The sequence below is a fragment of the Artemia franciscana genome, chromosome 21, assembly GCF_032884065.1.
Source record: "Artemia franciscana chromosome 21, ASM3288406v1, whole genome shotgun sequence".
Taxonomy (NCBI): domain Eukaryota; kingdom Metazoa; phylum Arthropoda; class Branchiopoda; order Anostraca; family Artemiidae; genus Artemia; species Artemia franciscana.
In genome coordinates, this window is record NC_088883.1 from 1343037 (window position 1) to 1631394 (window position 288358).

A 288358-nucleotide genomic window follows, 5' to 3' on the forward strand; every position below is an offset into this window, starting at 1 on the left:
AAATGTCAATATATGCTGTTTTCTCGATCTGGTTCTCAGAAAACAGAACAGTTTTCTCTTTGTCTAAATGATAGGGTACTAAAACGTGTTGATCAGTTTAATTATCATGGAATTATTTTTGATGAAAATCTTTCCGTGAACATGTGAAAACAATGTCTCTAAAAATATCGCGAAATATCGGCATTCTTTCTCGTTTATGCCATTTTTCCCCAAGGGATATTTTAAAGACAATATATTTTTCTTTTGTTAATCCACATTTTCTTTATTGTGTTTCTGTTTGGGCATCAACGTTTCCTTCAACGTTTAAACATCTTCAAACTCAACAAAATAAAGCCCTTAGATTAATGTTTAATGTTAATAATAGATCCTCAGTTAGCCATCTTTATGGATCTTCTGGTTTCTTCTCTGTTCATCAACATCATTTTATTGCCATTTCTAATATTTGCCATATGTTTTTGGACAACTTTCACTAAATTTCCCAAGATTATTCCCGACAAATTCACAATTACCCAACATCTCATAGTTCTCTTTTGAAATTAGGCCAACGGTGCGAGCGCAAATTAGTTTAAGCCGAAATAATGACGGTTATTTCTTTTGTTTGTGTTTTTTTTTGGTGATATACCATGCGCTCAAGTATGCCATTAGGCATTTGCACTCTTTGTTTATATGGTTTAATTCTTGTTGTAAATAAACATGTATCTATCTGATAAAGTGTCTGCACGTAGTAGATTTGATTTAATACCGCCCTCACCATTCTGTGAAAGTTTTACCGTAAATTTCTTATCCTTAGCGTAGTATTATTCGTAGTAGGAATAAAACTAACAGGAGCAGCAGGAGTGATAGTAATGACAATAGTAGTAATATTAGCAGTAGTGGCGGTGGTAGCATTCATATAGTGCCTAATAGTTACTTCAACATCCCATCAACGTGGCCTCATAGTTGCAACTTATTACTATAGGTCAGGGATGCTCAACCAATCATTATAGTGGGCCGTGTTGTCACTTGAAAGAATTCAATTTGTCCAGAACCTATTAAATTTTAATTATAATTAAGTTTCAATAAATATTACTGATACACTCTTTTGATAGCCTGTATCCCCATAGTGTGGTTTTATTAAGGTCAATACCTCTTAATTTCTGCTTAAAGTTCCACATTATACATTTAGTTTTCAACATCCCTTGAATAGTAGTAGCAGCACTAGTAATATGCATAAAGTGACTTTTGGCTAGTGCAAGAAATAAGGACAATCAATTGTTTTCTGAAATAAAAACAATGAAACCTATCAACGCAATAAAATTTTTCAAAGACGGAATGTGTTAGAAACGCAAAAATGAAACATTTTTGTGCTATTAGGGAGAGCCCAATGGAGTGTAAACCCAGGACAAGAAGAATTGACGGTGACAGTGCTGGGCTTGTATAACCCTGCAAAGGTTGGTATCTCTTATCACTGCTCCCTGGAGACAGAGACACAGACAAAGTGTACATCAAATGAAATAATTTTATTTCCATAATTGAAATTGACAAAATCCAAGAATCCTTCACCAACGCTTTAAATGTTTCCTTCATTGCTAGCAGCCAGACAACACTATATGGAGTACCCTGACAATGATGCCAATTCCTCTGTAAGCAATCTAATGTCTGCCCGATTTGATGGCACTGAAATAGCTTACAGTTGTGATGAAGACACTGCCTTGTCATCTATTATAAGGGTCAAGGTTTTATCTTATTTCTTGTCATGATTAACGAAATTGGCAAGGAATTCCACCAAAGATGAAAATATGTGGATGACTTGTCGATTCTTGAAGTATGTCAAAAGAATATTAAAAGTGACCCCGTTGAAATCCTAACCCAATGTTCGGATGAATCTAAGAATCTAAATATGACAGTAAATTCCAGTAAGTCACATATAATTACGATCAACTTCTTGAAATCTACTCCTGTTTTATTGTGACCCGATCCCACCCAAAATGCTAGTGAAACATGTTAAACTCCTCGGTATCACAATTTCTAATGATCTTAAGTGGGACACACATGTTTCCAACATTGTTAAGCAAGCAAATGTTTCACTATCCATGTTTAAGCTGTTAAACAAATTTAATTGTCCTAAGATACATTCCCTCCTTGTTTACTTGTCCTTTAACAGGCCGTTATTGGAATATGCATTTCCGGTCTGGCATTCGCAACTTTCAAGTGAACTTAGTGACAAAATTGAGTCGGTCCAAAAGCGTTTGCTCAGGATCATTTACAAAAAAGGCAAAATTCCATACTCTTTCCTCCTTAAAGCTGCACGCATTCCCACCTTAAGAGAAAGGAGGAAAAAAATGTACTTGCTTTTCGCAAAATCAGTCATTTCTAATCCCCGTACTGAGGACTTACTCCCTAAATTTCACAATCCCATTAGACCTCGACTCGCCCGGTCAGCCTCCTTAGCAATCCCAACTTACTCTCCAATCCATGCTGTTACAGACAGGTTTCGTAAAAGTTTTATCCCCTTTATTCTGGAGCACCTTAATAATAATTCGTGATTATGTCCTTGCCGAAATCCCCCTTTCCTCTATTGCCGTTTTTATTTTTGATTTATTGTAATTTAATTGTCAAGTTTACTGATTCACCCTTTATCCTTGATGATTTTGCCTTTTTAATTTTAAGTGTTTGACTTAATGTACTGATTTGATTTTTTTTTCTTAACTTTAACTGACATATGAAGCGAGTTCGGCTCTATAGAGCTTGTGATAGCCTTTTGAAAATAAATATTATCTTATCTTTCTTCATGCCGAATGGATTTGAATCCTACTGTAGAGAAATTTAAGAAGCATATATCACCTTGTACCAATCTTGAGTCAAAAATTTTGCTTCTCAATTACTTCAGCCAAGTCGATGTTAATAGTTAAATGAGTATATTTCACATCTCCCTTGACATGAGACCTGGTTATACTTATTTTTTCTCACACGTGGAACCCGTTATAGGGCACTATAAGACCAACTATTCTTTCATGAGTACCTCAACGAGGTCCTTTGCGCGGTAATATTGTTTGGGAGATGCATGTCCTGCTGCTAGGGACAGGTATACTAGCACCACCTATCACCCCTTTACCCATTGGTCCTTTTTTCTTGACATCGTTTTCTGAATCAGTTCTCTTTTAGTATCATAGAGAAAAATTTGGGACAAAAAATCAAATTGGCTCAAGAGTTTGTTGTCCACTGCATCAAAATGCACTATATATCTTCTGTCAATCTTTTGCCGCGTCAACTTTTCACCTTGATTGAGTTAAGTTTTACTTATTTTCCAGCCAACTAACTATACTTTTTCTTATTCCTTACTCCTTTTCTTTGCTTTTGAGTACCTTTGTCAATAAAATAATGGGTGCGTTCTAAGACATTATATTTTGAAAGAAACTTTTCTATATTTTTTCCCGTTTCTATAGGAGCCATTTGCGTTGTTGTCCAGACGCTTAGATTATCAATTCATCTTATATTGCAAGCTTACCTCACAATGACGATATCAAAGAACAATCGAAAATATTACAACTCACCAAATGGAACAGGCGACGAGTGGGTAATATTAAATTTCACTATGATCGCCACTGATTGGCCAACGGATATCAACGTTTAGTGACAATCTCGACCTCGACAAACTTTCCCAATGCCTTGCACAAGCGGCAGTGAACCACTTGATCTCCCGTTGCGTTAAACTACGTCGACAGTAAACCCGGTCTTAATAAATTTGTTTTAGACAAAATTGTAGGGGTGCTGTTCCACTTTCTCCTTTTGGCACTGCCGCCCCTCCCTAATTAAGGCTCACCTAAATACCCTTAGCCTGAGAAATAGTGGAAGTTGCAAGACTAGCAATCATAGGATTATTACTATTAGCATGCATAGATAGATAGGTATTTATTGCAACAAAAGCCACTTTGGGCAATGGCAAAAAACAAATAACACAAAATAATAGCACATGATACTAACACTCATAGCCAAACATGATATATAGTAGTAACAATGAAAAAGTATAACATCTGTGAAACAAAAACAAATATAATAAGGCACATTATACCATAAAACTAATATAAAATGTCGCCGATATATCGTAAATGCTATATAACTTTTCATCTTCAACATTTTCTTTGTCACACCCATCACCCTCACCCCTTGCGAAAATCTCTCTCTGCTGCATGGCTACACGGACTTATCTCCCTACGTTCTTTATATCCACTTTACAATTACTTTTTTAAATTCCCACCATCCAACCCCTCCCTTTTACCCAAATTCAAAAAAATTTCTACCCTCAAATACTTCAACTCCTTACAATTGCACATAAAGTATGAAGGCACTGCGGAGTCATTCTGGAACACCCTAAAAGAAGCCAATAACCAGACAGCACTAGAAACACTTGAACACAAATACTTCAACTCCTTAAAGTTGCACAGAAAGTACTTTGAATCTTCATTCTCGCCACATTTTGGGCTAAAAATGGTATTTTTGGTTGAAAAACTCAGGTTCAATATGTAACGAAATTTTAATTAAACTATCCCAAAAGAATTTCAAGAAAGAGTAAAGTAATAAAAGTTACAAAGATTAACAGTGCACTTATTAGGGCTAGACCACTCCTAGAGTTCAAGTTGTGGATGTTCAGTCTATAGCACCTTCACTTTACTGTAGTCAAAATTGAGGCAAATGGCCAAAGAATAATATTGAACAATTTGTTTTCAAACACGATCCTTACAAAAAAAAAATCCACCAAATACCCCATCATGGGGTAATTTAGACGTATACTTCAAACTTCTCGCTGCTTCTTACCCTTGCTCATAAAAAAATTAATACTGATAAATGTAGCTCTAAGTTAAAAATAATAACAAAAATCATTAATAGATAGAACAAAATACAGTTTCTACAACATCCTACAAGCTGTTGCTAAAGATATCCCCAGCCAAGATGTCGTTTTCTTTGTTGGCGACTTCAATGCCAAAGTTGGGAGCGACAAATCCTACTGTCCTAAAGTTTTCAGCAGTCAAGGTCTCGCCAAATTCAACGAGAATAGATCACTGTTAGTTGACTTTGCTCTAACAAATGACCTCATCATCGGTGGAACTCTTTTTCAACATAAAACCATCCACAAATACTTACGGAACTCGCCGGATGGTCGAGCTTATAATCAGATAGACCATATCCTGATGAACAAAAAGTGGAAGCCGAGTCTCCAGGATGTTAGGGCCCACAGAGGATCTGATTTTGCCTCAGACCATGCCTTGATGATCGCAAAAGTGTCCCTCAAGCTGAAATCTACATAGAAGTCAGAATCCAAAGAAAAGCCCGTCTACGATTCAGAAAAACTATCAAGTGCAACAGTTCGTCACAACTTTGATATTCAGTTTACAAACAGGTTTGAGAGCTTGACCGTAGATTTCAACAGTGAAAGAACTGTGGAGTCATTCTGGAACATCCTAAAGAAGCCTAAAATCAGATAGCACTAGAAACGCTTGGACACAAAGTAAGACCCAAAAATGAATGGTTATTCGATAAGACTTGGATCTTCATTGAAGAGCGTCAGAAATTAAAACAACGTCTCCTAAACGGTGAAGATGACTGCAATAAAGTATTGAGAAATCATTTATACTGACATCAAGACAAGCTAGTGAAGAGCGTAAGGGGAAATAAACGAGACTTTCTAGAAAAGAAGGCAGCTACGGCAGAAGAAGCAGCCAAAGGCGACGATTCTAGAGCTTTTTACTAAATTACCAATGAAATCATCGGGAAACAACGTAACATAAACGGGCCAGTTAAAGGTGAAAATGGCAAGGTGGTCACATGTCCTGATGAAATCTCTAAAGTTTGGGCCGTAAATTTTGAGAAAGTCATCAACAGAACTAGTCTTCCGAACATAGCAGACATCTCCAAAACCCCTTTCCTTGACTTCAAAAACAATACAGAAGAGCCATCGACTGAAGAAATAGTTCAAGCCGCTCGCAAGATGAACAACAGTACAGCACCAGGAAGCGACAAGACATCAGCAGAAATGATCAAAACCTCTGTAGGTACTTGCATAACGGTATGGATCGCAGTCTTTGGATGCATCTAGAAATGAAAGTCCCAGAAGAATGAAGAAAAGCAAACTCATCAAGCTTTTCAAAAAACGAGATGCATTGATGTGCGATAACTGGAGTGGAATCAGCTTCCTTTCTATCCTGGGAAAACTAGTGTCACAGATAATCCTCCGTCGTATCCAGACAGCGCTAGATAAGCACTTGAGAGACGAACATCCTGGCTTCCCCCCATCGTCATTGTGGATTTCAAATTAACCTTTGACTCAATACACCGAGTCTCTGTGGAAAATCCTCCGGCACTACGGCATTCCAGATAAACTGACATCCCTGACCATTGCGATGTACGAAAACACGGGGTGTTGCGTTCGAACCCATGAAGGAAATACAAGGTATTTCAGCATCATTTCTGGGGTCAAACAGGGACGTGTCCTCTCCCCCCCCCTGCTTTTTGTCCTGGCAATCGATTATGCGCTCCGAGATTGCACAGGGTTTGGGATCCAAATATCTGTAAATAAATAACTAGCAGATCTTGATTTTGACGACAACATTACCCTGATTGAGGCAAACAAGGAAAGTTTCCAGGAGCTTCTCGATGTCATACAAGAGAAAGCAAGTCTTTAGGGACTGAAGATTAGTTCAGACAAGACAAAACGCATGGCAACAAGCGACTCACCACTTAGCATAAAGTGCGGGGACAACTCAGTAGAGGAGGTAGTGGAATTAAGATACATCGGAAGTACAGTCAAACAAACTGGATAAAGCAAAAAGGAGGTACAGTCTAGGATTGGACAAGCTAGTGGAGCTTTCAATCGACTAAAACAAGTTTGGCGATCGAAAAGCAACTCTCTGAAGCAGAAACTGAAGCTGTTCAACAGTAACATCCTCTCCCCCCTCCTTTGTATCTGTGAAAACTGGAAACTGAACCAACAGAAAGAAAAGAGAATTCTCCCTTGCGAGAATAACTGTCTTTGCAGGATACTGAATATTAACTGGAGGGACCACATAACTAACCAGACAGTTCGCTCTATCACGTATCAGCCCCTGGTAAGAGACGTCATTCGCCAACGAAGATGGCACTACTTGAGACACGTTATCCATATGATAGGAGATAGACTTCCCAGAACGGTACTCGAGTGGCAACCAGAGGGAAGCCAAAAAATACACTACGTCGTACACACCAGCAGGACCTTAAGATTATTAATTCGACAGCCCGACCCCAATTGAAAGACGTTTGGGCAGCAGCACATATGAGGGATGATTGGTGGATCTTTCTTGATGCCCTGGCGGCACGGGAGGAACTAAGGTCTAAGGTTGCTATCTTGGAAAGCAGTTGAGTTAGGTGAAATAAGGTATCAGGAATAGCCTTATCTATTTAATCATTTGTTTTTGCAGATCAGTGTCTTCAGATCTTATCTATTTTGACAGAAAACAATACTAAGGTAGATCTGAGAACTGTGATATTGCTTCTTAGGCTGTTTTTTTTTTTTTTTTTTATTGTCAACCTCTTTTTTATTCTAGTCTGATCAATAACTTTGAAATTATTAATCCAATTAAGAAGCTTTTTAAATTACTAACTCATTTTGGTAACACTCAATAATTCAAAATTTAACAAACAGGTTCCTTTTGTCTTCACTAGTCATTGCTAGATGACAGCAATAATTATAGTCTTTAGAATTGTGATGACCTGGTACTTTAGATTCAATGAAGTCCTTTTCTGATTCTAAATTTCCAGACAAATTCTAGTACCATATTTTTTCAGACTATTTTTTTTTAAGGAGCAATAGCTTTGTTTTCGTTATTTTGAGGGATCAGAAGCTTTGTGGAGATTTAATATCAAGGTTCAAAAACATTGTCGTATTTTGTAATCTTACGTTTGAGCAGGGTCTTTCATACCGGGCTAACCAGGTGTTGAGCAATAGTCCGGATAAAGTACTTCCTTTTATCCAAATCAATTTAGATCTTTGGCTGGAAAAAATAATTATAGCCAAAGGAAAGAACGGGTAAATACAAAAAGCAAAAGAAAATCACTGAAAAAATGAACAAAAATATTCAACAAATCAATTAATTAAAACAAAAAAAAGTAAAAAATAAATAAATGAGCAGCAAGAAAAACAAAAAAAAGGAATAATTTACAATAGGGTTCAGCAAGACCGCACCAGTTATTACTGTAGACTATGGACTAGTAGGCTTTTTCTATGAATGGGCTGATATATGATTATTAAGACTTGATTTACAAGAATATTCTCCCTAGCATGTATCAGACTTAAATGGTTTCTCCATAGCGTGTACTCTTCGGTGCCCAATCAAACTGCTTGACCCAGAAAAGGCTTTTTCACATACTTCACATTTAAAGGGTTTTTCACCCGTGTGTACTCTTTGGTGTTTAATCAAACTGCTTGACTGAGAAAAAGTTTTTTGACATACTTCACATTTAAAGGGTTTTTCACCCGTGTGTAATCTTTGGTGGTTAATCAAACTGCTTGACAAAGAAAAAGTTTTTTCACATACTTCACATTTAAAGGGTTTCTCACCAGTGTGTACTCTTCGGTGCCTACTCAAACCGCTCGACTCAAAAAATTTTTTTTCACATACTTCACATTTAAAGGGTTTTTCACCCGTGTGTACTCTTTGGTGGTTAATCAAATTGCTTGACACAGAAAAAGTTTTCTCACACACTTCACATTTAAAGGGTTTTTCACCCGTGTGTACTCTTTGGTGTTTAATCAAACTGCCTGACTCAGAAAAAGTTTTTTCACATACATCACATTTAAAGGGTTTTTCACCCGTGTGTACTCTTTGGTGGTCAATCAAACTGTTTGACACCGAAAAGTTTTTTCACATACTTCACATTTAAAGGGTTTTTCACCCGTGTGTACTCTATGGTGCCGAATCAAATTGCTTGACACAGAAAAAGTTTTTTCACATACATCACATTTAAAGGGTTTTTCACCAGTGTGTACTCTTTGGTGCCGAATGAAATTGCTTGACACAGAAAAAGTTTTTTCACATACTTCACATTTAAACGGTTTTTCACCCGTATGTACTTTTTGATGCTGAATCAAACTACACGACCATGCAAACGTTTTGCCACATACATCAAAAATATATTGCTTTATCCCTGTAGATGCTTCTTTATATCTTTTTAGTATTCTGGGTTTTCTACCTCGCGAGGAACTATTCAAATATATCTTATGATTGTCCAAGTTTTTTGCTTCAGAATCCAATTCAAATGAATTTAAGCATACGATTGCAGAAGGATTCTGTGTAACAGCTAGTGATGAACTTCCCTGTAGTTCTAGAATAGACACGCTTTGTGAAAAACGACCATGTATAACTAGATGTTCACTCACATCGCCAATACCTTCACACAAACAAATAGGACATTTTCTTGTCTCTCCCATCTGGTGTTCCATAATGTGAGCAACAAAATTTCTGTAATCCCTAAAAATTGCAGGGCAGATGTCACACTCTAATGGTAAAAGTTTTTCACAGCCGGTGTCTATGCAAAGACCTAAAAATTTGAAAAAAATTGACAGGTTTTAACAAATAATTTCCTTTTCCACATCGCTCACCTAGTTGGACTTGTATCATAATTTCTCTTTGAAAACTAATTTAACAGCAACTTTCCATAAATTAGAATTTCATCTTTGATCGACTTCGGGATTTTTTTTTTTCTCACAATTCTCAAAAAGGTGTTTAAAAAACAAAATATTTTTGTTCTGCTGAATGTAAATAAAAACTTGTTTTTATTCTGAATCAGCTTTTCTTTTTGGCCTAAATCTAAGATAAATGTCCACTTTGGCATCTAAATTCACAGGCTGGGCTGGTTTAACTTTTTGGTTACTTAAAAAGGAAGTTTAGTTACTTTTAATGAGTCGAGCTTTACAAAGAACAAGAGCTAAGAGCTCATATGGCACTTGTGACGAGGTCGGAAGAGTCAAGAGCTCATATGGCATGAGCTCTAGCGAAATTCTACGAATCAATAGATTACTTTAAAAGGAAAATCAGAGGTTTAGTACCGGTTAGGATTTAAAATAAGAGCTCTGAGACACGAGGTCCTTCTAAATATCAAAATCCTTTAAGATCCGATCACCCACTCGTAAGTTAAAAATGTCTCATTTTTTTCTAATTTTTCAGAATTGACCCTCCCCAGGAGCATCTGAGACATAAGATATTGCTATATTTCAAGTTTCATTAAGATCCGATCACCGATTCGCAAGATAAAGATACGTCAATTTTCACGTTTTCCAAGATTTCCCCCTCCAACCCCCCAATATCTCCAGATCTGGTCGGGATTTAAAATAAGAGCTCTGAAACACAAGATCCTAAATGTCAAATTTAATTAGGATCTGACCACTCATTCGTAAGGTACAAATACCTCATTTTTTCTAATGTTCCCGAATTACCCTCTCCCCCCAACTCCCCCAAAGACAGCAAACCCGGCCCGGGTATGTCAGTCACTTATCTTGGACTTGGTGCTTATCCTTCCTACCAAGTTTCATCCTGATCTCTCCACTCTAAGCGTTTTCCAAGATTTCCAGCCCCCCTCCAACTTCCCCTAATGAAACTGGATCCGGCCGGGATTTAAAACAAGAGATCTGAGTAACAAAGTCTTCCTAAGTATCAAATTTCATTAAATTCCAATCACTTCTTCTTAAGTTAAAAATGCCTCAAATTTTCTATTTTTTCAGAATTAACCCTACCCCCCCCCCCCAAAGAGACTGGATTACATCAGGTCACGTATCTGGGACGTGTGCTTATTTTTCCCACCAAGTTTCATCCCGATCCCTCCACTCTAAGCGTTTTCCAAAATTTTAGGTTTCCCCCTCCAACTCCCCCCAATGTCAACGGATCCGGGCAGGATTTAAAATGAGAGCTCTGAGGCGCGATATACTTCTAAATATCAAATTTCATTAAGATCCGTTTACCCGTTCGTAAGTTAAGAAACCTCATTTTTTTTCTAATTTTTCTTCTCCTTTCAGCCCACCAGACGGTCGGATCGGGGAAAACGACTTTATCAAGACAATTTACGCAGGTCCCTGACACGCCTACCAATTTTCCCAACTCCCCCCAAAGTCACCGAATCCGGATTTAAAATAAGAGCTCTGAGACAAGATATCCTTCCAAACTTCAAATTTCACTACAATCCAATCACTCCTTCGTAAGTTAAAAATATCTCATTTTTTCTAATTTTTCAGAATTGACCCTCCTCCCTCCACCCCCCTCCAAATAGAGCAGATCCGTTCCAGTTATGTCAATCACGTATTTAGGACTTTTGCTTATTTTTCCAACCAAGGTTCATCCCAATCCCTCCACTCTAAGCGTTTTCCAAGATTTTAGGTTCCCCCCTCCAACTTCCCCCAATGTCACCGAATCTGGTCAGGATTTAAAATAAGAGCTCTGACATATGATATCCTTCCGAACATCAAATCTCATTAAGATCCCATCACCCGCTCATAAGTTAAAAAAACTTCATTTTTTCTATTTTTTCCGGATTAACCAGCCCCCCACTCCTCCCCCCCCCGGATGGTGGAATCGGGAAAATGACTATTTTCGATTTAATCTGGTCCAGTCCCAGATACGCCTGCAAAATTTCATCTTATTAGCTTCCCTGGAAGTGCCTAAAGTAGCAAAACCAGGACAGACCAACAGAGTTTGTGATCGCTATATGTCACTTGGTTAATACCAAGTGCCATAAAAATGTCTCGCTTTTTTTGCTTAACATTTGACTTATTTTAATGTTTTTAAGTCATGTTTTGAGTTTTCATGTCATTGAGTTGTATCATTCAAAATACAAACGTAGCCCACCAAAGATTTTTGGTAATACTATTTAAACGCTTTAAAAACATCTAACATATATGTGACACTTCAAACATTTTCATGTAATGTTCATTCCTTTATTCAGATATTCCTTATGATCCTTATCCTAGGACCATAGATCCTAAATATTCCTTATGGTCACTACTCCTTTGCCAAGCAAATATAATAAAATTTGTCCGTTTTTGAATATCTGCAAGTGTTGGTGGGATAATTTCTCTCCAGGACTTTTTGAACAGAAATTCATAAACTCAAGTTTTTAATTCTGTAGCTCAACCTAAGTTCTTCTATATTTAGTATGGTTACCGTATTTTTGTTCTTCTAATCGTTAAAATACTAAAATAACTTTTTTTTTTATTTTAGAAACTTTCTAAGTCAACTTTCAAAATTTCATTCTACGTCATCAATGAGAACAAAATATGGTATGAACAATCCCATTGCAATAATGAGTAAAAATCAACCAAAAATTAATTCATTAGGGCTATTGATTTCCCACAGCCCACTCTGGAATACTTGATTGAAACTATATTTTTTTTTTCTTTAGCTGGGTGGGATAATTTTTATTATTTGATTGAAATTTTATTATTGGTTCTTTTAAGTCGTTCAAATATTAAAATAGTATTTTATTGATTTAAAAAACATTTTATGTCGACTTTCAAAAATTCAGTCTACGTCATCAGCAATGAAAAAACATGGTATGAACAATTCCATTGCGATAATGAATAAGAAGCAACAAAAATTTAATTCGTTGGGGTTATTGATTCCTCAGAGCCCCCTCTGGAACTTTCGATTGAAACTAGAATTTTTTTTGTCTTTAGCTGGGTCGGATAATTTTTATTATTTCTAAAATATCCATTTTTAAAAAAATTTGATGCAGGTTTATGTTAAAATTTATGATGTTATCACTGAAATGTAACTAAACATTATTATTGTAATTTAGGGTTTGTGCACATTGGCCAGTATTTATATTTGTTTGTTGTCTTAAGTTTATATAGCCAGTTTGTTGATTTTTATTTTTATTTGTACTCTCCAATTTTTGAGGTTAATAAAATGTTTGAATGTGAGTTGTGTTGTTTATATTGCTTAATATACTGTTGATATTATCCTTGTAAAATTTACAAAAACTTTTTATGTTTGACTAAATATTTCTTTTTCAAACTAAGTTCACAACACTACTAGTTTCAAATATACCTTCATCATTGATGTCCAGATTTTGGGAATCTAATGCAGATGTTAAGTTGAATATTCTGGATGCAATTCCCACAGGTAGCCGTTGATGCTGAGGCAATAGAGTAGAAATAGAAGTTTCTCCAATCGTTTCAGTTTCAATTGATAGACTATCTACAGCTTCTAAAAAAATAAAAATAAACAGAGACAGAAAATGATAGAAGTACAATCAAATATACTCAATAATTTACCAAGAAATAATGAAAACCTCACAAGATAAACGGACTACAAATGAAAAAATTGACACAAAACACAAGGCCTAAACAAATTTAAGTGCTATAATTTGATGGAACCATGATAATTAATAAAAGAAAATTTGGTTAACAGAAAACTAGTTTTATGATTAAGCACTTTATTGACACATTTTCATATCCAAAAGATTGCTAATTATCTTTTTGAAATAGAAATAACTAGAGCTAACCTATTAGTACTTACTGGGAACTAGCCTTTGGGGACTGGAAAATCATAATAGCCAATTAGCAGCACTTCTACCTTTGGCTTATTTAAAAAAACGACTCTAGAGCTCTAAGATTTCACAAGCATCTTTTGAGTTTACAATTTAGTCAATGCTACTCTGTAGTTTCTGAGGAGCTCTTGAAGAACTTTACTAAGATATTATAGAACTATAGAAAACGCCTATATTCACAGTGGACTTAACTCGCCACACCCAAGATAAAAATATGAATTTCTAGAGGTAATCTATGTGTAGCTCTAAGTTTGTGACTCACAACATCTGGGACCAAAGTTTTGGGGGTGTATTCTCCATCGGTGGCCTTGGCTGCTACTGGTATCTTCTTCTCTCTTGAAATTTGGCATTGGAGGGATCAATATGGCATGTTGTAACATATAGACCAGCCCCCTCCCCTCTACAAAATTCAGGACCAAATCCCTCATTCACACCCCCTTAGAAATCCTCAAATATAGGACCAAATCTCTCATCCATACTCATCTAGGAACTCTTAAATTCAGGACTAAATTTCTCAGTCACACCCCTTTAGTAAATTTCAATTAGAAAAAGGTTTGAATAAAATCATTTAGAATTTAACAGTTGCTAAATTTAACAGTCTGCATAATCCAACGCAGTTGGACTACGTGCATTTAGATAAGTTAAATGTTACTTAACAAGTTAAGTAACCAGTTATTCTGACCCCTGGGTTTTTCAACTCAAAGCCAAAAGGGAAATCCTTGCCATAAAAACAACTTTTGGATGCGAGACTAGTCACATGATTAAATATTACCAATAGTAGTGGAGGTCAACTTCCACAGGTCACTAAGCCTGTCTGGCGGGTGTTTGTTCAGAGAAATCGCGCGTTGGATATATGAGCCCAACGCAAGGGCGAATGGTTAGTCTTAAGGAAGGATTCGAATTGTCAAGATCAATTGCTCATGTTCACCTTTTTATGCAATAAGTCATTGAAGCTATTTTGTCAATAGTTGTATATTGTAAGTAAATAAACCTTATTGTATTTAATCATCTTCTGTCTATGTATTAGGGCATCAGGTACAGTTCCTCTAGCTTTCAGGCACGGTCCCAAGGAAATCTATATTTGTTTCAAGAGACCTCGAACAACACCGAGATGGTTCTGTCTCCCAGGTTGCCGGGGATTCTATACGAAGCCTTTTTATTTTATTAATAATTTAGCTCCCATATCCACATTAAACTATTAAGACTTAGAAGTGTCCCAAGCAACTCAACGCAAACCCCCTTTAAGATAAAATCATCAACACAAGCTTATTAATTAACAAAACCACCCCGTAACATATGGCGCGGACGGAAAAAGAAAGAAGCAAAAGGAACTAAAAGTACCTGCACAATGAATGCCTACTAACATAGACACATATGATTATTTACATTTTACTTTTTGATTTTTAAGTGCAGTGCAATTTTATCTCGCTTTTTGAATTTTTAGGTGCAGTGCGATTTTATTTCTATTTTTGCAGTTTTTTTTATATATATAGGTATACCCCATTCAAAAAATATCAAAATCTTTAAGAAATTAAAATAAAACAGTAATAAAATTAAAAAATTTTGAGATTATTTTAAACCGCATATTTAAAAAAAAAAAAAAAAAAAGACTACAATAAATATGGACCAGGAACAAGATGAAATATTAAAAGCGCAACAAATTATTGCAACTTCGGTAGAAATCGCAAGATCATTACCAGAATATGAAGGAGATACGGACGTTGATCAATTCAACATCCATTTAGGACAATTTGTGGAAATAACAAAAATTGACCTATAAGTATTAAAAAATATGTTACTATTAAGACTAAAAGGACAGGCGCTAACATTTCTAAAACAAATCGAAAACTCGATAGGTACAGAAGCAACTTCAACAATTAGCTCAATAGAATTATTGCAACAGGCCTTCCAGAAAAGATTCATTGACACAAGTTCATTGAATAAACTTAAACATGGCCTAGTTACGTTCGAACAGACCCAAAACGTTCGTGAGTACTTGCATAAGGTTAGAATCGCAACAGAAGCGCGATACGGTCCAGGAGAAGGGGAATTATATGAAAAAATCATACTAAATGCATTTAAACAAGGACTAAACCCAAAGTTATACCGCCTTTTGATAGCTAAAAATATTGATAACCTAGAGCTAGCAGTTCAGGAAATAGAAAGAGCCGTAGAAATTGATTCGATTGTCCTGCAGCATCAAAAACTGTCAATAAATGCTGTAGAAAGCAAAGCCCCTGTAAGATCAAGGGATTCCTCTCCGCGATTTTTCTCCCGAGAATCATCGCCCAAACCTGTGCGAAATCAAATGCGAACCACCACACCACCAAGACAAGTACGTTTTGCCCCCAATAATCAATTAAGGGCACAAACTAACAATGAACCATTAAGGTGCTACACATGTAGCCGATTAGGACATATCGCAAGAAATTGTGTTGCAAACAATAATAATCGACCAAACATTAGGGGAACGGGTAACCGTTTGTCCAGGGGGACAAACTATAGTGGGTACGCCCCAAGACGTAATCGAGGAAACACCTTTGTAACAAGAAATAATTATCCCACCCAAAATCAAAATTTCCAACGCAATACGTATCAATATCGAGGAGGGTATCGTGGAAGAACAAATCAACCCAGTAATAGTTGGAACAGAAATACAAGAGGAAATTACATCAGCCGACGGCAGCCATATAATAGCTCCATCTCAAATAATAACCAAGGAACCCAAAACAGAACAAATGAAAATTCTACATCTAACATCTGGGAATCCCAGGGAAACGATATAAGCCCCCAAAATTCGTAGGACCAAAATTTGGTGGCAAGATAATTTATAGGCCCCCCCCCCCCAGTAATAATACCATTTTTAAGTGCAAATAATAATAAGATGTTACCAGTATTTGAGAATTTCAACGCAGGGAATATTTATTTCTCAGCCCTTATAGATTCAGGAGCAACCGTAAATGTGATAAATTCATCAGTATTTAATAAATTACCAAACTATATTAAACGACGAATGAGCAATATCTGTCCCAATTTGTCAAGTGTAACCGGACACGACCTAGATGTGAAAGGCACTGTGTATCTAGCCTTGCACAAGGATAACAGAAATTTCTATACTCGATTTATAGTTTGTAAGAATTTTCCATACGAAGCGATAATAGGCGCAAATTTTGTAAAATCAAATAAAATATTATTAGATGTAGCAAATTCAAAGTTTATCTACCCAACGGATACCATATCAATGATAAATAACATACAAGCAAACAAAGTAAGGGAAAATATAGGTAACATGAAAGAGTATAGAAACAAACAAATTCAAGAAATTTGTTATTTATGGAAAAAACTTGAAAAAAAAGAAACTCCAGGAAAAAAACCAGCGGAGAATCTTCTAAATTCAATAAAAGAAGAAAATAACGAAAAATATTATGGATTTGTAGTGCGAAAAACAAAAATTCCCCCTAAATCAATTTAGAGGGTCCAAATATCACAAATGTTAGAACCAGTTAATAATAAAAATGAAATTTGGGTAGCATCGCCTTGGGAAGATCTCCCGAAATATTTAGTGTGTGAAGAACAAATTATAAATTACGAAAAGGGAGAAGGTTACATTTGGGTAACGAACACCCACGAAAACGACCTAATTACACTAAGTAAAGGTACATGTTTAGTAGAGATACAATTAGTATCGGAATCCGACATTAATAATTGGAAAAACTTGGAAAAAAACTACGTGAATAATATTAATGTTTACGTTGACAGAGAATATCCACTGACGCGATCTCAATTCCTTGAGAAATTCGAACTAAGTCACATAACCGACGTGTCATTAAAACAAAAATTATGCGACTTATTATGGGAATATAAAGATGTCTTTTCGACATCTGAAGATGACATAGGACTTATCCCATTTTATGAACACGCAATACAAACCACGGGGCCGCCAGTTGCAAAACAACCATACAGAATTCCTTATAAACATAAGGAATGGCTAATAAACAAAATACATGAACTCGAAAAAAATCAAATCATAAGGCCAAGCATAAGCCCATACTCTGCCCCCGTTATTTTAGTCCCGAAAAAGAATAATGACCTTAGATTAGTGGTAGATTATAGAGCTTTAAATAAACAGGTAGTAAGCGACAAATTTCCCCTACCTAGAATAGACGAAATTCTAGATTCAATATCAAATAAAAACAAAATATTTACTTCCCTAGATTTGACACAAGGTTATCATCAAGTAAAAATAGCTGAAGGCGATGTTTTTAAAACAGCTTTTTCAACTTCAGAATGTGGTTCTTATGAATACTTAAGAGTACCATTTGGACTAAAAACTAGTTCGAGTGCATTGTGTAGACCCCTCCTTCATTTACTAAGAGGCCTAAATAACATAATTCATTTTGTTGATGACGTCATAGCTATGGACAAAGACGCAGAGGACCATTTAGTGACCCTAGCAAAAGTGTTTGGGAAATTTAGAGAAGGCAATTTAAAATGTAGACCAGAAAAAGTAAATCTTTTTCAAACAAAACTAAAATTTTTAGGAGTAGTAACGCAAGGACAAATTTCCCCAGACCCTGAAAAAATAAAATCCGTTAAAAATATAAAGCCCCCCAAACAATTAAACAATTACGAGGAATCTTAGGATTAATGAGCTATTTCCGAAAATTTATAAGAAATTACGCACAAGTTGCAAAACCTTTAACGGACCTCACGAGAGGCAACCCACAAAAAATTGTGTGGTCTAATACAGCTCAGAATGCATTAGATCATTTAAAAAAGGCTCTAACCTCAGAACCTATTTTATCGCTACCTGACTTCCAAACAGGACAATTCGTTGTTACAACGGATGCCTCAAACAAGGGAATTGGGGCGATCCTCTCCCAAATAATAAAAGGGGAAGAAAGAGTGATAGCGTACGCTTCTCGCACCCTGACTTCTGGAGAAAGTAATTATTCTGCTACACAGCTTGAATTATTGTCGATTATCCACCATTTGGACAAGTTCAGACATTATTTGGTAGGCAGAAAATTTAAACTGCGTTCGGACCACAAAAGCCTGCAATATTTGCAAACTTTCAAAAAGCCAACGGGAATACTCGCGAGATGGATTTTGAAAATCCAAGACTTAGATTATGAATTTGAACATCTTAAGGGAAAACAAAATGCCCCATGTGATTATCTAAGTAGATTTCCAGATAATACCTCAGTAGAGAATGAAAATGAAGAAATCAACACAATAAAAGCAAAGTATGTTCCAAGAAAGAAAGGTTTAAAAATGAAATCGGTCGAGAATAATTCGGTTGAGAAGGAACAGAAAAACAGCCCACTTTCCTTGAATTCTATAAAAATATATCAAAAGAAAGATAATACTTGTGCTGCTATAATAGAATATTTCTTATATGATAAAGAGTTACCTGATGAAATGAAATCTTTTAAAAAAGAAATTGATAACTATTATTATGATTTCGACGAAAAAATACTATGTAGAATAATAACCGATACTGATAAAAGAAATCAAACTTCCGTTATACCAGTTTTACCCCAAATTTTGGAAAAACCCGCTTTTGAATTCTTTCATTCTGAAGTAGGAGGTCACTTGGGATTAGATAAGACATTTCATAGATTAAAACAATACTTTTTCGTTACTTCAGCCTTGACAAAGTTAAAGAATTATGTTAATAATTGTGAAACTTGTAATTTAAGAAAAAATCCTCAAGTCTACCCGAATCCAACGATAGGAAGAACGCCTACGGCCCGGTTTCCATTTGATATAGTTTCTTTTGATTTATATGGTACTAGCGGAGGACTACCCACGTCTAATGAAGGACACATCTATGTACTGTCAGTAATAGATCATTTTTCTGGTTTCACTTTTGCTAAACCATTAAAAAATCAAAGCGCCTATACAACGTCGAAAGCTCTCGCTAAAATATTCCTTAATTTCGGTATCCCCAATACAGTATTAAGCGATAACGGCCCTAATTTTGTATCGAAAGTAACCAAGGATTTAATGTCTTTCCTTCAAATAAATAAATTGGTATCGACCCCCTATCATCCACAGGCCAATGGGAAAATCGAGAACAGACACAAACTATTTTCTAATATTTTAAGTATTTATACGAAAGAAAATCGCAGGGATTGGCATGAAACCTTACCTTATTTAACAAATGTAATAAATACAGCTTACTCCCAGGTCATTCGCGATAACCCATTTTATATATTATTCGGACGAGACTTTAGAATCCCTTATAATGAAATTATAGAGTCACGACAATTTTATAATGATTCTCAAGATTATAAACAGGAATTTATCAATAGAATGAGGAAAACTTATAAACTTGTAAAACAAGAAATAGAAAGATCAAAAAGAAAGCAAGAAGCAAAGAATATTCCTAATGTCAAAGGTAAACTCGATTTCCAAGTAGGAGATTGCGTTTACTTAAAAAATGAACAATACAGAAAAAATTGACCCCAGCTATCGAACCGAAATATTATTACAGGATGTTGGGACTATTACAATCAAACAAGGTTGCAGACTTGTAACTAAAGAAACAACCGTCCAAACACCTCTAATCACAACCAGCACTAACGTCATGAGCCCAAAAATAATAAATTTTCAAGGAATAAACTTGTCCTTCACGATTCCGAACATAAATGATGAAGAATCTAAAACATCCATATGGCCAAAACTAGAAAAGATCAAAGGTACAATGCAATTAACAAAAATAAAGGAAGCGTTAGATATGTAAATACCCTTATTCACTAACGAAGACCAAAGATTGAAATACGTGGAGAGCCAATACGGTTTGTTCTCCCAAATTCATGGTATAATATTATAATCACTATATTCGTGGTATTTCTTATTTCACTAACAATAAGAGCGCTACTAACAAATTAACTATGGGAAACTGCTGAAGAGAAAAAGGATAAATAATGATGCAATTGAAGCACAAGAGATGCATCAATTGAACCCTATTGCTCCTGATGATATTTAAGCCATTTTAACAGGGAGGATGTAATAATCCGGGGAAATTGAGAGGTCTTTCTCCGTACGTAACATCCTTTCCCTACTGTAGAAATATTGTTGGTGTATAACAGCTAAAAGGCTATGATACAACATACTGTATTACTTTTTGGCATATACATCAAAAATATTCTTGGCAGAAAATCTTTATGTAAATATAGACCTCTAACAAGCACGAAAAAATTCGTTCCTATCTTTTTATGTGCAAGAGATTTAAGAGGTCATCTCTTGTAATTTTGCTGATCTATTTAAAAAAAAAACGTTCCAAGGCGTGATAATTGAAAGGCTATGATGCAAAATGTATTACTTTTCGACTAATCACGCATTGAAGGTTCAAATTTTTTTCGATTAAAGTATGATCCAGAACATTAAGATCTCTATATAATCTTACATACATATAACCCTCTTTAGTGCCGTGATTTTATATTTACATGTAATCATAATAATATAGTAATAGTGTAGTACCAATAAAACTATTTTCAGTTGCTATATGACCAAATTTACCTCACGTTACTTCAAATGTACCTGAAAATTATTAGAATTTAAAACTTCTTTTAAGAAATCGTACATTCGATTTCACTTTGAATGTTTGAAAAAAAAAATAATATTACTGTTATGCAATTATGTGCTATTATTATGCAATTTAAATTTACAATAATGCTTTACATTATCGTATCACTAGTACCATTTTATATGTTAACAACATGATTCTGCTTGGAAATTTTTATTACAGAATTTGGCGTACTACTAACATTGGCCAACAAAACGTCATGGTCAAAGACTACAAAACACCTATCATGATTTATCAACCACAGAAGAATGCCCAAGACACGTCTGATTCAACCGTACAACTATCACCCAAGCGACATCCCAAATAAAACCAACTACTTACTATCATCTTTCATTTCTGACTGAATAATGTAGACTAGAGAAGACGAAAGATCCAGCCAGCGGGTACAACCACAACATACCCACCACAACAACACCATTAGTGAACCCAATTCAACATGGAAACCCTCACAGACCTAATGAAGATTTAGAACAGGAGATCCTAAATCCTAATTTTTTAACTTAGGAATCAACTACCAAGTAAGGTCTTAAATAGTACTTCAGTCTACTGAATTAAATTAAGATAACGCCAAACAATAAAGATAACGCTTAAATGCAGAAGAGAGCGGGAGCAGGACAGAAGAACTGTAGTACCGGCCGTACCTTTGTACTTAAACTGCTGGGGATAGGTGATTCTGGGTCCCGCGCTTCCCATTTTGTAGAAGCGTAAAAACAAAAAGTCTTTACTTTTGATATGGTGATAAATTAGAAAATGACATTATATTTGTTCAATCAGTAAATAGGGCAAGGACACAAAAATTGTGATTGGTGTGAAACTAATATCCAGAACTAATAAGTGATGAACATTTAAAAAGTGCCAAATAGTGAATTATAAATTTAAGTAAATAAAAATGCCAGTGGAAATCTTTTTATATTACGTTGTGTATTTTTATTTTTATTGTTAAAATACCTGGGATCAATTAAAAATCAAATATAACAGTTCAAACTTCAAGTAAAAATAAAACAATTGGAACCAGGTATTCATGTGTAATAACAGTTAATGTCAAGTGTTGTGGTTAAATAATTTTTTTTAGTGCTAGGTGCAGGACATATATATATAAGGTGTAGGAAAAATATTTCTTAAATTTTAATCATCAACTACAAGGTTATGGAATTATAATAAAATTTTTATAGACAATAAGGAATAAATGCAATATTTAAAGAAAGAGATTAGACTGATTGATGAGGACATCAATTTACAATGGGAAAGGGGATATGTAACATATAGACCAGCCCCCTCCCCTCTACAAAGTTCAGGACCAAATCCCTCATTCACACCCCCTTAGAAATCCTCAAATATAGGACCAAATCTCTCATCCATACTCATCTAGGAACTCTTAAATTCAGGACTAAATTTCTCAGTCACACCCCTTAGAATTTAACAGTTGCTAAATTTAACAGTCTGCATAATCCAACGCAGTTGGACTACGTGCATTTAGATAAGTTAAATGTTACTTAACAAGTTAAGTAACCAGTTATTCTGACCCCTGGGTTTTTCAACTCAAAGCCAAAAGGGAAATCCTTGCCATAAAAACAACTTTTGGATGCGAGACTAGTCACATGATTAAATATTACCAATAGTAGTGGAGGTCAACTTCCACAGGTCACTAAGCCTGTCTGGCGGGTGTTTGTTCAGAGAAATCGCGCGTTGGATATATGAGCCCAACGCAAGGGCGAATAGTTAGTCTTAAGGAAGGATTCGAATTGTCAAGATCAATTGCTCATGTTCACCTTTTCATGCAATAAGTCATTGAAGCTGTTTTGTCAATAGTTGTATATTGTAAGTAAATAAACCTTATTGTATTTAATCATCTTCTGTCTATGTATTAGGGCATCAGGTACAGTTCCTCTAGCTTTCAGGCACGGTCCCAAGGGAATCTATATTTGTTTCAAGAGACCTCGAACAACACCGAGATGGTTCTGTCTCCCAGGTTGCCGGGGATTCTATACGAAGCCTTTTTATTTTATTAATAATTTAGCTCCCATATCCACATTAAACTATTAAGACTTAGAAGTGTCCCAAGCAACTCAACGCAAACCCCCTTTAAGATAAAATCATCAACACAAACTTATTAATTAACAAAACCACCCCGTAACAATGTAGTAGATTAATACTTAAGCAGAGTATGTGGGATAATGGAAGATGAGTACTTTAGTTGGATTAGGGGATAAGTGAATTGGAGAATTTTCTTTTTCAAACTAATATTACAACTCCATTATCTTCAAGTACACCTTTATCCTTAACATCTACATCTTGGGAGTCCAACACAGATGTTAAATTGGATATACTGGATTCAATACTCAAAGGTAGCTGTTCATGCTCATGTGATAGAGTAGAATTAGTAGAAGTTTCTTTGATCATGTTGACATGACTAGGCAAAGCATATTTAGCTTCTAGAACTAAGAGATGAAAAATAAGCAAAGTATGATAAAACATTCTCAATAATTAATAGCCCACCAAGACATAAAAAAACAGATGTGAAAAATGACATATAATATGAAAACTGAACAAACTAAAGCATCATAATTAGATAAATAGGAACCCATTTCACAAATTAGGATTTTATCTACAGATTGAATTGGGGCTTTAGATAGAGTGCAGGATTTGAAGAGTGGGAGGTTGTTAAGTATCCAGTATAAAGTTTTGAATATGTGTCTGTAAGTCTAAAATCCTTCCAGTGTATTTAGCTAACTAACAAAAAAGCCTTAGGCTCTAGTAGCTAAAGCACACGAAGGAAAATACCCTCACATCTTTTGTAGTCTTCATATAGTTCAGAAGTGACCTATCACTTTCTTCTCTTGGCGCAACACCTGCAGTGCCACCCTAACTGGTCTGCACCATTGAAGGAGTGTGGCTTGTAAGTGTGTGGAAAAAGTTCATGTTAACTTATTTGTATTATAAAATATCTTCAAATTCTTTTTTTTCTACTGAAAATACTATGACAAGAAAAATCTCAAGGCTCATGTGCATGTCATTGCTTTAAGTGGTTTTGTTTTTTGCACCATTTTTCACTACTAATACTCGTGTGGACATAACAGAAATATAGTTTTCACTTTTTCCACACGAAAATTCTGTTCCTCTCTGACCTACTCCTATAAATGCTGGGCATTCTTTTATAACTGAACATTTATAATAAACATCTCACCATTTAAACTTTTGTTTAAACTGGGGTTTTCTAGAAATATTTATGGAAATATCTACATATGGTAGCATAATCCCTTTAAAGATTTGCAAACACCATAAATATGGTGCTGATTTATGTAACACTAAAGTCTTTCCTTTTAAAAACTTAGGTCAATTTTAGGGGAATATTTGACACTGAGTGTATGGTTTTGTGTTTAATACTTAAATTATTTTGATGTGTTTTCCAAAAATTCATAATGCAAACTGAGTCCTACTATAAACGTTTAGTAATGCTATTTGAAAATTTTATATAATAATAATAATATATTTTCTGCTCAATTTACAGCAATGGAGATAAAAAAAGAAGAGTGAAAAAATAAATACCATCATCTACAAATACAAAATATTTACACTGCAATACCTACTATTTACTACTATAGTACAAGGACACTAATTTAATATTTTAAAATAGAACTGAAACAAGTTCTTTGAACAAAATAATTATTTTTGTAGAGAAATTTGCAAATTCCAGAATTTGCAGGAATTGTTGTCCATAATCCATTGCATGGTTTCAAGTATATTCTTTTTCATCTTGTTTTGGCTTCAGCATTTTCAAATTTTAAGGTTATGAAGTCCAATTAAATTGTAATTTGTTCTGGTTTTTCCCAATAAAATATTACTCAAAATATTTGATTATACAAAAACCAAATGCTTGAGATGTACCTTCACTGTCAAAACATGCAGAGCTCAGTTCCTTGTTGTCAGGTTCAAGTTTACATGGTCCTGAAAAACAGCCAATAGTACCCACAGGAACATCTTCCCTTTTAAAAGATATAAAATGGTTTGGACAGTCAAGAAGCTCCTTGTCATGACTTGGTAAAGACTCTTCAACTTCTGAAAGAAAGTGTAAATAAAAGGGACATCAAACACATTCAACACAAAAACTTAAAAAGCAAGACCAGCTGCTTCCCATTTTCAACACAATGGCCACAAGAAAGAATAATGACCCTTATAAGGAGAGAAATAAAACTATATTTGGCAAATAGCCAACACAAAATATTTAGAATTAGAGCTAAAACAGTTTTGAAAATTATCTAGCATGAAAGAGCCACCAAACAATAGGTGACAATAGGGCTTTTTCCTTTGAATGCTAGTCCTAGTTTTCTTAAAATTGTTCAATTAATCCTATTATTGCATCTTTTACACATTTCGTTTCAAATTCTATACTGGTAAAATGATTCAGAAAACTTGTGCATATACATGAGAGAAAATAGGTACCCCACTTCCTGTTTCAGAAACATTGACTTACCATAGCTGGTAATTGAAATATGTTTCCTTCCAATTCTAATGAAATAACTGAAAGATTATTACTTATTATATGAATTTTTTCTACCCCCCCCCCCCCTCCCCTGAAAAAAGATCTTCCTTTTTACCAGGGTGTCAATTGACAGCAAATACTGCCTAGAGACAAGCTTGTAATTTTAAGACACAACAAACATACAAATCAGACTACTAGAGATTAAACTATCATTGGATTCAATATGGCTTAATCTTGAATCTTAGAACAAGTATTGATTAAAATCAACAAACAAATCTCTGTGATGAAAATATTATTTACAATAAACATAAAGACTATGCTGTCTGGAAAATAAAACATGGAATATCTTTGGTAGGCTATCAATTAGATAATCACACTTAGCTATGCTGAAAAATAGCACATATTTATGAAAAAAGGACAAACAAACAGTGTTTTAAAAATAAGTGAATATGTGCAGGGTGGGAAAGGGGAAGTTGTCTAAAATCTACTAAAAAACCATAGAAAAAATCAATGTTTTGCACCCCTACTACTCAAAATCTATTGACTGCGCTATATAAAACTAGCAACACCTGAACAACTCTTGATAACAAGTTTGGGAAAACTGGGAAACTTGAGAGAATTTGGCCAAATTGACAAAAACCTGATGAAATTATGTGCTCTTTGTCAAGGAAATGATACAGATAAAAAGTGGCAAGATAAAGACAATAACAAACTTCACACAGTAAAAACCAACAGCTTGTGCATTAGCTGCCAAGAAGGGTACTTAGTGGTAACTGAAAAAAAAGAAGATAGCTTGGTGTATCCTCTTTAATCACCAACATGTACCTTATCATAAACTCCTTTTCTTTTTCTTGATTTATTTAAAAATCACAAAAAGATAATCACAGAAAACAAACAAATATCAAGTAATGTTATGAAAAATGATGAAGGTAATTTGGTTTAAGAAACTGCTTATTGTAAGAGACAGAAACTAGTCTCTATAATTAATATATAATTGTATTATTATAGATAATTATAATAAAACTAGTCCTTATAATTAATAGAAAATTATCAAAACAGAAAATAGTAAGAACAAATTTGTAAACTTAAGAGACTTTTTATCTCCCTGAACTGAAAAATATAACTAAAAATTTAGACTTTTGTGTAGCAAAATAACTTTTTCATTACCTAGCTTTTAGGCAGTAGCATGTTCTTTCTTTTTTGTTATTTTTACAGAGAACTTTAGGAGCAAGAGGAATAAGAGACAATAGCTTTCTTTTTAGTTTTTTACCAAAATCTTTATTGGATGACTTACCATTTTTAACAACAGCAGTCTCAGGAATAGTAATAGGCTCAGCCATGTTTGGAGCTTGTGTCACATCCATAATATTATCTACAAAATAAGTTAATGTCAGCTAAAAAAACATATAATACTAATTTACTATCAACAACACTTAGAAATGACACTCCAGTTTAAAATTGTCAACAAAACATACAGATTGTTATGTATTCACTATGATAGATTTTCAAACTGGTATTTTTCTCTAGTTTTTCACAACTTACTGAAAACAATTTTTTCTTTTATTTGTCATGTCTTTTTATAGTGCCTTGAATTTTCTTTGGAGCAATGCATGTATGATAATTTTCTTTAATGCATACATAATAAAATTACAGAATACTGACTTTTGTTAAATTGAAAAAGCAGCACTTTAATAATCATATTTAAAGCCCAAACTAGGATCCAGGAAACTGCATGTATGTAGAAGTTTAATTGTTTATTATAACCCAAGCACCTATAAAAAGAAAAAGCGATATGTACAAGCAAGCAAGCAATCACTCATACAAGGAAGAATAAATAAGACACTATAAATAAGACATTAATGCAAGCAAAGCAAGGTGAGTATTCTACATCTCCTCTTCTTTATAAGCTACTACTTCAAAGGTCAAAGGGAATGACAGGTTTGACTAACCGACCAGAATGAGTGGTATATCTGGTATCTCTCGGCATCTGGGTAGAGACATCCTCATTGCTCTATGGAGGTACAGCTATAGGCCCTGGAGTTCTAAGGGCAAGAGGAGACGTTAATGCTTGCTCTAGAGATGACAGATCCGAGAGTACTTGTGGCAACGGTGTGGTTCCAAATGGCGAGACGTTTCCAGCTCCAAATGATGGGCCATCGAAGATGGGTCTTGGTGAGGGATGAAGAGTATTATCTGTTTCGGTCCCTAGAGGATCATCATTTGGACTCATTCGGGGCCTGATGTGTCGTCAGTTCCTCCGATAAGTTGAGCCATTTTGAGTCTTCACCAGATATGAGCAGGGAGCATCTTCAAAAACTTTGATTAGCAATGCTCTTTCCCACCTCTTTTTGTCACTAAGTTTGACCCAAACTGGTTGCCCTTCCTTCAATGCAGTCAGTGATTTTGCTGTTCGGTCATGGTAAGATTTCTGAATTCCTTGTTTCTTTTGTTTGTTGAATTCAAACGACGAGTAAGGCACTATTTTTGGTTCGAGTTGTGATGAAATCACCGGTAGTACGGAACGAAGCTGGCGACTCATCAGCAATTCTGCAGGTGAGTGGTGACTATCATCAATCGGTGTGTTTCGATATTCAAGGATTGCTAAGTATGGATCCGATTTGTCCTCTAGTGCCTTTGACATGAGTTTTTTGGCAGTTTGGACTGTCTTTTCAACAAGTCCATAGCTTGTGGATATTTCGGACTGCTCGTTTCGTGGCTAAAGTCCCATAATTTGGCAAATTCTCGAATTCTGATGACAGAAAATTTGGAGCGTTATCAGATGTAAGTAATTTTGGTATTCCATGGCGACTAAATTGGCTCTTTAATTTAACAATGATAGCTGATGATGTCAATGAGTCAAGCTTATCAAGCTCAAAGACTCGACTATAGTAGTCGACAGTGATAAGATACTGGCGATTTTGCCAGTTGAAGATGTCAATGGCAATGTATTCCCAGGATAGCTTTGGGATCTCTGAGCATATAAGCGGCTCTTGCTGCTGCTTGTCATGAAAGGCATTCCATGCATCACACTGGGATATATATGAAGTGATATCTTTTGTGATACCAGGCCAGAATACGACAGTCCTAGCATGCTGCTTGGTTTTGGTGATGCCAAGATGTGATACATGCAATTGTTGTAGGATCTCATGCTGCATGGATGGGGGCACTACAACTCTTGTCCCCTTCAAGATTATGCCTTGGTTGACTACAAGTTCGTCTCAGTAGTTCCAGAAAGCCAAACAGCTGGAATCACACTATCCCCGTCCCACACTAAACAAAACCAACAGTATCCTGACAAGCTATACCAACGGGAAGTTGAACATATATGGAGTGTGTGAAGCTGAAATACAATACAAAGATAGGCCTGGACAGAAGCACAAATTCTTCGTGGTTGACACTCAGAAAGTGCCAATAATTAGTAGGCAAACCAGTGTTGATCTTGGTCTTGTCAAATTCATATTTGATGTGCAAACAATGCAACCTTGCCCTGATCGAATCAAGATCATGATAGACCAATACGCTGATGTCTTTGAGGGTATTGGCCAACTTCCTGGCGTGTGTAAGCTGACGCTGAAGGAAGGAGCAGTTCCTACAGTTCAACCCCCAAAACGTGTACCATTTGCATTAGAGAAAAGATTAAAGGCTGAACTGGATCGCCTGGAACAGATGAAAATCATTGAGAAAGTTACAAAGCCTACTGACTGGGTTAATTCTGTTGTAATAGTGGAGAAAGCAAATGGGAACTTAAGGATATGTCTGGACCCCATGAACCTGAACAAGAACCTAAAAAGACCACATTATCCAATCCCAACATTCGGGAGCATCACCCAGAGGTGTGCTGGAGCTAAGATTTTCTCCAAACTCAATGCCACTAGTGGATTCTGGTCAATGATGCTTGATGATGAATCATCCGACTTGACAACTTTTAACACCATCTATGGTCGTTACAAATTCAAAAGGTATCCCTTTGGCCTAAACTCAGCACAAGACGATTTCCAGAGAAAAATGGAAGAGGCCTTTGAAAACCTCAATCTAGGCCTAATAGTCGATGACATAGTCATTTGTGGTGCTGATGATAGAGAACACGACGAAAGACTGAAGGCAGCACTAGAACGTGCGCGTGAGAAAAATGTGAAGTTTAACCAAGAGAAATGTGTGTTTGGTGCAGAGAGCATCCCATACTTTGGGCATCTTCTGACCTCGGAAGGAATAAAGCCCGACCCCGAAAAAACTCGGGCTATTACGGAAATGCCACCGCCAGAAAACAGCGAGCAGCTTCAAAAACTTCTAGGCATGCTTAACTACTTGTCGAGGTACATACCAAACTTGTCCTCATTAAACAAAAGCCTAAGAGAGCTAGCACAGGCTGATGAGTACAAATGGAAACCAGCTCATGAAAAGGCATTTTCAAAGACAAAGTCAGCCCTTTGCAGCAACTTAGCATACTTTGACCCAAAGTGCAAAAACATAGAGGTAAAAGTAGATGCATCAAAGCATGGTCTAGGTGCAGCACTAGCAGTTGACAATAATGTTGTCACCTTTGGCTCACGTTCAATGAGTGAAACCGAGCAGCAGTATTCACAAATAGAGAAGGAATTGCTGGCAGTTGTATTTGGATGCAAGCATTTCCACCAGTATATATATGGCAGAACCGTAACAATAACAACAGACCACAAACCTCTAGAAAGCATCCTTGTAAAACCGATATCCAAAGCACCGCCACGGCTACAACGCATGATGCTGTCAATACAGCCATATAGTTTGAAATTTGTATACAGACCAGGTTCTGAAATACCTGTGGCTGACACCCTGTCAAGGTTGCACACACCTGACCTCAACAATGAAAACGAGAAACAAGTAGAAGTCTTTGTCCATACACTCTTCAAAAACTTTGATTGGCAATGCTCTTTCCCACCTCTTTTTGTCACTAAGTTTGACCCAAACTGGTTGCCCTTCCTTCAATGCAGTCAGTGATTTTGCCTGTTATCAAGCAGTGATTTTGAAGGGGACAACATCTCTCATATTCCTTAAATGGAAGTATGTTGGCATCTGCTCCTGTATCAAGCTTGAAGCTGATGTACTTCTTTTGTGTACTGAAGTACAGATCAATGTGATGGTCTTTGGTTTGATTCATTGAATGAATTGAATCAATATACAACTCGCTTCCCGAGCAAGGGGAGAAGTCTAATGCATGTATATCCTGAGAACCAGAGCTTGTTCCTGCAATTCCTAGCTGGTGAACTGTTTTACTCTTGCAAACTCTAGCATAATGGTTGATCTTACCACACTTCAAGCATGTTTTTCCTTTTGCGGGGCACTTGTGTCCACGGGAATATTGTCCACCACACATATAACATTCAGGATATTTGTTCACAACATCGACTTCTTGTTTGATAGCTGTCTTGTGCTCTGCCTCATTCATAGTTAGTAGCTGTGCTTGGGTTTCTCCCATTGTCCGGCTTGTGTTAATGGCAATAGTGAGAGTGAGTGTTGATCCTTGTGTAAGCAACTTTTCTCTGATTCTGTCATTTCTTATACCAAAAACTAGCCTGTCCCTGACCATTTCATCTTCCGAATTCCCAAATGAGCAGTCTTTTGCTAAGATCTTGAGACTTGTTACATATTGTTCAACTGTCTCTATAGCATCCTGGTTCCTTTTGTGAAATTTGTATCTGGCAAAAATGGGGTTTGCCATTGGTTCCACATAAGTGTCAGACTTTTCCAGGTATGCAGATACATTCTGTTCTGAGTCAGCAATAGTGAAGGTGTTAAATATATCCCTGCCTTTTTCACCAACCCATATGAGCAAGTATGAGCATTTCACAGTTTCTGCTTTACCACTAAGGGGGCCACTGAACATTAATTTTGCATGCTGCTTAAATCTATTCCATGAATGTTTCAAGTTTTGTGAATTCCAGTCGATCGTTGGTGTTGAGCAATGAACTGAATCCATCTTTACTTGGTTATTTCTGACACCATGTAGAAGTTTAATCATTTATTATAACCCAAGCACTTATAAAAAGAAAAAGCGATATGTACAAGCAAGCAAGCAATGACTCATACAAGGAAGAATAAATAAGACACTATAAATAAGACACTAATGCAAGCAAAGCAAGGTGAGTATTCTACAATGTCAGTTTAGGCACAAACCTTGTCTCAAGTCAAGTGCTTCCAAAATTACTTTGATGAAAGGCTTATTGATGGTTTTAATGATTAAGAAAACTAAAACATTTAATAAAGCTTAAAAAATAATTTATTGCTTACTTCACTTATTGCTTACTTGTAAAACATTTACCCTTACTTACTGCAGCAAAAACAAGAAGCCAAAACTGGCTTATAATAAAGGCTAGAGAAAATTGTACAGTACTTTTAAACAACAAAAAAACAAGGTTTTTTCTAGATTGAGCATTCTTCCATTGTTGTAATTTATTCTTAAGGCCTATGCTTTATGTTCATGAGGCCTATGTGAATTTCTATTTTAATTGTGCTTCAGTTTCAATTTTAATTTTAATTCAATTTTGGATTGTGTAATCCATTTAAATTGATTATAATTGTTGATATATATATATATATATATATATATATATATATATATATATATATATATATATATATATCATGAAAAGAGAAATCACCAATGCAACAGCACAAACACAAAAAAAAAGAAAAAAAAAGAGAGAGACAGAAGGAGAAAAGGAAGACTGACTTCCTAAATTAGTGATTAATATAGACCAGCACTTGAACGAGGCCTTAACCCTACTCATCCATACAATCACATAGGTCAAACAGCATAGCCATACACAATCAACCATAAAGAATAATCCATGGACAGGCAGTCATGTCGTCAATAAGTATAAGTCGTCATTTACCAAACAATAGAAAAAATAATAAAGACAAATAATTCAGAGGCAACAACCCAACACAAGGGCTCATCAGGAGAATACACTGGCCTATAGGGTTTCGCCACTTTAAATTCTCTACCCAGCCAAGTGTTGTGGCTACCACAGAATATCCATGGCATCCCCATGTCAGGTATCACCCCCAAAATACATGCCTATGAAAGAAAAAAAAAACAACAGCAAATGTAAAACAACCAAGTAACAACAAAACAAACTTATCCTGTTAATATATCCCTCTTTTTAGCAACAATAGGTAAACTAAATATAATAAATTTTACCCTAATGTGCAAATAACCTTTGATGATCTTGAAAAATATGTGTGTTATAAAACTGAAACCATACAAAATAGATCTTTTGCTTAATTGAAGTACAAAAATTTTTTTTTCAGCTTCATAACATTACTCAATCTAATTTTATAAGGTTTTAAAGATATGCAAATACATTTCCTAAATTTTGCAAAAACATTGATTTGGCTCAAAGTTCTACTCAAATAACAGGAATTGTATTTTCAGAACTAAAAGCAGAGAAAAATCAACTAGTAACTGAAAATTAAGGTAAAATATTGTTTTGTAATAATTTCAATGTGTGTAGACCTGTCATATAGGCAAATATCAGGGCCCTCTAGAGGACAAAGGAGTGGAGGTGGGTACTTTAAAAACCTTCCCAGAACATATTTTTGTCAATGTTGATATTACCTGAACAATTGTTTTGGGTCATGAGACTATTGTTAATAGATGCATTTTGACTTTTTGAACATCTTTCTCTCTTTCAAAACTACCATAAACTCACCATTATGGAGTTATTATATATTTGCCCATTAGGAGAGGGAGGGGGTAAAGCATAGCATATATTATATATAGCAATGGTTAGTTTACATATTTAATACATGCTATGCTTTACCCCCACCCACCTAATGTGCAAATATATACCCCAAATTTGTTTCTAAACTATTACAGGTTTTCAATTTCAAACATCTAATCAACAAAAACAGAAATTATTGCAATTCTATATGTGTAAATACAAGAATATTTGGACTGGAATAACTCCATAACAGTGAGTTTGCAGTAGTTATGCAAGAGAGAAAAGATAATCCAAAAGTCAAAATGTATCTATTAATAATAGTTTCATGACCCAAAACAACTGTTCAGGTAATATCAACATGGAACCATATTTTAGCCTGTAGACTCATCCCTGGAAGTTTCTTTTTCCTAACCTAAACCCTTTCCTAGATAAGAAGTAGTCAATTAACTAAAATTTTTCTAGTATATATATATATATATATATATATATATATATATATATATATATATATATATATATATATATATATATATATATATATATATATATATATATATATATATATATATATATATATATATATATATATATATATATATATATATATATATATATATATATATATATATATATATATATATATATATATATATATATATATATATATATATATATATAGGGTAAGACAACCAGTACTGGGACACTTTGATCACTCCACCTATTCTGGGACAGAATCTTTGATTGGATTACAACATGTCCAATACTGGGACAAAAGACTTTAATCTTGGACACCCAATCTATACATTTTTCTGGGTTACTTCCAAAAAACCTGTTGTCTTTTATCCCAGTATTGGACATGTTGCAATCCAACCAACGATTCTGTCCCAGAATAGGCAGAGTGATTGAAGTGTCCCAATACTGGTTGTCTTACCCCTATAGTAAAACTCTAGTTAATTGACTTCTTGCTATCTCGGAAAGGGTTTAGGCTAGGAAAATGAGTCTTTCAGGAATGGGTCTACAGGCTAAAGTATGTCCCAGGAAGGTATTTTAAAGTACCCATATCCACTCCTTCTCCCTCTAGAGGGCCCTGAAATTTGCCTACATGACAGGTCTATACCTAATGAAATTTTGACAAAATAACATTTTACCTTAATTCTCAGTTAGTAGTTCCTTTTTCTCTGCCTTTAGTTCTGAAATTACAATTCCTGCTATTTGGGTAGAATTTTGAGCCATATCAATATTTTTTTTTCAAAATTTAGGAAATGTATTTGCATATCTTTAAAACCTTATAAAATGGAACTGAGCAAAGTTATGAAGCCAAAAACAGTTTTTTTGTACATCAATTAAGCAGAAGATCTATTTTGCAAGGTTTCACTTTTATAACACACATATTTAAAAGGTCATCATAGGTCAGGGCCCTCTAGAGGGAGAAGAAGTGGAGGTAGTTGCTTCAAAACCCCTTCCAGGGACATACTTTAGTCTGTAGATGCAACCCTGAAAGTTTCATTTTCCTAACCTAAAACCTTTCTAAGATAGCAAGAAGTCAATTAACTAGAATTTTACTGGCCTATCCTCATGAGACATTTAACTTGCTAAAACTTTAAAGCTAAAACTAACAGCCAAAATCTCTTTCCACCAGCATTCTGGTTTCGCTTTCAAAGTATAATATTTTTTCTTTTTACAAATATTGGTATAACATATGTCTACTAGCCTAGTTCAAACAATGGAAATTAAGTGGCCTATAGATAAATAGGCTTTCTTTTTCAGCTGCGTAAATAAGGCCACTTCTTTTTAGAGAATGTTTGAAATAATCAAAAAAAGTGGAAACAATTGAGCATAAAATAAAAAGGCTACATATTAGACCAACTAGTAATATGCTACAGCGTGTTCCAGCTGAGACAAAAAGTAACTAAAAGTTACGGAAAAGTTACTAAAAGTAACTTTTTCCGTTCCAGCTGAGGCTATTTAGCAGCTGGAACGACAGAAAAGTTACTTCAAAGTAACTGTTTCAGTAACTTTTACTAAAGATAGTTAACGAGCATCTTTAGTTAAGTAACTTAGCATCATTATCATTACTACAATAATATAAAACTTTCATGATGGCTAACACACAAAAGTTTGAAGACTATGAGCCTTTATGCAGGGAAGAGAATGGAACTGCAATTGTTAAAAGAACCAGTGATGGTAAATAATCTTATTTTGACCTTAAAATGATTTTTGATAAAAAATTCATTGGTAAAGTTCCAAACATTAATGTGATCTGCTGGGCATATCTAGAGAAGCTTGGTTGAATAGTTTGTTGGGGGTGAAGTCTTCAGGTCTTGCTTTAGGAAGCTTCTAATTATATTCCTGTAATCCTTGGACAGTTGCTAGCCTATCCAAAGTCAGTGGTAAATTGTTTTGTAGAGATGGCATAGCCTAGAGTGAGCAATATGTCTAATTGTCCAGAAAAAAATGTATATAGTTCAAAGAAAGCTTAGTTCAATCCCACTTGACAGAAAGAAACATTGTGTTACTCTGGAAGCTGATTTAAAACATTTAATGATAATTACTTAAGCTAGCCTTGGCTAGATTGAATCCTGTAATTCATTGAAGTGCTTCAAAAAACTTTGCAGTTTATTGGTAGCCTGTAACAACTTTTTAATATTAATTTATAGATACATTTGAACCCTCCTAGCAAAGTTTCTTGTAGGCTACTCCAGGCTTGAAAACCTAAGCTTAGGAGTTTAAGGCCTGGTGTTGCTGATATTTTGGTTGTGATAAGGGTCAATGGTGTGACTCTGTAAGCTTAGCCACAGTACACCTAGCTATAATGATTAGCCGACCTGGAGAAATTTAGAGGAAAAACTTAAGAAGAATCAAATGTTTTTTGTACTCAAATGAATTCAAATGAAGAATCAATGTTTTGTAACACTCCCAGCTACAGACATTGAATCAGGATATCACTTACTGTGCAATGGTGACAATTTTTTTTTCTTTTTTAAGTAGGCCTAACTTCTTGCTACATAAGAAAATAGGGTCAAAACTAGTAGGCTATGCAATTATGCAAAATAATGTGAAACTCAAACCCTCATGTATTGCTATCAAAATAGGAATTGAGAAGAATTGTATACATCAATGCATAACAAAAAATCTAAGCTATGCATCAATATGGTTGTTAGGTACTTGTGTGTTATTCAGAACACACTCAATAAGTAAAGATAGGTTCTTTTGTGAAACAAACTATGATGCAATTACATTTAAATTAATATTTATATATAGAGGTGGTTAGGTTAGGTATTTGATATAATGCACCCCCCCCCTTCTCCTAATGTGCAAATAAGGTTTTGGAATTTAGGCTAAGAGATTGGTTAGATAAAGAGGAAATACTGAGTCCAGTACAAGTGGGATTCAGATTGACATTCAGCACTATTGACCATATTTTTACTTTGGAAATATTGAGATAGAAAAATGGTTGGCTATTTGTATCTTTTTAGACCTGGGAAGTGCTTTTGATTCAGTAAATAGGACGTTGTTAATTGAAAGCCTTTTTGAAATAGGCTTGCCATCTTGTTTTGTAGCAATAATAGCAGCTATGTATAGGAGGGTGAAGTTTGTTGTAAAGGTGATGGGGAAATTTTCTAGACTAGTTATGTCTCATTTGGGTGTGAAACAAGGATATACTTTATCCCCAAAGCTTTTCTCCTTGTTTGTTAATGATTTAGACAGTTTTATGAAAAAATAATGGAGCCCCATTTGTATCTTTGGATTGGTTCAGGCTATCATGTATATTATTTGTAGATGATATAGTAGTAGTGGTGGTAATTTCAACTATTTATTCCACAGCCTTTCTGATTCAGGGGTCATTCTTAAAGAATTGGGACAAAACTTAAGATTTAGTATAAAAGGCAAGTTATTAATAAGGGGACAAACCCCTTCATATACATAATAAAAAAATATAAGAGTATAAAAGTTTGTTATGTAAGTTAATTCTTAAGTTATGTATATTTTTTACTAATAAAAACGTTTGTTAAAAATTAATAGTTCTAGTTGCCTTTTTAAGTAACCGAAAAATTGGAGGGCAACTAGGCCTCCTTCCCCACCCCTTATTTATCAAAATCGTCTGATCAAAACTAAGAGAAAGCCGTTTAGCCAAAAAAAAATAAATTAATATGCAAATTTCATTTTAATAATTTATGTGTGGAGAGCCAAAATCAAAAATGTTCAGAAATTAAATAAAAAAAACTAGTTTTTTAAACTGAAAGTAAGGAGCAATATTAAAACTTAAAACAAACAGAAATTACTCTGTATATGAAATGGGTTGTCCCCTCTGCAATTCCTTGCTCTTTATGCTAAAGTTTGATTCTTTGCCACAATTCTACTTTTTAAAACAATTAAAAACTTTAGCGTAAAGAGTGAGGGATTGCAGAGGGGACAACCCATTTCATATATGGAGTAATTTCTGTTCATTTTAAGTTTTAATATTGCTCCTTACTTTCAGTTTAAAAAACTTTTTTTTTTATTTAATCTTTGTTTAGGGATTAAGCATAGGGAATCATGTTCGAGGAGTTAGCTTAGTAAGAGTTTATTTATGGGTGTTTCTGAATTCATAAAGTGTTTGAAAGTTTATTTGCTTGTTTAAGTTGTTTGCAAGTTTGTTTGCTTTTTTATGTTGTTTGGAATTAGGTGCTTGTATAAAGTTGCATGTGTTTGCTATGGCCTGCAGGCTTTTTTGCAAATAAATCTTATCTATGATATTTTGCCTTTTTTTTATCAAATAAATAAATATAATACAGAATTTGTAGAACAGACAGAGAAGTTGAACAAATAGGCAAAACAATAAATGTGTTTTTATTCCCTTCACTGCCTGTGTCAATAGAAAAGCCAGGGATTTACTGTTTTCATTCCCTGGAAATTAGTCTTATACCTGGTTCCAAAAGTGAGATTGAATTTGTCAAAGCTTGGAGGTTTATTCCTCCTGTCTGTTTAAAAAAAACAGATGCATAATTGAAGTTTTGTTCATTTCTATCTTACATTTCATGGGCATCCATGGTATTTCTTCTTTTATTAATCTGTCTTGTTTCTTTTCTGCAGGATTTTTTTTATCTCATTTTTAGAAAGATACAAATTTTTATTTACAAATTACTTATACTAGAAGCACATTTTCAAGACTTTGACCTAACTTAGGATCCCTTGTTTTAAAGGCATGATTGAATTTCTTGAAGCTAGAAATTTCTTTTGTGGCAAATTCCATGGTAAATATTTAGTTTACCCCTTTTGCAACTTAATAGTGGTAAAATAGGTAAGATTGTAAATTTTTAGTGACTGCAATATATTTCACCTATTGCTAGTTGCAGTAGAAAGGAAAGCCACTGGTAAGGACCCCCAAAGAATTATTTCAGATTATTTTAAAAAGGCTTTACTACCCATAAAGCTGGTATAACTGGAGAAGGGGCTTCTCATGAATTAATGACTTTAAAAGCTATACATTATAATAAAAATGCACATTTTTATGCAGAAAGGCAGCAAGTTATTTATTACTAATCAACTACAGTAGGTATATCTATTGCTTTCTTTAACCATCAATAAAGATAAAATGCATGCTGAAAACTGAATGCTCTTTGGAAACTTTCTTTAGACACACTAATTGTGAGATGCATATCAACAAAATTCCAACAGGGTTTGTATTTGCTTAAGATTTACAAACAAGCATATTGAATGCTTAATTTTGTGATATCCTAATCTCTAAACAGTAAACTAGATTCCTTACATTTCCTAATAGTTTTCCACCAGCTCATTTCAGCAAAATCATTTGTAATGACAATACACCCTTTGCTTGGGTGGCCTGGCCTCTCCAAAATGAAAGACAACTGCTAGTAGGCTAAGCTAGTTCTGCTTGAAATTTGCCATATGAGTTAAGGTATCAGTGAGATGGATTACGTTTTTTGCCGCATTTTTAACTGGATTATGAAGCCCATCTCTAAGTTGAACAGAAGATGAATTTTATCCATCTTTTGTTGGTTTCACAAGGATTTTAGTTGAACTTGAATCCTTGTGAAAATGGCCCCTAAGAAACTTTTATAAGATATTAAAAACTTCAGGGTGAAAAATGAGTTATTAAGGAGGGGGAAGCTACCCTCATTTATGAATCATTAAAGAATTTACTGTAGCTACTAGCCCCTGACAAATCTTGGAAACACAAACTTTAGATGCCAAGTATAATAAAACAAAGATGTTATTATCCTTGACATTGCAAGTTACTCAGAATTACAATGGACACCACCGAATTAAGCATTTATGTTTGCACTAATTTGTTGTAAATTCAGAAAAGCAAGTTAATGTTTACATTCCATCAGAAATTTGTAATTTTGCAACAAGCCAACAACTGCATCCATAACCAAAATGATAAGATGCTTATCAATGCATTTCTGAGGAAAAAAAAATATTTGATGGGAGAATTTTCTGCAGGAAAAATTCTCCACAAAGAGGAAATTCTAGCTAGGAAAAGTTATGTGATTTGATTTCCCCTCCACAATACTCTACTCTGTATGCTACAGTTTGACCTTTTGTCTTAATTCTTTAACTCTCTAAACACAAGGGCCATTTAAATAAAATCAGAAACTTTTAAGTCCTAAAAAACTGTTTCTATGTAATATAAAGAAATAACAAATAATTGGCATTGGGTGAAACTAATGTTACCAGATAGTACACGAGAAATTGGGCAACATCGTTCTTTTCCAAATTGGGTTTTGTTTAAAATAATATGTATTTTTCAAGAAAATCCTGACATTATGGGAATGATGGGAACCATTTTTGGAATTAACATATCAAATAGCATGAAACTTGGCAAAGTACTTTACGGAATTTTCAAAACTGTAATTTTGGAGGCCTATGTTATCTATGAGTAAATTTATTAATGCCAAACCTGAAAAAAATTAATTCCAAGAAATTAGAAGTTTATTCTATAAAGACAGTGATAGGTGATGTAGCCTATATGATTATTTCTGCTATTTAACCAACATTCCTTCTTGGGAAAAAAGAAAATAACTAAATGAAAACCATAAAATAGCCTAAACTCAAAAACATAGTCAAATAAAGAATATTTCTGCTATTTAACCAGCAAAACAAAATTAGCTAAATAGAAAGCATAAAACAAACCATAGCCAAAAGCCAGGAAGCAAAAAGAGACTTGTTGGTTGTACAGGCTGTCAGGTATTTAGTCAAAATGTTCCTATTGGGTTAGTTGGTCTATACATATGGTAAACTTTTTCTTCAAATATGCACATCAAAATACACAATGATTGTATACAAGATGATGAATAACAACATAATCGAAGGTTACAACAATAAATGACTTTGTAGCAAAACAAAATAATGTATTTTTAAATAAAATCAGAATCCTTTTTTCTTGGTCCTAAAAAACTGTTTCTATGTAATAAAAAAAATTACAAATTATTAGTCAACATAATACTTGTCTCCACTCCAACATTCATTTATACATATACCCCACAATAGAGAAAATGGGGTAGCTAAGTAGTAATGCTATTTGGTAGTTGCTGCTAAAGTGTCAGCAGCTTTCGGAATTCTATTTAATTGTGCTATTGGCAGCTTTGGAACTTTGTCCATACCTGAATATACAAGATTGTGTCTAGAAAAATAATAACTTGCAAGATTAAATTGAATATTATATTACAACTTACCACCATTTTTCTTCATTTTCATCTGATCCTACATCAGTATCCATTATTTCATCTATAAGCAACTGTAGAACTAAATGATGTTGTGCCATTTCTGATGTACCACTGGCAGAGTTGAAGATTTGATTGATTCATTGTATGAAGATTTGAAAAAAGCTGTAAAATTGTAAAATCTAAAATTGTTTCTAGCTGAGATAATCTATTGAATTTTTGAAGTTATTTGATATTTTAGGATTTTGTAAGATATCTGTTTCAATAATAGTGAGTGTTTTGAAGAGTATCAAGTATTTGAGATGAAAGGAATGCATACAAAGTCTATAGGTTCAGTTATTTTTGTTTTCTACCTATCAAAAGACAACAGTTTTTGAACAGCCATCAGAAGAGAGAAATTTCCCTTCACAGAAAAATCCTAAATCAGCCATTGAATTTTTATGCACCCATCTCTATGCTATATTTTTCATGAATTTTGGAATATTTGATGGATGCTGTAAAATTTTGTTCCTTTATTGTGCTTTGAGTAAATCATTTTTATCTTGGACTGTGGTCTCAAAGAAAGCCTAGATTTAATTAGAAGCAAATACAGTAAACTGAAAACTGTGTTGTGACTACTCTGCTTTATAAAGGTTAAACTTGGTGAACTGAATATTTCAAATATATGTCATCCACTTTACTCTAAATTAAATCCTACCTGCAAGTTTCTGTTTCTTTCTCTTGTTAAGTTTAGGTCATGGGCCTAAGTATGAGCCTGATTTGGTTATTAAACAAGTTTCTGAAAATCATATTGCCCTAACAACAAAATGTTCCATGTTCACAAATTAATGCCCAAGAAAACATTTTTAATTATCATGAAAAATTGGCATTTTTTATATAGCTTATACCTTTGATATGATACAAGTTTAACCTATTCATAAGCAAATACAATAAAATTATGCAAATAAATAAAAAAATAAATTCCATAAAAATGAAGACATGAAACCCTTACAATTTTCTATGAATAAGCTGAAATCAGTCAAGTATAAAATAAAACAAAATCCAGGACAAAACCAAAGTCTTTCTGCTATGCTAATTCACAAATGGTACTAATTTACAAAACTGTAAATGGGAGGAGGAAGGGAATGTATTTTGAAAATCTGAGGGGGGGGGGTTCCTTGATGGATGTACCAAAATATATATATTTCAATGAAAATTCCCAAAGTATTTTGTCAAATCTAAGGGAACTCCCTCTCATTTGATGCATATCCATTATTAAAAAATCATTTAGTAAGCTCAAATACTTTTCAAGATAGCCTAGTGAAAAGGCCATCCTTTGGAAATTTTAACTAGCCTAGTCTAAAATTCTAACCTTAATAGTTCAACTGAATGAAAGAAAGTGATAGGTCTAAGCCAAAGAGTTTCAATAATCAACACTACTGTATGCTATCTCAGACACTAATGCACTGAAATTAATATAGAAACAGGATATTTAAACCAAATCTAGGTTAATGCCCACAGATTTATTGCAATATTAATAACTTTCCATAATGAATTTGGCATTAAGTTATTTATGCAGCATTCTGCTTTTCTTTTTGTGAACAATGTAGGTCAATTTTATGCAGTGGGTTAAATTCAAGATATAGGTTAGGCTAGCTTAATCAATCAGGAAACAATGCAGAAAAAATAATTGTGGTAAAATTCTAGTTTAGCTACTGTTTGCTATCTTGGCAAGAGGTTACGTTATTCAAATTATACCCAAGACAAACAAGTTTAAACATGCAACTAGCCTAGAATATCCTATTCATACACCCCTAGAGTGTATCTAATTTTTTTGATTTCAAGATCAGTTCCAAAATATTCTAAGAGTTTCCTCTACTGGTCAGTGGTCTTAGCTACAATATTTACAAGGACTTATGCACAGGAAGTTATTCTAAATTCAGACTAAATGAGTCTAAAACAAATGTTTTATCAAAATCTTGGTCGTAATATTTTTTCTATCTGAATAAGACCTTAGTTACTTCAAAAGCCGTTCCTGGTGAATGTAAAATACAAGTAACTTCTCTAGTTACTTTAAAGTTACTTGATTTTTCATCTGGAACACCCTAACAAGTCTTTTCTTCTTTATATTAAGTTGACGTCGACGTTAACTCCTTTCTTTCTGTTCAGCCTAGAGGACGTTCTATGGCAAATTGGTTCTCACTTCTTAATGAATAGTAGGAGGAAATCTTCTTTCTTGAATCTATAATTCAAATGTTCTTTACTCTTGTAATTCTTGTTAGAAACTGTATGACACGACTAGCTATCCGACAATTTTCTTCTTCACTATCAAATCCTCCTAATAACATACATAGGCTCGGCTGCCCTTTCTTCTGTCTGAAAAATTCGGTTATTTGACGTCTCTCTTGTTCGCTTTCACGGCACATTATCATTAAGTGTTCTATAGTTTCTGATGCACCACACTTAGGACATTCCTCACTCTGTCCCAAAAATTTTGCTTTATGAAGTCCAACTCCAGCATGGTGTGATCGGAGTCGAAACAGTTTCTTTGCTACATATCTATTGAGTTCTTTATACACCTTTGTTTCTATATTTCTTTGTTTTTTCATTGTCACAAAAAGATTCCCAGTCAAATCTCTATTCACTTTAAAATCCCTGATAATCAATCTCTTTAATCATTTTATCAAATATCATAACTTCGTAAGGAGTGTCCATGCCGGTTACTAGTGTTCCTGACTCAACTGCGGATTTGGCCTTGAAATCTGCTATTTCATTTCCAGAAATCCCAATGTGGGCGGGAGTCCACCAAATAACTACTTTCTTCTTGTTTTATGTCTTTTAGTTTAATGTAGCATATAAGGACAGCTCTATTTGGTTTTGCCATAGTATTAGAATTTAAAACTGCCTTGAATCGCACTTTTTGAATCAGAGCAAATGATCACCGTGTCCTCTTCAACAGGTTCCTCAATGAACTCCAGCACCTTTTTAATAGCGTAAACTTCTGCCAGAAATACATTGCTCTCTGGAGGTAATTTAAATTTTTGGACACCGTTTTAAAAGGGCACCAAAATGCTGCTCCTACGTGCTTCATTTCATTTACTTTCGATCCGTCAGTGAATAATGGAAGGTATCCCTTGTACTCTTTGTCCACCATAATGCAGAATGCCATGTCCACTGAGGTATCTTGGTCCATATTGAATTCTAATCTTGAACTGATCCTGTTTCCCTCCCATGGTGGAGGGACACCTATTTCACCTACTCTTAACATTTTGGAAGGTACTATATCAATTCCATAGCTTCTACAAATTTCTGATGCTGCTTCAAGGCAATTAGATTGATTTCTTGCTTTAGATTTGCTGGCAGTTGCTTGGCGACCAGGTTTAATGATTTTTGACTTAACTGGGTGGTTATTTTCTAAAGACGAAATCCTCTGTACATACTTTAAAAATCTGATCTTTCTTCGTGTTTCAAGGTCTGCTAGACCACTTTCTGATAGAAGGAAACTAACAGGTGTTGTTTTTCTTGCTCCAAATACAATTCTTATGGCTGAGTTTTGGATTACATCTAATCTTGCAATGGTAGAATGACAAGCTGTGCAATAAATTGTTGAGCAATAATCCATTTTAGGCAATACATATTTGATATAATACTGAATCAAAAGTTCTGGTGGTAAGCTTCCAACCATATAGGCTAAGCTCTTCATAACATTGAGTCTTTTCAAACATGTTGATTTAAGATACATCACATGGGGTTTCCAGGTATATTTATTGTCAACCACTACACCTAGTATTTTGTTTCGGTAACATATTCAACTGGGCGACCACTTAAGTACAGATCTGGAAGGATTCCAATTCTTTCCCTAGTGATAACAATTTCCTTCGTCTTTGTTGCAGAAGACTTTAAGTCAGCTTCTTTGGACCATTTTCCTAATTTTGCAATGACCTGGGTTATTAGGGTCTTTATATATGTCATATGTCACTCGCCATCACCCACGCAGTATTGTCATCTGCAAAAATAGCTCCTCCATCATCCTTCATGTTGATAGGAATATCTTATGATCCTATGTTGTACATATCAGGCCCCAATGCTGATGCTTGAAGGATTCCTCTTTCAGGAAACACTGTTATATTTGAAATTATTCCACCAACTCTCACTTTAACTTTTCTTCTTATTAAATAATCATTTAAAAATGCTAACATTTGGCCTTTGAAGTCAACTGTTACTAGGCCTCCAACCATTTTTCTATGAAGCATATTATCAAAATCACCTTCAATGCCAATTAAAATCGGTGCTAAAATCCATCCGTTTTGAAAAGCATATAATGCCTCCTGTTTGAGGCACATAAGACTGTCTTCTGCACCTCTATTTTTTTCTGAAACCACACTGAATGTCTTTCAAAATTTTCTTCTGTTGTATCACAGCTTCCAGTCTCTTCTTCACCATCCTTTCCATGACTTTCCCCAAAACAGGGAAAAGGGTAATATATCTGTAGTTTTCAATCTTTGATAGGTCTTTGGCAGGCTTTGATAGTATTACTACTTCACCATGCTTCCAAACATCAGGAAATTTTCCCTCCCTCCATACACCATTATCTAATTCCAGCAGTACATGATCCACAGTTTGGGGAGCGACTTCACGAACTGTGGCAACATTTCGTCTGGTCCTGGAGATGTAAAGGTCCCTCCATACTTTCTTTCCGAAAAAATTCCGCAAGTTATAAGGAAGCTTGGTATCAATGAAGACAAACCGGCATTTCAATGCTACGATTTTGGAAGCAACACGAGTGGCCGTTTTGAGGGAGCAGAGACTCACATTTCCAAGAAACTCGGAAGAAATATTCCGTAACTCAGGTGCCTCGCCCACAGAGGGAGCATTATAGTGGAGCATTGCTGTGAATCAAGCTCCTTGAACCACAACATGTTTGGTTTCTTACAGCAAACCTAAAATTTTTTCACCGGGGGATCCTAGCGCTTCAATCTGTACCACAAGGCTGTAGAAGAAGTTGAAGGCAAGCTTCATCTAAAGCGAATGTCAGAAACAAGGTTATCTGCAAGATCTGAGTCACTTGCAGCGCTTTGTAGTGTTCTGCCAGAAGCTGTTGGACTGCTGAGAGAAACGGCAAATTCAAACACCCTTGATACAGACACCAAGTCAAAGTTCGACGGGCTTCTTAGTGCCGTTACTAGATTCGAATTCATAGCACAGCTGATGGTCATGAGGGCATTTCTTTCTTGAACAACATCCCTGATTCGTGAAATTCAAGCAGTAGAGCTGGATATCGTCAGTGCATGCAACTTGATGAAAGCCACGGTGATTGTCGTCAAACAATCCATGAGCAACGAGAGTGAACTCGCTGGTCAAGTAACGGCATCTGTCAGTATGGCCGAGCAATTAATTTATGGAAAAAGGACGATGATGGTTCCATGACTGACAAAGGATTCTAATCTTGGTTGGAGAGGGAATATAGACGATGCCATCGTCTGTCACGGCTTGCTCGAAGATAAGCCGATGGTGACAGAACAAGTGAAATGTTGCAGATGTTGCTTGCCGCATTTTATGCTACTGAGTTTAAGAAAATTTTAATATTCGTAGGTGAAGAGTTGTCCCTAGGATTCGTAGAAACAAAGGAGCTGGCTCTACCTATCCTTGATTGCCTCGTGAACCTTGAACCTTCTCAGTGTCAGGCTTTCAGTGCCGCGTTCCCAAGAGCATATATATCTGTCCAAGAGTTCCAGTCTGAAATGGAAATTTTTGCAGAAGTTTGAAAGCGTGAAAACAACAGGCTGTCGGAAAGCACAGTTGAGTTTGCCCAGCTATTCTCTCTATCGAAGAAGAATAGAAGAGGATTGCCCTTAGTGTACAGAGCATCCATATTTACAAAAACGATTCTGGTAACATCGGCCGAAGGTGATCGAATGCTCAGTAAAATGAAGATCGTGTAGCATAGATTGAGGTTAACAATGGGATACGTAAGATTTAGCCATCTCATGCTTATGATATCAGAAAAAGACAAGCTGACCAAGATCGATCTCAACCCTCTTGTAGACAAGTGGAAAGTTGTAAAGCAGCATCGGCTTAAAGTGTAGCGGTTTGATCATGTGTCTCATCTTTTTTAATTGTTTTAAACTATAATATATGATGTGTTTTTTTTTCGAATTTAAATTTCATCAAAGGGTAACGACATCTGGAGAATTTTTTTTTGGCACTTACCCAAAATTCGTTGGCACATCTCAGCCGTCCCCCCCAAAAGTGAAAGGCTAGTGACGCCCTTGGGAGTTGGAGAGGGAAACCTAAAATCTTGAAAAACACTTAGAGTGGAGGGATCAGGATGAAAGTTGGTGGGAAAATAAGCACAAGCCTTGATACGTGATTAACATAACCGGAACGGATACACTCTCTTTGGGGGAGTTGGGGGGAGAGTTAATCCTAACAAATTAGAAAAAATGAAGTATTTTTTATTTACGAAGGAGTGATCGGATCTTAATGAATCTTCATATTTAGAAGGACCTGGTAACTCAGATCTCTTATTTCAAATCTTGGATTGGATCAAGTGTCATTGGGGGGAGTTGGGAGGGAACCGGAAATCTTGGGAAACGCTTAGAATGGAGAGATCAGGATGAAACTTGGTAGGAAGAATAGGAAAAAGTCCAAGGTGTGTCACTGACATAACTGGAACAAATCCACTCTCTTTGGGAGGGATGGGGGGAGGGAAATTTGGAACAATTAGAGAAAATGAGGTAATTGTAACTTACGAACGGTTGATTAGATCTTAATGAAATTTGATAATTAGAAGGATCGTGTAATTCAGGGCTCGTATTTTAAATCCCGACCAGATCCAGTGATATTGTGGGGAAGTTCGAGGGGGAACCAGAAATCTTGGAAAACATTAAAATTGAGGTATCTTTATCTTACGAAGGGTTGGTCGGATCTTAATGAAACTTGATATATAGAAAGATCTTATGTCTCAGATCTTAGTCTACGGAAAGATCTTATTCTACAAAGACCTTTGTATATCGTAAAGATCTTATGTCTACGCTTCAATTGCTGGAATAATAAGAGTCTGGTTTTTTCGACATCGCTGTGAAGGTACGGGCTACTATGATTATAAACCTACTGATTTTTATTTGGCTTACAAAAAGAGATTCTTCATATGAAAATTTTGTATGCAACATTGCTTCAAATAAGCAAATCGCAACACGTGAATTTTATACCAAAAAAAAATTAGTCTTCTTGACTTCACGAAAAGATATAATAACAATTAAATTACCTTATATTGTAGAAAATGTAATCCTTACTTTGCATACCAAGATGAATACATTGACTCTTGACGAGCTACCCCCACTTAATCATTAACGACGGTTACTTATACATGGAAGAAGAAACCTAAAGGACAGAGTTTTATGCATACAAAGTTTACTAATAAACCATTTCACAAATATTTTTAGTGTTTTACTCTTAGAGCACTAAAATTTGTATTATACAGTTAGGAAAGAGTGTTTTCAACTGGAAAGTTGATCAATCTAGGATCTTCACCATAAATGCTAAAAAATTCACTTAAGTATATCCATGACATTGAAAAATAAAATATAATAGTGCATGAAAACCTTTTATCCACTAATAGTGCTTCGGTCGATAAATCTTGTACTCGCTACCAATTTTGGATAATAGACTTTCACTTTACCCCAGAAAATTTTAATTTGAGGCGTCTAGAAAGCATACGGTAGGCCAAGAGGAAAAAATAATTTAATATCCTTCGCTGTTTGAAAGATGCATAACCAACGTTCCGTCTTTACAGTTGATGAGCTACTATTAAGAATGATAGTGTTATTGTTAACGTTTTGAATATGATAGAGGAAATACAAAGGTATGCAACGCGATTTGTATTTGGACATACAAGGATCCAAATTTAAAGCATCAAATATTTAATTTGTAATCATGGTGCCGAGTCTAATAGAACACTGCCATCAGGAGTAATTTCCCCATAAGTTTCAAATTGATTTAGTGGGATTAATGCTAAACTCTCTTTCAATGGTTTGGGAAAGGTAAACAAGCTAAACTTACTGTGCCCGTTCGGACAATATACATATCTTGAGTATGGGACAAATCCAATAAAATGATACCATGAATTTTTATAAACATTTCTTCGGTTATGCCAGTTCCAAATAATTGTGAGTCTCAATTTAGGGGATGCATTGTCAATTCAAAAAGATCCTGTGAGATTTATCAGAGGATAAATCGTAGAGTAGAATTCCACTTGCTTTACATACAAGGGCTGAAAATCCCAACATTTCAAATTTATTCGGAGAATTTGTTAGTGATCCAACGTTACTAGCACTTTTTATGAATGCCAAAATAAGTTTTGAAGGAATTTCACAACTGATAAATGACTATACAATAAGCTCGTGTTTAAGAACAATGGCAAAATACATATATGAAAAAAAGCTTGTTATAAAATACATATATGAAAAAAAGCTTGTTATAAATGATACGGAACTGTACTTACCCCCATAATGATAAATCGGTGTAGGAACGTGTACCCATAAGAATATTTCGTTGATTTATGATTGTATGAGGATAGAGCAGTTTGATATTTTTTCTTGTTATTTTTATTACAACTTGTTATTTTTGTACTTGAAGTATTGCCGAGGCGGGAGAGACTGTTGTATCAGGCATAGTGCCAAGTATTATTTGCAAAATAAAATTGGGCAGGGCAAGTTGTAGCTTTATTTCAACTAAACGTTAGAGGCAACCTTATTGAGGCAACCTTATTGAGGTATATTACATATTTCATAATTTATTTTCCAAAACAATTTTATATCTTTAGTTGTTACATCTCTAAGTGTTTTGATAGTGTCAGTGTCCGTCTTATATTCATATATAAGACGCTTACAGGACGCCAACAGCTTACAGGACATTGGAGTCATCAGCATAGATTTTATGTAACTTGCCTAATTTGAAAGATTGTTGCTCGTGCTCACCAACGTTCCATTTATCTAGACACTGATTTGTTAAAAAAAAAATTGTGTAGTACACAATTTTCATAGGATAACCACTTGGCTGCACTTGGATCTTTATTGTTAGATTTTCTGACAATGACATGTAATAAGTGTGGAAGCAACTCTATGAAATAATCTTCTCTGAATCAATTTGTAAATGTACGTTTTCAGAGAGCAGTTGTTGTGGATAAAATTATTTCTAGTAGCCATGTTTTACACACATCAAAATTTTCCACATTGAAAAGATTTAGAGATGAATTGACTGAAGGATGAGATTCTTTATGTGGTAAATATGAGATATACAGGAAAAGAAATCCCTTTTCCATCTTATAATTTTTACTCTTGGTTTCTTTTTTTTCTTTGACAAAAGCAATGTTTTACACCTCCGGCATAAGTTGAGACTTATGAATGATGAGATGTTTCTTCCATCTTGAAATCTTTTCTGCTTTGTCATGACTTCAATCGCTCAAAGAGGGATTGCGAGCCAAACCTGAGATCTTCTTTTTTTTAAATCCTTCCCAGAGCTGCAATCGTGGAGTGTAGAGGTTCCAAAATCCGTGGCAACCGGCACAATATACTTCGTAGCCAGGGGTAATGCAGAGCGAAGAAACTTAGCAAAACCAATTGCCGAGACCGTAACCTGAAATTGACGAACGACCCCTGTAATAGTCCATTCCATGACCCAATTGTCCTAGTCCAATAGTAACAACATAGCAATCAATACCAGGACAAACAAAAGTATTTAATTTTTCTATTAGCCATGAATGGGTCGAAATGGGTCACTGAATGCGTCGAAAATGACATGTTATCAAATCCAAACCTTTTTTTATTGCTAGAGGATCATCCAATTCACTTCTTAATGTTAACTGACAGAGCTACAAATACTAAGTGTTGAATGGAATATATTGAAGGTGCTTTATATCGTAGTACTGAATGTGTTCGTGACTGGTTTTTCGTTCAAGAATGCGTGGAAGGGAGACATTACTATTACCGAGTCTTGATGTTTCGACAAAGAAATATACAATTGTCTCGATGAATACGTAAAGATATATACAATTTTCAGATGAGAAGCCGGGTGCACAGTCTGTATAGATTCCGTGATCCTTGCCACTGAAATTTTATGCTTCAATAATACGATCTTTAAAACAGAGAACCTCTCGTAAATCCTCATTGAGGCAACCTCTTTCATTCTCAAATGGATTAGCATATACATTTTCATATTTCTTCTTTAAACCATTAGCAATGAATGAATAAATTTATTTGAAGTCGTGGGGCTTCGATATTGATATTTTTGAACATAAAATATGGCAGATATTACTGAGGGTACCATACTTCTTCTGAAAATGTTACAAGACGAACCCTTGCATACCGAGTTAAAAAAATTCTTCAATTAAAAAATATCGAGTTGAAAATTCTAAAAAAAATGTCATGGAAAATTTTCTCTAAAAAGCAACCAATAGGCTATGAATATCCTTGGATTGGTTCTAAGGAATCCTTCTCCTCCTTTTCTTCTGAGCAGAAATTGAAAAAAAGTGCCCCAAAATGAATAATTGTCTCGTATTTTAACACGCTTTTGTTTTCTAGATGCATTACTTTGATCTTCTTTCTTTTACTCGAAGATGGCTTGACAGGTTACAATCTAGAGGCTTTTTTGGGACATAATGCATAGACGTTTTTGGACTTTTCTCAACTTTGGTTTTTAATCAAACTCAACTAGCAAGCAAAAGTGCAAGAAGAGAAACAAGATTTAAAAGGAAGCTTCAGTGTAATACCCTCTAAAAATAACTGTACCAGGCAACAAGCTTCACTCAATGCACTGAATTTCAGACACAGCAATCATCTCCGGTGTACCCACTCCCCTAAAATGTGTACCACCCTTGCTTTTATTCTTGGTGGTGGGTGGAGCTCGTCCGGAATGAAGCAGACCTTGGTCTGCTGACCACGTACCACTGGATATGGGGGGACCCCTAACTAAATGCTCCACGTAAAGGGTGGCCTTGACCTCACAAGGTGGGTGGAGCCAACCCCAGGGACACTCAATAGTTAGACGCTAGCTAATCAGGTCCCAGGCCTAGGGTCGGTTGGGCTTGCGACCCTCCACCCGAACCTAATTGCAACGAATAGTGATGTTATTGCCTCGGAGGATCGATCTTCTTTTTACCCTTCAAGACTTCAGCATGTCCCCAGACCGAAATTCGACCATCGTTTAAACCTTATTGATCAAGGTGGTCTTCGCCTGGCCACCTGGAACGTTCTGACCCTTAACTTCCCTGGAGCAAAGTCAATGCTTGCGCTAGAACTCAAGCGTTTTGGCGTGGCTGTAGCAGGCGTAACTGAAGCTCGCCTTATAGGAAACGACTCTGAAGACATCGGTGAAGGCTATCACCTAATCTGGTCGGGTGACCAGAGAACCAAAACTAATGGAGTCGCACTTGTGCTAGACTCTCGGACCAGGAGGTGCCTCCTTTCTTACGAGCAAATTTCAGACAGGATAATAACAGCGCAAATTCAGCACAAACATGGAAAATGGACCATCATTTTCTGCTACGCCCCAACAAACCAAACCTCACATGAGGTGAAAGATCGTTTTTACGCCCAGCTGTCTAGCATCCTAGCAGAAGTATCCCCTCATGATGTTTTAACCCTTCTTGGCGACTTCAACGGCACTGTCAGAGATGCAGACGGTGTTTGGAACAGTGTTCTAGGACCTGTAACACCCGACTGCTTGAACGACAATGGGCTAAGGCTCCTTCAGCTGTGCAACATGCACAATCTCGTGATCACAAACACCCTTTTTCAAAGGAAAGAAGTTCACAAATATACCTGGTATAGCAATGACGGACGAACAAGATAGGTGTTAGACTACATAATCGTGTCCCGACGCTGGCGTTCCTCTATAACTAATTGCCGAACTTACAGAAGTGCAGAATTGAGAAATACCGACCACAGGCTTGTTGTTTCTAACCTGAGACTACGCCTATAAGCCCAGAAAAGTGACCACCGTCCTCCCAAATTAGACCTGAACAATCTCACAAACTCCAACACGCGCCAGGTCTATGCTGTCTCCATCTCAAACCGTTTCGACTGTCTTGGTCAGATTTCAGAATCTGAAGAAGCATGGAAACTATTCAAGGGCAGCGTATTGCTTTCGGCCGAAAGTACTATTGGTCGTCTGAAGCCCAGAAAAAAGTCCTGGATATCGCAGGAAACTCTAGATATTATTGAACAGCGTCGCAAAGCACGCCTAGCAAAGGACATGGTTACCTACAGACGTCTAAATGACGTAAGAAATAAATTCCCCCACAGAGACAGAAAGCTATTCACCGAAAAAAAGGCCGCTGATCTCGAGGAGGCCGCCAGAAAGGGTGACACATGCGCTTTATACTAATACCTTCGGGATCTTACAGATGGAAAGCCATCCTCCCTAGGCCCTATCATATCTAATGATGGAAATATTATCACTGACGAGAGCGCTCAACTGTCCGCCTGGAAATCATTATCTGGACTATTTTAGCCAGCCCGACCCTGACCTTCTTCGAGTTGCATCCAACACCCCTGAGGCCCCGTGTGCACCACCCCTTCACCTCTACAGAAATCTTGAATTCTCTGAAACGGATGAAAAACAACCGAGCCCCAGGAGTCTGTGGTATCCCTGCAGAACTGCTGAAATATGGTGGGGCAGCGACCCTTCTCTGGCTCCAAGTACTGTTTTCCATAGTATTTCGTACAGAATGGATTCCAAAAGACTGGCGAGCGGGCATCATTCTGCCTCTCTGGAAACGGAAAGGCAGTCGCAGAATCTGCTCCAACTATCGTGGCATCACACTCCTCTCTGTGCCCGGAAAGCTCTTCGTTATGACCCTCTTGGACCGCTGTACTGTTTCCTCAGAAGCCAAAGAAGAATTCAAAAGGCTGGCTTCATGCCAGGAAGGTCCACCGTGGAGCAAATACTCACAATGCGGCAGCTGATAGAAAAGACTCGAGAATTTCAACAAAAAGCATATGTTGCCTTTGTGGATTTCAAGGCTGCTTTCGATTCTGTCGACCGGCAATCGCTCTGGCTCATATTGAAAACAGAGGGACTACCAGCGAAGTACTGCAACCTTTTCGAGCGGCTCCACGAAGGGACTGAGAGCTGCGTGCAAGTCAATGGTAGACGCAGCTCATCTTTTGAAATCAATACTGGAGTCCGTCAGGGTTGTGCTGCTGCCCCAGAACTATTTAATTGTGTCATCGACTACATTATGACTCGAACCATAAACCGCCAACAGTTTGGGTTGCATTACGGTGATAGAGTACTTTCAGACGCTGATTATGCTGATGACCTTGCTCTTGTCTCTGATTCACCGTCGAAGCTCACAGAAGCCCTACAAATCCTTGCTGATGAAGCCTTAAAGATAGGGCTGTCGATTAATTGGCACAAGACAAAAGTGATGTTTGTTGAGCTCCATAATTCGCCGCGTCCCCCGCCAGTCCTAATGGTCGATGACAAGCCAGCTGAGATTGTTGAGGAATTTACATACCTTGGCTCTATCCTCTCAAATGACGGATCAATCCTTAAAGATCTAATGCACCGAATTGCCAAAGCCTCAGCAGTAGTGGGAAGACTAAGTGGCCCTTTGGAGGAAACCTTCTATTAGCCGTAGGACCAAGATGCGCATAAACAATGCTTCGGTGGGATCCGTGCTTCTTTACGGAGCCGAAACTTGGCCGGCCACTCAGTCTGTGCTTAGCACCGTAAATATAGCCCAAACAAAACACCTTCGCCGCATTGAAGGACTACGCTCGCAAGATTTTGTTAGCAACGAGAACCTCCTGGCGTTAACTGGTCAAACGCCCTTCTCAGTCCAACTCGCCCAATGAACACTACGCTGGTACAAAAATCTCCTTCGTATGCCCCCCGACACTCCCGCACGAACGATTTTTGACTTTGATCCGGTGCTGCACGGCGGGAAACGCCCAAGAGATCGTCCCCCTACCAGATGGAAGGACACGACAGGTGCCATCTTAGTCATGGCAAATATTCAAGAGGATGTCCACATCCTTGCAAGAGACCAGTCCAAATGGAGGCACCATGTAGCATCACTCTCGACGCCGGAAGCATTTCGGAAGGAGCATTAAGTCAAGTTAAGTCAAGTTGCTCTTATTCACGCATGAAAGAAACTTTCTCTCTAAATTTTTCAAGATTTAGTCTCTTTTAAACAAAGATACAAAGGGAAAGGTGTTTTTAAACTCTAGCTGTCAGTTCTTTGCTATTTAATGGGAGGAGGATTAATAATAAAGAAAAAGACACGGAACAGCCATTTCCTGGCGTGAAAGAAAGATCAAGATAGGCAACAAGTTTGAGAAAATTTGATAAGAGCCTTAATTTTGGGAAAAAATCATACGAGTTGTGTCATATTTATGAGCACTTTCAGAAGCATAAATAATAACATTTCCACCCAAAGAGTTGTCATATCATTTTTACCTATGACACATGCAAAATTACACAAGATGACAAACTGCTTTGCAGAAAATTATACTTCAATAAGGAACGTATTATTTTAGCGTCTGTAAAGCATAGAAGGAAGAATTAATACTTGGTATCTATGATATTTGGAAAATTACACACAATGACAAATAATTGAACAGCTAAGGAAAAAGACAAGAAATATGTCACAGCAACAAATCACTTAGAATTGCAAACGAAAATATGACTTAAAACTAAATTATAGCAAAATAACTATGCTATTACGGAGTTTAGATATTTAAGAAAATTACAATTGGATAAGGAAAGTGTCAAGCGGGAAGGAAAAATTGAATTCATGACATAATTTCTTATTTAAGCTAAAATTGCTGATTTGCTACCGTATTAATCGAAACTACAGAATAAAACGATGATTACGCTAATTTTAGATATTTCAGAGGGCATAGACATTTGAACAGCTGATTTCGAATGAATCCGAACAGCATAGGAATGGATAAGAGTCTAAGGTAATGATGCACAAAAAATGACGCGCAAGCAAGATCTGCTGATGGAAGACATTTGACAGCCAGTATCACAAGGAATGCACCGAATCATGAATGAAATCTTTGGATAGAAGAGAAGTAACAGTGAGAATGACAGCGAGTTCCACAAGAAAACAAAACCCATAAATGGACGATTATTTTAAGCATTAACGGGAAAGAGGAATTGAATTCACGCCAGACTTTCTAAATTCAATTGTTATTGCTTATTTGATAAGAATAACCAATATATAATTACTCACTTTGATTGAGCAACTTAATTTTTAAAAACTTATTTGTTAGAATTGTGTGGTTTTTTTAGTATTTTCTCAGGGTGGCTGCGTCAAGCCTAACCTGAAGTCATAACGTCAAGATGATAATCACATTATCTGCAGTTAGAAGACAAGCAACAACTAAAATCGGTATATACAAGCCTGCCACGTGCCAAGTGCCAGGGTCTGGCCTCGAAATCAGCTATATAGTATTGTTTTTCTAAAACTGGCATATTGACATTTCTGGCAAAAAAAAGGTCTAAATAGGTTGAAACTTTACGGAAGAATTCCTATATTTCTCAGTGAGGTCGCATCGAACCTATGGTGACGCCATGGTATCAAGAAGAGGCTCACATTGTATGCGGTTAGAAGACAAGCGGCAATGTCATTCAATATAAAGAAGCAGATCAAACTATTTAAAAACTTAATAGATGGATTTATAATCATACAAAAAAAAACTGCAAACATTTAATAGGACTTTTAAACAAAAGTTTTAATTACGAATATACAATAATCATCATGTTTCTTTGTTTCACTAAATTGGCTAATATTTCACTTCTAACACTTTTAACAGATTACAAACCAGTTGAGTAACAATTTTTGACAATAATATAGCTCCGCTTTTCATTAAGTACCCTAATATTGCACAGCTTTCCGAAACTCAGTTCCGTCATTTTCATCAATTGTGCCGCTAAACCAATTTTAGCATTAGTCCTAAGTGGTCACACAACAGAATGTGGTTTCGCCTGGGTTACGACAATTTACACTAGTATACCAATTTCATTGACCTGATAAAAACACCGACAGAGATAAAAAGTGATATAATGTTTCACAAACAATACAACAGCCATTTACCGATTGACAATAAAAATATTAATGTCAGGAGGGAATTGGTCGAGATTTTTTTTTCAAATGTGATTAAACAATGCCATCTAATTAATTCTGATAATTTAAACCTATTGAACTTACATTTATAGATTTTAACAGCTCTTGATTTTAAAAAAAAAAAAAATAGTGAATCAGTTTTGGAACATCTTCGACTTATCTACTACAGGCTAAACTGCCAAATTTCTTAATGTCTTGGGAACTTCCCTTCGAAGCACCAGAATTGAACGAAAAATACCGACAGAGCCATAAATTTCACGAGTAGGAGCTGACCTCCTGCTTAAGTCCCTGTTCAAAATTAACAAAGGAAAAATCAACTATCGAGCAGTCTTCATTATCATTCAATCACAAAAATAATATTTAAAAAAAGGCTATCAATAAGGCACAAAAAACAAGAACTAATTTTTACATAAATATCAGTTGTACCAAAATCCAAATTAATGCTGACTATACAATAAGCCCGTGTTTAAGAACAAGGGCAAAATAACATATATGAAGAAAAGCTTATTATAAATGATACGGAACTGTACTTACCCAAAAGCCTAAAAAAATGGGCATAAGAATAGGGAGGAGGCTGAAATCCCTCCAAGGAGGACTCATGGTTTTAAAACAATCTTTCTCAAATATTACAGAAAATCACACCTGTTATCTAGTCATAGATACCTATTTTACTATCTGATAAAAAAAAAGCTAAAAAACACAACTGTAAACATTAAATATGAAAACAATAAAATAAATAAAAATCTCAATCACACTACACACGTGCTTTTAGATTTGCCACCTCCCCCTCGGAGATGATTCTTTGAATGCTCCTAGTTTCGTATTTTCATACTTGATCTTATTTACTATTCAAACGTATTGGCTACCTATTCTGCAGTTCGATACAAAAACTAAGAAACCTAATTGAGATAATTTCTAATCTGAATACAAAAAAAGAAGAAGAAAAGAATTCAATAAACCTTCAAACGCATATTTTTATATCTTATGCCTCACCCCCTTCTTCAAAAACAATTCTGGAAATTGATCTGGAATTAATCTCTGACAGGTTTAGAAATTAAGATGTCTGTAAATGAGTAAGATAGATGGTTCGTCTAAAATATATCAGTTCCCAGTTTTCACACAGACTAAGTAATCCATTTTCAGATGGGTATTAACAATTATCGACTCTGTCACGCGATGGCTGAAGCTTTTTATAATTAATTAGAGAGTCATTACCAATAGCACAGAATAAGCTCTGAAAACAATTACATAGGCCATGGCAAGATGAGAAATATATATATAAATTACTAGGATTCACAATAAAAATTTTCATTACTTGTTTCTCCAACTTTTCATTACTTGTTTCTCCTTATTTCATTACTTTATCTTGTTTTTCATTGTTTATCTTATTTTTTTATTGATAGCCTTGTTTAATTACCTGATTACCTGATCTAGTATCTCCTTGTTTTCACTTGTTTCATTACTTGATTTTCATCACTTGTTTCTCCAACTTTTTTTTTCAACGGATTAAATTTGAAAAGATATTTTTTTTAATTTCCTGTCTTTTCACCAAAATTATGTTAGTGAAGACTTTACTTTACTTCATTTTGAAAGCCTTTCAAATGGAAGTTTTATCAGTGAATCGCATAAGAAAGATGAGATTTTTAAATATTTTTATAATTTAGTGTAACTAAATACCAGAACGCCGTATTCTATAGTTTTTTTTTTCTAGATCAAAGTTAGGCCCATAGTTTAAACAGTCAATATCACTCAGCCACTTCGACCAACCATCCAAAAAAGCAGCTGACCAGAGTCGGATGGCCTGAGGGAACTGTGCGAAAGCGCCCCTAAAATAAAACAAACGAAGAGAAGAAGATATATTTAATTTTGCCATTCCTTATTTTATACTAGTTTAGTTTGGTGGGTAAGAAAATTTCGGTTGGCCAGAGGGGACTGTGTGAAAGCGTCTCTAAAACAAACCAAGCAAGAAAAAGATATATGTATTTTTTTTCCAATCCTTATTTTATACTAGTTTAGTTTTGTGGGTAAAAAAAGAAACTATTGCCATAGCAACTGTTTGGCGTTGCCAGGGCCCATTCTTCAAGCGATGATGAAAATGTTTACCATGTAAAGGATCAAACAGCAAAAAGCTCCTCTGAAAGTTCCAGTTCACAAGAAAACGTCAAGAGAAACTGAGAAGCATAGTAAAGATAGCCAAAAAACGGGCTTTCCCATAGTTTTGACGCACTTGCCGCGTTTCAGCCTTTTGTCCCCTACCTTCTTGAATTGAAAAAAACCTCTCTAACACAACATATGTTAAAAATGAAGAGAGATATATCTGAGATAACACTACAAATGAATATTACGGGAAAGGGGGAAAGCAGAGTTATACCATTAAAGTTCCAAGGCTTGGATATTCGTACTCGCAGAGATTTTCCCACTGACATCAAAAGAAATAACAATTAAAAAAACACATTTTTTAGAAGATAAACGGTATATGAGGAGAAGAGAAAGAACAAAAGAAAATTTGAGGGGGGAACAGAGATTCAGATGCTACATTACAAGTTAATATCAGACCACAGTTGATCAAATATACATAAAATGTACATAATATATACATAATATATCATATATAATATAATATATCAATATATACATAATATATCAATATAATATATCAAATATACATAATATATCATATCACATAAAAGAGCATAATGAGATGTTATTAGAGTATACAGATTCCAAGATATCTACTGAAAAGATCGCATAATAAATGTACCTGCACGTTGAAGGAGGATAGAGCATACCCCCCCTAAAATCGTCAACAGAAAGTCGCTCGAACAACCATACAACAGATTTATGAGTATAGTGAGCATGCAGGAACACACCCTGCATTGATTTCGGTACCATTTAATAAAAAATAATTATTTTCGCTCTAAAACTTTAGCATTTATTTCTAACAATTTTGAAACGGGAAGAGGGTTCAAAAGTGCACTTAAAGGGGGTGGGTGGGTGGGTGTAGATATCACTCCTTTCGCATGCAAACACATACACTATTATTTCCCTTTATTTGTAAGGGTGATTCTTCATTCTGAGAGCCATCTCTCTGAGATCCTTTGGATAAGGAGTAGGGGCTCTCATTAACCGCCGGTTTTCAGGATTTGGTTCCAGACTAAAACGGATTCTTCGACGGTTCATAAATGATTCTTCTTCCTCTTCTGGGTTAGGTAGAGTTTTACTAACATATTGAACTGAAAAAAAGACATATTTATATTAGGGATTTGTAAAACCATTTGAATGACAAAAATGAGAATTATTCAACCAAAATGTGATAACCCTGAAAGAAGGAAAATATCGACTGAGCACTTGAAGAATATCTTGGGCGTAAGGCACTGCGCATCCATCTGGAACAGACTCCAGAGGGATGTTATACCCCCAAATAAGTGTGTTGATTAATTTATAAGGAGGGATCAACAGACATAACTATAAGGCGAAAATCAAGGTGAATGGTTAAATAGTGGTAAGTCAGGTTCTAAGTTTTTAGCAGCCTCGCGCAACAAATTTTATCTTAAAAAAACTTGTTTATGCTTAAAAATGTAAGAGAGAGGGAGAAAAATACAAGAACGAAGAGCAGGAGAGAGAAAAGAAAAAGGAGAGAGACGTCACACAGTAGTAAGAGAAAGAGATTGTGGAAAATAAAACAAGAAACGAGTGCTAGCGACGCATATTACATGGCTCAGTCGCCTTTAAACAGCAAAGCTTTGTGCCTTCTTCTGCAGCACTTGCAGCCATTTTATGCAGATCAGTCTAGCAGCAAACCTTTATGTAGATCAGCCTAGCAGCAAAACCGGTTCGAAAATCGATCATAGTTAAGGAAGTAATATAAAAAAATCCTATGTCAAATATATTTTTTTGACATAGGACGAAATGTAGCCACAGTTCGTGAAGTCGCTCCCCAAACTGTGGATCATGTACTGCTGGAATTAGATAATGGTGTATGGAGGGAGGGAAAATTTCCTGATGTTTGGAAGCATGGTGAAGTAGTAATACTATCAAAGCCTGCCAAAGACCTATCAAAGATTGAAAACTACAGATATATTACCCTTCTCCCTATTTTGGGGAAAGTCATGGAAAGGATGGTGAAGAAGAGACTGGAAGCTGTGATACAACAGAAGAAAATTTTGAAAGACATTCAGTGTGGTTTCAGAAAAAAATAGAAGTGCAGAAGACAGTCTTATGTGCCTCAAACAGGAGGCATTATATGCTTTTCAAAACGGATGGATTTTAGCACCGATTTTAATTGGCATTGAAGGTGATTTTGATAATATGCTTCATAGAAAAATGGTTGGAGGCCTAGTAACAGTTGACTTCAAAGGCCAAATGTTAGCATTTTTAAATGATTATTTAATAAGAAGAAAAGTTAAAGTGAGAGTTGGTGGAATAATTTCAAATATAACAGTGTTTCCTGAAAGAGGAATCCTTCAAGCATCAGCATTGGGGCCTGATATGTACAACATAGGATCATAAGATATTCCTATCAACATGAAGGATGATGGAGGAGCTATTTTTGCAGATGACAATACTGCGTGGGTGATGGCGAGTGACACCTACCATATAAAGACCCTAATAACCCAGGTCATTGCAAAATTAGGAAAATGGTCCAAAGAAGCTGACTTAAAGTCTTCTGCAACAAAGACGAAGGGAATTGTTATCACTAGGAAAAGAATTGGAACCCTTCCAGATCTGTACTTAAGTGGTCGCCCAGTTGAATATGTTAGCGAAACAAAAATACTAGGTGTAGTGGTTGACAATAAATATACCTGGAAACCCCATGTGATGTATCTTAAATCAACATGTTTGAAAAGACTCAATGTTATGAAGAGCTTAGCCTATATGGTTGGAAGATTACCAGCAGAACTTTTGATTCAGTATTATATCAAATATGTATTGCCTAAAATGGATTATTGCTCAACAATTTATTGCACAGCTTGTCATTCTACCATTGCAAGATTAGATGTAATCCAAAACTCAGCCATAAGAATTGTATTTGGAGCAAGAAAAACAACACCTGTTAGTTTCCTTCTATCAGAAAGTGGTCTAGCAGACCTTGAAACACGAAGAAAGATCAGATTTTTAAAGTATGTACAGAGGATTTGGTCTTTAGAAAATAACCACCCAGTTAAGTCAAAAATCATTAAACCTTGTCGCCAAGCAACTGCCAGCAAATCTAAAGCAAGAAATCAATCTAATTGCCTTGAAGCAGCATTAGAAATTTGTAGAAGCTATGGAATTGATATAGTACCTTCCAAAATGTTAAGAGTAGGTGAAATAGGTGTCCCTCCACCATGGGAGGGAAACAGGATCAGTTCAAGATTAGAATTCAATATGGACCAAGATACCTCAGTGGACATAGCATTCTGCATTATGGTGGACAAAGAATACAAGGGATACCTTCCATTATTCACTGACGGATCGAAAGTAAATGAAATGAAGCACGTAGGAGCAGCATTTTGGTGCCCTTTCAAAACGGTGTCCAAAAATTTAAATTACCTCCAGAGAGCAATGTATTTCTGGCAGAAGTTTACGCTATTAAAAAGGTGCTGAAGTTCTTTGAGGAACCTGTTGAAGAGGACACGGTGATCATTTGCTCTGTTTCAAAAAGTGCGATTCAAGGCAGTTTTAAATTCTAATACTATGACAAAACCAAATAGAGCTGTCTTTATATGCTACATTAAACTAAAAGACATAAAACAAGAAGAAAGTAGTTATTTGGTGGACTCCCGCCCACATTGGGATTTCTGGAAATGAAATAGCAGATTTCAAGGCCAAATCCGCAGTTGAGTCAGGAACACTAGTAACCGGCATGGACACTCCTTACGAAGTTATGATATTTGATAAAATGATTAAAGTGATTGATTATCAGGGATTTTAAAGTGAATAGAGATTTGACTGGGAATCTTTTTGTGACAATGAAAAAGCAAAGAAATATAGAAACAAAGGTGTATAAAGAACTCAATAGATATGTAGCAAAGAAACTGTTTCGGCTCCGATCACACCATGCTGGAGTTGGACTTCATAAAGCAAAATTTTTGGGACAGAGTGAGGAATGTCCTAAGTGTGGTGCATCAGAAACTATAGAACACTTAATGATAATGTGCCGTGAAAGCGAACAAGAGAGACGTCAAATAACCGAATTTTTCAGACAGAAGAAAGGGCAGCCGAGCCTATGTATGTTATTAGGAGGATTTGATAGTGAAGAAGAAAATTGTCGGATAGCTAGTCCTGTCATACAGTTTCTAACAAGAATTACAAGATTAAAGAACATTTGAATTATAGATTCAAGAAAGAAGATTTCCTCCTACTATTCATTAAGAAGTGAGAACCAATTTGCCATAGAACGTCCTCTAGGCTGAACAGAAAGAAAGGAGTTAACGTCGACGTCAACTTAATATAAAGAAGAAAAGACTTGTTGTGGACCCTGGTATGTAGCATATTACTAGTTGGTCTAATATCTAGCCTTTTTATTTTATGCTCAATTGTTTCCACTTTTTTTGATTATTTCAAACATTCTCTAAAAAGAAGTGGCCTTATTTACGCAGCTGAAAAAGAAAGCCTATTTATCTATAGGCCACTTAATTTCCATTGTTTGAACTAGGCTAGTAGACATATGTTATACCAATATTTGTAAAAAGAAAAAATATTATACTTTGAAAGCGAAACCAGAATGCTGGTGGAAAGAGATTTTGGCTGTTAGTTTTAGCTTTTAGTTATAAGTTAAATGTCTCATAAGGATAGGCCAGTAAAATTCTAGTTAATTGACTTCTTGCTATCTTAGAAAGGTTTTAGGTTAGGAAAATGAAACTTTCAGGGATGCATCTACAGACTAAAGTATGTCCCGGGAAGGGGTTTTGAAGCAACTACCTCCACTTCTTCTCCCTCTAGAGGGCCCTGACCTATGATGACCTTTTAAATATGTGTGTTATAAAAGTGAAACCTTGCAAAATAGATCTTCTGCTTAATTGATGTACAAAAAAACTGTTTTCAGCTTCATAACTTTGCTCAGTTCCATTTTATAAGGTTTTAAAGATATGCAAATACATTTCCTAAATTTTGAAAAAAAAATATTGATATGGCTCAAAATTCTACCCAAATAGCAGGAATTGTATTTTCAGAACTAAAGGCAGAGAAAAAGGAACTACTAACTGAGAATTAAGGTAAAATGTTATTTTGTCAAAATTTCATTAGGTATAGACCTGTCATGTAGGCAAATTTCAGGGCCCTCTAGAGGGAGAAGGAGTGGATATAGGTACTTTAAAATACCTTCCTGGGACATACTTTAGCCTGTAGACCCATTCCTGAAAGACTCATTTTCCTAGCCTAAACCCTTTCCGAGATAGAAAGAAGTCAATTAACTAGAATTTTACTATAGGGTAAGACAACCAGTACTGGGACACTTCAATCACTCTGCCTATTCTGGGACAGAATCTTTGGTTGGATTGCAACATGTCCAATACTGGGACAAAAGACAACAGGTTTTTTGGAAGTAACCCAGAAAAATGTATAGATTGGGTGTCCAAGATTAAAGTCTTTTGTCCCAGTATTGGACATGTTGTAATCCAATCAAAGATTCTGTCCCAGGATAGGTGGAGTGATCTAAGTGTCCCAGTACTGGTTGTCTCACCCTATATATATATATATATATATATATATATATATATATATATATATATATATATATATATATATATATATATATATATATATATATATATATATATATATATATATATATATATGACTATATATATATATATATATATAACTAAAAAAAATTTTTAGTTAATTGACTATTTCTTATCTAGGAAAGGGTTTAGGTTAGGAAAAAGAAACTTTCAGGGATGAGTCTACAGGCTAAAATATGGTTCCATGTTGATATTACCTGAACAGTTGTTTTGGGTCATGAAACTATTATTAATAGATACATTTTGACTTTTGGATTATCTTTTCTCTCTTGCATAACTGCTGCAAACTCACTGTTATGGAGTTATTCCAGTCCAAATATTCTTGTATTTACACATATAGAATTGCAATAATTTCTGTTTTTGTTGATTAGATGTTTGAAATTGAAAACCTGTAATAGTTTAGAAACAAATTTGGGGTATATATTTGCACAATAGGTGGGTGGGGGTAAAGCATAGCGTGTATTAAATATGTAAACTAACCATTGCTATATATAATATATGCTATGCTTTACCCCCTCCCCCTCCTAATGGGCAAATATATAATAACTCCATAATGGTGAGTTTATGGTAGTTTTGAAAGAGAGAAAGATGTTCAAAAAGTCAAAATGCATCTATTAACAATACTTTCATAACCCAAAACAATTGTTCAGGTAATATCAACATTGACAAAAATATGTTCTGGGAAGGTTTTTAAAGTACCCACCTCCACTCCTTTGTCCTCTAGAGGGCCCTGATATTTGCCTATATGACAGGTCTACACACATTGAAATTATTACAAAACAATATTTTACCTTAATTTTCAGTTACTAGTTGATTTTTCTCTGCTTTTAGTTCTGAAAATACAATTCCTGTTATTTGAGTAGAACTTTGAGCCAAATCAATGTTTTTGCAAAATTTAGGAAATGTATTTGCATATCTTTAAAACCTTATAAAATTGGATTGAGTAATGTTATGAAGCTGAAAACAATTTTGTTGTACTTCAATTAAGCAAAAGATCTATTTTGCATGGTTTCACTTTTATAACACACATATTTTTCAAGATCATCAAAGGTTATTTGCACATTAGGGTAAAATTTATTATATTTAGTTTACCTATTGTTGCTAAAAAGAGGGATATATTAACAGGATAAGTTTGTTTTGGTGTTACTTGGTTGTTTTACATTTGCTGTTGTTTTTTTTTTCTTTCATAGGCATGTATTTTGGGGGTGATACCTGACACGGGGATGCCATGGATATTCTGTGGTAGCCACAACACTTGGCTGGGTAGAGAATTTAAAGTGGCGAAACCCTATAGGCCAGTGTATTCTCCTGATGAGCCCTTGTGTTGGGTTGTTGCCTCTGAATTATTTGTCTTTATTATTTTTTCTATTGTTTGGTAAATGATGACTTATACTTATTGACGACATGACTGCCTGTCCATGGATTATTCTTTATGGTTGATTGTGTATGGCTATGCTGTTTGACCTATGTGATTGTATGGATGAGTAGGGTTAAGGCCTCATTCAAGTGCTGGTCTATATTAATCACTAATTTAGGAGACCAGTCTTCCTTTTCTCCTTCTGTCTCTCTCTTTTTTTTTTCTTTTTTTTTGTGTTTGTGCTGTTGCATTGGTGATTTCTCTTTTCATGATATATATATATATATATATATATATATATATATATATATATATATATATATATATATATATATATATATATATATATATATATATATATATATATATATATATTAAAATAGAAATTCACATAGGCCTCATGAACATAAAGCATAGGCCTTAAGAATAAATTACAACAATGGAAGAATGGTCAATCTAGAAAAAACCTTGTTTTTTTTGTTGTTTAAAAGTAGTACAATTTTCTCTAGCCTTTATTATAAGCCAGTTTTGGCTTCTTGTTTTTTCTGCAGTAAGTAAGGGTAAATATTTTACAAGTAAGCAATAAGTGAAGTAAGCAATAAATTATTTTTTAAGCTTTATTAAATGTTTTAGTTTTCTTAATCATTAAAACCATCAATAAGCCTTTCATCAAAGTAATTTTGGAAGCACTTGACTTAAGACAAGGTTTGTGCCTAAACTGACATTGTAGAATACTCACCTTGCTTTGCTTGCATTAGTGTCTTATTTATAGTGTCTTATTTATTCTTCCTTGTATGAGTCATTGCTTGCTTGCTTGTACATATCGCTTTTTCTTTTTATAAGTGCTTGGGTTATAATAAATGATTAAACTTCTACATGGTGTCAGAAGTAACCAAGTAAAGATGGATTCAGTTCATTGCTCAACACCAACGATCGACTGGAATTCACAAAACTTGAAACATTCATGGAATAGATTTAAGCAGCATGCAAAATTAATGTTCAGTGGCCCCCTTAGTGGTAAAGCAGAAACTGTGAAATGCTCATACTTGCTCATATGGGTTGGTGAAAAAGGCAGGGATATATTTAACACCTTCACTATTGCTGACTCAGAACAGAATGTATCTGCATACCTGGCAAAGTTTGACACTTATGTGGAACCAATGGCAAACCCCATTTTTGCCAGATACAAATTTCACAAAAGGAACCAGGATGCTATAGAGACAGTTGAACAATATGTAACAAGTCTCAAGATCTTAGCAAAAGACTGCTCATTTGGGAATTCGGAAGATGAAATGGTCAGGGACAGGCTAGTTTTTGGTATAAGAAATGACAGAATCAGAGAAAAGTTGCTTACACAGGGATCAACACTCACTCTAACTACTGCCATTAACACAAGCCGAGCAATGGAAGAAACCCAAGCACAACTACTAACTATGAATGAGGCTGAGCACAAGACAGCTATCAAACAAGAAGTCGATGTTGTGAGCAAATATCCTGAATGTTATATGTGTGGTGGACAATATTCCCGTGGACACAAGTGCCCCGCAAAAGGAAAAACGTGTTTGAAGTGTGGTAAGATCAACCATTATGCTAGAGTTTGCAAGAGTAAAACAGTTCACCAGCTAGGAATTGCAGGAACAAGCTCTGGTTCTCAGGATATACACGCATTAGACTTCTCCCCTTGCTCGGGAAGCGAGTTGTATATTGATTCAATTCATTCAATGAATCAAACCAAAGACCATCACATTGATCTGTACTTCAGTACACAAAAGAAGTACATCAGCTTCAAGCTTGATACAGGAGCAGATGCCAACATACTTCCATTTAAGGAATATGAGAGATGTTGTCTCCTTCAAAATCACTGCTTGATAACAGGCAAAATCACTGACTGCATTGAAGGAAGGGCAACCAGTTTGGGTCAAACTTAGTGACAAAAAGAGGTGGGAAAGAGCATTGCCAATCAAAGTTTTTGAAGAGTGTATGGACAAAGACTTCTACTTGTTTCTTGTTTTCATTGTTGAGGTCAGGTGTGTGCAACCTTGACAGGGTGTCAGCCACAGGTATTTCAGAACCTGGTCTGCATACAAATTTCGAACTATATCGCTGTATTGACTGCATCATGCGTTGTAGCCGTGGCGGTGCTTTGGATATCGGTTTTACAAGGATGCTTTCTAGAGGTTTGTGGTCTGTTGTTATTGTTACGGTTCTGCCATATATATACTGGTGGAAATGCTTGCATCCAAATACAACTGCCAGCAATTCCTTCTCTATTTGTGAATACTGCTGCTCGGTTTCACTCATTGAACGTGAGCCAAAGGCGACAACATTATTGTCAACTGCTAGTACTGCGCCTAGACCATGCTTTGATGCATCTACTTTTACCTCTATGTTTTCGCACTTTGGGTCAAAGTATGCTAAGTTGCTGCAAAAGCTTTATCTTTGAAAATGCCTTTTCATGAGCTGGTTTCCATTTGTACTCATCAGCCCGTGCTAGCTCTCTTAGGCTTTTGTTTAATGAGGACAAGTTTGGTATGTACCTCGACAAGTAGTTAAGCATGCCTAGAAGTTTTTGAAGCTGCTCGCTGTTTTCTGGCGGTGGCATTTCCGTAATAGCCCGAGTTTTTTCGGGGTCGGGCTTTATTCCTTCCGAGGTCAGAAGATGCCCAAAGTATGGGATGCTCTCTGTACCAAACACACATTTCTCTTGGTTAAACTTCACATTTTTCTCACGCGCACGTTCTAGTGCTGCCTTCAGTCTTTCATCGTGTTCACTATCATCAGCACCACAAATGACTATGTCATCGACTATTAGGCCTAGATTGAGGTTTTCAAAGGCCTCTTCCATTTTTCTCTGGAAATCGTCTTGTGCTGAGTTTAGGCCAAAGGGTTACCTTTTGAATTTGTAACGACCATAGATGGTGTTAAAAGTTGTCAAGTCGGATGATTCATCATCAAGCATCATTGACCAGAATCCACTAGTGGCATTGAGTTTGGAGAAAATCTTAGCTCCAACACACCTCTGGGTGATGCTCCCGAATGTTGGGATCGGATAATGTGGTCTTTTTAGGTTCTTGTTCAGGTCCATGGGGTCCAGACATATCCTTAAGTTCCCATTTGCTTTCTCCACTATTACAACAGAATTAACCCAGTCAGTAGGCTTTGTAACTTTCTCAATGATTTTCATCTGTTCCAGGCGATCCAGTTCAGCCTTTAATCTTTTCTCTAATGCAAATGGTACACGTTTTGGGGGTTGAACTGTAGGAACTGCTCCTTCCTTCAGCGTCAGCTTACACACGCCAGGAAGTTGGCCAATACCCTCAAAGACATCAGCGTATTGGTCTATCATGATCTTGATTCGATCAGGGCAAGGTTGCATTGTTTGCACATCAAATATGAATTTGACAAGACCAAGATCAACACTGGTTTGCCTACTAATTATTGGCACTTTCTGAGTGTCAACCACGAAGAATTTGTGCTTCTGTCCAGGCCTATCTTTGTATTGTATTTCAGCTTCACACACTCCATATATGTTCAACTTCCCGTTGGTATAGCTTGTCAGGATACTGTTGGTTTTGTTTAGTGTGGGATGGGGATAGTGTGATTCCAGCTGTTTGGCTTTCTGGAACTACAGAGACGAACTTGTAGTCAACCAAGGCATAATCTTGAAGGGGACAAGAGTTGTAGTGCCCCCATCCATGCAGCATGAGATCCTACAACAATTGCATGTATCACATCTTGGCATCACCAAAACCAAGCAGCATGCTAGGACTGTCGTATTCTGGCCTGGTATCACAAAAGATATCACTTCATATATATCCCAGTGTGATGCATGCAATGCCTTTCATGACAAGCAGCAGCAAGAGCCGCTTATATGCTCAGAGATCCCAAAGCTATCCTGGGAACACATTGCCATTGACATCTTCAACTGGCAAAATCGCCAGTATCTTATCACTGTCGACTACTATAGTCGAGTCTTTGAGCTTGATAAGCTTGACTCATTGACATCATCAGCTATCATTGTTAAATTAAAGAGCCAATTTAGTCGCCATGGAATACCAAAATTACTTACATCTGATAACGCTCCAAATTTTCTGTCATCAGAATTCGAGCAATTTGCCAAATTATGGGACTTTTGCCACGAAACGAGCAGTCCGAAATATCCACAAGCTATGGACTTGTTGAAAAGACAGTCCAAACTGCCAAAAAACTCATGTCAAAGGCACTAGAGGACAAATCGGATCCATACTTAGCAATCCTTGAATATCGAAACACACCGATTGATGATAGTCACCACTCACCTGCAGAATTGCTGATGAGTCGCCAGCTTCGTTCCGTACTACCGGTGATTTCATCACAACTCGAACCAAAAATAGTGCCTTACTCGTCGTTTGAATTCAACAAACAAAAGAAACAAGGAATTCAGAAATCTTACCATGACCGAACAGCAAAATCACTGACTGCATTGAAGGAAGGGCAACCAGTTTGGGTCAAACTTAGTGACAAAAAGAGGTGGGAAAGACCATTGCTAATCAAAGTTTTTGAAGATGCTCCCTGCTCATATCTGGTGAAGACTCAAAATGGCTCAACTTATCGGAGGAACCGACGACACATCAGGCCCCGAATGAGTCCAAATGATGATCCTCTAGGGACCGAAACAGATAATACTCTTCATCCCTCACCAAGACCCATCTTCGATGGCCCATCATTTGGAGCTGGAAACGTCTCGCCATTTGGAACCACACCGTTGCCACAACTCTCGGATCTGTCATCTCTAGATGACAGATCTTGCCCTTAGAACTCCAGGGCCTATAGCTGTACCTCCACAGAGCAATGAGGATGTCTCTACCCAGATGCCGAGAGATACCAGATATACCACTCGTTCTGGTCGGTTAGTCAAACCTGTCATTCCCTTGGATCTTTGAAGTAGTAGCTTATAAAGAAGAGGAGATGTAGAATACTCACCTTGCTTTGCTTGCATTAATGTCTTATTTATAGTGTCTTATTTATTCTTCCTTGTATGAGTGATTGCTTGCTTGCTTGTACATATCGCTTTTTCTTTTTATAGGTGCTTGGGTTATAATAAACAATTAAACTTCTACAGACATGCAGTTTCCTGGATCCTAGTTTGGGCTTTAAATATGATTATTAAAGTGCTGCTTTTTCAATTTAACAAAAGTCAGTATTCTGTAATTTTATTATGTATGCATTAAAGAAAATTATCATACATGCATTGCTCCAAAGAAAATTCAAGGCACTAAAAAAAGACATGACAAATAAAAGAAAAAATTGTTTTCAGTAAGTTGTGAAAAACTAGAGAAAAATACCAGTTTGAAAATCTATCATAGTGAATACATAACAATCTGTATGTTTTGTTGACAATTTTAAACTGGAGTGTCATTTCTAAGTGTTGTTGATAGTAAATTAGTATTATATGTTTTTTTAGCTGACATTAACTTATTTTGTAGATAATATTATGGATGTGACACAAGCTCCAAACATGGCTGAGCCTATTACTATTCCTGAGACTGCTGTTGTTAAAAATGGTAAGTCATCCAATAAAGATTTTGGTAAAAAACTAAAAAGAAAGCTATTTTTCTTTAGGAAATTGTCTCTTATTCCTCTTGCTCCTAAAGTTCTCTGTAAAAATAACAAAAAAGAAAGAACATGCAACTGCCTAAAAGCTAGGTAATGAAAAAGTTATTTTGCTACACAAAAGTCTAAATTATTAGTTACATTTTTCAGTTCAGGGAGACAAAAAGTCTCTTAAGTTTACAAATTTTTTATTACTATTTTCTGTTTTGATAATTTTCTATTAATTATAAGGACTAGTTTTATTATAATTATCTATAATAATACAATTATATATTAATTATAGAGACTAGTTTCTGTCTCTTACAATAAGCAGTTTCTTAAACCAAATTACCTTCATCATTTTTCATAACATTACTTGATATTTGTTTGTTTTCTGTGATTATCTTTTTGTGATTTTTAAATAAATCAAGAAAAAGAAAAGGAGTTTATGATAAGGTGCATGTTGGTGATTAAAGAGGATACACCAAGCTATCTTCTTTTTTTTTCAGTTACCACTAAGTACCCTTCTTGGCAGCTAATGCACAAGCTGTTGGTTTTTATTGTGTGAAGTTTGTTATTGTCTTTATCTTGCCACTTTTTATCTGTATCATTTCATTGACAAAGAGCACATAATTTCATCAGGTTTTTGTCAATTTGGCCAAATTCTCTCAAGTTTCCCAGTTTTCCCAAGCTTGTTATCAAGAGTTGTTCAGGTGTTGCTAGTTTTATATAGCGCAGTCAATAGATTTTGAGTAGTAGGGGTGCAAAAACATTGATTTTTTCTATGTTTTTTTAGTAGATTTTAGACAACTTCCCCTTTCCTACCCTGCACATATTCACTTATTTTTAAAACACTGTTTGTTTGTCCTTTTTTCATAAATATGTGCTATTTTTCAGTATAGCTAAGTGTGATTATCTAATTGATAGCCTACCAAAGATATTCCATGTTTTATTTTCCAGACAGCATAGTCTTTATGTTTATTGTAAATAATATTTTCATCACAGAGATTTGTTTGTTGATTTTAATCAATACTTGTTCTAAGATTCAAAATTAAGCCATATTGAATCCAATGATAGTTTAATCTCTAGTAGTCTGATTTGTATGTTTGTTGTGTCTTAAAATTACAAGCTTGTCTCTAGGCAGTATTTGCTGTCAATTGACACCCTTGTAAAAAGGAAGATCTTTTTTCAGGGGGGGGGGGGGTAGAAAAAAATTCATATAATAAGTAATAATCTTTCAGTTATTTCATTAGAATTGGAAGGAAACATATTTCAATTACCAGCTATGGTAAGTCAATGTTTCTGAAACAGGAAGTGGGGTACCTATTTTCTCTCATGTATATGCACAAGTTTTCTGAATCATTTTACCAGTATAGAATTTGAAACGAAATGTGTAAAAGATGCAATAATAGGATTAATTGAACAATTTTAAGAAAACTAGGACTAGCATTCAAAGGAAAAAGCCCTATTGTCACCTATTGTTTGGTGGCTCTTTCATGCTAGATAATTTTCAAGACTGTTTTAGCTCTAATTCTAAATATTTTGTGTTGGCTATTTGCCAAACATAGTTTTATTTCTCTCCTTATAAGGGTCATTATTCTTTCTTGTGGCCATTGTGTTGAAAATGGGAAGCAGCTGGTCTTGCTTTTTAAGTTTTTGTGTTGAATGTGTTTGATGTCCCTTTTATTTACACTTTCTTTCAGAAGTTGAAGAGTCTTTACCAAGTCATGACAAGGAGCTTCTTGACTGTCCAAACCATCTTATATCTTTTAAAAGGGAAGATGTTCCTGTGGGTACTATTGGCTGTTTTTCAGGACCATGTAAACTTGAACCTGACAACAAGGAACTGAGCTCTGCATATTTTGACAGTGAAGGTACATCTCAAGCATTTGGTTTTTGTATAATCAAATATTTTGAGTAATATTTTATTGGGAAAAACCAGAACAAATTACAATTTAATTGGACTTCATAACCTTAAAATTTGAAAATGCTGAAGCCAAAACAAGATGAAAAAAAATATACTTGAAACCATGCAATGGATTATGGACAACAATTCCTGCAAATTCTGGAATTTGCAAGTTTCTCTACAAAAATTATTATTTTGTTCAAAGAACTTGTTTCAGTTCTATTTTAAAATATTAAATTAGTGTCCTTGTACTATAGTAGTAAATAGTAGGTATTGCAGTGTAAATATTTTGTATTTGTAGATGATGGTATTTATTTTTTCACTCTTCTTTTTTTATCTCCATTGCTGTAAATTGAGCAGAAAATATATTATTATTATTATATAAAATTTTTAAATAGCATTACTAAACGTTCATAGTAGGACTCAGTTTGCATTATGAATTTTTGGAAAACACATCAAAATAATTTAAGTATTAAATACAAAACCATACACTCCATGTCAAATATTCCCCTAAAATTGACCTAAGTTTTTAAAAGGAAAGACTTTAGTGTTACATAAATCAGCACCATATTTATGGTGTTTGCAAATCTTTAAAGGGATTATGCTACCATATGTAGATATTTCCATAAATATTTCTAGAAAACCCCCAGTTTAAACAAAAGTTTAAATGGTGAGATGTTTATTATAAATGTTCAGTTATAAGAGAATGCCCAGCATTTATAGGAGCAGGTCAGAGAGGAACAGAATTTTCGTGTGGAAAAAGTGAAAACTATATTTCTGTTATGTTCACACGAATATTAGTAGTGAAAAATGGTGCAAAAAACAAAACCACTTAAAGCAATGACATACACATGAGCCTTGAGATTTTTCTTGTCATAGTATTTTCAGTAGAAAAAAAAAGAATTTGAAGATATTTTAAATACAAATAAGTTAACATGAACTTTTTCCACACACTTACAAGCCACACTCCTTCAATGCAGCAATGGTGCAGACCACTTAGGGTGGCACTGCAGGTGTTGCGCCAAGAGAAGAAAGTGATAGGTCACTTCTGAACTATATGAAGACTATAAAAGATGTGAGGGTATTTTCCTTCGTGTGCTTTAGCTACTAGAGCCTAAGGCTTTTTTGTTAGTTAGCTAAATACACTGGAAGGATTTTAGACTTACAGACACATATTCAAAACTTTATACTGCATACTTAACAACCTCCCACTCTTCAAATCCTGCACTCTATCTAAAGTCCCAATTCAATCTGTAGATAAAATCCTAATTTGTGAAATGGGTTCCTATTTATCTAATTATGATGCTTTAGTTTGTTCAGTTTTCATATTATATGTCATTTTTCACATCTGTTTTTTTATGTCTTGGTGGGCTATTAATTATTGAGAATGTTTTATCATACTTTGCTTATTTTCCATCTCTTAGTTCTAGAAGCTAAATATGCTTCGCCTAGTCATGTCAACATGATCAAAGAAACTTCTACTAATTCTACTCTATCACCTGAGCATGAACAGCTACCTTTGAGTATTGAATCCAGTATATCCAATTTAACATCTGTGTTGGACTCCCAATGTTAAGGATAAAGGTGTACTTAAAGATAATGGAGTTGTAATATTAGTTTGAAAAAGAAAATTCTCCAATTCACTTATCCCCTAATCCAACTAAAATACTCATCTTCCATTATCCCACATACTCTGCTTAAGTATTAATCTACTACATGCCATATTGATCCCTCCAATGCCAAATTTCAAGAGAGAAGAAGATACCAGTAGCAGCCAAGGCCACCGATGGAGAATACACCCCCAAAACTTTGGTCCCAGATGTTGTGAGTCACAAACTTAGAGCTACACATAGATTACCTCTAGAAATTCATATTTTTATCTTGGGTGTGGCGAGTTCTTATTTTTCATTACACAAAAATTTAAATTTAATGTTTTTCAAATTTAAGTCCACTGTGAATATAGGCGTTTTCTATAGTTCTATAATATCTTAGTAAAGTCCTTCAAGACTTCCTCAGAAACTACAGAGTAGCATTGACTAAATTGTGAACTCAAAAGATGCTTGTGAAATCTTAGAGCTCTAGAGTCGTTTTTTTAAATAAGCCAAAGGTAGAAGTGCTGCTAATTGGCTATTATGCCTTTCCAGTCCCCAAAGGCTAGTTCCCAGTAAGTACTAATAGGTTAGCTCTAGTCATTTCTATTTCAAAAAAATAATTAGCAATCTTTTGGATATGAAAATGTGTCAATAAAGTGCTTAATCATAAAATTAGTTTTCTGTTAATCAAATTTTCTTATATTAATTATCATGGTTCCATCAAATTATGGCACTTAAATTTGTTTAGGCCTTGTGTTTTGTGTCAATTTTTTCATTTGTAGTCCGTTTATCTTGTGAGGTTTTCATTATTTCTTGGTAAATTATTGAGTATATTTAATTGTGCTTCTATCATTTTCTGTCTCTGTTTATTTTTATTTTTTTTAGAAGCTGTAGATAGTCTATCAATTGAAACTGAAACGATTGGAGAAACTTCTATTTCTACTCTATTGCCTCAGCATCAACGGCTACCTGTGGGAATTGCATCCAGAATATTCAACGTAACATCTGCATTAGATTCCCAAAATCTGGACATCAATGATGAAGGTATATTTGAAACTAGTAGTGTTGTGAACTTAGTTTGAAAAATAAATATTTAGTCAAACATAAAAAGTTTTTGTAAATTTTACAAGGATAATATCAACAGTATATTAAGCAATATAAACAACACAACTCACATTCAAACATTTTATTAACCTCAAAAATTGGAGAGTACAAATAAAAATAAAAATCAACAAACTGGCTATATAAACTTAAGACAACAAACAAATATAAATACTGGCCAATGTGCACAAACTCTAAATTACAATAATGTTTAGTTACATTTCAGTGATAACATCATAAATTTTAACATAAACCTGCATCAAATTTTTTTAAAAATGGATATTTTAGAAATAATAAAAATTATCCGACCCAGCTAAAGACAAAAAAAAATTCTAGTTTCAATCGAAAGTTCCAGAGGGGGCTCTGAGGAATCAATAACCCCAACGAATTAAATTTTTGGTGCTTCTTATTCATTATCGCAATGGAATTGTTCATACCATGTTTTTTCATTGCTGATGACGTAGACTGAATTTTTGAAAGTCGACATAAAAATTTTTTTAAATCAATAAAATACTATTTTAATATTTGAACGACTTAGAAGAACTAATAATAAAATTTCAATCAAATAATAAAAATTATCCCACCCAGCTAAAGAAAAAAAAATATAGTTTCAATCAAGTATTCCAGAGTGGGCTGTGGGAAATCAATAGCCCTAATGAATTAATTTTTGGTTGATTTTTACTCATTATTGCAATGGGATTGTTCATACCATATTTTGTTCTCATTGATGACGTAGAATGAAATTTTGAAAGTTGACTTAGAAAGTTTCTAAAATAAAAAAAAAATTATTTTAGTATTTTAACGATTAGAAGAACAAAAATACGGTAACCATACTAAATATAGAAGAACTTAAGGTTGAGCTACAGAATTAAAAACTTGAGTTTATGAATTTCTGTTCAAAAAGTCCTGGAGAGAAATTATCCCACCAACACTTGCAGATATTCAAAAACGGACAAATTTTATTATATTTGCTTGGCAAAGGAGTAGTGACCATAAGGAATATTTAGGATCTATGGTCCTAGGATAAGGATCATAAGGAATATCTGAATAAAGGAATGAACATTACATGAAAATGTTTGAAGTGTCACATATATGTTAAATGTTTTTAAAGCGTTTAAATAGTATTACCAAAAATCTTTGGTGGGCTACGTTTGTATTTTGAATGATACAACTCAATGACATGAAAACTCAAAACATGACTTAAAAACATGAAAATAAGTCAAATGTTAAGCAAAAAAAGCGAGACATTTTTATGGCACTTGGTATTAACCAAGTGACATATAGCGATCACAAACTCTGTTGGTCTGTCCTGGTTTTGCTACTTTAGGCACTTCCAGGTATGCTAATAAGATGAAATTTTGCAGGCGTATCTGGGACTGGACCAGATTTAATCGAAAATAGTCATTTTCCCGATTCCACCATCCGGGGGGGGGGAGGAGTGGGGGGCTGGTTAATTCGGAAAAAATAGAAAAAATGAAGTTTTTTTTAACTTATGAGCGGGTGATGGGATCTTAATGAGATTTGATGTTCGGAAGGATATCATATGTCAGAGCTCTTAGCCTATTTTAAACCCTGACCAGATTCGGTGACATTGGGGTAAGTTGGAGGGGGGAACCTTAAATCTTGGAAAACGCTTAGAGTGGAGGGATTGGGATAAAACTTGGTTGGAAAAATAAGCAAAAGTCCTAAATACGTGATTGACATAACTGGAACGGATCTGCTCTATTTGGGGGGGGGAGGGAGGAGGGTCAATTCTGAAAAATTAGAAAAAATGAGATATTTTTAACTTACGAAGGAGTGATTGGATTGTAGTGAAATTTGAAGTTTGGAAGGATATCTTGTCTCAGAGCTCTTATTTTAAATCCGGATTTGGTGACTTTGGGGGGAGTTGGGAAAATTGGTAGGCGTGTCAGGGACCTGCGTAAATTGTCTTGATAAAGTCGTTTTCCCCGATCCGACCGTCTGGTGGGCTGAAAGGAGAAGAAAAATTAGAAAAAAAATGAGGTTTCTTAACTTACGAACGGGTAAACGGATCTTAATGAAATTTGATATTTAGAAGTATATCGCGCCTCAGAGCTCTCATTTTAAATCCTGCCCGGATCCGTTGACATTGGGGGGAGTTGGAGGGGGAAACCTAAAATTTTGGAAAACGCTTAGAGAGGAGGGATCGGGATGAAACTTGGTGGGAAAAATAAGCACACGTCCCAGATTCGTGACCTGACGTAATCCAGTCTCTTTGGGGGGGGGGGTAGGGTTAATTCTGAAAAAATTGAAAAAACGAGGCATTTTTAACTTAAGAAGAAGTGATTGGAATTTAATGAAATTTGATACATAGGAAGACTTTGTTACTCAGATCTCTTGTTTTAAATCCCGGCCGGATCCAGTTTCATTAGGGGAAGTTGGAGGGGGGCTGGAAATCTTGGAAAACGCTTAGAGTGGAGAGATCAGGATGAAACTTGGTAGGAAGGATAAGCACAAGTCCAAGATAAGTGACTGACATACCCGGGCCGGATTTGCTGTCTTTGGGGGAGTTGGGGGGAGAGGGTAATTCGGGAACATTAGAAAAAATGAGGTATTTGTACCTTACGAATGAGTGGTCAGATCCTAATTAAATTTGACATTTAGAAGGATCTTGTGTTTCAGAGCTCTTATTTTAAATCCCGACCAGATCTGGAGATATTGGGGGAGTTGGAGGGGGAAATCTTGGAAAACGTGAAAATTGACGTATCTTTATCTTGCGAATCGGTGATCGGATCTTAATGAAACTTGAAATATAGCAATATCTTATGTCTCAGATGCTCCTGGGGAGGGTCAATTCTGAAAAATTAGAAAAAAATGAGACATTTTTAACTTACGAGTGGGTGATCGGATCTTAAAGGATTTTGATATTTAGAAGGACCTCGTGTCTCAGAGCTCTTATTTTAAATCCTAACCGGTACTAAACCTCTGATTTTCCTTTTAAATTAATCTATTGATTCGTAGAATTTCGCTAGAGCTCATGCCATATGAGCTCTTGACTCTTCCGACCTCGTCACAAGTGCCATATGAGCTCTTAGCTCTTGTTCTTTGTAAAGCTCGAATCATTAAAAGTAACTAAACTTCCTTTTTAAGTAACCAAAAAGTTAAACCAGCACAGCCTGTGAATTTAGATGCCAAAGTGGACATTTATCTTAGATTTAGGCCAAAAAGAAAAGCTGATTCAGAATAAAAACAAAAGTTTTTATTTACATTCAGCAGAACAAAAATATTTTGTTTTTTAAACACCTTTTTGAGAATTGTGAGAAAAAAAAAATCCCGAAGTCGATCAAAGATGAAATTCTAATTTATGGAAAGTTGCTGTTAAATTAGTTTTCAAAGAGAAATTATGATATAAGTCCAACTAGGTGAGCGATGTGGAAAAGGAAATTATTTGTTAAAACCTGTCAATTTTTTTCAAATTTTTAGGTCTTTGCATAGACACCGGCTGTGAAAAACTTTTACCATTAGAGTGTGACATCTGCCCTGCAATTTTTAGGGATTACAGAAATTTTGTTGCTCACATTATGGAACACCAGATGGGAGAGACAAGAAAATGTCCTATTTGTTTGTGTGAAGGTATTGGCGATGTGAGTCAACATCTAGTTATACATGGTCATTTTTCACAAAGCGTGTCTATTCTAGAACTACAGGGAAGTTCATCACTAGCTGTTACACAGAATCCTTCTGCAATCGTATGCTTAAATTCATTTGAATTGGATTCTGAAGCAAAAAACTTGGACAATCATAAGATATATTTGAATAGTTCCTCACGAGGTAGAAAACCCAGAATACTGAAAAGATATAAAGAAGCATATACAGGGATAAAGCAATATATTTGTGATGTATGTGACAAAACGTTTGCATGGTCGTGTAGTTTGATTCAGCATCAAAAAGTACATACGGGTGAAAAACCGTTTAAATGTGAAGTATGTGAAAAAACTTTTTCTGTGTCAAGCAATTTCATTCGGCACCAAAGAGTACACACTGGTGAAAAACCCTTTAAATGTGATGTATGTGAAAAAACTTTTTCTGAGTCAAGCAATTTGATTCGGCACCAAAGAGTACACACGGGTGAAAAACCCTTTAAATGTGAAGTATGTGAAAAAACGTTTTCGGTGTCAAACAGTTTGATTGACCACCAAAGAGTACACACGGGTGAAAAACCCTTTAAATGTGATGTATGTGAAAAAACTTTTTCTGAGTCAGGCAGTTTGATTAAACACCAAAGAGTACACACGGGTGAAAAACCCTTTAAATGTGAAGTGTGTGAGAAAACTTTTTCTGTGTCAAGCAATTTGATTAACCACCAAAGAGTACACACGGGTGAAAAACCCTTTAAATGTGAAGTATGTGAAAAAATGTTTTCTGAGTCAAGCGGTTTGAGTAGGCACCGAAGAGTACACACGGGTGAGAAACCCTTTAAATGTGAAGTATGTGAAAAAACTTTTTCTTTGTCAAGCAGTTTGATTAACCACCAAAGACTACACACGGGTGAAAAACCCTTTAAATGTGAAGTATGTCAAAAAACATTTTCTCAGTCAAGCAGTTTGATTAAACACCAAAGAGTACACACGGGTGAAAAACCCTTTAAATGTGAAGTATGTGAAAAAGCCTTTTCTGGGTCAAGCAGTTTGATTGGGCACCGAAGAGTACACGCTATGGAGAAACCACTTAAGTCTGATACATGCTAGGGAGAATATTCTTGTAAATGAAGTCTTAATAATCATATATCAGCCCATTCATAGAAAAAGCCTACTAGTCCATAGTCTACAGTAATAACTTCTGCGATCTTGCTGAACCCTATTGTAAATTATTCCTTTTTTTTTTGTTTTTCTTGCTGCTCATTTATTTATTTTTTACTTTTTTTTGTTTTAATTAATTGATTTGTTGAATATTTTTGTTCATTTTTTCAGTGATTTTCTTTTGCTTTTTGTATTTACCCGTTCTTTCCTTTGGCTATAATTATTTTTTCCAGCCAAAGATCTAAATTGATTTGGATAAAAGGAAGTACTTTATTCGGACTATTGCTCAACACCTGGTTAGCCCGGTATGAAAGACCCTGCTCAAACGTAAGATTACAAAATACGACTATGTTTTTGAACCTTGATATTAAATCTCCACAAAGCTTCTGACCCCTCAAAATAACGAAAACAAAGCTATTGCTTCTTAAAAAAAATAGTCTGAAAAAGTATGGTACTAGAATTTGTCTGGAAATTTAGAATCAGAAAAGGACTTCATTGAATCTAAAGTACCAGGTCATCACAATTCTAAAGACTATAATTATTGCTGTCATCTAGCAATGACTAGTGAAGACAAAAGGAACCTGTTTGTTAAATTTTGAATTATTGAGTGTTACCAAAATGAGTTAGTAATTTAAAAAGCTTCTTAATTGGATTAATAATTTCAAAGTTATTGATCAGACTAGAATGAAAAAAGAGGTTGACAATAAAAAAAAAAAACAGCCTAAGAAGTAATATCACAGTTCTCAGATCTACCTTAGTATTGTTTTCTGTCAAAATAGATAAGATCTGAAGACACTGATCTGCAAAAACAAATGATTAAATAGATAAGGCTATTCCTGATACCTTATTTCACCTAACTCAACTGCTTTCCAAGATAGCAACCTTAGACCTTAGTTCCTCCCGTGCCGCCAGGGCATCAAGAAAGATCCACCAATCATCCCTCATATGTGCTGCTGCCCAAACGTCTTTCAATTGGGGTCGGGCTGTCGAATTAATAATCTTAAGGTCCTGCTGGTGTGTACGACGTAGTGTATTTTTTGGCTTCCCTCTGGTTGCCACTCGAGTACCGTTCTGGGAAGTCTATCTCCTATCATATGGATAACGTGTCTCAAGTAGTGCCATCTTCGTTGGCGAATGACGTCTCTTACCAGGGGCTGATACGTGATAGAGCGAACTGTCTGGTTAGTTATGTGGTCCCTCCAGTTAATATTCAGTATCCTGCAAAGACAGTTATTCTCGAAAGCGAGAATTCTCTTTTCTTTCTGTTGGTTCAGTTTCCAGTTTTCACAGATACAAAGGAGGGCAGAGAGGACGTTACTGTTGAACAGCTTCAATTTCTGCTTCAGAGAGTTGTTTTTCGATCGCCAAACTTGTTTTAGTCGATTGAAAGCTCCACTAGCTTGTCCAATCCTAGACTGTACCTCCTTTTTGCTTTATCCAGTTTGTTTGACTGTACTTCCGATGTATCTTAATTCCACTACCTCCTCTACTGAGTTGTCCCCGCACTTTATGCTAAGTGGTGAGTCGCTTGTTGCCATGCGTTTTGTCTTGTCTGAACTAATCTTCAGTCCCTAAAGACTTGCTTTCTCTTGTATGACATCGAGAAGCTCCTGGAAACTTTCCTTGTTTGCCTCAATCAGGGTAATGTTGTCGTCAAAATCAAGATCTGCTAGTTATTTATTTACACATATTTGGATCCCAAACCCTTTGCAATCTCGGAGCGCCTAATCGATTGCCAGGACAAAAAGCAGGGGGGGGGGAGAGGACACGTCCCTGTTTGACCCCAGAAATGATGCTGAAATACCTTGTATTTCCTTCATGGGTTCGAACGCAACACCCCGTGTTTTCGTACATCGCAATGGTCAGGGATGTCAGTTTATCTGGAATGCCGTAGTGCCTGAGGATTTTCCACAGAGACTCGGTGTATTGAGTCAAAGGTTAATTTGAAATCCACAATGACGATGGGGGGAAGCCAGGATGTTCGTCTCTCAAGTGCTTATCTAGCGCTGTCTGGATACGACGGAGGATTATCTTTGACACTAGTTTTCCCAGGATAGAAAGGAAGCTGATTCCACTCCAGTTATCGCACATCAATGCATCTCGTTTTTTGAAAAGCTTGATGAGTTTGCTTTTTCTTCATTCTTCTGGGACTTTCTCTGATTTCTAGATGCATCCAAAGACTGCGATCCATACCGTTATGCAAGTACCTACAGAGGTTTTGATCATTTCTGCTGATATCTTGTCGCTTCCTGGTGCTGTACTGTTGTTCATCTTGCGAGCGGCTTGAACTATTTCTTCAGTCGATGGCTCTTCTGTATTGTTTTTGAAGTCAAGGAAAGGGGTTTTGGAGATGTCTGCTATGTTCGGAAGACTAGTTCTGTTGATGACTTTCTCAAAATTTACGGCCCAAACTTTAGAGATTTCATCTGGACATGTGACCACCTTGCCATTTTCATCTTTAACTGGCCCGTTTATGTTACGTTGTTTCCCGATGATTTCATTGGTAATTTAGTAAAAAGCTCTAGAATCGTCGCCTTTGGCTGCTTCTTCTGCCGTAGCTGCCTTCTTTTCTAGAAAGTCTCGTTTATTTCCCCTTACGCTCTTCACTAGCTTGTCTTGATGTCAGTATAAATGATTTCTCAATACTTTATTGCAGTCATCTTCACCGTTTAGGAGACGTTGTTTTAATTTCTGACGCTCTTCAATGAGGATCCAAGTCTTATCGAATAACCATTCATTTTTGGGTCTTACTTTGTGTCCAAGCGTTTCTAGTGCTATCTGATTTTAGGCTTCTTTAAGATGTTCCAGAATGACTCCACAGTTCTTTCACTGTTGAAATCTACGGTCAAGCTCTCAAACCTGTTTGTAAACTGAATATCAAAGTTGTGACGAACTGTTGCACTTGATAGTTTTTCTGAATCGTAGACGGGCTTTTCTTTGGATTCTGACTTCTATGTAGATTTCAGCTTGAGGGACACTTTTGCGATCATCAAGGCATGGTCTGAGGCGACATCTCCTCCTCTGTGGGCCCTAACATCCTGGAGACTCGGCTTCCACTTTTTGTTCATCAGGATATGGTCTATCTGATTATAAGCTTGACCATCCGGTGAGTTCCGTGAGTATTTGTGGATGGTTTTATGTTGAAAAAGAGTTCAAACGATGATGAGGTCATTTGTTAGAGCAAAGTCAACTAACAGTGATCTATTCTCGTTGAATTTGGCGAGACCTTGACTGCTGAAAACTTAAGGACAGTAGGATTTGTCGCTCCCAACTTTGGCATTGAAGTCGCCAACAAAGAAAACGACATCTTGGCTGGGGATATCTTTGGCAACAGCTTGTAGGATGTTGTAGAAACTGAATTTTGTTCTATCTATTAATGATTTTTGTTATTATTTTTAACTTAGAGCTACATTTATCAGTATTAATTTTTTTATGAGCAAGGGTAGGAAGCAGCGAGGAGTTTGAAGTATACGTCTAAATTACCCCATGATGGGGTATTTGGTGGATTTTTTTTTGTAAGGATCGTGTTTGAAAACAAATTGTTCAATATTATTCTTTGACCATTTGCCTCAATTTTGACTACAGTAAAGTGAAGGTGCTATAGACTGAACATCCACAACTTGAACTCTAGGAGTGGTCTAGCCCTAATAAGTGCACTGTTAATTTTTGTAACTTTTATTACTTTACTCTTTCTTGAAATTCTTTTGGGATAGTTTAATTAAGATTTCGTTACATATTGAACCTGAGTTTTTCAACCAAAAATACTATTTTTAGCCCAAAATGTGGCGAGAATGAAGATTCAAAGTACTTTCTGTGCAACTTTGAGGAGTTGAAGTACTTGTGTTCAAGTGTTTCTAGTGCTGTCTGGTTATTGGCTTCTTTTAGGGTGTTCCAGAATGACTCCGCAGTGCCTTCATACTTTATGTGCAATTGTAAGGAGTTGAAGTATTTGAGGGTAGAATTTTTTTTGAATTTGGATAAAAGGGAGGGGTTGGATGGTGGGAATTTAAAAAAGTAATTGTAAAGTGGATATAAAGAACGTAGGGAGATAAGTCCGTGTAGCCATGCAGCAGAGAGAGATTTTCGCAAGGGGTGAGGGTGATGGGTGTGACAAAGAAAATGTTGAAGATGAAAAGTCATATAGCATTTACGATATATCGGCGACATTTTATATTAGTTTTATGGTATAATGTGCCTTATTATATTTGTTTTTGTTTCACAGATGTTATACTTTTTCATTGTTACTACTATATATCATGTTTGGCAATGAGTGTTAGTATCATGTGCTATTATTTTGTGTTATTTGTTTTTTGCCATTGCCCAAAGTGGCTTTTGTTGCAATAAATACCTATCTATCTATGCATGCTAATAGTAATAATCCTATGATTGCTAGTCTTGCAACTTCCACTATTTCTCAGGCTAAGGGTATTTAGGTGAGCCTTAATTAGGGAGGGGCGGCAGTGCCAAAAGGAGAAAGTGGAACAGCACCCCTACAATTTTGTCTAAAACAAATTTATTAAGACCGGGTTTACTGTCGACGTAGTTTAACGCAATGGGAGATCAAGTGGTTCACTGCCGCTTGTGCAAGGCATTGGGAAAGTTTGTCGAGGTCGAGATTGTCGCTAAACGTTGATATCCGTTGGCCAATCAGTGGCGATCATAGTGAAATTTAATATTACTCACTCGTCGCCTGTTCCATTTGGTGAGTTGTAATATTTTCGATTGTTCTTTGATATCGTCATTGTGAGGTAAGCTTGCAATATAAGATGAATTGATAATCTAAGCGTCTGGACAACAACGCAAATGGCTCCTATAGAAACGGGAAAAAATATAGAAAAGTTTCTTTCAAAATATAATGTCTTAGAACGCATCCATTATTTTATTGACAAAGGTACTCAAAAGCAAAGAAAAGGAGTGGTCGAGCCGAAACAGTTTCTTTGCTACATATCTATTGAGTTCTTTATACACCTTTGTTTCTATATTTCTTTGTTTTTTCATTGTCACAAAAAGATTCCCAGTCAAATCTCTATTCACTTTAAAATCCCTGATAATCAATCTCTTTAATCATTTTATCAAATATCATAACTTCGTAAGGAGTGTCCATGCCGGTTACTAGTGTTCCTGACTCAACTGCGGATTTGGCCTTGAAATCTGCTATTTCATTTCCAGAAATCCCAATGTGGGCGGGAGTCCACCAAATAACTACTTTCTTCTTGTTTTATGTCTTTTAGTTTAATGTAGCATATAAAGACAGCTCTATTTGGTTTTGTCATAGTATTAGAATTTAAAACTGCCTTGAATCGCACTTTTTGAAACAGAGCAAATGATCACCGTGTCCTCTTCAACAGGTTCCTCAAAGAACTTCAGCACCTTTTTAATAGCGTAAACTTCTGCCAGAAATACATTGCTCTCTGGAGGTAATTTAAATTTTTGGACACCGTTTTGAAAGGGCACCAAAATGCTGCTCCTACATGCTTCATTTCATTTACTTTCGATCCGTCAGTGAATAATGGAAGGTATCCCTTGTACTCTTTGTCCACCATAATGCAGAATGCCATGTCCACTGAGGTATCTTGGTCCATATTGAATTCTAATCTTGAACTGATCCTGTTTCCCTCCCATGGTGGAGGGACACCTATTTCACCTACTCTTAACATTTTGGAAGGTACTATATCAATTCCATAGCTTCTACAAATTTCTAATGCTGCTTCAAGGCAATTAGATTGATTTCTTGCTTTAGATTTGCTGGCAGTTGCTTGGCGACCAGGTTTAATGATTTTTGACTTAACTGGGTGGTTATTTTCTAAAGACCAAATCCTCTGTACATACTTTAAAAATCTGATCTTTCTTCGTGTTTCAAGGTCTGCTAGACCACTTTCTGATAGAAGGAAACTAACAGGTGTTGTTTTTCTTGCTCCAAATACAATTCTTATGGCTGAGTTTTGGATTACATCTAATCTTGCAATGGTAGAATGACAAGCTGTGCAATAAATTGTTGAGCAATAATCCATTTTAGGCAATACATATTTGATATAATACTGAATCAAAAGTTCTGCTGGTAATCTTCCAACCATATAGGCTAAGCTCTTCATAACATTGAGTCTTTTCAAACATTTTGATTTAAGATACATCACATGGGGTTTCCAGGTATATTTATTGTCAACCACTACACCTAGTATTTTTGTTTCGCTAACATATTCAACTGGGCGACCACTTAAGTACAGATCTGGAAGGGTTCCAATTCTTTTCCTAGTGATAACAATTCCCTTCGTCTTTGTTGCAGAAGACTTTAAGTCAGCTTCTTTGGACCATTTTCCTAATTTTGCAATGACCTGGGTTATTAGGGTCTTTATATGGTAGGTGTCACTCGCCATCACCCACGCAGTATTGTCATCTGCAAAAATAGCTCCTCCATCATCCTTCATGTTGATAGGAATATCTTATGATCCTATGTTGTACATATCAGGCCCCAATGCTGATGCTTGAAGGATTCCTCTTTCAGGAAACACTGTTATATTTGAAATTATTCCACCAACTCGCACTTTAACTTTTCCTCTTATTAAATAATCATTTAAAAATGCTAACATTTGGCCTTTGAAGTCAACTGTTACTAGGCCTCCAACCATTTTTCTATGAAGCATATTATCAAAATCACCTTCAATGCCAATTAAAATCGGTGCTAAAATCCATCCGTTTTGAAAAGCATATAATGCCTCCTGTTTGAGGCACATAAGACTGTCTTCTGCACTTCTATTTTTTTCTGAAACCACACTGAATGTCTTTCAAAATTTTCTTCTGTTGTATCACAGCTTCCAGTCTCTTCTTCACCATCCTTTCCATGACTTTCCCCAAAACAGGGAGAAGGGTAATATATCTGTAGTTTTCAATCTTTGATAGGTCTTTGGCAGGCTTTGATAGTATTACTACTTCACCATGCTTCCAAACATCAGGAAATTTTCCCTCCCTCCATACACCATTATCTAATTCCAGCAGTACATGATCCACAGTTTGGGGAGCGACTTCACGAACTGTGGCAACATTTCGTCTGGTCCTGGAGATGTAAAGGTCCCTCCATACTTTCTTTCCGAAAAAATTCTGCAAGTTATAAGGAAGCTTGGTATCAATGAAGACAAACCGGCATTTCAATGCTACGATTTTGGAAGCAACACGAGTGGCCGTTTTGAGGGAGCAGAGACTCACATTTCCATGAAACTCGGAAGAAATATTCCGTATCTCAGGTGGCTCGCCCACAGAGGGAGCATTATAGTGGAGCATTGCTGTGAATCAAGCTCCTTGAACCACAACATGTTTAGTTTCTTGCAGCAAACCTAAAAATTTTTCACCGGGGGATCCTAGCGCTTCAATCTGTACCACAAGGCTGTAGAAGAAGTTGAAGGCAAGCTTCATCTAAAGCGAATGTCAGAAACAAGGTTATCTGCAAGATCTGAGTCACTTGCAGCGCTTTGTAGTGTTCTGCCAGAAGCTGTTGGACTGCTGAGAGAAACGGCAAATTCAAACACCCTTGATACAGACACCAAGTCAAAGTTCGACGGGCTTCTTAGTGCCGTTACTAGATTCGAATTCATAGCACAGCTGATGGTCATGAGGGCATTTCTTTCTTGAACAACATCCCTGATTCGTGAAATTCAAGCAGTAGAGCTGGATATCGTCAGTGCATGCAACTTGATGAAAGCCACGGTGATTGTCGTCAAACAATCCATGAGCAACGAGAGTGAACTCGCTGGTCAAGTAACGGCATCTGTCAGTATGGCCGAGCAATTAATTTATGGAAAAAGGACGATGATGGTTCCATGACTGACAAAGGATTCTAATCTTGGTTGGAGAGGGAATATAGACGATGCCATCGTCTGTCACGGCTTGCTCGAAGATAAGCCGATGGTGACAGAACAAGTGAAATGTTGCAGATGCTGCTTGCCGCATTTTATGCTACTGAGTTTAAGAAAATTTTAATATTCGTAGGTGAAGAGTTGTCCCTAGGATTCGTAGAAACAAAGGAGCTGGCTCTACCTATCCTTGATTGCCTCGTGAACCTTGAACCTTCTCAGTGTCAGGCTTTCAGTGCCGCGTTCCCAAGAGCATATACATCTGTCCAAGAGTTCCAGTCTGAAATGGAAATTTTTGCAGAAGTTTGAAAGCGTGAAAACAACAGGCAGTCGGAAAGCACAGTTGAGCTTCCCCAGCTATTCTCTCTATCGAAGAAGAATAGAAGAGGATTGCCCTTAGTGTAGAGAGCATCCATATTTACAAAAACGATTCTGGTAACATCGGCCGAAGGTGATCGAATGCTCAGTAAAATGAAGATCGTGTAGCATAGATTGAGGTTAACAATGGGATACGTAAGATTTAGCCATCTCATGCTTATGATATCAGAAAAAGACAAGCTGACCAAGATCGATCTCAACCCTCTTGTAGACAAGTGGAAAGTTGTAAAGCAGCATCGGCTTAAAGTGTAGCTGATTCATTCGTACAGGTTTGATCATGTGTCTCATCTTTTTTAATTGTTTTAAACTATAATATATGATGTGTTTTTTTTCGAATTTAAATTTCATCAAAGGGTAACGACATCTGGAGAATTTTTTTTTCGGCACTTACCCAAAATTCGTTGGCACATCTCAGCCGTCCCCCCCAAAAGTGAAAGGCTAGTGACGCCCTTGGGAGTTGGAGAGGGAAACCTAAAATCTTGAAGAACACTTAGAGTGGAGGGATCAGGATGAAAGTTGGTGGGAAAATAAGCACAAGCCTTGATACGTGATTAACATAACCGGAACGGATACACTCTCTTTGGGGGAGTTGGGGGGAGAGTTAATCCTAACAAATTAGAAAAAATGAAGTATTTTTTATTTACGAAGGAGTGATCGGATCTTAATGAATCTTCATATTTAGAAGGACCTGGTAACTCAGATCTCTTATTTCAAATCTTGGATTGGATCAAGTGTCATTGGGGGGAGTTGGGAGGGAACCGGAAATCTTGGGAAACGCTTAGAATGGAGAGATCAGGATGAAACTTGGTAGGAAGAATAGGAAAAAGTCCAAGGTGTGTCACTGACATAACTGGAACAAATCCACTCTCTTTGGGAGGGATGGGGGGAGGGAAATTTGGAACAATTAGAGAAAATGAGGTAATTGTAACTTACGAACGGTTGATTAGATCTTAATGAAATTTGATAATTAGAAGGATCGTGTAATTCAGGGCTCGTATTTTAAATCCCGACCAGATCCAGTGATATTGTGGGGAAGTTCGAGGGGGAACCAGAAATCTTGGAAAACATTAAAATTGAGGTATCTTTATCTTACGAAGGGTTGGTCGGATCTTAATGAAACTTGATATATAGAAAGATCTTATGTCTCAGATCTTAGTCTACGGAAAGATCTTATTCTACAAAGACCTTTGTATATCGTAAAGATCTTATGTCTACGCTTCAATTGCTGGAATAATAAGAGTCTGGTTTTTTCGACATCGCTGTGAAGGTACGGGCTACTATGATTATAAACCTACTGATTTTTATTTGGCTTACAAAAAGAGATTCTTCATATGAAAATTTTGTATGCAACATTGCTTCAAATAAGCAAATCGCAACACGTGAATTTTATACCAAAAAAAAATTAGTCTTCTTGACTTCACGAAAAGATATAATAACAATTAAATTACCTTATATTGTAGAAAATGTAATCCTTACTTTGCATACCAAGATGAATACATTGACTCTTGACGAGCTACCCCCACTTAATCATTAACGACGGTTACTTATACATGGAAGAAGAAACCTAAAGGACAGAGTTTTATGCATACAAAGTTTACTAATAAACCATTTCACAAATATTTTTAGTGTTTTACTCTTAGAGCACTAAAATTTGTATTATACAGTTAGGAAAGAGTGTTTTCAACTGGAAAGTTGATCAATCTAGGATCTTCACCATAAATGCTAAAAAATTCACTTAAGTATATCCATGACATTGAAAAATAAAATATAATAGTGCATGAAAACCTTTTATCCACTAATAGTGCTTCGGTCGATAAATCTTGTACTCGCTACCAATTTTGGATAATAGACTTTCACTTTACCCCAGAAAATTTTAATTTGAGGCGTCTAGAAAGCATACGGTAGGCCAAGAGGAAAAAATAATTTAATATCCTTCGCTGTTTGAAAGATGCATAACCAACGTTCCGTCTTTACAGTTGATGAGCTACTATTAAGAATGATAGTGTTATTGTTAACGTTTTGAATATGATAGAGGAAATACAAAGGTATGCAACGCGATTTGTATTTGGACATACAAGGATCCAAATTTAAAGCATCAAATATTTAATTTGTAATCATGGTGCCGAGTCTAATAGAACACTGCCATCAGGAGTAATTTCCCCATAAGTTTCAAATTGATTTAGTGGGATTAATGCTAAACTCTCTTTCAATGGTTTGGGAAAGGTAAACAAGCTAAACTTACTGTGCCCGTTCGGACAATATACATATCTTGAGTATGGGACAAATCCAATAAAATGATACCATGAATTTTTATAAACATTTCTTCGGTTATGCCAGTTCCAAATAATTGTGAGTCTCAATTTAGGGGATGCATTGTCAATTCAAAAAGATCCTGTGAGATTTATCAGAGGATAAATCGTAGAGTAGAATTCCACTTGCTTTACATACAAGGGCTGAAAATCCCAACATTTCAAATTTATTCGGAGAATTTGTTAGTGATCCAACGTTACTAGCACTTTTTATGAATGCCAAAATAAGTTTTGAAGGAATTTCACAACTGATAAATGACTATACAATAAGCTCGTGTTTAAGAACAATGGCAAAATACATATATGAAAAAAAGCTTGTTATAAAATACATATATGAAAAAAAGCTTGTTATAAATGATACGGAACTGTACTTACCCCCATAATGATAAATCGGTGTAGGAACGTGTACCCATAAGAATATTTCGTTGATTTATGATTGTATGAGGAAAGAGCAGTTTGATATTTTTTCTTGTTATTTTTATTACAACTTGTTATTTTTGTACTTGAAGTATTGCCGAGGCGGGAGAGACTGTTGTATCAGGCATAGTGCCAAGTATTATTTGCAAAATAAAATTGGGCAGGGCAAGTTGTAGCTTTATTTCAATCTAAACGTTAGAGGCAACCTTATTGAGGCAACCTTATTGAGGTATATTACATATTTCATAATTTATTTTCCAAAACAATTTTATATCTTTAGTTGTTACATCTCTAAGTGTTTTGATAGTGTCAGTGTCCGTCTTATATTCATATATAAGACGCTTACAGGACGCCAACAGCTTACAGGACATTGGAGTCATCAGCATAGATTTTATGTAACTTGCCTAATTTGAAAGATTGTTGCTCGTGCTCACCAACGTTCCATTTATCTAGACACTGATTTGTTAAAAAAAAATTGTGTAGTACACAATTTTCATAGGATAACCACTTGGCTGCACTTGGATCTTTATTGTTAGATTTTCTGACAATGACATGTAATAAGTGTGGAAGCAACTCTATGAAATAATCTTCTCTGAATCAATTTGTAAATGTACGTTTTCAGAGAGCAGTTGTTGTGGATAAAATTATTTCTAGTAGCCATGTTTTACACACATCAAAATTTTCCACATTGAAAAGATTTAGAGATGAATTGACTGAAGGATGAGATTCTTTATGTGGTAAATATGAGATATACAGGAAAAGAAATCCCTTTTCCATCTTATAATTTTTACTCTTGGTTTCTTTTTTTTCTTTGACAAAAGCAATGTTTTACACCTCCGGCATAAGTTGAGACTTATGAATGATGAGATGTTTCTTCCATCTTGAAATCTTTTCTGCTTTGTCATGACTTCAATCGCTCAAAGAGGGATTGCGAGCCAAACCTGAGATCTTCTTTTTTTTAAATCCTTCCCAGAGCTGCAATCGTGGAGTGTAGAGGTTCCAAAATCCGTGGCAACCGGCACAATATACTTCGTAGCCAGGGGTAATGCAGAGCGAAGAAACTTAGCAAAACCAATTGCCGAGACCGTAACCTGAAATTGACGAACGACCCCTGTAATAGTCCATTCCATGACCCAATTGTCCTAGTCCAATAGTAACAACATAGCAATCAATACCAGGACAAACAAAAGTATTTAATTTTTCTATTAGCCATGAATGGGTCGAAATGGGTCACTGAATGCGTCGAAAATGACATGTTATCAAATCCAAACCTTTTTTTATTGCTAGAGGATCATCCAATTCACTTCTTAATGTTAACTGACAGAGCTACAAATACTAAGTGTTGAATGGAATATATTGAAGGTGCTTTATATCGTAGTACTGAATGTGTTCGTGACTGGTTCGTTCAAGAATGCGTGGAAGGGAGACATTACTATTACCGAGTCTTGATGTTTCGACAAAGAAATATACAATTGTCTCGATGAATACGTAAAGATATATACAATTTTCAGATGAGAAGCCGGGTGCACAGTCTGTATAGATTCCGTGATCCTTGCCACTGAAATTTTATGCTTCAATAATACGATCTTTAAAACAGAGAACCTCTCGTAAATCCTCATTGAGGCAACCTCTTTCATTCTCAAATGGATTAGCATATACATTTTCATATTTCTTCTTTAAACCATTAGCAATGAATGAATAAATTTATTTGAAGTCGTGGGGCTTCGATATTGATATTTTTGAACATAAAATATGGCAGATATTACTGAGGGTACCATACTTCTTCTGAAAATGTTACAAGACGAACCCTTGCATACCGAGTTAAAAAAATTCTTCAATTAAAATAAATGATTTAAAAATATCGAGTTGAAAATTCTAAAAAAAAATGTCATGGAAAATTTTCTCTAAAAAGCAACCAATAGGCTATGAATATCCTTGGATTGGTTCTAAGGAATCCTTCTCCTCCTTTTCTTCTGAGCAGAAATTGAAAAAAAAAGTGCCCCAAAATGAATAATTGTCTCGTATTTTAACACGCTTTTGTTTTCTAGATGCATTACTTTGATCTTCTTTCTTTTACTCGAAGATGGCTTGACAGGTTACAATCTAGAGGCTTTTTTGGGACATAATGCATAGACGTTTTTGGACTTTTCTCAACTTTGGTTTTTAATCAAACTCAACTAGCAAGCAAAAGTGCAAGAAGAGAAACAAGATTTAAAAGGAAGCTTCAGTGTAATACCCTCTAAAAATAACTGTACCAGGCAACAAGCTTCACTCAATGCACTGAATTTCAGACACAGCAATCATCTCCGGTGTACCCACTCCCCTAAAATGTGTACCACCCTTGCTTTTATTCTTGGTGGTGGGTGGAGCTCGTCCGGAATGAAGCAGACCTTGGTCTGCTGACCACGTACCACTGGATATGGGGGGACCCCTAACTAAATGCTCCACGTAAAGGGTGGCCTTGACCTCACAAGGTGGGTGGAGCCAACCCCAGGGACACTCAATAGTTAGACGCTAGCTAATCAGGTCCCAGGCCTAGGGTCGGTTGGGCTTGCGACCCTCCACCCGAACCTAATTGCAACGAATAGTGATGTTATTGCCTCGGAGGATCGATCTTCTTTTTACCCTTCAAGACTTCAGCATGTCCCCAGACCGCAATTCGACCATCGTTTAAACCTTATTGATCAAGGTGGTCTTCGCCTGGCCACCTGGAACGTTCTGACCCTTAACTTCCCTGGAGCAAAGTCAATGCTTGCGCTAGAACTCAAGCGTTTTGGCGTGGCTGTAGCAGGCGTAACTGAAGCTCGCCTTATAGGAAACGACTCTGAAGACATCGGTGAAGGCTATCACCTAATCTGGTCGGGTGACCAGAGAACCAAAACTAATGGAGTCGCACTTGTGCTAGACTCTCGGACCAGGAGGTGCCTCCTTTCTTACGAGCAAATTTCAGACAGGATAATAACAGCGCAAATTCAGCACAAACATGGAAAATGGACCATCATTTTCTGCTACGCCCCAACAAACCAAACCTCACATGAGGTGAAAGATCGTTTTTACGCCCAGCTGTCTAGCATCCTAGCAGAAGTATCCCCTCATGATGTTTTAACCCTTCTTGGCGACTTCAACGGCACTGTCAGAGATGCAGACGGTGTTTGGAACAGTGTTCTAGGACCTGTAACACCCGACTGCTTGAACGACAATGGGCTAAGGCTCCTTCAGCTGTGCAACATGCACAATCTCGTGATCACAAACACCCTTTTTCAAAGGAAAGAAGTTCACAAATATACCTGGTATAGCAATGACGGACGAACAAGATAGGTGTTAGACTACATAATCGTGTCCCGACGCTGGCGTTCCTCTATAACTAATTGCCGAACTTACAGAAGTGCAGAATTGGGAAATACCGACCACAGGCTTGTTGTTTCTAACCTGAGACTACGCCTATAAGCCCAGAAAAGTGACCACCGTCCTCCCAAATTAGACCTGAACAATCTCACAAACTCCAACACGCGCCAGGTCTATGCTGTCTCCATCTCAAACCGTTTCGACTGTCTTGGTCAGATTTCAGAATCTGAAGAAGCATGGAAACTATTCAAGGGCAGCGTATTGCTTTCGGCCGAAAGTACTATTGGTCGTCTGAAGCCCAGAAAAAAGTCCTGGATATCGCAGGAAACTCTAGATATTATTGAACAGCGTCGCAAAGCACGCCTAGCAAAGGACATGGTTACCTACAGACGTCTAAATGACGTAAGAAATAAATTCCCCCACAGAGACAGAAAGCTATTCACCGAAAAAAAGGCCGCTGATCTCGAGGAGGCCGCCAGAAAGGGTGACACATGCGCTTTATACTAATACCTTCGGGATCTTACAGATGGAAAGCCATCCTCCCTAGGCCCTATCATATCTAATGATGGAAATATTATCACTGACGAGAGCGCTCAACTGTCCGCCTGGAAGGATCACTTCTCTTCACTTCTAACCCTGGACTATTTTAGCCAGCCCGACCCTGACCTTCTTCGAGTTGCATCCAACACCCCTGAGGCCCCGTGTGCACCACCCCTTCACCTCTACAGAAATCTTGAATTCTCTGAAACGGATGAAAAACAACCGAGCCCCAGGAGTCTGTGGTATCCCTGCAGAACTGCTGAAATATGGTGGGGCAGCGACCCTTCTCTGGCTCCAAGTACTGTTTTCCATAGTATTTCGTACAGAATGGATTCCAAAAGACTGGCGAGCGGGCATCATTCTGCCTCTCTGGAAACGGAAAGGCAGTCGCAGAATCTGCTCCAACTATCGCGGCATCACACTCCTCTCTGTGCCCGGAAAGCTCTTCGTTATGACCCTCCTGGACCGCTGTACCACTTTCCTCAGAAGCCAAAGAAGAATTCAAAAGGCTGGCTTCATGCCAGGAAGGTCCACCGTGGAGCAAATACTCACAATGCGGCAGCTGATAGAAAAGACTCGAGAATTTCAACAAAAAGCATATGTTGCCTTTGTGGATTTCAAGGCTGCTTTCGATTCTGTCGACCGGCAATCGCTCTGGCTCATATTGAAAACAGAGGGACTACCAGCGAAGTACTGCAACCTTTTCGAGCGGCTCCACGAAGGGACTGAGAGCTGCGTGCAAGTCAATGGCAGACGCAGCTCATCTTTTGAAATCAATACTGGAGTCCGTCAGGGTTGTGCTGTTGCCTTAGAACTATTTAATTGTGTCATCGACTACATTATGACTCGAACCATAAACCGCCAACAGTTTGGGTTGCATTACGGTGATAGAGTACTTTCAGACGCTGATTATGCTGATGACCTTGCTCTTGTCTCTGATTCACCGTCGAAGCTCACAGAAGCCCTACAAATCCTTGCTGATGAAGCCTTAAAGATAGGGCTGTCGATTAATTGGCACAAGACAAAAGTGATGTTTGTTGAGCTCCATAATTCGCCGCGTCCCCCGCCAGTCCTAATGGTCGATGACAAGCCAGCTGAGATTGTTGAGGAATTTACATACCTTGGCTCTATCCTCTCAAATGACGGATCAATCCTTAAAGATCTAATGCACCGAATTGCCAAAGCCTCAGCAGTAGTGGGAAGACTAAGTGGCCCTTTGGAGGAAACCTTCTATTAGCCGTAGGACCAAGATGCGCATAAACAATGCTTCGGTGGGATCCGTGCTTCTTTACGGAGCCGAAACTTGGCCGGCCACTCAGTCTGTGCTTAGCACCGTAAATATAGCCCAAACAAAACACCTTCGCCGCATTGAAGGACTACGCTCGCAAGATTTTGTTAGCAACGAGAACCTCCTGGCGTTAACTGGTCAAACGCCCTTCTCAGTCCAACTCGCCCAATGAACACTACGCTGGTACGGAAATCTCCTTCGTATGCCCCCCGACACTCCCGCACGAACGATTTTTGACTTTGATCCGGTGCTGCACGGCGGGAAACGCCCAAGAGATCGTCCCCCTACCAGATGGAAGGACACGACAGGTGCCATCTTAGTCATGGCAAATATTCAAGAGGATGTCCACATCCTTGCAAGAGACCGGTCCAAATGGAGGCACCATGTAGCATCACTCTCGACGCCGGAAGCATTTCGGAAGGAGCATTAAGTCAAGTTAAGTCAAGTTGCTCTTATTCACGCATGAAAGAAACTTTCTCTCTAAATTTTTCAAGATTTAGTCTCTTTTAAACAAAGATACAAAGGGAAAGGTGTTTTTAAACTCTAGCTGTCAGTTCTTTGCTATTTAATGGGAGGAGGATTAATAATAAAGAAAAAGACACGGAACAGCCATTTCCTGGCGTGAAAGAAAGATCAAGATAGGCAACAAGTTTGAGAAAATTTGATAAGAGCCTTAATTTTGGGAAAAAATCATACGAGTTGTGTCATATTTATGAGCACTTTCAGAAGCATAAATAATAACATTTCCACCCAAAGAGTTGTCATATCATTTTTACCTATGACACATGCAAAATTACACAAGATGACAAACTGCTTTGCAGAAAATTATACTTCAATAAGGAACGTATTATTTTAGCGTCTGTAAAGCATAGAAGGAAGAATTAATACTTGGTATCTATGATATTTGGAAAATTACACACAATGACAAATAATTGAACAGCTAAGGAAAAAGACAAGAAATATGTCACAGCAACAAATCACTTAGAATTGCAAACGAAAATATGACTTAAAACTAAATTATAGCAAAATAACTATGCTATTACGGAGTTTAGATATTTAAGAAAATTACAATTGGATAAGGAAAGTGTCAAGCGGGAAGGAAAAATTGAATTCATGACATAATTTCTTATTTAAGCTAAAATTGCTGATTTGCTACCGTATTAATCGAAACTACAGAATAAAACGATGATTACGCTAATTTTAGATATTTCAGAGGGCATAGACATTTGAACAGCTGATTTCGAATGAATCCGAACAGCATAGGCATGGATAAGAGTCTAAGGTAATGATGCACAAAAAATGACGCGCAAGCAAGATCTGCTGATGGAAGACATTTGACAGCCAGTATCACAAGGAATGCACCGAATCATGAATGAAATCTTTGGATAGAAGAGAAGTAACAGTGAGAATGACAGCGAGTTCCACAAGAAAACAAAACCCATAAATGGACGATTATTTTAAGCATTAACGGGAAAGAGGAATTGAATTCACGCCAGACTTTCTAAATTCAATTGTTATTGCTTATTTGATACCTCATGACTTAAAACATAAGAATAAACAATATATAATTACTCACTTTGATTGAGCAACTTAATTTTTAAAAACTTATTTGTTAGAATTGTGTGGTTTTTTTAGTATTTTCTCAGGGTGGCTGCGCCAAGCCTAACCTGAAGTCATAACGTCAAGATGATAATCAAATTATCTGCAGTTAGAAGACAAGCAACAACTAAAATCGGTATATACAAGCCTGCCACGTGCCAAGTGCCAGGGTCTGGCCTCGAAATCAGCTATATAGTATTGTTTTTCTAAAACTGGCATATTGACATTTCTGGCAAAAAAAAGGTCTAAATAGGTTGAAACTTTACGGAAGAATTCCTATATTTCTCAGGGAGGTCGCATCGAACCTATGGTGACGCCATAGTATCAAGAAGAGGCTCACATTGTATGCGGTTAGAAGACAAGCAGCAATGTCATTCAATATAAAGAAGCAGATCAAACTATTTAAAAACTTAATAGATGGATTTATAATCATACAAAAAAAAACTGCAAACATTTAATAGGACTTTTAAACAAAAGTTTTAATTACGAATATGCAATAATCATCATGTTTCTTTGTTTCACTAAATTGGCTAATATTTCACTTCTAACACTTTTAACAGATTACAAACCAATTGAGTAACAATTTTTGACAATAATATAGCATCCGCTTTTCATTAAGTGCCCTAATATTGTGCAGCTTTCCGAAACCCAGTTCCGTCATTTTCATCAATTGTGCCGCTAAACCAATTTTAGCATTAGTCCTAAGTGGTCACACTACAGAATGTGGTTTCGCCTGGGTTACGACAATTTACACTAGTATACCGATTTCATTGACCTGATAAAAACATCGACAGAGATAAAAAGTGATATAATGTTTCACAAACAATACAACAGCCATTTACCGATTGACAATAAAAATATTAATGTCAGGAGGGAATTGGTCGAGATTTTTTTTTTCAAATGTGATTAAACAATGCCATCTAATTAATTCTGATAATTTAAACCTATTGGACTTACATTTATAGATTTTAACAGCTCTTGATTTTTTTTTTAAAAATAGTGAATCAGTTTTGGAACATCTTCGACTTATCTACTACAGGCTAAACTGCCAAATTTCTAAATGTCTTGGGAACTTCCCTTCGAAGCACAGGAATTGAACGAAAAATACCGACAGAGCCATAAATTTCACGAGTAGGAGCTGACCTCCTGCTTAAGTCCCTGTTCAAAATTAACAAAGGAAAAATCAACTATCGAGCAGTCTTCATTATCATTCAATCACAAAAATAATATTTAAAAAAAGGCTATCAATAAGGCACAAAAAACAAGAACTAATTTTTACATAAATATCAGTTGTACCAAAATCCAAATTAATGCTGACTATACAATAAGCCCGTGTTTAAGAACAAGGGCAAAATAATATATATGAAGAAAAGCTTATTATAAATGATACGGAACTGTACTTACCCAAAAGCCTAAAAAAATGGGCATAAGAATAGGGAGGAGGCTGAAATCCCTCCAAGGAGGACTCATGGTCTTAAAACAATCTTTCTCAAATATTACAGAAAATCACACCTGTTATCTAGTCATAGATACCTATTTTACTATCTGATAAAAAAAAAGCTAAAAAACACAACTGTAAACATTAAATATGAAAACAATAAAATAAATAAAAATCTCAATCACACTACACACGTGCTTTTAGATTTCCCACCTCCCCCTCGGAGATTTCCCACCTCCCCCTTGGAGATGATTTTTTGAATGCTCATAGTTTCATATTTTCATAGTTAATCTTGTTTACTATTCAAACGTATTAGTTACCTATTTTGCAGTTCGACACAAAAACTAAGAAACCTAATTGAGGTAATTTCTAATCTGAATACAAAAAAACGAAGAAAAGAATTCAATAAACCTTCAAACACATATTTTTATATCTTATACCTCACCCCCCTTCTTCAAAAACAATTCTGGAAATTGATCTGGAATTAATCTCTGACAGGTATAGAAATTAAGATGTCTGTAAATGAGTAAGATAGATGGTTCGTCTAAAATATATCAGTTCCCAGTTTTCACCCAGACTAAGTAATCCATTTTCAGATGGGTATTAACAATTATCGACTCTGTCACGCGATGGCTGAAGCTTCTTATAATTAATTAGAGAGTCATTACCAATAGCACAGAATAAGCTCTGAAAACAATTACATAGGCCATGGCAAGATGAGAAATATATATATAAATTACTAGGATTCACAATAAAAATTTTCATTACTTGTTTCTCCAACTTTTCATTACTTGTTTCTCCTTAGTTCATTACTTTATCTTGTTTTTCATTGTTTATCTTATTTTTTCATTGATAACCTTGTTTAATTACCTGATTACCTGATCTAGTATCTCCTTGTTTTCACTTGTTTCATTACCATATTTTCATTACCTGTTTCTCCAACTTTTTTTTTCAACGGATTAAATTTGAAGTTCTTTTTTTTATTTCCTGTCTTTTCACCAAAATTATGTTAGTGAAGACTTTACTTTAGTTCATTTTGAAAGCCTTTCAAATGGAAGTTTTATCAGTGAATCGCATAAAAAAGATGAGATTTTTAAATATTTTTATAATTTAGTGTCATTAAATACCCGAACGCCGTATTCTATAGTTTTTTTTTCTAGATCAAAGTTAGGCCCGTAGTTTAAACGGTCAATATCACTCAGCCACTTCGACCAATCATCCAAAAAAGCAGCTGACCAGAGTCGGTTAGCCAGAGGGCCTATTTTAGGTGTGCGAAAGCACCCATAAAATGAAACAAGCAAGAAGAAGATATATTTATTTTTGCCAATCCTTATTTTATACTAGTTTAGTTTGGTGGGTAAGAAAATTTCGGTTGGCCAGAGGGGACTGTGTGAAAGCGTCTCTAAAACAAACCAAGCAAGAAAAAGATATATGTATTTTTTTCCAATCCTTATTTTATACTAGTTTAGTTTTGTGGGTAAGAAAAGAAACTATTGCCATAGCAACTGTTTGGCGTTGCCAGGGCCCATTCGGCGCAATTGGAAAAGCCTCCTCACAGTATGCTTCGTCAGGTTTACTGCTTCTTTTAAGGAATAAAATATCCCATTGTTTATTAATTTTTTTATTTTTACTAGCTTTTCTTCTTTTAAAAGCTTTATTTAACATTATTTTTATCTCTTATCTCAATTTCAATTTTCAAACAAAGTTAAAACAATTATTTTGGACCTTTAAAACCAGAATCATGTGAAAAACAAAACAAAAACAAAAACCAGAAAAGAGGAACTCTAATCAACATAGTCTTTTTTCATAATCATGAAAATAGAAACTTATTCCTAGAAAATTGAAAATGGGAGACATTGTCTTCCCATCTTCAAGCGATGACGAAAATGTTTATCATGTAAAGGGTCAAACAGCTAAAAGCTCCTTTGAAAGTTCCAGCTCACAAGAAAACGTTAAGAGAAACTGAGAAGCATAGTAAAGATGGCCAAAAAATGGGCTTTCCCATAGCTTTGACGCACTTACCGCGTTTCAGCCTTTTATCCCCTACCTTCTTGAATTAAAAAAAAAAAAAACCTCTCTAACACAACATATGTTAAAAATGAAGAGAGATATATCTGAGATAACACTACAAATGAATATTACGGGAAAGGGGGAAAGCAGAGTTATACCATTAAAGTTCCAAGGCTTGGATATTCGTACTCGCAGAGATTTTCCCACTGACATCAAAAGAAATAACAATTAAAAAAACACATTTTTTAGAAGATAAACGGTATATGAGGAGAAGAGAAAGAACAAAAGAAAATTTGAGGGGGGAACAGAGATTCAGATGCTACATTACAAGTTAATATCAGATCACAGTTGATCAAATATACAGCCATATCACATAAAAGAGTATGATGAGATGTTATTAGAGTATACAGATTCCAAGATATCTACTGAAAAGATCGCATAATAAATGTACCTGCACGTTGAAGGAGGATAGAGCATACCCCCCCTAAAATCGTCAACAGAAAGTCGCTCGAACAACCATACAACAGATTTATGAGTATAGTGAGCATGCAAGAACACACCCTGCATTGATTTCGGTACCATTTAATAAAAAATAATTATTTTCGCTCTAAAACTTTAGCATTTATTTCTAACAATTTTGAAACGGGAAGAGGGTTCAAAAGTGCACTTAAGGGGGGTGGGTGGGTGGTTGTAGATATCACTCGTTTCGCATGCAAACACAACACAGCACTTTAAAATACACTATTATTTCCCTTTATTTGTAGGGGCGATTCTTCATTCTGAGAGCCATCTCTCTGAGATCCTTTGGATAAGGAGTAGGGGCTCTCATTAACCGCCGGTTTTCAGGATTTGGTTCCAGACTAAAACGGATTCTTCGACGGTTCATAAATGATTCTTCTTCCTCTTCTGGGTTAGGTAGAGTTTTACTAACATATTGAACTGAAAAAAAGACATATTTATATTAGGGATTTGTAAAACCATTTGAATGACAAAAATGAGAATTATTCAGCCGAAATGTGATAACCCTGAAAGAAGGAAAATATCGACTGAGCACTTGAAGAATATCTTGGGCGTAAGGCACTGCGCATCCATCTGGAACAGACTCCAGAGGGATGTTATACCCCCAAATAAGTGTGTTGATTAATTTATAAGGAGGGATCAACAGACATAACTATAAGGCGAAAATCAAGGTGAATGGTTAACTAGTGGTAAGTCAGGTTCTAAGTTTTTAGCAGCCTCGCGCAACAAATTTTATCTTAAAAAAACTTGTTTATGCTTAAAAATGTAAGAGAGAGGGAGAAAAATACAAAAACGAAGAGCAGGAGAGAGAAAAGAAAAACGAGAGAGACGTCACACAGTAGTAAGAGAAAGAGATTGTGGAAAATAAAACAAGAAACGAGTGCTAGCAACGCATATTACATGGCTCAGTCGCCTTTAAACAGCAAAGCTTTGTGCCTTCTTCTGCAGCACTTGCAGCCATTTTATGTAGATCAGCCTAGCAGCAAAACCGGTTCGAAAATCGATCATAGTTAAGGAAGGAATATAAAAAAAAACTATGTCAAATATATTTTTTTCTCAGCTGATTACTCAGCTGGTAATTTCTGCACTTAAATAAAAAATAGTTTTGTTAAAAATGTTTTGCAGGAATAGGCAAGTCAAAAGTGCAGAAGTATTCCTTCAAGATTCATTTCTGCACTCAGAATATCAACAGAATCTTAGAAATATAGATTTAAAACAGTGACATCCGTTAGCCTCCTTCTGGAAAACTGGCTTCTTCTGCCGTCTACTGTTAAGATGGCAGAGTAAACATGACGTCATACACCCCACTCTGCTTACCAGCATGAGGAAATGCCTTGTCCAGCACTGACAAAAATAAGAGCCATCTAAAAACTAGAAAACTAGAAACTAGAACTTATCACAAATAGGTGACACTTCCAACAAATCTTCTACACAAATGTTACCGTGAAGATTTTCTGTTGGTTGTTCTAAAATTATAAAGTTTCTAGGGCATTACCACATTTTCTTCGATGTTACCGTGTTCAACCGTTAAAATAAAAAACAGAACCAATTGCTGAAATTTAACAGCGCTCTTCCTCCGCAAAAATTTAAAGAATAACAATCTATTCATTCAAAAATGAAAGAAAAGGTTTCTTAAGCTCTTCGGCGAAATGTGTTTCTAGTTTATTTTTGTTAATTTTTCACCCAACTTTCATCTTCTAAAATCTGGCGTTTTCGCTGCTACCCAATAATGGATGCCTAACTGCACAATGTTAGTTTTCAATAGAAATTTAATTTCCAACTTTTTTTATTTTTGGTTTTAAGATATATATTGTGGCAAGAGTTTTTACTGAAACAATTCACACAGTCACATCTAATTACGGTGTTAAATAAAAAAAAAAACAAGCTTAGTAAACTGAAAGTAAGGAGCAATATTACAACTTAAAAAAAAACAGATATTATTACATATATAAGAGGGGTTGCCTCCTCCTCAACACATCGCAATTTGCACTAAGTTCTTTAGTTGTTAAAAAAAATTCTTCGAGCCTTGTGTTATAGGAGTCGTTCTTGAAGAATTAGGAAAAAATTCGAGCTTTAGCAAACTTAAGCTTTTAATTTCGGTTCACATCCCTCTCCCCTTATTCTAGGACCACTGGTTGGATGCGATCATCCCTGGGCCAAAAAAAAAAAAAAAAAAAAAAAAAAAAAAAAAAAAAAAAAAAAAAAAAAAAAAAAAAAAAAAAAAAATGCATCCATGATCTTTCTTCTGACGACATGTAAACTGATCTCTACAGAGAATACAAACATTGAAAAACTTACACTCTTCATCTTGAGATCTAGAGGTTTGAGGCAGTAAAAAACACACTAAACAACGCTTAGTTGTCACAGGGTCTCTCTCGATTTGCAACGGCACCAATGGTTTGTTCTGTCCTTCCGCAAGCCATAAAGCCGATAGGTTCAATTTCAGCATTGATACTGGTAAAGTGGAAAGGCAATTGGAGGCAAAATTAACAACTGAAAGTCGCTGAATAAGACCGATCTCTTCTGGCAGTTCTTCTATACGATTCCCACGCGCTGAAAGAATAGCTAGTCGCTGACAATGGCCAATGGCTAAAAAAATAATATCAAATAAACTCAGAGTGGGAAGAGAGAGAGATGAATTCTGAAGCCCTTAGCTGTTACCTACTTGGGCCTCTATCTTTTGAGTAAAACAGAATGTATACCTTGCCTGGATCTAAAAGTATAGGAAGCTTAAAATAGTGGGAACTGCATCCAGAGTAAAACAAAATTACTAACACCATCTAGAGTTTGGTGACTATTTTTTTTTATCAAAACTGCAGCATACTCGGCAATTCAGGCACAGGTTATTGATGCTTACACAGATTTTCACTCCTTGAAAAATACATGGGCCAAAGTGATCTTCAATTACATTAGCTATCTAACAAAAATCGCCCTCCCAGGCAGTTAGGCCCAATGTCATTGAAGCAGTTTGGATAACACTCCGCCCGTGCTTGGACTGGGTTGCACAACGTTCCACCTATGCAAAATCATTGGATATCGTTAATCTTTAGGAAGGCAAACCATCTGTTCTGATGGCTTTTGAAGTTTGTACTAATGTTGACGTGAGATATCTGGTGAAACCCTGAGAGACAATCTATGATTCAGGTATGTGAAAATAAAGGGGAGGGTAAATATGTTAGAATTCATTCCCAGTAGGCATACCAGCTCAAAGTCAACTAGCCTATTTAAATTGCCAAAATTTTCACAAGTTAGCCTAAGCCTACTTTGCAGACACTGGATTTTGAATTTCTTAAAATAGAAAACGCCTCTTATTTATCACTTGAGGAGATTTAAGCTTTAATCAAATTGTGCTGTAGAAGAATCAAATTAAATATCTGAATCCTTCTAAATTTCCTTCATTTTAATACAGTAGCCAAGTAATATACAGTAAGTGGTGGGCTAAAAGGAGTTAAAACTTTGTTCAGCATGATAGGTTTTCAGGAATATATTATGAATACTAAAACACAAATGAAACACGCACTGCAGTTTTGTGTGAAAGAAGAAATTTGTCCATCAAAACCCATGGGCGGAGTATTTTTTTTTTTTTGTTCAATTAAAATGCCGAAAAGGCCTTTTTCATTAAACAGACCAAAAAAGGCGCAGTTTTTTAATTTTATGGTGGGAGGTCAAAGGAGAATGGACGGAAGAATCCAGAGCCACTATTAACCAAAAATCTAAAAATGGAATTTTGATCCCATTAATATAAATAAAAAGAAAAGAAAAAAGAACTTGATGGGCTTTCCTATTTAAGCCCTACCCCCCAACATTTACCAAAAACTATAGACCCTTTTACCTAATGGGTACGTTTTCATAATCGCTACTTCACATTTAATGGCGTTTCCTTTAAAATATTTTCTATTTTTCAATCGTTCTTCAATGCAAATTTTCATTTTATCTCAATTCATTGCTTCCAAAAAGTTTCATTCTAAGTCAATGTGTATGCCCAAAGGTATGGGGAAAAATGTGACCTGTTCTTTTCAATAGTAAATCCCCTGGTGTAATATGATTTCCTACAATCCTAGCCATTTTACAAAGAAATAAGTTTTGATTCTTAAATATTTTCAGACAGTAGATCTCTGAATCTTGAGAAATAGTTATGATAATTAAACAGAACCAAGCTTTCTATGGAAGATGGCCGGAAGGTTTATAACCAAACAAAATTAGAATTAAAACTACCCCCGATTCCCAGTTATCACACGGATATTTAAGCATGCACTGTCATCTAGCGATTCCCTAAATGTATCGAATTTGTAGAGACATGCCACTGCAGGGGAATATCTCATAAGAGGTGCCAAGAAAACAATCCGAAGAAAAGTTGGAAAAACTCCATAAAAAATGTACTTTTCGCGTTTTTAACACACAGTTACTACTTGCAATCATCATAACCCAAATCCATAATCCTTTAACCCAAATAAATAGTAAAATAGTAATGAAAACTAATATTACAATTAAAAGTTATAACTCATAACTCATTATTACTTCAATCAGTACTGTTAATGAGAGTTAAATGTTGCAGACAGCGAAGAAAAACAAGGTTAATTTAACATTTGTAAACAAAACTTTCGTATTCTATATAATATATCAGTACCTTTTTTGAAATGTTTTAAATTATCACATTGCAAATGAGATTACCCAGAATTAGTCAAGAAAAAAAAGCTGATTATTTCAATTGGCTGAGTGGAAATTTACAAGTACATGTATGTCTTTCAAAATTAAAAAAAAAAAAAAAATAAGGATTCATTATTTAATGGAAAAGATCCCCAAATGCAGTTATACAATTTATGGGAGTGACAGACGTCAAATTTAGTAAAGAAAAGCTGATGGAGTATTAAGAAAAAATAAACTAGAAACCACTAACAAGGGTGGATTTCCCATCACAAAAATCTTGCACATCCCAGAATTTTTGGGTCTGGTCTAGATGCAAAAGAAAAAATTCTTGAATTCGTTGGCACTTTAAAAGTAAGTGAATTTGACAAAAATTTGAATGTCTTTTTGGTTAAAAAAAAAAAATTGCGCAAAACTGGCAAACACGCCAAGGCAATCAAGTATTATATTCATACAAGTAAAAATATTCCCAAACATAATTACCTCTGTATCTCAGAATTATAACATTTTTTAACCCCCCGTCTGGAAAATAATCTCTGCTTGTAACACATCGTCCTTTGCCAAGCCAATAGACTAAACTTGCAGAAATACGATAGAGTCTGATTACTTACAGAAGGATAACACCCCCTCCTCAATGACTACTTCAAGAACAGCCTTGTGCTTCAATACTTCAACGCTACAACTTCATTTGGAACGATGGATGTTTTTACTGTAAAACCACGTGTTGATTCTCTTAAAAGGATATCCAAAAGACGCAATTATAGGGAGAATAACTCTAGGGGGAAATTCTAGGGAGAAATTCTAGGGAGAAAACCTCGACAATCAACGCTGACATTGGCATATGAAAATAACAATAATAACAATAACAATGGCATAATGGCAATAGTTGATTGGTGGCATATCAGACCTTAAGCTTTTATCTGTCTGCTGTGAAAAAACAAAAAAAAAAGCAATGGCAAAACTGTTTGTCCCCTCTTGTCCAAGTATATTTTTCTTTCTGTTATTGTGTTGCGGAGCAACACTACTGCTTTCGTAGTTTTTTTTTTTTTTTTTTTTTTTTTCACCGTGATCAGCGACCTGTAGCTCCGAAGTGGTAAGAGTTAAAAATTTGAGATTTTTCAGAGGGAAGGGAAACGTGAAACAGAGTAAAAAAGTTCCAGAGAAGTTCCTAAAATTTCTAACAGTTTTCCATAAAAAAAAATAAAACCGTTTTTTTCTTAGAAACTCTGCGTTCGATGTTTGGAGTCAAGTTAAGACGACCCTAGCTTCGGAAATAAACTTGTTAGAAATACAGTTATGCTGAACTCATGTAGAACTTTCATTTGTCTCTTCGAGAACCGGAGCACAAAATTCCGTAGCTCTTACAAATTTCCCGGAAATAATTCCGGAAAAGTCCATCTCGTTCCGATTTTTTTTTTGAATTTTCTCAAATTTTCGATTTTGATGTTTCTTATATTTTTATCGAGTAGTGGTATGAAAAGTATGCAAGAAGAAGTGAAGTGTTCTATATACCAAGTTGCTTCGTTCTCTAAGAAATAATTTCCGAAGTTTCGACGTTCTAGAGGTAAATTCTGTTCTGGACCAGCTAGAATTTTTTTTCCAACGCGGTTCGACAGGTCTCGATCTCCTAACAACTGGAGCTTACAATAGTTTCTCCGAAATAAAATTCCTTCTTTGGGTTTTTCTATTTGGAAGTTTTGTCATGCCCTCGGGGCAATTTAAATTTTTTGGTGAATTTGGTTTGTTTTATATTTTCCTAGCTTAGACCATCAAAAGTTAAGCAGAAATAATTCCCGAAATGTGCGTCTCGAAACATAATACTTCGAATTGGCGTCAAGTTAAGACGGCCCTAGTTTCGGAAGTAAACGTTTTAGAGATAAAATAATTATGAACTCATATAGAACTTTTATTGATGTTTTCGAGAACTGAAGCATGAAATTCCGTAGCTCTTACAGATTTCCCGGAAATAATTCCGGAAAAGTCAATCTCGTTCCGATTTTTTGAAATTTTCTTAAATTTTCGATTTTGATGTCTATTTTATTTTTATCGAGTAGTGCTATGAAAGTTATGCAAGAAGAAGTGAAGTGTTCTTTATACCAAGTTGCTTCGTTCTCTTAGAAATAATTTCCGAAGTTTCGACGTTCTAGAGGTAACTTCGGTTCTGGGCCAGCTAGAATTTTTTTCCCAACGCGGTTCGACAGATCTCGATCCCATAAGACTGGAACTTGCAATAGTTTTCCGGATATAAAATTCCTTCTGTAGGTTTTCTATTTAGAAGTGTTGTCATGTCCTCGGAGCAATTTCCAATTTTTGCCAATTTTTGTTTGTTTTATATTTTCCTAGCTTAGTCCATCAGAAGTTAAGCAGAAAACTTTATTTTGTTTTTTCCGTATCTCTTTCAGATTTCCCGGAAATAATTCCCGAAATGTGTGTCTCGAAACATAAAACTTCGAATTGGCGTCAAGTTAAGATGGCCTTCTGATGTTTGTTGCCAAGTAGTTTGCAATTATGCTATGCGTCTGTTGTACAGGACAAATTCTAAAAGTTAAATTTGATTTCTAGTTTCAATTATTTAAAGAAATTCTGGTTTATCTTGAAATTGTAATTATCCATCCTATAAATATTCAGAATTGTCAACTGTGTTATTGTGTTATTCTCGTTTATTTCTGGACCAGCTAAACATTTTACCAAACTCAGTTTAGTAGGAGCTCGAAATAAAATCATATCAAAGATGCTTCAAGATAACAATCGAAGCCGTATTAGAAAAATGTCCTCTGAAGGACATAATGGAGACTGTTGCTCCGCAACTGTGTCCCGTAGGGCACAGTTGCACGTGTTGCTCCGCAACTGTGCCCTAAGGAACAGGGCACAGTTGCTGCAACACTTCCCGTTGCAGAGGCAACGGAGGTCTAGTTTCTTCTTGTCTTTGCTCTTTTGAGAAATAATTTATTAAACCATCATGCCTGATTTTGCAGATTTGTGGCTAGTTTAATTGTGAACATTTGTCACATTGGAGATTACTAAGATGTGACGTTTTTTCTTTCCTTTATATGTTCTGTTTAATCTAGTTTTTTGAATTTTTTCCACTGTCTTATTTGAACTTTATCCCTGTTTTTCTATAATTTCAATTGTTTTATTTGTCGCTTTCAAGCCTACCCAATTATTTTATAAAACATATTATAAAAAGAAGATCTAGCACGTGACGTGACAACCGGCTTTAGTTTGGGAACAGGTGCTGCACCATGGCAAGGAATTCTTTTTCTTAGAAATTATAGAACTTATTTTGAAAATTACACGTTCAATTAAGCTATTATCATTCAAATTATACATTGATTTTGTTTTACTTCTCAAATTGTAAACAAATAACTACCTAATATCAGGAGAATATTTAAATAATTCATCTTACACATTCCACGAAGCAGGCTAAACCCAACTAGAAACAAATTTGACTCGGGACCAGTTGAGTAAATCCCTAAGCTCATTCAGCATAATTTTTTGCTGATTTGATTTAATTATCTTTTTTTAATTGATATTCGCACCTAGATTTTAATTATACTTTTTGAGTATTTTCATTTTAAGAAATAAAAAAAAGCCAAACTACATAACCCTCGATTATAATTTTTTTTTTTGCATCTTCAATCCATTATTTTTAAGGAAAGAAATCCTCTCCCTACATTTACATGAATTAGTGCCCCTAATAGGGTACTGACATCACATATCTCCAATGATAGGCACAAAAAAAAATAAAAAAAAGTGCATCAATTTATAAACAAGGCACTATCCTAGACAAAAAGTTAACCTAAAAAGAAGTTATATTTCTTAAGTAAGAAATAAGTAAAAAAGATACGAGTTATTTTACCTTTAGGAAGAGTCAAAAGTCCATTATTGTCAACATTTAAACAGTGTAGTTTCCTCAAATAGCCAATAGACTGAGGTAGACTAGATAAGCAGTTGGATTCTAAGGAAAGTTCCTCAAGCTCCCGGAGTCGCCCAATGTTTTCAGGTAAGTACATCAATTGATTCTGATCCAGTTTGAGCCTTGTCAAGGAGAATAAGGAACATATAGAGTCGGGCAAGTCCTGAAAATAAAGAAACAAAAATATGCTTAATTTACAATTTGTAATAATCAGAGTAAATATAACACTTTTTAGAAATAGCACTATTTTTGTAAACCTTAATTCTTCCCTCCTCCTCCGCAGGAATATTGGCATGGCCTCTACGGAAAGTTTGCTCGAGAAAATTCTTTTTATATCTAAGTCTCAAAAATGCGCTAGGTATGTTAGGTAACACAAATATACTTCTAGGCTAGTTAGGGATTACAACCATGAAATGATGATTAAATTATTTTAAAATATCAAAGACAGGAAAATGGAACTCGGTTGTTGAAGTTACTTAAGTAGAAACTTGCACACAGCCATACATACCTGAGGGGAAAATCAGAAATCTTATCCAATTTTTAAAGAATAACATCCCACATAAAGTTATGCAGTTAAAAAAAAAAAGGTTTAGCTGCCTCTAGTTTAAAAAAAAGAAAAATAAGTTTGAAAAAAAATGTGGGTTAAAATGAGCATAAAAAGCTAAAAAACACCTGGCACCAAGAAGCTTAAGAAGGTGTCAATTTACTTTGAAGTTATAGCTGCCTTTAGGATTCAAAAGATTGTTGCTGTGTTAAGTTTTACAAACGTAAAGCATCCTAAAAAAGCAGCTTTGCTTTCTAAACCAGTTTTGCTTTGGAAACTAATTTTGCTTTCTAACTAGTTTTGCTTACTTATTTCCGCAGTTTGTTGTAGAAACATTGGCAAAAATGCTGTACTATCCTAATAACTTCATAACTTTGAAACAACCAAAAAGAAATCTTAGGAGATCGCAGTTATCAGGGATGAATAGACCAAATATGGGATCAACAAGAAAAAAAAATGTTCTCAATTTGATGTCCAAGGTGCTTTAAATAAATAATAGTGCAAAATTCACTCAAGCTATTAAATAAAAGTTTAAATTGTACAAAACTGTGCTACGATAACGGTTGTGCTATGACTTCAGCTAAGGTAAAATTATATGACGTGAAAGAATTTAAGGCACACAAAATATTTTTGAGACACTGAACAGAAGAATAAAATAAGTTAGTTTGATACTTAAGAAAAGATGGAAAGAAAGAAGGAAACGGCGGTGGTATAGAAAAAAAGAAGGTAAAAAAGTAAAAAATCCGAAAGAAAAAGCAGAAGAAAGAATAGGTTAGAATAAAAAAAAACACTAGCCGCAAATTAAAGGGGAAAACGCTAGATGAAAGTACAACTAGCTAAAGCTATTTTCAAGAAAAATTTCATGTTGGGGGAAATTGTTCGATTTTAGATACAAAAAATTTAAACAGCACAAAATGATCAAAAAGAGTCGACACCACTTTTAACAAATTAAATTAAACACAGGTTGAACAAAAAATAGAAGGAAATATCGCACCAAATTTGATAATAAATAACGTGATGAAATAACTTAAAAAGTAAAACAAGAGCCAAGAGCTCATATGGCACTTGTGACGAGGCGAGAAGAGCCAAGAGATCATATGGTATGAGCTCTAACAAAATTCTATGAATCAATAGATTGATTTAAAAAGGAAAATAAGAGGCTTAATGCCGGTCAGGATTTAAAATCAGAGCTCTGAGTCACGATGTCCTTCTAAATATCAAAATTCATTAAGATCCGATCACCCACTCGTAAGTTATAAATACCTAATTTTTTCTTATTTTTCCTCTCCCTTTAGTCCCCCAGATGGTCGAATCTGGGAAAACGACTTTATCAAGTCAAATTGTGCAGCTCTCCGACACGCCTACCAATTTTCATCGTCCTAGCACATCCAGAAGCACCAAACTCGCCAAATCACTGAAACCCTCCCCCCAAATCCCCCAAAGAGAGCGAATCCAATACGATTCTGCCAATCACGTATCAAGGACATTTGTTTACTCTGTTCCCCAAGCTTCATCCCGATTCCTCCACTCCAAGTGTTTTTCCAAGATTTCCCCCTGCAATTCCCCCCAATGTCAAAAGATCTGGTCAGCATTTGAAATAAGAGCTCTGAGATATGAATTCCTTCTAAAAATCAAATTTCATTAAGTTCCGATCATCTATTCTTAAGATAAAAATACCCCAATTTTCACGTTTTCCAAGAATTCCGGTTTCCCCCTCCAACTCCCCCAATGTCACAGGATCTGGTCGGGATTTAAAATTAGAACTTTAAAGCACAATATCCTTCTAAATATCAAATTTGATTAAGATCTGGTCACCCTTTCGTAAGTTACAAATACCTCAATTTTCAAAATTACCCCCCCCCCCCCAATTCCACCAAAGAGAGCAGATCCGGTCCGGATATGTCATTCGCGTATCTTAGACAGGTTTCTATTCTTCCCATCCAGTTTCATCCTGATCTCACCGCTTTAAGTATTTTTTAAGATGTCCAGTCCCCCCAACTACCCCCCCCCCAATTACGCTTGATCCGGCTGAGATTTAAAATAAGAGATCTGAATTACGAGGTCCTTCTGAATATGAAGTTTCATGAAGATCCGATCACTCCTTCGTAAGTTAAAAATACGTAATTTTTTTCAGAATTAACCCCCCCCCCCCACCAATAGAGCGGATACGTTCCAATTATGTAAATCACGTATGTAATACTTCTGCTTCTTTTTCCCACCAAGTTTCATCCCGATGCCTCCAATCTAAGCGTTATCCATGATTTTGGGTTCCCCCACCCCAAACTTCCCCCAATGTCACCAGATCCGGTCAGGATTTAAAATAAGAGCTTTGAGACACGATATCCTTTTAAATATCAAATTTCATTGAGATCCGATCACCCGTTCGTAAGTTAAAAAATACCTCATTTTTTCTAATTTTTCAGAATTAACCACTCCCCCAACTACCCCAAAGAGAGCGGATCCGTTCCGGGTATGTCAATCATGTATCTAGGACTTGTGCTTATTTTTCTCACCAAGTTTCATCCCGATCCCTCCACTCTAAGTGTTTTCCAAGTTTTAGGTTTCCCCCTCCCAACTCCACCCCCAATGTCACCAGATCCGGTCAGGATTTAAAATAAGAGCTTTGAGACACGATATCCTTCTAAATATCAAATTTCATTGACATCCGATCACCCGTTCGTAAGTTAAAAATACCTCATTTTTTCTACTTTTTCAGAATTAGCCCCTCCCCCAACTACCCCAAAGAGAGCGGATCCGTTCCGGTTATGTCAATCATGTATCTAGGACTTGTGCTTATTTTCCCGTCAAGTTTCATCCCGATCCCTCCACTCTAAGTGTTTTCCAAGATTTTAGGTTTCCCCCTCCAACTCCCCCTATGTCATCAGATCCGGTCGGGATTTAAAATAGGACCTCTGAGACACAATATCATTCCAAACATCAAATTTCATTAAGATCCCATCATCCGCTCATAAGTTAAAAATACTTCATTTTTTCTATTTTTTCCCAATTAACCGGACCCTACCCCCCCCCCCCAGATGGTCAAATCGGGAAAAAGACTATTTCTAATTTAATCTGGTCCGGTCCCTGATACGCCTGCCACATTTCATCGTCCTAGCTTACCTGGAAGTGCCTAAAGTAGCAAAACCGGGACCGACAGACAGACCGACAGAATTTGCGATTGCTATATGTCACTTGGTTAACACCAAGTGCCATAAAACAGGGGAGTGAAACATCCATTATAATTTTCAGAGCACCATTGAGAGAATTCTGTAAAAACAAGAGCTAAGAGCTCATATGGCACTTGTGACAAGGCGAGAAGAGCTAAGAGCCAAGAGATCATATGGTATGAGCTCTAACAAAATTCTATGAATCAATAGATTGATTTAAAAAGGAATATAAGAGGCTAAATGCCGGTCAGGATTTAAAATAAGAGCTCTGAGTCACGATGTCCTTTTAAATATCAAAATTCATTAAGATCCGATCACCCTATCGTAAGTTATAAATACCTAATTTTTCCTCTCCCTTTAGCCCCCCAGATGGTCGAATCTGGGAAAACGACTTTAGCAAGTCAAATTGTGCAGCTCCCTGACACGCCTATCAATTTTCATCGTCCTAGCACATCCAGAAGCACCAAACTCGCCAAATCACTGAACCCCTCCGCCCAACTTCCCCAAAGAGAGAGATTCCAGTACGATTCTGTAAATCACGTATCAAGGACATATTTGTTTAATCTATCCACCAAGCTTCATCTCGATTCCTACACTCCAAGTGTTTTTCCTGGATTTTCCCCTCCAACTCCCCAATGTCTTACGCTTGATCCGGTTGAGATTTAAAATAAGAGATCTGAGTTACGAGGTCCTTCTAAATATGAAATTTCATGAAGATCCGATCACTCCTTCGTAAGTTAAAAATACATCATTTTTTCTTATTTTTCAGAATTGACCCCCCCCCCCCCCAATAGATCGGATCCGTTCCAATTATGTAAATCACGTATGTAAGACTTCTGCTTATTTTTCCCACCAAGTTTCATCCCGATCCCTCCAATCTAAGCGTTTTCCATGATTTTAGGTTCCCCTACCCCAAACTTCCCCCAACGTCACCAGATCCAGTCAGGATTTAAAATAAGAGCTTTGAGACACGATATCCTTCTAAATATCAAATTTCATTGAGATCCGATAACCCGTTCGTAAGTTAAAAATACCTCATTTTTTCTAATTTTTCAGAATTAACCCCTCCCCCTACTACCCCAAAGAAAGCGGATCCGTTCCGGCTATGTCAATCATGTATCTAGGACTCTGATTATTTTTTCCACTAGGTTTCATCCCGATCCCTCCATTCTAAGTGTTTTTCAAGTTTTAGGTTTTCCCCTCCCAACTCCCCCCCCCCAATGCCACCAGATCTGGTTGGGTTTAAAATAAGAGCTCCGAGCCACGATATCCTTCTAAATATCAAAGTTCATTGAGATCCGATCACCTGTTCGTAAGTTAAAAATACCTAATTTTTTCTAATTTTTCAGAAATACCTCCCCCCCCCCCCCCCAACTATCCCAAAGAGAGCGGATCCGTTCCGTTTATGTCAATCGTGTATCTAGCACTTGTGATTATTTTTCCCACCAAGTTTCATCCCGATCCTTCCAATCTAAGCGTTTTCCAAGTTTTAGGTCCCCCCCCCCCATTTCACCAGATCCGGTCGGGATTTAAAATAAGAGCTCTAAGACACGATATCCTTCTAACATCAAATTTCATTGAGATCCGATCACCCGTTCGTAAGTTGAAAATACCTCAGTTTTTCTAATTTTTCAGAATCCCCCCAACTACACCAAAGAGAGCGGATCCGTTCCGATTATGTCAATCATGTATCTGGTACTTGTGCTTGTTTTTCCCATTTAGTTTCATCCCGATCCCTCTACTCTAAGTATTTTCCAAGATTTTAGGTTTCCCTCCTCCAACCCCCCCCCCCCCCTCCAATGTCATCAGATCCCGTCAGGATTGAAAATAAGAGCTCTCAGACACAATATATTGTGTCCATTTCTAATTTCTATTTCTACTTCTAATTTAAGCTGGTCCCGTCCCTGATACGCCTGTCAAATTTCATCGTCCTAGCTTACCTGGAAGTGCCTAAAGTAGCAAAACCGGGACCGACAGACAGACAGAACGACAGAATTGGCGATTGCTATATGTCACTTGTTTATACCAAGTGCCATAAAAAGAGGGACGGTATAGGACAGTAAGGGAATTTTAACCCAAAAGCAAAAAATAAAATTTTGCCATAATACTAAAGCATAAAAACAAGAGTTATAACCTGAAAGACAAACCTTTAACTCATTTTTTGATAGTTCAAGAAAATCTAGCATCAGGCAGCACCCTATTTGGTCAGATATGGACTCTAAACGATTCTTGCTGAGATCAAGATGCTCCAATTTGTGCAAACTTTCAATAGACTAAAAAATAGAAATTGTCTTGTTATGTCTACTTCAGTCTAAATGACTGCTGAATGAAGTTTATTCGTTAGTCAAACTACCAAAACAAAACAATGAAAAAAGGAAAGATCTCAGCTTCGTTTTATTTATTTTTTTATTCATCCAATAGCTTGTAAGCTAAAAGCTTGTAAGAATAACATACAAAATGAAAATCAAAAAGAAAGTACTACTGGAACATTTAACAAAAATTAATGGTAGACTTATAGTTGACAATATACATCACTGTAAAAAGAGGTGTTTATTAACTCAGTCTTAAAACTAGGAACGGTACAAGCAGTGAAACAACTATCAGGTAACGAGTTCCAAAGTGTTACTGATCTATTTACGAAAGGCATCTCACCTATTTTGGATTTTGGTGCGGGGGAGGGTGGGGGGTAAAATTTCAATACGTTTTGCTTAATTTATTTCAGAATCCAAATTTACAATGCCGTTTACAATACTGTAGACACTGGGAAGATCAGAGCTCTTAAGATGGAAGTGAAGACTCGGCAATCTTAACGCCTCTAAATGTTTTGAATACGACAAATGCCTCAGGTAGAAAATTAGCTTTGTAGCATATTTTTGTACTGATTCAATTTTCTTCCTATCATCTTTATTTATAGGGTAACATACTGGAGAGCAATATTCAAGGATAGGGCGAAACATTGAACTGTAGAGTTAAAAAAAATCAGATTAAACTTCAAAAATACTCTTTTAATTCTAGACAATGTAAACCGTGCTCTACCCGAGACAATCATCGTATGCTCAAAATAAAAATAAAACAGATTTTTTCAAATTGAAAGTAAGGAGCGATTTTAAAACTTAAAACGAACAGAAATTACTTCGTATATGAAAGGGGCTGCTTCCTCATCAACGCCCCGCTCTTTGCGCTAAAGTTTGACTCTTTCTCTCAACTCTTCTTTTTAAAAACAGTAAAAAACTTTAGCGTAAAGAGCGGAGCGTTGATGAGGAAGCAGCCCCTTTCATATACGAAGTAATCTCTGTTCGTTTTAAGTTTTAATGTCGCTCCTTACTTCCCGTTAAAAAAAAATTGTTTTTTTTTATTATTTAATTTCTGAACGTTTTTGAATCAATGCATGTTTTGATTTTGGCTCTCCGCAGAGGAATAATTAAAACGAAATTTGCATATTTATTTTTTTGGCTAAATAGCTTTCTCATAGTTTTGATCGAATGATTTTGATAAAAGAGGTGCGGGGGAGGAAGCCTAGTTGCCCTCCGATTTTTTGGTTACTTAAAAAGGCAACTAGAACTTTTAATTTTTTACGATTGTTTTTATTAGTAAAAGATATACGTAACTTATAAATTAGCTTACGTAACAAACTTTTGTATCCTCATGTTTTTATTACATATATGAGGGGGTTCACCCCCTCGTCAGTACCTCGCTCTTTACACTAAAGCTTAAATTTTGTCCCAATTCATTAAGAATGACCCCTGAATCACAAAAGCCGTAGAATTAATAGCTGAAATTACCAACAATATTTTAATGTAAAGAGCGAGGTATTAGGAGGAGGTGAGCCCCTCGTATGCGTAATAATTTATGTTCTTTTTAAGTTTTAATGCTACTCCTTACTTCCAGTTGAAAAAAACTTTTTCATATTTATTTTTCCATTGCTTTTTAAATAATGCTATCAAATCCTGCACTCCCTTCATGGGAATTTTCTTCCCCCATGAAAACTTCCTCGATTGAAGGTTCCCCCAACATATCCCCCTCTTCTCAACCCCTCCCACCAACCAAAAAATCCCCCTGAAAACGTCTGTACACTTCCCAATAACCATTACAATATGTAAGCACTGGTCAAAGTTTGAAACTTTTAGCCCCCCCCCCCCACGGGGAATGTTGGGGAGTAAGTCGTCCCCAAAGACATAGTTATAAGGTTTTCGACTACGTTGAATAAAATGGCTATCTCAGAATTTTGATCCGATGACTCTGGGAAAACAATTAGCGTGGGAGGGGGCCTAGGTGCCCTCCAATTTTTTGGTCACTTAAAAAGGGCACTAGAACTTTTCATTTATGTTCGAATGAGCCCTCTCGCATCATTATAGGACCACTGGGTCGATACGATGACCCAAACAAACAAATAAACACACATCCGTGATCTACCTTCTGGCGAAAAATACAAAATTCCACATTTTTGTAGATAGGAGCTTGAAACTTTTACAATAGAGTTCTCTGATACGCTGAATCTGATTTTCGTTAAGATTCTATGACTTTTAGGGGGTGTTTCCCCCTATTTTCTAAAAAAGGCAAATTTTCTCAGGCTCGTAACTTTTGATGAATAAGACTAAACTTGATGAAACTTAAATATGTAAAACCAGCATTAAAACGCGATTCGTTTGATGTAGCTATTGTTATCAAAATTCCATTTTGGTTTTGGTTACTATTGAGCCGGGTCGCTCCTTACTACAGTCCGTTACCACGAACTGTTCGATCAAACTTTAATAACAGATTAAATACTATGCCAATCAACTAATTCTTTTTCTTTTCAGAAGCTTTAGGCATGCACAAAATAAACTTTATACACCTAATTCCAGTAACACAAAATTTTAATTAAACAGGAAAACATCAGTAATGGCTTTTCTTTTCAGAAGCTTTAGGCATGCTCAAAATAAACTTTATATACCTAATTCCAATAACAAAAAAATTTAATTAAACAGGAAAACATCAGTAATTGCTTTTTTTTCAGAAGCTTTAGGCATGCTCAAAATAAACTTTATACACCTATTTCCAGCAACAAAAAGTTTTAATTAAAGAAAAAAACACCTGTAATAATATGTTCAAAGCCCCAAAGTTATATGTCGGTTTATTTTGCGTTATTCCTTCCGTCTAAAAGATGGAGAGGATAAACTGCAGTTGCTATTTGGTGATATCCGCTAAGAATGAGTTAATTCAGACTGTCTACTTTTTGCCACCACTGAAGTAAGGCGTTAGTAATTTAACTATGGAACAGTTTAATGATCTACAACCTACCAGTAACACCAGACAATGTGGTCATTTGCGGGGTAATTCCTTTCAACATGAAAAAAATAAAGGTACAAAAGTAACTTTTTCTATTTGCTAGTCTTTCTGAGACATAAATTAACATTTGTAAGGTGAAATTAGGTTTCACCGATTCTTCAGAGCCAAAACCTAGCATAGATATGCTAAGATTAAGAGCCTTAAGTTCATCGGAAAACCCAGTGGTAAGGATTTCAAGAAAACAGAAAACGATATTCTATAATTAACCTTATTCTATAATTAACCTAAGATTAAGAGATTAAGTTCATCGGAAATTGAACTTATTCCAATATTCTATAATTAACCTAAGATTAAGAGATTAAGTTCATCGGAAAACCCAGTGGTAAGCATTTCAAGAAAACAGAAAACGATATTCTATAATTAACCTTATTCTATAATGGAAATTATTCGGATATTATATAATTAACCTAAGATTAAGAGCCTTAAGTTCATCGGAAAACCTAGTGGTAAGGATTTCAAGAAAACAGAAAGCGATATTCTATAATTAACCTTATTCTATAATTAACCTAAGATTAAGAGATTAAGTTCATCGGAAAACCTAGTGGTAAGGATTTCAAGAAAACAGAAAACGATATTCTGTAATTAACCTTATTCTATAATTAACGTAAGATTAAGAGATCAAGTTCATCGAAAATTTAACTTATTCCGATATTCTATAATTAACCTAAGATTAAGAGCCTTAAGTTCATCGGAAAACCCAGTGGTAAGGATTCCAAGAAAACAGAAAACGATATTCTATAATTAACCTTATTCTATAATTAACCTAAGATTAAGAGATTAACTTCATCGGAAATTGAACTTAGTCCGATATTCTATAATTAACCTAAGATTAAGAGCTTTAAGTTCATCGGAAAACTCAGTGGTAAGGATTTCAAGAAAACAGAAAACGATATTCTATAATTAACCTTATTCTATAATTAACCTAAGATTAAGAGATTAAGTTCATCGGAAATTGAATTTATTCCAATATTCTATAATTAACCTAAGATTAAGAGATTAAGTTCATCGGAAAACCCAGTGGTAAGCATTTCAAGAAAACAGAAAACGATATTCTATAATTAACCTTATTCTATAATGGAAATTATTCGGATATTATATAATTAACCTAAGATTAAGAGCCTTAAGTTCATCGGAAAACCCAGTGGTAAGGATTTCAAGAAAACAGAAAGCGATATTCTATAATTAACCTTATTCTATAATTAACCTAAGATTAAGAGATTAAGTTCATCGGAAAACCTAGTGGTAAGGATTTCAAGAAAACAGAAAACGATATTCTGTAATTAACCTTATTCTATAATTAACGTAAGATTAAGAGATCAAGTTCATCGAAAATTTAACTTATTCCGATATTCTATAATTAACCTAAGATTAAGAGCCTTAAGTTCATCGGAAAACCCAGTGGTAAGGATTTCAAGAAAACAGAAAACGATATTCTATAATTAACCTTATTCTATAATTAACCTAAGATTAAGAGATTAAGTTCATCGGAAATTGAACTTAGTCCGATATTCTATAATTAACCTAAGATTAAGAGCCTTAAGTTCATCGGAAAACTCAGTGGTAAGGATTTCAAGAAAACAGAAAACGATATTCTATAATTAACCTTATTCTATAATTAACCTAAGATTAAGAGATTAAGTTCATCGGAAATTGAATTTATTCCAATATTCTATAATTAACCTAAGATTAAGAGATTAGGTTCATCGGAAAACCCAGTGGTAAGCATTTCAAGAAAACAGAAAACGATATTCTATAATTAACCTTATTCTATAATGGAAATTATTCGGATATTATATAATTAACCTAAGATTAAGAGCCTTAAGTTCATCGGAAAACCCAGTGGTAAGGATTTCAAGAAAACAGAAAGCGATATTCTATAATTAACCTTATTCTATAATTAACCTAAGATTAAGAGATTAAGTTCATCGGAAAACCCAGTGGTAAGGATTTCAAGAAAACAGAAAACGATATTCTATAATTAACCTTATTCTATAATTAACGTAAGATTAAGAGATTAAGTTCATCGGAAATTTAACTTATTCCGATATTCTATAATTAACCTAAGATTAAGAGCCTTAAGTTCATCGAAAAACCCAGTGGTAAGGATTTCAAGAAAATAGAAAACGATAATCTATAATTAACCTCATTCTATAATTAACCTAAGATTAAGAGATTATATTCATCGGAAATTGAACTTACTCCGATATTCTATAATTAACCTAAGATTAAGAGCCTTAAGTTCATCGGAAAACCCACTGGTAAGGATTTCAAGAAAACAGAAAACGATATTCTATAATTAACCTTCCTGTAAGGTTAACCCTTACAGTCTTTTAACATAAAATAGGGAAATGAGTGTTGAACCCGGCAAAATTTGGCCATCGCAAATAACTTATTCTATTGTGAATATAAAACCAAATTTTCAGAATTGAGCGTAAGCGCATATATCCCCATATTGAATAAGTGTTGTTTTGTCTTCAAGTGTTGAAATATGGCCGGTTGTAGCTCGAAAAACGCTACGTGTCTTTATGTCTTTATGAAAAAAAAAGACTTAAAACGCAAGCTGGTGCACTGATTAAATCGAAAGTTAAATTAAGTTTTTTTTTTAACCTTGTTGGAAACAGAACCAAAAAACGAATATACAATTTTGATACGAAAAGCTCAAATTCCGAAAAAACATTTTTTAGTGAAACAAAACAACGAGAATAACAACCTTTGCTTCAGGTTTTCTTTTATGTTTTCTGTTGATTAGTAAACTCTTCATTCTTAAAATAAAACATTTTGAAGAAAACAGAAAATTCCTGATATTTTTATAACCAAATAAGCTAGAAGAAAATTGACCGGACTAATCAAATAGATTGAATTCGTCTTAGCTTTGATTGAACAATTTTATCCGTTTACACACTGAATAATTCAGCCCCTCCAAAGTATGCTCTGTAAATGTCCAAATTGTACATAATGGTTACAAGACTCTTATGTATACTTTCCGGCTTAAATTTGTTCGACCAATGCCTTCAATAATCCGATTTAAAGGGTCTAATCCTGACATAACAGGGATATCTCGGACCCAGTAAAAAATACGTTTTTAGTTTGATTTCTTCATAAGAACTGGAATTTAATTCTGGCCCATGAAGAAGCGCTAATAATTATATAATGAATTGCAATATGTCCTTCTATTTCTCTAGCCGAAAGATAAAATTTCTAAGAGATAAAAAATTATAAGACAAGAGATTAAAATTAAAGAGAGAAAAGCGGATTTAATTAATTATACAGCGAAAAAAACGTACTAAAAACCAAACACAACAATATACATCAATTAATAAAAAAAATCCCAATATTTCAAATCCACATCCGGCAGCCTTTATAAACGGGAAAAAAGAAAAAATACAAAATAATTTAAATCATTAAGAAACAACAATACAACAAGAAAGAGAAAGAAAACAGCAAAAGACAAACAAATTTTGTCTTTGTTCTTTTTTCTCTCTCTTTCTTGTTGTATTGGTATTTTTTAATGATTTAAATTAATTTTGTTTTCTCTCTTTTTTTCTTTTTCTTCCGTTGATAAAGACTCCCGATTGTTGAGTTGAAATATTTGGAATTTTTCATTAATTAATGTTTTTTGTGTCTTAAATTTTAAATGGAATATCAGTTACCTAATCAATTACCTAATTCAGTTACCTAATGAGTTACCTAATATCAATTACCTAAGAAATTATCTGAGAGAAGATTAAGGTTTTACTGGCTATGCCTAGCTTAATAATATATATCTGACTACAATTTTTAATTCTCTTAAATTGAGCTGTTAGTTGCATATTGCTCAAGTCAAAAGATGAAACTTCTAAGAAGACTATTAGAGAAGAGAACTAATAGTTTCTCCACTACTCCAGTGTCCAGCTCACCAATATTTTAAAGTCATTATATTCATCAGCATTTGTCCTGGGCAAACGAGACTGGAAATGACCAAGCTAGACCGTAGTGGAACTAGTGCACAAAAAATGAGTTAGGCAGAACTCTAATCAATAGATTTTGTCAGTTTCCATTCTTATGGTATTCAGTTCATTCTTATGGTAGAGAAATTTTTGAGTATTCACTGCAACCCAATGAAGAGCAAAGTTCAGCACATAGTAATGGAAATCAGAGTCAAGACAGGAAACCTTTCCAATACTAGTCTAGTGTCCAGGAAGATCAAACGGTGGGCAATAGGAATGATGTCGTTCATACCAGTGAAAAGCCAACGTTTTTCTTGGGCATTTATAATGTTTGTACATGGTTTTAATTCACGTCATTAATACCCTGACATACTTTAATAAAAAAAAATCAACTGGATTTGTGGAAATAGCTAACATTAAGGGCTTATGTCCTATGGTTGCACTATGCCTCATAAATCTAATTGCAGAATTTTTTAGCATTCTGACCTTTTTACGGTGTATCAAAAGGTTGTTAGCCCTTCTCTAAGGGAATTGAAATGTCGAATGAAGCCGAGCTATCTGATGCAGTGAACACATTGATGAGAATTCGGCTGGAACCATTTTACTTATTTAAGACTTTTCCTCCATTTTGTTTTGAAGATGTCAAGATAAACGATTGACAAGGTTTGGTGAAAACTATTCATACAAATAAGTAAAAACAGAAGACCTGATAAGAAATACGGTTGATATACCCATGCCTGTGAAGACTGAAGCAACGCAGAGGATCAGAAGGATGCTATCTCCTTTGATCTTTTGGGTTCTTTTATCCCATGTTATCAATCTATCTTTTGATTCATACTATTTTGGGATATGACCGTTCAAGTGACATGGTTTACCCTTTCACTTCACTGGACAAGAAGCTTCAATTAATGAAAAGTCTAGTTTGTTTACGTATATAAATTACTTCGAAGTGGGATGTAGCATTTCCGTTAAGTGATAATTCAAGTATCATTAATTTATCATTAATGATAATGATAAGTTAAGTGATTTCCGATTCCCGTTTAGTGATACAGGGTAGCTCTCTGAAATTCCCTACCCGTTAAATTCCCTCCTACGCTCATCCAATCTAGCCACATTTTCAATGCCGCCTAACTCCTCCAATACCAAGTGTTGTGCTTCCCCTCCGACCTCAGAGTTATCCTCATTGTCTGTTAAGAGGGCGGAAACTCCCCCCTCACCTTCAAGCTAATAACAGCGGGCTTACAAAAATGAATCCCGAAAAACAGTACAGTCTCCCAGTCAAAGCTGAATTTTCTAATAAAGTCTCAAAATTACATAACCTTTTCTTTCTTGCATTTTCTTACTTTCGTAGTAGGAATAAACAAGTATTCTTTAATTGGGAACTTAACAGTAGTGTCAGTTGGGACTGGATTCTCAACTTATTATTTTCATATGACGCTTTTTTGTCTTTTCTGGATTTTTCTTGCCTTGTAAGTAAAGATAAATAAATCTTCTTCAAATGAAAACTGAGCAATATTTCCGACAAAAAACTCAAATTGTACTCTCTTTTTGCGACTCTCTTCTCTCTTTCCGATTTAGTAACTTTCGCCGTAAAAATACAAAAATCGCATTACGTGGGAATTGAATCTCCTTACTAAGTTTCTCATACTGAACTAAAGTAAAGGATACGGTACTAGACCCTGAAAGTCCAAACAGGTAATGCTGATCACCGTTTCAAGGCCCTTCAGCCAGGAAGTGCAATGGGGGGTTGGGGGCCAGCCATCCTCTGCTTCCACACACCCTTTTTACTAACCTTCCTCAGATTTCCCCAGGTACCCATTTAGAGCTCAATCGACTATGGCCGAGCTTACAGAGTCACACCACTGACCCCCCGTCCCAAACCAAATAACCGGCCACACCAGGAATCACATCTCCGCCCTTCGGACAAAGGATTCCAAATCCAACGCGCCAACCACTCGGCTAGGACGACATACTGAACTCTGATCTATTGAATCTTTCGAGAGAAATGAAGCACAAAAAAACTCATTTTTAGCCTGGACTGGCATACTTAGTACCTGACCTGCCTACCTAATTATTGCTGCCTCGTCTTGGGAATACAAAGCTGGGAGCCTGTAACTTTCCGATATAACATAAGGAAAACCATGAATTGCAGAAGTGTTTTCGCCCCGAACTGGCATGCTACGTTTCTTAGTTCTCAGACAGGAAGTTATCTCCCTTTTCCCTGTCTCGCCTATGGGTTGATCCACCTACCCTCTTTGTCAAAAAGTGTATTTGATTTTTATAGTTAAAAAAAAAACTTATTGTCTCTCAATCCCCTGAATCAGCTAAGGCAAAGAACGAAAAACTAAATCACTTTCAGAATGGACCGACACAACCCCTACTATTATTACTAGCAACTCATCGCAGCACCAGCCGCCTGAGGCCAACACAGCTACGCACGCTCACACTCAGTGTTTCATAATGAAATCAGAGGGTTTCTACCTCTCCACCTCCTATTGACATCGTTATAGAGAGATCATCAGTCTTACTAGCGCATTTAAATTAGTCAGACATATCCAGAGTAAGCTCATGGCGATTAATGGTAAATACTTTAACCTCTTTACTTTTCGTTAGCACACGAATCCTCAGAATGATTTCTAACTTATATTGCCCAACTCTATTAACGACCTCTTTATAATCTTGTTTCTTTCAAATTGACTACAAAGTTTCAAAATAGCCTTCTGATTGATATAACACCAAAAAGAGGATCCAGGAGTTGATCTAGTACTTTCTGACGAAGCTCATCGGTGCTAGATATTGACGGCCTAAGATATCGTTGGCTTGATAGACTGGATAGTCTTTACGAATCGGGAAATAGGATTTCCATCTGTTAAGCCGCCATTATTAAAATTAACTAATAAAATTCGATTTATAAACAAAAGTAAGTATTGTCTTGGTCAATAATCTAATATCTTAATCAATTCAGAGTGGTGAACGAAATAACCTCTACGCAGCAAAAATGATAATTCTCAATCCCAAACTGAGGATTTCCTGGATATAGCGATGGATAATAAGATGGATTATTTTACGTAAGGTGAGACGAGAAGGAAGTCATGAAGATTATAGCGGAAAACACGGAAGCAAGCTTATTCAAACACTGAATAACGTTTCTTATTCGGCCACAAATCGGACAGGACAAAGTCCCTTGCTTAGCAAAACCTAATATCTGGACATCAAATAGTAACCCCATGAATCTAAGCAAATCCCACAAACTCAACAAAAGTCTCAACTGCTGTACTCTAATCTTCAAGTTGGCAGATACCCAAACAAACTCACAGTCAATTCTCACTAATGCGCCGTAGCATAGCCTCCAATCCGAAAGATTATGGCAAAGGGCAGGCTTCCTCAACTCCCAAAACAAACTCACAACAAATTCTCACTAATCAAACAGTTCGTGGTAACGAATTGTAGTAAGGAGCGACCCGGTTCAATAGTAATCAAAACTCTAAAAAAATGGAATTTTGATACCAATAGCTATATCAAAAGAATTGCATTTCAATGCTGATTTTAAATATATAAGTTTCATCAAGTTTAGTCTTACCCATCAAAAGTTACGAGCCTGAGAAAATTTGCCTTATTTTAGAAAATAGGGCGTAGCAACCCCTAAAAGTCATATAATCTTAAAGAAAATCACACCATCAGATTCAGCGTGTCAGAGAACCCTATTGGAGAAGTTTCAAGCTCTTATCTACAATAATGTGGAATTTTGTATTTGTCGCCAGAAGGCAGATCACGGATGCGTGTTTGTTTGTTGCTTTTTTTTTCCCAAGGGTGAACGTATCGACCCAGTGGTCCGAGAATCTTGCGAGAGGGCTCATTCTAACGGAAATGAAAAGTTCTAGTGCCCTTTTTAAGAGACCAAAAAAATTGGAGGGCACCTAGGCCCCCTCCCACGCTAATTATTTTCCCAAAGTCACCAGATCAAAATTCTGAGCTATTTTATTCAGCGTAGTCAAAAAACCTTATAACTATGTCTTTGGGGATGACTTACTCCCCCAAAGTCCCCGTGGGAGGGGCCACAAGTTACAAACTTTGACCAGTGCTTGCATATAGTAATGGTTATTTGGAAGAGTACAGACGTTTTCTGGGGTATTTTTAGGTTGAGGGGGAGGGGGGTTGAGAAGAGGGGGAGAAATTGGGGGAACTGTCCTTGGAGGAATTTGTCATGGGGGAAGAAAAGTTTCATGAAGGGAGAGCAGGATTTTCTAGCATTATTTTAAAAAAAAGCAATGAAAAAATAAATATGAGATGTTTTTTCAACTGAGAGTAAGGAGAAGCTTTAAAACTTAAAACGAACAGAAATTATTACGTCTATGATGGGCTCATCTCCTCCTAATACCTCACTCTTTACGCTAAAGCATTTTTAGTAATTTTAACTATTTATTCTACGGCTTTAGTGATTCAGGGGTCATTCTTAAGAAATTGGGATAAGATTTAAGCTTTAGTGTAAAGAGCGAGGCACTGACGAGGGGGTGAATCCCTTCATATACGTAATAAAAACATGAGAATGCAGAAGTTCGTTAACTAAGCTAATTTGTAAGTTACGTATATCTTTTACTAATAAACATTCGTAAAAAATTAAAAGTTCTAGTCGCCTTTTTTCAGTAGCCCAAAAATCGGAGGGCAACTAGGCCTCCTCCCCTGCTCCTTTTTTTCTCAAAATCACTGGATCGAAACTACGAGAAAGCCAATTAGCCAAAAAATAAATATGCAAATTTCGTTTTGATTATTCATCTCCAGTAGCCAAAATCAAAACATGCATTGATTAAAAAACGTTCAGAAATTAAATTACAAAAAACAAGTTTTTTTAATGGGAAGTAAGGAGCGACATTAAAACTTAAAACGAACAGAAATCACTTCGTATATGAAAGGGCTGCTTCCTCATCAACACCCCGCTCTTTACGCTAAAGTTTTTTACTGTTTTAAAAAGTAGAGTTAAGAGAAAGAGTCAAACTTTAGTGTAAATAGCGGGGTGTTGATGAGGAAGCAGGCCTTTCATATACGAAGTAATTTCTGTTCGTTTTAAGTTTTAATGTCGCTTCTTACTTCCCGTTAAAAAAACTTGTTTTTTTTTTTTATTTAATCCACCGTAGAGTAATCTTCAATTTGGCAGATTACAAAAAAGGGCAGTCTACCTCACTACTTCACCGTAATGTAATCTTCAATCTAGTAGAATCCATAACAGGACAGGCTACCTAAGCTCCCAAAGAAACTCACAGTAAATTTTCACCATTTCACCGAAACAATTACCTCTTATTACTAGGTAGATAATAAATTTAATCAGTCTCTAAAGTTTTCAAAAAATCTGGAAAAAATTACTCTGAGATGACGTTTTCCTTTTCCTAAGCTTAATAAATAATTATGAAAGCAAAGACCCATAAATTTCCCCTAGTATAACTTTATGAAAAAACGGTGCTTACTTCATGGCCTAGCCACCAAATCCTAAATAAATAAAAAATTGAATTCATGGTATTCTGGTAGCCTTAAAGGCTATTCTTATAGGTTTATTTTAGCCCATATCTTCAGAAAACGCAGGTACGAATTTCTGTCACCAATATTACCGTGGTAAGTATCAGGGCACCGGTAAAGGATAACAGACAATTGTAACGATAAACGAGAATACCTGTAGGCTACTATCATAGGCTAGAACATATAGCCTACAACTGTCTGGAAGATCTCGGAGTCGAAAAGGATTTTCCCGTTTCACTTCCACAGGATTCAATACCTCTTCCGACAACTGCAACGGGAAGGTAGATTGGGCGTTCGACCAGGTTAAAATCTAAAACCCGTTAAATTAGAATACATTAGTTCTTTGGTATCCCCAATACCGAGAAATATCACTACCAATATCTGGGGACCACATTCCCAGATAATTCCAATCAAACTCTAAACGTAGTCCCTATCCAAATGCAAAATATCAGAAAAATGAACTCGCGGAAGATGTGCAAAACAGGCTCTAATGTGTTGCCTCAACTCGTGACAAAAATGAATAGAACTGAACTAGAAATATATCGCAAAATCTTACCCAGAGAGGGGTGTCTGTAACCAATCAGACGAATATCTTATGTCAAAGGAATGAAATGAACTTATAAACATATTTCGCAAGATGGATCAGACAGGGTGATTTATAATCTTATGAAATGTTAAATGGAAATTTTAATGCAATCACCTATGCCGTAAACCTTTGAAAGAGCAGAGAAGGAAAATTACAAAAAGCAAGAAGACATTTGTATGAGAAACAGTTGGATGTCTTAATACTCCAAATAGACACAATCACAATGAGAGGAGATGATGGATGGCCGAGGTCAAGGTTCCCTAGAATGGTAATTTCGTATCGTTTAACATTATAGAAAATCATTATTTTTGTTTTTAAACAGTTGATGATAATGTAGTAAAAAAGTAAGGAGCGACTCGGCTCACAGTAACAAAAACTCTAAAAACCAGAAGTTTGATCAAATTACCTCAAAAGAGTGTACTTTTTATGCTGATTCGAAGTATATAAACTACAGTAAGTTTACTGTTATCCATCAAAACCAATGAGCCTGAGATAGGCTCCCTAATTTTCGAAGAAAATTTTATTTGTCACTTCCTCGTCCCTTGCTCTTTACGTTAAAGTTTGACTTTTGTTCCAATTCTTTAAGAACAACTCCTGAAACACAAAGACCATTGAGCTTTAATGAGAAGAAGCCGATTTTTAAGGAACTTCAAGCCTTGAGAGTAAAAAGCGAGGGTTGAGAAGGGGAGGCCTTCCTCACATACAGAATAACTGTGTGCGTTTTAAGTCCTAATGTTGCTCCTTAATTTCAGTTGAAAAACTTATATTTTTATTTAATTCTCTCAAAGGTCTATTCTGCTATGTAACCTAAATCAATGCCAAAAGTTCCTACCCTGATTACTTAGAATTTCACAATTTACTATATAATAATTTTCCAGGCTGCCTTAACACACTATTCAAGGATGATAATCATTTGACGTGGATTTTAGGGTTCAGCACCCCATCCGCTCCCTTTCTCCAAGGCTCAAACTTTAAATGGTTTCTCTCAAAATATTCTACATTTCCTATAAATAATTTAACTATTGTGGCACTTTTTTTTTAATTTAGACACATTTTTATGTGTCCCACTCGGTCCTGGCCGAGTGGGTTGATGTGCTGGATTCGGGATCCCTTGTCTGAGAGGACGCGGGTTCGAATCCCGGTGTACCCAATTCTTCAGTTTGGGATGGGGTCAGTGGCGTGACTCTGTAAGCTTAGCCAGAGTCGACCCAGCTCTAAATGGGTACCTGGAGAAATCTGGGGAAGGTAAACAGGAAGGGTGTGCGAAAGCACAGGATGGCCGGCCCCCAACCCCCCCCCCCCCCATTGCACTTCCTGGCTGAAGGGCCAAGAAACGGAGATCAGCACCGCCAGTACGGACTGTAAAGTCTAATGCCGTATCCTTTACCTTTTTTTTTTTTATCATGCGCATTGTTAGGAGAACCAGAATAGCTCCTGAATTAGAACCTGATTTCTTCGTTTTGAGATATAAATTGAAAATATTCTCAGCCTCCCGCCAAATAAACACTTTCTTACAAAAAGATATTCTTGTCTCTTTTTTAAGGAAGATTCTTTTTTTTTAATGGCAGCCTTTTCTAGATTATTTGGCCTAGAAGGAGACTCGCCCCCAGGTGTAACATTTCTCTGAGTAGATCTGAATAGAAATAGTGGTATACTTTGCCAAGTTAAGGAGCATTTTTTTTCATCTTATATACTGATTATCCGAGAAAAATAGCAAATACCCGATTTTAGTATTTAATTTTTTTTTTAGTTAGTTCAGATCTGACTTCTTTTTTTTAAGCGCATCACTTGCCATAAGAATATAGCATAATTTTGACAATAAGTAGATAGAGCATAACCAAAAATGTACAGAAAATCAAAATACATAAATGCTCATAATTAACTAGTAAAACTTCTAATCAAGATAGTGAATTAAACAAACAAAAAAAGCTCAAGCATTTTGACTAAAACCCATCAGGAAACTTCTATCAACGAAAAAATAGAATAAAAAAATAAACTGAATTAAACAAAAAAAAAGACAAGAAAATACAAAAATGGAAGATTTTATATCTACAGAAAAGAAACAGAAAAAAAGAAACTCAAATATGATTTTTTTTTTCACTGCATAAGTTCAGATTAACTTATAATAATAATACACTGTGAATTCCAATCAAACTAAAGTAAAAACAATGTACAGGTCTGACAGGTTCTAGCATAGGATTCTGAAAAAAAAATTGTTTATATATGCATCTTACACACCATCTAGGGTAAATACCTGAGATATCTATCATTGCTTTAGATTTATCGCAATGGTGTATACTAAGTCTGTATAAGTTTTTCAGAACTTATACAGACAACTAAAATAGTAGTTTTTTAAGGTTTTGCGTTGAGCGTTTTCTGTTTTTTTCTCCACATAGGCTAAGAATTTATTTGCACTGAAAAATATGTGAAAAAACTATACTTACATCAGGTACAGTGGTGATGAGATTTGAATCCAGCCATAATTCCGTGAGACTAGACAACTCCCCAATGACATCTGGCTATAAGAAAAAAAAACTTTAGATGTCAACCTCTTTGAATACAGGATGAGCAGAGATCAACTGGGAGGAGGGGGACTATTGATCCCCCTTTCAGAATTCGAGAAATGCATTTTTTGATATTTTAACTAGAAAAAGTACCCCCTCAGGATTTTTGTAAATAGACTGTTTTGTATCTTCATTATGCAGTCTTCATTCAGAGTTCATGGTGTGAGGACCTTTTTTGGATATAATCTATTACTAAAGGATTATAGTCTCTACCTGACCTACAGCTAATATTTAATTCAGTGACCAAGGGATTATAATTTGAATATTCTCATGATCAGTGACCTATATAATATATATAATTAAGGCTATCCGATATTTACAGACTTTCCGATATTTATTGGCAATTGGCAATTAATTGGGTGGCAGGAGAAAAGAGAGGAGAAGAGGGATGAGTGAGTTGTTTGCAAGAGCCGTGGTACCCGCCGGGCTTGCCCCTTAAATTGCGGGGACAAGGTAGACAGCCTCCAACACTTTGCTTACGATTGCTTCTCTTATCCCAGTTTCAAAATGAGTCCAAATGTACCGGTCAACACCAAACCAGGGGATCTCTTTCTACCTAGGTTCGCAGGCTACCCATTATGGCCAGTTCGGATTCTGGAGTCTGTCCCTACTTCGAAAGGGCCTAAAAAGTATCACGTTTTCTGCTATGGAAAAAAACCTGATCGCCAATTAGTTACTTCTGAGCAGCTTGTCAGTTATAAAGATAATGTAACGGAAGCTTCAGCCAATAAAACAAGAGGAGTAGATGCTGCATTTGATGAATTACGTGATTATCCGAATGTTTATAAACAGTATCTGAAGGGTTCAAATACTGCTGCTGATTGAGCAGCAGAATTGCGAAATCTTGTTAATGCTACCGAGCAGGATTTGCTCGCTACAAAGAAAAATTTATCAGAGACAATTGAAAAGAAAATAGCCGAAAAACTGAAATCGACCGGGTCACCTCCAGCGGCTAGTACTGCCAAGTTCCCGACAGAGGCCATGATTTCAGAAATACACGATGCGATCATTATAGAATTTAGCCCCAAGTTTAACATCATTGAAAAACAGCTCAAAAGTTACTTGCATGCTATTGAAATCCTTGAGAAAAGGGTAGCTCAACTAGAGGCGAAAGTTGACGGAGGCGATGAGTCAACCAGAGGCGATGAGCAGGAAGCTAAGCTAGCTTCTCTCTTATTTAACGGTGTGAAACAGAACCCATCGCAAAATCTAAATCCAGCTCTTAATCATATCATACGTGACCAAATGGGCCTGTCTAGTATCGCAAATTCCGACGTTGTGAGTGTTCATCGGTTCCGTCTGGGTTCTAGTAACTCGCAAAAGACTTGAATAGAAGAATAAAATAGTACTTTATTATCAACCAAACTCTCACAACATAAAAAACTGCCAAAATTGTTTCCTTCAGTCTACTAGCCTACATTGTATTAAAAAAACGCAAGTAAACATCAATACTAAAACATAGCCTACAGCAATGAACCAATCTGACTTGTCACATAAGTTAAATCTAGATAAAAAAAAGGTAAAAGTAAGTAATATAAGTAAAATGAATAAAAATGAGGGCATAAGTAAAAACATAACTACATTATAAAAAACATACAGTGATGAATCCAACTGGCCTGTCAAATAAAAATGAAAAAAAACTAGCACATTAACAATACACATGAGACATTAACATAATACATTACATTTCAGTTATTTATGATTTCAACGAACGCTGGCACAAAGCTCTTTCAGTAACGCTTAGTTGTTGCATTAATAAGATACAAACTGGGATTTTTTGCTTTTGGTCGGGATTAACTGGACATTGGAGGGCAATAAGGGGCTGGGAGTATATATTAAAAGCGTGCGTTACGATGCATATTATTGCCGATACTGGTACAAAGAGTAACACGTCGGGCTGCCAATGGAGGGAGGCGGAATTCCTAGAGGAAGAGAATGTATGGCACTTTGCCCCGACTGTAAATAATTCTCAGGGCTCTCGTCTGGATAATTTCTAGCCTATTGGACTGATCCACCGCAAGACCAAAATGCCACACTAGGCAAGCATACTCAAGCTGTGGACGGATAAAAGATATATAAAGGCAGAGGATATGTGCTTTGGGCATTAAAATTTAGTAAATAGCTTAAGGATAGACAGAAATGCATTAGCCTGTTTAACATTTGAGCAAATATGGCCCTCCCATTCCAAATCGCTAGTCAGTGTGACCCCTAAGAGTTGAGTTTTGGTTGTAATTATTTCATTAAGCTTTAGGGTTATGAATAATGGCTTTGATTTAAAAAACACTAAAAGTCATAATATGAGATTTGTGGGAATTCATTTTCGACTTGGCTGCTTCACTTGCAAAGTTTTCGAGAATTCCCATTGCACTGCTCGTAATATTTTTTCTGCATTATTCGAGCAATGACATATCATCCAAAACTTCCTTCGATCGGCTGATTCATTAGCAATATTGTCAGTTACTTCGTCTGGAGCAGTGGATACATATCAGATAAATGCCTTGATGAGGATATTCAGGCAGACGTTCAACATTTAATTGCCCTGCATGGTGACTTCAAGATCAGATTTGACGATATTCTGACGATGGAAATATCACTATGGATTATAAATCCATTTGATATAATGGAAGTGCAGAATGTGATACTGCAAAAGGGGCTCAAGCATAGTACTAACGAGGATCTGAAGGTGAAATTTAAAAGAGGGTATCAAATATATTGGCTGCAGGTAGAAACACCGAAAAAATACCCTGGACTCTGGAGGATTGCAATAAAGCTTTGATAGCATTTCCCTCGTCTGATACATATCAAATAAAACGTAGAACCTAGTGGTCACAAAATGTACAATAAAGACGGGCGAGTGCTCGACCTGAATAATGACCAAGATTAGCAACTATTTCCCCATAGCTTATCTTAAGTTTTTGCTTAATGTTAACAAGAGCCTCTGCACAGCCAGAGACCGTATTGCAAATATGGATACCAAACCACTTAATAACGTTCGCACATCAAATTGAAGAAGATCCACATGGCGGTGCAAACACTGTAGCTGGCGATTGTACATTGAATGCCAGGTACTCACATTTATCAACATTCAGGGTTAATCCATTATTAGAAAAAAGACGAGAAACAAGATCAACTGAATGGACCAAGCCTGATCTCGTTCTGCAACAGTATATTATCTGCGTAAGCAACGTAGGATATATCGGTGTAGCCTAGAAAATAGGTAGGTTTGATATTATTCAACATATGGGTTATTGCAGATTTTGAATAATTATGGAGATAATAACAGGGATATTTCTAAGAACATGTGACTTGATCTTTAGTCTGACATAATAATCACTATACCAGAAACACATCAATAAAATAATTGACGAATATACTCCTGATACAGCGAGAGAATGCCAAAGCAGGGCATGGCAAAGAGAATCAAATGGCTTAGCCAAGTCAAGCGTAAAATGTGACGTTCTTGACCGTTGGTCTGAGAATCCTGTAATAGAGTAGTTAGTGCGCGATGAGCATGTTGACAACCAACACGTGATTTGAATCTGAACTGATTCACATCAAGCTCACAGTTTGTATTAATATGTGGCAGAAGAATATATTCAACTACCCTACTTAGATTGCAGACAACAGTAAGTGGTCAATAAGAATTGAAACTTAAAGGATCTTTTCTGTGTTTCAAAATAGAAGTGACAGTTCCACATAAAAATGAATCTGGAACAAGGGAAGATGACAAACACATCTGGAAAAATAATTGTAAATGTGAAATCAAAGCAAATGACTCTAAATTCAAGTGATTCACGCATATACCATTAAAGTTCACTCTCTTTGATTTAAGTTGCTTTACACCATTTAGAAAAGTCGCAAGGGACACAGGAATAACACGTTTTGGTTGGACATTTCTGGGCAAAAGCTTAGAGTAAAGATCTGTGAAAAAGCAAAGCACATTATAATTAAAAAAAAGTAAGCAAAAAAAAGTGCAATGGGGAGCTGGGGGCCAACCATCCTGTGCTTTCACGCACCCTTCCTGCTTAGCTTCCTCAGATTTCTCCAGGTACCCATTTAGAGCAGGGTCGACCCTGGCTGAGCTTACAGAGTCACGCCACTGACCCCCGTCCCAAACTAAATAACTGGTCACAATTGGGATCGAACCCGTGCCCCTTGGACATTATAATTAATTACAGCAAAAGTCACTTTATAATGATTCGGCCAAGCATGACTAGATATACAAACACCAATGTCAGCAGACCAATTCCTCTTGAAATTCAAAATATGAAAAACAAAAAGTTTATCGAAGTTCATCGGAATTCAAAATCATAACTGTCTGAAGCGCGAGTAGGACTCGAATATAGTGAAAACCGTAAAAAACTGAGAAGGGGCAGAATTAGGGAAGGGTTGGATACTATATACACCTTTTAAGCAGAATTAATGAGTGATTGCATTTTAAATAGTTAAAAATAGAGTTTTTAATGATTGATTAGCAATCTCAATAAATTTTAGTCACAGGCATTTTGGTCCTATTCGGTCGAACAATTTTTTTTTTTTTTGGGGGGGGGGGGAGGGGGCTTAAAATGGCATTTCTGTGTGGTACGATCTACTCAATGATGTAATAAAAAACTTTTCTCATTAATTAAGCCCGCTCAGAATTATGCAAAACTTCTGTTACAATAATTTTGAGGGATAAAAGAGACAACATTCATGCTATACGTGCGGTTTCTGTCAATTTTTAAGATGGGAGAGTGAAAACATGGAACTGTGCAGTTGCACAATTTTCTTCGCCAGCACTTTAGACAAATTAAACACTTCTCGGTTTAGTAGTTCTTGAAAAATAATTTAGTAACTATTCCAGACTACATATACTGTTTCCCAACATCTTATAGGATTCCTCCTCAATATCGATACTCTGTGGTATCGTATCGGCAGTCCATGCTCTTGAAAAATCTGATATTTTCGGTACACAAGTATTACCTTTTTTCTGATACTCGTTTTTGCTGGCGTTTGGAATACTTTAAAGACAGCTAGGACATAATATTTCTGTTTCTACAACTAGTCTGATACAATACCTCTGTCCAATAGCTCCTGAGAAAAAATAAATAAACATATAAACCCACATCTATGGCTACCCGTCCTGCAAAATGCAAATATCGTCTTGCATCAATATTGCTCGATCCAGTTTTTGGGGGTATTTCAGTCTTTTTTAAATTATTCGCATATTCTCGTGCTATTAACTTTTGATGAACAGCTTAAACTTGGTAAATTTTACAGAAAATTTCTATAAAAGTCAGACTTTTGATGTACACATTCTTGCAAAAATTCCCTTTTTCAACCTTTGGTTTCTACTAGGCGAAGTTGCACTTTACTTACAGCTTGGTCTACTATCTGCGTCTTTGTTTAAGAGCAAGAAACAGCCACATCAAAGGCGCAGCTTGATGAGGGGAGGGGGGCTTAACCATTGGCTTATGGTGACTACAAGGAATGAGACAGAATCCTTCAGCAAGGACGATTGCGATGAAAGAAGGAAAAAATTTAAGTAATGGATACCCCCTAAGTTTTAGCAAAATTCATGACCGAAATCATGCTGCATAGTCGTTTTAGGATAAAATAGCTATAGATATAAATAATTTCGAAGATCACACTGCCTTTCCATGCCAAAAGTATAACAGTTCAAAATAGGGATGAAACCTTTTAATCGACAGTGAACAAAAATAAGATTTTTAACTGGATATTTCAAACACATATACAGTGTTCATCATCAGCAGTAAAACTCATAATCCAGGAAAAGTTTATCTTTCACTAATAAAGTTCTTTTTCTCCTTTTATCTTTAATCAGATGATTTAAAGTCTTGAAATGTAGACCTTGTTCGAACTTTTTTCCTTTAAAAAGCCTAAATGTAGATTGAACTTTATTGAAGGTTGCAAAATCCTTTTCTTCTTACATTGATGAAGAAAATCTTGTCAATTTATAACATTTGCGTGTTTATAACTGATGATGAACACTGTACATGTGTTCGAAATATCCAGTTAAAAATTGCATATCTGTTCACTGTCGATTAAAAGGTTTCACCCCTATTTGGAACTGTTACACTTTCATAACTATAGATAAAATAGGTAATGATTTTTTTTTTACTTACGAAATCCAAAATTTCATTTTGACCTAGATCCAACTTCTCTAAATTCACCAGCCTATTTATAGACTTAGGCAAAGAAGAGAGTTCATTTTCTCTCAATTCTAGTATCCTTAATGAAACAAGCCGGCCGAAGTTAGCTGGAAGGAACTCTAAAGAAGAGTCGTTTAAGTACAATTCTTCTAATGAAACGAGTTGGGTCAGACACTCTGGAATCCGAGATATATTGTTGCTGCTGGCTCGTATTATCTTCAATCTTCGACAGTTTTTCAAATTGTCAGGCAGGTCAGTTATCACTAACAATAAAATATCAGTTAATCACCAGGTCGCAAAATTTCACTTTGCGATCATATTTAGCAGGCCGTCTAACAGCTAAGACTTCAGGGCTAGCTGATTTGAAACTAGTAACAATTCCTGAGTTACTGCAAAATTGATGCAGGCAAATTAGAAAAAAAAACATTAATCTTATTTTGAGCTGATCAACTTTTGTTAACAGTCTCCAATAGGGAGTGGTGTAGAGTATGTGAAAAAGTGCAGTGGGGTTATACAGGGTAGCAAGAAACCTCCAGCACATGAAACAATACAAGCGTATGCTGCTGTTCACGTTTAAGCAGATCAAGAAGAAGCTGACAATGTGGTAGATACAGAAACCAATGAGGAGGTTGATCTAAATGAGGTGGTCAAGTGGACAGACGAAGCTATTAACGGGATTTACAAATGGAACTGGGTTATCTATTTTCAAATCAAAAAAGAGGATTTCAGATTTTGTAGAGCTAAATTGTAAACTCATCTTCTGGTATTTAGCTTGAAAAATTTTTTGTTATAGAACATTTTTATTATCTGTTGGAGGGATGGGCTACTATTAAAAAGTTACCAGTATGGCATACCAAAGATGAATTGATCGAGGATACAATCATTGAGGAACAGCAATGACCTTGAGCCTTGATAATAAAGTTGTAGAAAAAACACGCGATACGACTACTCCTTGATGGGCCCTCTTCTTAACTAGAACAAGTTCAATGCTAAGAACAGAAGACATGCCCTTGCCAGGCAGTAGCTTAAGGCGGATATGTAATCTGGAACACAAATTCCAGAAAGAATAAATTAGAGTGGAATTTTCTCTGTGTTTAGCACCTTTCAGAAGCACGCTTGCAAGGACAAGAGATTCGAATACCCATTGAATTTTATACCCAGTAAATACAATGCTTTCTGGAGATGAATCAGCATTGATCAAAATACTAGCAATTACAGTTAAAGCATTACCACGTCCTGGTCCTCACTTAGAACAAAACTGATATAGAAGAGTATAAGACATTTTTGAGCTCTCAAAAACAGCAGCTCAAAGAGCTTGCATGGAGGTGTAACGATGGTGATCAGACGGAAATTCAACAAATTTATATGACAAACAAACAAAACAGCAACAATTAAAAAAGTTAGTGAGTAGAGGAAAACGAGTTACTAATCAAGACACGATAAGAATCAACTAGCACAGCTAGTGAGTAGTGAGTAGCCTAGTTAAAAAAAGTTGGTGAGTTGAGGAGAGCGAGTTACTAATCAAGACACATAAGAATCAACTAGCACAGCTAGTGAGTAATGAGGAATTAAGAAAGTTAGTGAGTTGAGGAAACAAGTTACTAATCAAGACACATAAGAATCAACTAGGACAGCCAGTGAGTAGTGAGTAGTTGAAAAAGTTAGTGAGCTGAGGAAAACGAGTTACTAAGCAAGACAAATAAGAATCAACAAGCACAGCTAAATTATGATGCTTGGATTCTACGAGGCTGGAACATGAAGAACATTTCACAAACATTTCAAGTCTACCAGAGAACCTACATATGTTAATGAGCTACCTAGCTGGTGTGAAATAAGATGTTGGATTATCAAGTGACAACATGTTTACGCCATGTTTGCACACAAAATATTATTAAAGGCACATCACAACAAACTTGGAGTGGAGGCTTTCCAAAACATGGAGAATATTAACAAACAAGCCATTTATGCCCCGTGTGTATATAATATAACGATTAGTCAAAGCATTCCATGACTATACAATAAATAATCTATGAGCATTACACAGACTATCAATTCGATTTCTTATTAGTATTGGATTCACAAGGGGGAGCTGGGAATGAAAACACTCTAATTGAATTCGTTTTAGGCCTATTTTACATAGCTAATTACAATTAAATAGCCTATATATATATATATATATATATATATATATATATATATATATATATACATATATATATATAGGCTATGTATGAGAAATGTGGCCTGGACCATTACTTACAATTCTTGCTAATATCTAATTCTTCTAAGTTTGTCAAACCTCCAATCCCAGGGGGAATAACATCTAACTCATTGTCACTTAATGTCAGTGTTGTTAAAAAATAACAGGAAAATAAGTTTCTTGGCAAATCCTCTATCTAAAAAGAAAAGAAAAAGAAATTATGAATAATACATAAAGAAGTGAAACTTGCCTCTACAAAATATACAGAGCCATCCAAATGTTGTTGTAGTGCAAATACAACTGGGAAACAAACCTCTTATCTGTAGATGTAGACAAACATCAAACAAAAACTTTCTACTAAAATTTTATATTGCCAAAAAGTTGCAGATGCCTTTTTCAACATTTTTTTAATATTCATCCTAAAGAAATTAGATTTCGATACACAATTTTAATAGATAAAAAATTTCTAAAAACATTGAATTGGGTAAAGGCAGCTTGGTTCTGCAGTGAGTTGTTATCTGGAAAAGATGCCAAAAATACTGCTGATACTTTTCTTGGCTAAACATTAATAAACTGGTAAACTTTTAATAAATCAGTGAAGTTTATAAAAAGTATAAACTTTTTGTACAAATAACAATGAAAGCTCAAGTGTTTTGACTTCATATCTGGAAGCCTTTGTCAACATAGAAATTAAAGAAAAGAAAAATAGCCTAAACAAATTATCACGCATAAAGAAGATTAGAGAGAAAAACTCATCTTTCTCAACACTCTTTTGATTATTTTTTCATACATACTTTAACTTCTCTAGGCTTTTTTTTTCTCTGCTAAAGCCTTCCAAATATGCAGCCAACATATTTGGAGTCTTATTATTGTTTGTACAGAAGTTGTTTTTTTTTTTTTTTTTTTTTTTTACAAAGTTCACTTCCTCACTCAAAGTTTTGCCAGTTTTTCAGTATTTTATTTGTTTTAAGAAGCAATTTTTTCCTTGAATCTTATGTCAAGAAAACTGTGCTTCAGCAAAAGAAAGATGACACAATCATTTTTAATGTTTTATTTGCCATTTTGATGTATGATTTTATTGCTTGACATTCTTTTCTGCAACTGAAGCGACCAAGAAATGGCAACTGCTACTTTGGAATTAGTTGTTATTGCTTGTTTTTATAAGAAGACCATTAAACTATATAGTTTAATAGACCATTAAACCATTTAATATGAACACATAGTAGCAAGCACAAGGATTTGAGGAAGAAAAGTGTAAAAAAAAAGAAGAATAAAAATAAGAGTAGATTATAATACAACTTCCAACACAACAATAATATAAAACGAAGAAATAATATTTCTCAAAGTATATTATAATTAAAATTAAACTTAAAATTAAAAATTATAATTATAATTAAAATTATAATTAAATATAATTAATTATTATAATTAAACAGCACTAGCACCTCCAAAACAATCAAACCATTTAATATGAACACATAGTAGTAAGCACAAGGATTTGAGGAAGAAAAGTGTAAAAAAAAGAAGAATAAAAATAAGAGTAGATTATAATACAACTTCCAACACAACAATAATATAAAACGAAGAAAAAATATTTCTCAAAGTATATTATAATTATTAAAAAGAAAAGCAGCCCAGCAATTCTAGGAGAAAGCAAATATGAAAAATGGTTTCCGTTATTAATACATGCTATTTATTTCAATGTCTTATAACATACTGACTTTAAAAATGGTATCGATTATAATACCGTCTAAATATATTAAAATCAAAATATATTAATTTTAATATAATTATAATAATATTATTTATAATAATATTAATATATTAATATAAATATGTTGAATATACTTAATTCAAAAGAAAAGGTGGATACAAAAAGAACGAAGGTAGATTTTCTGATGTTCGATCATTTCATCACAGCAATTGATATAATTTTCTATTTTTTAAATGACAGGGCTATTGTTCATTCCATAATAGCATTAGCACTGTATAAATTTTCAACAAGAGGGTATAGCGAAGAGGATGTGAGGTTGCAAAAATTTCCTTGGGGGCTAAGTTTTGAGAAAACAAACTTTTTTACCAAAAGGTATCAAATTCTTGCAAAAACTTCAAACGCTCCACATCTTTAAATCTAATTTGCTCTGCTTTATAGGTTAATTTATCGACGAGCTCTACTATTACACTTCCTAGAAGTACTATGTCATCAGCAAAACGAAAGTCAGACAAAAGTTTGTTCCTGACTGTAACTCTAAAGCCAGTAACTTTCCTTATAAAAAATAATCAATCAAAACAACAACTATGGCTGCATTCTTTACATTACTTGAAATATAAAGTAGTCCTTCTCTCTGATCTATTAATTTTCCTTTTTAAAGAATACCCCAAAAATTATGAAAACCACTTTAGAATAATTCTAAATGCTTACTTATCAACTCCATAGGAGGCACTGTTTTACTTTACCCCACCACCTTAAGGGCGAAAATCCATAAAAGTGCAAGGGGAGGGGTAAAACAATTGATTTATTTGTACCTTAATCCTGATAAATAAATATACAGCTCACTTTAAATAATTCCATTAAATTCTATAATAGAAAACAGTTGAAACTGCCAGATTTATCAGTATCCTATAACTGTTACAAAGTAAAGCATAACCATAGATGACAACATTATAATAATTAATAATCTTAAACTATCAATAGAATATATGAAATGGGATGTATATTTATCCAACAGAGCGGACGGGGATGGTAAAAGAGAAGAAGTGTACCTTTAGGAATGAGATTATCGAGTGTTTAAAATTAATTTAGAGTATTTTTATAATTTTTTAGGGTTGAAACAGTTGGTGCTAGTATACTGTTGCTCCTCCTCAGAAGGAAACACTAATGAAACTACCAATACTGCAAGTGATCTTGCAATCCTGTGTTGTTGACTTAGTAAACGTTTATATTAACAGATTATTCAGATAGATAACAAACAAACTTATCTCTAAAGTTAGAGCTGCATCCTGAATCCAAATTTAAATTGGAAATGAACTTTACCCCACCCCTATATATATCAATTCAGGGTATAAATTTGCACATTAGAGGGAGGGGTGAAGTTCATTTCCAACGCAAATGTTTGTTAAATTCGGATTCATGAAGAAATTCTGACTATAGAGTAAGTTTGAACTTTACCAACACCCCATCTCCACCCCTAGTGTGCAAATATATACCCTGAATTGGTATATGTAGTGGTGGTAGTAAAGTCCATTTGCAGCACAAATGAATGTTAAATTTGGATTCAGGATGCAATTCTGACTATAGAGGTAAGTTTGTTTCTTAGTAATCTGAATAATCTGTTTGAGACAGTGTACTGTTGAGAGTATAATAACTTGAGAGAGCACATGTGTCAGAACTCAACTATAGCTCAGTTTTGAGTTTCTACTCTTTTTTAACCCACCGTGCAAAAAGTGGGGTAGCAAAGTAGCAATGCCACTTGGCAGTTTTCAAATTTGTTGGCAGATTTTGTTTGAAAATACCGTTTTTACATATAAAAATAATTTTTGCTTAAAGAAAAGCGCACAAAACACAAGTTGTGCTCCTTCTTAAAAAAAGTGGGGTAGCATAGTAACAATACTACTTGGCAGTTATCACGGCCTAGTAAAATTTGTAGGCAGATTTCACTAAGCCATGCTAGCTAATAGCTGGATTAGAAAAGAGCAGCTCATTTGAATTGAGATGGGAAGCGTGTAGTACCTATAGAAGTGATAATAAAACGGATAAAGAATTAACATGGAGGGTAGTCCGTAAACGCTATAATACAACTAAAATTGTTGTTGTATTATAGAAATCTGAAAAAGATAACAGTTATAAGTCTGAAATTACCAGTGCCTCCACTATCCCCAAATCGTTGGGTATTTTCCAAAAATCTGTCTCCTCGAAAAAAATCGGTTTCCCAAAAAATCCCCTTTCATTCAGGTTTGTCACCCCTAGTGATTGATCCCTAAAAACATACCACCCTTATTAAATATCACTTTCACTTAAATTGACATATTTTTTCACTATTTTCCAAAATTTTGGTCTCAATTATTTACTACATATAAAACCAGACATAGATAGAGCAAAAGCATAATGTTTATAAGACTATACCATTTCATCAAACATTATCTTACAACTTGTGGTAAAGAATTTCATTTGAACACGTTTTATGTTCAGTGTGATTCTGTTCAGTGTTCAGTGTTCAGTGTGGGTTATTTAAGACAGCTGGACCATGAGTTTTAGATTTTCTTTTCTTTTCTTTTCTTAATCTTTTTGATTTCCAAAGGTATGAAAATATAAAGGAGTTTGAAGAATTATTCAAAAATGAAGAAGGGAAAGCATAGTACCAAAGCAGAGAGGGGGGGGGATTTCGTCGTAAATTTGAAAATATTTTCATTATCGAGCTATAAATGAGACGAGCATAATACTCGATACCTTTTTTTATGCTCTTTCAAAAAATAACCGTCGTTTTACTCAGAAATTAAATGGACCCTTTAAGATGATTAAATAAAAAAAAACAAGGTTTTTTAACTGCAAATAAGGAGCGACATTAAAACTTGAAACGAACAGAAATTATTCCGTATGTTTGAGAAGCTGTCCCCTCCTCAACGCCTCGCTCTTTACGCTAAAGTTTGACTCTTTCTCAAAACTCTACTTTCTAAAACAATAAAAAAAACTTTAGCGTAAAGAGCAAGGCGTTGAGGAGGGGACAACCCCTTTCGTATACAGAAAAATTTCTGCTCGTTTTAAGTTTAAATGTTGCTCCTAAAAAAAACCTGTTTTTTTTATTTATTTAATTTCTGAACGTTCTTAGTTAAAGCATGTTTTGATTTTGGCTCACTGCATATGAATAATTAAAACGAAATTTGCATATTAATTTTTTTGGCTAAATGGCTTTCTCATAGTTTCGATCAGACGATTTTGATAAAAAAAAAAGAAGGGTAAAATAATAAAAATTATTCCGTATGTTAGAGGAGCTGTCCCCTCCTTAACGCCTCGCTCTTTACGCTAAAGTTTGACTCTTTCTCAAAACTCTACTTTCTGAAACAATAAAAAAATTAGCGTAAAGAGCAAGGCGTTGAGGAGGGGACAACCCCTTTCGTATACAGAAAAACCTGTTTTTTTATTTATTTAATTTCTAAACGTTTTTAGTTAATGCATGTTTTGATTTTGGCTCACCGCATATGAATAATTAAAACGAAATTTGCATATTAATTTTTTTGGCTAAATGGCTTTCTCATAGTTTCGATCGGACGATTTTGATAAAAAAAAGGGGTGGGGGAGGAGGCCTAGTCCCTCCAATTGTTGGTTACTTAAAAAGGCAACTAGAACTTTTCATTTTTTTTTACGAACATTTTTATAAGTAATAAATATAAGTATAATAAATATTAACGAACTTCTATATTTTTATTACGTATATGAGGGGGTTCGTCCCCTCGTCAATACATCGCTCTTTACAATAAAGCTTAAATTTTGTCCCCCCAGATTGAAGAATGACCCCTGAATTACAAAGGCCGTAGAATAAATAGTTGAAATTACTAAAAATACTTTAGCGTAAAGAGCGAAGTACTGTAAACCCCCTTACATACGTAATAATTTCTGTTCGTTTTAGGTTTTAATGCTGCTCCTTACTTCCAGCTGAATTTTTAGTTTTTTTTTTATTTTAAATAATGCTAGAAAATCCTAGGGCCCCTTCATAGAAATTCTCTTCCCTCATGACAAATTCCTCCATAAAAAGATCATCCCATGTAAACCCCTCCCTCCGACCACCCCTCCCCCCTCAATGCAAAAAGTCCTGACCATTACTAACTATAAACAATGGTCAAAGTCTGTAGCTTGCAGCCCCTCCCCCGGGGACTTTGGGGGATTAAGTCGTCCCGAAAGACATAATTATTAAGCTTTTCAACTATGCTGAACAAAATGGCTATCCCAAAATTTTGATCCGGTGACTTTGGGAAACCAATGAGTGGGGGAGGGGGCCTAGGTGCCCTCTAATTTTTTGGTCACTTAAAAAGGGCACTTGAACATTTAATGTCCGTTAGAATGAGCCCTCTCGCGACATTCTAGGACCACTGGATCAATACGATCACCCCTGGAAAAAAAGAAAAAAAAAACAAATAAACACACATCCATGATCTGTCTTCTGGCAGAAAAATACAAGATTCCGCATTTTTGCAGATAGGAGCTTGAAACTTCTACAGTAGGGTTCTCTGATATGTTGAATCTGATAGTGTATATTTCGTTAAAATTCTATGACTGTTAGGGTGTGTTTCCCCCTGTTTTCTAAAATAAGGCAAATTTTCTCAGGCTCGGAACTTTTGATGAAACTTATATATTTAGAATCAGCATAAAAATGCGATTCTTTTCATGTGACTATTGGTATCAAAATTCCATTTTTTAGAGTTTTGATTACTATTGAGCCGGGTCGCTCCTTACTACAGTTCGTTACCACAAACTGTTTGATATTTTTTTCTCTTATTTTCTGCAATTCAGTTTGAGTCTTATTTTCTTTTACTCTAGGTTTTGGGGATAAAATGTTAATCTTAAATACATGATAAATGAATGTATGTTAGATTAAGGGTAGGCTAATTATGTATTATACTGGAATTTATGCTCTGTAATATTTGAGAACAAACCGGTTTTATCTGTCTGTATTGAGAAACAATTAGCTTATGCTCAAGGGAAAACAAGTGGTGGGTGACAGAATACATTGGAATTATACAGTTTGGGCTATATATTTGGACATCAATTAGAGGGGTGGGGGTTTGTGTAGTTTTGGTCAGGTTACCCTCCCCCCACCTAATGTGCAAATATATAACCCTAATTCGTAAGTACCGATTAAAGGAATAGATCTTAAATAATACCGATACATAAGTACCAATTAAAGGAATTGATCTAAGTTTTTGCTATTTGAAAATTTGTTGAATTTTGCTTCCTTTGGTATGTAAAACTCAAGTATTTTCTTTTTTCTTAATAATTTTATTTTACATATAACCTATTATCTCCAAATGTATTCCCATCCTAACCCTCCTCTGCTTACTACTGCTATTCCGGTGCTCTCCCCCTGCAGTATTTTGGCAGGCGTCCATGTTCGATTGAGTGGCTCAACTGTAGTCTAGGATCTTTTTACAGTCAAGGAAAGTTGTTAAGTAAGTGAATGAAATTCTATAGAATAGATATTCAGCTCAAATTAGGGCATTGAAATTTTTTTGATACCTTGGCTTACCTCCAACATTTCTAATGCTTGAATCCTTATTAATCCTGTATGAAGGCTAATCCTGAGATAAAAACAATAGAATTAAAAAAATTGACCTCAGTTGAGCCCCCCTACAACTATCCCAAATGAATTTCTTCCTCTAGCACAAACTGTTAACCAGTAATTTTATAAGGCCAAAAAGGCTAAGAAAAGGGGCCATTTTTGTGAGACCATACATTGCCGAGAAACAATTTCTCCATCATGACAATACCCTATGTCACACTGCCCTCACTATAACAGACATGCTGAATATCATAACAACTGAAGACTTCCAGTCCTACTACAACCAATATGAACAACATAGCCATTTGTGCGTTGCTACCAAAGGGAACTATTTTGATTAGGATTAGATTGATAGGTTTTTTGAAAAAATAAACTTCTTATACTTAAAAACACGATTTTCATTATTTTTCTTTCAAATCCTGTACAAACTTATAACATTAATAGAAGTGGTTCAACTTACTTTAACCTCTCCTGTCCTCTCTTATGGCGAAATTCCCTCTTTTCTTCAAATGCATTTAGCCTAATTGCAAGCAAACAACATAAAACAAAATCAAGGAAAGGAGAAAATCATTGGGAGTAAAAAAATTGGGCTATATATTTGTACATTAGGGGGAGGGGTAAAGTACAGTAAAGCAGTTTCAGGAATGATATAGCCTAGGCCTAAGTTTTTTAGCATTTTTAAAAGTGGTTTCAGAACTTTATAGTGTTTCTGTCAGAGAAGGGGTAACTGTAAAACAGTGTATAAGCCTAAAATTATGGCTGATTGGCAGGAAAAATGATCAGAAAACAATTCTTACTTCATAATATGCAGAATAATTGTAGTTAGCACATTTTGACTGCAATTTCAGGATACTTTACCCCCTCTCCTAATGCACAAATATCTATGGCCTAAATTGTGTATTTTCTATGCATTTTGCCGTGTATTTTTCTTTCTTTCAACCTGCAATATTCTTACCTTTCTGTTCTAGATGACCTGGGTTTCTATGTCTAAAGAATAAATTTTGAGACTTTCTATATGAATGAATGAACGAAAAAAACTTAATTAACCCAATAAACACACAATGGTGTCAATATAGAGCATACAAGGGGGGAGAGAAGGAAACAAAAAACAACTTCAATAGGAAAAACTTTTATTAAAAGGCAATATATAAACTATTTTAAGTATCCACATTCTGTTCAAAGCATAGCATACGCTCTGCAACAACAGCAAACGGATTGACAACTCCAAATACAGAAACCATACACTGATTTTTGGCCCACACAGCTACACCCGGTAGGAACTTAGCATAACGAAAAAAATTGACCAACAAGCTCCTTTATCTGACTACACTAAAAACATTCCAAAAATGTAACAAAGCTAGTAAATGTGGCACAGAAAACGCATAATAGATTTTAGAAAGCACTCTTTTTTTTATAGCGCTTTTCAAGGAACAAGCATGTCATATGCCTTACAAAGCTTTGTACCTAGAATTCTAATAAAAGTGCTCAAGTATACTTTGTCCCTTCCAATCGGTAATCCAAGGTAATTTATGCTTGGTGACAGCTTTAGAAGCTGACCATCAAGACAAACGATTTCTGGAATGGGCCGACTGAATGACATACCAATTGACACAACTTCACTCTTTTCAAGATTAAATTCAAGCCCTATTTTCTTATATTCAGAGCATGAAATCTCAAAATTTTCCTCAATACCAGAAATTACCTGACTGAGGTTCAGGATAGTTTAAATATGACAAATCATGGCCTCAAAAAATAAACAATGTCTGGACTTGCTTTTGGGACTCTAGCACACTAGTATTATCAAGTGGAGGCGATGATACCCCACCTTGCCTAGTACCTTTTCAAACGCGACTTATAACTTTTGAAACAACAAAATCTTTTTGAGTAGGCCCTTTGACAAAAACATGAAGTTTACTATACATGTGTTTGTAGACGTGTAGGATTGAACTATCAAGTTCAACTCTCCCCCCCCCCCAAATTTCTCATAAGTTTCACGTTAATACATTTTGCTTTAGAATTAGCAGTAGCAGTATGAGTAGCAGTACTAGTAGCAGTTTCAGTATACAAGCAGTAATAGAAGTAGTAGTAGTTGTTGTAGCAGCAGTTTTTGTAACCATATAGTGTCTTTTGCTTAGTTCAATATTGCCCTGAATGTACACTGAAAGTTTGAACTTAATACCCTAACCATCTCCTGAACTACTGATGATATTGCTTTTTGGTAGCCTGGATGCACATAGTGTGTTTTGATTTGGTTCAATATCCTCTTCCACATTCCCTGAAAGTTTCACACTTATAACCTTAGCCTTAGTAGTAGTGATAGTACCAGTAGTTTATCAGGGTTGCAGCCAGAAATGTCTTATGGGGGGGGCTATTTTTAGTTTGGGCAGAGACAACCTGCCTGGGTTTAATTTGTGTGTATATGGTGGCTGGAACAAAGTAACAGAGGATGCATCCCCAATCGAACACTCGTGATTCATCATGACCAGTCATAATCATAATATCTTTATTGTCTTCCATGTCTAACAGAACATTTGCAATAGGTTGGTGGATATGTTCACGACTGTAGCTTTCTTAAAAGCCACAATGATTGTCTGGCATAGAACAAACTCAGGTAATCTCTTCAACAACTAACAGCTCTAGTAATTTACATTTTTACTGGTGAAACAGTTATAGGTCAGTACAACTACACTTATCTTTTCCTTTCTTAATCACAAGGGTCACAACATCAGCATAAAAAATATAAGGAACTGACTAACTGTTGAATATTATCAAGAACGATATTCCCAGATGGCATAGGAGATTTGAATGTCTATGTACTAGATGCATGCCACACAGCTGGTGAATTCCTTGTGAATATTTTTCTTTTTCACGATACATTGACTAATTTTTCTTAGGTTTACCATGAACCCTGGATGAGATTCATAATCACCCCAGGCCATATCCAGCATTGAGGAAAATTCATCTTGTAAAGTAGTATCATGGAGTGAGAACTGACTTGTGTAATATTTGACCCATTCTTGTTCAAAGGGTGAGGTATAGTCATTTGGCTCACATTTGGTATTCATTTTGCCAATGAACCACCATATCTCATTAGGGTTTCTTAACAGCCTATCACTATATTTATCTATAACATCTGACTTTTGTTTACTAGGGATGTTAAAAAAATTATGAATAGTATAAAGTCTAACGTCATTAACAACATCAAACCAAGGTCTGCCACAATCATTCCAGATATGATACCAAGACTTAAAACAGCAGCAGCTTCTGTGCATTGCATGGCATGAGTAAGCTCAGAACAGTATATGTTTAACAGAATCTGTTTTTCGTAAGCTAATATGTCTGCATTCGGCTGAAGGATCTGGAATGGTATTTTAATTTTAGTCAAAATACTGTCAAGAAAACTTGAGCATGAAGTTAAGCCATTTTGTTTTTTCTTTTACTAGGGAACCTATTCTCAACATGAGTGACTTAAAATGGGCAGGTAATGAGAAAATGATCAGAAACTGATATGCTGGTGTCAACGTGACAATTATTAAGCACTTTTGTATTGTTAGAAAAGAGAAAGAAATCCAAAGAGGTAGAATAGCCTGAATTATGGACATAGGTGGAGGAACAATTGTTTGAGACAGATTGCAGATCAGCAAAAGGATTTAAGGCATTGTATTAGCATTCAGATCACAATTGAAGTCTCCCACAACAATTAGCTGACAATGCTTATCTAAACATTCCCTGACAGAGTGCACTGGTTTGGTGCGTAAAGCAGTAAATGGCACTTCTGAGGCAAGATCACATTAGTCAGTTGGAAGATAGACAGAAAACGCAGAAATATCCCCAATTTCCAGAGTTATGTAATGTTTGCCTTCACCAACTAGCTGGGTGGCAAGGCAAGAGTTGACAAGAATGGCAATCCTACCTGACGGTCTCCCTCTTCCTGAAGAGAAAGCAGGCTCAGCAAATAGTTGGATGCAGTCAGTCAATTTCAGTAGAAGAGACAGAGGAAGCTTTCAGGAAAAGCTCCTGTAAATATAGCCCATCATTACAGCATAGTACACTTTCAAGAAAGGGCAGTTTTTTAATTACACTGTCATTTACATTCCACAAGCACACCTTTAGCTGAGGAGTTACCATTTATTTCCCATTATTTCCACTGCTACTGGACATTTTATACCATAGCAGGGATGGTCATCAGAACCACACAATGGACATTTTACACCCTTAGAGCAAGGGTTCTCTATTGATTTCTTGTGATCATTTGTGCAGCAAGAACATCAAGTAATGTTTATATTGGTTTGAGGTGCATGCCTGTACTGTTGACGATTATAACGTTGCATTGGTAAAAATTTGCACAGCTGAATTCAATGTTTCTGATAGCTGAAAAGCAAAGTATCTTTGAGACCTTTCAGTAGATCAACCTTACTTTCGAAAAACAACTTATACAAGCAAGTGTTTTGTATCCTTTCTGTTTTCAAACAATCCTTAATCATACTGCACAGATCCATGTCTGTGGCATCATCATGCATGTAGCATACAATGCCAAAGTGCAAGGGGATTTTAGTTTTGCATCTTTCACAGCATTAAGAAGAGTAGTCGCAGCTTTCTTGCCATCAAGTACAATCTGCCACTCTTTCTGCAAAGGCTTCAAGTCTAGTATGTGAGAACAACAAGCACCATCAGTAAAACTCTAAAGGTAGCCCTTGCACTCAAGGAGCTTTTCAAGACCTTTAGGTGGTTGTTTCAGAATTACTGAGTACATAGGTTTTGTTTGATGAACATCAGAGAAGACCTGAGGCACTTTACCATGCAGAAGTTTCAAAAAGGTTTGTGTTCCTTGGGATCATTAATAATACAAGAGACTTCATTTAATTTCCTAGTGAGGGTTGTAGCAATTTCACCAAGGATAATTGGCGCTTCATCTGAAACATAAATTACAAATGTAGGTAGTGTAAGTTTCTTTTAATCACAGTGCCAAATAGCTCTTATTAAATTGGACACAATATCCTGTGGCTTTATGGAATCAGAAGCACAAGTAGTCATGCCAGCTAGTGCCCAAAGGATTTCCTTGGCTTTTAACAGTATATTGGGCTTGTAGTATTGTGCAGATTTTGAAATATCATTGCTGGTATTTCCTGCATTATTAGCACAAAAAATGAAGTTCAAGACAGGATAGTATATTAATTTTACGTCTCACAAGTCAGTTCCCATTGCAGCAGGGGATAAGTTGCAAGCAAATTCTTACTTCTCTAACAAAATGGGAAGTGTGGGACCTATTACACCTATTCCCAGCAGATTAAGTGGAAAAGTATGACTGGTACTATGGCACTTTTGCACTGTTTCTGCGCCCTTCTGCTAAGTTAGAAAGCTCAAAGATTTTGATTTCTTTTTTTCCAAAAAATGATAGTTTTTTCTTCAAAAAAGGCTATTTAGGCTACTATTTTTCTTGAATAGTTATTGCAGATATATTGTCTAATAGATACTGCTCATTAAATCTCTTTCTTCATGTCTATGTGCTTATTAAGTCACTGAATCCCAGCAGATTTAATATTCAAGTACTTAATCTATATTCAAGTTGCCAAAAAAGTCAATATTAGTTAAATAAGACAATCAGAATGTCAAAGTCTCTAGAGAAAATCATGAAGGTAGAACCCTTACTTTATTGAAAGGGTATTATCCAGAAATAATGTGTTCACACAACAAACTCTCAATCAATATGGGTGCCAGAAGTCCTCTAAAATAACATGGAAGCCAACATTCCATAACCTGCAATGGATTGGACAAGTGAAAACCTCAAAGAGACATGGAAAAGATTTAAGAATCATGCAAAGCTAGTGTTCCAAGGACCTCTTAAAGGAAAGACAGGCACCTTTTTGCTGATCTGGTTTGGAGACAAAATGCAAGACATTTTCAATACCTGTACAAAGGCAGCTAAAGAATAGGACAAAATTGAACCATACATAGACAAGTTCAGCGAATATTTCCCCCCTCAGTGTTACACTATGTTCTCAAGTTACCTCTTTCATAAACATGCACAACAAGATGGTGAACCAGTTGATCAATACATAACTGATCTGAATCTTTTGACTTGTGAATCTCCATTCACAAGTCAGTTTGACTTGTGAATAGTAAGAGATGGACTTGATGTGGGGTCTCTTCAGCAAAAGTCAGAGAGAAACTGCTGCAAAAAGGTTCAAATCCACCTTTGTCACCTAGCAGTTACTATTGTGTGAAATCATACAGAAACTAAGGTGCAGCTCAGGACAATGTCACAAACCAACACATGAGGCAGCCAAGCTTACAAAGAAACACGCATAAAGCATAAACTAGATTTTGTCAGGAGAGCAAAGAAATAAAACCATGCCCACGCCCCACCAGTAAGACATTGCTATTTCTGCAGTGGAGAATACTCAGCTTCCCACAAAATTCCAGCAAAAGGAAAGATATGCAGCAATTGTGACAAACCAAACCACTTTGCAAAGGTATGCAAAAGCAGCAAATGTAATAAATCAGCAACCTCAAGCATATGAGCATAGACCTGGTATCAATAATGAGCTATTCATTGACACTATAAACATGGACAAGGTCATGATCAGTCATATTTGAAGCTCACAACCAATGAGCAGATCAGCATCACTTTCGAAATTGACACTGGTGCCCATGCAAATACCATATCTGAAAGACTTCTTAATACTCTCAAACCAAGGCCTAAAGTCAATAAGATGATATCAATCCTTAGTAGTTTTGGGGGACAGAAAATCCAAACACTCAACATTAGCAGTCTTAACTGCAATTTCACCAAGACCAAGCCTATTTTCATAGAGAAAGATACCCTCATGCCAATCCTAGTCTTCAGAACCAACCAAAAACAGATATTAATTGAGCTGATACTGGCAGTAAGAAACCCAAAAATTTCAGAACCAACCCCATTCATAGAGGAATTTCAGCACATATTCCAATGTATTGGACAGCTTCAATGTGAGTGTCACATCACACTCAAAGAAGAAGCCAAACCTAAGGCTGTACCAGCTAAATGCATCCTGACATCCCTCCAGGACAGGGTCAAGAAGAAACTAGATAGGATGGAAGCATTTAATGTAATTGAAAAGGTTGCTTATCCTATGGATTAGGTAAATGCTGCAGCTGTGGTTGAAAAGCTTCTAGGTTTGCATTGACCCATATGACCTGAATAAGGCTATTAAAAGACTCATCACCTAATACCCACATTCAACAAGCAATACTAAAACATTCCAGTACTAAATTTTTCACTAAGCTGACCGCTTGTTTCATATAGTGGTCTCTTATTCTGGACAATGAATCATCTCAGTTAACAATGTTCAATACATTATATGGTTGATACAACTTCAAACACACAACATTTGGGCTGATTTTGGTGCAGGATGACTTTCAATACTGCATGGAAGAGGTATTTGAAGGCATCAAAGGTTTTTCTGTCATAAGCTAATGACATCAGTATACCTGAGGATATCATAGAGGAGCACAATACCAATGTTGGCTGTGGACTAATCAGAGTACATGAAAAGGCTGTGAAATTAAACCTGCAAAAATGCTTGTTTGGGTGCAACAACATATTATACTTTAGACACATAATATCAGAAGGTGACATCCACCCAGACTCAAAAAAGGTTCATGCACTGAAAGAAATGAGCCCCTTCTATTAAGGCTGAACTCCAGGCTATACTGGGAATGACAACATACCTAGCAAGGAACATCCCTAATCTAACATTAACAAATCAGCCACTACATGACCTGGCAAAGCAATGACAGCTCAAGTGGGAGCCACAACATGATACATGTTTCAATATCATCAAAGAATTCATTTACAGCTCATTGACATTCTTTGATCTAACATCAGGGAACTTCAAGCTATAATTTGATGCTTTGAAGTTTGGCCTGTGAGACACCCTTATTCAAAATGGAAAGCCAATCTCCTTTGCATCATGCTTGTTGAACACCAATGCACAGAACTACTTGCAGATAGAATAGGAACTATATGATATCCTCTTTGGCTGCATACACTACCACCAGTACCTCTACAGCCAGAAATTCACCTAATGTCATAGTTGTCACCAAAGCTTCAGCAGATGCAAATGAGAATCCAATAATACAACTCCACCCTAACATTCCACCCAGGCTAGGAAATTCCTGCTGTTAATGCCTTGTCATGCATGTATCTCCCTGAAAAGGATAGATAGAAGCAAAATGAGATCAAATGATATATGCATTCTGTTATGTTGCTCTTACCAATCAGCAATGACAGACATAAAAGGCTCAAACAAGAGACAGCAGCCAACACTCAATTGGTCAAGCTTGCTAAGACAATCAATAGTGGTTGGTCAGCATCCAGAAGCAATCTCTCAGCAACCCTTACCTATTCTGGAATGTCAGGCATGATTTAATGTTTATTCACCAAATAATACTAAAAGGAGATCACCTGGTTCTACCCCAAAACTCATGCAATGACCTCCTCAACTGTATACACATATTGAATCTGGATATGAACAAAAATATATATACAGTGAGCTTACTTGGTCATTTATTGGCTAGGGATGACAAAACAAATTGAAAAACATATCAAACACTGCTATGTATGCACCAGAATCAAGAACTCCAACCACAAAGAGCCCTGGATGCTGCATGACACCCCTTACTTACCATGGAAGAAAATCAATTGCAAACTCCTCTACAAAAACATGGAATACTTCCTTAATCTCCTCTGTTGGCTATTACAATTAATATTTCAGAGTTGATAGAGTGGGGAGCAATGCATATGCACACAAAATCATGCCCTGTCTGAAAAAGCACTTCACACATTATTGAGTCCCCTATGTGCTCATTACTGACAACAGTAATTCACTTCATCTGTCTTCCAAAATTCGTATCAGATTGCTATATATCTCAGACCACATTTTCCCCAATCAGATGGACTGACACAAAAGTCAGCACTGATGGCCAAAGATGGCCAAATCAATAGTGCTGGAAATGATTTCAAGTTGGTGCTGCAAGAGTACAGGAATTCCTCTAGTTGATGGTCTGGCATCCCCATCCCAATTGCAAATGAGCAGAAACCTCAGATCAATAGTCCCATGCACAACATCAGTTTTGACAAAATCAAATGAAGTAACAGGCATGCCAGAGCATTGAAACCCCTAAAAATTGGACAGCCAGTACAGGCCCAAATCCACAGCTAACTCTGGCAGGCAGGCATTGTCAAAAGAGCAGATGTGAATCTAAGATCCTATATAGTTGAGACAAATGGGAGAGCAACCTAAAGAAGGAACAGATGCCTTCTATTCTGTTGGCAGCCTCAGTTGTCAGATGCTGCCAAAACTGAAGATATCCCCCATGCAGAAACACTAACCTCACCCCTGAGTCTATCAGCAATGACACCCATCCCCTCCCTATAACACAAGACAAAAACTATCTTCAACCCCTTAATTGTTTTCATAGCCCTGCATTTCACTTGTCCATACCCATACCAAGCACTAGTTGTATAACCCATACAAAACTACACAATATCTTCTATATAGCCCATACCAGTTGCTCTGTGAGGCCAGTCTAGAGGCTTAAACTGTGAAGAGAATATCAGTTAACTAGAGGAGTAAGCCTAGATTCTCCTCATAAAGGAATATAGCCTAACAATTTATTATGGCAGTGCGTTTTATGGTTTAAAAGGAAATTTGTTCTCTATTAATTTTTGTATGAGATTGCTAGTTCAGAAAAGAGGAAGGATGTAATATGCTTACATTCCTGTTCTAGATGACCTGGGTTTCTAGAAGCTTAAACTGTGAAGAGAAAATCAGTTAACTAGAGGAGTAAGCCTAGATTCTCCTCATAAAGGAATATAGCCTAACAATTTATTATGGCAGTGTGTTTTATGGTTTAAAAGGAAATTTGTTCTCTATTCAATTTAGTAAAAGATTGCTAGTTCAGAAAAGAGGAAGGATATAAAGTGCTTACATTCTTGTTCTAGATGACCTGGGTTTTCATGTCTAAATAATACATGTTGAGACTTTCTTCAAATCCATGTAGCCTACCTGTAAACAGAACCATGCAGACAAAATCAAGAAACAGAAAACACATTTTTGGGCAATATATTTGCAAATTATGGGGTAATGTATATTAGAATTGCAGTCAAAATGTGTTAACTAGGTAGGCTACAATTAGGGCTATTTGGCAAACCTTATAATGAAGTAAAAATTCTTTTCTTAACATGCTCCCTTCTCAAGAGCTCTGACTCTAGTCTTATGCATAAATTAGTCCAAACACGCCCCTGATCTTAATCTTTATCAACCCTACTGGCTAAACCATTCCCCTATAGGCTACTCTATTTTAGCACAGTTTTAAAAATACTGCCTTAGCTATGGAAACCAGCAATGAGGAAACAAGTTTCTGTATTTGACCTAAACATCACACTTTTTGGGCAAGGAAAATTTAGGAGACTATCCAATTGTTTAGGCCTGGCTACCTGATTATAGTCCAAATAAAGCTTCTTCAAAGAACATTCAAACTCAAATATTTCATCTGGCAAAGTAACTAAACTGCAGTGCTGATAGTCAAGCTCATAAATTTCTTCTACTTCTGCACGCACGCAGGGACATTTCAGCCAACTACTCTTCTTCTTTCTTTCTTTCATTTCATTATTTTGTCACGTTCCTGTTTGTTTAAAATTGGCGAATTTTTTGTCCTGCTTTCTATCGAAGTTTCATTATCCGCTAGGTATCCGCTAGGATACCTAGCTAGGAGACAATATTCGTGCGGAGACAAAGCCATAAATAAAGCCAAAAATAAAATAATAAATAAGGTGTTTATTCTCCTTCATCTTTATTTCACATGTATTGTTTGGTTTAGGGTATTATTTATGGTTCTTTTAGTGCTTTATTATTGTGTTATATAACCCATAACAAACAAAGCTTTTTGGGCTGACTAACTTTTTTACGTTTGTAACAATGTTTTAGTATTAATAAAATGATTGATTGATTGGTTGTTTCGTCGCATATGATAAGAAACTAATCACAACTTAATTGGAATTATTTAATAACAATGTCATCAAATAGGACTTGGATTTGGTGACATTTAGGTACCTCTGAGTGTTACAGCTATTTAAAAGTGACTCCTGTAGTTAGAATAATAAGCTTTTTGAAAAATAAAAAATACAAACTTTAGTGTAAAGATAGAGGTAATTGGGAAGTGGCACTCCCCTATATACGTAATAATTTCTGTTTATTTTAAGTTTAATTGCTAATCCTTGCTTTCAGTTGAATAAAAACTTTTTTTCATTTAATTTCCGATCGTTTGTAAATTAAACCAGGACAACTGGCTCCCCCTCCATGGAAAATTCTTCTCCACAATAAATTCATCCCACATACTCACCCTTCCTTACAAGAATCCCCTTCCCCTGAAAATATCTGTATACTTACCAATAACCATTACTATATGTCAATAATAACTAAAGTTCACGGCTTGCAGACCTTCCCCCAGGGAATGTGGGGAATCAAGTTATCTTTTCGGTATTAGATCTTTTACTGTGCTGTACAGAATGACCATTTAATAACTTTGATCGGGTGCCTTTGGTGAAAGAAGGAGCGTGGGAGAAGGACTAGCTGCCTTCCAATATTTTTGGTATATTAAAAAGGATACTAGAGCTTTAATTTCTGATCAAATGAGCTCTCTCCCAATCTTCTATGATCGCTGGTTCATTACAATTACCCATGAGAAAAAAAATTACCAGGTATCAGTGATGTTTCTTCTGGCAAAACATGCACAATTCCGTATTTTCGTATATAGGAGCTTGAAACCTTTACAGTAGGGTTCTCTGATGGTGTGATCCGGGTTGCAGCAGTAGCTAGCAACATAGTAAGATAAGATCATATCCCATAGTAAAAAACAAAATAGCCCCGATCTCCTAAAACAAGAGTCAGATAAAAAAAAATACATTATTAGAACCATCTTGTCCAATACCCCTATGTAGGAAACTAACTCTCCCTTGATTGAATAACAAGGAAAATATATTTGTTTGAAAATAAATAAAAAAAATGGCTGCAACCACAATATTCTGCATCGACAGCATCTTTTTTCCGTTTTTTCTTTCACCTCGGCCAGTTCGGAACTGGAAAATCATAGAGAGCTGTTTAATGGCTCATTTGAAAGGAAATTGATGCATATAAAAACCTTTTATAATTAACAAGAATAATTTCAAAAACAAAATATTTTTTACAAAAAACTGCATTTTTCTATATCTATACAGTAGCAAATGTTATTAGCATCTGCTTGCCTCCTGGAACCAAACTATTTTTGGCTCGTCTCCTAAAGTGCTTGTCTCCATATCGTTGTGCTTTATTTTTGTAGAAAGAAGCCATTTTTTTTGCTTTAGTTGTTTCATGAATACCACTTGATGCTTCAGAGGAGTTTCCCCAATTGCTCAAAAATTGGGCCAATTTTGTCAGGCTCGTAACTTTTCATGTGTAATGTTAAACTTGATGAATTTTATATATTTTGGATAAGCATGAGAATTCCATTCTTTAATGCGTCTATTGCTATCAGTACTCTGCTTCTAAGAGTTTCGATTACTTTTGAGCCATATCATTCTTTACTTAGAGATATTTACCACGGACTATTTAATAATCTATATCCAGGGTTTAAAAATTCTTTTGCTTAGATTTTTTTTTCGCCTGATTAGTTTATCTTATTTCTGTAGAAAGCAAGTAAAAACATATGCTTGATAATCTTCAGTACTAAATTCATTCATTAGATAGTTTATTTAGATGGATTATTGGTCTAATGAGGTCAACTGCTTTACTTAAGTTAATTAAGTTCATTCATTACAAAGTGTATTTAGAAGAATAATTGGTGTAATGAGGTCAACTGCTTTACACAAGTCAATTGAATTCATTCATTACATAGTTTATCTAGAAAGATAATTGGTATAATGATATCAACTGCTTTACACAAGTCAATTAAATTCATGCATTATATAGTTTATTTAGAAGGATAATTGTTCTAATCAGGTCAACTGCTTTACACAAGTCAATCAAATTCATTCATATCGAAAACGTAATCAAAAGTACAAACGCTAGTCTACAGACTTTAAACGGTAAGCGTAGGTTAACTGTGAACATAGAGAGTATTAAGCATGCATACCTAACGTACGCCCGCCCCATTCCGGAATACGCATGTCCTGTTTGGGTGCCCTCAACACTTACAACAGTGTATCTTTGTCATGAGCTTGAATCGGTTCAGAAGTGAGCGGTATCGATCATCTTGGGCCGCCGTGACATCCCCTACAGAAAGGCTATAAAAGTGCTAGGACTGCCGTCGCTCAAAAACCAGTACGGAACTCTGATAATGAGTTTTGGAAAGGTCTTACTTTCTAAATATCCGCACCGTGACAGTCTACCTGATCAACCTCTACCATCAGGAACGAGAAAGCAAGATAAGTTAGTTCCCTTTAAAGCAAGAACAAACCAATATGGTAATTCTTTCGTCCTGGTTTTTGTCGATATGTACATAAGAGTTAATGTTTATAGTTTGATTTATATTTACAAGTGTAGTTTGATTTTAAATATATTGTAAAGAAACGCAAATCAGCGATAGCTGCCAAGCTTTTGCTAATAAGCCTGTCTACTACTACTAATACTACTACATTCATCACATAGTTTTTTTTAGACAGATGATTGCTCTAATGAGGTAAACTGTTTTACAGAAATCAATTAATCTCATTGATTACATAGTTTATTTAGAAAGATTCTAATGGGGTCAACTGCTTTACACAAGTCAATTAAAATTACCCACTTGGTGCCCTCCACTTGGACATGGTGAGTTAGTGCGTTCAATTTTCATAGAATTTAGTGAATCTTTAGATACTATTTTCTTCAAGGTTTTATTGAGTAGGCCATGAGATTTAGGGGCTAAAGAAGTATCTTTAAATTGGTTTGAATCAAATCTTAGTAAGATGGTTGAATTTCAAGAAGTTGTACTATCCGATGTGGAGTTACACAAAGGGGGCCCCACGTGCAGATACGATAAGTTCTTATATCCCTGTGGCAATTGCTGATAACACTGTGCTTAAAGTAGTATTCTCTTGAGTGAATTTTGAATATTGAAAAGGCTAATAAAGCCTTAGATAAATTGATCCGTTTTACGGGGTTTACCAATTTGTTTTTTAATGTTTTTAAGACGAATTTTGTGAATTTTAGTAGGTTCGGAAATCCTTATTTTTGAGAAAATAAGGTTTGTCTAAATGCTGTAATCTTAAGTCAAGTTTTTAGCGGTAAATGTTTAAATTTTTATCTTGACTTTGAGTTGGACACTATATTAGGATGATTTTTTAGAGCAAAAGTGATTTTGGCGTTGTGATGGTGTAATAGCAGTGGTGAGACATTTTGGTGTTTAAGAAGGCTAAAGAATGAACTTCTGTTAAAAATGTTTGCCAGTTTAAGAGTAGGTTACAACATTACCTTCTGGGGAGTTGTTAATGATTTAGGTTTAAAATTTATTTATTTACTTCATTTATTTATCATTTTTTCGAAATTGCTGTTTATATGTGAAATATCATTATATATCAATAATACATTGTAAGAATGGAAAAACCATCATTTAAAACCCAACGGGTTTTCCCGATGGCTGCTTAAACAAGATGTAGGGTTTTTTGTTAATAAACTAATTTGTCTGAGAAGTAAGAATGAGTAAATTTTCAAATGCACCCTACCCCTTCCCATTTACGCCCCTGCTTGAAAGGAAATCTGAACCTTCACACGGCACTACCATTAGCTGCAAATGGAAGTTAAAAAAAGGTAAAAGATCCTCCTGAGCCATTGCTGGCGCATAGGGCGTCGATTCGACGTTTCAGTTGCTGGGTGTTTTTTTTACAAGGACAAGTAGTAAGCTTGTCGGACAACCTCGCTGCAGCAGGTATTAATTTTTAAGGATATATGTGAGTGCGTAGGCTTTTACTTAATGATTCAAGCAATTAGATCCTAATTTCACTGTCCTTGGCACTGCATTAGTTACTCCACGTGCGTATGTGTAAAACTTCAAAATCAAATTGATAAATTTTGTTCAAGGTTACAATTGTTGCTATCAACTAGAAAATTGTTAATACTTTTAAAATCAGTAATCTAATTCACTCAAGCAATTATGGATAGATTTACCGCTTTAGAGTTTAGTAAAAATTGTAAAATTTCCATTTGAGTTTAAAACCAGGACCTGGTTTCCTGAGTCTCCAAGACTGAGAGTCTTCCATGTCTCTCGACTACTGAGTCTCCATGGTACCCTGGTCTCCATTCTAATAGCAGACTCCAGACAATGTATACTTTGAAGAGCCTCTGGCTCTTTTTCGTCCAAACTACCAGCAAAGATTTTCGAAATAGGCAAAAATTGGTTATTTAAGTCTGTTTCTTTCTTGCCACCCTTGGTTGCAACTGTTTTTTTTTGTATGCTTAGTGGTTCTTTACCTATTCATATATTGCAATACCTTTTCTAAATCATCTGTTATCTACTCAGGTAACAAACCGATGGAATTTCTGCAGCGATTGAGTTAAGAAGGCACATTTTTCTTCAGATACAAGTAAAGAGTGGCATAAAAAATAAAGAAAAAACGAGCAAATCTGACATTGGAGGAAGGATACTGTTGCCTCTTTAAGCCTCCTTCCTTGTAAGGTTCCAAAGATTTCTGTTATTTTACTGAAAACAATATATTCCAGCACAGCATGAAATTGATTTTATTTCCTTGAAATTTGTAAAACATGTGTAATGGCCAATTAGACATCTGTTTCATTGTATGTCCATACTCTTGGACCAAAAAGATTTTTGTTGTAAAATCGAATTTTTTTTCCATATTGCATTATCAAATTGTACTGCTGGGAAAATATCTTTTCCAGGTTGAAGAAAGCACAAAAACTCTTAATATAATAAATTAGAAAATTGTGAGTTAATCAATAATATCGAACTTTAACCCTGCAGTGGCACAGTTCACCTCTCCTTGGCAATACAGGTCAGCTACCACAGGCCCTGGAATTACGTGGAGATTATGTAATACTATCTCAAAATAATTAAACAAGAAGAGGAAGAAACATTCCAGCGCGAATCACTTTAATAGGTTAAAAAAAAATTTATAAGCTTCTCTTAAGAAACTTAATAACTAAACCCTTAGTGTAGTGATTTAGTATCAACCGAAAATTGCAACTCTAGCGATTTAGTATCAACCGAAAATTGCGACTCTTCAAAAGTAAAACACATACTAAAGCTCTAAAACTAATTAGAACAAAAATAAAACATATTCTCAAATACTTAACAAAATATATTTCCACTACTTAAGCAAATAACTTGGTTTCGCTGTACTAATATATAACATATTTTTATTAGATATCTATCTTTTAGTTTCATATTCATCAGTATTTCTATTTTTTTAAGGGTCAAAGATTGCAGAGGTATGCGGAAATTCAAATACATGTACCTCCAGTACAAAACAAGAGTAGTTACAAGGTTTTTCTAAGATTTTAGGGATACAGAGGGGTGAGCAAGGTTTTTTTTTTAATTTAAGAAAAAGAATACACCAAAAAAATGTATGCAAAATCTAGGAGGAGGCAAACTTCGTTCCTTAACGAAATTATCAGGAAGGGTATTTTTTAAAATCTAGGGGAGAGAACCAGATAATCTAGGGAAGTATTTGGCCTCCCCCTCCTTCTTTTTTATTGGTGCCACTCGGTGCCAAAGTTTTCCCTCTTATTGGTTTCCTTCGCTCTTTGGCACGAGTAGTAGTAGTAGTTGTTACTCAATGGCATTGTAAGTGCAATCACATGATCTACAATCCAAAATAATCACCAGGGTATAGAGTACATTCACAAACAGCAGGGCTTTAAGAGTAACTTTCAAGAAGTTACTGTTACTGATACTTCTGAAGAACGGCTAGTTTAATTTTAAAGGTAATATATAAGACAATATTCACGGGCTCTTAACAGCACTGTTTGTAGGTGAGAAATTAAGACACTCAAACCTTAGTCTCAGTCCTACCTCTCCTTCAGAGTTATTACTTATGTCTGAAACAGCATTGATTTGTTTTTATTAAAATTAGTTGAAGTCCTGAAACTTTAAAGCAACACCTGGCACTTTTCATTTTCCCATTCAAACACAAATAATTCCAGAATAGGGTACCACTTTCTAATAATAGTATATTTGCAGTAACAAAAAGTTAACTGCGAGATCATTTGCGTAGCTGGAGAACAACGATGATATCACCTGAAAGAGAAAAAAAAAATCATTTATTGATGGAGTTATTCCATGGCTGCTGTTCTATTATTTTTACTCCAACATAATTTTGTATTTACTTACATTTATGTTTATTTTTGTCTTCAAAAATTTTTTCAAGAATTTTTGTAAATCAATTGTACAGATTTCATTACCTTTCATCAAACATTATCTTAATATGTTTGGTTTTCGGCAATTATTTGAGATCCCTCACTTGGGGTTGAAAAAAACATTTAATGCTAAGTTTTGGGGGGTATGGAAGTAGGCTCAAGCAGTTTTTCGGCCATAAATTGTTAAATAGTTACTTCTGTTCCTTTTGATCATTCTACAAAAGTTTACCTTTTAACTGTAAAAGCGAATATGTACAAACATAGGACTAGACTAACAAAGCACTTCATCTTTTTTTCTTCCAGTGTGGTATCTTTCCATCCCTTGCTAGTACATAATTAGCTGCCAAGGGTTCTATTTCTCTTTCTCCACTTGATAGCGTGGCATTATTTTCTTTATTTTCATATTCAAAGTCACTTCTATTATCTCTTTCTTATACTATAAGTACAAAATTAACAAGCTTACAGAGAAAAACAAATTAACAAATTATTCTTACTATATATATATATATATATATATATATATATATATATATATATATATATATATATATATATATATGTTGTAAGGTATGGATGGCTCGTCGACAAGTCTATTAAAACCAAATAATGCCAGATGTTACAGAATTTCTAGTTCATATCATCAGCTTATTTTTTTTTTAAGTGGACGTTTCCCAACTTGTTTAAAGTAAACACGCGTTTTAGCCCTGCAAAAGGGTGATGAAATGAAATATCCAACAAACTACAGGCCAATCTGAATCCTATTTTCATTCACTAAAGTAATTAAACGATGTCTTTACAACCGCATGGGAAGTTTTTTGATAAGAGGAGATGTTTTAATGACCTTACGACACTTTAGATAAAAAAGAAATTCCGGCTACTATATTTATCGATACAAAAAAAGCGTTCGATACTATTTGTCATGTAATTTTGCTTCGTAAGCTAGATAATTATGCTATACGCGGACCTGCTAATTCTCTGATTGAATCATATTTAATTGGGCGCAGTCAGTTTGTGGATGGTGAAAATTCGACCTCTTCACTACTTGGTATCACTGTTCAAGTCGGAATTCCTCCAGGGTCCTTACTTGGACCTCTACGTTTTCTTACTTATATTAACGACGTCAACAGGGCGCTGGAATATCTCGGGCTAAAGATCCTATTTGCGACGATACGGCCTGCACAGTTTGAGGTGCTGATGAAATGTCACTTAAGAAGAACATGTTGGCAGCTTTCGAGAGGATGGAAACTTGGTTTATAATAATAAATGCATAGCCAAACTTTGGAATGTGCAAGGGTCGGGTCTTAATGTCGGTCTATCTATTGGTACGCTACGAGAACAATTAAAAACTATTTTACTAACCCTTTCATCTTTTTCTTTTTTCATTTATTTATGGTCGTCTCGCTGACTCATTCTCTTGATCGGGTTTTCCAACGGCTTCACTTCACTATTTACTCATTTTTTATTTTTAGTGATTTGTTATGGTAAGTTCTCCATATGGCTGCTAGCTTGGGGTAATGCTTGGTAAGTCATACATTTTTTTTTTATCTTTTTATTTATTTATAAAAGAGTAGTATTATGTGCAAATACAGTAATATATTATTGTGTTTTTAATTGCTATTGCTTGCCCGGTAATACGAGCTACACTCAGCCCGGCATATCCTAATTGTAGTTTCATTTAGTTTGTAAAGAGCCTGTTTATGGAAGCTAGTCCGATTTCTATATATATATATATATATATATATATATATATATATATATATATATATATATATATATATATATATATATATATATATATATATATATATATATATATATATATATAAATAAGTTGTCTGTCTGTGTGTCTGTCTGTCAGGTGACGTCATGTTTCTGTGTCGACTGACGTCATGGAGTTAGTTGTCGTCATTTTTGCCATGACGGTGACGTCATTAAAGATAGTTAAGACATATATGTTCACGTAGAAATCTATTAATGTTTAGCTTTAAAATGACTGATGAACTTACAATGGCAAAAGCCGATGAAGATGCTCAAACAGTCTATGCCAAAAAACTTGCTGCTGATAAAGAAAGTCAGAAAAGAAAGCGTGCCGAGGAATCAAAAGAACAGCAAGGAAACAGGCTTGAGGCTAAAGAACGCAAAACCGCGCAGTTAGATGAAGATCCACCTGGACAGCGAGAGTCAAAACATATCAAAACTGAAAATGATAGCGATGATGATTGGGTTTGGGATTTTGACTTGGATAAGGTCATCAATGCCTACCAGATTTTAGTTAAAAAAACAAAGGTTAGGCGATATGTATTTCATAGTGAAGCTGAAAAATAAAGAAGAAAAAGAAAACTGAAAAAAGAAAAAATGTAAAAAACTAAAAAATACTAAAAAGAAAAAACACTCAAAGAGAAATTACAGACCGGGACACAAATGACGACCGGGACAGAGGGAATATAAATAACGACCGGGGCACTCAAAGAGAAATTACAGACTGGGATACCGGGACACAAATGACGACCGGGACACAGGGAATATAAATGACGACCAGGACACAGGTATTTAAGAATATCGTTCAAAGACAAATTTTTAATTGTAAGAAGACCGTTGAAAGAGAAATTTCTAATTGTAAAATGACTGAAGAACCTACAATGGCAACGGTAGGGTAAGTCAGTCGACGGCCAACCTACCATCTTCAAAGATACCACGATAGGAAGACTCTACACCGTTCACCCCAATCAACATGAATGCTTCTTTCTACGCCTGCTTTTGGTGAATGTACCCGGTCCGACATCCTTTGAGTATTTGAGAACTGTAAACGGTACTATACATGACACTTACCGTAGTGCATGCCAAGCTCTGAATTTATTGGAGAATGACCAACACTGGGATAACTGCATCAATGACGCGTGCGAAACGTCAACCCCAAGTCAAATTCGTGCATTGTTTGGCATCATTTTAACAACTTGCTCTCCATCAGCTCCTACAGAGTTATGGGAAAAATATAAGTCAAAAATATCCGAAGATATACTCCATCGAAAACAGTTAGAGACGTCAGATAACTACACTTTAGTTATTATAGAAGATTTGTCTGTACGTATGGCAAACAAACCTCTTCAGGATTTGGGAATGCCTTCACCTAACCGTATCGCTGCTGTTTCGACATGTGTAGAATTAGATCGTGAACAAAGTTACAGTACGAGTGATCTATTGTCGTATGTACAAAATAACATTTCCAAGTTAACGTCGGAACAAAAAAAACATTTATGATACGATAGACCCAATTTCAGGACGTATACAACTACCTGCTGATTTCTGTAATTTAGTGACGTCCAGAAATGAATTGATTGAAAAAGTATTTCCGAATATTCTAAAAAATTATAAAAATAATAAATGGCTAAGTGAAAGAGCGATTCTCGCACCCAAAAATATAGACGTCCACGAAATCAACAATATTGTTTTGACCAAGATTCGAGACCAGGCAGTCCTTTACAAGTCAGTCGACACAGTTTTGGAACCAAATGAAGGGGTTAATTATCTATCTGAATTTTTAAATTCCATAGATCTTTCAGGGTTTCCACCACACGTGCTACAACTAAAAATAGGCGTACCAATAATACTTTTAAGAAATATCAACCCACCAAAGCTTTGCAATGGCACGCGACTTGCCGTAAAAAAAACAATGGAAAACCTAATAGAGGCCACAATCTTGACAGGGCCTTTTGAGGGTGAGGCTGTTCTTATTCCTCGCATTCCCATGATTTCAACGGATCTGCCTTTTCAATGTAAAATATTGCAATTCCCAATTCGATTAGCATTTGCAATCACCATTAACAAAGCTCAAGGTCAATCATTAGAAAAATGTGGTATAGATCTTAATACTGATTGTTTTTCCCATGTACAATTGTACGTTGCATGTTCGAGGGTCGGTAAACCTGACAATCTATTTATAAGCAGCGACAATTGGACAGCGAAGAATGTTGTATATTCGCAAGTTTTACGCAGTTAATTTGTATTGTATCTATCTATCTATCTATCTATATAAAAACGAGTTGTGTGTATGCATGTTTGTTTGTTTGTAAAAAGAGCGTTTGCATATGACTTCATTATTAGTACATACGGCTTTGTATATGCACGGACAATGGGAAAGCCAAGAATGTTGTATATTCGCAATTTTTACGTAGTTTAACTCCTGCAGACGAAATGAATGCTTGCCTGAAAAATTCTAATTTATGGGCACACGTAAAAATATTAAAATTAACTACAAATATGCGTGTCCGATTGCAAAACGATGACTCTGGTCAAACATTTTCAGATCAATTGCTGGCAATTGGAAACGGAAAGCTCCCAGTAGTGGGAAAGCCAAAAATGTTGTATATTCGCAATTTTTACGTAATTCGAAACACATATATAAATCTATCTATATTCACAGGTGGGACACAGGGACACAACTACAATGGCGCGTAACTAATATGGCGCGTAACGACTTACACGCGCGGGGGGGGGGGGGGCTTGGGGGGGCGCGAAGCGCCCCACCAACTAGGTGTTGGGGTGGCCCAACAGCTAGTATATATATATATATATATATATATATATATATATATATATATATATATATATATATATATATATATCATGAAAAGAGAAATCACCAATGCTACAGCACAAACACAAAAAAAAAAAAAAAAAAAAAAAAAAAAAAAAAAAAAAAAAAAAAAAAAAAAAAGAGAGACAGAAGGAGAAAAGGAAGACTGTTTTCCTAAATTAGTGATTAATATAGACCAGCACTTGAATGAGGCCTTAACCCTACTCATCCATACAATCACATAGGTCAAACAGCATAGCCACACACAATCAACCATAAAGAATAATCCATTATTTTTATAATTTTTTAGAATATTCGGAAATACTTTTTCAATCAATTCATTTTTGGACGTCACTAAATTACAGAAATCAGAAGGTAGTTGTATACGTCCTGAAATTGAGTCTACTGTTTGACCAGAGTCATCGTTTTGCAATCGGACACGCATATTTGTAGTTAATTTTAATATTTTTACATGTGCTCATAAATTAGAATTTTTTAGGCAAGCATTCATTTCGTCTGCAGGAGTTAAACTACGTAAAAATTGCGAATATACAACATTCTTGGCTTTCCCATTGTCTCTGCATATACAAAGCCGTATGTACTAATAATGACATCATATGCAAACGCTCTTTTTACAAAAAAACAAACATGCATACACACAACTCGTTTTTATATAGATAGATAGATAGATAGATACAATACAAATTAACTGCGTAAAACTTGCGAATATACAACATTCTTCGCTGTCCAATTGTCGCTGCATATAAATAGATTGTCAGGTTTACCGACCCTCGAACATGCAACGTACAATTGTCCATGGAAAAAACAATCAGTACTAAGATCTATACCACATTTTTCTAATGATTGACCTTGAGCTTTGTTAATGGTGATTGCAAATGCTAATCGAATTGGGAATTGCAATCTTTTAAATTGAAAAGGCAGATCCGTTGGAATCATAGGAATGCGAGGAATAAGAACAGCCTCACCCTCAAAAGGCCCTGTCAAGATTGTGGCCTCTATTAGGTTTTCCATTGTTTTTTTTACGACAAGTCGAGTGCCATTGCAAAGCTTTGGTGGGTTTATATTTCTTAAAAGTATTAATGGTACGCCTATTTTTAGTTGTAGCACGTGTGGTGGAAACCCTGAAAGATCTATGGAATTTAAAAATTCAGATGGATAATTAACCGCTTCATTTGGTTCCAAAACTGTGTCGACTGACTTGTAAAGGACTGCCTGGTCTCGAATATTGGTCAAAACAATATTGTTGATTTCGTGGACGTCTATATTTTTGGGTGCGAGAATCGCTCTTTCACTTAGCCATTTATTATTTTTATAATTTTTTAGAATATTCGGAAATACTTTTTCAATCAATTCATTTTTGGACGTCACTAAATTACAGAAATCAGCAGGTAGTTGTATACGTCCTGAAATTGAGTCTACTGGGAGCTTTCCGTTTCCAATTGTCAGCAATTGATCTGAAAATGTTTGACCAGAGTCATCGTTTTGCAATCGGACACGCATATTTGTAGTTAATTTTAATATTTTTACGTGTGCCCATAAATTAGAATTTTTCAGGCAAGCATTCATTTCGTCTGCAGGAGTTGATCTAGGTATTATAGGTAATGTTTGCCTGAAATCTCCCGCAAGCAATATTAATGTGCTGCCAAAGGGTTTCGACTTCCCTCTCAAATCTTTCAAGCATTGATCCAGAGCCTCGAGCGATTTTTTGTGTGCCATTGTGCACTCATCCAAAATAATAAGTTTGCATTGCTGCAATACTTTACCCATCCCAGATGATTTGGAAATATTGCACGTGGGAGTTTCTGTAGAATGCAAATTCAGAAGCAATTTCAAAGCGGAATGAGAAGTTCTTCCACCAGGCAGCAATGTTGCGGCTATTCCGGACGACGCAATTGCCAACGCTATATCATTTTTTGATCGAATTGATGCCAGAATCAGTTTTATCACAAATGTTTTACCAGTACCTCCTGGCGCATCCAAAAAGAAAATTTCTCCAACGTTGTTATCGACACAATGCATTATCGTATCATAAATGTCTTTTTGTTCCGACGTTAACTTGGAAATGTTATTTTGTACATACGACAATAGATCACTCGTACTGTAACTTTGTGCACGATCCAATTCTACACATGTCGAAACAGCAGCGATACGGTTAGGTGAAGGCATTCCCAAATCCTGAAGAGGTTTGTTTGCCATACGTACGCACAAAGCTTCTATAATAACTAAAGTGTAGTAATAAATTTCTGATGTAAAATCAAAAGTCATATCTGACGTCTCTAACTGTTTTCGATGGAGTATATCTTCGGACATTTTTGACTTATATTTTTCCCATAACTCTGTAGGAGCTGATGGAGAGTAAGTTGTTAAAATGATGCCAAACAATGCACGAATTTGACTTGGGGTTGACGTTTCGCACGCGTCATTGATGCAGTTATCCCAGTGTTGGTCATTCTCCAATAAATTGAGAGCTTGGCATGCACTACGGTAAGTGTCATGTATAGTACCGTTTACAGTTCTCAAATACTCAAAGGATGTCGGACCGGGTACATTCACCAAAAGCAGGCGTAGAAAGAAGCATTCATGTTGATTGGGGTGAACGGTGTAGAGTCTTCCTATCGTGGTATCTTTGAAGATGGTAGGTTGGCCGTCGACTGACTTACCCTGTTTTCGACGTTCAAATACTTTATTTTTAGTATTCCACGTGTAATACGAAGGCACTTCAGTATACAGCAGTTTTTTTGCAAAAGAATCATTTTTGCAAAGCGAAAAAAAAGCTGTTAATGTTGTATCACCGTCAAAGCAAAAATGACGACAACTAACTTAATGACGTCAGTCAACACAGAAACATGACGTCACCTGACAGAAAGACAGACACACAGACAGACAACTTATTTATATATATATATATATATATATATATATATATATATATATATATATATATATATATATATATATATATATCTATATATATAAAAATAAGTTGTCTGTGTGTGGATCTGTGGATCAGGTGACGTCATGTTTGTCCGCATATGACGTCTGAATTATTTCACACTAATATAAAAGAAGAAAAAAACTAAAAAAGGTAAAAACTACAAAAAAAACTAAAAAGAAAAAAAAACTAAAAAAGCTAAAAAACTAAAAAAAACTAAAAAAAGGTAAAAATCTAATAACTAAAAAAAAACTGAAAAAAATAAAAAAAGGCAAAAACTACAAAAAAATAAAAACTAATAAAAAAACTAAAAAAGCTAAGAAACTAAAAAAAACTAAAAAAAACTAAAAAAAGGTAAAAAACTAAAAAAAACTAAAAACTAAAAAAGAAAAAAACTAAAAAAAAGGAAAAAACTGAAAAATAAAAGAGAAAAAGAAAACTAAAAAAATATGAATAAATATATATAAAAATAAGTTGTTTGTGGGTTATGTCTGTCTGTCTGTCTGTCGAGTGACGTCGTGTTTGTCCGCATATGACGTCTGAATTATTTCACACTAATACAAAAGAAGAAAAAAAACTAAAAAAGGTAAAAACTACAAAAAAAACTAAAAAGAAAAAAACTAAAAAAGCTAAAAAACTAAAAAAACTAAAAAAAGGTAAAAAACTAAAAACTAAAAAAAACTGAAAAAACTAAAAAAAGGCAAAAACTAAAAAAAAAACTAAAAACTAATAAAAAACTAAAAAAGCTAAAAAACTAAAAAAACTAAAAAAAGGTAAAAAACAAAAAAAAAACTAAAAACTAAAAAAGAAAAAACTAAAAAAAAGGAAAAAACTGAAAAATAAGAGAAAAAGAAAACTAAAAAAATATTAATAAATATAAAAAAGTAAAAAAATGGTAAAAACTACAAAAAAACTAAAAACTAATAAAAAAACTAAAAAATCTAAAAATCTAAATAAACTAAAAAAGAAAAAAAAGAAAAAAGGAAAAAAATAAAGGAGAAAAACAAAACTAAAAAACGAATGTATATACAGACCGGGACACCGGGATACAAATGACGACCGGGACACAGGGAATATAAATGACGACCGGGACACAGGGACACAACTACAATGGGGACGCCGGGGGGCACAGGGGGATATAAATGACGACCGGGACACCGGGACACAAGGAATATAAATGACGCCCGGGACACTCAAAGAGAAATCACAGACTGGAACACCGGGACACAAATGACGACCGGGACACAGGGAATATAAATGACGACCGGGACACAGGGACATAACTACAAAGGGGGCGCCGGGGTGCACAGGGGGATATATAAATGACGATGGCGACTCAGGGAATGGTCGATTAGCAATCACCATCAACAAAGCTCAAGGGCAATCATTAGAATCATGAGGTATAGATCTGAATACGGATTGTTTTCCCATGGACCATTATATGTTGCATGTTCAAGAGTCGGTAAACCTGACAATCTATTTATATGCACAGACAATGGGACAGCAAAGAATGTTGTATATTCGCAAGTTTTACGTAGTTAAAAACATATATATATATATATATATATATATATATATATATATATATATATATATATATATATATATATATATATATATATGTATATATATATATATATATATATATATATATATATATATATATATATATATCTATCTATATTCACAGGTGGGACATAGGGACACAACTACAATGGCGCGTAACTAATATGGCGCGTAACGACTTACGCACGCGGGGGGGCTTGGGGAGGGGGGGGGGCGAAGTGCCCCCACCAACTAGGTGTTGGGGTGGCGCGAAGCGCCACCCCAACAGCTAGTATATATATATATAAGAATCTGAGGAACCTTAAATTGAACATTTGATACAAAAAAAATAACTGGAGAAGGAATTGGACATAGAATGGCTTTTGAAATTTAAGTTACCCTGCATAATATTTTTAGTATTTGGGAATGGTAATAGACTATTTAGAGTAAAAAGTACAGAGGCTCTCTCCAGGGAAGAAAAATTCTGATAACAAGCTTGCTGTAGTGTATATTTATAACTGAAACTAATTTTTAAGTTACTTACGTAATGTGATGGGCATTCCTTCATACTTTTCATTAATCTTTTATCTATATCCTGTTTTTTCAAACAAAATATAGCCAACAGATTGGCTTGATCACTTTTCGAATATTTTATTTGGCTCTCAAGAAAGTAAGGTGCTTCCGAATTTTTTTTCTTTTCAAAAATTAGCTGAATATCCATTTAACAATTATAGAAAAGTTGGAATATTCAACATTTGCTACTGGAGCAGTTTTCTTCTGTTTATCATGTTAAAATCCCAAAGGGCGTTGATAACAATCACCGAATCATAGTTCTTGAAATAAATTTCCCCCCGGATAATGTTTTTTTTTTTTAAATTGTCACTAATATTCTTCAGATTGTCCATTTTTACCACTTGAGGAAACTTTAAAAATAAATTTCTTAATGACAAAGCTCCTACTCTCTTCTCTAAAGCAGTAGAAGAAAGTCAAATCACTAGGCAAAAAAAAATCACCAAAAATAATCAAATTACTAAGGACGAAAACACTGCTTACGACACACTTCTATTCTTAGGCACAGCTAGCACCAGCTAATAAGCCTGCGCTTGCTTGTGATAGATGTCACTGAACTTCGGAGGTCGAAAGTCTTAAATAATCGCCTAATTTCAGAAATGTAGGTTTTAATTATTACTTATTTTTTGTTCTTTACTTGAATGAACAAGTTTGGTAAATCGCCACTAGATGGCACTCTCCTGCCTAAACAGTGACTTATCAAACCTTCTTCATAATGACTGATACGCAATTGTATATAATTTCATAAAACATCAAGTGAATCAAATAGTTAAACGAAGTTTTAAAACAAATGTCCTTATCAACCATTGCTCTTTTATGGATTGCCTGACTTTTTATGAAGGAATGCACCACCAAACGTTATTACTTCCTACGAAACTGGCAAGCGCAATATATAGTAGTACGATGCTTTTAAATCGATTTGCTATCTTAAAGTTTTTAATTTACAGTGATTTGGCCCTTTTGGTGATAAGAATGTAGTTTGGTATCACAAAATGTCAGAAAATGCCCCTTTCCCGTGGAACAGTCTTTTAAGCTACTTTAAAAGAACAATAGAACGTTTAATTTCTGTCCAAATGAACATAAACTTTCCCTATTTTCTAGGACCCTTAGTTCGATGCAATCGCCCATGGAGTCAAAAACAAATAGACTTCTCTGACATTCTGAATTTGATAATGTAGTATTCATCCAGATAACTTATATTTTGAGGGTATTTCGATTTTTTTTTGAAAATCAGGCAATTGTTGTGAGGCTCCTAGATTTTGAGGGATAACTTTAAACTTGATGAATTTTGTACATTTGAAATCTACACAAAAAGGCGATTCTTTTGAATTATTTGCTGTTTTTTTTTATAATCAAACTCCCTTTTCTAGTTATTGGCCCGAATTGGAACTTGCAGGCAGTTCATTTTTGGTAAGGCAAAACTTTGGCAGAAATGTTTGATTAGAAGATTTAAAGGATCAAGCGTGGTAAGTTAAAAAGAGGTAAGGCACTACTTCCAGAAGCATCAAAATGTCGAACAATGCCACTTTAATTACCCATAGGGAGCGCTAGAATTTAATGACCTTGCTAACAGTGACAAGCCATGTATTTTTTCTTTTTTTCTCAAGTTTACAGATTTTCTTAACCCAGTGCTAATTTTCTAATATAACAAAATATAGCAGCTAAACCTCATTTCGTTAAAAAAGTGCACATTTTAATATTAGGGGATAAATCAAAGAATGAAAGGAGAGAGCAAGAAGAGGAAAAAACAAAGGTGAAAAAAAAATTCCATCAGCTTGCTTTTAACACAAACCTACTTTTGTACTTGTAAAATGTATATGAAAGAGCAAATTTCCTCGAAAATTATATTTTCTATGGTTAACTTACCTCGCAAAATATTTGAAAAAACGGGTTAAAATGTTTGTGAAACATTTGCTGATCATCTCCTCATTCTCAGAAATAAGGTTCGAATAAAAAATTCTATAAGTTAAAAAGTTAAAAAATAAAAAAAAAAATTAATGTTTTTTTTTAAATATTTTTTTTTAAATAATTAAAAAAAATATAAGTTAAGTTAAAAAATAAAAATTAATTCTCATAGACATAAAGTTCGATTAAAAGACGAATTTTAAAGTTTTGTCATCGCTTTGCAATTTTTTGTACGTTTTTTTCTGCTCTCCTTTATTTTTAATGTATCAACGAAGAAAAATAATTTTGTTATCACTCCATAGCTGAGATTCAGCTCTATCCATCTACCGAACTAAACTTTAAAATCTGGCGTGCTTGGTTTTTCGAATTGAGAATATTATTATATTGAGTATTATTGAAAATTGTTCAAAAAGTGATAATATTCCCATTTTTTTAGGCTGTATTCAATCATTCTCAGTAGAAAGTCCAAGTTATATCGAAATTATATGACTAGTTGAATGGATCAGGAGATATATACCTTAAAGTGATTGATTAAGCAGGTATTTTATCCTCATATATTATATGGTGCTGACAGTAAGCCAGACCCTTTTTTGGGAGAGGGGAGACAAAGAGATCATTCATACAGGAAGAGTAGACGAACTAGAAAATAGTATACTTTAAGGCCATATATTTTTATAGGGGAGTGAGAGCAGGGTCGGAGTCAAGCCTTTGACACCCCTAGCCCCAAGCGATTAACAGGGATATCAAATAAATTTGGGGATAGTGGAAGCCCTGGACAGAAGGCAACTGATGAGTGATGATCCGAAAGTAATGCAAGAGAGAGGTGATACTGAGCTCACAGCTGCCATTCTTGGGAGACATCTGACATTTTATAATTGGCTACGGAATTCCTGTGTTGTTTTCAAACAAGTTTTCTGTGAATAGCTAGCGGAGCAGCAAAGTGCACTTGCCACTTTGACGATACATCATATCAGTTTAGTTTTTGTTAAGAAAAAAGTCACTCGGTGTTTTTTTGCGCCCCTCGGAATTCTGCACCGCTAGGCGTGGGCTTATGCGTAGATCCTGTCCTCAGTGGGAGTCAGAATCTTAATGGGATTCTGCTTAATCTTTTGCATGGAATTAACCATTTTAAGAGATAGGTATAGAGAGATAACGTGAGCAAGAGAGAGGGAAAGACAAAAAGAGAGACAGATAGAAAGGAAAATTGATTGAGGTGGATAACAGCTGGCATTTTTTTTGCTCTCGGACCTATCATAATTTTCCTCCCCCTGTAAATTCTGAAAAACTGATACATACCTTCAATCTAAGTTATGTCTGGTTGTACTACTCTACCCAGATACAGGGCAGTCCCAGTTGGATAATCCCACACTAGGAATATAAATGGATGGTCGACTTCAAAATATTTATCACCAAAAGCACCAATGTGATTGCTCATGTCTAAGCTGTTCCCTGATTCGGGCGAAGACTCGTGAATTCTTATCACTGTTCTAGAAAATAGAATATAATCATTTATCAATTCATTAACAAAATTCATTAATTAACATTCAATTGAAATCAATTAATTCATTTATTAACAATCAACTCATTAAGAAAAGCCAGTAAGGCTTTGAGAAATGCAAACAATAAATTAAATGAAAACGCAAAACAAAAGCAGACCAGGCAATAATATATCTTGTCTCTGAGATGAAGGAAATTTTGAGTTGTAGGAGTCTGGGAAGTTACGACTGGGGGGTTTGACAGTATTTTTCGATTGAAGTGTGAACAATTGAGAACGAATCTCCATAATTTTCTTCAAGCAATGATTACATGTAAAGTCAATATTGGGTTTCTTATTGTAATGTCGATATTGGGTTCCATCAATTTAATGTTGCGTTCACAGGTTTTGCAATATTTGATTAAGATATAAATTCAATCTTTCTTGCATTTCCAATTGCTTTTTGTCAGTGTCTTTTTTTTTGTTATTCTAATGCAATTTTATTATTTTTTTCGTTTTTTTAAGGTGTTTGAGCTGTGTTTGAAACACATAATGCGTTTCATAGGTTTTAATTTATTGATGTCTTTCCTATGTTTCTTAAAGCTAGCTATAAGAGAGTTAGCTTAGTATTTTTTATCAATTCATTCAAATTTAAAATCATTGAAAATTATGGAGCACAGGAGTCTTTCATTGTAAAGTGAATTACATAAACTATACAAAAGGAAAAAGAAAATTAAGTAAACAAGTTTTTCACTAATGCTCAAAGCCTTATTAGAAGTTGTGATACCAATTCACGGTAAGTCAGGAAGGGGGGGAACAATTTACTTTTCAAAAGCTGTGTTGAGGCAATTTAGTTGTTTTATAGTTTTTTAAATGAAAATACGAAAAAAGACCAATTTAAATGAAAATACTTGATTACGTCTTTTTCAAAATATAGAAGGGAGGAGTGTAAGGGGTATCAAAAGAAACTCTGGGGGGAGGGGTAACGATCAATCTTCCCGACATCCTCTCAAACTGAGGCGGCTACTAAGAAACCTCCTGTAGAAAACCACCGCTTTAAGAAAATAAACATAAATTCGCAAGATTCGGTGCATAAAGGCCTCATAGCATGAGGTGCATAAAAGCCTCATGATCGTAAGATGAGCAATATTTTGTATATTCGTCCGGGTTAGTCCACTAAATTGACTCAAGTTAGTCCTCGGGTTAGTCCACGTCAGCTTGCTTTCAGTCAAAGCTGCTGTGGATAGAATTTTGGAACAATGGGATGCTCTTAGTGGTTGTATACCAAATATGTACCCAGTCATGATGAATCTGATTATTAGGCAAAATCTTTTCTGAACTGCTAAAAAATAAAAATAGGCAAAATTAGTTTTATCTTTTAAAAATGCAGAGTGAATATCTAGATTGCAATAACCGTTTTGATAGAGAATATGATGAATTTTACGTTTACTGATTTGTTTATAAAATCTTACTTAAAATACAATAATTTTTTCTTTGTTCTTATAAACATATCTTCATTTAACATTCTTGTATAAACACCCTCAAATTAATTCAAGTTTTATTCAAGTTTTCTTTTGATTATTTGAAATGCCGACGAATTTTATTCATTCTTTTTAACATGTTCAGTAATTTTTTTAAATTGAGAGTGAAAATTTTTTGCTCAACTTTGTTTTTTGAGGGATGCCGTGTTAAAAATAAACAAAAGAACAAACTTTGGAACCAATGTTCTACCAACAGGGCAAAGTCAGATTTCAAAGAACTTTCATGGCATTACTAAATTGACTCAGGTTAGTATTCATAGAAGGTAATAATCAGATTGTCTTATAAATTTTTTCAACAACTTGGTGAAATTAAAAATTCTAAAAAAAACCTATATCTCCTAAGATATTGGAGTTACAAAAACTTCTTTAATTAATTTTAAAAGTATTTAGAGAGGCTTCGTTAGAAAGAGTTTAAAATGATTGTTTTCCAGTAGCAATCCTTGGAAAAGAACAAGAAGAAGAAGTGGCAAAAAATCCAGCTCTTGGACGAGCGTCTTCAAAAGACTACAAAACTATGAGGAAACATCAGAAGTTTTTAACAAACTTCAGTTTAAAATCTACTCATGATCTTTTGAATTGTATTGACCCTAGCCTGAATTCTGTATTTGCTCAACTCCAGACAGTAATAGCTTTTAGAGATAAAAAATTCTGAAAACTTGCAGAGAAGAGAAGAAAAGTGAATGAGAAGAGAGAGAGAGAGGTACTTACCTGTGAAATATTTCAGATACATGTAAGTGGTCATTAGGGTTAATTTCTTTGAAATTTGCACCATAATCATCAAAAATATTTGTCAATCCCAGTTCACGAAGAGCATCGATCATTTTTACTTCCACGTCAAGTTTTATCCTTGGAAGTCGAATGTTGACGTTCTCATCCTTAAATAAAAACAATTGTTATATATTACTGTTGTAGGTAAATTAATAAAGGTAAAAAAAGGTAAAGGATTAGACTTTACAGTCCCTACCAGCGGTGCTGATCTCCGTTTCTTGGCCCTTCAGCCAGGAAGTGCAAAGAGGGGTTGGGGGCCAGCCATCCTGTGCTTTCGCACATCCTTCCTGTTTACCTTCCCCAGATTTCTCCAGGTACCCATTTAGAGCCGGGTCAACTCTGGCTAAGCTTACAGAGTCACGCCACTGACCCCCGTCCCAAACTGAACGTAAATTAATGTACGAACGAAATTAAATAGCCATGTCAAGGTAATGGTTCTAATATCCACTAGTAGCACAATTGATTGATCTCTGCCCGGCAAAACAAAGCTCTGGATTCGATGCGACCTGGCACAAGGTTAGGTTAAAGGTTTCATACCTGTCCCTGTAAAAAACACCCTGCGATTGAAACTTCAACAAACATCGACAACCTTTACGCCATTAATGGCTTTGAGGGATCTTAATATTTCATCCATTAGTGTTAGCTTAAATATCCTGCGGAGTTTAGTTTAAGTATTGACCACGAATAAAAGATAAAAAATTATTAACACTTCAAATTTATCGTCAGATAAATACTATCTGGCACAATTTATTATCACATATTGATGGAGAGAGAGAGAGAGAGAGATACGTCATTAATAACTTTGAGGGACCTTAATTTTTCATCTAATTGAGTTAGTTTGAATATCCTGTGGAGTTTAGTTTAGGTATTGACCACGAATAAAAGATACAAAATTATTAAGATTTCAAATTTATTATAACTACTAAATGGCACAATTCGTGAGCACATACTGATGGGGAGAGAGAGAGAGAGAGATACGCCATTAAGGGCTTTGAGGGATCTTAATATTTCACCTAATAGTGTAAGTTTCAATATCCTTTGGAGTTTAGTTTAGGGATTGACCACGAATAAAATACCAAAAATTGTTAAGACTTCAAATTTATATAATGGTTGCAGCAGCACCTGCAACCTAGTGAAGAATAAAAATAGTGTTAGTTTCAATATCCTTTAGAGTTTAGTTTAGGGAATGACCACGAATAAAATACCAAAAATTGTTAAGACTTCAAATTTTTATAATGGTTGCAGCAGCACCTGCAACCTAGTGAAGAATAAAAATAGTGTTAGTTTCAATATCTTTTGGAGTTTAGTTTAGGGATTGACCACGAACAAAATACCAAAAATTGTTAAGACATCAAATTTATATAATGGTTGCAGCAACACCTGCAACCTAGTGAAGAATAAAAATAGTATTAGTTTCAATATCCTTTGGAGTTTAGTTTAGGGATTGACCACGAACAAAATACCAAAAATTGTTAAGACATCAAATTTATATAATGGTTGCAGCAACACCTGCAACCTAGTGAAGAATAAAAATAGTATTAGTTTCAATATCCTTTGGAGTTTAGTTTAGGGATTGACCACGAATAAAATACGAAAAATTGTTAAGACATCAAATTTATATCATGATTGCAGTCGCACCTACAACCTAGTAAAGAATAAAAATAGTGTTAGTTTCAATATCCTTTGGAGTTTAGCTTAGGGATTGACCACTAATAAAACACCAACAAGAGCTAAGAGCTCATATGGCACTTGTGACGAGGCGAGAAGAGCTAAGAGCCAAGAGATCATATGGTATGAGCTCTAACAAAATTCTATGAATCAATAGATTGATTTAAAAATGAAAATAAGAGGCATAATGCCGGTCAGGATTTAAAATAAGAGCTCTGAGTCACGATGTCCTTCTAAATATCCAAATTCATTAAGATCCGATCACCCACTCGTAAGTTATAAATACCTAATGTTTTCTAATTTTTCCTCTCCCTTTAGCCCCCCAGATTGTCGAATCTGGGAAAACGACTTTATCAAGTCAAATTGTGCAGCTCCCTGACACGCCTACCAATTTTCATCGCCCTAGCACGTCCAGAAGAACCAAACTCGCCAAATCACTGAACCCCTCCCCCCAACTCCTCCAAAGAGAGCGAATCCAGTAAGATTCTGTCAATCATGTATCAAGGATATTTGTTTATTCTATCCACCAAGCTTCATCCCGATTCCTACACTCAAAGTGTTTTTCCAAGATTTCCCCCTCCAACTCCCCTCAATGTCAAAAGATCTGGTCGGGGTTTGAAATAAGAACTCTGAGACATGAATTCCTTCTAAAAATCAAATTTCATTAAGATCCGATTATCTATTCGCAAGATAAAAATACCCAATTTTCACGTTTTCCAAGAATTTTGGTTTCGCCCTCCAACTCCCCCCAATGTCACAAGATCTAGTCGGACTTTAAAATTAGAACTTTAAAGCACAAGATCCTTCTAAATATCAAATTTAATTAAGATCTGGTCACCCTTTCGTAAGTCAAACAAGGACAAATGACGGGAGACAGAATGCATTGGACTTGTATGATTTGCGCCAAATATGTGTACATCAGGGGGTGGGGGTAAGGTTAGGTTTTTAACCCATTTCTGAGATATATTCTCTCCCCCCCTCTAATTTGCAAATATATAGCCCAAATTATACTATTGTATAAACTAAAGTATTATATTTACATCATGTTTTGGTGTATTTCATTATGATTAACGTAACTACACTTCTTGAGCATGTTAGGTATAATACATAAGTACCAGTAATTTTCTTTCAAAAGGCCACAGACTAATAGAACCAATTTTCGTTGTTTTTAAGTTAATCACCCCCCCCCCTAAAAAACGAATCAAGAGCCTGTGTATGTACCTGCAGTCCTTTGAGTCTGCAAGGCTATCGAAATATTCAACACCCGACTTTAGAATAATATCAAAAATGATTACCTTGCCCTTTTGAATTATCAATACCGTTCTTTATAGGTAGGACTTTTTTCATACATTTCAGTTACAATTTTATCCTTATCTTTTGACATAGATTCTTTGAATGACCTGCTCATCATATTCATGGAAAATGTTTTAAATACGTATTTAAATTGCGCATTTGAAAAGGCGGCCTTTGAAACAGGTGAGCAATAACTGGGGTCCGCGTTGTCTGTGCCCAAAGGACATGGGAACTAATTAAAAGTCAATAGCTAAGTTCATGAATTTAAAATCATCATTGATGACCGTCACAGTGTAAAAATATTTTCCCTTTACTGTGCTGACTGCATAGATGACTGGAACAGTTACATCCGCAGGACTTTACTTCTTAGGGAATTCCAATTTCGTCAGCAATAGTTACAGCTTAGGGGTATAAGCCTAGAGAAGGAAACATTTTAAGAAAACATTTCATAATACGCACAATAGCTGTAGCTAACACCTTTTGCATGGATCCCCCCTATACTTTACCACCAACCCACCTTCCCCTAAAAAGCAAATATATAGTCCAAATTATATAAAACCAATGCATTCTGTCACCCATCACTTGTTTTCCGGTTCTTCTTTTAAACAGTTAATTCAATTAATAAGTACAAGGTATGAAACAAGAGAGACACATTGGGAGAATAGAGGGGAAATATATAATTTCGACTGTATATTTACACATTAAGAGGGGGGGGGGGTAAAATATAGGGAGTTCCAAGCAAAATCTGTTTGCTACAATTGTTATGCATATTGTATTCTTATCATGCTTCCTTCTCAAACATGTTTCCTTCTTAACTTGTAAGTTAAAAATACCTCATTTTTCTAATCTTTCAGAATCATCCCTCGCCCCCACTCCCCCAAAGAGAGCGGATCCGTCCTGGTTATGTCAATCACGTATCTAGGACTTGTGCTTATTTTTCCCACCAAGTTTCATCCCGATCCCTCCACTCTAAGTGTTTTCAAAATTTTAGGTCCCCCCCTCAATTCCCCCCAATGTCACCGGATCCAGTCAGGATTAAAAATAAGAGCTCTGAGACACGCTATACTTCCAAACTTCAAATTTCATTAAGATCCGATCACTCCTTCGTAAGTTAAAAATACCTGATTTTTCTAATTTGTGTAGAATTAACCCTCCCCAACTCCCCCAAAGAGAACGGATCCGTTGCGGTTATGTCAATCACGTATCTGGGACTTGCGCTTATTTTTCCCATCAAGTTTCATCCCGATCCCTCCACTCTAAGTGTTTTCCAAGATTTTAGGTTTCCCCCCTCCAATTCCCCCCAATGTCATCAGATCCGGTCGGGATGTAAAATAAAAGCTCTGAGACACAATATCATTCCAAACATCAAATTTCATTAAGATCCAATCACCCGCTCATAAGTTAAAAATACTTCATTTTTTCTATTTTTTCCGAATTAACCGGCCCCCCACTCCCTCCCAGATTGTCAAATCGGAAAAACCACTATTTCTAATTTAATCTGGCCCGGTCCCTGATACGCTTGCCAAATTTCATCGTCCTAGCTTACCTGGAAGTGCCTAAAATAGCAAAACCAAGACTATAGGTTTCCCCCTCCAACTCCCCCCAATGTCATCAGATCTGGTCGGGATTAAAATAGGAGCTCTGAGTTACAATATCATTCCAAACATCAAATTTCATTAAGATCCAATTACCCGCTCAGAAGTTAAAAATACTTCATTTTTTCTATTTTTTTGCGAATTAACCGGCCCCCCACTCCCCCCAGATGGTCAAATCGGGAATACGCTTGCCAAATTTCATCGTCCTAGCTTACCTGGAAGTGCCTAAAGTAGCAAAACCGGGACCGACAGACAGACAGACAGACCGACAGACAGACAGACCGACAGAATTGGCGATTGCTATATGTCACTTGGTTAATACCAAGTGCCATAAAAATGGTTAAGACATCAAATTTATATAACGGTCGCAGCAGCACCTGCAACCTAGTGAAGAATAAAAATAGTGTTAGTTTCAATATCCTTTGGAGTTTAGTTTAGGGATTGACCACGAATAAAATACCAAAAATTGTTAAGACATCAAATTTATATCATGATTGCAGCCGCACCTGCAACCTAGTAAAGAATAAAAGCTAAGATCACCCTCTAATATTGTTTGTAGTTAATTTAAAGCTGAAATTTAGGAAGGGTAATTATCTCCCGAGCAGGTATGAAGTTCACGGAGTATGATGCTAGCATCGAGTATGATGCTATGAGAGGAACTTTCCAAGAGTGGTTGGGTTTGAAACTCGTGAGCTTAGAATTTGAGAACATAGAAGATGAATAGGATGTCGAAGGAACAAATTTTGCCAAGTAGAAGAGAAGGAAATTAGAGAAGTAGCTAAGAATATTAGTAAAAACATTTTATCCTTGTAGAGGAGAGAATGGGTTTCTAGAGACAGATCTAACAGGATTTGATAATCATTAGAGTCTATAGTGATGCTAGTGTGGTGAATGAGTTTTCAGTGTATGGTCGTCGTAAAGTTAAAGATAAGAGACTGAAAACTACAAACATGGCTTTTAGAAAAAGGAAAATTACCTAGTGATTTCGCAAAGTTTTTGACTGAACCACGTCAAAAACCAGTTTGTTTGTTTTTGTGAGGCTGATTTGGATGGACAACATCTTTCTGTTTACCCCAGTAGAACCTACTGACAGAGACAGTAGTGACTCAAAAGAATCCTGAATAAAACTACAGGAACAAATGGACGAGGTCCCAGGTTGAAATCGAATATTTTTGTGGGGGGATTTTAATACCCAAATTGGTACAAAAAGGAATGGACGATATCCTAGGCTCAGTAAAATTGGTGAAGGAAGGACAAAATCAATGACAATAGATTGCTACAATTTTGTGGGTACAATATCCTGGTTGCAATCAACATGGTGTTTGATCAGAAAATGGTCCATAAATTAACATGGTACTTAAATGGTATTAAGATGGTCGACTTTAGAGATTAACTAATTGTGAATTGAAGACTGTAATCAATTCATACGGGATACTAGGGTATACAGGAGTACCGTCATTGATGTTAAAATAAAGCTCACCATCCACTAGTCCTTAGAGGTTTTTTTTTTTAAGCTGAACTATTGGAAAGGTTTCTAGCTTAAAGGTAGTTATGACGTTAATATATCCCAGGATAAGAATTTGATAGGAACTGTCTAAGCGCAATTAGATATGAAACTGGAATTCATCACTTGGCGATGTGGAAAATGAATTGGATCATTTTAGGAAATCTGTGAAGTAGCAGAAGATGCCTTAGGCAGTAAAGTTAAAACCCTATCTAGGAATATTAGTGAAAATACTTATAGCTTGGTAGAAAACAGAAATAGCTTTCTGAATTATGGATCTTCCAAGATTATCAGGAGAGTAAATAATTACCGAGTATCGGAATTTGCAGTAGTCAGGTTTAGGCTTCCCATTGATTTTGACATCTTGTTAAACCGCGAGGAAATGCCATTCGCCCCTGCATAAAATTTATCATGGAAAACTCCCGCAGGAAACTTTCATCCACTTGGAAAATTATCCCCGCGGGAGATACCCCCTGCAGAAATTTTTCTCTCCCGAAACTTTCCATATTCTCAATAGCAAATACTATATGTAAATAATGGGCAAATTGCATAGCATATGGCCCCTCCTCCAGGGTCCGTGGCAGGTCATATCATGCCCATGGGCCTAGTTATTAAAATTTTCAGCTATGCTGAAGCAAATAGATATCTCAAAATTTTGATCAGATGTCTTTTGTAAATAAAGGGACGTGGGAAGGGCGTTGGACACTAGAACTTATCATTTCCGTTCAAACGAACCCTGTCCTGATCTTATAGGACAACTGATTCGATATGACTACCTCTTGGAAAAGGAAATAAATAAGTAAAATGAAAAAAAAAATATTCATCCGTTAGGAGCTTGAAACCTCAATAGAAGGGTTTTATGTTATCCTGTACCTAATGATGGGATTTTCTTTAAAAATCACCTGATTTTTGGGGGGTAGTTTCCCCCATTTTTCAGGAATTAGACATATTTTCTCAAGCATGTAGCTTTTGATGGGTAAGGTGAAAATTAAGGAATTTTATATATTTGGAATCAACATAAAAATGAATTATTTTTATCTATTAGTTTCTTACTTACAGTTTGTTACCACAAACTATTTGATAATCTAAGTATTATTTTCAAGGCAGAAATAGTCTTTTACGTATTGAAGTTGGTATTCAATATAGGGTACGTGGGTAAATATCATTCAAGATTAGGCCAAGGTGGCAAAATTTGATTTTAAAAATGTTAGGAATGGCATAACTTCGCCACCTGAAAGCCCTGCACCTATTTTAATTTTAAAGATGGAAAAAATTAAGTGGTCAAGCTTCAATTATACAGTAAGACATATCGGTACTTGAATGAAATGCTAAGGGGTATAATATTCTTCTAATGTATTTTCTGACGCTCAATCCTAATGAAATATATCTAAGTAGGGTCAAAATATAATGCTTTAGAAAAAAATTTAGGCTATATATTTGCACATTAGGGGGGTGGGGGTAAAATATAGCCGGGTCTACATGCTTGATGTGTTAGGTGCAATTATTCTGCATATTACGTAGTAAGAATTGTTTTCTGACTTCAAATTGTCCAAATACTTTACTCTCACCCCCTCCCCCTAATGTACAAATATTAGCCCAAATTATGTATTTTCCAATTATTTTGTCACTTGTCTTTGTTGTGTCTCACGCTAAGCTGTAAGAAACTAACAAAAAACCGGTTCTGCATTGCGTAAATGAATGAACAACCTGAGCGGTATGGGGCATTTCATACAAGTACCGATATATCTTTCAAAATTAGAAAATATGCTAAAAATTGATAGGAATGAGTTTTGGCGCGTATAGTCTTGCGTTCATATGTTCATATGGGACATGTTAATGATTAAATAAAAAAAAAAACAAGTTTTTTTTTTTAACTGGAAGTAAGGAGCGACATTAAAACTTAGAACAAACAGAAATTACTTCGTATATGAAAGGGGCTGCTTCCTCATCAACGCCCCGCTCTTTACGCTAAAGTTTGACTCTTTCTCTCAACTCTTCTTCTTAAAACAGTAAAAAACTCTAGCGTAAAGAGCGGTGCTTTGATTAGGAAGTAACCCCTTTCACATACGAAGTAATTTCTGTTCGTTTTAAAGTTTTAATGTCGCTCCTTACTTACTTACTTACGCTCCTTACCAGTTAAAAAAACTTGTTTTTTTTATTTAATTTCTGAACGCTTTTGAATCAATGCCTGTTTTGATTTTGGCTCTCCGCAGAGGGATAGTTAAAACGAAATTTGGATATTTTTATTTTTTGGCTAAATGGCTTTCTCATAGTTTTGATCGAATGATTTTGAGAAAAAAAAGGAGCGGGGCAGGAAGCCTAGTTGCCCTCCGATTTTTTGGTTACTTAAAAAGGCAACTAGAACTTATAAATTAGTTTACGTAACGAACTTTTGTATTCTCATGTTTTTATTACATATAGGAGGGGGTTCACACCCTCGTCAGTACCTCGCTCTCTACACTAAAGCTTAAATTTTTTCCCAATTCATTAAAAATGACCCCTGAATCACAAAAACGGTAGAATAAACAGTTGAAATTACTAAAAATACTTTAGCGTAAAGAGCGAGGTAATAGGAGGAGGTGAGCCCCTCATATGCGTCATAATTTCTGTTCGTTTTAAGTTTTAATCCTCCTCTTTACTTCCAGTGGAAAAAACTTTTTCATATTTATTTTTTAATTTTTTTTTAAATAATGCTAGAAAATCCTGCGCTCCCTTCATGGAAATTTTCTTCCCCCATGACAAATTCCTCGATGAAAGTTTCCCCCAACATATCCCCCTCTTCTCAACCCCTCGTAACTTTTGATGGGTAAGACTAAACTTGATGAAACTTTAAATATATAAAATCAGCATTAAAATGCAATTCTTTTGATGTAGCTATTTGTATCAAAATTCCATTTTTTAGAGTTTTGGTTACTATTGAGCCGGGTCGCTCTGTACTACAGTTCGTTACCACGAACTGTTTGATTTGGCGTAAAGCTCCGGCAAACGTCCATTGAATAGATAGATATACAACATACTGTCGGGAAACAGTATCATAGGCAGGGTTGCCATCCCCAGTTATTTATCACTAATTCTAGTGATTTTTTATGTTACCCAGTGATTTTCTTCTAGTTAGTGACTTTTGTTCTGAAACTAGTGATTTTTCCTAACTATAGTGATTTTTCGAAATATAGCGCGTAGATCCATGATTCAGTTGGATATATCCTCGAAGAAGCTAATAAACAACAACAAAAATAGTGATTCACCACAGTTCTTAATATTTTCCAGGTTAGTATTTATGCAAATATTCCGCCTTTGAAACTTCCGATTTTCCACCATATGTCCATATCAAATACAGACCTCAGAGCGTTATCATTAAGATAGTAGGCGAACCTAGTGTCTATACTTCCATTTCACTACATTTGCTCAGGTCGAAATTTGGTCAAATATATAGGATTCATTATGCTTAACTAATCAAAAAAAAAAAAAAAAAAAAAAAAAAAAAAAAAAAAAAAATAGTGATTCACCACAGTTCCTATTATGTTCCAGATTTAGCATTTATGCAAATATACCGCCTTTGAAACTTCCGATTTTCCACCATATGTCCATATCAAATACAGACCTCAGAGCGTTATCATTAAGATAGTAAGCGAACCTAGTTTCTATACTTCCATTTCACTACATTTGCTCAGGTCGAAATTTGGTCAAATATATAGGATTCATTATGGTTAACTAATCAAAAAAAAAAAAAAAAAAAAAAAAAAAAAAAAAAAAAAAAAAAAAAATAGTGATTCACCACAGTTCCTACTATGTTCCAGATTTAGAATTTATGCAAATATACCGCCTTTGAAACTTCCGATTTTCCACCATATGTCCATATCAAATACAGACCTCAGAGCGTTATCATTAAGATAGTAGGCGAACCTAGTTTCTATACTTCCATTTCACTACATTTGCTCAGGTCGAAATTTGGTCAAATATATAGGATTCATTATGCTTAACTAATCAAAAAAAAAAAAAAAAAAAAAAAAAAAAAAAAAAAAAAAAAAAAAAAATAGTGATTCACCACAGTTCCTACTATGTTCCAGATTTAGCATTTATGCAAATATACCGCCTTTGAAACTTCCGATTTTCCACCATATGTCCATATCAAATACAGACCTCAGAGCGTTATCATTAAGATAGTAGGCGAACCTAGTTTCTATACTTTCATTTCACTACATTTGCTCAGGTCGAAATTTGGTCAAATATATAGGATTCATTATGCTTAACTAATCAAAAAAAAAAAAAAAAAAAAAAAAAAAAAAAAAAAAAAAAAATAGTGATTCACCACAGTTCCTACTATGTTCCAGATTTAGCATTTATGCAAATATACCGCCTTTGAAACTTCCGATTTTCCACCATATGTCCATATCAAAAACAGACCTCAGAGCGTTATCATTAAGATAGTAGGCGAACCTAGTTTCTATACTTCCATTTCACTACATTTGCTCAGGTCGAAATTTGGTCAAATATATAGGATTCATTATGCTTAACTAATCAAAAAAAAAAAAAAAAAAAAAAAAAAAAAAAAAAAAATAGTGATTCACCACAGTTCCTACTATGTTCCAGATTTAGCATTTATGCAAATATACCGCCTTTGAAACTTCCGATTTTCCACCATATGTCCATATCAAATACAGACCTCAGAGCGTTATCATTAAGATAGTAGGCGAACCTAGTTTCTATACTTCCATTTCACTACATTTGCTCAGGTCGAAATTTGGTCAAATATATAGGATTCATTATGGTTAACTAATCAAAAAAAAAAAAAAAAAAAAAAAAAAAAAAAAAAAAAAAAAAAATAGTGATTCACCACAGTTCCTACTATGTTCCAGATTTAGCATTTATGCAAATATACCGCCTTTGAAACTTCCGATTTTCCACCATATGTCCATATCAAATACAGACCTCAGAGCGTTATCATTAAGATAGTAGGCGAACCTAGTTTCTATACTTCCATTTCACTACATTTGCTCAGGTCGAAATTTGGTCAAATATATAGGATTCATTATGGTTAACTAATCAAAAAAAAAAAAAAAAAAAAAAAAAAAAAAAAAAAAAAAAAATAGTGATTCACCACAGTTCCTACTATGTTCCAGATTTAGCATTTATGCAAATATACCGCCTTTGAAACTTCCGATTTTCCACCATATGTCCATATCAAATACAGACCTCAGAGCGTTATCATTAAGATAGTAGGCGAACCTAGTTTCTATACTTCCATTTCACTACATTTGCTCAGGTCGAAATTTGGTCAAATATATAGGATTCATTATGCTTAACTAATCAAAAAAAAAAAAAAAAAAAAAAAAAAAAAAAAAAAAAAAAAAAAAAAATAGTGATTCACCACAGTTCCTACTATGTTCCAGATTTAGCATTTATGCAAATATACCGCCTTTGAAACTTCCGATTTTCCACCATATGTCCATATCAAATACAGACCTCAGAGCGTTATCATTAAGATAGTAGGCGAACCTAGTGTCTATACTTCCATTTCACTACATTTGCTCAGGTCGAAATTTGGTCAAATATATAGGATTCATTATGCTTAACTAATCAAAAAAAAAAAAAAAAAAAAAAAAAAAAAAAAAAAAAAAAAAAAAAAAAAAAAAAAAAAATAGTGATTCACCACAGTTCCTACTATGTTCCAGATTTAGCATTTATGCAAATATACCGCCTTTGAAACTTCCGATTTTCCACCATATGTCCATATCAAATACAGACCTCAGAGCGTTATCATTAAGATAGTAGGCGAACCTAGTTTCTATACTTCCATTTCACTACATTTGCTCAGGTCGAAATTTGGTCAAATATATAGGATTCATTATGCTTAACTAATCAAAAAAAAAAAAAAAAAAAAAAAAAAAAAAAAAAAAAAAAAAGTAGTGATTCACCACAGTTCCTACTATGTTCCAGATTTAGCATTTATGCAAATATACCGCCTTTGAAACTTCCGATTTTCCACCATATGTCCATATCAAATACAGACCTCAGAGCGTTATCATTAAGATAGTAGGCGAACCTAGTTTCTATACTTCCATTTCACTACATTTGCTCAGGTCGAAATTTGGTCAAATGTATAGGATTCATTATGGTTAACTAATCAAAAAAAAAAAAAAAAAAAAAAAAAAAAAAAAAAAAAAATAGTGATTCACCACAGTTCCTACTATGTTCCAGATTTAGCATTTATGCAAATATACCGCCTTTGAAACTTCCGATTTTCCACCATATGTCCATATCAAATACAGACCTCAGAGCGTTATCATTAAGATAGTAGGCGAACCTAGTTTCTATACTTCCATTTCACTACATTTGCTCAGGTCGAAATTTGGTCAAATATATAGGATTCATTATGGTTAACTAATCAAAAAAAAAAAAAAAAAAAAAAAAAAAAAAAAAAAAAAAAAAAATAGTGATTCACCACAGTTCCTACTATGTTCCAGATTTAGCATTTATGCAAATATACCGCCTTTGAAACTTCCGATTTTCCACCATATGTCCATATCAAATACAGACCTCAGAGCGTTATCATTAAGATAGTAGGCGAACCTAGTTTCTATACTTCCATTTCGCTACATTTGCTCAGGTCGAAATTTGGTCAAATATATAGGATTCATTATGCTTAACTAATCAAAAAAAAAAAAAAAAAAAAAAAAAAAAAAAAAAAAAAAAAAAAAATAGTGATTCACCACAGTTCCTACTATGTTCCAGATTTAGCATTTATGCAAATATACCGCCTTTGAAACTTCCGATTTTCCACCATATGTCCATATCAAATACAGACCTCAGAGCGTTATCATTAAGATAGTAGGCGAACCTAGTGTCTATACTTCCATTTCACTACATTTGCTCAGGTCGAAATTTGGTCAAATATATAGGATTCATTATGCTTAACTAATCAAAAAAAAAAAAAAAAAAAAAAAAAAAAAAAAAAAAAAAAAAAAAAAAAATAGTGATTCACCACAGTTCCTACTATGTTCCAGATTTAGCATTTATGCAAATATACCCCCTTTGAAACTTCCGATTTTCCACCATATGTCCATATCAAATACAGACCTCAGAGCGTTATCATTAAGATAGTAGGCGAACCTAGTTTCTATACTTTCATTTCACTACATTTGCTCAGGTCGAAATTTGGTCAAATATATAGGATTCATTATGCTTAACTAATCAAAAAAAAAAAAAATAAAAAAATAATGATTCACCACAGTTCCTACTATGTTCCAGATTTAGCATTTATGCAAATATACCGCCTTTGAAACTTCCGATTTTCCACCATATGTCCATATCAAATACAGACCTCAGAGCGTTATCATTAAGATAGTAGGCGAACCTAGTGTCTATACTTCCATTTCACTACATTTGCTCAGGTCGAAATTTGGTCAAATATATAGGATTCATTATGCTTAACTAATCAAAAAAAAAAAAAAAAAAAAAAAAAAAAAAAAAAAAAATAGTGATTCACCACAGTTCCTACTATGTTCCAGATTTAGCATTTATGCAAATATACCCCCTTTGAAACTTCCGATTTTCCACCATATGTCCATATCAAATACAGACCTCAGAGCGTTATCATTAAGATAGTAGGCGAACCTAGTTTCTATACTTCCATTTCACTACATTTGCTCAGGTCGAAATTTGGTCAAATATATAGGATTCATTATGCTTAACTAATCAAAAAAAAAAAAAAAAAAAAAAAAAAAAAAAAAAAAAGTAGTGATTCACCACAGTTCCTACTATGTTCCAGATTTAGCATTTATGCAAATATACCGCCTTTGAAACTTCCGATTTTCCACCATATGTCCATATCAAATACAGACCTCAGAGCGTTATCATTAAGATAGTAGGCGAACCTAGTTTCTATACTTCCATTTCACTACATTTGCTCAGGTCGAAATTTGGTCAAATGTATAGGATTCATTATGGTTAACTAATCAAAAAAAAAAAAAAAAAAAAAAAAAAAAAAAAAAATAGTGATTCACCACAGTTCCTACTATGTTCCAGATTTAGCATTTATGCAAATATACCGCCTTTGAAACTTCCGATTTTCCACCATATGTCCATATCAAATACAGACCTCAGAGCGTTATCATTAAGATAGTAGGCGAACCTAGTGTCTATACTTCCATTTCACTACATTTGCTCAGGTCGAAATTTGGTCAAATATATAGGATTCATTATGGTTAACTAATCAAAAAAAAAAAAAAAAAAAAAAAAAAAAAAAAAAAAAAAAAAATAGTGATTCACCACAGTTCCTACTATGTTCCAGATTTAGCATTTATGCAAATATACCGCCTTTGAAACTTCCGATTTTCCACCATATGTCCATATCAAATACAGACCTCAGAGCGTTATCATTAAGATAGTAGGCGAACCTAGTTTCTATACTTCCATTTCGCTACATTTGCTCAGGTCGAAATTTGGTCAAATATATAGGATTCATTATGCTTAACTAATCAAAAAAAAAAAAAAAAAAAAAAAAAAAAAAAAAAAAAAAAAAATAGTGATTCACCACAGTTCCTACTATGTTCCAGATTTAGCATTTATGCAAATATACCGCCTTTGAAACTTCCGATTTTCCACCATATGTCCATATCAAATACAGACCTCAGAGCGTTATCATTAAGATAGTAGGCGAACCTAGTGTCTATACTTCCATTTCACTACATTTGCTCAGGTCGAAATTTGGTCAAATATATAGGATTCATTATGCTTAACTAATCAAAAAAAAAAAAAAAAAAAAAAAAAAAAAAAAAAAAAAAAAAAAAAAAAAAATAGTGATTCACCACAGTTCCTACTATGTTCCAGATTTAGCATTTATGCAAATATACCCCCTTTGAAACTTCCGATTTTCCACCATATGTCCATATCAAATACAGACCTCAGAGCGTTATCATTAAGATAGTAGGCGAACCTAGTTTCTATACTTTCATTTCACTACATTTGCTCAGGTCGAAATTTGGTCAAATATATAGGATTCATTATGCTTAACTAATCAAAAAAAAAAAAAATAAAAAAATAATGATTCACCACAGTTCCTACTATGTTCCAGATTTAGCATTTATGCAAATATACCGCCTTTGAAACTTCCGATTTTCCACCATATGTCCATATCAAATACAGACCTCAGAGCGTTATCATTAAGATAGTAGGCGAACCTAGTGTCTATACTTCCATTTCACTACATTTGCTCAGGTCGAAATTTGGTCAAATATATAGGATTCATTATGCTTAACTAATCAAAAAAAAAAAAAAAAAAAAAAAAAAAAAAAAAAAAAATAGTGATTCACCACAGTTCCTACTATGTTCCAGATTTAGCATTTATGCAAATATACCCCCTTTGAAACTTCCGATTTTCCACCATATGTCCATATCAAATACAGACCTCAGAGCGTTATCATTAAGATAGTAGGCGAACCTAGTTTCTATACTTCCATTTCACTACATTTGCTCAGGTCGAAATTTGGTCAAATATATAGGATTCATTATGCTTAACTAATCAAAAAAAAAAAAAAAAAAAAAATAATGATTCACCACAGTTCCTACTATGTTCCAGATTTAGCATTTATGCAAATATACCGCCTTTGAAACTTCCGATTTTTCACTATATGTCCATATCAAACATAGATCTCAGAGCGGTATCATCAAGATAATAGGCGATCCTACTTAATCGCAAAATTGCAAAATGTTCTATACTTCGTATTTCATTACGTTTGTTCAGGTCGAAATTTTGTCTTCATATTTAAGGGGTTATTTTTCTCTATATTCTATCAGTTCTAAATTAGATTTTCTTCTGTTAAAAGCTTTGCAAGTGGAGTGAATGGTGGATATGAATACACCCTCTACATTTGCAAATAGAACAGAAATGAAGTTACTGAAAAAAAGAAGGTAGGCATAGATTAAATATAATTTTCTAAATGAAAAAAGAAATCATTGAAAAAGAAAATAGGACTTTGTGCTTTTTATACTGGATTTGTAATATAACTAGATAGATTAAATCGACTATAGTTGGATTATTGAAGTCGGCTGGGAGTAAGGGGGAGGGGGTCTCTACTCTGGGAATTGTCTAATGGTTTTAATCTTTAAATCTAATGTCTAATCGAAATTCCAGTAATTCTCCAAACTCTCTTATTTGTAATTGAAACACCTAATAAACGCAATTAACGTCCTATCCTTTAAGTTTGTGAATATCAAACAGTTTGTGGTAACGAACTGTAAGAATGGAGCGACAATAGTAACCGAAACTCTAGAAACGGAATTTTTATATCAATCAAATCGGCTTAATATGTTGATTCCAAATATATAGGATTCATTAAGCTTAGTTTTACTCATAAAGTGCTAAGAAACTGCAAATATTTGCTTGAAAGAGGCAGGGAAGACCCACTAAAAGTCAAAGTATTTAAATTAAAATCAAACAATTATATTCTGCCTTTCAGAGAGCCCTACTATGAAGGGTTCAAGCCGCTAATCTGCAAAAGTGTTGAATTTTGTATTATTTCCCAGAAGAAAAATCACGGATGCGGGTTAAATTGTTGTTGTTTTCCCCAGGGGCTATTGTGCAAACTAACGGTCCTAGAACATCGAGAGGGCTCATTTGAACGAAAATTATAATTTCTATTGTCCCTTTTATTTGAAAAAAAGATTGAAAGGCTACTAGCTCCCCCAATCCTCTCCACTATTTCCTCAAAAATTGCTCGATCAAAAGTTTTAAATAGCCATTTTGTTTAGCCATCTTTATAACGAAAAACGCTGCTCTGTCATGTGCCACTCGAAGAACACTTGTTCTTCAGAGGAGTAGTTTACTTTAAAATAGTGTCTTAAGGCCTAGCTAAAGTCCAGACATTCAACTCTCTAGTCCATTTTCTTTTTCAGATGCGGCAAATCAGTCAAAGACAAAGTTATCAGTTTTCTTCGCCGCTTCCACTAAACAAATATGAGAAGGTTGAACTCAAGGGGTTTCTCGCTCAGAATTACGATTATTGCATTGTTATTCTTCGTAATTTGGCAAGTAAATAGGAAGATCTATTTGTAAAAGAACTATTATTCGAGGAGAAAATTAGAGACATTATTATTTGAGGAGAATTTTTTTTCGGGGGGGGGGAATCAAATCTTACGCAAGAAATACCAGGAAAACGCACCAAAATTAAACATTTCGCAGGGAAAATTAAGCATTTTGTAAAATTTGGGGGGGGGAATCCTTCCTTTACGTGCGTGCCTGTGGTCTGGTCATCATTATTTGCCAGGCTGTGGTAAAAACTTGTGGAAATTACAAATAAAAAGTACATGTTTTTGGGTTTTTACTTCATGCAGACCTATTTACACAAATAGAATTTAAATAATCGCTTGGAGCGAAATGACCAATTTCCTTTTGATTTATTTATCTATACGGGTCCATAAAAAAAAATATATAACTCGAGTGCTGCTTGTGTATTTGTATATCTGAATTTATATTCGGATAAGACAGTAATTACACATGACAACTACCTACACCTAGCATAATTGGATTCATATAAACGGTTCCCGCATCTCCATACTTCTTGGCAACCTTCCGTCGACAGTTTCTGGTAACAGCGGTTACAACTAACTAATACTTCGCTGAATCGCCCAAGAACAATCCGAGTCGTAATTCCCTTGGTCTAATTCATGTATTCTCACGCGCTCCGATAACAGCTGAATTTAGTCTTTTGAGGGGAATTTTTGACTTCGGAACAAAAATATGTAAAGTATTTGAAGGGACTGCAGCCAGCAAGTGTATATTATAGAAATAAGTTTCTTATTATTGAATAGAATATTTTTTGCTCTATTTTTTAATACCCTACGACAACAATGTCAAGAGTAGCAATCTAGAATGCAAACCCGAAACAGGTTTTGTAATTATTTTGGATTTAAGAAAAAAGTAATTGTCGGCTTTAAGATTTGATTAGATCAAAATAACCATCAGATTTTTTTCTATCTGTTAAAATAAAACCACTGTTAAGTGGTTTTAACCACTTATGTTAAATAAAATAAAACCACTGTATATATATATATATATATATATATATATATATATATATATATATATATATATATATATATATATATATATATATATATATATATATATATATATATATATATATATATATATATATATATATATATACAGGCTGTACCAGTAAATACGCTTCGTGGCTCTATTTGCATTTCAAGAATAGATAAAATGGGGTTTAGATATATGAATGGATAAAATACTTACTTTTAAAGTTGAAAGCAATGTTTTCACAGTTTCTACGTTTAAACTCGCTTCTAATCTTTCTAAACCTCCTTCCATGTCGTCAGGGAGGAGAATGAAAAGAGAGACTCTCCGGGAGACAAAGGGCAACTCTACCACTCTGCATTCAAGGTCAACACTGTATCCAAGTGGCAAATAAAACCTTCCAGTCATCAATGGAACTTCTAATCTAAATAGAAAATGGTTGTTATAATTATATCCATATATAGTTTTTTTTTAGGGTGGCTCCACTGGGTTAGCCTGGTAGGTGCAAGCCTGCTAGAAAATTTAGGCTAATGTGTATTTATTATTTCCCTTATAGAAACTAAAATAATAGCCTAGCCCTGCCCCCTCACTGGATACGGCTCTGGTTGCCTATAGAAAATAAAATATTCACCTTTATTTATAGGTTTATGGAATTCAGAAGGGCTCTACGTGACAAGATGAGAAAAACATTTTCAGAACAAGAGCTCATATGGCACTTGTGACGAGGCGAGAAGAGCTAAGAGCCAAGAGATCATATGGTATGAGCTCTAACAAAATTCTATGAATCAATAGATTGATTTAAAAAGGAAAATAAGAGGCTTAATGCCGGTCAGGATTTAAAATAAGAGCTCTGAGTCACGATGTCCTTCTAAATATCAAAATTCATTAAGATCCGATCACAAACTCGTAAGTTATAAATACCTAATTTTTTCTAATTTTTCCTCTCCCTTTAGCCCCCCAGATGGTCGAATCTGGGAAAACGACTTTATCAAGTCAAATTGTGCAGCTCCCTGACACGCCTATCAATTTTCATCGTCCTAGCACATCCAGAAGCACCAAACTCGCCAAATCACTGAACCCCTCCGCCCAACTCCCCCAAAGAGAGCGATTCCAGTACGATTCTGTAAATCACGTATCAAGGACATTTGTTTAATCTATCCACCAAGCTTCATCTCGATTCCTACACCCCAAGTGTTTTTCCAAGATTTCGCCCTCCAACTCCCCCCAATGTCAAACGATCTGGTCGAGATTTGAAATAAGAGCTCTGAGACATGAATTCTTTCTAAAAATCAAATTTCATTAAGATCCAATCATCTATTCGTAAGATAAAAATACCCCAATTTTCACGTTTTCCAAGAATTCCGGTTTCCCCCTCCAACTCCCCCCAACGTCACAGGATCTGGTCGGAATTTAAAATAAGAACTTTAAAGCACAAGATCCTTCTAAATATCAAATTTCATTAAGATCTGGTCACCCTTTCGTAAGTTACAAAAACCTCAATTTTCAAAATTACCCCCCCTCCAATTCCACCAAAGAGAGCAGATCCACTCCGGTTATGTCAGTCACGTATCTTAGACAGGTTTTTATTCTTCCCATCCAGTTTCATACTGATCTCACCGCTTTAAGTATTTTCTGAGATTTCCGGTCCCCCCAACTGCCCCCCCCCCCAATTACGCTTGATCCGGCTGAGATTTAAAATAAGAAATCTGGGTTACGAGGTCCTTCTAAATATGAAGTTTCATGAAGATCCGATCACTCCTTCGTAAGTTAAAATACGTCATTTTTTCTTATTTTTCAGAATTAACCCCCCCCCCAATAGATTGGGTCCGTTCCAATTATGTAAATCACGTATGTAAGACTTCTGCTTATTTTTCCCACCAAGTTTCATCCCGATCCCTCCAATCTAAGCGTTTTCCATGATTTTAGGTTTTCCCGCCCCAAACTTCCCCCAACATCACCAGATCCAGTCAGGATTTAAAATGAGAGCTTTGAGACACGATATCCTTCTAAATATCAAATTTCATTGTGATCTGATAACCCGTTCGTAATTTAAAAATACCTCATTTTTTCGAATTTTTCAGAATTAACCCCTCCCCCAACTACCCCAAAGAGAGCGGATCCGTTCCGGTTATGTCAATCATGTATCTAGGACTCGTGATTATTTTTTCCACCAAGTTTCATCCCGATCCTTCCACTCTAAGTGTTTTTCAAGTTTTAGGTTTCCCCCTCCCAACTTCCCCCCCAATGTCATCAGATCTGGTCGGGTTTAAAGTAAGAGCTCTGTGCCACGATACCCTTCTAAATATCAAATTTCATTGAGATCCGATCACCTGTTCGTAAGTTAAAAATACCTCGTTTTTTCTAATTTTTCAGAAATACCCCCCCCCCCCCAACTATCCAAAAGAGAGCGGATCCGTTCCGTTTATGCCAATCATGTATCTAGCACATGTGTTTATTTTTCCCTCCAAGTTTCATCCCGATCCCTCCACTCTAAGTGTTTTCCAAGTTTTAGGTTTCCCCCTCCCAACTCCCCCCAATGTCACCAGATCCGGTCGGGATTTAAAATAAGAGCTCTAAGACACGCTATCCTTCTAAACATCAAATTTCATTGAGATCCGATCACCCGTTCGTATGTTAAAAATACCTCATTTTTTCTAATTTTTCAGAATTACCCCCCCCCCCCAACTACCCCAAAGAGAGCAGATCCGTTCCGATTATGTCAATTATGTATCTGGGACTTGTGCTTATTTTTCCCATCAAGTTTCATCCCGATCCCTCCACTCTGTGTTTTCCAAGATTTTAGGTTTCCCCCCTCCAACTCCCCCCAATGTCACCAGATCCGGTCTGGATTTAAAATAAAAGCTCTGAGACACAATATCATTCCAAACATCAAATTTCATTAAGATTCTATCACCCATTCATAAGTTGAAAATACTTCATTTTTTTCTATTTTTTCCGAATTAACTGGCCCCCCCCCATATGGTCAAATTGGGAAAACGACTATTTCTAATTTAAGCTGGTCCCGTCCCTGATACGCCTGCCAAATTTCATCGTCCTAGCTTACCTGGAAGTGCATAAGTAGCAAAACCGGGACCGACAGACAGACAGACAGACCGACAGAATTGGCGATTGCTATATGTCACTTGGTTAATACCAAGTGCCATAAAAAAGAAAAGACAAATAAACCAGTGATCTACACTAAGCCATCCTCACCCAGAGAGAGAGATGAGAGAGGAGAGAGAGAGAGAGAGAGAGAGAGAGAGAGAGAGAGAGAGAGAGAGAGAGAGAGAGAGAGAGAGAGAGAGAGAAAGAAAGAGAGAGTTTTGTATGAATAAAGAATTTTATTGTTCTACCTCTAATTCATCCCCTCTTTCTCTCTCTTAGCCAAGTCAGCGAGTTAAATCCAGCTCTGAATTCCGTAAATAATGCAAGCAATGATGAGTCGAGATAGATATACACAAAGGGGTGGGGGACTTATTTTTCATGCAAAAAAGCTGATGACTTCACTGATATATACACTGTCCACTCCACTATTTTCAAAAGCATTATAACGGACAATTTCTTTATGCAGCATTATACTTGAATCAAAACTTTTACTTACTGAGTTCAGGTTTTGAATGACCTTGATATGACCTTGGTCAAAGATTAGATTTTATAAAATTCAAGTTTTATCAATTGAAAGCAAGGAGCAACATTAAAACTTAAAAGGAACAGAGATTATAACGTATATGAGGGGGATTGCACCTCATCGACACCCCTCTGTTTACACTAAAGTTTTTTAGTAGTTTAAAAAAAGCTAATTAAACGAAAAAGTGTTTCGGGAGTCATTCTTAAAGAATTGGGACAGAATTTGAACTTTAGCGTAAAGAACGAGGTGTTTTGGAGAAGGAATACCCCTCATATATGTAAAAATTTCTGTTCGTTTTAAGTTTTAGCATTGCTCCTTACTTTCAGTTGAAAAAATTTTGTTTTTTCCAATTTAATTTCTGATTGTTTTTTATTTAATGCCAGGAAATCTGGCTACACCTCCACGGATAAATTCCTCCCCTCCACATATTTATCCTCTAGATAATTCAATCCTGGCGATAATTGACCCCGGAAAATTACCCTTAACATCTCTACGTGTAAAAATGAGTCGGCAATGAGCAAGCAATACACAAGAAGAATTCTGGCAAATTCCCCTAGTGTAAAATTTCCCCTCTGGAAACTACTCTCTCCAAGGAGAAATATTCCCACCGGTAAATCCCACCAGCAGAAAATCCCCCCCTCGAAAATGTATAAACCCTTCCCAATAATAAATACTATACGTAAACAATGGGCAAATTTTGTAACTTAAATGACCTTTCACAAAAGGCTTTGGTTGGTCATGATATCTCCGAAAGCATAATTATTCGGCCTTTCAACTATGCTGAACAAAATGGCTATCTCAAACTCTTGATTGGGCCATTTTGAGAAAAAAGAGCGTGAGAGGGGACATAGTTACCCTCCAATTTTCAATAGCTTAAAAAGGGCACTTTAACTTTTAATTTTCGTTCAGATGAGCCCTCTCACGGTATTATAGGACCACTTGGTCAACATGATCATTCCTGAAAAAAAAAAAACTAGAATAAACATGCACCCTTGATCTTTCTTCTGGCAAAAATCACAAAATTACATTACAAAATTACAACATTTTTTTTTTAGATATCTTTTTAGATTTTTTTCAGATTTTTTTTTAGATTTTAGATTTTAGATTTAGATTTACATTTTTTTTAGATTTTTTTAGATTTTTTTAGCTTGAAACATTTACAGCACGGTTCCCTGATACGCTGAATCTGATCATGTGATTTATATTAAGATCCAATTACGTTTTCTCAGGCTCTTAACCTTTGATGGATAACACTAAACTTAACTAAACTTATATATTTGAAATCAGTATTAAAATTTGATTTTTTTATATATCTACTGACATCAAAACTCCGTTTTTTATAGTTTCGGTGACTATTGAGCCTGGTCGCTCCTTACTTACAGTTTATTAGATGAACTGTTTGATTTACAGTAGCAAACTACCACCCCTCAACGAAAATACTGACAATGTACTTAGCTCTATTGCTCGTTGTAATTAATGTTCGTTTTAGTTTTCATTATCTAATTTCTTCTCGTTACAAGTCTGACAACATTTTCAAGCTATAAAATTTGCATATGGCCACTCTTTACTTTTCATGATAGAGCTCAGTTTTTATTTCAGGAAACAACAATCAGTGAAATTAAACGTGACCAAACATGACTAATTAGTCTACTAAAATTATATTTGATTATTAAGCAGCGAGTTGTGAGCATAAAGAATAAACTGAAAAATGTTCTTTACAAGCAAAGACCCTCCAAATCTAAATAAATATACAAATAATAGGCATCGTTGGGTTTTCTTCATTGTTTTTTTTCTGCAAAATCTTGAAAAGTAACAGACACTTAATTTTCTTATCCTCTCGATGCATGCCTTCCAAGTTTTGTCTGTGTGTGTGGGGGGGGAAGGAGAATTTGCGGGTGAGGGGGATGAATCTTTTAAGTTGCTGCATCTAGAACAATTACACCAGTGTTCCCTTCAAGGCCCAAACCATCTCAGCGAACTAATACTACATATTCATAAACTTAATGGAAGCGTTTGAATTTTTTCAGTGGGGTTTGAGTTGACAGTAGTCCCCCTATAACCACGCAAAAACCTATATCCTTAAAACATATATCCAAACCGGCTGCTTGAATGGAAGGTACTTCTGACGACGCAAATCTTCAAACTAAAGATTTGGATTTAACTTTAAATAAACTATGTAATAAGCCTCTAAACTACATTGACAGTATTTAGAACCTACTTTCCATTAGAAAAAGTTGTAAACAACAAGTCAATGACTGCAACCTGAAAATTATGCAAAAAAAAAATCAGCATAATTTTTCAAAAACAGTGTAATTTTTCCAAATTATGGTGCATAACCCTAGACTTTGTTTTGTAAAGCTCTTATTTTTGCAAAGTTCTTGCGCCACAAGATTCAAAACAACACAAAATAATAAGAAGAACTAGACAAGGAGAACTGCACCCGAAGAAAGAAAGAAAAAACATAACATAATAACCAAAATATACTTTCTATATAAATTCCGCTTATTAGATTTCGGTTACTATTGCGTTGGTGGCTCCTTACTGACAGTTCGTTACCACAAACTGTTTGATAAAAAGCCTTGAAAGAGAGAATTATAGTATGTTTTAGGGTGGTTCTATCCCCGCTTTCTAGTCCCAATAAAGCTCACATCTATGTTCGAACGATCACTTAATGATAATTTATGTCAAGCAGGAATTTCTAAGAGCATAAAGGCAGTCCCATTACCTCTTTCTGGTTTTAATTTTCAAAAGGATTAGATTTTTCTATTAATCATATATTATTCTACTGATGAAATATCAATTAATTATCCACCCATATATCCCTTATGGCTCTCTCATCTGGAGATGCAGTTTTTACGGTGATTTCAAAAGACTATAAATCTTGGAAAACAAAGTAGTAAGTATGAAGTGTAAATAAATTCAATAATAATTCTATTCAATAATTCTAATAAATACAATAATAAGTTCAATAATTGTAAAGGATACATGCGCTTGTTTTAGGTCTTTGGCTTTAATTAATGTTGGTGAATCAAATAATTATTAAGCTGTACTTTTTTTTTCCGCTTTACAAATTATGAAGTCCCGAGTATTTTCTTGGGATTTATTTATTGAGAATTAAACTTATTGAGAAAACCACAGATATTAGGTTAGAAATAAACGACAAAAATAATAAACACATCAGGTAATATTCTACTTTAGCTACTGTTGGCTATCTTGGAAAGGGGTTAGGAAAATGGAATTTTCAGGGATTGGGCTACAGGCTAAAGTATGTCCCGGGAAGGTATTTTGAAATACCTGTCTCCACTTCTTCTCCCTCTAAAGGGTCCTAAAATTTGCCTACGTGATACCTATTGAAATTTTGTCAAACAACATTTTACCTTAATTTTCAGTTATTAGTTTCTTTTTCTCTGTCTTTAGTTTTGAAAATGCGATTCTTGTTATTTGAGTAGAATTTTGAGCCATACCATTTTTTTTTTTTCTTTATAAGTAGGCAATGTGTTTGCACATGTTTAAAACCTTATAAATGGGGATTGCGCAAAGTTGTGAAGAAGAAAATAATTTTGTTGTACTTCATTTAAGCAGAAGATCTATTTTGTAAGGTGTCACTTTTATAACACACAGATTTTAAAGGTCATCAAAAGTCAGGACCCTCTAGAGGGAGAAGGAGTTGAGGTAGTACCTTCTTCAAATACCTTCCCAGGACATACTTTCACCTGTAGACCCATACTTGGAAGTTTCCTTTTCCTAACCAACTCCCTTTATAAGTTAGCCAAAAGTAGCTAAAATAGAATTTTACCAACACATCACCTTCTTGGGGGCGTAGCTCTAGCATTTTTATTAGGGGGGCAACAAGAGAGGTCCATATCTGGATAGTCAAGGGACATTGGCTATATAATAACTTTTTTGTCCAAATTATTGGGAAAGAACTGCCCCCCCCCCAAAAAAAAGACGCCCCTGCCCCTTCTATTAGTTTTCCTACAAATGAAAACAAAACTTTTGCCACTTTACCATATATAACTCAGTGACAAACTTAAAAAAAATGTAAAGAACCATAATATTTTAAAACGAACCAAAGGTTGAACATTTTTTCAATTCTTGGAAAGATAAACTGACACTATACTGGGTAGTGGCGTTTACCGAGTATGTAAAAATAAAAATGGTGATTTTGATTCTTCCTTGGCCCTCCATGTATTTGAAAATCCAGATAATTTACTTCCTTTTGAAGAGGCAATTTTAATTTCAACAGTAAATGCTTTACCACAATATTTTAGGAAGGCAATTTATTTAAACAATACTTAAATAGAGAACTTGCTTTAACTAGAGATACTGTAAATATTCCTACAAAGGGCTTATGCCAGATTTTCCTCTCACTCACTCGGACTATCGGACTATGCCTGCAACCACTTGATTGTTGTACTTTCAAAAGAGCTATTTATTCTATTTAAACGGTCTTTGTGATTCAGGGGTCATTCTTACAGAATTGGAGAGAAATTCAAACTTTAGATAAGTAAAAAATTCGATAAATAAAGTGAATTTCGTATAAGAATTCTGACTAATCCCCCCGTGAAAATATCCTTTGAAAAGTTCAGATCCAGAAACGGACATTCCAATGGGAAAGGTACACACTGAAACCGAAAATAGGCCGATACCAATTGTGAGACATATAGGGGAGTTTTAAGCAACAGTCGGCCGTTAGCTCATAATCATCTACGACAATAAGGGGTTCGCAACTTTAGCTAGCTGGTGTACTTATTATTTGTTTCCGGTGTGTTTGATGGTAAGACCAATTTCGTTCCAGTGGTAAGACATGTAGGGGACTTGTTTATTTTAGGATCCTTACAGATTAACAACTTCAGCGTTTAATCGAAGTGAGGAAACAAAACCAAAGTGTTAAACACTTTGCTCAGCGAAGCCGAACAAACGTTGACACAACCCCTCACGTTGCCCATATAACGTAGATCTAGTTCTATTTCCGAATAAGGAAACCTACACCTAATGATGGAATTTGAGGTTTGGAACGGTATTTCCAACTCCCCCTTCACAGAAACCAACCAAAGCACTCATTATTGACATATTTTAAAGTGGGCGCTATGTTTGAACATCAGTCTCTTAAGTACTTATGAGCACAAAAGTCAACTAGCGCATATTTGACATTTTACTTGTTAAGAAATTTGCAAAACAATAAATAATAGTTCATTTTGGGGCGGCTCTTACACCCCTCTGTACTCCAATTATATTTGCTTTGTATGTCCAAACATTCGCTTGTTATGAATTTTGGTGTATGAGGCACTTGTGAGGCCACAAATAGTCCAAATCACACACATATATATATATATATATATATATATATATATATATATATATATATATATATATATATATATATATATATATATATATATATAAGCTCAAAAGAAAAATTTCGGTAAATTTGGGATTTGAGATAGCTTTCGCCTTCCCCTAGAACCCCGTAGAACTTGGGATGTATTTCGAATTGGCTTGTTGGACTGAATTTTGGTCGAAACGGTAATCAAATTAAAAAACAAGTTTTTTCTACGAAGGTAAGGAGTGGCGTTAAACTTTAAAACGAACTGAACCTATTCCGTATATGAGGGGGTCCTCAACACCCCTCTCTTCACGCTGAAGTTTTTAATTATTTTTAAAGAAGGTTCTCACTCTAATTACATGACTCTTGTGTTCCAGGAATCTTCCTTAAGGAATTAAGTCAAAAGGTCCAACTATAGCGTAAAGAGTGGGGTATTGAGAAGAGGCAACCCTCCTCATTTTCGGAATAGTTTCTGTTCGTTTTATGTTAAATATTCCTCCTTACTTTCAGCAGAAAAAAAATGTTTAATTTTTTTTGTAGAAAAATTTCTGGTCATTTACCAAATAATCTCAGGAATTCATCCTCATCCATTGAAAATCCCTCTCCCACAAAAAATCCTTAATAGAAGGTTCCTGCCACGTAAAATTCATCCCCGGGAAATTATCCCTGGATAATTCCATCTTCGCTGGAATTCCCTTCAGAAAATGTCTTGCTTACGATCCCGCCTGAAAAATACTCAATAGTATTTTCATTTGAAGAGAGACTTGCTTCTTACGTAATTTCCCATCGTTTGTTAGGTCATATTGGAATTCCCCATGTTTGTAAAAATATTTCCCGGAAATATCGCCCCTCCCCCTCCCCAATAGAAATTTCCCGCGGGAAATTTCCTCGTGAAGAATTTCTCCTGGTAAAAATTCCCCCATGAAAAATTTCTCCCGGGGGAATATTCAGCTCCGGAATTGGGAAATTCCAACTCCGCTGAAAATTTTTTCCGCACAATTGCCCTAGAGCATTTCCACGTGTAAAATGGGATCGCCAACAAGAAAGTAAGATAATTTAAAAACAGATATCCAAAAATCTTTCCTCTTATCTAGTAAGAGGTTCTTAAAAATAGACACTTATAATAGAAAAGCTATATGGACAAATTGCTGTAAGACAGTTAACTTGAGATGTTACAGCTTGGATATGATTTTTGATTTATTAGAATTTGTTTTATATAATACTTATATAAGTTTAAATGGTAATTTGTACAAGCAAATCGTGGGAATTCCCATGGGGGGGAATGCCAGCCCATTTATAGCTGAATTGTTTTTAAGTCAACTAGAATATAATTATATGATGGATAAGAATAATCCAAATAATTTAAAACATGTTTTGTCAAATAATAAAAGATATTTACATGATATTTTGGTCTTAAATTGTAAGGATTTCATTGATATTTTTAAAAATATTTATCCATCAGAGCTTACTATTGAACCTAGTCATGGCGCTGGTCTTGAAGACCATTTCTTAGATTTAAATATTAATATTTCTGGTAATAATAAATTAAGTTTTAAAATGTATAATAAAACGAATGATTTCGATTTTGAAGTGATTAATTTCCCATTCCCTGAAAGTAATATACACTCAAATATCACATATTCGGCGTTTTTCTCACAGTTACTTCGATATGCAAGGATTTGTAGCAATTATATTGATTTTAAAAATAGATGTAAAATCTTAAGCCAAAAATTGATATTAAGAGGTTTTTTTGCAAATAAATTAACTTGGCAGATTAAAAAATTTAGTTTTCATTATAACGAACTTTTAAATAAATACCAAAAGAATTATCTGGAAATACTTAGGGAAATTTTTTGTTAATTTTGCAGGTTCGCGAAAAGTTGATGCAGCGCCATCTATTTTGTGAATTGTGTATCTAAAAGAGCGGATTTTTCAAAAATTGCCACATGGTACTGATGAAATCTGTAATTATTTTAGTTCATTCAGGTTTTTCGCAAAGAGTTAATATTTGTGATTTGGTAAAATTTATCACATTTAGTTTACCTACTGCTGCTAAACAGAGGATTATATTAACAGGATAAGCTTGTTTTGGTGTTACTTGGTTGTTCTACATTTGCTTGTTTTTTGTTTTTTTTTTCATAGGCATATATTTTGGGGGTGATACCTGACACGGGGATACCATGGGTATTCTGTGGTAGGCACAACACTTGACTGGGTAGAGAATTTAAAATGCCGAAACCCTATAGGCAAGTGTATTCTCCTGATGAGTCCTTGTGTTTGGGTTGTTGCCTCTGAATTATTTGTCTTTACTGTTTTTATTGTTTGGTAAATGACGACTTACACTTATTGACTACATGACTGCCTGTCCATGGATTATTCTTTATGGTTGATTATGTATGGCTATGCTGTTTGACCTATGTGATTGTATGGATGAGTAGGGTTAAGGCCTCATTCAAGTGCAGGTCTATATTAGTCACTAGTTTAGGAAAACAGTCTTCCTTTTCTCCTTCTGTCTCCCTTTTTTTTCTTCTTCTTTTTTTTAATGTGTTTGTGGTGTTGCATTGGTGATTTCTCTTTTCGTTATAAATAAAGTGAATTTCGTATATGAATTCTGGCAAATTCCCCCGTGTAAAATAACCTCTAAAAATTTCAGATCCAGAAACTTACATCTCAATAGGAAATTCTCCCCGTAGAAAATCCAGCCCTAGTAAAATCCTATCCCCCCTGAAAAATGTCGGTATACTTTTCAATAGAAAATACTATATGTAAACAATGGGCAAATTTCATAACATGCAGCCTTAGGGACCATGGGGGATCATGTCATCCGCAAAGACATAGTTATTAGATCTTTCAACTAAACTGGACAAAATTGCAATCTAAAAATTTTGATCAGATAACTTTGGGGGAAAAGGGCATTGGAGGGGGCTAGATGCCCTCCAATTTTTTTGTTGCTTTGAAAGCGCATAAAACTTTCAATTTCCGTTCATATGAGCCCTCTCCCAATCTTCTAAGTCTATTGGTTCCATAAGATTACCCCTGGACAAAAAAAAAACACTCATCCGTGGACTTCCTTCTGGCAAAAATACAAAATTCCACATTTTTAAGATGGGAGCATGAAAACTTTACAGTAGGGTTCTCAGATACGTTGAATGTAATGATGTAATTTTCAATAAGATTCCTTGACTTTTGGGAATGTTTCTAACTTCTTTCAAAAATCATGCAAATTTGCTCAGGCTCGTAAGTTTTGATGGGTAACACAAAACTTAATGAATTTTATATACTTGAAAATAAGCATAAAAAAAACATTTTTTATGTATCTATTGTTATTATAATTCTGTTAAATTTTAGAGTTTCGATTATTATTGGCCCAAAACGGTCCTTAAGTTCGTTACCGCGAACTGTTTGATTCTGAAGACAAAAATCACCCAGCCCACATTTCAGGTTTTACTTGTCAAAAAAGTTTCGAAATAAAAATTATGATGTGTTTAAAATTTCGAAACCAGATACTGTTTTTTTTTTCTGTAATGAAGTCGCACACTTTCAGTTTTACTGCATTTGGTTGAAAAATAAATTAATGGAAGTAAAAGCGGCTATGGCCATTCATTTAAATAAAACCACAAATCTGTCACTGGGCAAATTATATCGTAACGGATACGGTATTTATCCAAATTAGATAAATGAAGCCATATTGCGTTTAAACATATTTCAGAAGCTATAATCATTTTATCAAGCAGAAACTTCATGCTTAGAAAAGTTTTAATGAAAGAAAAAAATATGAAACAAATTTAATTAAAGAAAAAAAATGTAACAAATTTTAATAAAAGAAAAAATGTAACAAATTTTAATAAAAGAAAAAATATAACAAATTTTAATAAAAGAAAAGAAATGTAACAAATTCTACAAAAAAATGTAACAAAAGAAAAATATAACAAACTTTAATAATAATGTGGACTCTCCTCATCTACCCCATTAAGTTCAAAGGCCTATTTAAATAAAAGAATATATTGCACTTAAACATATTTCTGAATTTATAATTATTTTATCATGAAGAGGTTTTATTTTGGAAGTGTAATAAAAAAACAACAATTTAATTTAAAAGTAAGGCATAAGAAAGATCTAGCGAAACAAAATCATTTAATAAAACTAAATTTTAAAAACTAACGATGCTATAACCAACAACCCAGCACAAACCAAAAATATTCACAATGCATCACCTCCACACTGACCTGCTAAAAAGCTTCCCGCCCCTTCCAATTTCCTTTAAATTTCTTCTCCAAGACCTCACCCAAATTTGCAGGACGTCCTGCTTTCAGCTTGGGCCCAAATGGATGCCACAAAATTTAATAATATAAAATTTATGAACATTAATAAAACTAAATATCAAAAACTATCATTTACATTATTAAAATGTCATCAACCAGTTCGGGGTAACGAACTGTAAGTAAGGAGCGGCCGGGGTCAATAGTAACCGAAACTCTGAAAAACAAAATTTTGATACCAATAGGTATATCAAAAGAATCGGGGTTTTATGTCGGTTTCAAATATATAAATTTCAATAAGTCTAATCGTACCCATCAAAGGTAATGAGCCTGAGAAATTTGCCTGATTTTTGAAAGGGAGGGGAAACACCCACTAAAATTCATAGAATCTTAATGAAAATTACGCTAATAGATTCAGCGTATCAGATAACCCTACTGCAGAAGTCTCAATCACCTTTCTAAAAAAATGTGAAATTTTTAATTTTCTGCCAGAAGAAAGATCACGGATGCGTGTTTATTTATTTGTTGTTTTTTTTTCCCAGGGTGATCGTATCGACCCAATGGTCCAAGAATATCACGAGAGGGGTGACTTGAACGGAAATAAAGGCTCTAGCGCCCTTTTTAAGCGACCAAAAAAATTGAAGGGCAACTCGTTTGATCAAAATTTTGAGATTGCCAGTTTTTTCAGTATAGTTAAAAGGCCAAATAGCTATGCTTTTGAGGATATCATGACCCTCCTACAGCCCCTGAAGGTAGGTCTTGACGTTACAAAATTTGCCTAATTTTTACGTATAGTACTTATTATCGGAAAGTATGCATACATTTTTCGGGGGGGGGGGGAGGATTTTCTCCTGGTGAGGTTTTCCTGGGGGATAATTTTCCATGGGAAGGGAATTTAATTTTTTCGGGTGAAATTGTCAGAATCATTCTACGAAATTCTTCTAATGTCTTGCTTTCTCTTTTCCGTCTCAATTTTACGCGTGGAGATATTAACGGTAATTGTAAGGGTTATATTTTCACCAGAATTGAATTGTACAGAGAATAAATCCTCAGGGAGGAGGGATTTTCTTCGTGGAGGAGTAGCCAGATTTCCCGGCATTATTTTAAAAAACGATCAGAAATTAAAATAAAGTAAAAAGCTTTTTCAACGGAAAGTAAGGAGCGACATTAAAACTTAAAACGAAAATCAATATTATGCATATAAGGGGGGTTAATTCTCCAGAACACCTCGCTCTTTACGCTAAAGTTCGAATTATGTCACAATCTTTTAAGAACGACTCCTGAAACACCATGAAACAATAAGAAGGTTTCTTTTAAAGTACTAAAAACCTTAAGCGTAAAGAGCGAGGTGTCGTGGAGGAGTAACCTCCCCATATGCGTAATAATTTCCGTTTGTTTTAAGTTTTAATAATGCTCCTTACTTTCAGTTGAAACAAGAGCTAAGAGCTCATATGGCACTTGTGACGAGGTCGGAAGAGCCAAGAGCTCATATGGTATGAGCTCTAGCAAAATTCTAAGAATCAATAGATTGCTTTAAAAGGAAAATCAGAGGGTTAATGCCGGTCGGGATTTAAAGTAAGAGCTATGAGTCACGAGGTCCTTCTAAATATCAAAATTCATTAAGATCCGATCACCCACTCGTAAGTTAAAAATACCTCATTTTTTCTAATTTTTCCTCTCCCTTCAGCCCCCCCCCCAGATGGTCAAATCGTGGTAAACGACTTTATCAAGTCAATTTGTGCAGCTCCCTGAAACGCCTACCAATTTTCATCGTCCTAGGACGTCCAGAAGCACCAAACTCGCCCGAGCACTGAACCCCACCACCTAACTCCCCCAAAGAGAGCGGATCCAGTCTGGTTACGTCAATCACGTATCTACGACATTTATAAGCGTTTTCCAAGATTCGCGGTTTTGTTTCCCCTTCCAACTCCCCCCAACGTCAAAAGATCTGGTCAGGATTTGAAATAAGAGCTTTGAGACACGAGTTCCTTCTAAATATTAAATTCTATTAAGATCCGGTCACCCGTTCTCAAGTTAAATATACCTCAATTTTCTGATTTTTCCAAATTAACAACCCCCAGCTCCCTCAAAGAAAATGGATCCGAACCAATTATGTCAATCTCGTATCTATACCTTGTGCTTATTCTTCCCATCAAGTTTCATTCCAATCTCTCCGCTCTAAGCGTTTCCTAAGATTTTAGGTTCCCCCCAACTCTCCCCAAAGTCACCAGCTCCGGTCGGGATTTAAGATAAGAGCTCTGAGACACGATATCCTTCCAAAAATCAAATTTCATTAAGATCCTATCATTCCTTCGTAATTTAAAAATACCTCATTTTTTCTAATTTTTCAGAACTAACCCCCCCCCCCCAGCTCCCCCAAAGAGAGCGGATCCGTTCCGGTTATGTCAATTACGTAACTAGGACTTGTGCTTATTTTTCCCACCAAGTTTCATCCCAATCCATCAACTGTAAGCGTTTTCCAAGATTTTAGGTCCCCCTCTAGTTCCCCCCAATGTCACCGGATCCACTCGGGATTTAAAATAAGAGCTCTGAGACACGATATTCTTCCAAACTTCAAATTTCATTAAGGTCCTATCACTCTTTCGTAAGTTAAAAATACTTCATTTTTTACAATTTTCAGAACTACCCCTCCCCCCAACTCCCCCAAACAGAGCAGATCCGTTCCTGTTATGTCAATCACGTATCTAGGACCTCTGCCTATTTTTCGCACCAAGTTTCATCCCGACCCTCCATTCTAAGCTTTTTCCAAGATTTCAGATTTTTCCCTCCCAGCTCCCCCAATTTTACCGGATCTGGTCGGGATTTAAAACAATTGCTGTGAGACACGATATCCTTCCAAACATCAAATTTCATTAAGATCCCACCACCCGTTCGTTAGTCAAAATACTTCATTTTTTATATTTTTTCGAATTAACCGACCCCCCACTCCCCCTAGTTGGGCAAATCCGAGAAAAGACTATTTCTAATTTAATCTGCTCCGGTCCCTGATACGCCTGCCAAATTTCATCGTCCTAGCTTACCTGGAAGTGCCTAAAGTAGCAAAACCGGGACCGACAGACAGACCGACAGAATCTGCGATCGCTATATGTCACTTGGTTAATACCAAGTGCCATAAAAACTTGTTTTTTAAATTTGATTACAGGAAGAAGCCGCCTATGTTCAACTCGACTAAGTATACTTTTCCTCCACTCAATCTCTGCAACGGAACACTCTTACTCCCTCTGATGAAGGTCCAATTTCATTAAATCTCTTCTTATGACCTCTTTCTTACAGCACAATTCAAGAATGTCCTGTCTTTACTATGGCTCCAGATAAGAAAATCGATTTTAAGAGGAAGGGTGAAAGTTACCCTCAATATTTTATTCCCCTCCTGATTTCTTAAAATTTGCTTCAATATTTTTTTTTAATTGAAGTAACATTTCCATTTGTAAAATATAAAACAAATAATTGTCCTTCTCCAACATTTTTCTGAACTGGTGACCCAGGACGAAGTTAGAGGTTGTAAAATCTTGTAGCATAAATCTAGGATAATTAATGATACTAAATAGTAAACAATAACATTACTATTACTAACTGCTCATTACAGCACCGAGCACAGCTCCGTTCAAAGACTTGCTCTTTACTCCCAAGCATTTTCGAATTTCTTTTTAAATTTCATCTTATGATTTCTACCTTCCTGATGGGAGGTGTTACTTTTAGTTTGACCTCAGATGGATGCAAAATCAAGCAAGACCGAATTATGAGCATTGATAAAACTAAATACTAAGAAATAACATATTATTGTTGATACTATTACTAATAGATGTTGCACTCTCTTTTTCTCTACCCCAATGGTTTTTTTTTCAAAGGCGCATTCTTCATCCCTCCAGTGAAAATCAGATTTCCTTTATATCCCTTCGCATGACCTCCTCTGACCCAGTACAAGCACGTACTGCTTTTAGTCTGGCTCCAGACAGAGGCACCACTTGGGATGGGGGTCTAATTACCCCCTTGATATTTTTTGCCATCATCCCCCTATATTTTGGGGATATACGTTTTTGGTATTTTCATTTCAAAAATCGAAACAAATTACCCCCTTCCTTAGATTTGTAATACTTTTTTCTATATTTCTAGTTAAAAGGGAAAAGTCCTTGTCTCTCTCCTACATTTTCCTGAAGTGGTACCTCTGGTCCCTGCAAATGTGTAGCGCAAAATGTAGGAAACAGAATTTTGTGATCAGCAAATCATATTAAAGAATGGTAAAGATTGATAAATGAAAATACTGATAGCACAAAATCGAGGAACACCAAATTTTGAAATTAATAAATCATATTAAAAAGTGATGAAATGAACATTGATAAAATTTAAAAATAAATCTATAGGAAGTGGCGGTTATTGAAGACCTATTTTTGAATAGAGAAAACAAGAACAGGGACTTCAATTCACAAAAAATGTAGGGGGACAGAGATTTTATAAATAAAGATATGAGTTATTTTTCAAAATCTGCAGGGGAGGGGGAATTTTTTGATTTTTTTTAATGAGAATACGAAGAAAATAGTCTTAAAAATCTAGGGGCACAAGTCTCCGCTTCTCCTACATTGCTAATACTAGAAAAATATTGATGAACGAATCTTTTTTATTCATACTATGTACGACTCTGTTACAACCACCGAACTGACTAATCACTGGTTTTGTTGACTTATTTAGTCGGGTTGTTTCTTTTCATGCAGATAAATACGATGGAGTGATTGGACAAAATAATACCAAGGTCACTAAAATACCAAAGTCACAAATGCTGATAAAAATAAACAATATTTTTCATATTATATGTGTTTTGTTCCTTGCTTTCAATCTCACACTTTTGCCGCAGAAAATTGAAATGATAAAGAAATTGGTCCAGACCTAACTTATTGACCAAATATTATCAGCTTATAGTATTTCTTTTACTCTTTTCCCGGAGTCACTCCTCAGATAGGGAACAATCAACCGCTAAAACTGCTTTAAACTAATCTATAAGGATTTTCATAGTCTTATACCAGCTGTGATATCAGTAACTTTCAGCATATGATTAAAATTATCTTAAGACTCAAGCATTAAAATTGATATTATTTTAATAACCGCGAAGTCATTGAACAGCATATAAAAAAGTGGTTTGATTTATCAGATGACATCTTGGTCTCAATAGCTATTATGCCAGTGGTAAGTAATATACAATTTTAAATTGGTAAAAACATACTTTAATTACTCGAAATGAAGAATAAATAAACTAAAATATGAACTCCGGATATCCAGTTATTTCTCTCTATGCAACGGAGAATTCAAGTTACGATACAAATTCTAAAGCTAGTCTATGCTGCTAATGGGAGCTGGTGTTCACCCCTCCCCCGGAAATTACCCCCCTCCCCGCGGAAAATGCCCACCAGGAAACAGCCAAGAGGAAAATAACCACCCATAGCTGGTTTAATGTTACTCTTTATTTTCATAATAACAGCGTAGACCAGAAATATTCCCAGAAATCAAGAGGGATTAAATGTCAATTCCACATTTTGGTGTGTTTTCTAAAGTTTTTTGTCCTCCCTCCCGATAAAAAATACGCTTTCCTCCACCAAAGAAAGTCTTGTACCACGTCCTGGGGATTACGTATCTGTTTCTACCTCCACCCTCCCCGCGTCTCACCCTTAGAGCTAATGCTGTATTAATTATGCTGTGATAATGGGAATTGGGATATTTTGGCATTAAAATTCACCCTTTGAGGCATTTCCCTCCCTCCCTAACTACAAAAAAAATAATCAGATAGTCCCATTGCAGAGGTTTAAAGCACATATATGCAAATGTTTTAAATAGTAAAACAATAAGGGAGTTTACCTAGGACGGTGAAATTGTTTTTAGACCTTAAAAATATTTCTGCTAGTTAGAGAGGGAGTGAAATACCTCAAAGGGTGCATTGCAATGCCAAAACATCCCAACTCTCATTGATCCTTCAGATAAATACAGAATAAGTTCCAAGGGAGAGACACGGGGAAGGTTCATGTAGAAATTGATATAAAATCATTAGGGCCTTATTTAGGACTTTTGTTTGGGGGATTATTTTTTAGGGGTGGGGGTGTCTAGAAAATAACTTTAAAAACGAATCAAAAATGCAAAACTCTAATAAATCCCTCTTGATTTCTGGGAAAATTACTGGTCTACGCCGCAATTAGTAACATTTAGCCCCAAAATAAGCAGAATTTATTTTGTATAGGAGTGGGGCTGAGTTGAGAGTTCTGGTCCGTTTTTTAATTTTTAATGCTACTCCTTACTTTCAGTTGAAAATTTTTTGCATATTTATTTTTTCATTGTTTTTTTTTTAAATAATGCTAGAAAATGCTGCGCCCCCTTTATGGAAATCTTCTTCCCCCATGACAAATTCCTCCATGGAAAGTATCCCCCACATAACCCCCTCTTCTTAACCCCCCTCCCAACCCAAAAAATACCCCTGAAAACGTCTTTACACTCCCCAAAAACCATTAAATATGCAAACACTGGTCAAAATTTGTAACTTGCAGCCCTCCCATGGGGACTGTGGGGGAGTAAGTCGTCCCCAAAGACATAGTTATAAGGTTTTTCGACTATGCTGAATAAAATGGATATCTCGGAATTTTGATCCGACGACTTTGGAAAAAAATGAGCGTGGGAAGGGGCCTAGGTGCCCTCCAATTTGTTTTGGTCACTTAAAAAGGGCACTAGAACTTTTCATTTCCGTTCAAATGAGACCTCTCACAAAATTCTAGGACCACTGGGTCGATACGATCACCCCTGGGAAAAAAAACAAAAAAAAAACAAACAAACAAACACGCATCCGTGATTTGTCTTCTGGCAAAAAATACAAAATTCCACATTATTGTAGATAGGAGCTTGGAACTTATACAGTAGGGTTCTCTGATACGCTGAATCTGATGGTGTGATTTTCGTTAAGATTCTATGAATTTTAGGAGGTGTTTCCCCCTATTTTCTAAAATAGGGCAAATTTTCTCAGGCTCGTAACTTGTGATGGGTAGAACTAAACTTGATGAAACGTATATATTTTAAATCAGCATTAAGATGCGATTCTTTTGATGTAACTATTGGTATAAAAATTCTATTTTTTGGAGTTTTGGTTACTATTGAGCCGGGTCGCTCCTTACTACAGTTCGTTACCACGAACTGTTTGATCAGAGGCTTAATGCCGGTCGGGATTTCAAATAAGACCTCCGAGTCATTAGGTCCTTCTAAATATCAAATTCCATTAAAATCTGATCACCCCTTCGTATGTTACAAATACCTCATTTTTTCTAATTTTTCCGAATTATCCCCCCCCCCAACCCCACCAAAGAGAGCGGATCCGGTCCGGTTATGTCAATCACCTATCTTGGACTTGTGCTTATTCTTTCCATCAAGTTTCATCCTGATCTCTCCGCTTTTAAGCGTTTTCCAAGATTTCCGACCGCCCCCCCTTAATGATACTGGATCTAGTCTGGATTTAAAATAAGAGATCTGAGTTTCCGGGTCCTTCTAAATATGAAATTTCATTAAGATACGATCGCTCTTTCGTAAGTTAAAAAATACCTCATTTTTCTGTTTTTTTAGAATCATCCTTCCCCCCAACTCCCCCAGAGAGAGCGGATCCCTTCCGGTTATGTCAGTCCCGTTTCTAGGACTTGTGATTATTTTTCCAACCAAGTTTCATCCCGATCCCTCCACTCTAGGCGTTTTCCAAGATTTTAGATTCCGCCTCCCCCCAATTTCCCCTTCACCGGATCCGGGCGGGATTTAAAATAACAGCTCTGATACATGATATTCTTCCTAACATCAAATTTCATTATGACCCGATCACTCCTTCGTAAGTTAAAAATACCTCATTTTTTCTATTTTTTCAGAATTAAACATCCCCCGAACAACTCCCCCAAAGAGAGCGGATCCGTTCCAGTTATGTCAATCACGTATCTAGAACTTGTGCTTATTTTTCCAACCAAGTTTCACTCCGATCCCTCCATTCTAAGCCTTTTCCAAGATTTTAGGTCCCCTCCTCAATTCCCCCAATGTAACCAGATCCAATCGGGATTTAAAACAAGAATTCTGAGACACAATATCCTTCCAAACATCAAATTTCATTAAGATCCTATCACCAGTTCGTAAATTAAAAACACTTAATTTTTTCTATTTTTCCGAATTAATGGGCCTCTTACTCCCCCACAGATGGTCAAATCGGAAAAATGACTATTTCTAATTTAATCCGGTTCGGTCCCTGATACGCCTGTCGAATTTCATCTTCCTAGCTTACCTGGAAGTGCCTAAAGTAGCAAAACTGGGACAGACAGACAGACCGACAGAATTTGCGATCGCTATATGTCACTTGGTTAATACCAAGTGTCATAAAGACCGTTCAAACACAAGGACCATTTAATTTGAATAAGAAGCTTGTTTTAAAACACTATACAACTTTAGCATAAAGAAGGGAGACGCTGAGAAGCGGGCATCCCTCCTCATATATGGAACAATTTAGTCCGTCTTAATTTTCGCTGTTGCTCCTTACTATCAGTAAAAAAAAAAAAAAAAAAAAAAAAAAAAAAAAAAAAAAAAAAAAAAAAAAAATCACTCTAACGTGAAGCGAGTATAAACTATCATGAATTATTAAATAGGACCTAAAGCCAAAAGAAACAACAATCAGCAAAACTAGAAAACAATATAATTTACAACAAATGAAAGAAAAGCCAAACGAAATAAAAATTCAAAGAAAATCCCTCCTAGTAGAAACCCCTCCCCTTCCAAGGAATTTTCTCCCCGGATTATTCTACCTGTGGAAAATCTCCCCGCCACCCCCCTTCCGCATTGATAACGAATCGTTTTTAAAGTTTAAATTCTGTGAAAATTGTCCCTGGGAAATTATTCTCGTGGAGCATTCTGCTGAAAACAAAATATATTTTAAACATTCTATTTATTTATTTATAAATAAATAATATTATAAATTACAATAATATTAATAATAATATTATAATAATATTATAATAATATAATAATTATAATAATATTATTATAAATAAATTTATCAATAATATTTATTAAATATATTTTAAAACAAAATATATTTTAAACATTCTATTTATTTATTTATAAATAAATAATATTATAAATTATAATAATATTAATAATAATATTATAATAATATTATAATAATATAATAATTATAATAATATTATTATAAATAAATTTATAAATAATATTTATTAAATATATTTTAAAACAAAATATATTATAAATATTTTAAACATTTATAATGTATAACATTAATAAATCTGAAAATAGTACTTGTGTCTTATAGCCACCACACTCAAGTTCTATCGAGAAGAGTTGCTTGGATAATGCTAATAAAATAAAACAAAATATGAAGAAAAGATAGTACTTTATCAACAAAATTCTGAAAGCTACGACAAAGAATTATGGATGGGGTCGCCCAAACCGCATTATATTAAATACGTAACCTAAAGTAACCTAACTTAACCTAACCAAAATACCAACTAAATTTTTGATTAAGATATAGCTACAATGTAGTTTCCCGCCGAACCCAATGTTGTATGGTATAAACACCATGAAAACATGTTACTGACTCATGTTCACGATACAAAAATCGCGATATTACCCCAGCCCATAAGATCTTGACCGTGGTGGCTATTCGATAAAAGTACTCCGAAAATTTGTAAGACATTCAGTAAAGATTTTTATTATATACTTACAATCAGTCTTTCATTGGTTCTTTTTGACAATTTTTGATAATATGGTTGTTGTTGGATATCATAGATGGCACCCATTTTAGTGTCAGGTAATGTCCTTTCCCCTTTCATATAATTCTACATTTTGATTTTCTGCTTCTACATTTTGATTTTCTGCTGGGCTTTAAAATGTTTTGATTTTAAATTCTTTAAATCTGCTGGAATACATCGGCTAATTATATGTGAACATTTGATAAGAATGAGTCACACGGTAAATGTCTTCATTGGATTCTTTGATTTGCTTCCCCGAATGACGTTGATTGAGTGACAAGAGATGACTCATTGCTTCCTGATTGGTCACGTGTTCTTGGTCCACGAAAGAGAGCAACTTAGCAAATGAATTATTTTAGGGGGAAGAGATAAAAACAAAACAGATAATTAACACGAGATATATAGTTGGATATTAAAAGAAGCCTATAAAATATATTTTTGCTTGGTTATCATCAGTCTATATTTTCATGACTTATGGGGAGCGAGGAACCCATTTGGAAAGGAAGCTACTGGTAATTAAGGAAGCTAAATACGAGCTCTTTTGCACTTACGGAAGTGAAACTATAGTATCAAATAGTCAAACTTTAGGGTAAAGAGCGAGATATTGAGGAGAGCCCCCCTCATATACGGAATAAGTTCTGCTTGGTTTAAGTTTTAACGTTGTTTCAGTTAAAAAAAACGTGTTATCTTATTTGATTTCTGATCGTTTTCAAACAAGGCTGAGAAATCGACCCCCCCCTCCAAGGAAAAGTAAGATACATAGAAAAGTCTATACATTTAACAAACAAACAAACCTTTCTTTTGATGATACGTAGAAAAGTCCTTTTTCAAACGTCATATACTCGTTAAAGGGAAACAGCCATTTTGATTCCAGGCTTGCAACATTCAATAACACCAGCTTCGGGTTGCGAGTAACTAACTTTAACCCAAAATCCAATTTGGTTTGGTTCTTCACCCATCGGTGAAGCAGATCCCCTGATAAATTCATTCTATTTCGAAAATCAATTTGAAATACATCTGCTTTAAATAATTTTCTAACTTTTTCTAGATATGGATGATTAATCAAAACAGAGCTATCAAGTAGTAAACCGTTAGCCATTCCAGAAAATTTTTGGTAAAACGGTGTTGAAAGTTCATGTGAAATAAATTTTGTTGTGTTGCTAATTTCAAACTGCGATAAACCATTCAAGTTCAGCACATTTTTAAGCTGGTCTTCCGTCCGAGAGTTGTCTTCTGCGCCGAAATACAGCATTGTCAGCAAAGAAGCAAGACTATATGGTGAGAAGCAGATATTTTCTTTTGACTGTTTAGCGAGTTGACTATATAAATTCACCGAAAATTCAAATTGGGCCTTTGAAAGTCGTTGAACCATCAAGGTAGGAGTTTCGGAGCCGAATGAATTGGACAAAATAAGATTGAAGACGAAGAAACAAAGTTGGAAGCACAGCCACATATTTGGGGTCGTAAATACATCGGTCTAGAATGGAACATATATAAATAAGTAAGGAGCATGTACAGTATGTAAGGAACAATTTGTAAGGCATATGTAACAATATGTAAGGAACATGTATAATTAATCAATGGACAACACTGACAAAGCTAAAGAAGCCTATAAAAGCGATGTATGCCATGAAAAAAAAAGACAATAAAAAAGATTTGCCCATAAGAAAGGGCACAACATATGCGATATATGACTGGTCGGGCGCGTTTGGTTATTAGGGTTTCTCTTTTCGTTTTTGTAAAGAAACAAAAGAAGCAAAAAGGCAGGGATATGCATAAATAGGCGATAAGGAAAAATAAAAACCTCTTTGATGCAGTTCGCACTGGATTTCCAACGCCTTCAATGTTTCTTTCAAGATTAACTTGGAGGTACAAGCAGGGTCAAATTAAGACCCATTAGAGCCCCATCTATTTTGACCTTTGTGTAATCCATCCAGGTCTGTCTAATGCAAGGGGACACGTATGGACCGCCAATTAGTAAATGGCGACCCAACGAGCATAAAAGGGAACTCCAATAGATAGGAAACGAAAAACACAGAGAGAGAGACAGAGAAAGAGAGAGACAGAGAAAGAGAGAGACAGAGAAAGAGAGAAACAGAGAAAGAGAGAGACAGAGAAAGAGAGAGAGAGAGAGAGAGTAAGGAAGGAGAAATGGGGAAGGTGATGAACTTGATTGTTATGACTTTTAAGAGTTGTTTTCACAAAAGAAAGCTAAATTTCTATACTATCAAAATTTAAAGACAAAAGGGAAGCGAAATATAATATAGCTGACCAAAAAAGATCTTCCATACGAATGGGCAACGTTTTACGCCTCTTCCTACCTCTTAGAGCTCATAAACTATTTCGTTGTTCCTCCTAATTGGGTTTAAGCCCAATCTCCCATTCCTACATACACGCCATCCTCTTTTTCTAAATTGGCATTTGGATCAATGCCCTCCTTTATTTCAACCCTGGCCTGCAATTTAAACACAACAACTTAGTGTGCAACTCCTAAGAGTAAAGTCTCTGACCTGGTCAACTTACTTATGTTTGTGGTATGGGTGATTATGCATTATGCCAGTTGACGCAATGGCTTTTCTAATGTTTTTCTGTGTTTACAGAAAGGAAACTTATGTAGTAAATGACGTATTCCTTTGGTTCAAACAATACAGGTGACTTAGTCAAAACATCTGTTAATTTTAAATATTGTCAAAGCATTTCCTTTTTTTTATATATTTTAAACAAACGATGAAGTCATAATGCGTGGCCACTAGATTGGTTTTTCTGATGAAGTCACATTTTACCTTTTTTTATTCCTGATTCATCGTTTGCAGCAAAACAAAAAGTTGCATTTTTTTATTAGATAAAAAATCTCACAAACTTAAAAAATCTAATCCTTTTAAAAGTCTAGAAACACTAATCTAAATTAAAATTTCTAAATAAAAATTAAAATCAAATTAAAAAATAAAAAAAAATAATGGGTACCAAGGCAAGAAACACCGCGGTTTTGTACCTGACACATTACATATTCTTAACGGCATTTATAAAACTCGGTTTCTTTCTCTGTCAACTTTCCCCCTTTTAATATGTCTGTTCGTCTAAAAAGAAAGAAGAACAAGGGTTGGAGATATCCGTCTCCTCTATGTACGGAGACTAAGGCTAAAAATTTAAAAGACATTCTAATATCTAGTGAAACCTCTAAAAGGTAAAAGTTAATTTAAAAAAGGGTACCTCTAGAAGGTACCTCTAATTCTACCTCTAAAAGGTAAGTTCACTCTTGATAAATATTAAATAAAAAAAACTAATTTTTTTAGCTGAAAGTAAGGAGCGACATTAAAACTTAAAACGAACAGAAATTACTCCGTATATGAAATGAGTTGTCCCCTCCGCAATCCCTCGCTCTTTACGCTAAAGCTTTAAATTGTTTTAAAAAGTAGAATTGTGGCAAAGAGTCAAACTTTAGCGTAAAGAGCGTGGGATTGCGGAGGGGACAACTCATTTCATATACGGAGTAATTTCTGTTCGTTTTAAGTTTTAATGTCGCTCCTTACTTTCAGCTAAAAAAATTAGTTTTTTTTATTTAATTTCTGAATGTTTTTGAATTAATACATTAAAACTTTTGGCTCTCCGCACATAATTATTAAAATGAAATTTGTATATTAATGTCTTTTTTTGGCTAAATGGCTTTCTATTAGTTTTGATCAGACGATTTTGAGAAATAAGGGGTGGAGAAGGAGGCTTAGTTGCCCTCCAATTTTTCGGTTACTTAAAAAGGCAACTAGAACTTTTAATTTTTAACGAACGTTTTTATTAGTAAAAAATATACGTAACTTAAGAATAAACTTACGTAACAAACTTTCAAAACCTTATATTTTTATTATGTATACGAGGGGATTTGTACCCTCGTTAATACCTCGCTCTTTACACTAAATCGTAAGTTTTGTCCCAATTCTTTAAGAATGACTCCTGAATCAGAAAGGCCGTAGAATAAATAGTTGAAATTACAAAAAAATAAATTAGCATAAAGAGCAAGGTAATTATCTCCTCCTAAATACCTCGCTCTTTATGCTAAAGTATTTTTAGAACCCCTCATATGCGTAATAATCTCTGTTTGTTTTAAGTTTCAATGCTACTTCTTCCTTTCATTTGAAAAAACGTTTTCATGTTTATTTTTCATTGTTTTCTTATAGTAATGCTAGAGAATCCTGCGCCCTTGTCATTGAATTTTTCTTCCCCCATGACAGATTCCTCCAAGGAAAGATCCTCCAACATAGCCCCCTCTCCTAAACCCCACCCCCAAACAAAATAAAATCCCCCTGAAAACGTTTGTACACTTCCCAATAACCATTACTATATGTAAACAATGGTCAAAGTTTGTAACTTGCAGCCCCTCCCCCAGGGATTGCGGGGGAGTGAATCATCCCCAAAGACATAGTTATTATGGTTTTCGACTATGCTGAACATAATGGCTATCTCAAAATTTTGATCCGTTGACTTTGGGAAAAAAATGAGCGTGGGAGGGGGCCTAGATGCCCTCCAATTTTTTTGGTCACTTAAAAAGGGCACTAGAACTTTTCATTTCCGTTAGAATGAGCCATCTTGCGACATTCTAGGACCACTTGGTCGATACGATGACCCCTGGGAAAAAAAAAAAAAAAAAACAAATAAACACGCACCCGTGATTTGTCGTCTGGCAAAAAATATAAAATTCCACATTTTTGTAGATAGGAGCTTGAAACTTCTACAGTATGGTTCTCTGATACGCTGAATCTGATGGTGTCATTTTCGTTAAGATCCTACGACTTTTAGGGGGTGTTTCCCCCTATTTTCCTAAATAAGGCAAATTTTCTCAGGCTCGTAACTTTCGATGGGTAAGACTAAACTTGATGAAACTTATATATTTAAAATCAGCATTAAAATGCGATTCTTTTGATGTAGCTATTGATATCAAAATTCAATTTTTTAGAGTTTTGGTTACTATTGAGCCGGGTCGCTCCTTACTACAGTTCGTTACCACGAACTGTTTGAAATCCTCTCATAGCTGCTCATAAGCCTGCGTTCACTGAGGATCTACCCAACTTGGATGCTTAGAAGATTGACATTTTAGCCCAGATTCCTAAGTAACCTTTAACTGGATTAAGTAACCAGGTAACCTTTGATTGCCTATATAATATTCTCTATTTGGGTTATTTTATTATATCTACATCCAATATTTTTCCATTATTCATCTCTTTTGAGTTTTTTCTAATTTTATGATCCTCTGCAAAATGTCCTCGGTACATAAATTCATTACAAGGGAAATTAGTGGAAGGAGAGGGAAGATCCTAGAATGAAAATGAAAATAGACTTTTAAGGGTAATCTCTAACAAACAGTTTGATGTTTTGTCAAAAATTAATGTCCCAATATCTTGCAAGAAACCCCTTAATACAAAAAAGGGATGGTGAATAATTTCCAAAAAATTTCCAAAAACTGTTGACCTCTCAGTAAAAAGCCAGAATGACATGAAAAATAGGGAAATTCAGTTGAATAAAAAAGATCTAAGTGAAAAGACGGATATTTTTTTTTTTTTGGTTGTTTCCAAGAAATTGTTTGGGGTAATCCAACTTTTTTTCCAGTCTTGCCAAGTTAAAGCGTGAAAATAAATAAGCAAAATAAATTAGTTAGATTTGAGACGCCTTTCGTCTTAAAATTCAAGGATTGATTTCCGGTGATTCCGAAAGGCAGCAGCACCTCTACTGGAGAGCATTACCTTTAAAGATGTTTTTGTAGCTTTTCCACCCATTTTTTTCTTTTTTTAGATATGCTGCCCGCTTCTGGCAAAAATTACACAACTGCATATGGACGACTTTTTTCTATTAAAAATTGATTTCTTGATTTTTTGAACATATTTGTTTTATTTATTTTAGGATTGGGAATAGGTTTTATTTGCACAATCTCTAGTAGTCATAAAACTAAATGGCGCTTGTGCTTACAAAAAAAAAATTTTTTAATCAAACGACAAAAAATCAGAAGACAAATAGGATAAAATCAACAATTGTTATACTTTGGTTAGTATAACAATTGTTGTACTAGCCAAATTTATACAACATAATACAACATTAATTGTTGCAATTAATTTAATATAACACTAATTTAATACAATTAATTTAACGAAATAATTTAATACAACATTAATCGTTGTATTTTCTTGAGATAAGGGGATTAAGTTTCAACCTGACCATTTAAATGATCAGGTTTCGTTTTGACTTTCACTGGTGCTTCAACGGCTCTCTGAAAGTATTTTGGGTTTATTACAGCATGATGTATCTATGAATCACTCTTTCGAATGTCAATCAAACGTTTGGCAAAACTTTCTTTTATGTATAAAGTAATGGGCCATAACACCTAACCAATCACACGAGCCTGGTATAACGGGTAGTAAAGGTAAGTATATCCCTTGACTGCCTTTTCAATGATTCAACCATAGGTCAGTCAGTTGGATTCTGATCATCACAAGAAGGAAGCACTCTTTTTCACAGCTAGGTTGTCGAGTCGAAAGTTTCGAGATTTTTTCTTTGTTTCGGGGAAAGGACTTCTTTTATGGAAGGGGTTGAGATAACTGCTTCCAATCCAAACGAAATTGTAAATCACCCAAATATCGTGTAATCGTCAGCCACCATAAATTTCGAAAAATTCCTTCTTTTTGCTATTTTTTTAAAAAAAAACTCCTCCTTCTTTAGATTTCGAAAAATACCTTTCTTTGTATCTTGTTTTAGAAAAAGAAAGAAATTATTGCCCCACCCCCTAAGTTCTTTTAGAGGGAATCTCCATGGAAGATTAAGGTCATTCCTTGCCACGTGATGTATACTGCAAAAATCAAACCTCTCTGTGACGTATAAGTCGACATACCCAAAATACCATCAGTGAGCCTTTAAAGTACCAAGGAAAAAAATTGCCCCCTAATCTCATTTTTGGTCAATTATTACCTGAAAACCGTGATATTCTAAGATTTTTCTCCTTTTTTTCGAAGTTACACAATTTAGTCAGTGTTGGCACGTCGAACCAGGAAGACAAATAAACAAAACTAATTAATTAAGTTTAAGAAAGCTTTTTGCCCTTAGAATTAAACATTACCAACGTGTTGATTCCCAAAGGCAACTACGCCTTGGAAGAGAAACTAAATCTTCTTAAGCTGTTTGTTGCCATATGTTTTTGGCCCATTTCTTGCTGATTTTTTCTCGACATTACTTTTCTAAGTTTTGCACTCGCTGCTACCAAAAACTATATAATCGCTGCTACCAAAAACTATATAACTGCATATGGAAGCCTAACAAATAAAATTTCAAATAGGGATAAGTCCTTTCATTAAACAGTGAAAAATAGATACAAAAGTTCTGGATATTTCGACCAAATACGTCAGTGATCATCATCAGCAGATAAACGTCGTCATTGTATAAGGTCTATCTGATGACGACGATCACTGATGTATGTCGTCAAAATATCCAGAACTTTTGTATCTGATGTTCACTATCTAACGAAAGGACTTATCCCAATTTGAAATTTTATTTGTTGATCATAGAAAGGCAGTGCGGTCTCAAAAAAATATATATGGAAGTTTTTTCATCAATTTTCTTAACTTTTTAAGATATTTATGTTTGTATAAGTTTCTACTTAACCAATTCAAGCAGTAAGATTTGATTTACACAGTCCTTGGTACTCTAATTGGAAAACAAATACTATACAAAAATTAAGATTTTGTAAAATATATAATCAAATACTTTTTTATTTGGATATGTATCAGTTTTCAAGAATATTCGCACCTAGTAATGCATTTATTCGAGTTGGCAATAAAAGATTCTTCGAGCGTAAACCACAATCTTACGGTGGGTGCACACTAAAGTGTAAGAACTTGTGCTGTGGGTATCTATTTTTCTATCTATTCTATTGGTTTAAAACTTGAACTTATTAAACAGTCTAACATGTATGTGATGTTGGGGGATGATTTGGTGCAGCGCCCCAAAATTGTTTAAACATTTTAACATGCATAAAACTTATATTATTTTAACATGCATAAAACATAAACACTTTAGCGTAAACAGTGACGCGTTGAGGAGGGGACAACCCCTTTTATATAAGGAATAATTTATGTTCGTTTTAAGTTTTCATGTCACTCATTACTTGCAGTTAAAAATTTGTTTTTTTTATATTTAGTTTCTGAACGTTTTTGAACTAATGCTGTAGACAAAGTTTTAAGGGAAGAACAGTGCGGTTTTAGAAAAGGTAGAGGATGTGTCGACCGAGTTTTCACTCTTAGGTTAATAATTGAGAAGTCCCTTCGTTGTCAAACACCTTTTACCTCAGTTTTATCGATTATGAGCAAGCTTTCGATTCTGTTGATAGAATAGCGTTAACAAAGGTCTTATCCTTGCGTGGTATACCAGAAAAATATATTAAAGTGATTTGTGATATGTACGATAATAATACTGCTGCGGTTAAGGTAGGAAATGACGTTAGCAACTGGTTTTGTAAGGATTAAATCAGGAGTTAAGTAGGGTTGTATTCTATCCCCCTTTATATGGATCATTTTGATGGACTTCGTCTTAAGGAGCACAGGAAAGGCAATTGGAGGCCACGGAATCAAATGGAGAGGAAAAACGCTCCTGGACTTAGATTATGCTGATGATTTAAGCATTTTAGATGAAAGTGTGAGCAAAATGAATGAATTTTTAGAGGTTTTGCGAGTTCAGGGTGCTAGAATAGGCAAAATTAATGTGAAGAAGACTAAGTCACTAAGGCTAGGAATAAGCGAGGATGAGAAGGTGACGTTGGGTAATGAAAAGATTGATAAGGTTGGCAGCTTCACTTAACTTGGTAGTATTATTAGTAAGGACGGTGGGAGCAGTGAAGATGTTAAAAGTAGAATAGCTAAGGCTCAGGGTGTTTTTTCGCAGTTAAAAAAAGTTTGGAAGAATAGAAAGATAAGTCTGCAAACCAAGATTAGAATGTTGGAAGCTACAGTGATGACAGTGGTCAAATCTGACTCTGAAGCATGGGCGCTCCGAAAACCAGATGAAAATTTGCTAGATATTTTCCAGACATTGCCTACGGATTGTTCTGGGTACCCGGATGACAGACCGTATTTCAAACAGTAGGTTGTACGGAAAATGTGGTTCAATTCCGCTTTTAAGGGCTATAAAATAAAAAAAAACTAATTTTTTTAGCTGAAAGTAAGGAGCGACATAAAAACTTAAAACGAACAGAAATTACTCCGTATATGAAATGGGTTGTCCCCTCCGCAATCCCTCGCTCTTTACGCTAAAGTTTGACTCTTTGCCACAATTCTACTTTTTAAAACAATTAAAAGCCTTAGCGTAAAGAGGGAGGGATTGCGGAGGGGACAACCCATTTCATATACGGAGTAATTTCTGTTCGTTTTAAGTTTTAATGTCGCTCCTTACTTTCAGCTAAAAAAATTTGTTTTTTTATTTAATTTCTGAACGTTTTTGAATTAATGCATGTTTGGTTTTGGCTCTCGGCACATAAATTATTAAAATGAAATTTGTATATTAATTCTTTTTTTGGCTAAATGGCTTTCTCTTAGTTTTGATCAGACGATTTTGAGAAATAAGGGGTGGAGAAGGAGGCCTAGTTGCCCTCCAATTTTTCGGTTACTTAAAAAGGCAACTAGAACTTTTAATTTTTAACGAACGTTTTTATTAGTAAAAAATATACGTAACTTAAGAATTAACTTGCGTAACAAACTTGAATAATCTTATATTTTTATTATGTATACGAGGGGGTTTGTACCCCCGTTAATGCGTAATAATCTCTGTTCCTTGTAAGTTTCAATGCTACTCCTTCCTTTCATTTGAAAAAAATGTTTTCATGTTTATTTTTCATTGTTTTCTTATAGTAATGCTAGAAAATCCTGCGCCCTTTTTCTTTGAATTTTTCTTCCCCCATGATAGATTCCTCCAAGGAAAGATCCTAAAACATAGCCCACTCCCCTCAGCCCCACCCCCAAACAAGATAAAATCCCCCTGAAAACGTCTGTACACTTCCCAATAACCATTTCTATATGTAAACACTGGTCAAAGTTTGTAACTTGCAGCCCCTCCCCCAGGGATTGTGGGGGAGTAAGTCATCCCCAAAGACATAGTTATTAAGGTTTTCGACTATGCTTAACAAAATGGCTATCTCACAATTTTGATCCGTTGACTTTGGGAAAAAAATGAGCGTGGGAGGAGGCCTAGATGCCCTCCAATTTTTTTGGTCGCTTAAAAAGGGCACTAGAACTTTCCATTTCCGTTAGAACGAGCCCTCTTGCGACATTCTAGGACCACTTGGTCGATACGATGACCCCTGGGAAAAAGAAAAAGAAAAAAAAACAAAAACAAATAAACACGCACCCGTGATTTGTCTTCTGGCAAAAAATACAAAATTCCACATTTTTGTAGATAGGAGCTTGAAACTTCTACAGAAGGGTTCTCTGATACGCTGAATCTGATGGTGTCATTTCCGCTAAGATTCTACGACTTTTGGGGGGTGTTTCCCCCTATTTTCTTAAATAATGCAAATTTTCTCAGGCTCGTAACTTTTGATGGGTAAGACTAAACCTGATGAAACTTATATATTTAAAATCAGCATTGAAATGCGATTCTTTTGATGTAGCTATTGATATCAAGATTCAATTTTTTAGAGTTTTGGTTACTATTGAGCCAGGTCACTCCTTACTACAATTCGTTACCACGAACTGTTTGATAATGAAAGAAAGGTTGAGATGGCTGGGCCACGTTCTGCGGATGAAGGATGACAGATTGTCGAAGATTGTCCTTTTTGGCCAACCGTCTGGGGCTACACGAAAAGCAGTTCGTCCTTGTATGGGTTGGGAGGATGTCATAAATAAAGATTTAAAGGAAATGGGAACTTCCTGGGAGGGTGTAAAGAGGGAGGCCTTGAATAGATTAGGCTGGAGGAGGACCGTGCGTAACTGCGTTGGCATCAGGCGGCTTGGTTCTGCAGTGAGTTATTATTATTAGAAGTAATAGTTTGAACTAATGCATGTTTTGATTTTGGCTCACCGCACATGAATGAATAAAACAAAATTTGCATGTTAATTTTTTTTGCTAAATGGCTTTCTCATAGTTTTGATCGGACGATTTTGAAAAAAAGGGGGTGGGGGAGGAGGCCTAGTTGCTCTCCAGTTTTTGGCTACTTAAAAAAGCAACTATATTTTTTTTTTTTTTTTTATACGAACGTTTTTGTTAATAATAAACATACGTCTCTTACGAATTAACTTACGTAACGACCATATTTGTGTATTTTATTACGTATATAAGGGGGTTCGTCCCCTCGTCAATACCTCGTTCTTTACACCAAAGCTTGAATTTTGTCCCAAATATTTAAGAATGACCCCTGAATCACAAAGACAGTAGAATAAATAGTTGAAATTTCTAAAAATTTGTTAGCGTAAAGAGCAAAGTGTTGTAGAGGAGACGAACCCCTTATATACGAAATATTTTATGTTCTTTTAAGCTTTAATGCTTCTCATCACTTCCAGTTGAAATTTTGTTTAATCTATTTTCTAATTTTTTTTTAATAATGATAGAAAATCCTGCGCCCCCTTCATGGATATTCTCTTCCCTCAGGAAAAATTCCTCTATGGAAAGATCCTCCAAAGTAACCCCCTCCACCAAACTACCCCCTCCCCAACGTGAAAAAGTCCCCCTGGAAACGTCTGTACATTACTATATGTAAACAATGGTCAAAGTTTGAACTTTCAGCCCCTCCACCGAGGACCGTGGGGTATTAAGTCGTCCTCAAAGACATAGTTATTAAGGAATTTTGACTAAGCTGAACAGAATGTTCATCTCAAAATTTTGATCCAGTTACTTTGGGGGAAAATGTGAGTGGGAGGGGTCCTGAGCGCCCTCCAATTTTTTGGTCACTTAAAAAGGGCACTAGAACTTTTAATTTACGTTAGAATGAGCCCTCTTGCGACACTCTAGGACCACTGGGTCGATACCATCACCCTGGGAAAAAAGCAAAAAAACAAACAAATAAATGATCTGTCTTCTGGGAAAAATTCAAATTCTACTTTTTTGTGGATAGGAGCTTGCAACCTCTACAGTAAGGTTCTCTGATACGCTGAATCTGATGGTGAGATTTTAGTTAAGATCCTATGACTTTTAGGGGGTTTTCCCACTACTTTCTAAAATAAGGTAAATTTTCTCAGGCTCGTAACTTTTGATGGGTAAGACAAAACTTGATGAAACCTTATATATTTAAATCAACATTAAAATGCAATTCTTTTGATGTAACTATTGGTATAGTGGTAAAGTGGAAAAAATCGTAAATGAGGGAAGACCTTTTAGAGTGGAGGTTATAAGCCTCTCACTAGAAAACTCAGAAAAAGTGCGCTGATTTCAATAATTCGTAGTTTGAAAAAGTTAGCTATGTCCGGGAAAGGGTGGAATGTAGGTTAATTTGTTTTATTTCTTTTTTTTCCATCAATGACCAGAATAGTAGGCGGTAATAGAATATTTAAAAAGGGCTCACACTAACAAAAATTGGAAGTCCTAGTAGCCTTTTTACAGTGGGTGCAGTGAAGATATAAAAAGTAGAATAGCCAAGGCCCAGGTTGTTTTTTCACAATTGAAAAAAGTTTGGAAGAATAGGAAGATAAGTCTGGGCATCAAGATTAAAATCGCGGAAGCTAAATTGATGACAGTGGTCAGGTATGGTTCTGAAGCGTGGGCGCTCCACAAAGACGATGATTTGATAGATGTTTTGCAGAGAAATTGGCTGTGGATTCTTTAGGGTAATCGACTCACTGACTGTATCTCAAGTAGTAAGCTTTAAGAAAAATGTAGGTCAATTCCTCTTTCTAGGGCTATAATGAGAGGAAGGTTGAGATGGCTAGGACGCATTCTGCGGATGAAGGGTGTCAGACTGCCCGAGACCATCCATGGCGGACAACCGTCTAGGACTAACCAAAAAAGCAGGTCGCCCCCAAAAGGGGAGAGAGGCTGTCGTAACGAAAGATTTAAGATAAATGGGGATTTTGGGAAAGTGTAAAGAGGGAGGCATTAAATAGATCAGGATGGAGAAGGAGCGTGGGTAGCTGTGTTGGCATCAGGCGGCTTGATGCTGCAGTGAGTTGTTAGTAGCAGCATTAGCAGTAGAAGTAGCTGGAGTAATAGTAGTAGTACCCTTGTCAAATAAAGAGTGAAATCCTGCAAAGTGATATTTATTGCCAGTTCACACGTAAACAACACATTGGGCCAAGAACGCCAAAGAGCTATCAAATGAAAATTATTAAATAGCCAATCGGCTTAAAACTGTCAGAGAGCTATTTATTTGGTGTGTTAGTTTTAGGTTCCATCGCACCAAATGGTGGGGATCTTCCCTAATCTTCCCTAAAAATATAAACAGTACATACCAAATAAACAACTGTTATAAGCAACTATTTTTAATCTTCATTTGACACAGTTTATCCATTTGAATCTCATCTAATTTATGTATAGTAATGGTACAATTGCTGGTAGCAACTAGGTGGGAGGTTGTTGAATTTTTTTGTACTTACAGGGATTGGGTGCAAAGCCTAAAGAAGTTCATTTGTAGGGCCAAATTTCCTAACTTATAGAGGGAGATCAAGTAAATATAGAGTAGGAGCTGAAGGAGTGGTACAGTTGCTGGCAGCAACTAGATGGCAGGTTGTTGAATTTTTTTTTGTGCTTACGGGTGTTGGGTGTAAAGCCTAAATAAGTTCATTTGTAGGCCCAAATTTCCTAATTTACAGAGGGAGATTCAAGTAAATACAGAGTAGGAGCTGAAGGAGTGGTACAGTAGCTGGCAGTAGCTAGATGGCAGGTTGTTGATTTTTTTTTGTGCTTACGGGGGCTGGGGGTGAAGCCTAGAGAAGTTCATTTTGAGGCCCAAATTTCCTAACTTAGAGAGGGAGATTTTCAAGTAAATTTAGAGTAGGGGGTGAAGAAATGGAAAATTTTAACCCATAGCCACCCTTCTTTCTGAGGAATATATTTGAAATAAGCCTAGAATATGAGTGTTTGGGGATGATGACACCTGCTATTGCAAAAAAATTTGGATGTAAAACAAAAGCTTAGATTCATATACAAACGAGAACAGAAAGGGGAGGAGTAAAGGGCATTCGCCAATATAAAGTATTCACAGAATCCCCTTAACGACGTGTAAATAATGACATATTGTTTAATTTTTGGTATTTCAGGCCCTTGCACAGAAATATTTTGAAGAATTTACTTTTCGCAGATGTACTCTTCTCGAAAATTGTCAAATAAAGATTAAGCTTGAACATATACAGTTAGGTTGAAAAGTTTGCAACCTTTGGATGAGACGGGTAATAGTAACTAACTATAATTTAAGGGTAAAGCTTATTAATAGAAATAATCCGAGAAGGAAGTGGAAAGAGTGATCTTATCGAGCTAGTGATCCGAAAGTGATTCTGAGACGGCAAATCAGCTTCAGACTCTGAAACACTATTCTAACAAACTTTAGTTTTCAGAGGCCATAGTTTTCATAGGGCCTTTAGAGACCTTTAGTTTTCACAGGCCATATTGGCCCGCGTAGTCCTGTTCGTTCCTAACCACAAACTGTCGACAAAAATTATTTGACATTATTGACTGTTTATCGAGGCAAAGCTATCCATCGTAGAGCATTTATGAGTATGTACCTGCGATTGGGGTAGAGACTAATCGGATATTTTTATGTACTGGGTGAGAGATAAAAGCCTAAAAGAGTGTACTTTATTAAGGTCAATGTAACTGTCGATGAGAGGTGCTTTAATTGAATATGAATTTGACTTCGATTAATTTAGTGGAAAATACATTTTATTTTTTCTTGGCATCCGTTAATTTAGTGAAAATATCTTTTGTTTCTGTTTTTTTTTTCAGCAATTGAAATAGTCTTTACATGAAGCTAATAAATTTGGATATGTTATTGTCATATTTTAGTGTTAATAATTTTACTCGTGCAAAGAAATACGGTCTGTCAATAATAGTGAAAAAAAGGTGGAAAATTGTTTGAGAAGGGTGGCTTCCCTCTAAAATTATGGTTTCGCCCTTTTAAATTACGGCAACCAATATACCATTTTAAGAAAAAACATCAAATGGATCAACCAATAGAAAACTGCGATTTCCTCTGCTCCGTTGAAAAACAGTTTTCTTTCATTCTTATTGGTTGAATAGATTTCCTAGTGTTTCGTAAAGTGATATATGAAACAGGGCAAGAGGAGTAAAAACGCCGTAGAAAAAATAGGTTATGGGTAAAACCCCCTCGGTAACTGTGACATGTAAACTAATTTTGTGAAAGGATGTGAAGTTAAGTACGCCTAGAAATACAGCCAGAAATTTAATGGTTTATAAGAAATACTACGATTCTGAACAGAGCGTTATTTCTCAGAAATATCGGAGCCATTTAAACTGTCAGCTCAGCACAATGTCAAAGTTTACGTAACTTGATCCATTGACAAACTATAGAGAAAGAAGAACAAACAAAAAACTAGGATAGTCACCTGGACAAACATTAAAAGGAAAAAATCCCCGCTTTCATCTATACACATCCCGCATGTATTTTGATTTGATATTTTTTCTAACTAATCTCTGTCCTATTCAATAAATTTACAATCTTTCATCAAGAAACAACACAAGTCACGAAACAACATAAGTTTACAACATAGAAATGAAATTATGAGAAAAGTCAAATTGTCAAACGTTCATAGCCTAATTCTTGAGATACTTGTCAACCCAAAAAGGTCTTCAATAGTTTTTTTTATAGCCTGTTTTTTGATTGGCAGGCTATATGTTTTGTTTACTTTTCCTCACAAAAAAAAACTCTATAATGCTAACTCAATACTAAGCAAAAGTCTGAATGGTGATTTATGGGCATTTCTGAGACATACCCCAACTTTGCTATTTGTAAATAGTTCGAAAGCAAAATTTTTAATTTCATAACTGATGTTTTTTAAAGTTTGGTTTGAGATTGAAATTGCAAAACCACATTACAAAAGTATTCAAAAGATTTAGCTAAATGTATTTGAAAGGAGTTTAAATATCAAAAAAGGAAAGATATACAGCTTAAGATACATTACTGTAATTTCACTTAAATTTAGGAGAGGGCAACAAATGCATCGTTCAAAATTTAGAGGGGGTAAATTTTGTTGTTGTTTACAACTGAAATACCACTCCACCAAAAAAAAGAAATCAAAAGAAGCACAGAAAAATGTACTCTTCAAAACACAAGGAAACTCCTGGGGATTCCAATGCCCCTCTGAGGACACCACTGCTCTGTAACAGAACATTCACTGAAATTCATAAACATAAAATATTCTTTTTCTATATACAGTAGGGCTCCCACTTTACTATTCGACACAACCGCACGCCCTCTCGAGCCTACTCTCCTTTCAAATTACCTGTTAAAATTAGCTATTCAAATAACCGAAGTTTTACACAGTTAAAAATTCCGGATTGCCCCTGTAAGTGAACCGTTAAACACATAAGAATATATGAATGGCTTCGGCATAGAAATATAGAGGACTCTCCCCCTGTGACAATGCTGGAGATTCACCAGAAAACTTTTGAAGAAAGACATTAAATTTAAGAAATACCATAATTCAAAAATTGTTTTTAAGAGCATCAAAACCCCTCTTCAAATTTTAAACTAATGATCGTTTTTTTTTTCGATTTGGTATGCTGTATAGCAATTAACCAGAAAACAAAGCACTTATGTCGAGCTCAAAAATCCTTAAGTTAAGGTGAAACAAGAAACATTATCGTACTTCGGAGGTTCTGGGCCAGATTCCTCCTCAAAAAATCCAATATGTTATATACCCAATATTTTTCGCGTAATTTATTCTTTAGCTGAATTTATCAAGTAATATTTCAAAGATAAAACACTCACAGTTTAGACAGTTCTGAAAAACCTTTCACAAGGAAAAATTGTAAAAGAGAGATTAATAAATACATTTTTTTAAAATAATGCTTTCTTTTTTTTTACTCCACTAAAATGTGAGGTAACAGTATTGTTTTCACCCGCATCTGAAATAAACACTATAATAAATAAATAGTAGTATTTGATTTTCTGATTAGTTCTTTCTCCAAATATAACGGTCACTACCATGGAAAATGCCCCCCCCCCATTAATGGGGCCAAATACAACCCTAAGCTATATACAAATACTACAGGACGACGCAGAAATAATGGAATTCTTATTTCATAATGTACAGACAGTTTATATGACTGATACTTTTCTATTTACTTCGATTTTCATTCCTGTTTTTTAACCATTTGCAGATAATGTATTGATCGCACTTTTATTATTATTTGACAATTACGTGATGATATGGATCGGGTTAAGAATAAATGCCCGTTAAACAACAGACGTGGTGATTCAAGCAATTAAAAACAATGGGTAAATATATTATTAGGGCTATATTTGGCCCCATTACGAAAGGGGAAATGAGGGGCATATGCAACGGAGTGACCATTATATTTGGAAAGAGTGTTGACTGGAGAACCGAATTAGATAACTTCGAAGATAACTTCGAATATGTGTTCGAAATATTCAGTTAAATAATTTTATATCTATTCACTGTCAATAAAAAGGTTTCATCCCTATTTTGAACTGTTTTACTTTCGGAGAACCGAATGTTCGGCTCTATTGTTATATAGCGTTCCCTTTAGAAGAAGGCCTAAACACGAATGTTAACAAGTAACTTATCTATTATTATTATACGGTAAAATTCTAGTTAATTGACTTCTTGCTATCTTGGAAAGGGTTTAGGTTAGGAAAATAAAACTTTCAGGGATGGGTCTACAGGCTAGAGTTTGTCCTGGGTAATTAACGACGATTCTTGACTACTATGGTCCCTGCAGTGCATTCCTGCAGCGTGATTCGATCTCTGGGTCCCGTATTACCAAGCTAAGGTGAAATCCACTGCGCCACCACAGGACAGACTTATATACTCTTCTCACTAGGCTACCTCTTCAAAAAAGAAGGGGGACTTACCTATTTAAAAAAGAATATCACAGTTGGTTGTACAGTCTTAACTCCATCGTCTACACACTCATTAGACAAACTGTGATGGGCATTGTTTCTGGTTTCCTCTCTACTGAAACACTGCTGCCCGGAAAAAGGCGGTTCAAAACTCTTGAGAAGTATCAAAATTATGTTTACTGTTCCATATCACATTAGTGCCAAAAGTTGTTAGTCCTCGCTAAATTTCATAATAAACTAATACACGCTTTTTCCTTTCCTGTTGCTATGCTATATCAACGCCTACCCTCAAAAACTCATTGTCATCATCATCAAATTAATGAACAAATTTGCAGGCATGGAGACTGGGGGAATTCCCTTTTTATTTGTACGAAAAGAATTCTAAAGAAAATTGGGATACCTATGTCCAACAATGTTTTTTTTTGTGTTTTCAAATACCATACCTGGTCAATCCTACGCACAATTTTTCGTGTGTGTGTTATCATATACTCTTTTCTGATCATCTCAAGAATTATACCTTTAGGTTCTTGGGCCAAGGAAACTAATACACAATAGGAAATAGAAAAAGAAATGGAAAGGATTATTTTGTGTGTGTGTGTGTGTTTTCAAATACAGTAACTTTCTTCTGATTGGTTTGAGATTTTCAAGGATTGTTGTTTAGGCCAATGGGACCAGCCAACAATGTCTTTTATGGTGCTATCAAATACTCTACCGAAAAAACAACAAAAACGTTCTGATAGTCGCTTTTTCTTACCTTAAGAATAGGTTTTATTGGGTTTATACCACCTTGAAATATCAAATTTAAGATTAAAAGTCAGAATTATTTAAGAAAAATTGTGCTGATATAAAAACAAAACAGCACACTAATTTGCGCCACGAAATAGGTCAACACGGTAAATTTGTGGAACAGGAGTGCATATTACTTGGGTGGGGGCTCATTCATAATAAGTCTCAAATTTTCAGTGCTCTTTTTAAGGACCAAAAGTGATTGGGAGGCAGCCAGCCCCCCTTCCCTACGTCAAAAGTTCTAATAAGTATGTCTGCAAGGTCGATATTACCTCCGAAGGCCAGGGGTGTTATTTTCTAAGGGACAGGGGAGAAACCACCCCTCAGACCCCAGTTTTTTCTCCGATTGAAATTTAGTCGGAGAGACCTACATATTTTATAAATCTTCAGAATTTTTTTCAAAACTATGATGGATATTATGATGGGCATATTTTAAGCATCCACAAAAATAGATCAGTTTTCTTTAGTATACCCCTACTTTTATGATACTATGTGGTTCATCTTTCATTTTTCACTTCGTCATTTTCACTTGACTTGGGAACGAATTTGCCCCCTCCCGCCAGGAGCTTGACCAAATTACGCCAATGTCGCAGCCACAGAGGGAAATGTCCCTTAATGAAGTTAATTATCCATCGTTCACTGATAGATTTTATTATAAAAGAGTTCGACTTGTTCAATTAGCAGGAAACTCTTAGGGATCATTCGTTAGGCCAAAGTTTCTAGAGTTTTCCCAGGGTGTACTCAGTACACGGCACACATAGCAATGAAATCAATTGACGCTCTGTGGACCCGAAGTGTAAAATTATCCGTAGTAACTCATGAATTGCCAAGGGAATTGGGTCAAAACTTTCAGGGCTTGCTGCGGACGGTTTAGTAGACCCCAAAAATCCACTTGGGAAGGGGGGGGGATATAAAGGTAGATCAAATTCATTCTCACAAACATAATCTGTATAATATTTTTTCAATATTAATTTATTTTCAACCCGTCAAAGAGTACAAAAAGTACATATAGACGGAGTACAAAATAGAGAAAAAGACAGAAAAGGAAATAACTAAAAAAAAGAAATAAAAAAAACCACTTAACAACGGTCATGTAAATACAAACCGAAACATCATTGTGAAAGAAGATGGTGCCCTGGATGAAAACTGATTTCAAAGTAAGTTTCATCGGAGCTATTTTGTATTTGCAGATTAATGCTGAATTTCGGGTCCAAAGGGGTGAGACAGGGCATTCCCTCGATTGAACAATTTGAGATTTTGAATAGTCCCACCTTTTCTAATTGTTCTCTCGGTTAGATCTATGGTCAAAAGTGGGGCTAGGACAGGATGGATGACCCCCTAACTCCATTGCCATCGCAAATGCTCGACCTTCAGTAGATTTATCTATTTTCTCTCTTCATTTAGCATGTTTTTCCTCTGTAGAATTTCCAATTTACGGCGGGGCTTGTGACACCTCTTGGTAGCGTTTCAAATACAGCTGATAGTGCAGAGAGAAGTGATGCCAGGGACCAGCCTGTACCTTTGAAACTGTGAATGGCAGTAAACAGCAAGTAAAGAACAATCATTAGCGGCATGAACCGAAACTCCGAAAAATACCGATGACGCATATATCAAAAGAATCATTTTTATACAGAGTCTAAATGTGTAAGATTTATTAAGTCCAAACTTGCTCACATGAAAATATTGGCATACAAGTATTTGTATAATCAGAGACAGCATACTAGCGCTGCTTCAGTAAAGAACCATAAGCCTTCAGCGTATTATTTAATGCTCCTCGCTTGGTATGGAAGGCATGGTCACAACAACTTCGGAGGGTCCTCATTCGATTAAAAGTTGAGTCGTCTTTTTAAGAGCCGAAAGTTACTGAAGGGTAGCCAGACCCATCCCGTGCCCTTTACTGCTACTGTCCCTCCTGTAAACCCCAAAAGACATCCAAAACATTGGGAAAGTAAATTTGCTAAAATCATTGAAAAGTTTAATAAATATGCCCTCTAAAATGACATGAATCACATAGCCCCTGGGGCAAAGGCCGTAAATGATGCAAATTACCCGTAGTTCAAACTAATTGTTGGAAGTAGGTGGAGGAGCGAAAAATTGCTACAAGTCTTCTAACTCAGCAGCGTCAGATTCGATAGAGATGAGTGCTCCCTGTAATTTTAGTAAAGGTATTAGTTTCTGAGAGACCTTGCTAATCAACTCTTTTTTATGGATTTATTATTAACGATGAAGCCAGAATGATGGCCCAGAGTATAGCGCATTTTCATCTCCCATGGTACAAGAAAATACGAAGATTTACCACCACAAAGTTAAAGCCTCTATCTATTGGCTTAACATTCGTCAACCGGTAGACATGGAAATGTAAACAAGTTAGTTTGAAAATTTAAATTTTGAAATGTACTTTTCACCACCCTTCCAAAAATCTATGGCTACTCAACACAAAAAATTGAGTAGTCCTCTTCGTAAGGGAATAAACATGCCTTCTATATTCCTTAAGTCCTTCTGATAGATAAGAAGGCCCAGAAGCTGACGAAGAGCGACATGTTCCCTCAATCTCTTTGAGGAGTAATCTTGAGGGAAAGAACATAAAAGTAGTGAAATGAACGGATTGAAAACAAGCGAAATCACAAATTTAAACAGAAACCTTATTTTAAATTCAGATACCTAATTAACTTGGCTTCTGGAAAGAAAGTCAAACTAGGATTGTTCTTTTTTTTATCCTTAGAAGACCCCATTTACAGAAAAAGCAAAAAAATTCGCATGAAAATTACCCCAGCCCTTCAGAAAGACAATTCCTCTGCCACTTAAGAAAAATGGTTTTCTGGACGGCCCCATAAAGAAAACCCTCTAGAAAAATAACTGAGGGAGTTCATGCTAGTTAGTAAAGTAATTTATATAACCCCAAGTTACAAATTTAATTTGAAAGTTTTGCATTGACGTAGGATCTCTAACTTAATTTTATTTTAACTTAACTTTTGCTTTCCTTTGAGGTGCTAAGAATTTGTAATTTTTTTTCAAATTTGTTTATTCAATAATTAAAGGTTGAGTCATTGATAGTGAGCCCTATAGTTTGCAATACATTAAGCTTAATCAGTTGAACAACAATTTTACACAAAATTTAAGCCGCCCATCGCCTTTCAGCGTGGCTCGTAAATTGCACATTGATTTCTGTGCACCTGATATAGGGGGAACTTTGCCAAAAAGCCTAAGGAGATGGGTACTAGGTCTCTTTATATACACCAAAGCCATGGAGATAGAACTAAAGCAAAGATTTAAAACTGCCAGATATAAGGAATTGCCATAAAAATAGCAGGCAGGGTTTCAAGCACAAATCCTTATATATGTGCGACCATGACAGAGCGAGGAAGCCTTTTAGGGATAACTGGGTAGCTAGAGGGAGTTTTGTGGGATTGGCATCTATAGAACTTAAATTTACACTTCTTCTGAAATACAATTCTTGGGGGCTTTAACAAAGGGCTTAAAAAGGTGGATACTAGGCATCTTTGTGTACGGCAAAATCATGGAGGTAGAGATAAAAAAAAAGCCAGATGGTCAGAAAGATAGGAAGCAGGATTTGAGACACAAATTGGGGTATATTTATGATCATGGACTCAGCTTGGAAACTCATTCTAGGGGGCAATTGGTCGGGGAAGGAATTCCCATCTTTCTATGAAACTGAACTTGGCGCTTGCTATAGGTCATATTTCTAGGGGATAATGTTTGTTTTGGGCGAAACAAACATTTTCCTCTGAGTGGCTCAAAACTTGAATTCTTCAGTCCTTGGGCAAAGAGGGCCCAAATGCAAAAGAAGACAGCGAAAGTGTAGTTTTCTGAAAACAGGGGTCGTTTGGGATTTGAAAGTGTCGTGAAATGGGAAATATACATTTTATTCTGAACCGATTAAAACTTAAGCTTCTAGTCTGTGGGTCAAGGAAACACCAATGTACACAAATGGGCCCTACGATCAAAACAACTTTTTTAGTCAAAAGTACAGAATTGTCTGAGAAAAAATCTGCATTGCTTTTGAGAAGAGTTCCAAAAATAAAGTTTTTGGCATATTAGGGTAACATGGCAAGGGACTTATAGATTGAAGTTTCAAGCTCAAGGAAAAAAAGTTAATCGGCTCTTACCTGGGTTCCTTTTTCAGGCAATACTGCTCTTATGACAATTTTTGCCCCCTGTGACCCCCTTGACCCATGAAATTCAGATAGAAGTCGGAAGCTAATCACAAAAACATGTTTTAGCGCCGGTTTTTCTGTTTTTCCCCGATATATTTTTTTTGCATGAGGCTTTCCTTGGCCGAGATGCTTATAGGTGTAAGTTTCAAGCCATTTGGATAAACAGTGTCTGTCCCTATTCGGTAGAATATTTTTTTCTTGTTTTTTTTAAGGTTACTAGTTTTGAACCGATGAGAAATTAAAATTTTGTCCATACTTGTACCCTATTAGTAGTGAGACCATAAGGCTTTCAAAGGGACACATAGCCACTACTCCTTTTTTCTTTAATGACTTAAGATCACGAAGAAGTTTAAAAGCGATTCCCTCAAGACGCAAGTGTTTTTAATTTTCTTTGGGAGGCAGGTGCTTGTTACGTAATAGGGAATGTTCTCTCAAAGATGCAGGTGTTTGTTATATAATAGAGATTGTTTAAAAAACCTGTGAGGGCAAGAAAAAACCTTCAGGGGCCCCCCACCAAATCATGATTTCTTTGGTTGTCACGTAATAGGAGTTGTTAGAGTTCAGGGCCCGTTTGAATCAAGATGCAAACGTACGCGTTACGTAATAGTTTGTTTGATTCTTTAAAAGCCCACAAGGACCAGGACAATCTTTCAGGGACTTCCTAAGTAAGGAAATAGTCCAAGTTGATCGTATCCCAATATGTTTCTGCTTCACACACACAAAGCCATTCGTTGTCTGCAAAAGAAATATTTCTCCACTACTTCCAGGAAGAAGGGAGGGGTGCATCGTTATAAAGTCTAGAAATCTATTGATTCTCTAGGAACAAAGGATTCCTGTTATTCTTCTAGCAGGACCTGGTAACTCCAATTGTTTTTGGGGGGGGTATAAACTGGGCATCAAACGAGCATTTTCATCAGTCTTATGTTAGATATTGAACGTAAAAGTCGGTTTTCTAAATTGGATATGTCCCAAAGATACCAACGGTAAGGCTCTATGCATATTAAGGATACCCCTTCCAAGAAACCAAAAAAAGGGCGAGATCGTATTCAAATTCGAGATACTACAATTCACTATACTGAATTACCGAGTAGAACCCCACTCCCTCCCCCACAAGAAACGCCATCGCTGATAAATGTATCTAATTTTTATCACGTCAAAATATATATTCTATTTTTCTGTATCTGTTATTTCAACGTGCCTTTTGCTAACTTGAAAGACGGATTAAACACAAATTAAATAATATCCATCAGCTACCGGAATCAAGCGTTTAATTATAGCGCGTTATCAAAACCGAGCTTCTATTAGCTATTTAAGGATGAGGGTTACTTTGATATTTCCAGTTGTAATTGTGCTAAAACTGTCTTTTTTTAATTCCATTCATATACTTTCTGTCTGCAAAATTAACGACTTCAGTAAGTTAAATCTTTGAACAAAATAGTTATGTAAAGTGTGTAATATTTACACTAAATCTTTGATTATTGAGGGGGGCGGAGCTAGCTATGATTAATGTTTTCCAATAAAGCTTCGATTAGTTCTATTTTAAGCTGCCAACATCTATTCGGGGAAGGGTTGCATGGATCAACCGTAAGTTGTTTGTCCTTAGTTTATTTTGGAAAAGGGGTTAATATTGAAGGGGAAGAAAGCGCATGATTTTCGCTAAAATAGGATAGGCTTGTTTTTTAATTAAAATTCAAAAACAATTAAACATACAATTTAAAAAATTAGCAATTTTTAATTCAATTTTTTTCCGTCAAATATACCATTTTGGCTTACCCCCCCCCCTTACTAAGGATGAGGCTGAGACGCCTTTAATCCCATTTAAAGTTTAAGTTCCTCTTAGAGCAAAGGGGTTACGCATCATTTGCTAAAATTTGCCCTCATAGACCCATATCATTACGATATTTTTCCTACGTGTGGGCTATGTAGGGGGCAATCGGGTTATTTCTGAAAGCTAAATTCCCCGTATATTAAATGCTCAAAAATTTCTATGTATTTTAACCATATGTATTATTTTTTATGAAAAATAATTTCCAGCTTTCTTAAATGACCAAATAAGATTATTTTTTACTTCATAAAAAACTTAAATTTTATTTCTATTGAAGAAAAATTCTAGCCAATGCCCCCTCCCCCAAAAAGGCAAAGGCATCCAATGCAAGAACCACCGCTCTAGAATGTGAAGAAATGGCCCCTCCAACCCTCATGTAAAGCAGGGAGAATGCGTCCACACGACAAGGTCATGATGCAGGGCCTTCTGCCCTCAGCATACAAAATGGAGCTGCCAATCATTGTGTAAGTGCAAAAATTTGACATTTATCAGCGGTATATACGTTGATGGTTTTACAGCATGGGGAAATAGCTATAACGTTAGGGCCCATGTTCGATGCCTCTAAAAGGGGGGAGGAGGATATTGTCCCATCCTAAAAAATTGGTTCCCTCTCAGCATAATCCCAGTGGGAAATATCAGGGTCCTCATAATAGTTATAACAGATTTTGAGGAGCCGAATTAAAATTTGAGTAGTTCTATTTTAAGCTACCAATATCTATTGGGAAAAGGGTGGCATAAATCACACATTAGTTGTTAGTCGTTGGTTAATTTTGAAAATGGATTAATATTGAAGGAAAAAAAGCGTATTATTTTCGCTAAAATTAGGATATGGTGATTGAATTGATTGCATTTTTAGCAAGGATTCCAGGTGGAAAATTGCACAAGAAACATTTTGAGAATAATAATGAATTATTGAGTAAGGCCACATATCCCTACATAGGGGTAATGTAGTCATTTCGAAACCATATGTCTCAATTATGCATGGCTTATCTAAGTTGAATTTAAAAAGAGGTTCTATGATAAAAATAGATATTTATCCTTGTTTCAGAATATTTTGCTCATTGAGTTGAAACGCTGTTTTATAAAACTTTAATAGCTCAAGAAAAAATACGTATGAAGAATAAATTTCATTTACTATATTATAGCAAAAATAAAAACGCAAAAAAATATTTAAGGTCTGTGATATTTATTAATTCAAAATTTTCCGTCGAATATCCTATTTTTAGCGTACCCCCTTACTAAGGTTGAGGCAGAGACACCTTTAATCCCTATTGAAGTTTAAGTTCTACTTTGTGCAAAGGGGTTAAAAATCTTTTGCTAAAATTTGCTCCTACCGTCCCTTATCATTAAGACATTTTTTCTATGTGTGGGCCATGTACGGGGCAATGGGTTTATTTCTAAAAGCTGAATTCCAAGCATCTTAAATACTCACACAATTCTGTGTATTTTAACCATATACTTCATTTCTTATGAAAAATACTTTACAATTTTCATAAATGATCAAATAAGATGTATTTTTACTTAATAAAAAATTCAAACTTTATTTCTATTCAAAGAAAATTTTGACCAATGCGGACCAATTCCTCAAAATTGCAAAGACATGCGATATAACCGCCACTACCCTAGAGTGTAAAAAACTGGCCCCTTTGACGCTTAGAAAGAGCGGGGAGAATAAGTTTCCACTATAAGGCCATGATGCAGGGCCCTCTGCCCTTAGCATGCAAGATGGAGCTACCAATCCTAGTGTAAGTAAATAACTTAATGGTTTTACAACATAGGGAAGTGCATAGGGAAATAACTATGATGTAGGAGCCCATGTTTGATGCCTTTGAGAGGGGGAGGAGGATATTCACCCATCCTAAAAAATAGTTTTTTTTCAGCTTAATAATAGAGGGAAATACCAGGGTCCTTATAATAGTTATGAGGGAACTTGAGAGCCCAAAGGCCCTAAGAGAAATAAGCTTTTCACCAAAGAAATCCATTCGTTTAGTGATTAGTAGCGTTTGCTGTTGAAAAGGGGCCTGTCTTTAATAAGGGGGATTTGTGGAGTCACAGTTGTTCTTGCTTTCAGCTCAAAATCATAAGTATTTCAAAGGCAATAACAATTTTTATTCGTTTTCAGGTTCCAATTGATGATTTTGACCATATGATAGATGACCTGCTCGCTGATAACCTTGGAGCACCACAAAAGAAAACCAGCACCCCCTCTGCATATATTTTAAAGCTCTTAGGAACTTTGTAATAGTAGAAACGTAAAGGAGGCAACTTACCTCCATGTATGGGTTAATTTCTGGCTCTTAAATTCTTAGCTCGTAGTTTGGGATCACCTTATCCAAAGGGTCACTTTGGGTCCATGTATGGTATACTTTCTGGTTATTAAACCTATAGATGGTAGCGTGGTCTCAACATATCTGAAGGGTCACCTTTTGTCCAATTATGGTATACTTTTTGGTCATTACACCTCTAGGTGTTAGTATAGTCTATCTATGTCCGAAGGGGTACTTCGCTCTCTGAAAAATTTTTAAGATTAATATTGAGCTCATTTTCAGCCAAATATAAATTATTTCTCAGGATGAATCAAAAGTGGTTCTGTAATAAGCCCTTCTTATTTTTTAGGCTGACATACCAGTGTCATCATCGCAATTTAGTAATAATCCATGTAAAGACCCAGAGAAAAGTGAACGCGAGGGATAATTTAGTACAGGGTGAAACCCAATAGTTTATCACCCATAATTTCTTATCTATACAGTTTTGTGGTCGATCTCGGCCTCTATAAAAACTATGAATGAGTTGACAAACTACAAGCAAGTAGGGTTAGAAAAAAACCACCCTAAAAAGTGACAGCGATAAGGGGTATTAGGACAAAGTTGAAGTAGTTCATCCCATATATTACCAGAACTCTATTTAGCCGGATCTGCTTTGCGTAATTTTAATGTTTTAGGGCTTAGTTCGGGGACCCCTTTAACACTCTTACAAGTGGTAATATATGTACGGATTTAGTTGACATAGTTCATTCTTATGTGAGAAAGATTCAGGCCCTTCTTGAAAAACAGATTTGGGAGGCTGGGGAGGGGTGGTTAGGGACAGTGATAAAGCATCCATTGCACAAAAAATTATTTTTTATGAAAGTCGGGTGAGGTGCACTCGCATCATCTACAAACGTTAATACAGACGCGTCACCCAGACTTATACAATTTTGAGGGCATTTTTTTAGACTGGGTGGGTAGTTTTTTAATAGGGTGGAAAAGGATTATTAAAATGGGTGCAATTGAGTAGTTTTATTTATAGAAAATTTAAATGTAATAAAATATAAAAAGAGTTTGTTTAAAAAGACGGCAAGGGGAACTGGGGTGTAAAAAATAATGCATATTTAAAGGGTCTTAGAGGTGTACAATGATTTTCTTTCGAAACAGGTCTACACTGCTTCAAGTAATCTGTCCTCCCGGCAGGCATTGACCTTTTTGAGAAGGAAAATGAGCACTGAAAGATTGGTGTTACTGTTTTAAAGTAAGATAGAGTAAGATAAAGTTCCATTGACCTTCAGAACGCAATTGACCGTTTTAAACACAATATTTTAATTTAGAAACTTGTCACGGAGTTCAATATTGATCCCTTTCTGGTGACATTGGTTGCCTCCTTCTTAACAGATAGATTGCAGGTGGTTAAATACCAGAATCATAGCTCAAATCCTTTTAGCTTATTCCCCCTCCCTTCCTCTTTTTTAATGTCCCTTTAAATTCTTTTTCCTACTTGTATCTGTTTAAGTTTAATTTGACCAGTTTAAGCTTTATTTGTTTGTATTTATCTTTTTAATATTTTAATTGATTTTCAATTTAATTAATATCTCATAGATGATTATTCATTATTATTTTTCTTTTTCGTTGTTGTTTCTGGCATTTATGCCAGTTTTAATGCAACAATGTGATTTGTTGACTCCGAAGTCTGAGTTTAGCCGTTGCTGGGCTTGTGATAAAGATCTTTTGAATATCAATAACTTATTTTATCTTATAAACATTATTTTTAAATCCTTGCCAGAGCACCAATCATGTAGTTTAATAGATTCAAAGTCTGCAACAGCCGGTACAATATATTTCTTAGCCAAGGGTAGTGCAGAGGAAAATTTTTAGCAAGCCCACTTCCAAGACCATAGCCCAACATTGATTAACGACCTTTTTAATAGCCGGTTCCATGACCCAATTGTCTTGGTCCAAGAGTAGCAACACAGCAATCAATATCAGGAAAAACGAATTCAACTTTTCCATTAGACAGCTCGTTATTGAATGTGTCAAAAATTACATGTAATCACAGCCAAACCGTTTGCTATTACTAAACGATCAACTGATTCAGTAAATGATGTTAGCTGGAAGAATTCCAAATAAGAATTGTTTACAGGGATATATTGAATATACTTTATATTTTAATGGTGAATATGACCTTGACTGGTTGAGTTGACTGGAGGTGAATGTTGCTTTTGCTGACTCTCAGTGTTTCACCGAATGAACAGTAAATAAATAAATAACTTTCTGAGAAGAATTTAGGTGCATAGTCAGTGGGAATGACACGATCCATACTACTGGTGCCTGAAGAACTTCTACCATTAACAAAATTATGTTTAAAAAAAGAAAATCTCTCAGAATATCATTAAGAATAACCTTCTTATTCTTAATCGGATAACTAATGTACATTTTACAATGTGCCATTGACTAGTTAAGTAAGAAGTACTACGAGCGGAGGTTCCTCTATTGATTATAGGACACAAGTCATTCATACTATTAAATTTATTTTATGTTAGTGTTATAAGGGACATTCACCCCAGTTAAGTTTTTCTATCCATTTCTAGATGAGGAGTGGTCAATCGTATCGTTTAACTTTTATGTCAAATATACGATCTTTTCTCGGGATATCATATTTATTTTTGAGAATACATTTGACATAGCTAACGAACAAACAGCTATCTCTTGCCCCTAGGTGTTTGACTCTTCAATATCTTTTCAATTTGATAAATTTCAATATTATTTCGGACTTTTTAGTCATTAGTTTCAGTCATAAATACCACCGAGAATCTATTCATCTTTGGAGTCTCGTAGATGATGCGTTGCAGGTCTAGTGTCTAAGATCTTTAACAACTTAAAAAGTTTATCGAACCATAACTAATTTCTCCTTTCAAAAACTTTAGCAGTTCGATTAACTCGAACTGTATCATCAACATTGGATTTCTTATCCGTCTGAGTTTTTCTATAACGATCTTGATCAAGAATGCTATCTAGAGCTCTAGCAAATTCGTCATCTCTCTTTAATCGCAATGGAATAGCATATTCGTAGCGACTAAAGACACTGATTGCAAGTAGAATATTTTTACAGAATATTTTGTAGAATAAGGTTCATTGTGATGTATTCGAATCTCATCTAGAATCAAAGAATCTGCTTGCATTATTTGCAGAGGGGAAAAGGCTTTAGTTTTAGATGATTACCACAACCCTATGATTTCGATGTAGACTATAACAAAGTTCATTCTGTAGATACTCTCCTGTCAACCCTTACTTGTGAGTGATGGTGATGGCGGTGAGTTAAAATCAAGAAATCTTCACTTTTTTCTCACCACCAATGGTGTTAACGAATCATTTATATTGTTATTGTTTCTACTATTAGTACTAGCTGTAGGTGCACTATTAATTTCCAAGATTGATTTACAATCTTTTTGTTTTAATGTTTGACTCCTGTTGCTATGCTCCACCAATCTTTTCAGAATTTGTTTCTTGGTAATAAAACTTTTCGAAAAGCTTAATGTGATTAGTAAGGTGTATAGATGATTTTCAAATGATAAAAGGCCTTAACGATTTGTAGCCAAGTCTGATATTAAATCAAGTAGATTTTTTCTTTTCCCCTGAATTATAATCTGACCCCTTTTTCTATCAATTTGAATATGTTCACTTCCAATGAGATATATCAAGAATCTTATACATTGCTAACGATATGATTGAGGCAATAGGTCCCCAACACTTAACAGAACATTAGACATCATTGAATCTTCCTCCTTATCCCTTATTAGCCCTTATCTTTTTTAATTGTAGCCCATCAAATATGATATTGCAATTGCAAAATTCCATGCAATTTACATGGGTTGCAAAATCTACACTTTTCATTATAGTCGTCTTTATAGTCTGCCCAATGCATACAAAAATTATTGACAAGTGTAAAAAATTTTCCAATGGTGACTGTCTCACTGCCAAAAAGAAACTGACTCTTGATCGATAAAATGAATTCCTTCTAGAAGGAAGAGCAATCGAGTGACTTTACAAAACCTGTTTGGTTAGGATTTTTTAATCTGTTGACTTATTTCTTGTTGCTTTGCAAAATGGGTATCTTAAACAAATTGTTAGGTAGTGCTCAAAAACAAATTCGCATTATCATTTTGTTTTGTTTCATTTAATAAGCAATTTATTGAGCACATGCATCTAGACCACAACGTAAAGTTGACAGTCGTGCTTTAACGATCGGGATATCATTCATAAAACGATTCGATGGACGGTAACTCTTTCCTCACGAAGCCTCGAGATGGTAATGCTCATACGGGTATAATCCCTTACATGTTAATAGTTCATGCGTTTTATCATCTGGAAAGTGCTGTTTAAGGAGGGGAAACTATTAAAATTGTTAGTTTTCTCTACTTGAATTAATTAAGTAAGGGATTGGGTTGGGAAATTATAAAATCAAAAAATGGATTTTATTCTAGGTAGGTAAGTAGGTAGGTAAATTTTCATTTAAAATCTATATATCATATACATATCAATTAGTCACAAAAAGGCCGTTCTGGCCTGTAATAGCGACTTCATTCATTTTACTTTAATTATCAATAATACTAACTCATTAAATAAACACACAAGAAAATGAAGAAAAAAAAATAAAAAAATAATATATATATATATATATATATATATATATATATATATATATATATATATATATATATATATATATATATATATATATATATATATATATATATATATATATATATATATATATATATATATATATATGCATATACGCACATACACACACACACATACACATATAACAAATATATATATACATATACATACACATATGCACATACATACATACATACATATATATATATATATATATATATATATATATATATATATATATATATATATATATATATATATATATATATATATATATACACACACACATATACATATACACATACAAATATACATACATTACTCCAAATAATTACTCAGACCTGAAAAATTCTGGATAGCCCACTCTAATTGATTACGCTTCTCTTCACCATCTTGATGATTTATCATTCAAAAAATACATTTCTAACCGTTGCTTAAGCTGTGGGAGACTCTCTGACTCCCTTATATACTCTGGGAATGCATTCCAAATTGTCTTGCCTATGTGTCTTGTCACATGCCCTGATCGTGTTGTATTCCTCACCTCATTAATCAGATCATTTCCATGTCGGGTAAAATACTGATGGTAAAACGAATTATGTTTAAAATAACTTCTAAAAACTTCAGGTCCTAAATTATTCAAGCACTGAAAAACAAAAATTCCTATCTGCATATCTCTAATTTGACCTACATTTAGTATATTCAACTTTTTAAATATACTTAACGTACTATCAGTTTCCACCAATAATACGAACAGCTTTATTTTGCTGTACCTGTACTCTCTTATAATTTGCGTAAAAATCACTTGCCCATATCATACATCCATAATTAATATAAGACGATACTAACGAATGGTACAATAATAGCACTACTTTAGTTGGAAAAAATATTTAAGTATACGCATCATCCCAACACCTCTTGAAACTTTACATGAAATCACATCACTGTTTTTTCCAGCTGAGTTTATTGTCCACTATAAATCCCAGATATCGAGTTTCTTGAATTTCTCCTAGAGCAGTTCCATTATATATAATAGCTCCTGGAGAAGTGGTAGGCGCTGTTCATGTTTTAGAGAATGTCATTAAATTTGTTTTGGTTGTATTTATTGCAAGCCAACTTAGAGAGACGAATGTATGCAGTCCTTTTAATGCTTCAGTGACATTATCAGTAAGTTCATTGAGAGTCTTTCCTGTAAATGTAAGTGCAGTATCATCTGCAAATGAAGTAATCTTGGCTCGTGGTATGTAAACCGCATACTACCACAATATATAAGGTATAATAGCGGACCCAAAACTGAACCCTGTGGAACTCCACAAGTAATTGGATAACATTTAGAAATTGAAAAATCTAATTTCACTCTTATAAGATTCAAACCATTTAAAACAATCATCCTTTATTCCTAGGCAACGTAATCTTTTCAATAAAATGCTAAAATCTGCTGTATCAAAAGCTTTTTTAAAATCTATAAAAATCGACATACAAAAATTCCTTTTATCTAGTTCACTATTTACAGTATCCATCAGGTCCTCCAGAGCATGCACAGTTGAATGAGCTGTCCTGAAACCAAATTGCGTCTCTGATAAAAATCCACATTTCAATAAATACTCATAAACTCTTTTATGCATTGCTTTTTCATAAATTTTTGACAAAACTGGCAAAATCGATATGGGTCTCCAGTTTCAGATGTGGGTAAGTGATCCTGCTTTTGGCACTGTGGGTAGTATGGATTTCAAAGCCCATAGATTTAGTCCATCTATTCCTGCGCTGTTTGACTTAACTGATGCTACAATTTTATTTACCTCTTCTGTTGTACATGGTTCAATATTCATTTGGTGCCCATCACTTCGGTTGTCTTCAAACTCCGATGTCGCTGGTCGGTCGCTAGGAATTTTGCTTTGGATCATTTTTCTGATATTCGAAAAATGGTCTACGATCAGTTCAGCTACTTCAACTGGGTTATCAGCAATCCTATCATTCGCTTGAATAGCTAAAATTTGTTTTTTCTTCGTTCCTTTTATGACTTCATTTATAGCTTTCCAAGTCTTCTTTGGATCATTTTTATTTTCTTCAAAATAAGTGCATACTAGTTTTTCATTTTTCGCCTCCTTAGAGAGTTTGTTTTATTTCTATATTTTATAAATTGAGCACGATTATCATCATTTAGCCGACTTGAATAACGCTTAAACAGATAATTTCTATTTTGTATCAAATATAAAAGTTCCTCATCAACCCATGGTTTCCTAGTAGAATTGTTTTTCAGTTTGACAGTTTTCACAGGGCATGTCCTATCATAAATTTGTTTAAAGTGACGTAAAACTTTTCGAAAACTCTAGAAATGTCTTTTTCCTCAAGTACAGTTTCCCATGATATTACTTTCATTTCCTCAGCAAACTTTTTCAAATTATTTGCTTTCAAATCTTTAAAGCTCATTTGCTGGCCTTTAAATCTCTGTCTAGTAGTCACTTTCAAAAACGCTAATTTTGGGAGGTGATCTGATGCAGGGGTTAGTATAATATCAGCATGTGTTGTTCGTATTCTTTCCCCAGTGACGACTACATTATCAATAAGCGTTGCGCTGTGCGTAGTAAGTCTTGTTGGAATAGTCGTTACAGGATACAGATTATAAGACAGCATAAGATTTAAAAAATCTAAATTAAAACCTATTAAATTCTTCAAATCATAATTAAAATCTCCCATACAAACATTAAAGATTCAAAACCATGCTTAAAATCTTCAAAAGATGCACTCAGAGCTTTATAAATCAGAATAAATAAAATTTTTCTTCCAATAACATCTATTTCTAACGATAAGCTTTCAAACTTACCTTCAATCCAAATTTCCATATCATCACGAATTTTATACTTGTGTGACTCTCTAACTAAAAAAGCCAGACCTCCTCTACCCAATACTTAACGACTTCTTGATTCAAGATGATAACCCGGAAAATCGTAAGACGAGAGCGGACTATCCTTACCAAGAAATGTTTCACATAGGCCTAATAACTGGTTTCTTTTTTGAGAAATAAGAAAATCAACTATTTCATGATAGGAAGATGTAACGTGACAATTCCAGCTGCACACAAAAAAAATCATCATTTGAAGTAGCGGTTCCTAAGCTATCAGCTAAGCCACTCGGTTTCGCTGGTTTAAAGCTAATTTCTGAGTTTTCTGACGCTATATGACACAATAGAAGTTCATCAATATCAAATGGATCACTTTCATACTGCGCCATTTCTGATCTTTCAAAATTCTGCTCACTCATCACATTTCAAATATCTATCTCATAATAATAAGAGAAAAAATTGCTGTAACGCTTGGATATCCAAATTTTAGAAAGAAAATGAAAACATAAATAAAGCAATAAACAAAACACAATAAAAAGAATAATAAAAGAGTGAACAAATAAGTAAAAAAAGAGAATAAATAAATAAATTAGAAAAAAACAAAAAAAAAAAAAACAAAAAACAAATATTTATTACACACAGTCAGATATGAATCGAATTTTCTTGACATGCTTTTGACCAGATGTTTTGCAAGAATCTTGCCGCGACGGACCATGTATTTTTATTTCCGTATTTTTCTTTAGCTGCATTCAGTAAATCACGTTTCCTTCTTGTAAGTGCTTCACCAATAAATATAACACTACCCGCCAATGATGCTTTTGCTTTATAGACTCTCCGAGCCATTTCTTTATCAGTAAACTTCACTATGACTGGAGCAACTTTGTTTATCGAGCTTTCAGACTGGTTGCTCATTCTGACTCTGTAAACGGCTGCCATATCAGAAGTTGTTACGCTGGGTAGTTTAACCTTGTCAGATTAAAGGCGAATCATGGAGGTTTGGAGGTCGAAGTTATGTTGCTGCCTTAATCCATAAAATGCGAAGCTATCCAATAACGAGTCCTGGTCAAAATCATCTAGTTTTACCTGCAGTTTTTCAATTCTTTCTTCTAGATTTTCTATCTGGTTTCTTAATATCTTCAGTGACTTCTCAATTTTCAAAAATTTCGGATTGTATTCAACCGATATCGCACCATGGATTTGCGAAACAATACTATCTACTGATTCTTTCATCGTATTTTTGTCCTTTAGCCTTTCCACAACTTTTGATTTTATGCTTTCCAATAGTTCATTTTTTGTTTTCTCTAACTCAGATTCAGTTGCCACGATTCTGTCTTGTAAAAAAGTAGCAGCTGTAGACATTGCTGCAGTAGGCTGATTTTGGGCTTTGGTCTTTATTGCCTGGTAAGTTTTTGACTTAGACTTGTAGACATCTGGTGAAGTAGAAAGTTCTGCGAATGCTTTCTTTACAGATTGACTAGGATTTACACTAGCATTTGTATCATACGTCGATAAATTTGACTCAAGAAGTCGATACTCTTCGTGGGTACCATAACAAAACACAAAGTATGTTGACTTTCCTTTATTATCCTCCTTTCCAACTTTAATAATTCTAACTGGCCATGGAGGGTAATCTTTGAATTTGAAGCGCAAGATCAAACTGTTTGAAGACCGGCATCATTAACAGTTGAAATATAAAAATGAAGAAATAAATATTCAAGTACACATTACCATTATCTATCATTTTCCAAAGGAAATCTAAGACCGGCAGCTTCTCAGATGATTTGGGATTACTATTATGTGAAATAAAACCATCTATCCAAGCGCCATCTACAGCTTCACCTTTTTGCAAACGTGCCAACGCTGGCGATATGAATTTCCAATCATAGTTGGAATTGTAAATGTAAACAGGTAGAAAGTACTGTTCTTTAACGTTTAAATTACATGATTTATGATCTAGTCCACAGATATTGCCACTGTCCGATAGAATTGAATTGTTTTAAATAATCATGATCACGAACTCAGATCCCTCTCACACTGATTTAAACAAATTGACCCTTAGAAACCCAACACAATGTCTTACTTTTAATGGCCACCTCGTCCTCTGGTGATAGGGATATTGTATAGTTCATGTTATGAAACCGCAGAATTTACTTATTGGCTGCTTTAATAAGTAATGTCATGGTTGCTTCCATACAATCCTCCCCTTCTAATGTATCGAGAACCTCTACCAATTTCATGGTATTACTCAAGTCTCTCTGTGCATATGCAAAAGAGACTGCAATGGCTTCATGTTCGTTAACACAACATAAATTCAATGAGTCGTATATGTCTGTGAGTTTGGATTTACAGTCTAACGCCACTTTGTCAAACTGTAAGAGCGAATTTTGAAAATTCTTAAATTGCAAGATGCCTCTATCACAGTTTCCACAGATTGGGACCCATGAGACTTACAGTGCCCCATTAGATGTTTTAATTCCGATTCAACATGAAATCTTGACAGACACAGTGGACAATAGTAGCACGTCCCCGTTGATTTAAATTCCCCCAACCTAGAACCTGACAAATGCCTATAATAAGAAGAAAAATATTCAGTTGAATCGGGCTCTGTAGCAGGCTCTTAAAGAAACAATACCTAGGGATTCTCCTATTCAATGGACAGACCTCTCACTCGATATATTACCCCCCTTTTTATCTTTGCGCTCACCCTCCTCAAATTCTGTTTCGTATTGTAAAGCAGTAAGAGCAAATTTTAGATCTTCACTAGCCTGCTCAAAAATTTATATTCCTTTAAGTGTTACTGGATATTAACAATTTAAACAATTAAAAAACTGATTTTGGAACGTCTGTCCCTCCCTACCCCCATTAACTGCCGATTAGTCCAAACATGTCTTACTAGTATCCCTTTGCAGGGGATTTTGGGCTGCTGTAAGAAATGCGTATCTGGAGCACTGAAGTGATGTCTCGAAACAAATTTGTTTTACGCCTTGACACTCCTTTAAAGCTGAACTATATTTTGGGGACTTCCTCCCCACGCCTCTTAAGAGAAAGTTATTTAAGTAATTTAAACTCTCTTTAAATAAAATATTATACCCACTTCCCCTTTCATTATACCTATCTAATTGTGTCTTAATACTACAATCCAATCCAAAAATACATCCTCCCAATTATCCAAGTCCAGTTGAAGTGTTTGCATTTCACTTTGCATACAGTGCGAATACACATCAACAACCGAATTCTCGTTTAAATAAAACAACTTTTGTGCGATCGATGCGTTAATGCTATCCCTCCCACCCCTTCCCGAATCTATCATTTAAGAGGGGCTTGAATCTTGCCCACATAGGAGTGCACTATGTCTATTGGATCTGTGATAATACTTCCCACCATAAATGTGTTAAATTTACCTCGACACTCGTTCCTACAAACATAAAAATTGCGCAAGGTAGAGCTTAAGAAATAAAAGTATGGCAATACAGGGATTATTACCATCATTGTGAGTCAGAGGTGTGGATTGTGACCCAGCTCACTCAACGTACCTTCGCGTGTAGTAGGAATGGGATGGTCAACCCAACCAAAATCATTCCCTGATACACTTTGTTGTTCAAAGGCACTTGTCTGAGCAAAACTAACATCCTAACCCACCTTTCAAATCTATGAGAAATTACATTATCAACACTCGTCTCTCCAAGACAATCTTTCAATAATTTATCAAGCCGATCTAGTTTGTTGTTATTGGAGGGGGAGTCAATATGGATATTATCACGAAATTTTGATAGGTATCTAAATACCTTCAAAGATGTTCTATATTGCCTGAGTTGGCGATGACAATATTGCTAGGTTAACATAAATTAATAGTAGAATTTATTTTCTTTTGAAACGGTAAGTTTTTATAAAGTTGAAAAAATATTATTGCTATTGCGTTTAATAACCTCTATTTTCATATCATGTAAAACACATACATAATAAATAATAAAATTATTAACACACGCACATACACACACATACACAAGAGAGAAGGAGAGAAGATAAATCCTATTTTTTCTTACGTTTTCAACAGGAGAGTTGATCCGTTTCCGAGGGTTCTGGATGGTCTTTATCATATTCAAAACATCGTCAAGCACATTAAAATCAACATCACAAGCAGACTGCATGTTTTTTCCCCAAAACAGTCTCATATTTCCTTGGTCTATTTTGTGATGAAGAATTTGCATTGACCTAGAATAAAAAAAAAATGTCTTCAATTATATTCCCCTCATCATCTTTGTAAACGTAAGAAAATAGAATGCCAAAAGAGACAAAACATTTAACAATATTAAAAAAAACTAAACCCAAGGAAAATGTCACAAAAAATATTGTTTTTTTCTAAAATAAAAATCACGCGTAGTATATATATACCATTTTCATTTTCTATTTCAAAAATACTGCAAGTGAACTTCTTATGCTATAGGTATATATAATGTCAGTTTAAGACATGAAAAAATTTAAACGTTCAAAAAAGTCTAAGTTCAAAGTCCTGTGGTGGCGCAGTGGATTTGACCTTAGCTTGGTAATACGGGACCCAGAAATCGAATCACGCTGCAGGAATGCACTGCAGGGCCGACGCAGGGACCTTAGTAGTCAAGAAGCGTCGTTAATTTTTAAATAGTAATAATAAGTCTAAGTTCAAAGAAATTCCTATGTTCAATAAGAACAAAAAAAAGTGGAAAGTGAAAAAACTTGGATGGCTGCTGTTATGGGCCCTGTTACAACATTACTAAGAGTTTTAGGAGTTCTTACAGAGTAAATCAATACAAATACATTATACATGACACATCCCACTTCTTTAAAATGTTTTCCTTAGACCTATCTTAGATCTCCATTCACGAACGTCTCACTTTTTTGGCATCAGTATTGTCTAAGCACTAACATTGAGATTGACTTTGCCCTTTCATTCAAGAATTAAATAAAAAAATTGATTTTTTTAGCTGAAAGTAAGGAGCGACATTAAAACTTAAAACGAACAGAAATTACTCCGTATATAAAATGGGTTGTCCCCTCCGCAATCCCTCGCTCTTTACGCTAAAACTTTTAATTGTTTTAAAAAGTAGAATTGTGGCAAAGACTCAAACTTTAGCGTAAAGAGCGAGGGATTGCGAAGGGGACAACCCATTTTATATACGGAGTAATTTCTGTTCGTTTTAAGTTTTAATGTCGCTCCTTACTTTCAGCTAAAAAAATTAATTTTTTTTATTTAATTTCTGAACGTTTTTGAATTAATGCATGTTTGGTTTTGGCTCTCCGCACATAAAGTATTAAAATGAAATTTGTGTATTAATTCTTTTTTGGCTGAATGGCTTTCTCTTAGTTTTGATCAGAAAATTTTGAAAAACAAGGGGTGGAGAAGGAGACCTAGTTGCTCACCAATTTTTCGGTCGCTTAAAAAGGCAACTAAAACTTTTAATTTTTAACGAACGTTTTTATTAGTAAAAAATATACGTAACATATAAATTAACAACTTACGTAACAAACTTTCATAATCTTATATTTTTATTATGTATACAAGGGGGTTTGTATCCTCGTTAATACCTCGCTCTTTACACTAAATCTTAAGTTTTGTCCCAATTCTTTAAGAATGACCCCTGAATCAGAAAGGCCGCAGAATAAATAGTTGAAATTACTAAACATACTTTACCATAAAGAGCGAGGTATTTATCTCCTCCTAAATACCTTGTTCTTTATGCTAAAGTGTTTTTAGAACCCTTCATATGCGGAATAATCTCTGTTCGTTTTAAGTTTCAATGCTACTCCTTCCTTTCATTTGAAAAAACGTTTTCATGTTTATTTTTCATTGTTTTCTTATAGTAATGCTAGAAAATCATGCACCCTTTTCCTTGAATTTTTCTTCCCCCATGACAGATTCCTCAAAGGAAAGATCCTCCAACATAGCCCCTCCCCTCAAACCCACCCCTCAAACAAAATGAAATCCCCCTGAAAACGTCTGTACACTTCCCAATAACCATTACTATATGTAAACACTGGTCAATGTTTGTAACTTGCACTCCCTCCCCCAGGGATTGTGGGGGAGTAAATCATCCCCAAATACATAGTTATTATGGTTTTCAACTATGCTGAACAAAATGGCTATCTTAAAATTTTGATCCGTTGACTTTGGGAAAAAAATGATCGTGGGAGGGGGCCTAGATGCCCTCCAATTTTTTTGGTCACTTAAAAAGGGCACTAGAACTTTTCATTTCCGCTAGAATGAGCCCTCTTGCGACATTCTAGGACCACTTGGTCGATACGATTACCCCTGGGGAAAAGAAAAAAAAACAAAAAAAACAAAAAAAACAAATAAACACGCACCCGTGATTTGTCTTCTGGCAAAAAATACAAAATTCCACATTTTTGTAGATAGGAGCTTGAAACTTCTACAGAAGGGTTCTCTGATACGCTGAATCTGATTGTGTGATTTTCGTTAAGATTCTATGACTTTTAGGGGATGTTTCCCCACTATTTTCTTAAATAAGGCAAATTGTCTCAGGCTCGTAACTTTTGATGGGTAAGACTAAACTTGATGAAACTTATAAATTTAAAATCAGCATTAAAATGCAATTCTTTTGATGTAGCTATTGACATCAAAATTCAATTTTTTAGAGTTTTGGTTACTATTGAGCCGGGTCGCTCCTTACTACAGTTCGTTACCACGAACTGTTTGAAAACCACACTGTTCTCTTAAACAGAATAGTTACCCCTAATTTGAGTCAGATTAGAATTCTAGCTACTTAATACTTAAATTGTTATATCTGATAAGAGGCAGTCAAACTGAAAGGTACTCAGAGAATTGCATTAGTTTCAAATTCTGTTTCGAGGGATGCACTAAGAAATAGCAGCTTGATATACAAAGTTTGTATTGTGAGGGTGGAACTTTTAAAAAAAAATATCCTCCTTAAAAAGATTTATGAAAAAGTAATTTGCACCTCATTCTGATAAATTTTTGGATTATGTCACTGACGAGATAGGTAAGATATAACTTTTGACTAAGGATTTCTTTTATTGTAGAGCATAGTCTTCAGTAATTAAAAAAAGCTTGTAAATATATCGTGATAATACAAAACAATGGTGGAAAATCAATGGTACATCCTCCCAGTAAACATACGATAAAAATGTTGAAGTACTCACAATATCCACGTTTGAATTAGAAGGCGATATCTTGAGTCCCTTTACTCGTCGTCATAATTTAAATTTTAATTAAATACTGTTAGTAATGTTCTATTTTCAATGCCTTTTTATACAAAAAAAGTAGGGACATTTGAACTGGTGGCTGCGGCACAGCGGCTAGATTTTGTTGCTTAGGCCTTATGGGAATATATAAATTAGTCGTAGGGACGGGAATATGTAAATTAGGTGCAGTGACAGGAATATGCAAAATAGGGGTTGCGGCTGGATCCATTGGAGTTTCGACTCACATATGTAAATTAGGTTCCTGCGGGACGTAGAGAGACAATAGTGAGGTTCTTCTTGATGTTCCTCCCTGCCCTGTTGACCCATTACTACTGGTTTTACATAATTTTAGTTTAAGAAACATTTTTAAAAAATTCAAAGAAAAGTAAAGAGCTCCACTACGCTTAAAAATTGGCAGAAATGAAGTAAAATGAAAAGTAAAACTACCACAAATCCCTATCAATAAACAAACGAAACACGAAACAAACAGAAAATAGCTATAAATGACCCAGTCAAACTTAAAACGAGCAAAAATTAACATGAGTAGGGCTGACAACCCTAATTTCTTTTCAAGACCAGAACACAATTTGCATTTTGCCGAAAAAAAAGGACCGTGGATTTTCAGTTTAATATACAGATAGTGATATTTATTCCTTAAAGTTTTAACAGTTTTTTTTATTTATTAAAGTAAATAAGCTAAAACAATTATATGCATTTTGTTTTCAATAAAGTACAAATTATGTTCTGTTCATGAGAAGGCTTGGGGGTTGTCAGCCCTGCTCATGTTAATTTTTGCTCGTTTTGAGTTTGAATCGGTTATTTAGTATAACTTATGTTCGTTTTAAGCTTCATTTATTTATTGAGTTTTATGCTTGGAAGGTTATTTGACTTTGTTTTTGCTCATTTTTTGCCTTAGCGGAGCTCTTTACTCCTCTTTGGAAAACTTTTTGGTTATTTTCTATACGAATCCATAGTATGGCTTGCTATTGGTATGTTGGAGAAACTTGTTCAACAATTTATAATCCTGACACTAATAGTATTGTTTAATTTATGTTTATACTTCCTGAAGTTGACCTGAAAAATAAAACTTGATATAGTTCTCAGAAAATTTTATGCTCCTTGACAGCCTGGATATTTATTTAAATTGTAAGAGCAGAAGTAGTAGTAGTAGCAGCCCCGAAAGTCTCAAATTAATACCCCCAATCGTTCATAATATATTGCTAAGGTTTCTTATTGGCAATCGTACATACAGTGCCGTTTGATTTGGTTTTAAAGCATAATGGTTCAATTATATAACTGTATATATCTAGCTACCATACAGTAGAGGAACATACGCAGGAGGGATTGGGTACCACCCTCTCCACCCCCCCCCCAAAGTCTTAAATTTTCTTTCATTTCTAGGCACTCTCTATTGGAATTATCAAGCAAAAAAATGTTGTTCTTTTATTAGGTCCTCGCCCCACACTGTTTCAATATTTTCTCTGTATGTGATCGGTAAAGTATACTGAGCCATAATAATGAGACGCTCTTTTTATTTTCCTTCGAAAAATAGTCATTTACAAAAAGTAACCCTTGGTCGTGCAATTGCGTCATTTAAGCTATCTTAGTTTGTAATCTCCAAAGTTTAATTGAATTGCGTACTTATCATGAATTTACTTCCGTCAGTCTGATCTCAACTCAACAATAAGCCACGATTCTCCTAGAAGAAGCATAATTTTGTAGTCAACAATGTATGAGAGACCAGCGCTGCCAGGTTGGGTTAATTTCTGCCAAATGATCTCACAAAAACTGAATATGGCTAATGGAATCCATGAGAAATTAGCTGGATTGGATAAAACGATTGATTACCTCAATTTGACCTTAATAAATATCAAAACTTAAGAAACTGAGTTACTCAAGAGCGAAATTGACCTTGCATTCCTGTTTTACTTTATATTACCTGCGGAAAATAAGCAACTGAGAAAAGCGACATGAAAACATATTCCTAGGTTAAACTATAATTTAGGTAAATAATTTTTCTTGGGTCAATACTGCGCGTTTTAAACTAAATATTTTACAGCTTTGACAAAAGCTAAAGTTACTAAAAAAAAAATTGGCTAAATTTTGATAAACTTTGCTAAAATTTGAAAAAAATTTAATTTTTAGTTCAAGGCGAGACCGAACTAGTATCTGAAACGATAGAAAATTAGCTTCGTATTAAATCTCGTATTTTTTTGTGAATATGGTTAACTAGCATCTTTAGTGTATCAACTTCTGCAGATTCATAATCAAATATCTAAGAAATGGAGGCTAGTCACTAATTTTATGAGAAGTAATGAGTATTAAAGCATTAACATTCATATTTTCCATATTTTACTCATTAGTCGCTTAAATTACTCATATTTCCTTGCTGAGTATAATGCACGTTGAAGGATTAGCCAATAAATTGTTTCAGGTTTGCTGTTAATCGGCTGTTAATTGGTTTGCTGTTAATTGAATTTGGAGCAAGTACACACTGCATTAAAATTTCCATCTGGAACGTTCCCACTGATTTCGTTTGATTGACACAGAATTTCAAACCATATTTGCGTACAGTGTTTATTATTAAGCAACACCTTCAGCAAGCAGTAGTAACCGTTTTTCTTAAAGATAATTTTCAAATGGAAAGACAACTTGGCATTTTTATTGATTGAGCCTAAATAATATTTAATTTTGAGCCATAATAATGCATAGTGTTATATCCTCAATTCGCATCTTTGACGAACAACAGTAACAGCTTTTCAAAAGGGTTTTTACAGCTTTTTTTGAAATTTATAAAATTATTATATGTTGTTGATAAATTGAATACAAACAAACTTTTTTTCTATTTCCCACCTACAAAAGGTTTCGGATATTTGCATTTCAAACAGTAGGTTGTGCGAAAAGTGTGGTTTAATCCTGTTTTCCAGGGCTATAATGAGAGAAAGGTTGAGATGGTTAGGGTATGTTCTGCCGATGAAGGATGACAGATTGCCAAAGATCGTTCTTTTCAGCCAACCGTCTAAACGGAAAGCAGGTCGTCCGCGGTTGGGGTGGGAGAATGTTGTAAAGGAAGATTTGAGGGAAATGAGAACTTCCTGGGAGGGTTAAAAGAGGGAGGCTTTGAATATGTCAGATAGAGGAAGTTCGCACTTCGCTTTGTTGGCCTTAGGCGGCTTTGTGCTGTAGCGAGTTGTTAGTAGCAGTAGTAGTAGTAGTAGTAGTTAGGCTGTTAAACCAAGATACCCAGGCTTAATTATTTTGTTTAATTCACGGTCGTAAAAATAAATTTTACATATCCTTAACATTTCTGTAAATTTGTTTTTTTAATAATTTAGATTAATCAATCGGTTGTAATAATATAATATGCGACATATGCCATTTTATTCAAAATTGAACTATATATGTCTCTTAGGTAAACTCAGCACGAGGAATTGATTGGTGCAATCAGAACTGTCCTATAATTTCGAATTCAATCAGAATACTTTTGACAAAAGAGGACAATCTTACTCTATAAGAAAAAAGAGGGCCATTAAATGTAATAATTTTGAATTCGCTGGGAATATTAAAATATAATGTATACTCCTAAAAACACTTAACATTTTGTTTTCAGAACATGTACCCTTTATCTCCATTAGTCTCATCTTTCAGAGTGACCACAGCCGAAAAACTTTTTTCTGTTTTTTGGATTTCCTTAAAAGTTATATAAATGACATATGTCGCAATTTTTTAATTGCGACATATAATCACTGCCGCAATCACCTCACAAGGATTCTTCTTTTTCTTCAGCTCTATGTTCCTTTGTGTCCACACCTTGAAACAACATTATCAAAATTCGGCTACTGGTCGTACCAAGAAAGGTCGGTCATTCAGAGCCAACACAAATTATACACAAAAACACACTTTAAGAAATCATTCGAAGTTAGGGGGTTGCATAAAAAATGAAAGCCAATATTTCGTTTCACAACATTTAAAAGGGTGGCCAGTGTCTACCCCTCGGAAAAAATCTCCTCCCTTCAGTGGAAAATACCCACGGAAAATACCCCCTGAAAAACATCCCCCTTCACCGCTGGTTGGCCTCCAATCATTTTTAAGTAAAAAACAGTTACTAGAACTCTCAATTTATGATCTAACGAGCACCCTCCGAAGCTTCTGTAACCATGAGGTGGAGGTGTGTACGAGGACGGGGCAGTCCCCCTCCTATAGGGAACAAATTACGCTCATCTTTGGGTTTAATGCTACTCTTCACTTTTATAATGTCAGCGTAGACTAGAAATATTCCGAGGAATTAAAAGGGAGTTGACATTAGTTTCACATTTTTGATTCACTTTTTTAAATTTCTTTTGTACCCCCCCCCCCTCCCCGAGAAAAATACCGAAAAACTTCTACAGTGGGGTTCTCTGATTGTTCTCTAGTTAGGGAGGGAGTGAGATATCTCAAATTGTGCATTTTAACGCCAAAACATATTTTCTGGGGGGTATTTTCTAGAGAGGGGGTCAATGAAGGTATTTTTGGGGGGAGTGGAGAACCTAAAAAGGGGCCTCTATTATTTTCACAAATATGACGAATTGATAAAGTTAGATTGACATGACAGGTGACATGTATTTTCTGATAATTGAAAAAAATTTAATACACCGACTTGGTAGGTTACAGAAGGAAATCTTTTCACAAATATATTTTAAAATCCATCGCTGCAACCCCACGCCGCGCCAAACCCAGTTACACAATATCTATAACTAACCCTTGGTTCACACTGCTGTGTGATCGTCTACGTGTGATCCGTGTGATCTGTGATCATGTGTCATCTGTGTGATCCGTCAAATCGTCTACGATTTTTCTCAAGAGTCGTTACATTGGTTTTAGTGACCAAATATTTTTTTAAGAGAGATGTTGCTAGGCGACCCAAAAATGGGTGATCAACTCGTTATCCCTGATCATTTTGAAAACTTCTGTTGTAATTTCCTGGACCAAGGGGTGCCTACTATAGAAGAGTATTCGGGGGCAGAACACGTGCCACTTGCGCTTTACTGAAAACAAGATATGTTATAAACTTTTTTTTTATTCCAAACATTGACAAAGAAAAAAAAATACAGTGTTGTATTTATGTGCAGTGTTGTGTCTTGAAATCAATTTACAGTGTTGTATCTTGGAAATACAATGTTGCATCATGAACTGCTGAGATTTCCAGGAATAAACGTCATTATATATTAAATAATCAATTTATTTTCCTTAGTTCCTTCCAGTAATTTTGATAATTATAGGGAATATTTTCATTTACCATGATGATGTGAAAAATTAAATCAAACTGTTCAAAATATCCTGGGCCAAAGGGAGCCTGACATAATAAAAACAGGGTTGGTTGGGGTCAGGACACCCCACAAAACCGTGGCATGAAAAGAGCTCAAATGTTTTTTTTTTCTTCTGATCGTCTTAAAATTTATATCTTTATGTCCTCGGATCAAGTTGACCCTATTACACAAGACAAAATTTGGGTTTCTCCCAAAAATGACCAAGTATTTTTGGTTTCTAAACTTCCAACTTTTACCGAAGATGCTTGAATTCGCAAAAATAATTGTGAGGATAAATTTATGCTTGTTTTAGAAATTTAATTTCGAGAAACGGCCAAGAGCGGCTTTTTCCGAACAACTTGACATCTCATGCCTTAAGTTCCTCGATAAGAAAAGTCTAGCGTGAAAGAAGAATTTTTGGCACAACAAATTTCTCCTCAAAATTCCGGCACAAAAAACCGAAAATCATTTTTGATACACTTGGAACTTCCACAGGTATTTCTAAGCTTAAAAAGAGAATATATTTTTATCTGTAGGATTGGGTGATAAGGGGCCTTGAAACAGAATAGAAACCTCACTTTCTGTGATTGATTCTTGTAATATTTGTATAGCCTCTGACAGGCTTGCAACTTCAAGTTCATGAAATTCTGAAAATTCTGATAAGGCAAAATAAATCTCGGTGCTGACAAAGTGTTTAGAAGTTCAGCTGTTATCGGTGTGTGGACACTTGAAATTGAGTAAAATCGCTGATTGACTTAATAATACAGGGCATATAGACAAGGTCGAGGAGAACACTCTGAAGACAAAACCACTGAAAACAACTAGGAGTCTGGACTCCGACCAGCTTTGCACTTACTCGGCAAATACTGCGCCTATTCAATTCGTGACACCCCCAAAGTGTTCCAAAACTTGTTTTTCTCCTATTGGCATGGCAATGTCAGGGCCAGTAGACTGAAGCAAGGAGACCGTCATGAGAAGAACAAATTCTGGAAACATTCTGGAGAAAACCATTAGTTCTGATGGTTTCCACCCTAGTTCAACCGGTTCCAGTTTCTACTGGCCGCTCCAATCCTAGTTTCAAAGCCGGATCTAGTTTCGTCAGTCCAAGATCCCGGAATTCTCCCCCTCCTCGGTTCTACAATCCCGATTTCACCGATTCTGCTCTAAGTTCCACCGATTCCAAGATTTTGTACGCGGCTGCCTCTCAGGTAATCTGTCGCTGTTCATCGACAATAGCTAATTTATTGTAAGTTTCGAAAAGTATTGTTAGTAAATTGGAAGAATAAACACTCATATCTTATTTTAAAATAAGAATATGAAACATTTCAAGAAAGAGTGTGTTCACACGATAACGTTATCGTAGCATTGAATGCTGACAAACTGAAAATTTTGGACTATGAACCAAGAATTAACGGGGATCTTGTTGAAATGTGTGCTTGCGTTGTCATGACAGTAAGGGATGGATTTCCATTGGAATACCCAAAAATTTCCATCATCAAAATGGTGGATACATGAAAATAACATTCCCAGAGGTGATATTGCTCAAAGAGAATGCAAACATAAGGCTTTTAGTTGATGACGAAGGCCAACTTATTGATTATGCTGCTGTTAATGTATTACCCGTTGAAAGATCCTGTCATCATCTTTCTGGTAATAGAATTCAAAAGAAGACAGGAAGACGGCAAGCCTACTATAGCACAAACATCATTATGCAAAGCTTATCCACGTGCCAAAACTGTAATCTGCTTAAAATAATGTCGTAATAGATGGCAAATCCGCAAGTAAAAGAAAAAGGGCATTGACAGACAATATCACCATGGAATATAAAGATGAATTGATGAAAAACAAAAGGCCGGCAGAGGCTACTTCTACCAACATGGGTTTACCAATAGATGCAATCCATGAGCTCGATAATATCAATGATCAATTATATAGCAAGGTTGTTAAAAGTTGTGTATGAGCTCAAAACCGAATAGGTGATATCTCTAGAAAAAACATGATGAAGTATGATGGTTGAGCATTCGAAACGTTCATTTTCTTATGATAAAAAAGGAAAGACATATACTGCTTATATAGCCTGCAAAACTGCTAACCAAATATCAAATCCCTCCTGTGGCTGATACAGTAGTACGTTTAATGAAACTGTCATTACTGATAGCTATATAGCTGTTACCGCAACACCAGGCAAACTAAAGCCAGAACAGCTGAACCCGCTCCTCCTCAATCAAGATCTACCCAATGCTTCCCTCTTTATACCCTTTCAAGAAGTTTTAATTCCCTTTGAATTCCCTCATACAGCCTATTCAACCCCATTTTGGGAGGACCTACTTTTCGTCTTCCCAAAATGAATTGCCGGAAAGGACAATTTTTTGCAACTTGTCAACCTCCATCGCAAAACGCCATTTCAACTCAAACACTCATTTCAAAAACCCCATAGCCATTTCAACCTTCCTCTCATTTTAGCCATAGAAAGAAGGATTGAACAAAATTTTTGTGCAGCTTACTATTTGAATGGGGACCCGTCAAATGGGTCCCAAAAACAGTCCTTAGACACTTCCTCTGGGAAACATCTATCAAATTTTCCTCCGTCTTCGGGAAGCGCCCATGTTTTAGAACTATACTAGCTTACTGTCATCACAGTATCCTATGGTTTCTTCTGATAAATATGGATCCCTGAAATACTCTTTTGACTTAGAAAGGAAAGTTGGGGAGCCAAATATCCTTATTCTTTAACATGATATTGACACGAGTCAAATTTGCTTCTATCATCAGATTTCACATCAGCAATGAAATATCTGCTTCCTCAAGGAACACTGCTTTTTTACTTTTCGGGGACGTTCTACTGAAATTTAGAAAATCATGTTAGCGTTCTGTTGCAAAAGCCGTATCCATGGGGGAGGGGGGGTTGAGATTAAGTTTTTCTTGTAAAATTAAACCCGACCTCCGCCCCGAGCAAATATCCTGGATATGTCCTTGCCTCTTGCTAAAGACTTTTGAATATCTACTCCAAACTTCATACATTTTACGAAAGTCTCATTGCTTTCAAAATGCATGATTTTAGACTTTTTTGGCATACTGCCAGTTTTACTTGCCATTTATGTGATATTGCTCTTCTCCAAGCTTTTCGTCTACAGTGAATTTGAACATTTAATTTAAGAAAAGGGGGAAACATCCAAATGTCAAGAAGTGGAGCATCTCGTGGAAAAACACGTAATCTATTTTGATATATTCGATTTGGGATGAAGTTTCCGCTCTCTGGATATTGAAACATAAATTTCATTTCTTTCTTGAGAAGGAGAGTTACAGATGCAAGTTTATTTGCTTTTAATTCTTTAGGGTCAGTCGCGTTGAACTAGTTGTTTAGAATATTGGAGAAGATCGGTCTGAACCGAAATTTAAAACTTCGAGAAAAAAATACTAGCAAGTGAGTAACAAGTAACAATTGAGACCTTCTCACCTCAAGGCACCGTTGATGACCGTTTTGCGGCGCAGATTTCAACCCAAAAAGCTCCCCCCGACGAAAAACCTAAAATACCCTTCCTTCTAAGATTCAGAGCAGCGTACTCCCATTCACAAAACTGGTTTTGTTTTTGGATAGCAAATATACGTGGTTTTTACCTATAGAAGGTCAGGCAAGCCTGACCATGTCATTTAACAAAATGTCATGTCATGAATAACATATTTACAAATTCACATAATTACGCGTATGAATCCAGGCAAAATCCCCCAGTGTAAACTTCTCCTGAAAAATTCACCCCTTAGAAGCTTCCCTCGCCATAGAGAATTCTCCCAGTAGAAACCCCCCTAGCAGAAAATTTAACCCCGCCCCACCTAAAAATGTATACATACGAAAACGGTGGGCAAATTTTATAGATTAATGACCATTCCCCAGGGGCTATGGGGGAGGGGGTCATGTTATCTCCAAAGTTACAGTTTATAGTTGTAAATATCATATTTACAATTCACATAACAAATGACAAAATGTCATGAAACATTTATTGTTTATTACCCGTTGTTTGAAATCCCATTTATGATTCTAACCAACATAATTAACTGGTTTTGACTCAGAAAGTTATTGAGAGATAAAACGCCCACGTTGTGTGATCTGATGTTAAATTTGTATAAAAAAGATTGATCACCACGATAATCACCAATAGTTCATAGTCTCAAACAAATTGATTCTCTGAACTTTCAAATCGTTTATCGACCAAATTTTGGTCTAAACAGCTTAGCTTATTAGGTATAATTTCTCTGTTTTTCCTATAATCGTTTATTACCAAAAGAGTAAGCTGTATTTAAATTAGTAGCTACCTGTTCCAACTACTATTATGATACTGGAAGCCATGGTAATGACTGTGGTCAAGTATGAATATTAAAATGGGCTTATCGAAAGGACGAACAAATATCCTAGATGTTTACAAGAATTGTCGGTACTTGTGTATTATTCAGAACATACTCAATAATTGAAGTTAGATTCTAACTTCTGATAAAGCTAATGAAATAAAACAAAATATGATGAAAATATAATGCTTTATTAGGAAAATTATAAAACTACAACTTAGAATCATGTACCCAGAACGCAGAAATGTCGTTAAGAATCGCGTTAAAAGGAGATCTTCCTTCTGCCCTTACTGCCGCCCACCACATGTACTCTACTAAGTATGATTGTAAATTATGGCGAAGGTACCTCGGTGCCGTTTATTACACCACTTTACGGAACCCACATTCTCTCTTTTTTTTTGGGTATAGGCACCGGTTTCTGGGTCGACAAAATTATTCCAATAGATAACTGTCTTCTTAGAAATGTCTAGCTCTCGTCCACACCAGGCCACATTTGTCAATTCGTAAACCCAGCAATAAATGAAACGAACTGCAGTAATAAATGGCATTCTATGTCAGCAAACCACGTATTTACACGCAAATTGACTTTTTTCAAACATGGCCTATTGTTACACATCCAAAAATAATCCTTCTCGTTAGAGTATAAGGTCATGTTGTGTCCATTAACGCACTGTTTTGCTGTGGGCAACAACCCCTTATCCTGGAATAATATAAATGCCTCTTTTTCAGTCTTTGGCAAATCCCAAATCTTCATTTCAAAATCCATGTTCAGACACTATCTTCTATCACTATGCTTAGCCAACTAAATTGAGTTTTGTCTTGTGGCTATGAAACCGGATTTTCTCAGCAAAATTCTTGAGTATGCTCTGAATTGAATTTAATCAATTGAATAATGACCAAGTACCACATATTTTATTAAAATGTACTTGCATCGTAGTTTTGTTCACGAAAGAACCTAGCTTCACTTTTTAAGTGTGTTCTGATAATACACAAGTAACGTATTGTCTAAGTAAGGCCGTATCTAAGGGGGAGGGGGTAACAGGTTTCAACTCCCTCAAGAAAAAAAATTGTTCAACTCATAAAAGAGAAAAAAGTGAATATTAACCAATTTTTGATGCATTTTGTCAACTATTTTGTAACTCATCCCCCCAAACAAAGATCCTGGATTGAAATTTGTATATGTGTTAAACGAAATGTATTACAAAAAATTGGCTCGTTCCAATCAAACTGTTCGTGGTAACGAGCTGTAGTAAGGAGCGACCCGGCTCAATAGTAACCAAAACTCTAAAAAATGGAATTTTTATGACAATAGTTACATCAAAAGAATTTAAATTTCATGCTGATTTTAAATATATAAGTTTCATTAAGTTTAGACTTACCCATCAAAAGTTACGAGCCTGGGAAGATTTGCCTTATTTTAGAAAATAAGGGAAAACAACCCTTAAAAGTCATAGAATCTTAACGAAAATCACACCGTCAGATTCAAGGTATAAGAGAACCCTACAGTAGCAATTTCAAGCTCCTATCTACAAAAATGTGGAATTTTACATTTTTTGCCACAAGACAGATCATGGATGCGTCTTAATTTCTTTGTTTTTTTGTTTTGTTTTTTTTTTCTCAGGGGTGAGCGTATCGACCCAGTGGTCCTAAAATGTCGGGAGAGGGCTCATTCTGACGGAAATTGAAAGTTCTAGTGTTCTTTTTGAGTGACCAAAAAATTGGAGGGAACCTAGGCGCCCTCCCGTGCTCATTTTTTTCCTAAGTCACCGGATCAAAATTCTGAGATAGCCATTTTATTCAGCATAGTCGAAAAACCTAATAACTATGTCTTTGGGGACGACTTACTCCTCCAGAGTCCCCGTGGGAGGGGCTGCAAGTTACAAACCTTGACCAGTGTTTACATATAGTAATGGTTATTGGGAAGTGTACAGACGCTTTCAGGGGGATTTTTTGGCTTGGTGAGGGGTTGAGGGTAGGGGGTTATGCGGGGGGAACTTTCCATGGAGGGATTTGTAATGGGGAAAGAAAATTTTCATGAAGGGGCCGCAGGATTTCTTAGCATTTTTTTAAAGAACAATGAAAAAATAAATATGAAAAAGTTTTTTCAACTGAAAGTAAGGAACAGCATTAAAGCTTAAAACGAACAGAACTTATTACGCATATGAAGGGTTCATCTCCTCCTCATACCTCGCTGTCTACGTTGAAGTAATTATATTAACTTCAACTATTTAATCTACGGCCTTGGAGATTCAGGGGTCATTCATATGGAATTGGGACAAAATTTAAGCTTTAGTTTAAAGAGCGAGGTATTGACGAGGGGGAAACCCCTCACATACGTGATAAAACTTACAAGTTTTTTAATGTTTTAAAAAGTAGCGTTGAGAAAAAGAGTCAAACTTTAGCGTAAAGAGCGAGGTGCTGAGGAGGGAAGAGGCCCTTTCATACACGGAGTAATTTCTTTTCGTTTTAAGTTTTAATATCGCTCCTTACTTTCAGTTAAAAAAAACTTGTTTTTTAGTTTGATTTTCTAGACGAAACGGAAGGTCAAGAGGGTTAGGTCAAAGAGTTACAGCTCAAAGGTTATTACAAATCAAAAATGAAAGTTTGTCAAAAAGCGTGCTTTTTTTACATCTACCTAAGGTCAAACAAAATGCAAGCCGTCTCCAAGTGGGGTAGGAACAAATCGTAGGAAAGAATATAAAGGAAAATATAGAATGTCAAGAGGGGGGCCGCGTAAAGCTTTGAAGAGATTGAATTGGAGGAGGAGCTTGCGCAGATGTGTTGGCTTCAGGTGACCTAGCGCTGGAATGAATCGCTATTAGTCTAGTAGAATACAAGGGGATAGCCCCCTACTCAATACCTCGCTCTTTACACTAAAGAGCGAGTTCTTTGACAAAAAGAACTAAACTTTGTGTTCCAATTATTTATGAATGGAAACAACCCCCAAAGTCATGGAATCCTAACGAAAATCACACCATCATATTCAGTGGATCAGACAACCTTATTGTAGAAGTTTCATGTGTGTTTGTTTGTTGTTGTTTTTTCCCGCAGGGGTGATCGTATCGACCCAGTAGTCCTAGAATCTTGCGAGAGTGCTCATTCTAACGGAAATGAAAAGTTCTAGTGCCCTTTTTAAGTGACCAAAAATTGGAGGACACCTAGGCCCCCTCCCACGCTAATTATTTTCCCAAAATCACCAGATCAGAATTCTGAGATAGCCATGTTATTCCGCGTGGTCAAAAAACCTTATAACTATGTCTTTGAGGACGACTTACTCCCCCACAGTCCCCGTAGGAGGGGCCACAAGTTACAAACTATGACCAGTGCTTACATATAGTAATGATTATTTGGAAGTGCACAGACGTTTTCTGGGGGATTTTTAGGTTTGGGAGGGGGTGTTGAGAATAGGGAGACAGTTTGGGGGAGCTTTTCTTGGAGGAATTTGTCATGGGAGAAGAAAAGTTTCTTGAAGAGAGCGCAGGATTCTCTAGCATTATAAAAAAAATGAAAAAGTTTTTTTCAACTGAAAGTAAGGAAAAGCATTAAAACTTAAAACAAAGAACAATTATTAAGCCTATGATGGGCTCACCTCCTCCTAATACCCAGCTCTTTACGCTAAGGCATTTTTAGTAATTTCGTAAAGTTTAGTAATTTAAAATTTAGTAATTTAGTAAAGTTCGACTCTTTCTCTTAACTCTACTTTTTAAAACAGTAAAAAAATTTAGCGTAAAGAGCGGGGCGTTGAGGAGGAAAAGCCCCTTTCATATTCGGAGTAATTTCTGTTCGTTTTCAGTTTTAATGCTGCTCCTCACTTTCAGTAGAAAAAACTTTTCATATTTATTTTTTCATTGTTTTTTTTTAATAATGCTAGAAAATCCTGCGCCCCCTCCATTGAAAGTCTCTTCCCCATGAGAAGCTCCTCCATGGAAAGATCCTCCCATGTAGCCCCTCCCCTCAACTCTCCTCCCCCCCAAAAAAAATCCCCCTGAAAACGTCTGTACACTTCCCAGTAACCATTACTATATGTAAACACAGGTAAAAGTTTGTAACTTGCAGCCCCTCCCACGGGGACTGCGGGGGAGTAAGTCGTCCCAAAGACATAGTTATTAGGTTTTTCGACTATAATGAATAAAATGGCTATATCAGAATTTTGATCCGGTGACTTTTTGGAAAAATGAGCGTGGGAGGGGGCCTAGGTGCCCTCCAATTTTTTTGGTCACTTAAAAAGGGCACTACAACGTTTAATTTTCGTTAGAATGAGCCTTTCCGCGACATTCTAGGACCACTGAGTCAATACGATCACCCCTGAAAAAAAAAAAAAAACAAACGAAAAAAAACAAAAAAAAAAAACGCATCCGTGATATTTGTCTTCTGGCAAATGCGAAATTCCACATTTTTGTAGATAGGGGCTTGAAACTTCTACAATAGTGTTCTCTGATACGCTGAATCTGATGGTGTGATTTTCGTTAAGACCGTATGACTTTTATGGGGTGTTCCCCCTATTTTCTAAAATGAGACAAATTTTCTCAGGCTCTTAACTTTTGATGGGTAAGACTAATCTTGATGAAACTTATATATTTAAAATCAGCATTAAAAATGCGATTCTTTTGATGTAAATATTGGATCAAAATTCCATTTTTTAGAGTTTCGGTTACTATAGAGCCGGGTCGCTCCTTACTACAGTTCGTTACCACGAACTGTTTGATTCTGAAATTAACATATTTGTTTTTCAAGATTTTATATACTAGCCTTAAGCTTAAAATATTATGTTCCGTTGAGCCCCGTTTAATTTTCGAAAACACTGTAACCCAAGAACTTGTGAATTCCAACGAGGAGTAGTCAACCCCTCAATAACATTATCACTTTATTGATTCTTTCCTTGGATGTTCTCTACTAACTTTTTATTTAATATCTTTATAAAATATTCTTATGATCAAAAATTTGGAATTAATAGACAACAAATTAAATTTTGATATATGAATATCTTAATATTTTTTACGCTATATAACCAAAGAATAAAAAAGCTCTATCTAGTTTAACGAAACTTTTATATAATATTTACAGTTTTAGTTACGGTAGAAGTTCAGGAATTTTTTTAGTGCTGTAATCAATTTTTGAAGGGTTGTAACAATTGTAAAGTTATTGAAGAAACATTACTGTTGGCCAACCTGAAAGACTCTTCATTATTTCTAACTTATCCCCTCAAACAGATTAAACTTTATTAGGATAGGCTTAGAGCCTATTTATCTTGAGCCATTAGAAAACATTTTTATTTAAGATCATATCTGGCTTGGATAGGCCAACTACGGCAGCTACTTTAATCTTATAGACATTACCAATGCTAAGTTAAAGCCATCTCATATCAACAATCGAAATTTTCCTGCAATAAACACAAGTTCAATTACAATAAACACAGTTAAAGAGAATTGTTCCAAACTTCAAATAAAATAAAAAAACTTGAATATGCAAATTGATATCACTAAAACCCGGATTTGGAATTATTATGGCTCAAGAGAGAGATACTACTGGGTTGTTTGTGGGTATTCTTTGTGTTATTCTGGGTTGTTTGTGGTTATTGTGTCTACATCAGTATCTTTTTCTAGGCTAACAAAAACTGTATAATGTACACCGTCGCGTCCAACGATACCAAAGAAAGAACAGTTCGTCAAACAAATGTAATTTCGACATTTAAAAGACTTTTTTTAGGAGATGAATCATATAAAAATCTGTTGATATAAATGCAAGATGGCAAATGACCTCTGAAGACGACACCAAACATACATCAGGACGAAATTCAAATCGAATAGGAAATCGGATTGAATTCAAATCGAATGGTTGTGGGGATTAAGCCATGGCTAATTGTAGAAAAAGCCAAGACAGATAGTCCGATTGAGAGAGAGGCAAATATGGCATGGACCCTCTCTATTAGGTATGCAAGCGGCATATTTTAGTGTCTCTAACTCCTCTTCGCAAAATTAATCCCTCTTCACTTCCAAATTGTAAAAAAAATCCGTTCTTGTCTATATTATTTCCTACAACTTTATCATTTTATCAACTAGTACCTATAGTGATTAAAAATAAATTTTACAAGTTGACCAGAATAACATAACCTAGCATATATATTTAACAGAATAAGGAGTAAAAACAAAAACAGGAAAATTATTGACTTTGTACAAATTTTTGGTGATTCTATAACTTTATATGCTTCTGTTGTTTCAAAAATAACAACATTATTTTGTTGTTTTCTATTGAAAAATAGGCCTTCTATTTTTCAATTTTTCAAGTTGGTAAAAACAGTCTGATTGCAAACCGAGGTTTATAATACTTGCAACAAACATTGATACTTACCGCTATTGGTAATAATAAATTATTAAATATATCGTCATGTTTAGTTTTAATGTCTTTTCAGTCAATGTTTTGTTGATGAATTTTTTGGCTTGTTTTGTGTATGTCACCATGGCCCAATTGGGCTTTCGTGTGAATAAATCTATCTATCTGTATATCATTCTTTCTATCTATGTATACTATGCGCGGATACTGACTTTTATTAGCTAAAAATTTGAAGGACTAGAGGCAATGAAAACAAAATCTCGTCGTAAGTGAAAACCTAAACTACCAAATTTATAGTTCAAAACTTGGAAAAATGTAACCAATAATTAAATTTTTAATGAAAAAGTACCCCCACATGCAGTCACATAGTTTATGGTAGTAATAAAAACAAGATAAAAAAAAAGAAGAGAAAAATGAGTGAAGAATAAGCTAGAAACATATTGCACTGAACTGCTTATCAATATTTTGTGTTTTTGAGGGTACAGTTGTCTAGCCAAGTGGTTAGCATACCAGACTTAAAATACTTCGTATGTGAGAGCAGGGGTTCGAGTCTTGGTTACTTGGTCCTGGTGTCGCTGGTTATTTGGTTTAGAATGTATTATTATGTAGTTGTCTATGGGTTATTATATAGTTGTCTTTGGGGATCAACAAAATATTATTTTTTTTCCATATACGGACGAAAAGCGTTGCCATTTCTATCTAATTAGCTTTGCTTGTTTATTTACACGGTTCAGTAAGGTAATACTGACGAAAATAGTAGATCGCAGGCTTTAGATGTGAATAAATCTAAGGTGTGTTTTATCTTTCTTGGGGCGGGTACTTGCATATTAGTTAAATGTATTTGATTTTTAAATAAATTGAACTGAACTGAATTGAGTCAAGGCGGCAACAAATGTTTAATTTGGATGTCCTTTGTAATATACAGAAAAAAAAACATGGAAGGCAATCAAGTAAAAGTCAAGGACAGCTTTAGTATCCTCAACAGCTTTTTTTGTGTGTATCGATAATAAAGCGTTTTAACCTGATTTGAAAATAGGGAAATTCATTTTCTACAACATGCAGTTTAAAAGGCGATGGCTTACGGAATTAGCATACAGGTGTTTTGTTCAACATGTTTCTGATACAGTGCACCTGATACCATTTCAGGGATCTTTCAGTCCATCAGTTTGGTACACCTTGGTAGCCTACGGCTTGATGATAGTAATTCAAAAGTTGTTAAGTTATAAGAAAAAAATTTCACACGAGAACATAAAGCTTCATACAGTGTTACCTTTAAACTACTTTTAAGCATTAAAGTAGAGAGTACATCAAAATTAAACATTTTTTTTGTCTCTTAAATCCATCATGGAAATATTCGTAATTGAAAACCACGATTTTTTTTAAAGACAGTACTACATTTCCCTAAGTGTGACCGAATTGAAAAGTCCAAATAAATAAGTAAAAAATTTGAAACAGTTTTCGTCAACTTTTTCAGCTTATCAGCTGATATCTGCTGATATTATAATCAGCTTCATATTATAATTATTTCATAATATCAGCTAATATTAGCTGATATTATAATCAGCTTAACTTTGTCTATTCCAGTTTCCAAAAGCACGACCATAAACTGTGATACCTTCTAAAAATTGAGCTAACCATTTAAAAAAAGGTTCAAATAAATTTACATTGAAAAGTTCATAAATACATTGAATAATATATACATAATAAATACACTGAAAAGTCCAAATAAATAAGTAAAGAATTTGAAAAAGTTTTCGTCAATTTTTTCAGCTTTATGCAAGGTTTGCTGATATGTTGTTTTGCCCAATATTAGGTTATGTTACGTTACGTTGTGTTGTTATGTTTTGTCGTTATGTTATGGTTATGTTGTTATGTTAGATTATGTTGTTAGGTTATGTTAGGTTATGTTGTTAGCTTGCAGAAGACTGAAAAACTGATTCGCGAATCGAATTGAATCTAAGCAGAGAAAGAGGAATTTCGGAGGTTATATTTTTTTGCCCATTTCATTATAGCCTACTTAATTCTGACCTTGCCTAACTTTAATTTTTACCATGAAAGCTTGCATAAGACTGACAAGAACTAGGTCACTTCATTTCTGATTTTAATCATGGCATTTTTTGCGGATAACCTTTGAGACCTAAGGGGTCGATGATGTATTTGATTATGTGATTGGGAAAGTAGTTCAATGTTTATTTCAGGGATTACTAAAGTATCGGCTTATCTTTCGAAAAAACCGAAATACGACTCATTTATTCTTAAATCACCTGAATCTCTGTTCATAGCTAGACCAAAATGTAGGTATTTATAAATTTTAACAGCTTCTCTGTAATGCTGGACAATACCTTTATCATGCGAAATTAGGCTAGCTTGGTTAAATAAAACAGTGTAGTCTGGATTATTAAATATGTGTTCTGGGAGGGCAGAGTCAAAATTTTCTGTTTTTTCCGCTTTTTAAGGGTGTTATTAATTGAGGTAGAGTGCTGAGTTAATCTATCCGTAAGTCGTTGATCAGTTCTTGGATCTACCAAAGACCACAAGAGCAAGGAATTCTCTAGACACCGGAGTTTTCACCTATCGGGATAGAGTCTATACCTTGGTAGATTTAGGAACTGATAGTTTTCCTGGGTCTATAGTAAGTGAAATTATTATTTTCCCGTAGATCTTTGGAAATGTGGTCTGAAACCCCTTTAACGTATGGGAGATCAAGATAAACTGAATTTTCCCTTTGATTTAAGTTTAATGTGTTTACTATCTGATAGTTTTTTAATACGTTTTGCAATTACAGAATTTATTAAACTAATTGGATAACCATTCCCAAATAAAATATCTCTATGGTGGTCAAGCTCTGAATCCAGGAAACGAGGAGAACAAACTTGTAATGCACTGTCAACTAGAGAAGTGACCACTCCTCTTTTCCCAGCAGGATAATGATTAGATGAATAATTTAAGTAACGGTCACTATGTGTGGGTTTTCTACAGACTCCAAACTCAAAGCATCAACATCATTTTCGTGACATCCACAAACATCACCAAACAACGTGATGACAACACCAAACGTGACATCACATCAACGTGACATCACCAAACATCATTTCGGTGAACCAGGACATCTGAGGAAGGAAGACGCCTTTCTCCCTATAATTCCTGAGTAAATTTAAGTTTTGGGTCCAAGGAGTTAAGCAAGTGAAGGAAAGACTCCGAAGATTCGTCACCATGCTCCCACAAATAAAAATTATCATCTTTAAACGAACCCAATCCGGTTTGCAAAAACTTTTCAAAATAGCCTTTTCTTCAAGGTTTTCCATGAAGATATCAGCCTCAATTGGTGAAAGGGGGGCGCCCATTGAAAGCCCATATTTCTATCTATAGAAAATGCCTCTACGATGGAAGTAAAAAGAAGTTCTGTTACAAAGGGCTGTAAGTGAATAAAGTGTCTGAGTCGAAAGTGTAGATTTTTCTGATATAAATGGCTTAGAACTGAATTTATCCTCCAAAATCCTTCCGGGCTTTTGAGGATCACAATTGGTTTACATTGAATCCGTATCAAAACTGTCCATTCTTGTATTTAGTTTAACAGAGACTTGCTTTAAGTTGGAAAGGAAATCGGCCGAATTTTTAACATAGGATTTTTGAGCCTAAATTAGTGGGCGAATTAAAACTGATAAGAATTTTCCTATTTTTGCTGTAGAAGAACTAACTGAGGAAACAATAGGTCGAAGTGGATTACCGGGCTGATGAATCTTAAGAAGACCATAAAAACGAGGAGACGTGTACCCACGTGGGTAAAACCTTTTGTACAATTGATCTGTGATTTCACATTTTCCTTTTAGATAAAAAAACTCTTTTCGCTTTGTAACATATACTTTAAGGTATATGTTTAAGACTTTAAGGTTTATTAAAAATAAACTTTGTAAACAAGTTTAGTCAACTAGTCATTTTATTCAACACAGTTAAAAGATCCGCGTATTATGTGTTTGAGGGTGACAACCCCCCCCCCCCACAGATCTCAGTACAAGGGTTTTCAGTTATGCCCTGAGGGTACTTAATGTTCATATAAAAAGGGTGCACTGGGGGCATTTAAGGTTATATAGAAAGGGTGGTCGTAGAAACTTTTGAGGGGGCTCGTTGGATTGGTCATCAGAAGTTCTAGTACCCTTTACAAGATTAAAAGTGATTGAAGGTCATACATCCCCCCCACACTTCGTATTTTCCTGAAATTAATCTGATAGAAAATTTGAAATGGTCATTTGTTGTCGTAGAAACGTCTAAAAAGGCTCATTTGATTTGAAACTGAAAGACCTAGTGCCCATTTTAGTAGTCAAAAGTGATTGGGTGACAACTAAACCCCCTCCCACGCCTACCATTTCCCCAAATACATCCAGTCAAATTTTGAGATGCCCATTTTGCTCAACGTAGTTGAAAACTCCGGAAATTATGCATTTGAGGATGACAACCCTCCTACAGCCCTCGAGGGAAGGGTTGTAAGTTATACCCTGGGGGTAAATAAGGTTTATATATAAAGCGTGATCGTATAAGCTTCAGAGGGGGCTTATTGGATTTATAATCAGAAGATTCAGTGCCCTTTTGAGATTCAGAGTGACAGGAGGGCGGATACCTCCCCCCACACTTCGTTTTTTCCCGAAATACATCCGATAGAAATTTTGAGATGGCTATTTGTTGTCGTAGAAACTTCAAAAAAGGATATTTTGATTGGAAATTGAAGGGGCTAGTGCCCTTTTTAATAGTTGAAAATGATTGGAGGGCAACTAGCCCCCTCCCACGGCCACCATTATCCTAAACACACTGTCACTGAAATAGGTATTCATGTTTTCAGAACCCTTGCAGAATAGTTGAAATATATAACGGCTATTTATTCCTAACAGAATTAATATCAAAATTAGTAGTATTTTTATTCGTCAAAAATTACTTTATACAAAACTTCAAATACCGTATCACAAAATTCATCATTTACCTTCAAATACTAGTGCAAGTTGAAAAAAAAAACTCCTTCAGGTAAACTTCAGAAGTACATTAGAACTATGGGATGTGGCTGTAGTTATTGTGAATGAAAATCAACTTATCCACTCTTTGTGGACTGAGTCCGTTCCTCTTCAAGGTCACTATCATAGTCACTATCAGGCCTACCACCAAAAATAGTTTTTCTGCGGTCACACTAGTCGCAGGAATAGACAGTAACTTGCTGGTAAGTGTGGCGATGTACGGAATTTTATAGCGATAATTACTTAGGCAGCGCAAAAGCGCTGCATAAGTAAAGAGCGATGTGGCCACGATCTATTATTATTTATTTTTTTTTAGACCAGGGCACTTCTTATCGACGGAGTTGTCGTAGAAATTTCGAATAGCTCCCATTCGACTGAAAATTAAAAGGACTAGTTCCCCTTTTAATTCTCAAAAGTGACTGGACCCCCTCCCATACCTACCATTTCCCAAACACATTCAATCAAAATTTTAAGATAGCCATTTTGTTCAACGTAGTTGAAAAGTCCGGAAATTATGTATTTGAGGATGACAACCCCTCCCTCCAGGGCAAGGGTTTTCAGTTATACCCTGGGGGTATTTGAGATCTATATAAAAAGGGTGATCATATAAGCTTCGGAGGGGGCTCATTGGATTAATAATAAGAAGCTTTAGGGTCATTTTTGAAATTCAAAGTGATCGAAGAGTGGATATTACCCCCAGACACCACGTATTTTCCTGAAATACATCTGATAGAAATATTGAGATGGCCATTTGTTTTCGCAGAAACTTCGAAAAGAGCTGATTTAATTGAAAATTGAAAGGGCTAGTGCCCTTTTCAATAGTCAAAAGGGATTGGAGGGCAGCCAACCCCCCTCCCACTCCCACCATTTTAATCGTCATTTTGAGATAGCCATTTTTTAAACGGAATTGAAAGGTCTGGATATTGTGTTGTTGACGATGACATCCCCTCTCCCCCCCACAGCCCTCACGAAAAGGATTATGAGTTGTGCCCTGGCCCATATAAGTTATTATAGAAAGGGCGATCGTAAAAACTCCGGAATGGCAGATTTGGTTGGAAATGAGATGTTCCAGTGCCCTTTTCAGGATTCAGAGTGATCAGAGGGTGTATACCGCCCCCACCTCGTATTTCCCAAAATGTATCTGATAGAAATTTTGAGATGGTCATTTGTTGTCTTAGAAACTTCGAGGAGAGTTCGTTCAGTTGGAAACTGAAAGGGCTAGTGCCCTTTTTAATAGTCTATAGTGATTGAAGGGCAATTAACCCCCCTCCCATGCCCACCATTTCCCTAAGTCCATCTAATACAACTTTTTAGATAGCCATTTTTGTTCAAAGTAATTTAAAGTTCCAGAAATCAAGCCAAGAATGAGCAAAAATAAATTCAAATAATTTTCCAAGCGTAAAACTACCACAAATCACCATCATAAATAAATGAAACTCAAAATGAACGGAAATTACAGTAAATAGCCGAGTCAAACTCAAAACGAGCAAAAATTTTCGGAAAAATCATTTTACCAAAGACATCCAATTAAAATTTTGAGACAGCCATTTTGTTCAGCGTAACTGAAAGTCTAGAAATTAAGTTTCTGAGGATTACAACACCCCCTTGCAGCCCTCAGGCTAAGGGTTTTAAGTTATTCCCGGGGGGCATATATCGTTCGTATAGAAAGAGGATCGTATAAACTTGGGATGGGGCTCATTGGATTCGTAATCAGAAGTTTTAGTGCCTTTTTTAAGATTCAAAGTGATCAGAGGGCAGATACCTTTCCGCGAACGTCGTGTTTTTCTTAAATACATCTAATGGAAATTTTGAGATGACCATTTGCTGTATGTAGAAAATTCGAAAAGAGCTGATTCAATCGGGAGTCGCAAGGGCTAGTGCCCTCTATGATAGTCAAAAGCAAGCCCCCCAACGCCAACCATCTCTCGAAACACACCTAATCAAAATTTTGAGATACCAGAAAATAATTTACGCTTTACTGAAAACAAATCCTAGTCTTCATCCCGAAAAAGATGGCTTTCCTCCCCCAGATCTACGTTCCTTCCACTCCCTTCTGGCTTCCATAATTAACACATAAAAAATTGTTCACTTTAGCAACCGTTTTACTTTCCCAAAGCTCCTTGTTACGAACGCCGAAAGCCCGAATTTCGATAAATATATCGAACTAGAGGCCCTCTCATAAGTACGCAAAATCGATGTAATTACCGCAATTGAGGTCCAACCGCAAAACTCTGATTTATTGAAAATTAATAACCACCCCTGATTCATAAAACTTTGTTCTTATAATCAACCCCTAGGTAAAAAGGGAGGTGGAATACTATTATTTATAGATAATTATCTCTTTCCTAAATTAATTCATGCATGCTCCCTAAATTAATTCAGTTGGGTAAGTGTAAGACCCAAATTTTTCCATACCCCTTTAATTTGATTGTGTTTTGCTGCTTTTATTATTCCCCAAATCAAAACATTGTACAAAGACAGCGATTCAACTAGCAACTGCATAGTATCAAAGAAACGATATTTCAATATTAATTGCATAGTAATGCCGACTTTGGCCTCTGCAAATTCCCGAACGCTGGTATTTTCCTGGTAGGTGATGCTAATGATCTGAAGCTAAATTCTCTTTCTAGTTTCCTCAATTTCAAACAGATAGTAAAAATACCAACAACCAAAGGAAATTCTACCCTTCATTTGATTTGCACCAATATGCAGGCTTTCTATATCCGACCTGTCCCTTCGTCCCCATTAGGAGGAAGCTACCATTTTTGTTTATTAATGAAGCCTCTCTCCAGCTTTAATGATACTTTTTCTGTCACTGATCTCTCCTAACGCCCAATTTCCAATGATGGTCTTTTTGAATTTGGGTATTGGATTACTAATGAAAACTGGCTGGCTCTCAAGAAGAACAATGACATTAATTTTAAAATCTGATTAAAACAAAATACATAATTTATATTCCTTCCCTGAGAAAAAAGTAAAAAATGTTCAAATGACAAACCGCACATTACTAGTCAATTGAAAAAGCTAATTAGAATTAAAATGGATCTATGTAAAAATAGTAAAACATCCGAAGCTAACTCACTGTGTAAACATATAAAAAAAGAAATATGTAAATCTGCTTCTTCATATTACAAATGTAAAGTCAAGGATTTGTTTTCTACAAATCCAGAGCAATGGTATAATAGGCTAAAAAAGGGGAAAAACACATAATAATATAGATTTTCATTTTCAAGAAGACCCCTCAGTTACAGAAAATGATCTGAAC

General features: G+C 35.4%; 5 protein-coding genes across 5 annotated transcripts in view; 2 read left to right on the forward strand and 3 right to left on the reverse strand.

Annotated features, from left to right (window-relative positions):
* Nucleotides 1-711, forward strand: part of LOC136040921 (zinc finger protein 271-like) — a 26951-nt gene extending 26240 nt beyond the window's left edge. The window contains exon 4 of the mRNA XM_065725341.1: nucleotides 1-711. This exon is cut by the window's left edge and continues 6866 nt beyond it. The gene's annotated coding sequence lies outside the window, so the exon portion shown is untranslated.
* Nucleotides 1-27278, reverse strand: part of LOC136040913 (zinc finger protein 271-like) — a 298248-nt gene extending 270970 nt beyond the window's left edge. The window contains 2 exon segments of the mRNA XM_065725333.1: nucleotides 25028-25198; nucleotides 26917-27278. Coding sequence (XP_065581405.1) covers nucleotides 25028-25198; nucleotides 26917-26986 — 241 coding nt within the window. The 5' untranslated portion in view covers nucleotides 26987-27278.
* A 36099-nt stretch (nucleotides 27279-63377) lies between these two features.
* On the forward strand, nucleotides 63378-81854 carry LOC136040919 (zinc finger protein 271-like). The gene is made up of 5 exons (XM_065725339.1): nucleotides 63378-63569; nucleotides 71653-71730; nucleotides 73462-73632; nucleotides 76142-76300; nucleotides 79802-81854. The coding sequence occupies exons 2-5, from the start codon at nucleotides 71661-71663 to the stop codon at nucleotides 81064-81066; spliced, it is 1665 nt and encodes a 554-aa protein (XP_065581411.1). The 5' UTR covers nucleotides 63378-63569; nucleotides 71653-71660; the 3' UTR covers nucleotides 81067-81854.
* A 17384-nt stretch (nucleotides 81855-99238) lies between these two features.
* LOC136040920 (erbin-like) lies at nucleotides 99239-159301 on the reverse strand. Its single transcript, XM_065725340.1, has 8 exons — nucleotides 159091-159301; nucleotides 141400-141535; nucleotides 139113-139402; nucleotides 132868-132942; nucleotides 117223-117348; nucleotides 111308-111527; nucleotides 105103-105393; nucleotides 99239-103224 (listed from the first exon to the last, which is right to left on the reverse strand). Exons 1-8 carry the CDS (start codon nucleotides 159256-159258, stop codon nucleotides 103040-103042), a joined length of 1491 nt encoding a protein of 496 aa, XP_065581412.1. The 5' UTR covers nucleotides 159259-159301; the 3' UTR covers nucleotides 99239-103039.
* A 5393-nt stretch (nucleotides 159302-164694) lies between these two features.
* Nucleotides 164695-240511, reverse strand: LOC136041001 (leukocyte elastase inhibitor-like). Its single transcript, XM_065725494.1, has 6 exons — nucleotides 240396-240511; nucleotides 223189-223871; nucleotides 199625-199829; nucleotides 181246-181412; nucleotides 178819-179009; nucleotides 164695-165857 (listed from the first exon to the last, which is right to left on the reverse strand). Exons 2-5 carry the CDS (start codon nucleotides 223845-223847, stop codon nucleotides 178826-178828), a joined length of 1215 nt encoding a protein of 404 aa, XP_065581566.1. The 5' UTR covers nucleotides 223848-223871; nucleotides 240396-240511; the 3' UTR covers nucleotides 164695-165857; nucleotides 178819-178825.
* Nucleotides 240512-288358: the final 47847 nt, after the last annotated feature.

What these genes read in the sequence shown, in the direction of transcription:
- LOC136040919 (XM_065725339.1), top strand. Translation starts at nt 71,661, where the DNA reads ATGGATGTGACACAAGCTCCAAACATGGCTGAGCCTATTACTATTCCT. An exon ending in TGCATATTTTGACAGTGAAG is followed by an intron (nt 73,633 to 76,141) that starts GTACATCTCAAG and finishes TATTTTTTTTAG; the next exon opens with AAGCTGTAGATAGTCTATCA. An exon ending in TCTGGACATCAATGATGAAG is followed by an intron (nt 76,301 to 79,801) that starts GTATATTTGAAA and finishes TCAAATTTTTAG; the next exon opens with GTCTTTGCATAGACACCGGC.
- LOC136040920 (XM_065725340.1), bottom strand. Translation starts at nt 159,258, where the DNA reads ATGAAAGAAAGAAAGAAGAAGAGTAGTTGGCTGAAATGTCCCTGCGTG. An exon ending in TCATCACCACTGTACCTGAT is followed by an intron (nt 117,349 to 132,867) that starts GTAAGTATAGTT and finishes TCTATTTTTTAG; the next exon opens with TCTATTGAAAGTTTGCACAA. An exon ending in TAGATCTCAAGATGAAGAGT is followed by an intron (nt 103,225 to 105,102) that starts GTAAGTTTTTCA and finishes TCTTTTTTTCAG; the next exon opens with TTCAATATGTTAGTAAAACT.
- LOC136041001 (XM_065725494.1), bottom strand. Translation starts at nt 223,847, where the DNA reads ATGTGGCTGTGCTTCCAACTTTGTTTCTTCGTCTTCAATCTTATTTTG. An exon ending in CATTGCTTTCAACTTTAAAA is followed by an intron (nt 181,413 to 199,624) that starts GTAAGTATTTTA and finishes TTTTTATTTAAG; the next exon opens with GATGAGAACGTCAACATTCG. An exon ending in GTATCTGAAATATTTCACAG is followed by an intron (nt 179,010 to 181,245) that starts GTAAGTACCTCT and finishes TCTATTTTCTAG; the next exon opens with AACAGTGATAAGAATTCACG.